Source organism: Glycine max, chromosome 18, assembly GCF_000004515.6.
Source record: "Glycine max cultivar Williams 82 chromosome 18, Glycine_max_v4.0, whole genome shotgun sequence".
Lineage (NCBI taxonomy): Eukaryota > Viridiplantae > Streptophyta > Magnoliopsida > Fabales > Fabaceae > Glycine > Glycine max.
This window is the reverse complement of record NC_038254.2, coordinates 6,847,421-7,135,778: the sequence shown is the minus strand read 5'-3', so window position 1 is coordinate 7,135,778 and position 288,358 is coordinate 6,847,421. Positions and strand designations below refer to the sequence as shown.

At 31.7% G+C, this 288,358-nt stretch overlaps 21 protein-coding genes and 1 long non-coding RNA gene across 34 annotated transcripts in view; 14 read left to right on the top strand and 8 right to left on the bottom strand.

The window, feature by feature from the left end:
* The first annotated feature begins 12,357 nt into the window (after window positions 1–12,357).
* Window positions 12,358–17,309, top strand: LOC100794569 (WEB family protein At5g55860). The gene is made up of 3 exons (XM_003551378.5): window positions 12,358–12,575; window positions 13,658–13,868; window positions 15,317–17,309. Exons 2-3 carry the CDS (start codon window positions 13,692–13,694, stop codon window positions 17,099–17,101), a joined length of 1,962 nt encoding a protein of 653 aa, XP_003551426.1. The 5' UTR covers window positions 12,358–12,575; window positions 13,658–13,691; the 3' UTR covers window positions 17,102–17,309.
* Window positions 17,310–19,811: 2,502 nt separating this feature from the next.
* On the top strand, window positions 19,812–23,941 carry LOC100791417 (altered inheritance of mitochondria protein 32). The gene is made up of 5 exons (XM_003551375.5): window positions 19,812–20,123; window positions 20,985–21,070; window positions 21,179–21,484; window positions 21,634–21,717; window positions 23,245–23,941. Exons 1-5 carry the CDS (start codon window positions 19,953–19,955, stop codon window positions 23,627–23,629), a joined length of 1,032 nt encoding a protein of 343 aa, XP_003551423.1. The 5' UTR covers window positions 19,812–19,952; the 3' UTR covers window positions 23,630–23,941.
* Window positions 23,942–26,648: 2,707 nt separating this feature from the next.
* On the bottom strand, window positions 26,649–29,973 carry LOC100788772 (ER membrane protein complex subunit 3-like). Its single transcript, NM_001289217.2, has 9 exons — window positions 29,720–29,973; window positions 29,434–29,604; window positions 29,244–29,337; window positions 28,851–28,970; window positions 28,680–28,728; window positions 28,326–28,425; window positions 28,190–28,251; window positions 27,981–28,039; window positions 26,649–27,229 (listed from the first exon to the last, which is right to left on the bottom strand). The coding sequence occupies exons 2-9, from the start codon at window positions 29,583–29,585 to the stop codon at window positions 27,125–27,127; spliced, it is 741 nt and encodes a 246-aa protein (NP_001276146.2). The 5' UTR covers window positions 29,586–29,604; window positions 29,720–29,973; the 3' UTR covers window positions 26,649–27,124.
* Window positions 29,974–32,807: 2,834 nt separating this feature from the next.
* LOC100786622 (DNA-directed RNA polymerases I and III subunit RPAC1-like) lies at window positions 32,808–38,833 on the top strand. Its single transcript, NM_001255723.3, has 9 exons — window positions 32,808–33,085; window positions 33,332–33,517; window positions 36,456–36,582; window positions 36,754–36,840; window positions 36,968–37,161; window positions 37,622–37,717; window positions 37,815–37,908; window positions 38,134–38,253; window positions 38,451–38,833. The coding sequence occupies exons 1-9, from the start codon at window positions 32,927–32,929 to the stop codon at window positions 38,552–38,554; spliced, it is 1,167 nt and encodes a 388-aa protein (NP_001242652.2). The 5' UTR covers window positions 32,808–32,926; the 3' UTR covers window positions 38,555–38,833.
* Window positions 38,834–49,364: 10,531 nt separating this feature from the next.
* LOC100785046 (SEC14 cytosolic factor) lies at window positions 49,365–54,305 on the top strand. Its single transcript, XM_003551368.4, has 12 exons — window positions 49,365–49,560; window positions 49,699–49,774; window positions 49,877–49,908; window positions 50,433–50,516; window positions 50,655–50,708; window positions 51,767–51,841; window positions 52,055–52,108; window positions 52,412–52,471; window positions 52,557–52,652; window positions 52,746–52,847; window positions 52,975–53,055; window positions 53,645–54,305. The coding sequence occupies exons 2-12, from the start codon at window positions 49,720–49,722 to the stop codon at window positions 54,182–54,184; spliced, it is 1,233 nt and encodes a 410-aa protein (XP_003551416.1). The 5' UTR covers window positions 49,365–49,560; window positions 49,699–49,719; the 3' UTR covers window positions 54,185–54,305.
* A 16,364-nt stretch (window positions 54,306–70,669) lies between these two features.
* LOC100807160 (26S rRNA (cytosine-C(5))-methyltransferase NOP2B) lies at window positions 70,670–77,125 on the bottom strand. Of its 2 annotated transcripts, XM_006602058.4 has the most exons (17): window positions 76,765–77,109; window positions 76,475–76,671; window positions 76,043–76,106; window positions 75,818–75,951; window positions 75,560–75,643; window positions 75,389–75,463; window positions 75,175–75,246; window positions 75,024–75,097; window positions 74,668–74,720; window positions 74,111–74,220; window positions 72,623–72,691; window positions 72,443–72,517; window positions 72,126–72,218; window positions 71,950–72,029; window positions 71,757–71,856; window positions 71,134–71,417; window positions 70,670–70,986 (listed from the first exon to the last, which is right to left on the bottom strand). In XM_006602058.4, the coding sequence occupies exons 1-17, from the start codon at window positions 76,994–76,996 to the stop codon at window positions 70,920–70,922; spliced, it is 1,863 nt and encodes a 620-aa protein (XP_006602121.1). In that variant the 5' UTR covers window positions 76,997–77,109; the 3' UTR covers window positions 70,670–70,919. The 2 variants fall into 2 exon arrangements, with proteins under 2 accessions (XP_006602121.1, XP_025982522.1); XM_026126737.2 differs by having other exon boundaries at window positions 71,950–72,218; window positions 76,765–77,125.
* A 4,477-nt stretch (window positions 77,126–81,602) lies between these two features.
* On the bottom strand, window positions 81,603–85,609 carry LOC100806622 (coiled-coil domain-containing protein 22 homolog). Of its 2 annotated transcripts, none has more exons than XM_003552943.4 (6): window positions 85,454–85,609; window positions 84,190–84,619; window positions 83,717–83,907; window positions 83,299–83,445; window positions 82,375–82,599; window positions 81,603–82,113 (listed from the first exon to the last, which is right to left on the bottom strand). In XM_003552943.4, the coding sequence occupies exons 2-6, from the start codon at window positions 84,421–84,423 to the stop codon at window positions 81,897–81,899; spliced, it is 1,014 nt and encodes a 337-aa protein (XP_003552991.1). In that variant the 5' UTR covers window positions 84,424–84,619; window positions 85,454–85,609; the 3' UTR covers window positions 81,603–81,896. The 2 variants fall into 2 exon arrangements, with proteins under 2 accessions (XP_003552991.1, XP_006602120.1); XM_006602057.4 differs by lacking the exon at window positions 85,454–85,609 and adding an exon at window positions 85,276–85,440.
* Window positions 85,610–90,814: 5,205 nt separating this feature from the next.
* On the top strand, window positions 90,815–95,032 carry LOC100806094 (ABC transporter G family member 26). Its single transcript, XM_003552942.5, has 9 exons — window positions 90,815–91,009; window positions 91,572–91,861; window positions 92,175–92,330; window positions 92,438–92,621; window positions 92,743–93,021; window positions 93,103–93,387; window positions 93,455–93,739; window positions 93,822–93,929; window positions 94,766–95,032. The coding sequence occupies exons 1-9, from the start codon at window positions 90,815–90,817 to the stop codon at window positions 95,030–95,032; spliced, it is 2,049 nt and encodes a 682-aa protein (XP_003552990.1).
* Window positions 95,033–100,629: 5,597 nt separating this feature from the next.
* Window positions 100,630–103,802, top strand: LOC100775952 (uncharacterized). The gene is made up of 2 exons (XM_003551363.5): window positions 100,630–102,716; window positions 103,319–103,802. Exons 1-2 carry the CDS (start codon window positions 100,842–100,844, stop codon window positions 103,427–103,429), a joined length of 1,986 nt encoding a protein of 661 aa, XP_003551411.1. The 5' UTR covers window positions 100,630–100,841; the 3' UTR covers window positions 103,430–103,802.
* An 8,455-nt stretch (window positions 103,803–112,257) lies between these two features.
* LOC100818715 (E3 ubiquitin-protein ligase At4g11680) lies at window positions 112,258–116,258 on the top strand. The gene is made up of 3 exons (XM_006602056.4): window positions 112,258–113,604; window positions 114,771–115,161; window positions 115,776–116,258. Exons 1-3 carry the CDS (start codon window positions 113,156–113,158, stop codon window positions 115,920–115,922), a joined length of 987 nt encoding a protein of 328 aa, XP_006602119.1. The 5' UTR covers window positions 112,258–113,155; the 3' UTR covers window positions 115,923–116,258.
* Window positions 116,259–122,851: 6,593 nt separating this feature from the next.
* On the top strand, window positions 122,852–126,805 carry LOC100817121 (protein YELLOW LEAF 1, choloroplastic). 2 transcript variants are annotated; one of them, XM_003551359.5, is made up of 5 exons: window positions 122,852–123,039; window positions 124,338–124,405; window positions 125,082–125,248; window positions 125,843–125,912; window positions 126,254–126,805. In XM_003551359.5, exons 2-5 carry the CDS (start codon window positions 124,360–124,362, stop codon window positions 126,448–126,450), a joined length of 480 nt encoding a protein of 159 aa, XP_003551407.1. In that variant the 5' UTR covers window positions 122,852–123,039; window positions 124,338–124,359; the 3' UTR covers window positions 126,451–126,805. The 2 variants fall into 2 exon arrangements, with proteins under 2 accessions (XP_003551407.1, XP_040868032.1); XM_041012098.1 differs by having other exon boundaries at window positions 124,338–125,248.
* A 5,430-nt stretch (window positions 126,806–132,235) lies between these two features.
* LOC100805568 (uncharacterized) lies at window positions 132,236–139,107 on the bottom strand. Of its 4 annotated transcripts, none has more exons than XM_006602051.4 (11): window positions 138,870–139,107; window positions 137,870–137,962; window positions 137,212–137,330; window positions 135,757–136,505; window positions 134,564–135,633; window positions 134,218–134,430; window positions 133,671–133,750; window positions 133,462–133,554; window positions 133,312–133,385; window positions 133,096–133,228; window positions 132,236–132,616 (listed from the first exon to the last, which is right to left on the bottom strand). In XM_006602051.4, the coding sequence occupies exons 1-11, from the start codon at window positions 138,955–138,957 to the stop codon at window positions 132,533–132,535; spliced, it is 2,796 nt and encodes a 931-aa protein (XP_006602114.1). In that variant the 5' UTR covers window positions 138,958–139,107; the 3' UTR covers window positions 132,236–132,532. The 4 variants fall into 4 exon arrangements, with proteins under 4 accessions (XP_006602114.1, XP_006602116.1, XP_006602115.1 ...); XM_006602053.4 differs by having other exon boundaries at window positions 137,534–137,962; window positions 138,870–138,925; XM_006602052.4 differs by having other exon boundaries at window positions 137,594–137,962; window positions 138,870–138,925.
* A 6,487-nt stretch (window positions 139,108–145,594) lies between these two features.
* On the top strand, window positions 145,595–150,192 carry LOC100809649 (calcineurin B-like protein 3). 3 transcript variants are annotated; one of them, XM_003551351.4, is made up of 10 exons: window positions 145,595–145,817; window positions 146,733–146,779; window positions 146,863–147,017; window positions 147,343–147,425; window positions 147,614–147,673; window positions 148,494–148,602; window positions 148,769–148,821; window positions 148,904–148,984; window positions 149,113–149,225; window positions 149,907–150,192. In XM_003551351.4, exons 3-10 carry the CDS (start codon window positions 146,894–146,896, stop codon window positions 149,962–149,964), a joined length of 681 nt encoding a protein of 226 aa, XP_003551399.1. In that variant the 5' UTR covers window positions 145,595–145,817; window positions 146,733–146,779; window positions 146,863–146,893; the 3' UTR covers window positions 149,965–150,192. The 3 variants fall into 3 exon arrangements, with proteins under 3 accessions (XP_003551399.1, XP_014626656.1, XP_040868031.1); XM_014771170.3 differs by lacking the exon at window positions 146,733–146,779 and having other exon boundaries at window positions 145,617–145,817; XM_041012097.1 differs by having other exon boundaries at window positions 145,617–145,817; window positions 146,733–147,017.
* A 1,322-nt stretch (window positions 150,193–151,514) lies between these two features.
* Window positions 151,515–154,472, bottom strand: HSP90-1 (heat shock protein 90-1). Its single transcript, NM_001249683.2, has 3 exons — window positions 154,281–154,472; window positions 153,625–153,766; window positions 151,515–153,529 (listed from the first exon to the last, which is right to left on the bottom strand). The coding sequence occupies exons 1-3, from the start codon at window positions 154,401–154,403 to the stop codon at window positions 151,686–151,688; spliced, it is 2,109 nt and encodes a 702-aa protein (NP_001236612.2). The 5' UTR covers window positions 154,404–154,472; the 3' UTR covers window positions 151,515–151,685.
* A 2,641-nt stretch (window positions 154,473–157,113) lies between these two features.
* LOC100500635 (FKBP-like peptidyl-prolyl cis-trans isomerase family protein) lies at window positions 157,114–161,478 on the top strand. The gene is made up of 8 exons (NM_001250213.2): window positions 157,114–157,268; window positions 157,956–158,135; window positions 158,239–158,273; window positions 158,644–158,737; window positions 158,936–158,996; window positions 159,956–160,001; window positions 160,930–161,000; window positions 161,104–161,478. Exons 1-8 carry the CDS (start codon window positions 157,138–157,140, stop codon window positions 161,209–161,211), a joined length of 726 nt encoding a protein of 241 aa, NP_001237142.2. The 5' UTR covers window positions 157,114–157,137; the 3' UTR covers window positions 161,212–161,478.
* Window positions 161,479–164,763: 3,285 nt separating this feature from the next.
* Window positions 164,764–171,420, top strand: LOC100805914 (protein transport protein SFT2). The gene is made up of 4 exons (XM_003551347.4): window positions 164,764–165,168; window positions 169,272–169,539; window positions 169,719–169,823; window positions 171,089–171,420. The coding sequence occupies exons 1-4, from the start codon at window positions 164,990–164,992 to the stop codon at window positions 171,197–171,199; spliced, it is 663 nt and encodes a 220-aa protein (XP_003551395.1). The 5' UTR covers window positions 164,764–164,989; the 3' UTR covers window positions 171,200–171,420.
* A 14,393-nt stretch (window positions 171,421–185,813) lies between these two features.
* LOC121174029 (uncharacterized) lies at window positions 185,814–187,362 on the bottom strand. The gene is made up of 2 exons (XR_005889716.1): window positions 187,251–187,362; window positions 185,814–186,285 (listed from the first exon to the last, which is right to left on the bottom strand). It is a non-coding gene; the product is annotated as an uncharacterized lncRNA (long non-coding RNA).
* LOC100802880 (leucine-rich repeat receptor-like serine/threonine-protein kinase RGI4) lies at window positions 187,226–191,230 on the top strand. 2 transcript variants are annotated; one of them, XM_003551346.5, is made up of 2 exons: window positions 187,226–190,271; window positions 190,675–191,230. In XM_003551346.5, the coding sequence occupies exons 1-2, from the start codon at window positions 187,457–187,459 to the stop codon at window positions 190,719–190,721; spliced, it is 2,862 nt and encodes a 953-aa protein (XP_003551394.1). In that variant the 5' UTR covers window positions 187,226–187,456; the 3' UTR covers window positions 190,722–191,230. The 2 variants fall into 2 exon arrangements, with proteins under 2 accessions (XP_003551394.1, XP_003551393.1); XM_003551345.5 differs by having other exon boundaries at window positions 190,629–191,230.
* Window positions 191,231–201,324: 10,094 nt separating this feature from the next.
* LOC100786466 (kinesin-like protein KIN-14F) lies at window positions 201,325–212,170 on the bottom strand. The gene is made up of 18 exons (XM_003537022.4): window positions 211,937–212,170; window positions 211,482–211,653; window positions 208,835–208,998; window positions 208,288–208,431; window positions 207,088–207,450; window positions 206,717–206,785; window positions 206,360–206,584; window positions 206,169–206,250; window positions 205,978–206,073; window positions 205,716–205,895; window positions 204,707–204,813; window positions 204,343–204,521; window positions 204,052–204,216; window positions 203,714–203,967; window positions 203,242–203,405; window positions 202,977–203,168; window positions 202,135–202,853; window positions 201,325–201,682 (listed from the first exon to the last, which is right to left on the bottom strand). The coding sequence occupies exons 2-18, from the start codon at window positions 211,636–211,638 to the stop codon at window positions 201,523–201,525; spliced, it is 3,420 nt and encodes a 1,139-aa protein (XP_003537070.1). The 5' UTR covers window positions 211,639–211,653; window positions 211,937–212,170; the 3' UTR covers window positions 201,325–201,522.
* A 55,371-nt stretch (window positions 212,171–267,541) lies between these two features.
* On the top strand, window positions 267,542–275,351 carry LOC100527893 (uridine kinase-like protein). Of its 4 annotated transcripts, none has more exons than NM_001248352.2 (15): window positions 267,544–267,697; window positions 268,921–269,081; window positions 269,555–269,646; window positions 270,186–270,255; window positions 270,559–270,674; window positions 270,935–271,031; window positions 272,125–272,204; window positions 272,744–272,938; window positions 273,041–273,124; window positions 273,219–273,279; window positions 273,984–274,044; window positions 274,330–274,423; window positions 274,508–274,580; window positions 274,740–274,822; window positions 274,953–275,351. In NM_001248352.2, the coding sequence occupies exons 2-15, from the start codon at window positions 268,931–268,933 to the stop codon at window positions 275,127–275,129; spliced, it is 1,434 nt and encodes a 477-aa protein (NP_001235281.2). In that variant the 5' UTR covers window positions 267,544–267,697; window positions 268,921–268,930; the 3' UTR covers window positions 275,130–275,351. The 4 variants fall into 4 exon arrangements, with proteins under 4 accessions (XP_025982368.1, NP_001235281.2, XP_040867530.1 ...); XM_041011596.1 differs by having other exon boundaries at window positions 267,591–267,697; window positions 268,921–269,231; XM_026126583.2 differs by having other exon boundaries at window positions 267,542–267,697; window positions 274,330–274,580.
* Window positions 275,352–283,928: 8,577 nt separating this feature from the next.
* On the bottom strand, window positions 283,929–285,077 carry LOC100803431 (NDR1/HIN1-like protein 2). Its single transcript, XM_003552938.5, has one exon. It carries the CDS (start codon window positions 284,880–284,882, stop codon window positions 284,106–284,108), a length of 777 nt encoding a protein of 258 aa, XP_003552986.1. The 5' UTR covers window positions 284,883–285,077; the 3' UTR covers window positions 283,929–284,105.
* A 3,144-nt stretch (window positions 285,078–288,221) lies between these two features.
* Window positions 288,222–288,358, top strand: part of LOC100802899 (uncharacterized) — a 3,252-nt gene continuing 3,115 nt past the window's right edge. The window contains exon 1 of the mRNA XM_003552937.5: window positions 288,222–288,358. This exon is cut by the window's right edge and continues 128 nt beyond it. Within this exon, the coding sequence (XP_003552985.1) occupies window positions 288,288–288,358 (71 nt within the window). The 5' untranslated portion in view covers window positions 288,222–288,287.

Below are 288,358 nucleotides of genomic sequence, written 5' to 3'. Positions count from 1 at the left end.
CACTTTTGAAATTGTAACATTACACTAAACCTTCTAGGTGGTCTGGGTGTTTGAAGTGGGAATTAAGTCTCTGTTATCATAAAAGTGTGATTGTGTATGTTGAATTTATTTACAATATGTGTGTTAAATTCTTGTTGACCGTTATTCATTGCATCAGAGACAACTAATACGGTGAGTCGAAGTTGATCATTGCTTGTTGATCTCTAATAGCAAAGAGTTGTGCGATTTTAAAATACATCTCCTCAACCAACGATGACACCAACAAATGTCGTTTTTTAACATGGAATTAACTTACTCTGACAAGTTGGTAGTCATATGTCCCCAATGCTTTCTCTCATCGAAGCATTGTATCCAATTTTTTAACATGGTATTTTCACATAACTAAAGATATATTTTCAATATATTTTTATTTAATGATATTTTCAATATATGAGTTACTACTCTTTGAAAATTTATGTCTATGGTAAAAGATAGATGTATCAATTATTCTTGTTACTGTGTTTTTTAGATTATTTTAGTACTACTAACTAATTTTCTTATTTTTTAATTAACAAACATAACAAAAAAAAATATCAACAACGCATAAATTTAACTACAAAAGTACATACAAAGTAACTAAAAAATTGTACACTAATTTTATCCAAATTTTTTTATTTTTCTTTACCTGTATATTTAAAAAAAAACAAAATTATAAAATTTAATTTAAAAAATAAGTAATTTTAAAACCAATTAAAAAAATTATATAATATAATATTTATATTTTATAATATTTTAAATTAAAAAAACAAAAAGGAGAGAGAAAGTCCCAAGTAGTGTATATTGGGAATTACATATAAAATAGTGTAGATTGAAAAAAAGTAAGAAAGAGAATGTGTATTTACCACAAAAAAAAAAACTCATTACCGTATCAATGCTTGCCTTAAAAAAATATAGATTACAGTGCTAATGTCCAATAAAGACATTTTTTATGGAACAAGGAGATATTTTAATTGATCATGGTTTGCACCATTTGTGGATGAGTGTTGGGAAAACTCAGTGATCGGAGGATTGGTGATTGTTTTAGTTTTTACTTTTTATATATTTTGGGAATTTGTCAGTTCTTGAGTATTTTAGATTATTAAAGTTGATTGGTTAATTGTGAGCTAAGTTTTTAAGAGAGAGACACTAAAAAATAATTACTCATATTGTTGTAAGTATATTTCCTATATACACAAAAAGGAGCATCAATGCCATCAAATGAAAATGCTACCCGGCTCATTATAAATCCTTTTTGGCTCTCGAAGTTTTATTGTTGCTTGGCTTTTAAGATTCACTCTGCCTTTGCTAGCTCACTCATACTATTTTGGATTTTCAAATTCTTGTTAATATCTCTCTCTCTATGATTGTTTTCATGACATTGAAGGCAAGCTCTAATCACCATCTTTTGGTTTTCTTAATTAAGTTAGTTATATAAATACCATTTAAATCATTTTTGTTTTCTTTGGTTTACAGTACTTTTGCATGGTGATGAGGATCAATATTGATTACAATGGTTGCTACAGAAAAGTGAAGAGAGCCCTTCTTGATATGCCAGGTTAGGCATCATGCATGGATCATCCTTAAATAATTTCTATATGCAAGCTTCTTATAGTTCTGAAATACAAAATTAAATTTTAAACTATTTTATATTTCTTTGATTATGCTATATATTGTGCTAGAGTTGGATACTCATCTCCTAGAAAAGAACTAGACCAGGGCAGTTGTGTGTGGAAGGTTCATTCCACAAGATGTTGCAATCAAGATAAGAAAAAAACTAACGGTAGAGTTGAGATATTAGACTTACAATTTATTTTCTTCCCTAATCCTTTTTATTTTTTTTCCTGATTAGAAACCAAACTAAGAAACTATAGAAGAACATAGCCTACATAATAATAATAATAATAATAATAATAATAATAATAATAATAATAATAAAACAAAACCAAAATAATTCCCAAGTTTTCTTCCCTAATCCTTTTTATTTTTTTCCTGATTAGAAAACAAACTAAATATTATTATTATTATTATTATTATTATTATTATTATTATTATTATTATTATTATTATTATTATTATTATTATGTAGGCTTTGTTCTTCTATAGTTTCTTAGTTTGTTTTCTAATTAGAAAATAAATTGGTACTTCGTTGAGTAGATGTGCAACAGGAGGTGCAATATCAGCAAAAGGTAACTCTTTTTTGTTTCATTTTCTATCATTTTTATCATGTTTTTCTTTCTCTTATATGTTATAAACAACAGACATACATGACATTTCAACGCATGTATAGAATAGACTTAGAAACCTTGTACCCAGGTGATACTTCAAAATTCCACTTTGCTATTGTGCTAGAGTTGGATACCCATCTCCTAGAAAAGAACCGGACTAGCGTAGTTGTGTGTGAAAGGTTTATTCCACATGATGTTGCAATCAATATAAGGATAAAAACTAACCGTAGAATTGAGATATTAGACCTACAATTTATTTTCTTCCCTAATTTTTTTTTATTTTCTGATTAGAAAACAAACTAAGAAATTATAGTAGAATAGAGACTACATAATAATAATAATAATAATAATGAAACAAAACCAAACATTATTTCCTATCTTTTATCATTATTATTATTATTTTATTATTATTATTATGTATGTTTTGTTCTTTTATGGTTTCTTAGTTTATTTTCTAATCAGAACATAAATTGTTGCTTTATTGAGTGGATGTGCAACTTGAGGTGTAACATTAGCAAAAGGTAACTCTTTTTTCTTTCATTTTCTGTCATTTTTATCATGATTTTTTTCTCTTATATGTTACAAATGACAGACATACATGATATCTCAATGCATGTATAGAATAGACTTAGAAACCTTATATCTAGAACTGTGATACTTCAACATTCCACTTTGTTATTGTATGTTTGGTTTCTTTGGGTTCCTTAAAAAAAGGATGCACTTTGGGAAGTGGTTCATCTTTTGTAGATATTAAGAAATCAAAATTTTAGTTGCTTATATTTTTTGTACTCATAGGAATGTCCTTATGCTTATATTTTGATTTTGTTTCATTATTATTATTATTATTATTATTATTATTATTATTATTATTATTATTATTATGTAGGTTCTGTTCTTCTATAGTTTTTTAGTTTGTTTTCTAATCAAAAAAATAAATTGTTGCTTTGTTGAGTGGAGGTGCAATATCAGCAAAAGGTAATTTTTTTTCTTTCTTTTTTTGTGATTTTTATCATGTTTTTCTTTCTCTTATATGTTTGGTTTCTTTGGGCCAAATCATTATTTTCTTTTGTTTCTAATGAATGTCTAACCTCTTCTATATTTAGTTTCCTTGCTCATACCTATAATGACTGTCATATTTAGTACTCAAATGTTTTCTTTGCAGCTTTGTGCTAGCTGAACTACATATTATCCACGACCATGGTTCATGATATATTCTTGACATTTTGTTTATTGATTCCTGAAGGATCCCGGGGGTATTGGTTTGTTTCTTTTTTTCAACCGGTAGCTTCTTTGGGAAATAACATTGTCATCCAAATTGCAGTTGAAAGCAGCCTTAAGATCAGTATTTTCATCCTGTTAGTTTAACTGCATGTTTAACTTTTATGTCTAAACCTTTCACTATACATATCTTTGGAGCAAATTGCACTGCTATAATACCTACTTCTTTAGCAGTTATTGTTCCTAATTGGGCAGTTTTTTATGTCTAAGATCAGTATTTGTTTTTGTTTTTAATTTTCCTCAATTTTCTTTAATGCATTTCTTGATATTTTCCATATGAGAAATCAAATGGCTTTCATCCAACAACTAGAAGCTATGGGTATGTGGTGGTTCTTATCCATTTTTTTCCCTTTTTCATTTTAACTTTTGTGGTTGTAATACCAAAGTTTCCTTGATCTTATTTTAGGAACTTTCTTACTTTCTTTCTTTTCTCATCCCGCAGGTTCTAAAGGACTACATGTTTGGTAAGTCTTTTTTTGGGCATTTTTTTGTTGATGCTTTCCTGCGATTTTTGGTTTTTTGTCAATTCATGGTTAGATTTTTTGTATCTTTGTCTTTGAATCATTTTCTGGTGGAGTTTGTTTAGAAGAAAGTGTGACTAAGTAATTTTTTTCCCATATTAATATACATCTCTATATCGTTTTCTTGCAAAACTTTTTTTATGAGCAGTAAGGTAAAAAAAATAGCGACATTTATGAAAAAATTGTGCTTGAGATTGAATTCATGTTTCTCTATTTTATTGTCAACCTTGAATGATATTTGAAGATCAAATTTCTTTTGAATTTGTTTCATTTATTTGCGATTGTTTACATATAGTTGATGTCATTTATGGGAATTTTCTACTAACAGGCTAGCTAGAAACAACCAAAAACAATGAGAGCAAGAATATCAACTTGCCTAGCGCAGGTTAGTTTTATTTCACTCACTAGTGGTGAAAACATACTTGACTTTTGTTTTAACATTTTCAATTCAATTTCTATATAATCACGGACAAATTTTTAAATAGAGATAATTTTACTTTTTATAGAGATTTAATTGGATTTTAATGATTCGATATAATCATGGGAGAATTCCCAATTGATATTATACAAATTTATTTATAGAAACTTCCAACTTCTACCGCCCCACATGTTAATGTGTGTGGTTAACATATGACAATTCTAAGAAGAACTGACCTTTCTATGCAATGGAATGACATAGTCCTCGACATTAGCATTGGTGACAAATACATTGTTCAACCTTGGTACCGGTTTCTTGCAGACAACGATTTTATCTTGGGAGATGAAGTTTCATTTTACTACCACCGTTATGATAATATTTGGAAGATTGTCATAATCTTTTGTTTGGCAAGCTGCTGTGAGTTTTCGATGAGATGTGTAATTTGAGTAATGTCTTAAAAAAGATTAAGAATTTATCAAAAAATCTGGAATGGTAGTTATAATGACTAAATTTTATTTGTATTTTATTAATTTTATAAATAATATTTTGTATTTTGAATACCAATTTTATCATCAATATTAAGTTTTTTTTTTGCTTCAACACTGTAATTCCTTTTATATATGTCTTGCAAAAAAAAAAATTTGCTAAATCACTAATTAAACGATTAGATGACCCATGGGAATGAACGGGTTACAGACTAGTTTTAATTTAAACTTCCTGCGCGTGTAGTTTATGCTTCACACTAAACTAGGAGTAGTTTTCGTTTTAATGCACGGGTTTGGAGGTATCTAAATGTATTGGTATTTCATTTCATGCATGGATGCTTGAATAGAATGATCTCCTGCTCTTTCCTTTCTTCTTGCTGCCATGTGATGTAAGTTCTAGCTTTGTTTTGTGGACATCAGTTCTGTCATAAATGGCCTATTTCCATTATCTTGGCAAAGCATTGCAACATAGTTGCTTCTGGCAACAATTTTCTTCGAGTGGTCGCCAAGAACTTCGATGTTATTGCTCTGTATTGTTGGTGTCATGTATTTAGACCTTCTAATGTTGGTACAGTGGCATGAGTTTAACTCTTGTTTAGAAATAAAATTCATTGGATTCCACCTTATCGCTTCTTTTTCAATGAATTTTACTTTTGCTTTTAAAAAATAATTTTTTTATGATTATTTTGTTTGTATTGTCAATCCGTATTAGATTAATGAAATGGTAAAATTGAAATTTTGTATGTTCTGCAGCAAAACTGCTGGATGCTTCTACTACTTCCCTCAAGTTGTCTCTTAGGTTAGGGTCCATTTTGATGGCTCCATTTGTTGATAGTTAGTTACTTGGTCATATTGGAACCCGAGTTACTTATTTTCTTTTCCACCACTTGAATCAATTAACCAATTTTCTTACTAAAGTTACAATGGAGACACTACTATATATACGTTACTATTTGAAATAATTCATTTTTTGAACTATTTATTTAATTTTAAATCTGGTTTACAAATAAAAATTTTATCCAATAAAATATTATATATATAAATATATTTTTTATACAATCACTTTTGTCTTTCATATATTTTCCGCATCACTAATATATATATATATATAAATTTTTTTTTTAATATTCTAACATTTATTTAATAAATTTTAAAAATTATTATAGTATAATATTTACATATATAAAGGTATATCATTAATATACTTATAATTTATATTGTAAGTATTATAACATTATAATTTTTTAAACTAATAACACATATATCATAATATTAAAATTAATTATATAAACTAATGATGTAGTAAAAATTGAGAAAGTATATGATAAAACAATATGAAATTTAAAAAGGAATGTATGAAAAAATATTAAACAATAAATAATATATTTTATTATCATATTTATTAGATAAATTTAGTCCATAAACTAGATTTATCTTTAAAAAGCTAGATTTAACATTTCAATACATATTTCAAAAAATAATTTAACTCGTATAATTATGTATGTATTATATAGTGTTTAATATATAATTCAAGTGGATTATTTTAGCATTTTAAGTGACCAACTAAAAATAAAGGTCTTGAATTTTTTTCTCTCTTAATGCATGTAATTCCATTATCAATACAAGCCCAACAAAAAAACCACAGTAGAAAGTAGGCAAAGAGGCTACTAGGCTACTTCATCTGCAGAAACAGCTAAAGACTTTTGCTATGTGCACCAAGCATATTGTTTGTGCATCCCGTATTAAAACAAAATTTCAAAAATGCCTTTAAGTGTTTTTCATTTTTAAGGATTACATAATTTGTATAACTTATACAGATTATGTGATTCGTAAGTTTTTTTTTAATTCAAAAATATGTTTTTTTAATTTATTAATAAATTAATTTTTTTAATAGAAAATATTTTTTATTTATAAAATAATATACGGATTAAATAATTTATATAAGTTATATCAAAATTAATTATCACAAAATTTATTATTTAAATTTACATGGACATTAAATATATATTAAAAATTTTAGTGTTATATATAACAACATTATTTATTTTATAATATAATTGGTCTATTAGCTTAGTTGCTTAGAGAGTCATGTTAATAACTTGAAAGTCACAGGTTCGATCTCTAGTGGCTTATGGATCTGTATGAGGCTTACAAATCAGCTGATCCGTATTCCTTTTACGAAAGGGTAAAATGGAAAAATCACAAAATTACTGAATGTACCAACAATTTTGCTTGGTGTGCGTAGCAATGCCCAAGATGAAGTAACACAAATTAGCTTCTTCCACTACTAACTTTCAAATAGCCCAATCAAGGGTATTACTATTGGTACTACCACTTTTACTGATAGCACTACCCATGTGGGTGTGTTTTACTCATATTCCAAAAGTCCCCCTTGAAAAATTACACAACGAAATCATATTTTCGTTGTACAATTGGGGGGTGAAAAAAAATACCAATGGAGGTATGTTTCATTGTACACTTGTACAAAAAAATTATGTTTTCAATGTTATTTTTTCACCTCCCAAATAACGCAACAGAATCATGATTATGTTGTTTTATTTGATTTTTTCCACATATATGCAACATAAATATGCTTTTGTTTTTCAACTTTATTCTCACCCCCATATTGTATAACAAAATCATAATTTCATTGTGCTAATTAACATAATGGAATCATGATTTCGTAGTTTTTTTTCTAAAAAAAATGTTTTAAGTTTTTTAAAAAGTAAAATTTAATGTTTTATATTGCAATTTAGCAACCATATTTATGCCGATTTGATAAGCCAACAATGTCCTTATAGAGCTCAATGCAATATGAACCATGTATTTTGACTCGTGAGAGAACAATACAAGATATTAATAAATACAATTGGTCTAAGACAACTCATTGCATTGTCTTGATATTTCAGCATATAAGTGGATTAAAGATGAGGGAGTTATTGTTGTTGTATATTATGATGGTGATATGATATCAAGTTTTGAGCAAGTATTGTTTGAATGTCCTAATGATCTAAAATCCATTAAAATGAGTTGACATTCATTGTCACTTAATTATATTTTTTTTATCTATAAAGTTTAAATTTAAAATCCTATTTAAGGAATTTAAATTTAATTTCACTCAAACTAATGAGATATTAGTATTCTATCTGAGACTTAAATAGACTTAACTTATTTAATAAATTGTTAATTTCAAATATCTCTCTATGCATAAGAGAAAAAATGTTATTTTTCCATTAAAAAACACGAGAAAAAATGGTTTTAATGCAAAGAATTAATTGATTTTTGTGTTGTTATCCTTTCTTGCATGCAGACTATTTCTATTTACAGACATGCTTATCTATTTTTGTTAAGAGATATAATCCTGTGAAGAGACACGCCATAACTTTTAGTGAAATATGACAATTCTTCTAAGAAACATATCCATTCATAAAAGAAGACACATTTCCATAAAATGATACAATCTCTAATAGACATATTTTTATAAAAGTAAAATTTTAGAAAAATCTCACAAATTGTTTGTGATTTAGGTCATCTCTAAATAAGATTCTGTCCACAATCCTATCATATCATTATTGCCCAATTAATAATATTACGAGTAGTTCTCAATTCTATCAATTTTTTTTCAATAAAAAGTTTAACCTTATTTATAATATAAACTTTTTTGTACACACTTAAATGAGAAGAACTTATATATGACAAGTACTTCAATAACACTTAATTAAGCTGTATTTTTTTCTTTCAATGTAGTCATGCTTACGACTTGAATCCACCACAACAACATGAACTAACACCACCACGACCATGATGCATGAGGTTACCACTTGCCACATACATCATTGCTGACTATACTAAACCAAACCAATTTGACAACTCAATGAGTGGTCATGTGCTGTGTCAAATGTCAATGCTGCACTGTTTCCCCCGTTTATGTGCCTCAACGTGCGCTACTGAATTTTATACGTCTTGCTCTTACAGACCTCATCAAATATAGTATATATTGTGGGGTTGATTTGGTAGGGTAATGGTTAAACCTCTCATCTACGTAATTTACTTCTTACAATGATATATATATAAGTACAATTTCACAATACACATTCAGAAAACCATAGGAGTGTATTTTGTTTTTTGTTTTTAGTTCATATTATAAATTGGGCTTACTGCGCTCACCCACATGATGGGTTTTCCTGGTTTAAGATGCTTTGGCCCAGAGTTTAATGTCTTGAGTGAAGTTAACATTCAAATATACGTGCTTAAGATATGTAATGAATAATAAAAAAATAAAGTTACTCTATGAAAAAAGTCACTCTATCGTTTTACCAAAATAGGCAATTTATTAATCTCAAGAGCGACGAAGAATTCAACCCTTATAAGTATTATCAACCTCATTATATAAGATAAATATTTAAGGGTCATGTAAAACAAGTTGTAGATGTTGTACAACAATTTATGTCATATTGTATTTTGTGTTTATCTTTTTCCTCTATCTTATCATTTATTTTATTTGAAATTCATTTTTTTTCTTTTTTCTCTTAGTTGTATATTTTATTTTTATAATTTATTATACAAGTATCATTTCTCAAATGAAATATAGTGTAATATTTAAAAAAAAATTACAAATTTTAGTGTTAAAATGTTTTTTTTAAACAAGTATTCACTCATTTTCACGTCTAACTGAAACATCAACACAGGTCATAAGATCTCAATCAACTCCCACTAAAGCTCAGTCTAAGTCAACAATTTATCTCAAACATTTAGCATATCTCATAGAGATCAATTTAAAAATGTTTTCTTACAAAAGGTGGTCTTATTCAAGTAAAAAATATCTCGTACGTGTAATTAAATTTTTAACATATTTCTTATATAATGTTTAAACTTAAAACTTTATTTAAGAAAACAAATATATACTATTTAAATCAACTTCTTGTACACAGTATAAGTGATTATTTAATTAATCTATTTTGAGAAAGAATTATTTTAAAGCAACATTTTTGAGATATTTCTTTTTCTTTTTAATAGTTTCTTTAAAATCAATCATCTCAAATGTACATTTCATTTTCTTTTATTTTTTAATTTCATCTTTACATATAATTTCCAAGTTATCAAATATTAATTTTTGCATGAAAAAAAAATATTTGATAACATTTTTAATGCGGAAACAAAGGGACGCTCTTGATCTTTTTACATATTTTTCGAGCTGTACATAATTTAAGCGAAAACAGAAAGCAAAGGAAAAATCATAATAACAAAATCATGGGACATAGTATTTAGTGTAATTAATTTTTGAGGACATGCTCATGATAACGAGTTGTAGAAAGATACAATAAATAACAATGGAACTGCAAATATACAATAGGGTTCAACGTCCTATAAAATCCAATTGTAGGTCAATGTGGCACTATCCAAACCCCACAATAGCTCCATCAATAACCAGAAAGCGATGTATGAATTGTATTTATCATGCTATCATGTAAGCTTTCGCCTTTCGGCACCCAAGGAGCCCCCAATTCAAAAAGAATACAAAAAACTATAAACTATAAAAGAAACCCTAGCAAGCAGTTCATCAACCAGCTAATGTTCATTTTGTCTACTTTCGCAATACAATCAAAAATATTACGGGTCCTACTCAATCTCTTTCCATGTAATTAGATTGTGTGAGATTACAGACAACTTTGCTCTCGTGAATAACTTATTGTATTAAAATATCACATATAACAGAAATTAAATTTATAGTGCACTATAAAAATACCTATCCAATATTTGATTTTAAAAATAGTTAAAAGACAATACCAAATGAAGAATGATGGACTAGACAAATATCAAAAAACTTTAATTCACTAAACTCTCATACAATCTTTTGTCTAGTGTCTAGTAAAATTAAAAATACATTATTTCTATTTTTCGACTTTTTATTATTCCACACATTTTTTCCTTTTTTTTTATACTTTTTGTCATTATTTGTTACTTTTTGCTATTGGCTGGTATCTGTGTCACTCTCTTCGCTCTTCCTTCCCCTCTTCTTTTCTTTCATTTTTCATTCTTTCTTTCTTTTTTATATTGGTTTGTTTCACTTTAGCTTGCTAGTGGATACTTTGGCCGTAAGCGAGAGCTATATGTACTGTTATTGTTTCTTTTTTGCTCATTATTTCTTTATTTTTATTGTTAATTTATTCAAATGTTCTCATCGTCATCTTCCTTCTTCTCACTATATTTTTTTCTTCCTTCTGGACAACTTTGACAAGGTCGCGTCGCGCTGTCGTGTTGCCGCCACCATCGTCCTGACCTTGTGGTGGCCTAGCACCACTAGGGCCTAGGATTTTCCAACCTACACACCAGAGCGAAGAACACTGCAAACTAATGCACTTAGGATTTTTCAACCCATTCCTTTACTTGTAAGTTGGACCAGGTCGCTCTGAGCCAGTTCCAACCCAAGCTAAAAATAAATAAAAAATAATAAAAATGAAAAAAAAGAATTGAAATGAGCAAGAAAGGTGAGACTAGTCTGAATTAAAATATCAACATAATTAATAAATTGTAATTTTTTTTATCAACAATAAGTCTAAAATAATGTTTTAAAATATATCACAATATTAATAAATTATAAATATTAGTAAAATATGATAATAAATTTTATGTTAAATAACAAAATAGTTTCAAAAGTTTCAAAATCTTATTTTGTATCTTTTTTTAGTGCAAATCAAACATTGCATAATACATAAAGATATTATAATAAAATTTATATTATTTTATCCAATACATAAACACATCAAACAAAATATAAAATAAAATTATTTATATTATACATCAATTATCAAACAACATACAATAAAAAAAAATTCGGGTATTGAATTAAAGACTTAATTCACCCTAATTTATCAAGTGGAACCAATTTTAATAACTTTAAACATGCTAAAATTATGAGTGGACCTAAATTTAAGTTTTGTGGAACATATACTTAAAAAAAAGAATTAATTGATTAAGGGTGACTGAGTCAAAAATTAATTTTATAGTAGACTTAATTTATAAAAAGAATTAATTTTTTTATAGAATTAACATCTGTAAGAATTGTAGCTTTATTTGTTTAATTTTCTCGTACTTTTTTTTACCATCAATAAATTTCTATCAATTATTGGAGACAAACTCAGAGAAACAAGGAACGGAAAAAAATTTAAAAGAATTTGCCTTTTTGCTGTCCAATCCAACATTTCTTTCTTTCACCATCTCTTTCGTTTTCTTACATGGGGTCATCGACTCATCGTCACCCGAGGGTGTTTTCTTGGACGGTGTCACCGATGACGTGGCTAACCCTCGCACTACGCCAACACGTAATTTTCATTGTATTGAAAGGATAAAAGAGTCATTTGGTAAAAAAGGCACAAGAGTACAACACTCTGAAACAGAAAGGGAGAGCTTCAAATACGAACGGGCGCACGGGATTACGCACTCTCATCTCTTTGAACTTGACTACAGCTGAAACAAAAAATTTGTCTCGAACAGCTTTCGGATTTTTCAAACCCACCCATCACTTTCTCTCTCTAACACCTTTTTCTCTCTCTAAAGAGTTGCAATATCGGAGATTTTATTTACGTGTTGAAAAGTTTTCACAGTCAGCTTTGTGAAGAAGCCTTAGAAGGTGAGTTTTATTTTATTTTTTTGTGAATTTTGTGAAGGTGGAGACTTTGATGATTTCGGGATTCTGGGCTTTGGAGTATTTGGGGTTTTGTTGTTGTTGTTGTTGTTTTTTTTTGCGAATTTGTCTGGAGAAGCTACTTTCAGTTTCGTTTGTTTTTGTCGTTCTTTTTGCTTTTTTGCTTCGTTGGTTGTCGTTTCAATTCGTGTCCTGTTTGCGGCGTTTGATGATGTTTTTATGTCGTTTTCGGGTCGTTTTGACCGACTTGAGGGGCTTTTAGTTTGCAGTGTTCTTCACTCTGGCGTGTAGGTTGGACAAACTTCTGTTCATATTTTGGAAAATAGAAATTCAATTTTTTTTAAAAGAATTTGTTGATCTTTTTATTCTGAAGGGGGTAGTTTGGACTGAAAAACCCTTTGTAAAAAAAAATAGAGTAGAATTTGAAGTGTTTTGGTACTATTTTTTTGCATGCCAAGTTTGAATTGCCTGCAGTTTTTGCATTTTGTGTTTGGAGACTAATTTGCACTGCAGAAGGGTCCTTAACATGCATTGTTAATTTTACAATATACTTAATTCTTTGGTGGGTTTATGCTTATGCATTGAGGGTGTTGTTGTGTGGATAGAATTTGGTTGTTGTGTGAGGATTATGTTGTTTTTGAAGGTTCTTAGTTGATGTAATTGAAAGGTATTCTGGAATCTTGGAGGCTGTTCGACATTAATCCAAAATAAGCTATTGATATTTGATAGGTCAAAAGTAGTTTTGAGGAAGAATCTTACTGTTTCAATGTACCTAAGGCCAGTAGTATTACTGGTTTTAGGGTTCTATCATGTCTCTTGATTCTTGATACTGCACAACAATATGTTTTTGGTGGGAGAATGATCCCGTGTCTGCCACAAAGTCATTGTAATAGATTTTTGGTATCTGGAGTGTTGTTTCTTTAACTTGATAGTGGTCTTCCTGTATGTTTTGACTAGAGATTTTTGAAACATGGAGTTGTTTTTAAGTTTGATATTTATAATTTACTAGTTTATGATGATAATACTTTTTTTTTAATTTCTTTCTTGTAACTTATTGTTTATGACAGGTTGGTTTCAAACTTCTTAATATTACAAGACACGATGGTAGCAAAAATCCGGCAAAGTGCTACTGAGTCTCCTAATCCAAAACCTGAGGTTGGAGAGATTGACACCAGCCCACCTTTTCAGTCTGTTAAAGATGCTGTCTCTCTATTTGGTGAAGGTGCTTTCTCTGGTGAAAAACCTATCTTTAAGAAGGCAAAACCTTATTCTGCTGAGGTAATTGTCATTTTTATATTTGCACTTGTTCTTAATCACAAATCCCATGGTGCAAGACAACATTGAAAGTTGCATGGTATAGCATAATAATTTTCAAGGTAGTCTATTTAATCCTTTAACATAAAAGTAAAATAAAAACCTTAATGAAGGATTAATAATATGCATTGGATGGAGCAGATAGTTACGCAGTTTACTTAATAAAGTTTTACATTATTATATTGTCCCGAGTTTCTTTCATCATGCAAGGAGACACTTGACTCTGTTAACAGTGCATACTTGTTGTCCTTGTCATAGGACTTGAAAATGCAGATTGAATTTTATTAAATAACTCTGGAAATTTTCTCTGTACTGATAAAAATATGGTATCAGTTCCAGAAGAAGGCTCTGTATACAAGTGCATCCTACTATCCTCCCTCTTTCTATAGAAAAACTTCAATATAATAAGTCAGAAGTCAGAAACCTATAGAAAACCTCTATGACCAAATGACCCAAAACCTGTATGTCCAAAGAAGGTTCTTCCCCTTACACACTCACACACACACATCCTGGAACACTTCATTTCCTCTTCTTCTCACTGCCACGTCAAAATTCTGTTATGCTGCAGCCTGATAGCATAAACATTCTCAACATTTTCCATGGTGTCATCCTTGCACTCATGGGTCTAACATTTTACTTTTAAAATCAAGAATATAATGTCATATTGAATTTTGCCTTTTCTCATCATTTTCCCCCTGAAACGTGAAGATCTTGTGCATTTTTTTTTTTAACAAATTGAACGTTTGTTCTATTTAAGAGTATATCTCATACATCTTATGGTAAATCTTACCATGTTAGCAATAACCTTTCAGTTTTAATTACTTTAACTCTTCTGACAGCATTTTCAACAATTTTAGCTTTTATTTAAGTGATAATCATTCTCAGTTTGACCATGTAAATGGTTTGTAGGATAAATCAGGTTCCTAAAATGGTCTTTTTTTTACACAAAATAGTATGCACATATATATCATATGGGAATCAGAAACAAGATTTTCAGGGTGTCTCAACTCTCAACAATGTTCATGGTTGAAGGATATTAAAACTACATTGTTATACTTTGTTTTGTTTAGATATTTTTAAAATACAAGATGATGTGATGTTCATAATTTAAGAGGGAATATCTTGTGCATGTATGAATAGGTACAGGTTTCAATGTACTTAAGAGTTAAGGTAACATTACAATTTCCATGTAACATTATGTAAATCTCCATCCACCATTTTAGATAATGAATTGCCATAGATAGGAATATCTGTTTTAATTGAACACCACTTAAGTTGTTCTAGTAACACAAGCTGTTCTAACTTCTGACCACTAAATTGAGTTATCTGATAGTTATTTTCTATTTCCTTCTTTCAAGGTTAGCTTTGATTGTACTGTCTTTTTTCAATTTACAAGTTTGTTCTTTTACTAGAGAGTTTTGGCCAAGGAGACACAACTTCATGTTGCCCAAAAAGAGCTGAACAAGTTAAGGGAACAAGTAAAGAATGCTGAAACTACTAAGGCTCAAGCTCTTGTGGAGCTTGAAAGGGCTAAAAGGACAGTTGAGGATCTGACACAAAAGATAAAAGTTATCAGTGATTCTAGGGAGTTGGCAATTGAGGCAACAGAAGCTGCCAAGAGTCAGGCAAAACAGCTTACGGAAGAAAAGTATGGTGTCCCTGATGGAACAAATGTTGCTTGGAAGGAAGAGTTAGAAGCTGCTGTTAAAAGGTATGCATCTGTCATGACAGAACTTGATGCTGCAAAGCAAGCACTGAGCAAGACTCGGCAAGAGTATGATTCATCCTTGGACGCAAAAAAGTCTGCTTTCAAGCTAGCAGCAGAAGCTGGAGATGCATCAAAGGAAAACACAGAAAGAGCATCTGAGCTTTCTAAAGAAATTTCAGCTGTAAAGGAGTCAATTGAGCAAGCAAAGCTTGCTTCTATTGTAGCACAGCAACAGCAAACAATGATTTTAGCTGAGAAAGATGTTCTAAGACAATCATATAAAGCTACCTTGGAACAATCTGAAAAGAAATTGCTTGCTTTAAAGAAGGAATTCAGTCCCGAGCTTGCCAAAAATCTTGAAATGCAGCTGGCAGAGACAATGTCTGAAATTGGGACGCTGCAAAAGGAAATGGAAAATAAAAGAACATCGGACTTGGACTCCGTGAAAAGTGTCACTTTGGAGCTAGATGATGCTAAGGAGTCTTTGCAGAAAGTAGCAGATGAGGAAAGCTCTCTTAGAAGCTTGGTGGAATCTCTTAAGGTAGAACTGGAGAATGTAAAAAGAGAACATTCTGAATTGCAGGACAAAGAATCTGAGACTGAATCCATTGTGGGGAATCTGCATGTCAAGCTCCGCAAATGCAAGTCTGAGCTTGAAGCCTGCATGGCAGAAGAATCTAAAGTTAGAGGTGCATCTGAGGAAATGATCTTGACACTTAGCCAGCTGACATCTGAAACTGAAAATGCAAGGCGGGAAGCAGAAGATATGAAGAACAGGACAGCAGAATTAAAGAAGGAAGTTGAAGTTACCATGCTTGCATTAGAAGAAGCAGAAAAAAATCTTAAAGTGGCGCTGGAAGAAGCAGAAGCAGCAAAAGCAGCTGAGAAAAGTGCTCTTGACCAGATTACGATTTTAACTGAAAGGACTACTGCTGCACGTGCATCAACATCTGAATCTGGTGCTGTGATTACGATCTCAAAGGAGGAGTTTGACTCGCTAAGCCATAAAGTTGAGGAGTCTGATAAATTAGCAGATATGAAAGTGGCTGCTGCCAAGGCACAGGTTGAAGCTGTGAAGGCTAGTGAAAATGAGGCTCTCAAAAGGTTGGAGACAACTCAAAAGGAGATTGAGGATATAAAGACTGCAACCCAGGAGGCTTTGAAAAAAGCTGAAATGGCTGAAGCAGCGAAAAGGGCAGTGGAGAGTGAGCTTCGAAGATGGCGCGAGAGGGAGCAGAAGAGGGCCGCAGAAGCTGCATCTCGAATTCTGGCTGAAACACAGGTGTCAACAGAATCGTCTCCTCAGCACTATAGGATTCAAAAGCAGAATCCTCCTCGAACAATGGTGGAGGTGAAAAAGTTTGAAAAGGAGAAGGTTTCAGTTTCAAAGAAAACCCTCTTGCCAAATATTAGTGGCATCTTCCAAAGGAAAAAGAACCAGGTTGAGGGTGGTTCTCCTTCTTATCTGCCTGGTGAGAACCCTGTATGAGATTTGAAATTTGTAGCAGTTTGTGCAGCTCTTGAATGTGAGAGGAACATTTATTTGTGTGTAGTTGAGGAATTTATTTCATCAGATTTTGTCATTGTAGTCTGTTTGAAGGATTGTGTAGTGTTTGTAGTTTGGTGACAAATTTGGGCATGTATCATGTAAATGGAACCAGAAGTAAGATTAAAATCTACTGGTATTTTTCTGTTGATACTAAGCTTTCATGTCCGGTGACTGGTAGTTTGAACTATATCGAAGGAAAGGATTGTGTAATGTGAATAGTTTGGATACACTTCTAGGAAATGCATCATGCAAATTGAACCGGTAGAAAGATTAAAATCTCTTATCTTTTTTTCTTTTTTGTTGGTACTAATTAAGTTTTCTGTTCCTATACAAATTTTGTTTTTTTTTATTTGGTCCAAATATGGAAAAATGAATGTAAATAAGTTCCTTGACCAAAAACTATTTTTTGTGATCTTTGTTGTTACTCCCAAGTTTTAACGTTGAGAGCAATTTTAACGTGATTAGAGGATTTCTGTCTGTTACTTCATTTTGCACATTGTTCATTTTTAATTCTTATCCATAACACTTCTTTTCAGTTTGTTTCTATAAGAAATTTTTTTAAATACGTCTCTATACGAATTAAAATGAGAGCAATGTTAAGGTAGGGAAAAAAAAATACAACACAACTAAAAAAAGTTAAGAAGTTCACGATAATGTTGAGTAAATTTGACCATAAATGAAATGATAGAAGTAAAGAATGTGCTTTTACTGCACTCTTCAACAGAAAAAAAGAAATCGACGGCTTTGACACTTAAAAGTTACTCCTAATTTACATTCTCTCCTTCCAATTTTCCATATGGAGTAAAACTCTTAACACTTTTCACCCACACCCCTTAAACAGTTAAACACCATCTCCTAAAACAATCAAAATCAGTAGAATGCCACCTTCTCTGGTTTGTCATAAATCACTATAACTAGTAAGCAAAGCTACTTCTAACCTAAACTTTCTCCATTTAAAGGGATCTTGCACCACTCTACATTAACTACTCATTTTTGTAGAACACATCAATTTTTCTTAATATTTCCTACAACGGACTCTACTAAGATTGCACCCTCTATAAATGGAGTAATTAGACTGCACACCACTAGAGAGTCTTGTGGAGTCCACTAAGATTGCAATTGCACCCTCAATGAATGGAGTAATTAGACTACCCAGCTCTAGAGAGTCTTGAGAAGAGTTGTTACATCCTAATCAAAATTTAAGAGAAGAGTGTGTGTTTTGTGATCACTTATTCTGAGAGTCTCTTGTGAGAAAAATAGAAAATGTTCATTATTCTTTATGACTTTTGAGTGAAATATTTGGGTTTATAAGATGATATAGAACTTAAGGTAAATTATTAAACTTGCAATCTTGTTTTAGTAAGTAAACACTTTTATTAGAGCATTTCTTTAATTGTAGGTAACAAATTCTGAACCTAAAAAAAAATGTATTTTTTTATGGTTTGTTTTTGTGTGTGTTTCATCTTGGATCCTTGTTGTGTGCGGTTTTTCTCAAAAACACTTCTATAGATATAATATGACAAAATATAAAATTTAAAAATCAAATTATTTGTTAAAATTGTAGACAATAATCTTAAAACCATTTCATTTAAAATAGAAAGATATCTAGAATTTAATATAGAATTTAATATAGTCATCAAGATTCAATATTTAAAATTTAAAGCAAAAAATATTGAAGTGGTACCTGCAAAAAAAATATTAAAGTGGTACTATGGTATGAAAAATCATGAGATTTTGGTCAGCGATAATACTGTGTGTTCAAGTCTATTAGGCAAAAGACACGAAGTTACTGCATAATTATTATTCACATGCAATGTAACAGCTACTATTATGTACTGTGGTTTCATTTACAATAATGCCATGTAATTCAGTATGTTCGTCAAAATGCATTTCAGCTTGTTTGCTTAGCTTGAAAGATGAATTGACAGCACGAAAGTGTGGAATGGTAAGTAGAGAATCATGATTCATGAGTATTAATGTGGCAGGGGGTTTATTTTTTTTTATTATTTGTAAAACTTCAATTTAATATAAAAAATTTTAATTTTTATATTTGTGTATATAAAAGAATATTGTAAGAGAAGTAAATTTTTAAAATAAATGACTAGCTGAAGTGAAGTGTTGAACCAATATTATTATTTAAAACATTAATTGATAGTTAAAAGTTAAAAATTAATTAAAAATTATTAATCTAATTTATTAAATTATAAGTGTTTCATAAAATTATAATTAAAGTAATTAAAAAATATAAAATAATAAAAATACACATATTTATACGATGTTTTGATATAAATTTTAATTTTATTTTATGGATAAAAATATATTGAGAAGGTATAATTTTAGTTTTTCAATTAATTTTAAACTCTTATAATTTTTATTTATAGATAAGTTATATTTTTATTATGTTAATTACACTAATAGTTCAAATAATTCATTTGATATAAAATTATTTAAAAATAATGAAAAATAAAATAAATCTAACATTTATCATTGTAAAATTTTAAGTATAACAGGCATTTAATGATATAGATTTATATTTAATGATTTAGATTTAACTCCATGATAGCAATGTACAAAACCGATTCCACAGGAAACACGGTACGCTTGACCACACAGGAACACATCCTCTCCTCTAAAAAAACAAAACATGACCAAAGAGAAAGCAAAACACTGCACACTGCACACTTCACAGTGTACACTCTCGCAAGTTGCAAGTTTCAATCACTTCCACACTTGCCGTCATTCTCGTTCTTCTTGTTCTTCAAAAGCTTCAAACTTTAGCCTTTAGACGATTATGGGTAGCAGCGACACGTCTTCTTCGGATTTCTTCTGCCGCCGCCACGTGTTCCTCTGCTACAAGAACCCCGCCGTGTGGCCGCCGCGCATTGAGGCTGCCGAGTTTGATCGCCTGCCAAGGTTGCTCCACGCCGCCATCAATGCCAGAAAGCCTCATATCAAGAAAGAGGTTTGCTTTTGTTTTGCTCTCATAATTTTCTTTCTTGGTTTGGTTTTTTTGTTTTGCAGTTTTAATCTGTTTTTGTTTAAAAATGCTTTTTTTTTTTAAACGATAGAGTGAGAAAGGTTGTTCTTGTTTGTTCTCCCAATGGGCAATGTACTAGTTTTTGGATCTTTTGTTGTTGAGATGGGTTTGTTGTTTTCTTGATTCGTTCTTTTTTTTTTTTTTTGTCAAGCACTATGAATGAATGGATGTCCAAGTGTGAGTGGAATGAATGGAGTGTGATTGAAAGTAATGGAACAGGATGGAACTAGTAAACATTCTGTTGTTTAATTAGTTTTATGATATATATCCCCTAGTCCGAGTTTATGGAAGAACGTCTGTTGGTTAAATAGATCTCAGTATCTCCGGGAATTAGTCTCTGGCTCTTGACTAATGGTTACCCTGGCTTAAAAAAAAATTGATCATTTTTATGATGAAATGGAATGGAATTGTAAGGGCTTCCACCCCATACTTGGGGAAGTAAAAGAAAAGTATTGGATGGAATGGAATGGAATGACTTTTATTATACTTTAAACTATCTAAAGATTCTAAACAATGGAATCCAGTATCATTTGGTTGCATTCCTTCTCATCAATCCAAATGTAGCCTATGGTATGAGGTGGGATGGTTTGATTTAATTTTTTTTTTGTTTATATTTTTCTTTATGAAGTTATTTACTATATTCTATATCAATTGCATGATATTTGGATTTTGTTATTAAAGATGACCTACTAATGCAGTGAAAATGCTGTCTGGATTCAGTGATATTTATTCACTATATAGATTAAGCTAACTGTAGCTAATTGTTTTGGACTTGTCATTTGCTAGACCTGCTTAACAATATGTGAGGGGCATGATGGGACTGAAACATCAAATGGAGATGTATTAATTTTTCCAGACATGATCAGATATAGGTTAGTACTTATAGTTTCAATTCCGTTTCACAGCTTCTAATTCCCCTATAAAAATTCTCCATTGTTTTCCTTAATTCCTTATCAACATTAGTTTTAGTGAAATTGCAGGAGATTAACCCATTTTGATGTTGAGACATTTGTTGAAGAAGTTCTAGTCAAAGAAGGAAACTGGCTTCCTGGAAACCCTGAATCATTAAAAGCGTCATATGTTTTCGTATGCTCACATGGATCCCGTGATCGTAGGTGTGGGGTTTTTGGACCTATCTTGGTCAGTAGATTCAGGGAAGAGATAGAGTTACATGATCTTCTAGGCAAAGTGTTGATTAGCTCGTGCTCACACATTGGGGGAAATAATTATGCAGGAAATGTCATTATATTTGGATCAAGTATCAACAGAGAAGTCACTGGGCACTTGTAAGGAGGAGATTTTCCCTGGTTATTAACATTTCGTTCAACAGATTTTTCCATTTCTTTAAAATCAAGAAATACCTTTTTAAGATTGTATCTTTAATTTTGATTTTGATATTAAGCTGACCACTATTCTTTTTAACTAAACTATGTAGGTATGGATATGTTACTCCAGATGATGTACCTTTATTGTTTCGCCAGCATATCATTCAAGGGGAGATTTTTGACTCACTATGGAGGTAATTTTTATCTATGATATTTTCATTAGTATTGAATTTTAAAGGTTTTTTTCCCCCTTTAGTTCCATCCTTCAAAAGACACTAGCCAGGATTGCTCTCTTGCTGGCCTTTTGGCGCAGAGACTGGGTCTGTGGGGGTTAAAAGTTAATTTTATATAATGTTTTGTCAGAGGTGGAAATTTTAGCTATGTTCATAAAGTTTGTTGTCGTTTCCAAGTTCAAATGTTTCAAAATTCAGAATGAAATGGAATGTTAATAGAAGTGAACTGGAAAATTTAAGAGGTGTTTGAGGCTCTTTCACGGGGTCTGTGGCAAATTTAAGAGGGTGAGCCCTAGTACAGCAGTAAAGTTGTGCCTTGTTGACTGTTTGGTCATTGGTTCAAATCCGGAAACAACTTCCTTGTATATGCAAGGGTAAGGCTGCATACAATGACCTTCTCCCATACCTTTGCATAGCGGGGAGCCATCGGGCCGGGGTACATTAGTTTTTCTAATGTTGATTGAATGAATACCTTGAGAGATTAGTCTCTGGCTCCCGGTTGAGGGATATCCTAGATTCACCCAAACAGCCTCTGGCTTCATAGAAAGTTGTTTTAGGTCCTCGACAATCAATGTAAAACTCGCTAATATACCAAGCATTGATCACTCTTGACAAAGAGTTGAATGACGTCATGTGTTCCTTATAGCCAACCTCACTTAGTGGGATAAGGCTGTTGTAGTTGTTTAGTTTTGATTGGGGGTTCTATTGCTTTATTTAAGATTTGTAATTTCATATGTAGGAATCTTTATGAGATTAATTTTTCGTTTTGGTTCAACTTATTTTAATTTTAGATAAATAATAGCCTTGTTTTTTGGGGGGTGGGGGAGCAATTGTTTTCAGAAGTTAATTGGTTCCTAAACAAATGCATCTTGATTTGAATTATCTTATTTTAACTTAAAATAGAGATAGCTTTGTTTGCTTATCATTTGCATTGGGTTAGTTGCTTATTTGCCTGTAAATAGGCATTTAACTTAAACATTCGAGAAGCTTTGATTATTTTATGATATTGAATTTCTTATTCAAAGAGTATCTAATATTTGATTTAGAGGAGCACTTTAGGTTTACCAAGGGAGTGCCCTACTACATGGAGTACACTTGGTTAATTGGTTTGTTTAGCAGGGAGTAGCACTTTAGGTTTATCAAGGGAGTGCCCTACTACATGGAGCACACTTGATTATTTTTCAAAAGATAATTTTTCAACCAATGAGTGTGCCTTGTTTTGTTGATAGTTCAATAAATGCACCCACTTTCATGGGAAAAAGAGAGTAAATTGAGCAATAGAGTAGTCCTATGTTTCTTATAATTAGGAACAAGAAAAAGTTGCATTTTGTTTCTTATATATAGGACTGGAGGTAGTATATTACAGGAATCTGAAACATATTTAAGCTTTTGATATTTCATGTGATGCTATGAAGTTTTTTTAGAACAGTCCCTGGAAAAGTAGCTCCTATTCATTTTGTTCCAACATGGATTAATATTTTCCATCAGGGGTCAAATTGGTTTATCAGAAGATGAACAGAAGAAAAAGCAAGAACAAAGGCTTCAGCTGAATGGTGGAAGAAATTTAGGAGGCATGGGTGCTGGCTGCTGTCAAACAGACGGAGAGAGCTGTTGCCAAGACAACGAAGACTCTTGTTGTTGTCAGAATGATGTATTAGAGGAAATGACAGAGCTCTCAGCTGATAATAAGAGGAGGGAGAATGTGAATGTGATTTCTCGGATCAACAAGGGTAAAGGAGCGTCACTTAAGTTTAGTTCCATGCCAACATGGCTTGACAGCTGGGAGCAGGAGGATACTTATGCTGCTTTTGCTGTTGTTTGTGCCGCTGTGTCAGTTGCCATTGCCTATAGCTGCTACAAACAGATGAGATGAGGAGAATGAATTCACCAATTGGTTGGCAGTGCCATTTAGCAGTGAATTGGATAACTCCAGCTTTGTTGTGTCTTCATATTTCATTTTGCAAGTTCAGTTATGCCTTATTTCTAACCGTACTGGACATGCAGGGGAATGAGTATCTGAAATCTTGACAGCTTCTGAAACATGAATTGGAATTCACCTCTTAGCTTTGTACATACATGAAATCTTAGCCTGGGAATGTTCAAATTAAATACTAGTAGTTTATTTAGGTGGAATTGGTCTGTAACATTTATTAATTTTATGTAAAGCTAATTAACTTTGGTGTTTGATGGGTTGCAAATTACAGATATTTTTTGCTTTTGTTTAGACCCTATTTGGATAAATTTCTTAAGCATTTTTAGTAAAAGAATAAAAGGTAAAATGAATTAAATTTCTGTTACAAGTTAAAATTAAGTTATCAGCTCAGTTTTTGAAAAAGTTAAGTGGTAGAATTTCTATAAAGGTCAAAGTGTACAGGTTAATTTCAACTCATTGGAAAATTTTAATTTATTTTACTTTCTTATTTTTCTCTCTAAATGTTTATAGGAAAGTTTTTATTATTATTTATATTAAGACCATTTTTTTTTCATTTTATACGTATTTTAGTTTCATGATGGAGGTATACTGTTGTGATATTCTTTTCTTTTTATACTTATTTTATTTACATCAGCAGTTAGATTTATAGTGCGAAGGACAAGTGAAAATAGAAAAACGTTCTAGGAGTAAATAATAGATTAGAAATTCTGTAACTCAATATAGCTAGATAATTTCAGTGATATACCCTAGAAGCCATCTAGTTTTCATTTAAGTTGGATTTTGAATAAATTAATCTTCATCTTTGATATGTTTACAATTTTAAAGGGTATTTCCAAATTACAAGTTTCATTCAAATTCCAAAATTTATTCATTATTGAATTGAAAGTTTCTTTCCCAAAAATTACATACAAAATTTTTTATTAATTATCTTATTCATATAGATTAAAATTAATGTAATATAAATATTTTAAAATATACTGAAATATAAATAATTTGATTATTTTCTTATTGTTGTTCAATTTTGATAAAATTTGACGCAAACGATCTTAGTAATATATAGATATAATTCAACGGTTAGATGAATAAAAATCACATTCTATATCAAATTATAAAAATAGTGTAATAATTATTAAAATTACACCGATATAATTTGATTCTTCCTCTCTCTATATATACACGTAAAAGGAGTTCGAGAATTTGATTCAGCAACAAAGGAATTCACTCACGACTTGTTACTTTCAGCAATGAACATGATTTTTGAAAGATTTTAGATTTAAGTAACAATCCATGCCTTGCAAAATATGTCATAAAAGAGTAAACAAAGGTCATAGCCAATAAATCATCTTTTGTTATACCTTTACGTGATAACGTCTTTTGATTCATGTAGCCAATTTTATTTAATGGAATAAAGTTTTGTTGTTGTTATTGTTGTTTTATTGTTCCTATACAAGCTGCAAAAAAGAGGTAGTGCATTATATTAGACAAATGAGTTATATAGTGTGTATTTGATTGAACCTTCTGGATCTACAAAAAGGAATAAACATGTTAAAACATACGTAAAAACAACAATTTGTTGCTTTGGTGATGTGCTTTGCCTCTTTGGAACTCCATCCATCATTCTACAAATGCACGTCCTAGGTAACACTTGCAGTTGTTTGTGCTTGAAATGTTAATAGTTGTCATTTGAAAACTATGGAGTGACACCAATCACAAGTTCTTCATATATCTCTAGTTAAATACTGAAATAAAAACCTGAAGGTAATGTTAGATACCATGGTTTTAAATAGTCGTCCGCAATTGTAATTGTGACCGTAATGTCAAGGTATTTTGACTTTCTGCAACCGTAATTGTGGCTGCATAAATCACATTTTCTCACATTTATCTGTAATATAAAAGTTTTTTGGTTCATCGCAACGCAAACATAATCACAATTGCTAAAACCATGCTAGATACTAGGGTGACATTTTTTTTTAATATACTAAGGTGACATAGTTCAACATAATATCGATGATGTCTATAATGGATAACGGACACTACTTTCATAGCCATTATGATACTACTAAGTACTAACAACCAATTAGAGAATGATGAGATCATTGCAGAGGATCTTCAACAAGAGTTTCACAGCTCCATATTGCCGAGTGTTCAAGATATATAGACTGGAAGAATCAATGAGGAACGTTGGATGAATTTAAAGGTAAAAAATTGTTTGACTGTGTGTGACTATGTGATTCCTCAACTGCATGCAATCCGAATCTGAGCTATTGTTACCATACAAATGTAAATCCTTGCTACTGATTTTGCAAATTAATATTCTCTTCGGATGATTGAATTTAAATGTATGGTTTGTTAAGAGTTTTCTCTTTTCCATGGTAATAAAATGTTTCAACAAACCATAATTGATTAATACAAGTGAGGTGCCTAATGATTCCTGACAAGAATTAATTATTGTTTATGATGATAAATACTTCATACGAATACCATGATTAATAAAAATAATGTTTCAACATTCTTTCAAAGACAAAAAAGTGGTACGAGAGAAGAAAAAATTTATGCTTAGGAAAAGAAAATAAAAACATCTTTCATATATAAACAATTCTTAACCATAATTTGCCAAGTGGCATTTTTTTTAATTTCCCATTGCAAAGTTATTAAACTTCTCCAGAAAAAATAATAGTTAACATATAATATATTCATAAAAATATTGAATAATCAAATATAGTACTTTTTTAATTATGTTTTTCAAAAATCTTACTTTTGAAAATCTCATTCGAATGAAAGATTGCTTGCACCAAACATCATCTTACATTAAACCGTCTGGTTAAGCCGATTCCAATACAAATATATGGCTCAACTATAATTCACTCGAAACAAATTAAACTAATAAACTAAACAAATCACAAACCAAAAATCTTACCATTTTAATCACTCAATTCAAATTTTAAAACATTCTTTCGGCTTTTGGTAATTTGAGCATGCATTACATCACATCACAATTTTTTAGCATCTGATTATAATCAAGTGCACCTCACCTGCATTCTAATTCTGCAACAAAAGCAGAATAAGAGATGCGAATGTAATATTTCTTAATTTAACATATTAGGGGGCAATTCTAGGAGTGGGATGTGGGATACAGATAGAATAGTTGAATAGGCCTTGAAACACATTACAGGACTCAACGTTTCCTGGGAAGCCTTCATGCTTTTTATGGCAATGGTCATTCAGAAAAATAAGCAAGAATGAATAGTTTCAGTTCTAGCTTCAACAAAACCGAACAATGTTTTCTGATAGTTGCAAAATGTTCAGTCTCAAGACTACAGTCTCTACAAGATCTTTGATATCTTTTCTGCAAAAAGGTACACCTCCTACCGCAACAATAGAAAGTAAGTGTATCCTGCTAATGCTAGCAATGAAGCTTCCTACTCCATAACATGGTTAACTGGCAACTTTCCTCAACACAGCTTCAGCACGCTGCTCAAAATTTGGTAAGGCCCAGTCATGCTGGGTTATGTCAAGATTGTCTTTCTCAGCACTCAGACCCTGAAAAGAAGACGACAGAAAGTAAGATCAGGATTTACTTTGTTCAAGACCCGACTATGATTCATTTGAGTCAGTTACACCTTTACCTACTCAATTTCTGGAAATATTATCTGCCAATTAAAAAAAAATGTCTGAAAATATTTGGTATCTCTCATTTACTGTATTTTCCCATTTTTATGGTTCAACATTAATGACAATACTCTCCCAAAAAAAATATATTAATGGCAATGCAAAGCCAGTAAAAAGTGTATCCAACCCTCTCTTTGTATATCTAATAATCTCAAGAAAATTAGCTATGGGTGTCTTCGAAGTAAATTAAGCACTTATTCGATATGTTCTTATCAAATGAGAGTTTATTCATAAGCTAGACTGAGAAACTAACTAAAATAAGCTAAAAGAACCTTAAAAGAAGGTTATATATGCTCATATAAGTTTTTTCAAATGCCACCTAAATTCTCAGCAAAGACTACTCTTTTTTTTTTTTTTCCTTTTCTTGTACACTGGATAGAATGCCTCTACATTTTGTTTATTTCTACTAGAAGTGTCCAATTTCACCTGACTGTCATCCTTGGTGAAAGATCATTTACATCATAGCACCTCATTGAAATAAAAGATCATTTGTACCTCCTTCTGGTATTGCCCGGGGGTTGGGGGGAGGGGAGTCAACAAGTGAATCATACAATAATTTTCAATGATTGATATTCAAAATTATGAAAAATCTAGAGTAAACCACTCATATTTGTAATTGTACCTTTGAAGGATCAAATCCAAATCCACCCATTTGCATCATACGTTGTGTATCATCTACAGCTGCATAAAAAACAGCACACATCACAACAAATTCCAGCTTACATGGAAAAATGACAACATAATGAAAAGTAGTAAAAATCATATTCATGAAATTGATGAATTAATTCAAATATACATATAAAAGAAATCAGCTTTCATGTTATAACTAACCATTTTCTTCACCCAATATGAGACTAAACAATCCTCTTAATCCAAACAGATTGAGGAAGTACCTGTAATACAATCTTTCAACAATTAAACCAGAGAAAGAGTGAAGCAGGTAAATATCCATAAAAATGAAGATTACCAAGAGCGACTGCTGACATAGCTAACATCTACGGTGCTAAGGTCTATTCCATTCTGTAGCATTGACCTAAACCTCTGTGTCAATGGAAAGGGTATCTTGGCTGTGCATGAAAGTTTTAAACATTTTCAAGAGGTAAATAGTAAAAGTAATGAATCCAAGGTTGTGCCAAGCAGATGACTATCATAAGTCAACACATGTATGTACTAATACAAAATACAAGTTGTGTCATTATTCAAAGAAACTTTAAACTTTAAAATGATATATAAACAGAGAAGTTTTGAAGAATGTGAATTCACACAAATATTCCAATCAACCAGTAAGAAACAAATAGGGGAAGTAGTTATAAAAAATTACCTGCTACAAATCCAGAAAAGAAAAAGTTCACCCAAGCAAAAGTAAGAGTCTGTCAAAAAATACGAAACAACGTAAGTAGATGCTAGTGAGACATCTGATAATTGGAAACAAGTACAAGGAGCGTGATCCAGTTTCTAAAGCCAGAGGACTGTCAAACTCCAATTTTAATACCTGAGGAATGATCATTGAAAGGTTTTTCTTCATCATATCCATGGCCATGTTCGGATCAGAGAACATCTGTGCTTGCGGATTCTGGCCCTGGCCCTTTGGAACAAACAACAGACCATTTTCCTTCGACCGAAAGACAAACAATCAGTTCAATGTTGAATTGGTCAGGCGCATGATCATTTAAAGTACTGCACAAAGCTCATGACAAAGTTACTAACTTCTAACTAATGAGTTCTAGAGCTGATTGAAAAACATCAAAATTGAAATCCGGTAAGCAACTATCTTGTAAATTAGCCAATGAAACTTCAATATTCTCCGTTCTCCAAATCAAGAACCACCCACTTAAACCATAAAACCTTCTGGAAAACAAGAATATACACTAATAAGAAAACAAACCTCGTTACAGAAATAAATTTTGCGAGCGCGAAATGCCTTGGATGGAATGAAATTCGCCCCAGCACGTAAATTCCGAGCTCTAACAATCACTTGCCTGAATCGATTAACATCACCATTACATCACTTAGATATCAAATTAAAAAAAAAAAAATAGCCACATAATCAACTAAGGAACAAAGGGTAAGCATACCCTTCTTTAACAATTTTGGCATCAGGGGTTTGTGAAGAGTGCATAAGCTTAGAAACAAAGTAACGGAGCACACCAATGAGAACCATAACCACAGAGAGAGGGATCAACACCCAGTCTCTGATTGCAGTATCCAGCACAAGATCTTCTGCCATTGCTTTAATTCCTAGTTTCCTACAACCCCGTATGAAACAAAAGCTGCTTATGACTTCAAATTTTTTTTTTTTTTGCTTTCAAGGTAAAAATACTTGTACTATTTGGCTTTGCCAATTGAAATTGAAGAACTTACCGTGCCGCACTATCTGATTCGGTTTCGCGGGTTCCCTAAACGAAACCGCTGAAGAATTGCGATGCGTCACGTAGAAAAATCGGTCCGAAAGACACGTTAATAGGGGGACTTATGGATGGTGCTAGGTGAATCTGGGAAATTGAAGACAAGTGAGCGAACCCTAATTTCGCGATGGAGGAACCAGGGAACGGAGTATTACTCAATACACTTCGTTTTCATCGTTAAAAAAACAAAGTCGCATGTTGTGTTTCTTTGAAAAAAAATATAGATCGAAAAGGTGTTTTACTTAACTGAGATTCGGGGCTGTTTGTTTTAAGTTTTTTTTTAAAACACTTTTTTCAATTAAATAAATATTTTTTTATTTGTGTTTCTCTAAATTAATTTTTATTTTGTAAAAAAAAATAGTTTTCTCTTTTTTTTAAGAAGTAATTTCTATATAATTAAAAAAACACATTTTTTTAATTTTTTTAAAATTTAAATAAAAACAGCCCTTGTTCCGAAGTTTATTTTAGGAATTAATATACACATGATTAAACCTGATACAGTTTTGCTCTATAATTTTGTATTAATAATATTTATATCAATAATTTATCTCTTAATAAAATAAATTACTCTTATAAAATTAAAATAATAATAAGAGGGTTTTATTATCGCTTATTGCACTTGCGATAGCTCTTTTTTTTTTTTTAAGGAGAGTCGTTTGTTAAAGAAGACATGACTCATGAGATATATTTTAGGAAAAGACCATTGATAATGGAATCACACATAAGAGGGAATAATAATAAACAATCATAAAGGTAGATAGGTAGATATGAGTCTGGAATCCAAGTCCCTTTATTTTTAGTTCATGAGTAGATTTAGGATTATTCAGAATCAATTTATTGAGAACCTTAGTCGTCTATGATTTTTTTTATTTGTTCATGAGTAGATTTGAATCTAATATCCTGAATTTTTTTTATTCTATGAGAAAAACTTACCTGGATATCACTTGCAAGAAGAACTCTTGATCATACCATGGGGAAAATTAGAAGAGAACCAAAGAGATCCATTAACTATGAATTTTCCAGTACATGATAACATTGTTCTGCTTTTTACAATAAGAAAAACCTTAGTAGCATTGTCTTCTTCTTTCTCTATATTGTAACTTTTTACATCTAAAATAGATATACAAAGCTATTAATATGAACAATTTGATTTCCAATATGATACTTGATCATGCGGTCACTGTCTGACTGATTCGCTAGTTGAAGAAACTTTAACCTTCGCCACAAGAATTTTTTAAATTAGCTGCAATGAAATAAGTAGCTATTATGTATCTAATCTCTAATAAAAAGAATTAACAACAAATTAGTAACAAAATTACTACAATATTGATCAGGCATGAAATAAGTGGCTAATTAACTAGGAAAAATAATCTTAGTTAATTCCTAGCTAGTTAATAATTGAATTAAAGATATATATATATATATATATATATATATATATATATATATATATATATATATATAATATAGATTAATTTTACTCATTTATTCAAATATTTGTCACATTTTGACAATACAAGCAAAATAGTCATAGAAAAAATATTTTTTTAAAGAAAAAGAAAAATTCATTAAAAAAGAGGCGGGAAGGTGGAATACAATGAATTTTATTTCTAAATAAGAGTTAAATTCATGCCACTGTAGAACATTAGAAGGACTATATACATGACCCCAACAACACAGAGCAAGAACATCGAAGTTCTTGGCGATTGTTGCCAGAAGCAACTATATGTTGCAATGCTTTGCCAAAATCATGGAAATAGGCCAATATGACAGAACTATTGTCCACAAAACAAAGCTAGAACTTACATCACAGTAAAAAGAAAGAAAAGAGCAGGAGATCATTCTATTCACGCATCCATGAAATGAAATACCAATGCATTTAGATACCTCCAAACCCGTGCATTAAAATGAAAACTAATCCTAGTTTAGTGTGAAGCATAAACTACATGCACAAGAAGTTTAAATTAAAGTTCCAAATATAAACTTGTGACAAAAAAATTCGAGGCATGAGATATATTTTAGGAAAAGGCGATTGATAATAGAATCACACATTAGAGGGAACACAAACAGAATAATAATAAATAATCCAAGTTCCTTTACTTTTAGTTCATCACCTAAAACACTAAATATTTTGCTTACTTGTAAACATTATATAGTATATACATTACCATATGTGTTACTTTCTTTTTAAAATATTTATTTAAGTGTTAAATCAAGTTCTTTTAAGATAAGCCTAGTTTATAAACATTAAATTTCTCTATGAAAATAATAATAATAATAATAATAATTTTTTTATTATTTATTGTTTATTATATTTTTCATACAATCAATTTTCACTTTCATGTTTTTTTTTTCATTTGTTTACTACATCACTAATTTACACAATTCATTTTAATATTATAATATTCATATTCATATTATAATGTTATGTTTTTTTAATAAAATAAACAACTTTATGTTTTTTTAGTGTATTTGTTTAAATTATTTATGCTTAAAAAATAATTTCTTATTTATTTTGAGAAACAAATCTTATCTACTTATTTAATAAGTGCTTTTAAAAAAACACTATTTTAAAATAAGGAAGTTTAAATAAACTGACAATCTTAGAGTTAGGAGCATTTAGGAGGAGTCCTTGCAGACCAAGAGGATCTTGAGACGGATATACCTAGACACACTCCCTTAATTGATAAGCTTAACCCCTTTGGCATTTTAGTGCTCTTCCCCAAAATTTACCCCTTTTCTGAAACACATATTTTACTCTTACGCTCCCTGTTCTATTCTAAGGTTCCTCTCACTCATCTTCTCACATCCAATTTATGTTGCGCACCGAGTATGACTCGCCAATCGCTTCTCTGAACAATTCTGGATAATTTCAGGAAAGGAGTATTTTTGGAGAGAAAATACAGTGAGCAGGTACATTTAGAAGGAAAGGAGGTGATTTTAGCATTTGGAGCCCAGTGTTACGAACCCAACAACAACAACAAAATGAGAAAAAAAATAAATTTGCCCTATGTGTAGCTTTACGACATCGTTTTGCTCTTCTTCATGAAACCATTCACCATAAACCCTAAACGGCTAAACCCCTCCATGTTGCTTTCTGTGCTCATTGCAACGAATTGCTAACGACACACAGACCACAGAGAAGCTACGACAGAGACCAAGGATGTCGTCGTCTTCGTCGGAAGATGAATCTATGTCGGAACAGAGCAATGAATTAGGACTTGATTTCATCTTGAGCTTGGACAATGTTCCATCAAAGCTCCCTCCACACCTCGAACTCTTCAAAACACGCGTTCTTTGCAACAATGATGCTCCTGTGCATGTAAACCCTCTTACCCATTAACCTTCTCTTCTATTTTCATCATTTTACTTTTACCCCTTTTATGCTACGTTATTATTATTTTTTTACCTCTTTCTATTTTGCTAGTACCCTGTTTCATAAGGTTTCTAGCTTTTCAATTGGGTGCTGGAATTATAGAAGTTAGGATTCCAAGTATTGCACTTGTTTGTACATGTCTTGGATGATGATTGTTTTGTTATTAACAGTCTCCTGTGTTGGTGTTTTTAGACGGATACTGTACAATATTCTGGTGCTTATGCTATTTTAGGAGTTGATAATAGTGTGCGTTTGGATAGCTTCTGTGAAAACTTCAAGGTTGAAGTGAAGCGACTTACGGATAGCGATATAGAATTTGATATGATTGGAATCGATCCGGCAATTGCCAATGCATTTCGAAGAATCCTTATAGCAGAGGTGATGTATCTTTGCTTCCCCTCACTGTAAATATAGTAGTGATGTCATACTGTTTGGTTTTTTTTATATTTTGATGCATTTGTTACTTGTTAGTGCATTTTCTCTAGGTTAACTAAGTGCCTTGCCATAATCTTCAACATTTATTTGATTTTGTAAGTTTTCGTTTTGTAATGAAATAGTAAGTACGTGATAATAGAAAATGATGCCTTCAACTGATTATTTGGTGTGCTAGCATTATGATGACCTATGAATTTTGCCATTTTTGGTGGAGGAAGTGGTTTGACATTTAGGATGTGTTTGGATAAGGCATTTTAAGAGGGGAAAGTAACTTTATAGGGGATTTAAACTTTATAGTTTGTGCATTTTATTAAAAAGAATTTAAAATTTAGAGGATTTTAATGAGAAATTTCAATTTAATATAAACAGAATTTTAAATTCCTCCTAAAAAGAGAATTTGGAAATTCTTCTCCCCAAAGCTCATTCAGGCATCTCCCTCTTGTTCATGTATCTTCCTCTCTAATTATCACTCTTCTCTCATCTCCTTGTCTATTGCTAATTTTTTTTATTTAGAGTTCTTTTCTTGATCTCAATTGTACATCTGATCAGAAAAAGTTATAAGGAGTTGTCTATAATAATAAATATTAAACAGTCATGAGCAGGGATCACAGATGTGCTTAATGATGTGCTAGAGGAAAGAGGCTTCTTTCAAAATTCTAATATTTCCCTTAACTGATGTGCTTGAGGAAAGGTGGTCCAAATGGCTTGACACTTTCCCTTCCAAATCTGTTAACTTTTAAGCTATTAGAAAAATTGGTTTTATATCTAACATTCTAGTATAATTTTAATCCCTCAACAGAATACTAATGCAGTAGCAATAAAGGAACAGTCTGGAAGGGAATCTTATTCTTTTAACTTAAAAATAGTTCCAGACGTGAGAATTGAATCAATTTAGGGGTGTACAATTTTTTTTTCTTAAAAAAAACTGAACCAACCCGAACCGAACCGAACTGTTTTAAACCAAATATGTGAACTGCTTTAGAGAATCTGGTTTACTGGTTTCAATGAACCAGTTCTGAATTGAACTGTTTTAAGAACCAAACCAGTTTTGAACCTATTTCAGCAAAATCAAGTATATTATATATTAATGAGCGGATATAAGAAATACCCTATAACAGAATTACAAAGCAAGTGGTAAAAAAGGAAATATCCAGAAGACTACATGTATGCTAACATGCTACCCACCACCCTTGATAAGCTTAAACCATTCCAAAAGGAATCCGTACATGCAAAATCACCTCCTGAGATACAAGAAAACAATGATACAAGCCATTCCCCGTACAAATGCAGAACCAAAATCTGAAACATGAGGACTTAAATCTGCAGAAAGCAAGCTGCAATTAAAAACCATTCCCTGTACAAATTCAAAATCACATCTCCCATCAGAATCTGTATAGCTTGAACTTGCTCCAAGAGTTCATTATATATTCAACAAGCAAGAGTCACATTTTGGCCAGTCTTTTTGGTTCTGTGCTCTGAGGATCATAACATTGAAAAGGAAACTTTATGCTGGGTTTTTTTTCCCCTAAACTCTTTGAGGATCTTAATATTGAAATGGCAACTTTTTGGTTCTGGTCTCTGAGGATCTTAACCCTCTGGCAACCTGAAACTTTACAAACAGCTAATCAATGCTAATTGCTAAGCAACACTGGACTTAAAAGTTATAATCCTATGAGCATTAACTGAGACAGAATCATTTCATAGCAATGCTTTATCAATCCAAAATCACATTTAATATAGGCTATGACCACAAAAATCTTATATGACAAAAAAATTACACCATTAAATAAAATTCCAACCTAGCTTCTAAAGAGCTCAACTGCACTTGTGTGCCATTCACTAGACAGTTGTATGTTACCAACATTTGAACCCAGTCCCTTATGAAATTGTCTTATGACAATTACCATACAGACCAAGAATCACTAGACAATTGTCATATGCAGTGAAAGATAAAATTTCTCAATGTTGCAAGTCTTGTCTTTTTTCCTTAAGTCAGGTACTCACACTACTCAGAATAAGTTTTGCAACCAATGGCTTAAAATGTTAATCAGAGTCAAACAACTTAAAAAAAAACTAGCAAAATTTTGTACAAGTAGACGTACTCTGGAGCAAGATATCCATATGCACTTACAACTTTGGTTGCTGTGGTTTCTCCCTCGTTTGTTTTACTTACAAGTTTTGCTAATCCAAAATCTGTTGTCTGGAGAAATAGTGAGAGAGATCTGGCAATCAACAAATCTGTACCACATCTAGTTTTAATAATGTCATATAATATTTTTTCCATCTTCTCTTCCACCCCGGATAAAAATGCAATCTGACAATCCGTTTTAGCATTTTCCTCAAATCTCTATTCCTTATCTTATCATGAACTTTGCTGTTCAATTGGTAAAATTATATGATGTATTTTTTGAAATTTCTATATTGTCTTTGTCCGTTAGATACTTGTAAATTTGATTATCTGCACAAAAATGCTTGTTTCATATTAATAAATTCAGGCAGCTTACATCAAGATTGTTATGGAAATACTTAATATAAAATGATAAATTATATATGGCATAACTCTCTAGAAAAATGTGACACCCTTTACAAGAAGACAGTTTTCTTTTAAATTTGTAAAAGGGCAGAGGAGACAATGAATGAAAGAGGGGGAATAATTCACTTGCTTTGATGTTTTTGCTGAATGGAAATTTCTTTTATTAGCTGTTTCAGCAAGCCTGCCACCTAAGAGTACTCCAGTTATGTATAACATCGTACGTTAGCTTTATTTTTCAGTTTTTATGTATTGCCCTTTGTATGATAACTTTAAGTAGGTATTAGTAATGGTGTAGTTGTGTAGTACTGGTGGAGATTATCAAATTTTTATGTTTTTGTTATAATTTAGGTTCCAACAATGGCTATTGAAAGAGTATATATCGCAAACAATACATCAGTTGTACAAGATGAAGTTCTTTCCCATAGATTGGGTCTCATTCCAATTCGTGCTGATCCCAGGCTATTTGAATATCCAGGTCTATATCTACACTAACCCATACATCTATTTCTCATTACGTTTATGACTTTCTCATGGGATAACTTGAATATTAGAAATGCTATGCACATTTTTCAGTTTAAACCCCTTATCTGGCATGGGCACAGCCTCACAGGTTAAATGTTTGTTATTTTGTCTTTCTTTTGAATAGAAAATGCAGGAGATGACAAGAATGAAAAGAACACCATTGTCTTCAAGCTACATGTTCGTTGTCAAGTGGGTCAACCTCGTATTACTGGTAAATGACTTGAAGCTTTTGCTTGAAAATATTTGTGATGCTTTTAATTTCTTATTTAACTATTTAACTTCGTCCTCTACCCTTTCCGCAATCTTTTTTGTCTGATGATATTATGATACTAGTGCAGTAAAATCAGATAAACTGAAGTGGTTACCTAATGGGAGTGAGCTTCCCTGTGAAGATGTCAAACCAAATGCAGGTTCAAAACCAAAAACATTTACATCTTTCACTTGCAGCCAAGATTCACTTCCTGAATTTTCCAACAATTCAATTGGTCTTACATATTCGGATATTATATTGGCTAAACTTGGACCTGGTCAGGTAACCTTCTTCTCTAAAAGGAGTGTAATTACTCTTAGATTTTATGGTTTAAGGTTTAGAGAGAGATCAGTTAATTTTTTCATCGTGGGTACCTTTCGTAGTTAACCTATTTCACGCCAGATGAATGATTTACTGTAAATTTATAAATTGGAGCACTTTTTGGCATTTTTATTAGTGTCCTTGTAATGTTCTCTTTCCACCCTGAATCTACTTTAACATTTATTTTCAATGCTTATAGTTTCTGCAAACCTCCTTTTTTCCCTCTGCTACATTGTTGGTCATTAATGGCATAATTGTTCTCACATAAGATTCATTTACCTCTGTTTCTATCTGTCCTTTTCTTTTATCATGCAAGGCTCTTTGAGTTATCTGATTTTGCTAACTTGTTACTGTTTGCATGTCTTCATATAGAATACTGGAAGTCATACTTACTGAATATTGTAAACACATACTACTGTAGGAAATTGAACTTGAAGCACATGCGGTTAAAGGCATTGGTAAGACACATGCAAAATGGTCCCCAGTTGCCACTGCTTGGTATCGGATGCTTCCGGAGGTAAGGGAATATCAAATATCTCATCTGCTAGTTACATCCACACACTGCCAAAAATTTGCAAATCCTGGCATCTGTAAGCTTGGTTTTTCTTCTCTAGGTTGTACTCTTGGAAGCTGTTGAGGATGAGCTGGCTGAAGAATTAAAAAATAAGTGTCCAGTTAATGTGTTTGATATTGAAGACATTGGAAAAGGTAATTCAGTTTTTGTGTCAGTGCTTGGCACATCAATTTTATGTTTATATCTTAATGTTGTGGACCATGATGATGAAGGATGTTTGTGTCAGTGCCATTGGTTTTGCATCAATGCCTGCCTGTCTTGTGTTGCACATAACATGCTATTGTTATTGATAACATATGATCTCAAGTTCCTCTTTTTTTGGTACTTTCTTAATTTGCTGATTTGGTTGTTGAGAGTAGGTAAAAGAAGGGCAAAAGTAGCCAGACCACGGGATTGCACTTTGTGTAGGGAATGCATCAGAGGGGGCAAAGAATGGGAAGATCGTGTATCATTACGCCGTGTTAAAAATCATTTCATTTGTAAGTTTTATGTAAACTCTGATATACTTTGGCAGGTGTAAGATGAGTGATGCATGCAAAGAGTTCCTACATAATTTTAAATTTCTATCTGGAAAATTCCCTGATTATGATACAAGTATACAACTAAATTTTGTGCAAATGTTGGATTGACAAGAGTTCTTACAAGGGCTATTGTTTCTTTTTGCTTGTTTGTGTAGTTACTATTGAATCAACTGGAGCATTACCTCCTGAAGTGCTATTTACTGAAGCTGTGAAGATTTTGGAAGATAAATGTGAACGTGTGATTACTGAGCTTTCTTGATTCTTATTTTTTGCCATGTCTTAAAATCAATGAAATGGATAAATGTGATCCATGATCAGTTCTGTTATGATTCCATTTTTTAGGACCCTTTTTTTATAATATGAAAGTTCTTTCCTTACTCATAGTTAAGCGGTGCATGTCTAATGTATTTACCCCAAAAAAAAGCGGTGCATGTTTGCATATACATGGTCTGTATTATCCAAATCCAGTAGCTTAATATAATTGATTTTATCATAAGAGGATGCTTTGCTGATCACAATGCGATTTGACTTTGTAGAGTAAACACGTTTCTCTTAAAAGCACTTTAATACTATTACTCTTAGACTTAAATATGTTTAGTTCTTGCAAAAAAAAGTTAAATTTAGTTTTAGTCATCCAGTTATTTTTAATTCTCATTTTAATTTTTTTAAAGTTCTTTATGATATTGTTTGATAGCAATGCGATATGAATATATAAATCTGGTCATGTGTTAGTGATAGTTTTGTCCCGTCATTAGTTAGTGGAGATAATGATGATTATTTTTATAAAAAAAGAATTTATAAGGATTAAAATTAAGAAAAAGATTGTTAGAAAATTAAAATAGTTTTTAGTAATATTTATAGGAATATATTTTATCCTCTTGTAGCACTACGTGTTGTCTACATGCTAGTTAGAATTTCTATCGTGCCCCGTTAATTTGGGGTATTAATAGGGTTGTGTTTTTAACCAATAGGAATAAGCTGAATTATTATATTGTTATTTTAAAATTTAATGATAATTTTAAAAAAAGACTTTAATTTTTGTTAAGAAAACTGTTAACAAAAGATAAATTTATAGCAAAAAAAACAAGGATATGTCAATTAGTATAATAACAAGCAATATTAACATTTTTTGAAATTATAATTAATTTTGAAATAATAATAATATAATAATACAACTGATTTATATTGGTTGAAAAATCAAGCGTCTCAATACTCCCAAATTAAATTAACGAAGCACGGTAGAAATTCTCTTCCTATAATGCTTTCATGATTATTATTTTTCTCCAGCATTTTCTATTATTTTAATCATCTTATTTTATTTTATTTTTGTTTTTTTTATTAATTCACATTCCCATTTCCCCCCTCTTTCAGTCTCTTTTTTTTTGTTATAAAATAATTTGTAGAAATTGTTGCATAATTAAAATCTCTTTCCCTTTATTGGAAATGCAAGTACTTAGTATTTTTACAATTAAGTCTGTGGCTCCTTTAATTCATTTGAAGCTGACATTCAATGAATGGTAGCCAATCCAATTGATTCAAACAGATGTGCTTTTGTGCAGAACATATGGCTGAACATTGACCACACTCATCACTCACTAATCACTATCAAATCCATGGGGAGTGGATTCTCTGCAGTCACTTTTGTGACAGCATAAAATCCTAGCCTTTCAAAATAAATCATATTATTTAAATAATTAAGTAAAATGTAACTCAATTTTTATTTTTATTTTTATTTTTAAGGATGATGACTGGAGGACCCTATAGTTGCTTTATGACTAGAGGAAATCCTGGTCAAATCTATGTCGGTTTGTGCTTTTCATGTAGGTGCAGTGCAACATAGATTTTTACTCCATAAATTAGCAATAAGCTTTTGGATTTGCTCAAGAAAAGTTCCCCATAAGTTGAGTAGTTGTTCAGCTTGCGGCTTGCCTAAGTAATGGTTTAAGTATTTGGATTAATTTATTTTGAAATAATATTATTTTTGATTTTGTGAAAATTTAAAAGTAGTGATTATTTTTTAAATAAACTAACCCATTGTGAGAATTTATTTATTTTTATTTCTCCACGTATCAAACTTTATCTAAATATCCACTAAAGTCAATCTAGTGATTGAAAATTTAGATAATTTATACAAAGTGATAGGTTTAGATTAAATATTATTGTCGTACATAAGAAAAAAATCTATCTAATTATTCAAATCTCATGCTTGTGTAAAAAATTAGAAAAAAAAACATTATTTTAAACATTTTTTATATGTAAATTAACAATTTTGAATATGCAAAAAAGTTTCCTTTATTATATCGTTATATAGGGGAGTGGAATGTTCTTCTTTAAAGGGTAGTCTTAAGTGAGATGTTATGAAGAGCAGCTTAGCAGCTTAAGATGTTCATTTTTAGATATCTAACATTTTCTTTACCAAAAAGATATGTAATTTTGTTAATCATTTAAACAAAATAATAGTAACATCTAGTGTGATTTATGCAGTATTAACATATTAATTACTTTGTTAGATAAATAATGAAATAAATTGTACTTCTGAAAATTATTATATAACAACCTAATATTTATTATTCTGAGTTGCTCAGAATAAAAAAAAACTAATATTTATTATGAATTCCATAAGTCGACATACCTAACGTAAAGCCAAATTGAAATATAGTTTTTTATCCATGAAAATTAAAGAAAAAATTTAGATAATTTATACACTATTCTCAACCAACTAAAATAAATCCTTTGACAAAGTCAAATCCAAACATACTCATCCACAAATGGTCCAAACCATGATCAATTAAAATATCTCCTTGTTCCATAAAAAAATGTCGTTATTGGACATTAGTACTGTAATCTATATTTTTTTTAAGGCAGGCATTGATACTGTAATAGACTAACAGTAGTATAAAGCACTGCGTTTATATGGATGCATTCATAATCATAGAATAAATGTTTATTTTGTCACGATTGGTTAAGTTAATGTTATTTTCTCTTAAAAAAACGTTAATATTATTTTAGCCTGATAAATATGAAATATATTAATTTAGCTCCTTAATCATAAAAAATAGTATTAAAAATAATCTTTTTTAACGCACAAACCAGAGGATTGAATTACTAAAGCAATGCTATTTTGTATTATTGAAAGACTAAATTAATGTTCACTTTTTACTATAATTAGATAATTAATGTCATATTTATTATTGAAAATAATGTTAATTATTCTTTAAAAAAACTAAATTGAAGTGGCTCTCAAAATTTTAAAGACTAAATTAATTTCATATATTTATCTCAATCTAATGTGTCATGAACAAATGTCAGACAGAAAAAACATGCAATGAAATAATGTAGCACCATTGCTTCTTATATTTTCCAACCAGCCAAACCACAGAGCCACCCCTTCAATATTAAATGAGGTGATTCACCACTTTTGACAAATAAGTAACTTATGCAATTCTGCGTTATTGGAGCATCTTACACGTGGAAAAGCTTACAATTATGGTGACTAGTAGTGTGTCACTTTGGCATTATCTGTCCCCTTCGTTCCCTTTTCCATTTTTCTCTCTTGTTTCCAAATTCCCTCTTCTTGTTTTTTAATAATTAACATCTCCATGCCATTGGCCATTGAGAAACTTTAAGCAAAAGACAAAGATTATGCAAATTGAATGTTATGTTTTCTGACAATTGGAAAAAAGGTACTACTATTATAGTGTCTTTAACTTTAATTTGTTTATCTAATTCTTCTTATATAATTTTCAAAGATTCTAAAAACGAGTCCCAAACTTCTGGTTTTTATAGAATTAGCAAAGAGAAAGGTACTCAAAAGAAACACAAAGGAAACCAAGAACATAAAATTATATAAGAGATAAGATTTCTTTGTGGCTTATGGATATCAACTTTCAAACGCGTGCTCTTCTTTTTGTACAATATTTATCAGAAAAATGTGACCTAAAATTTGGCCTAGCTTAAATAGCTACCACATTGATTAAAAGTTCACGGCTTTAATATTCCTAACAAAAAAAAAAAATACTCTTTTCCTAAACATTTGGCAATCAGTGTGACATTGTATTAATTAGCCCTTTATGTTTTGCAAAAGATTCAAAAATTTTGTAAGTAACTTACCATCGATGCTTTGATACCTTTTGCCAATAATTTCAAAATGGGGACAGATTGTGACAAAAATATCAAATGGGATTTCTTTTATAAATTATTTATCTAAATGAGTTTGTTTTAAAATTATTTATTATGTGGGTCTGTTTTTTTACTACAATACGCCTCTTCGAGAAACGCATTTCCTGTAAAGGTGACATGTGGCATGACTTAAGACGCGGCCTCCATACAGGCATGATTGGTCAGGCTGCTGCAGCAGGCGCGTTGGGTCGCGCTGGGATCCAGGCACGCCCAGCTGGCCCGTGGTCCCCCCTCCAAGCCACTCCTTCCCCCCAAGCCACACCCAATGCTTTTTGTTTTGTTTGAAGTTCATTAGCTTTCATAGACTGGACAAGTTCAACAATCTGTATTTAGAAGAAAAAAAATTAAAATCTAAATCAAGTCATTATCTCCTGAATCAAGTCAATGTCTCTTAATTGTCTTATAAGCTATTTAACACGTTTAATTTAAATTAATAAGAAAATTGTATTATATATGTAACAATTTGTTGATGATCACTACTAAACTTTACCTAATTAGAAATGCAAATTGTATTATATATGCAAATTACACGGACGATAAAATGAAAAATAGTGAAAAATATTTTTTGGGGGAAGGAGTGGCTTGGAGGGGGGAACCACAGGCCAGCTGAACGCGCCTGGGTCCCTAGCACGACCCAACGCGCCTGCTGCAGTAGCGCTACCAATTGCGCCTACACATGACACATTCTAAGTCATGTCACATGTCACCTTTATGGGGAACACATTTCTTGGGGAGACGCATTGTAGTAAAAAAATAGATCGACCGGATAAATAATTTCAAAACTAATCCATTTAGGTAAATAATTTGTAAAAGAAAATCCATTTGGTATTTTTGCCGACAGATTGCAGAAAATTCTTAACTTTGGAGATGCTCGAATATTGCTATCCAATGACTAACATGTGAAACCACATTTCAAAGCATGCGATGGCCATAAGAGTTAAAACTAACAAGCAGAAGCAAATGCGAATGGGAAAAGTCAGAAAGATGAAACACATGGGAGAGTGGCGAGCCTAAGAAAACAAGTTTTAAGTTACTATATATATACACGGACGATGTCTGGTTCGATTATTTGAACAACGTTCATGTAAATCTTCATGTACTTGTTCTTATTCGTACGGATAAAAAATTATTATATTAATGATTTTTTTGGTAATTATTGCTGTATCAATCCCTATATGTTGAAAAATAGTGTTATTTTTCACCACACTCTTTTTAATGCATTTTTTTATCATTAGTTAAAAATTATTAAGAAATTTAATTTTTACGTACTATTAGTAAAACAATTATATTATCAATAAATAAGAAATAATATTAGATACAACTTTAAAGTAGTTACTGTAATTTTTTTTATTGTATGTGACAATTTTTTTGTTAGATGATACATAATATAAAAATGTTTTTATATTGTTAGTACATATATTATTTATTTTCATTAAAATTATAAGTGAGACTGATTTATAAGAAAATGAACTCATAAAATTTTATTATCTCTAATAAATGTTATTATATGTAGCAGTAAAAAAATTAGAAAAAAAAAATAATCATGTACTGATAGTATATAAAATTTTATACAATCATCATATATAATACTTATACATCACTATGTAAGCATTAAACTAAAAAAAATGCTAAAAATATATTAAAAAGTGTTAATTTGATAGCATTTCTCATGCCAAAAAAGTTGTGGAACATGCAATGTTAATTGGAAATGGTCCATGTAAGTAAAGTCAAGTTCTGCTTTTTACAAGTCTCGGCCATAAAAGTGGAGAGCTTATGGATTGTTATCTATAGCCATAGCTTGCTAGCTGCCAATATCTGATTGTTTCAACTTTCAAAGTTTTTTTTTTATAATATTTCTCACTCCGACATGTTAAACTTTTTTAACATGGCAACGCCAATTATCCCTTTCATGCAAAAACAAAATAATGTGTAACAACCTTTTTATTGATGTCATACACTAGGTATCTATTGAAATATAATGAGTCTTGTTTATCAAGTGTTTTTTTTTAATGAGTTAAGAAATTAAAATAAAAAATATTTATTATAAAATTCATAAAAAATTATGAATATAATTTTATGTGTCTCAATAAAAAAATTATTTTAAATTTTTTAATTAATATCTTAAAGACACTCTTAACATTTACCAAATATAATACTTCATGTCTCAAGGGAGGTACTTACCAAACATAATACTTCATGTCTCAAGGGGGGGTGCTTTAAGAGTAAGTATTTACACCCTTGCTTAACAATTTTTCATGATTGAATTTGAATCCAACAGTTGAATCATGTGACATTATTTTAATAATTGTGTATATTAAATTTTAGAACATTGATAGATGTGTTATTTTATAATCAACATTTACTTATATTTGGAAAAACATATTAATCAAAGATTAAAATAAAGTAAATTAATGAAATATTCAGTATTTTTTTAAAATTACAAAAAACTACAGAATTAATTTATTTCATATAAACTCTCAAATCAACAGTTAAATTACTAAAATTTAACATTTATAAAAAAAATTAAGCGACAGTAAAATAAGTTTATCTTTAACTTATTTTTAGAATTTTTATTTTTTTTACTTTTCTTAGGCTCGAAGAGAGACTGTCGGTTTAAACTTTATATTCAAACTTTTTTAATTTAACCACAACGTACGCCAAGCAAATAAAGAAAACTCGTTATATATCTCGTGAGGTCACTTCCAATAAATTATTCTTGCGTTAGAATCTATATAGAACCTAAAACACTATTATTCTAAAAAAAAAAGAAAAACTAGAAGACTATTATTAGTTGTTGACTTCAAAGAAAGAAGTAAACCGTTAGTATTATTCGTAGAGATTTTTATCCCAAAATCTTGCACATATTCTATCAAGCACTATCTAATTTATTTTTCTTAATTACTTGTTTTTACTTTTGCAGTTAATTAGCTTGTTTTCGCAGGTATATTCTTCTTCAGTTCTTCTCATCCGGCACTGTTTTCCTTTCAAAATTTTAAGGAAAAAATAAATAGAAGAAAAATGAAAACAATTTTGATTTTTGAGATAGAGAGCTTTTAAAACTTTTAAAACTTCAGGTTGAGATAGAGAGTTTCATATTGGAAATGCTTATGTGTTTTTGCCTATGTTTGAATCATATATCATAACTAAAAAGCAATATTTATGTTCATTTCGTAAAAGAAGGACCCCAAAGTAAGGGAAGATCTAATATATAAAAAAAATTCGTTTCCTTCTATTTTTTTTATTTATTTAAACCAGTTTATCACTGTCCATTGATCTTTGTTAGCTTACACCCAACATTATTTTATTTTTTAAATTTTTATTATTATTCTCGAACTGTCTGAATAATGTCATAAACCAAAAAAAAAAAAAACTGTTTGAACAAAGAAATTACTTACATTAACAAATAATATAAAATATGTGTTCAAAATTATTAATAACCCATCATGTCATTAACCAAATGAAATTTAGTTTAGATTTCTCGTGTTTTTGAGTCTTGTGAAGACTCTATTAATAATGATCAACTAAATTAATGATCAAGATTAATTATCTATGAATACTTTGTACTGATAATAATGTGAATTCGTCATGTCTGGAGTGCTACATAGGGATTATGTTTAGTTGTTTACTCCTTTAACATTTTCAACGTTTCAGCCTTGGTTATCGATGGGGTCTACGATTCACTTTAGTATCTTTCATTTCATTTTTTATTTTTATGAAAGTGAAACACGTGGTTATGAATTGAAGGTAAAAATAAATGAATTGGGATGATTTAAGCTTTGTTTTATTTTTTATTGTTTTTATATATCAATATTTGTTAAACCTACTAAACGTACATGTTATTCACTTAACACATTAGTACATTACTAATAAAGATATAGCCGACTTTTAAATTTTTGTACCATCTAGGAAAAATACATAGATACACTAGCATGTATTCTTATTTCTTGATTTGGTTGAGCTATTAATGAAATTTGACATTTTAGATTGTGACATCTTCTTGCCATATAGGTGGAAGACTCTTGGCCACAAAAAGAAAAAGAAAATAGCCATAGTCGTGGTGATATCATAATAGAAATGTGTTCATGTTTAATAGCAACAACTACCTTAGATGAAAAAGAAAGCTGGTTAAGGTTGGCACTTAATTAATTTGGTGGCATGGACACATGTTACACCTTACTTGCCATTACAGTGGAGTACTAGTAACAAATAACAATACCTTTAAAACACCTTTTTAAAAATATTTTTATATAACTCATTGTCTTTTTTAAAACTTTATACAAACTTATTATAGTTTTAGTCTTTATATTTAACTTATGTGTTATTTTGTTTTCTTAAATTTAATTACGGCATTTAGTTTTTTTTTTAATTGTTCAAGTTCCAAATTCTAAAATTTCATCCAATAAATAACCAAAATGTAATAGAGGTGCAATCTATTATTGATTTATATATTACAAAAAAATAGATAATTAAATAAAAAAACAACAGTTGGTAGTATATTTTGTCTTTAATAATTTTTATAAATCAGTAATATGTTACATTTTTATTATATTCCTGCTAATTATTTTGGTTTCAAATTTAGATGAAAAACTTAACTTAAAAAATTTAAAAATTAAGAAAACTAAATACAAATAATTAAAATTATGGGAATTAAAATTGCACATTAAGTATATGCGTGTTTGGATTTTCTGCAAGGGTTTTTCCTCCTGCAGTAGAGATTAGGGTGGAAACAAGTTTGGAGTCAATTCCATTACTCGATCAGTCCAAATAAAATTGAAAGAAAAAACTTTGGGTTCATTCCTATATATTATCAGTTCGATTTGATCAATTTTCAAATAAAAAACATGATAATATTGGTTTGAGTATAAGATCAGATTACACATACAAGTTTATTACCAGAAAAAAGATTACGCACAAAAGTTAAATTAACTTAAACCTATATCATTTTAATTTTTTTTTAAAGAATTTTAATTTTGTGTTATGTAGTTTTAACTTTTTATGTTATGTAGTTCTATAATTTTATGTTATTTAATTTTATAATTCTAACATTTTGAAATTGTTCATGATCATGTTATTATACTTTTTCATTTGTCCTGGCATGTTTTTAATTTTTTTTTCTCTTTCATTATTTTAACTATATACATGTTTTCAACGTGATTATATTGAAGACATGCATTAAGAAATTTACAGGAACTCATTTATCTTACTTAATCAATTAAATTAAACTTTCTTAATAAATATAATCACGTTGGTTCATTAGGTTGTCGATTTTTTTATATTTTTGGAAAAAAAATTATTGAACTCTTGGCTATTAACATGAGTTATTTAAACTGTGTCCATCCTTAATAGATCGATACAACTACAATTGGATTTACATTTAATTGTTATAAAATATTAAAACACTTTTATAATTGGTAAATCTCACATTTAATAATAAGCAATATAATTCTGACATTAGTCTGTCAATGTGTAACCGTAGAAAGGTTGGACAAAGAGGCTTGTGGTGGGAATTCATATTCAAAGAAATTCAGGTGAACAAACATTTACATGTTTAATATAATTTTTTTAAAAATAATTAATTTTTTAAAAAAATAGATGAAATTGATAAAAGTAAGTGAATAACCTCAACTAAACACATTAAATAATATTCAAAAGTATCATATGTAAAATTAAAAATAAGAAATGAGGTGCATACTTTATTTAATTCAGAAAAAAACAACTACCCTTCACAAAAAAAAAATCATATAAAATTATAAAACACCTTAAAAATGAATCAATATTCAATTTCGAGACATCTAATCACGTTGAAACAATTTAGTATTAAAATATTATATGTATTTAGGATTAATTTTTTCTCTACAATTATTTTTCTTCAAAGGTAATTTTGTTAGAAACACTAACATAGACATGTTTCAAATAGGATTCAAATCTTAATCCACTGTATTGTAAGAGACCAACCTGTATATCACCCAACATTGAGGAGCTCTTTTCACTTTAATATCAAACTATATCTCAAAAACATTATTATATTCATACACTCAATTTCTTTTCTATCCCACTGTCACTCAAACTTTTTTATTTCTTTCTTTATTTTTCATCCAATCATTTATTACACACAAAAAATTTTCTCTTTTTCTTTTCCCTTTTAAAGGCTCTTCATTTTTTCTATTTAACTCTCTCTTTCTTGAAAAAAGCATTAAATGTTTTATAATTGTGATAGTCTCCATTAATTTTTACATGTCAAGTAATTAAGTGCTGTTATTTTTTTTCTCTAAAAAAAGTGCTATTATTTTTTTATAAGATATTAATTTTTTATTTGCATGTGAGGTAATTAAGTGTTGTTATTTTTTTTTATCGAAATGTAAAAAGTTGAAAAATAGAATACTTGATATGTGTTCTCAATCTTCCATTTTTACCCTAAATTTGAAGTGTATCTTAAAATATATTTTTAACCTTGAAATTTTTTTAATTTTATTTTTGACCCCAAAAATATTATTTACTTTTTTGTCTCGGATAATTTCTTATTTTGCTTTTTTTCCCATAAAGTGCTATCTAAATCATTTTCTTTATTTTTCAAAGTATTATCTAAATAAATTTGTGCGATTTAAATATTTTTTATTTTCATTTTAGTCTCTAGATAAATTTAAAGACTAAAATGAAAATAAAAAATTTAAGGGACCAAAAAGCTATTTTTTTTTATTAAGAACTACAAATAAAATTAAAATATTTAACATATTTAAGTTTTCAAATTATTATTTTAACTTTTTCCATTCCAAGAAGTTGTTGTTAGTAAAAAAATATATAATTTCTTTTTTGGTAACAATTTCTAAATTTCCCTATCTTTCGGTTATTGGTCATTAGTTTTTAACAGCTTTGTCACTTTTTTCCTTGTTATGTTGACCACTCAGTTCCTTTCCTACATACATAGGAAGCTACAACATAGTACAAACTCACCTCCAAGTCCACGCTTTTGTTCTTGCAGAGTAAGAGAGAGGAGGTGGACAAATAAAGCTATAATTTTTAGAGGGGTTACCACCCTCACCTTCTGCCAAACCAAACCCACCCTTTTCTGTCTTCAAGCTACTATCGGTAAATCAGTTTAAATTTTTGTGGGGTAGTAATAATTGTACCATATTGAGGTACCTTAAAAAGGATCTGGGGTTTGCATATTTTCCTTGCAAATCTCTCAGCTACTTTGGCTTGGCTTTCTGAATTTTGGTTTTTCAGTGCTGAGAGCTGAACAAGAAGATGGGGGGTGGAAATCAAGAGGCAGTCAAGCAGCTGCAGACCCTGATGGAAAATGGTGTGCTTCAATTGTTTGAAATTCAGATGGCATTCTTCTGTTTTTCTGTGATCTTTTTTCATCACTCACAAAAGGTTCGTTTTTTTATGTCTCTTGTTGCAGTGGATGATGAGCAGCTGAAGAATACATTCCAGGTTTGGCTTTTGATTTGATTTGCTTTGCTTGATCTTGGGTGTTGGGAATGATGCCTTGAAAAATAATGCATTGAAGTTGTGATTTTTGATCTGCAACCTGATTTGATAAAAAAAAAAAAAACACTTTCTTTTTAATTCATCCTAGATTATGAGGAGGGGAAAAGATAAATAGTCTAAAGAACAAAAATTAAATTTTGCTGCCAAATTGATCTGGATCACTGGTATGTTCTGGTTGCCAAGAAATTTTCTGTGGATAGCTTATGCCTTATTGTAAAGGGTGTATGGAGGATTGAAGTGAAAACTCAGTACAATTGATCTTTCCATGTTTGAGGAACAAGCCTTCAAGAGAGTTATAGTGATTTTGCAACCACTATGGGTCTTTTAATGTTTTCTCGCCTTTTCGTTTGTTAAATTTCTGCATTTTTTTATTGCTATTTGCCTGTCATGGTTATGTGGTTTTTTGCTAACTAGTGAGAGTTAATGATTTCTGCTGAAATCCTGAAAACTTGTTCTTTGTATTTCAGATTATGCACCAGGGTTATCAAACGGAAACGTTAATACGGTTTCTCAAAGCTAGGGACTGGAGTGTTGCCAAAGCCCATAAAATGGTTAGCTATATCTATAATTTTTTTGAAAAAAAAAATTGTTGGAATTTTAGCCATGTTGATTGCTCTTAGCATTGCTCTTCAGTCTTGATCTTTGTTCTTTGGATTTATATACTTTGCTGACAGTTTAAAGTGTTACAGTTAATTGATTGTTTGAACTGGAGGGTGGAAAATGAGATTGACAATGTTTTAAGGGTGAGTTCCTTGATTCTGCAATTATTTCCTGAATTTCTGTTTTCTGGTTATCTTTTCACTAGCCTTCTTTGCTACATCTTATTTTTCTGAAATTCCTGCATCTAAGATTTATGGAAGTCCAAATGTCTGACAAAAACCTCATTTACCATTTATGTTGAGTTTGGCCATTTAAGCTAAATGTAAGGCAAATAATGGGAGAGTTACAATATTTAGATGACCGATATACATGTAGAACTCAATTTGAAGATATCTGATGATTTTGGAACATTCCTAAGTGTGTGTGTGTGTTTTATTTATTTAAAGGATCTTGCTAACTAGTGCCAAAAATGAACAATATATAATGAAGAGTATGGCACCCAATACATTGGAGGCTTAAAAAAATTGCATTTCATTTAGTACTTTCTACTTTTGAATCCTTAGCAAGTGCCTTGAGAGCAGTCATTAGTATTAGCTAATTTATTTACTTTGAAGATAGGTGTAAACCACATGCATCAATTTATGTGAGCAGAAAAAGAAAAAGACTAAATCTTCAGAGTTGTCACACTTTCCCTTTCTCTAAACTTCAGTCTCTTATATACGTGTGAATAATCTGATATGGACAATAAAAGAGCCATAAGTTGGTTCTTAGAGCGAATTTTTCTGATCAAGTGCATATATAGTCTTTAATATTGGTACTGAGCATGGTAAATTTCTAAATCTATTTTAATTCCTTTCTATCATGGATGAATACATGAAACTGAGGACTGTCACTTATGGATTGACTTTCGATCCCATCTATATAGAACTTTTATTAGTACAAAATACTTACACTTTTGACAAACTGGCTCATGTTGGTGTCAATAGACTCAATACTATAAAAAACCATATCATTGTGGGTACAGGAATTTGGATAAAATCACTCAACATATGAGATTCTCATGGTCAGCTGAATTATTTAGCATTCTTTCTTATTCTTATTCATATCTATTCATCACACTTTATCATAACATAAATTTTTATTATATTTCTCAATCAGATCATAATGGTGCTGCATTGTTCAATTTTATTTTGTATAACAGAAGCCTATCCCTACGGATTTGTACAAAGCCATACGGGATTCTCAACTTATAGGAATGTCTGGTTACTCAAAGGAGGTACACATGTTTTAAGTTAGATCTTTTGATCTCTAATATGAATTTAAGTTTTATATTCATCCTCCCTCTTGGTTCTTCCCTTCCCTACCTTCAACCTATGCGGATGATGTTATTATTATAAGAAATAAAAAATTGCATCTTTCTAAACAATCTGAAACACTTCTATCAATAAGTAATTCCTAATTTTTTTCTTTTTTGGCTGGATTTTTCCAGGATCTACCTGTCATTGCTGTTGGTGTTGGGCTCAGTACATATGATAAAGCATCTGTAAGGATATTTATCATCTTTTTTCATCTTAACTTTACACAACAATACATAGACTGCACCGATTCATTAGTGATTGCTTACTGGAGTAGAGGTCCTTTTTTTCTTCCTAGGAAACTTCAGTTCCTGAGAATCTCTTAACACCTTACAAGGTTTCTTCGATAGACATTAACAATTACACTGCACTACGTAAATGCTTTAGTGTTCAATGTCTGCTTGGTGTCTGCTGTCTATATTCCTCAATGTGGCTTCTAAACTCCTTTGAATTATCTATTTGATATTAAATTGCCAGTTCTTTTTGTTTAGGACAAATACTATATACAATCACACATCCAACTGAATGAATATAGGGATCGAGTGATCTTGGTGAGTACCTTAGACTGCTTAGTCAATCTTAGAAATTCTCTTATGCCCTACTAGCTTATTCATTTATTTGTAATTTTTATTTTAGCCAACAGCTACAAGGAAACATGGACGATACATTGGCACCTGTGTTAAAGTGTTGGATATGTCTGGTTTAAAATTTTCTGCATTGAATCAATTGAGGGTATGCCAGTAATTTAGGGAATTTTTTTTTTTCCTTATCCCAGTCTCCCCTTTTCTTCATAGTTGACAGTCTCTGTTTGATCACCTTCTGCAGTTGTTGACTGCTATATCTACAATAGATGACTTGAACTATCCGGAAAAGACAGACACATACTATATTGTTAATGCACCATATGTATTCTCAGCGTGTTGGAAGGTTTGTGCATACCTTCTTGATGTTTGAAGAGTTTGGACTGCTTCACTTTCATCCTTAATTTCATAAACATCATTCAAAATCCAAAGATTAACAGCTCAAATATTTTTTCTTCAATAATATTTGGAAGGTTGTGAAGCCTCTTTTGCAAGAAAGAACCAGGAGAAAAATCCAGGTGCTGCAAGGTTGTGGGAAGGAGGAATTACTAAGGGTAAATGTCAACATTATTTTCAACAATCTACTTTTAGCTATCACAATATCACCAATGCCATATGTATGAGTTCGCCTGTTGGTTCTCTTGACTAATTGCAGCAGTTATATTTTACTTCAGATCTAGGTCTAACCCAATCTTCTTTCACTTGTCATATTAGTGGTGTTGTTACACTGGCCCTGATAACAGCATCATCATGCTTGTGGATTTTGTTTGCTAGTTTCTTGTTCAATACTGTTAAATTATTATTGTAAAGATGCTAATATTTCATTTTAACTCGTCTCTTAAGAAACAAGATTTGATCAATTTTTTTTATAACTGGTTATACAAGGTAAAATTTGACAAGATCTGCATAGTGTCCTACCTTTGCATCATGGAGGATGTGATGTATCAAATATTTCATACTGTTTCATCCTACGCATAATTATTCTTGTCATTAAGAATTTCTCTCTCTCTCTCATCTCATATTACCTTTGAATTTCATCTTTAGACTTTAGAAGGAAGCTAATCAAAGTTGTCCTTTCTTCCTACATTTGTTACAACTAAAAAGACTTCTAATATACTCAAGTTCTTTTCAAACTTGTTGTAGGTCATGGACTATGCATCCCTTCCACACTTCTGCAGAAAAGAAGATTCCAAGTCATCCAAACATCATGCTTCAGGAAACTCTGAAAATTGTTTCTCCTTCAATCATGCCTTCCATCAACAACTCTACAATCACATCAAGCAACAAGCCATCATTATGGAGTCAATTTCACCAATCAGACAAGGGTCCTTCTGTGTAGACATACCAGAGCCAGACCCTGATGATGCCAAAATAGCCAAGACCATAGAAAATGAGTTCCACAAATTGGAGAATCAGAAGAATGGTTTTACCAACTCACTAACTGGTCTTTTACAGTTAATGGCCATTGAAAGCTATGCTACTAAAGCTAGTAACTGTTTTTGGCCTCTCCTGAGCCACTTTTATTTGTTGATTACTTTATGGTCCCTTTTGGAAAAGGAGGGTTATACTTGTAGGTCATACTTATACCCGGTTATTAGATCTAATATTGTAATGTTTGCATCAACTAGATGCAAAATTCTTCAGGCAGACCTTAATCTAATTTCTACAACCACCTTGAGATGATAAGCATATGATATATGTTCAATGTAGAAAAGATGGCACCATGCTACAATTCATATGGTTGTCTAGGTACATTAATTGTTGTTTGTCATCATTATTTGATCTCGATTGTTTTCTAGTCTAAGATTTGGATCCATTTTCTAAACCATTATGAAGGTTGCAAGAGTTCAAGGAAATAATCATTGTTCATTGAGTGTCACAGGATGAAAGAACTAAGTTTATTACGTATTTTTCTCTGTTATGAAATATTATACCGTTAGTTAATCATAAATTATTTTTTGTATGATTTTTAATATATTTATTATAAAATTTGATAAACTTATTATATATAGTGAGTTGTGTGTCTAAAAACTAGCAGTTTGAAGAAAAAAAGGAATTCATGTGCTTTATCCTTTTATTTTGGTATACATATGATGTGTGCAAGGAATATTTCTGTTGTTCAAATAAACTAATATTTTTCGAGAGATCTAAACATGCTTAAAGGTAGATTGCCTCCTTTCAACCAGGTTTTTTCATACACAAGAGTTAGAATTCAAATTCCTAACCAATTGCTTAAGAGACCTAAATCCATGACTACTCCAAGCAATAATAAGAGCATTACTTGTTTTGTTTTTCAACAAATGCTACTAATATTTGCAACCAAAGTAGCTTGTTCTTTGTTTTGAAACAATGAAGTTAATTGAAATAACGGGAATAATTGTCAACAGAATACCTAGTTACATGTTTAGATAACTGAATTATGGATTTAGTATAAGACGGGTAAGATTCTCAATGAATTAATTATGAATAATAGTAGTTACTGTCACATGATCCTATTCGTTTGAGTAGTATTTTGAGTACTACTTGCAGTTTCCAATTGCTACATTCATTTATGAATTAACATGAGATTAAAATGGTTTTAGTATGACTGGTGTAACACATCATTTGTGCATAGTTAGGGACTACTTTTAATGGTTTTGCATTCTTTCTTACCATAACCTTGAACTGAAAACAAAACACGAGTATGGTGATCAATGGATAGCATAAGTGATGTAACAAGAAAGCTGAAATTTACAAATGATGTAATGACAATAAATATTGTTATCATTGTTGTGTATGGAAATAGCTTGTAGGTATCATTATTTTACAACTAGACCTAAAAAGCAAGGCATTCATTTGTCCTCAAAGAGAGATGTATGTCTTTTGATTGGAACTTATGAGGATAGGGTGCATATGGTTGTTGATACTAATGCGAATGAGAAGCACCACTAACACCTTCCCCAAATATACTTTTAATTCAAAATTGATGACTAAGGTCTACTATAGCCTCTGGATTACATGCATCAATGCTACTATCAATAGGTTGCTGCTCCTTTCATTCAGTTCCCAAAAAGTCATTATTGTTTTAGAAAAAGGATGAGTTAGGAATCAAAATAAAGCTAAGCATCCCAACTATGTTGGCACCTAAAGCCAATTTATCCCCTTCCACACCAATCCCAATTTATTGCCAAAAGACCAATAACAAGACATTACGCGGGGACTAGACCACAACCCATGTCAATTAAAAGTGAACCTATACTGAGGAAGCCCCAAAACATTACGGGCATGATGATCAAAGCAAAAAGAGGGAACACCTAAATATATTGTACTACTAGGTCTAGACAAAAAAATCATTTCTTGTGCTCATTGTGATGAGGCCAATCATTAGAATATCCATATACGCCCATATGATGAGACATATTGTGTAGGAATAATTGCACAGCAAGATCAAGCTCATTCGGGTGATAGCCCCATTAAAATTTCTGAATCCACCCATTTGATGAGATGGGTTAAACGAGTTGAACTGATGCATATGTATTGCTTGTTGGATTTCATGTGACTACACTGCCAAATTTAGAAGAAGAGGAAGAACCCAATTAGGTTTATCAATGTGGGGAGTAACAATCATGTCAATGTCTTCTAAGGTTGTGTCATGGATGCTTCTTCTTTTCCTTACTTTCTGTGGGACATTCTTGCGTTTGAAGAATTTTTTAGCATGACTTGTAATTTGACTCAGAGTTTTGATGGAACAAAATTCTTTGAAATGTCTTTTTCCAATTTCCCTCACCACATATCTCAAGCCCATGGAGAAACGACCTGTGTTCTTCTTCCATCCAACGCGTGTATTTCTTGTGCTCATTATGGTGAGACCAATCATTAGAAAATCCATATCCGCCCATTTGATGAGGCATATTGTGTATGAACAATTTCACAACAAGATTAAGCTCATTCCGATGATGGCCCCCGTTAAAAACTTTTAATCCACCCATTTGATGAGATGGATTATAAGAGTTGAATTGTTTCATATGTTTTGCTTGTTGCATTTCATGCGGATACACTACAAAAAATGGAGGAGGAGGAGGAGGAGTAGGAACCCAATTATGTTGATTAATGTGGGAAGTAACAATCATGTCAATGTCTTCTAAGGTTGTGTCATGGATGCTTCTTCTTTTCCTGTCTTTCTTTGGGGCATTCTTGTGTTGGAAATATTTTTAAGCATGGCTTGTAACTTGAGTTGAAGATTTTGATAGAACAAATTGTTTTGAAATATCTTTCCAATTTCCCTCACCACATATCTCAAGCCCACGAAGAAATGACATGTGTTCTTCTTCCGTCCAATGCTTGTATTTCTTGTGCTCATTGTGGTGAAGCCAATCATTAGAATATCCATATCCGCCCATTTGATGAGGCATATTGTGTAGGAAAGGTTACACAACAAGATTAAGCTCATTCTGGTGATGGCCCCCGTTAAAATTTTTGAATCCACCCATTTGATGAGATGGGTTATAAGAGTCGAATTGCTGCATATGTTGTGTTTGTTGCTCTTCATGTGGATGCACTGCAAAATTTGGAGGAGGAGAAGGAACCCAATTATGTTGATTATTGTGGGAAGTATCAATCATGTCAGTGTTTTCTAAGGGTCATGGATGCTTCTCCTTTTCCTCACTTTCTGTGGGACATTCTTGCGTTTGAACTGTTTTTTAGCATGACTTGCAATTTGACTTAGAGTTTTTGATGGAACAAAATTCTTTGAAATGGCTTTTTAATTTCCCTCACCACATATCTCAAGCTCACTAAGAAAAGACCCGTGTTCTTCTTCCGTCCAAAGCGTGTATTTCTTGTGCTCATTATGGTAAGGCCAATCATTAGAAAATCCATATCCGCCCATTTAATGAGGCATATTGTGTATGAATGGTTTCACAACAAGATCAAGCTCATTCAGGTGATGGCCCTCGTTAAAATTTTTGAATCCACCCATTTGATGAGATGGGTTATAAGAGTCGAATTGTTGTATATGTTTTGTTTGTTGCATTTCATGTGGCTGCACTGCAAAAGTTGGAGGAGGAACCCAATTATATTGATTAATGTGAGAAGTAACAATCATGTCAATGTCTTCTTCTGAGGTTGTGTCATGGATGCTTCTTCTTTTTCTCACTTTCTTTGGGGTATTCTTGTGTTGGAAGTATTTTTGAGCATGGCTTGCAACTTGAGTTGGATTTTTTGATAGAACAAATAGTTGTGAAATGTCTTTCCAATTTTCCTCACCACATATCTCAAGCCCATAGAGAAATGACATGTGTTCTTCTTCCGTCCAGCGCATTTATTTCTTGTACTCATTATGGTGAGGCCAATCATTAGAATATCCTTATCCACCCATTTGATGAGGCATATTGTGTAGGAATGGATTCACAACAAGATCAAGCTCATTCAGGTGATGGTCCCCGTTAAAATTTTTGAATCCACCCATTTGATGAGATGGGTTATAAGAGTCAAATTGTTGCATATATGTTGTGCTTGTTGCTTTTCATGTGGCTGCACTACTGCAAAATTTGGAGGAGAAGGAACCCAATTATGTTGATTATTGTAGGAAGTAGCAATCATGTCAATGTCTTCTAAGGTTGGATCATGGATGCTTTTTTCTTTTTCTCACTTTCATTGGGACATTCTTGTTTTGGAAGTATTTTTGAGCATAGCTTGCAACTTGAGATGGAGTTTTTGATAGAACAAATTGTTGTGAAATGTCTTTCCAATTTCTCTCACCACATATCTCAAGCCCAATGAGAAATAACCTGTCACAAAAGAGCACATGTAATATATATAAATATGTTAAGCTTGATATACCAAATTAAGTTTATGGAAATCAGAAAATCAAATTTTAAAAGTGTCATTATTAAGCACCTTTATTCTTCTTTTGTCCGACGCATGTATTTATTGAGACGAACTGACCGGGATAAGTCATTGGAGTCATGGGATAAATTGAGGTGATTGGACTCCAAATTATATGGCAGCAAGTGGTGTGGGTAGATTCTCGGCACCTTCACCTCATCAAATGAAATCCCATTGAATATCTCATCCAGTGACTTTGCAACTCCTTGAGGGGAAGGAACCCAAGCAGTGCGAGCAGGAATGACAATTCTCCGAAGGGAAGGAACTTGAAACCACCCACATGTAGGAACCTTAATAGTAGGGGCAGGAGCAGCGGCAACAACAAGAACAATAGGAACTGCAGGAGCAAGAACCTCAGGCTGAGGGGAAGAGGCAATAATAACCTCCCAAGAGCTTATCTAACTCTTTGTTCTCCGTGTTGAAGTCATTCGAAGCCAAGTCTACTTTATATATATATATATATATATATATATATATATATATATATCAAATTATAATTATAATTTATAAGAGCAATAATAATTATATTATAATGACCGGAGTGAAAATTTTCCTACCACTGTTTAAAATGTTGCAAATTTTACTACCTTTTTAAATAGATATTCTCAATTTGTTAATAGCGTACCACAATCTAAATTTTAATTAAATTTAATAAGTTTAATAGATATTTTATGTCAGATTTTAGATACTATATCTTAATATTTATTGGGTTTAACTATAAATTTTACCTCCGATTTATTATTTTTCTAACAAATGTTGTTCTCAAATTTTTCTTACGTGTACTTTGAATTTTGAAATCCTATCAAAATGTGTGTTTAAATTTTGAAAAAGAAATAAATGTCGTAGTTTAAATTTGTGATAAAAAAGATTAAGATAATAAATCCTTACTGAATTCTAATCTTTAAAATAAATAACAACCTCAATTTTATCGTTATTTTTTCTAAGGTGCAATATATTATGTCAGTGTTTTAGATATTTTATCTTAATATTTATTAGGTTTAATTATAAATTTTTCCTCCAATTTATTATTTTTCTAACAAATTTTGTTCTCAACTTTTTTTTCGCGTTTTGTTCCCACTTTTCTTGTGAATTTTGCCTATTTTACTACCACTGTTTAAAATGTTACAAATTTTAATTCTCTTTCATATTTTTGTTAAATTATAAACAATATTAATGCTTTCTATCAATTTTAAATTCCCACTAAAACAACGTATTTACAATAATTATTAATAACTTTTATTTTCTTTCTCTCTTGAAGATCACTATAACCTTTAACCGTGGAAATGGCCATGTAAATTTAATTTTATCTAAATTTATTGAGTTTAAGTAATAGTTTTTGGGAGCCATTAGAATAGAGAAAAAAAATAGAAACCTAAGGGGAATGATTTGAAAATGGTATTGCTCAAGAGTAAAGAGACAAATTTACACCATCAAATAAACCCAAATAATTAACATTATTAGTTTGGTGAATTTTTAAATTTATAATTTTATTTTCAAAAACTCTTAAAATTTAGAGAGAGAGAGAGAGAATGTCATTGTTTGAATTTTTATGATAAAAAAGGATTTATATAATAAATCTTTAGCAAATACCCTTTATTAAAATAAATGATTTTTTAAGGTGACTTTGGTAAAAAAAAAAAAAAAACAAAAACAAAGGATGGATATTACAGTATTATGCGGGAGCAGAGTTTGAATGAACATGTCAATATGCTAGATTTGTGTGTGATTATTGCTTGAACCTATTTACACGCTGGGTAACACTCCCTTATGATTCCAACAAATGTTGGAGGCAACAATTAGCATCCCCATTCAAACAAATGTATTTTTTTTTCTTTCTAAATTGTTATTTTAGTCTCCTCTAATTTTTAGTTTGTAATATATTAGTTTTCCTATTTTTAAATTTTGGTCTTTCAATTTTTTAAAATTACACAATTTTAGTCCCTCCACATGTTAACCATTAGTTGATCATCGAATGAGATTAGACCCCAAGTTCCTTTCTTTCTTTTTCACCACCCAAATCACTAAACCATTTTTCTTACATGAGTTACAATGTAGGCACCACTATATATATATATATATATATATATATATATATATATATATATATATATATATATATATATATATATATATATATATATATATATATAAGTTTTTTATTTAATAAGATTCAAAAATTATAATATTATAATATTTACATATATAGAACTATATTATTACTAATATTATAATTTTATATGCTTAAATGTGTATATGAATATTATAAATTTATAATTTAAATTTTATGATTTATATTTGAAATATTATAACATTATAATTTTAGAAATTTATAACATAAATATTATAATATTAAAATGAATTGTGTAAATTAGTGGTGTAGTAAAAAAACATGAAAGTGAAAATTGATTGTATGAAAAATATAATAAAAAATAAATAATATAATTTATTATTATTATTATTTTTCATAGAGAAATTTATTGTTTATAAACTAGGCTTATCTTAAAAGAACTTGATTTAAAATTTAAATAAATATTTTAAAAATAAAGTAACACATATAGTAATGTATATATTATATAATGTTTATTATATAATTCTAGTAAGCAAAATATTTAGTATTGTAGGTGATGAACTAAAAATAAAGGGACTTTGATTCCAGTCCCATATCTACCTTTATGATTATTTATTGTTCTCTTTGTGTTCCCTCTTATGTGTGATTCCATTATCAATCGCATTTTCGTAAAATATATCTCATGCCTCGAATTTTTTTTATCACAAGTTTATATTTGGAACTTTAATTTAAACTTCCTGTGCATGTAGTTTATGCTTCACACTAGACTAGGATTAGTTTTCTTTTTATGGATGCTTGAATAGAATGATCTCCTGCTCTTTTCTTTCTTCTTAATTACTGTGATGTGATGTAAGTTCTAGCTTTGTTTTGTGGACATTAATTCTGTCATATTGGCCTATTTCCACGAGTTTGGCTAAGCATTGCAACATATAAGTGCTTCTGGTAACAATTTTCTCCAAATGGTCGCCAAGAACTTCGATGTTCTTGCTCTGTATGCTTCTTTTCTGTTATATCTCTTAGCATAGATACCATTATATGAAGTAGATTCATTTTATTTTCTTGTGTATGTTACGTTGAATCATTATGATCTGAGTTGTGTTTGGTCACCCTTGATTTACCCTTTGTAAGTGTATGCCTTTTTTTTCTATATGTATGTGACTTTTGAACTACAGTACGTAGAGTAATGTGTATATGAGGTTTTGCTTTGTGAGTAAGTGTATCTTCTGATGTGTGACAGATATGCTTCAATCAAGGCCATAGAGACTAGGTCTAGTAGTCATGATCAGCAATGGCTGACGTATTGGGTTCTCTATTCTTTGATATCACACTCTTTGAGCTCACATTTGCCAAAGTTCAAGAAGTGTAAGTTAACAAGTGATTCTGGACATTTTAATTTGGATGCTATATATTGGTGGTCAAGTAATGCAAGTTATGCAAGACTTTAGTATGCATCAATATGTACTAAGGCAGCTGACATAGGCATAGACTAATTAAGTGTGCCTTTTCCCCTTTTTGTATATTGGCATCAGATATCCACTAAATATTTTTCATTATAATTTACTCTCTTTTCTTTTATATATGTTTTGGTTGATATTCTTCTAATATCTAACTATTTTTTTTTGTCAGATCTCTTGATAGTTTGCTCCAATGAGTGAGTCAAACATTTCAATTCCAGTAGTGATGATTTGGTAATGTCACTTCTCAATTTGATGGAGAGATTATGATTTTTGGATTGCATTGCAAACTCGATTATACACTCCTGTTGAAATTTGATCAGGATCTTTAGTTTCGAATGTTATTAGAAGAAAGAATCATTCTTCATCTTGATATTGATCTTGGTATTAATTGTAAGAATTAATGTCTCATGTGAGAGGCATGTGACTTATGTAGAGACTAATAAGTAAATAATTAACGATTAAGAGCTAAATTGTAATTGGGCTTAATAGGAGAAGTTTCTAGAGCTATCTGCTACTTGATGGGAGTAGTGTTTATAAAAGGGGGTTAATACCCACTAACGTGAAATAAGGTCCCCTTCCTGACCAGAAAGTATTTTCTCTCACCCATAGTCATCACGAACGGAGAGAGGCAGAAAAGAAAGGCCTAAGGAAGTGAAATCTTATTTCTTTCCTCTTTCAAGGAAATCAAAGTGCACCGGTGAGAAGTCTTCCTATGGAGAAAGGTACACATCATTATCTATTGTTATTTGTTGATTATTTGTGAGAACCATAGGTTTCAAGATCCTGTTGTTTCCCATCATTGATAGTCTAGAAAACCCCTTAAGAATTTTTTTACATGTGGTATCAGAGCATGTGTTATGAAATTTATGATTCTCCAAGAATGATTTAATTTCTCCTAATTATGCATAAACCCTAATTATGAAATTTAGAGATTTTTAATTTATGTTACATGTATTTTCAATTACATGTTTTGATAACGTATCTTTTGTGTTAATTATATTTTCCGCTGCAAAGTATGAAATTCTGTATATATAAAAATTCATGAGAAGGAAAGCCATGAAAGCTGTAGAATTTTTGGAAATTACGTTTTGGAGAAAGGGAATGAAAAGCAAAATTTTTTCCGCCATCATGAATTGTTTTATTTTGAAAAGCTATGTGGCCGTAACAATAAGTTATCTTTAATTCCAATTTTTTTTTTAGAAAGCTGCACAGCGTACGTAGGTGTAGGTACGTAGGATTACTTTTAATTATAAAGCTTTGAAGAGGCGTACCAAATACCTTGCAGGATGAATGAATATTATGAAAATTTCTATTTGCAATCTTTGTTTGTTATTTCCAATCCCACCTGCCTCCCTTTTCTTCCGAATGTTATTGTTGAACATTATTGAAGGATTGAAAGTTTATATCTTGTAATTAAATTAACGTGAATGCTTTGAAATTATTGGTAGTTATAACTATATGTATATACTACATATTTGCTTGAACGTGTTTGAATGCAAAAACACAAATAGATGCAAATATTATTTTATGGCCTGGAATGAAATTAATAGAATGACTATGAATTGTTAATAATAATAAGTATGTGCAGGCCATATATATTTGGTTGGAATTAAATGTATGTTGAATTTGTTAGTCACCAAAGTGACCAAATTTGTAAGGTTATTTAATTCCAAATTAATGATTATTTCAATTATACTTGGTTGGAATTAAATGTATGTTGAATTTGTTAGTCACCAAAGTGGCCAAATTTGTAAGGTAATTTAATTCCAAATTAATGATTATTCTAATTACTCATAGAATTATGGATGTTAAATTATATGATTATTGGTTTATGGGTAATTGAAATTCATTGTTATAAGGCATTTATGGATCGCCCAAAGATTGATTAGTTGTTCTTATAATTAATGAATATAATTGTAGGCGATTCATGTGTATCATTAGTTTTATTTATATGCCCAAAGGAAATAGATACTACTAATTGGTGCATATTTAATTGCCAAATAATGTTAAAATTTTATTAGCATTATTATGTTTGTATGTTGTGTGTTGATGTATCACCCAAAGGAGAACATCAATATACATTGACTGTTATCTGAATGAATCATATGTATGACATGTATTTTATGTCTCAAAACACTTATGTGAATTTTATTATGTAATACATGTTTTGAATTCATTGGATTCTTATGTATCATCTGAGCCAATTTTAATGGGCTTAACTTCTCTGACTGAAATGAGCAAGTCCAATTTCACCTCGGTGTTTTGGATCATGATCTTGTTATGTTGGAAGAGAAGTTTGTTACTATTATTGATGTTAGTAGCAATGAAGAGAAAGTTCATTATAAAACTTGGGAAAAATCTAACAGACTCAGCCTAATGTTGATGAGAATGACTGTTGCAGACAATATTAAGACAACTCTCCCTAAAATCGAAAGTGCTAAAAAGTTTATGTGATTAGTGGGAGAGTGCTCTCAAACAACTGATAAGTCTGTTGCTGGGACATTAATGAGTACATTGACCACCATGAAGTTTGATGGTTCACGTACTATGTATGAACATGTCATTGAGATGACAAACATTACAGCAAGACTTAAGACCTTGGGAATATAATGGCTGTGAATGAGAACTTTCTTGTTCAGTTTATTCTAAACTCATTATCGTCTGAGTTTGGCCTGTTCTAAATGAACTATAATACCATGAAAGATAAATGGAATGTGCATGAATTGCACAGTATGTTAGTTCAGGAAGAAACGAGACTTAAGAATCAAGGAAGTCACTTAGTCCATTATGTTAGCCACCAAGGGAATCAAGGAGCTTGAAAAGAAATTTATGAAGAAGCATGATAAAGTCAAAGGGTCATTAAAGAACAATGACGACTCTTTGCAAATCCAGAAGAAAGGTATCAAAGGGAAATAATTGTTAATTTTGTAGGAAATCCGAACATTTCCAGAAGGATTACCTAAAGTGCAAGTCTTGGTTCGAAAAGAAAAGTGAGCTTAATGCTCATGTATGTTTTGAATCAAACTTAACTGAAGTTTTCCATGATACATGATGGATTAATTCTGGATGTATGACTCATGTTTCTAACATTATGCAGAGATTCCTTACCATGCAAACCATAAGCCCAAATGAGAAGTTTGTTTTTCATGGGAAATGGAGTGAAAGCTCCAGTGGAAACAGTTGAGACTTATTGTTTAAAACTCGAAACTAGACTTCGTTTAGATTTATTGGAAACTCCTTATGTACCTAGTTTATCTAGGAAGTTAGTTTCGTTATCTAAACTTGATGTTACTGCATACTCTTTTAATTTTGGTAATGGATGTTTCAATTTATTTAAGCATAATCATCTCATTGGTACTGGTATTCTTGTGATGGTTTATATAAATTGGAAATAGACAATATGCTGAAACTGTTTTAACTCTGCATCATAATGTTGGCACTAAATATAGTTTAGTGAATGAACGATCTGCTTTCTTGTGACATAAACGTTTAGGTCACATTTCTAGAGAAAGGATGGAAAGATTAATAAAGAATGAAATTCTTCCTTATCTAGATTTTACGGATTTAAATATTTGTGTGGGTTGTATTAAGGGAAAAACAAGCAAAGCATACAAAGAAAAGAGCTACAATGATATTTGTGGACCTTTTGATGTTAGTTCTTTCGAAAAGGAATGATACTTTATCACCATTATTGATGATTATTCACGTTACGGTTATGTCTACTTACTGCTCGAGATTTCTTAGGCAATGGATTCCTTAGAAATTTACTACAATGAAGTAAAATGGCAATTAGACATAAATGTGAAAATTATTAGATATGATAGAGGTGATAAGTATTACGGAAGATATGATGAAACTGGGCAACAACCAGGTACATTTGCTAAGCTTGTTCAGAAACGTGCATTTGTGTGCAATACACAATTCCCAGTACACCACAACAAAATGGTGTATCAGAAAGGCGTAATAGAACTTTAATGGATATGGTTAGGAGTATGTTAATCAATTAGACTTTACTCGTATCTTTGTGGATGCATGCCTTGAAAACTGCCATGTATTTGTTGAATAGGGTTCCTAGTAAGGCAGTTCCAAAGACATTTTTTGAATTGTGGACAAATAAGACACCTAGTATAAGGCACCTGCATGTTTGGGGTTGCCAGACAGAAATAAGAATTTACAATCTGCAAGAAAGAAAATTGGATGCAAGAACAATCAGTGGATATTTCATTGGTTATCCAGAAAAGTCAAAGGGGTATATGTTTTATTGTCCTAATCATAGTATGAGAATTGTCGAAACTGGAAATGCAAGGTTCATTGAAAATGGTGAAATCAGTGGGAGTACAGTTCCACGAGAAGTGGAAATTAAAGAAGTTAGAGTGCAAGTCATTTTAGCTTGGGCCTCTAGCAGTAAGGTGATTGCTCTTTTTAATTGTTGTTACAAAATTAATGAAGAGGAGCAACACAATAATGAACTCATGATGCATAATGAACTTATTATGGAAGAACCACAAGAAGTAGCATTAAAGAGGTATCAAAGAGAAAGAAGACCAGCTATTTCGAATGACTATGTGGTATATTTACATGAAACAGAAACAAACTTAAGCATTAATGATAATGATCCAGTTTCGTTTTCACAAGCTATAAGTTGTAATAATTCTGAGAAGTGGTTAAATGCCATGAAAGAAGAGATAAATTCCATGGAACATAATTGTGTTTAGGACCTTGTAGAATTACCAAAGGGTTGTAAGAGAGTTGGTTGTAAGTGGGTCTTCAAGACTAAACGTGACTCTCATGGCAACCTTGAACGTTACAAGGCTAGACTTGTTGCTAAGGAATTTACTCAGAAAGATGACATTGATTATAAAGAGACATTTTACTGGTCTCAAAAGGATTCTTTCTGGATTATCATGGCATTAGTAGTCCATTATGACTTGGAGTTACATCAAATAGATGTGAAAACCGCCTTTCTGAATGGAGATTTAGAGGAGAATGTTTGTATGGACCAACCAATGGGGTTCTCAGTTGAAGGAAATGAACATATGGTGTGCATACTAAAGAAATCAATATACAGTCTTAAAGCAAGCTTGCCGCCAATGGTATTTAAGGTTTAATGATACCATTATTTCCTTTAGATTTAAGGAAAATATTGTTTATCAATGTATGTATCTGAAGGTCAGTGGGAGTAAGGTTATTTTCTAATTCTGTATATCGATGATATCTTGCTTGCAACAAACGATTTTGGTCTTCTTCATGAGACTAAGAAATTTCTCTCTAGAAACTTTGAAGTGAAAGATATGGGTGAGGTAAGTTATGTGATAGGGATAGAAATATTCCATAATAGATCACAAGGATTGTTAGGCTTATCTCAGAAAGTATATATATCGATAAAGTGCTAGAGAGATTCAAGATGGAAAGGTGTTTAACATCGCCTATTCTAATTTAGAAATGAGACAGAGTTAGTCTCGCACAATGTCCTAGAAATGATATGGAACGAAAACAAATGAAAGTAATTTTGTATGTATCAGTTGTTGTTGCATCTGAGAGCTGAATTTGTAGTATGTTTTGAGGCTACAATTCAGGTTAATTGGTTGCGGAACTTTATTTCAGGGCTTGGAATTGTCGACAGTATTGCTAAGCCGCTGAAAATATATTGTGATAACTCTACAACAGTATTTTGTTAGAACGACAAGTACTCTAAGGGTGCTAAGCATATGGAATTGAAGTACTTTATCGTGAAGGAAGAAGTTCAGAAACAAAGAGTGTCAATAAAATAAATTAGCACAAACCTTATGATAGTTGACCCTCTGAATAAGGGATTATCGCCTAAGACATTATAGAACATGTTGAAAGTATGGGCATTATTGTTATTGATGATCATTAAGTGTAATTTATCTTATGTATTTTTAGTGACACTCTGAGCTCAATTATGATATGTTTCTGATTACCTGTTCTCTATGTTTGCATGCATGTTTGTGTTAGAGTAATGTTAACAGGTTTTGTCTTGAATGAAGATATTATGTTGAACCAATTATGTACTCCTAACTAATGGTCATATTAAGGAGAAGACTAATTTGTAGTACATGGAAGGGACTATGTCGATTAGATGATGTACAACCGCCATGACTCGAATTGGTTCCTATTCTTAATCATGAAATTATGATGTACCCAATGTACAGAATAATTTAGTCATTTTTAATGCGCATTATGTTAGTTAATCTATTTATTTATTTAGTTCATAATGTTTATTAATGTCACATGAGCCAAGTGGGAGAATGTAAGAATTAATTTCTCATGTGAGAGGCATGTGACTTATGTACGGACTAATAAGTAAATAATTAACGATTAAGGGCTAAATTGTAACTGGGCTTAATAGGAGAAGTTTATAGAGCTAACTGCTACTTGATGGGAGTAGTGGTTATAAAAGGGGGTTATCACGAACGGAGAGAGGCAGAAAAGAAAGGTCTAAGGAAGTGAAATCTTATTTCTTTCCTCTTTCAAGGAAATCAAAGTGCACCGGTGAGAAGTCTTCTTATGGAGAAAGATACACATCATTATCTATTGTTATTTATTGATTATTTGTGAGTACAATAGGTTTCAAGATCCTGTTGTTTCCTATCATTGATAGTCTAGGAAACCCCTTAAGAATTTTTTACATTAATTTTTCTCTCTCTTGTCAGGAAATTGAGTGTGATACATTTAAGAATGAAATCTTGGTTCTCAATTATTTTTTATTTTTTGTGTCAATATTATTTTTATTTTACATTATTTCATAATGGAGCATGATAAGATACAAACATTTAACTTATTTTATATATTTTAATTTACAACAACTCTCCTAAAAAAAGAGCTATCGCAATTACAAAACTCTCGTATGCTTTGTCGCAAAATGACGCGGTTTGGCGGAAGGGGATTGAGGCCATGAGAAAATGAAGGAAAAACGGAAATTAAAGGAAGAGTGGGAAAAGGTCCAACAAGGTTTATTATATTTTTTAATTTAAAAATAAAAAATATAGTGTCAGTGAAAAAATCGTCATTTTTCATCTTGACACTGATCTTGGTATTAATTTCTCTCTCTCTCTTGTGAGTAAATTGAGTGTGATATGTGTAAGAATGAAATTTGTATTTGATTTGAATTGAATTGAACTTGGATGCGGGATTAGTAATTTCTGACGCCTTTTGGCCACTAGAATATGTTTAGAACCTTTCAAACAAGTTATTCAAAATAATTTATAATGATTTTTAGTTGTCAGAAAACATAATAAAATAAAATAATAATAAAATTAAGCATTGACACGTTATTGCTTGAACCTATTTACATGCTGAACAATGTTATCATGTACTGGAAAATTCATAGTCTGTGGATCTCTTTGGTTCTCTTCTAATTTTCCCCATGGTATGATCAAGAGTTCTTTTTGCAAGTGATATACAGGTGAGTTTTTCTCATAGACTAAAAAAATTCAGGATATTAGATTCAGATATACTCATGAACAAATAAAATAAAAAAATCCTAGACGACTAAGGATGTGTTTGGTTTGTATTTTTATTTTATGTTTCTATTTCCTGTTTTCATTTTTAAAAAATTAAAATTCTGAAAATATGTTTGGTTTGCCTTCTTGTTTTTTACTTTCAAGAAATAAAAATACTGAAAATATGTTTTCAAAAGAAAATACATTTTCATATTTTATTAGAATTACCTTGCCATCGCGTTTTCATTTTACTCAAAATAAGATTCCTGGTTTCAACTGAAAATATTGAAAACGAGATTTTATTGTTTCCAATTTTTGGTTCATTTGAAGAAATATTTTCACTAAAAATGTTTTCAAAAATCTAACTAAATATATTTCTATTAGCATTTGAAAATAAAAACAGAAAACATACAATATTTGAGTACTACTTGCAGTTTCCAGTTGCTGCATACAATTGTGCATTAAGAAGTGGTTAATATGCTTTTAATATGACAGGTGTAGCCCTTCATTTTTGCATTAACATGTGGTTAGGGACTACTTTTAATGGCTTTGCATTCTTTCTTACCATACATAAACCCTGAACTGAAAATAATGTAACATTAAATACTGTGTTATCATTCTTATGTATGGAAATAGCTTGTGGGGGTCACTATTTAACAGCAAGAGCTAAAAAGCAACGCATCCGTTTGTCCTGAGAGAGAGAGACAGAGAGGTATGTGTTTTGATTGGAATATGGTTGCTGATACGAATTAGATGCACAGCTAATACCTTTCCCAAATCTACTTTTACTTCAAAATTATGTACGCATTTAATTGGTGCATGAATAAAATGTGTTGCCATCCTGAAATATAAATATTCAGATCATTTATTCAGTGTTTTTATAAATGTTTTTGGGATTAAGTGGTTGTCATGATCATGAAATTAAATGTTTAATTAAATTGTTTTTCACGTGATTGATGTTTGTGATTTCTATCATAAAATTAAAACTAATTTAATTTATAATTTAAATGTTTAATAAATTAATTCTAAACATAATAATAATAGTAGTAGAATTATTTTGCTAATAGAATGATAAAGATATTTTGTCATATAAATATAAACATGAAAGAGAAAAAAAAAAAGAGAAAGAGAAAAAAAAAATTGAAAGGAAAATTTTTCACTTAGTATTGACATGTGCCAAACCAAAATCTTATTTTATAAAGAGTTTTAATATAGACTTGATCATGAAAACATAACAGTAGCATCTGAAGCACGTGTAATGGAAAGAAGGATATCTAACATGCAGGACAATAGAGATAAAGATTGAAGATAATGATAAGAAAATAAACTCCAATTAATTGATGCCACGAAAAAGGAATATTTTTTCTTTCTGATATACACCTTTGCAGATGGAAGTTAAAATATACCTCTTAAAAACAAAACAAAAATGTGCCCTAGATTAGGGCATGCAACTGATTCCAGGGTACACTCCCATAACAGGCAAACACCCCAGTACTTCCATCTTCGAGTCGAGTCGAGTCTGTTCTGTGCTAAAACTGCCTCTCATGTATTGCCACTGGCTTTGATCATTTTTTCTTCTGTCGTTTGCTACCTTTTCTGTTTTTTTCTCTTAAAGCATTTCTTTTCTCCTCCCTGCAGGAATCACAAATTCCTTAGATTTTCATTGGAAGGTTTATTATTCCCATAAGCTGCTATAAATTTATAGACAAGATTATATTCTCTAAAAGTGTTATTAGTAGGGGCCCAAGGTTTATATCAAACACGGAGAAGACATCTAACCTGGCTTTTGAAATCTCTTCCTTAGATGGAAATAGCCTTTTATTCCTCTTTTTGGGTTCAGATTCAGAAGATTCTTTGCCCTTTTCTTTTAGACCATTACTTGGTTTCGAGGGGAATTTTCTTTTCTTCCCGTTTTTGGATTCGGATTCAGAAGATACATTGCCATTTTCTTTTATTCCATAACTTGATTTCTCCTTTTCCTCCACGAACGTGGTAGTGTCTTCTTCCTTCTCGGCTGTCTCTGATGATTTTGCCCCAGGTTTTGAGCTGCTCATTTTTTTCAACTGCAATATTAGAGTATAAAAACCATGAATTTGTTTTGAGCCCATATGAATAACAGTACTTTCAGCTTCAGTCACTTCTATGATTAACTACGGCAGTAAAAAATGTTGAACTTTTCCAGCTAAGAGGTTGGATACTAAAAATAATTGAGACGATTTATATTTTATATATATTGCACTCCCGTGAGTAAAATTAAACTCAAACCACAAGTTAACAAAGAAAATTTGATAAGGTTCAAATCAATAAGATAAAAATGTAAATTGGTTATACTTAAGACTTTGTATTCCAACAATCTTGCTTTAATTAATCAAAATTCCATTCATCAAACTAAGAATACATACCTTTGCCACAAAAAAACCATCCATATTCTGTACGTGAGGATAGAAACGCCTTGTCTTTTCTAAAGATGGGTGAAAACGTTGTTCCCTAAACCTTGTAAATCTGATGGAAAGAAAATGTCATAATATAATGATATACATAACTTCTAATCAAAACCAGCCTTATCAGGGGAGAAAACAGGAATAAAATCATTACCCTGGACGCCCAAAATCAAGTCCACAAGGAACCAGTTTAACATCCCGCTTTTTGAGTGCATAGTCAATAACTGCTTCATTCTGAAGAATATTTAATGAAAGAAAATTTAGAAACATATGACAAATAAAAAAGCAAAAAGAGCATATCAACTTAATAGATTCAACTGAAAAACGAACCTCGGCAACCATAATTGAGCATGTAGAATAAACAATATATCCCCCAGATTTTGAATTAGCATCCACCATGTCAATTGCTGCAAGAATGAGCTCCTATAGAAAAAAAAAAAAAAAGGAAAAAACCTATTAGTAAGGTTTAAGATATGATTTTACCAATAAAAAGGAAATTTCATAGTGAAAGAACAGTTTTTTTGCCATCATTTTATCTCAGAGAACAAACTACAGAAGATCAAAATAAGATGCATATTTCATTGCTCACACACCCAACCTAATTTTGCTAATCTTCTCAAACAAAAACTTCAACAAAGTTTAATTACCTTTTGTAGATGCGCACATTTCTGTATATCTTCCAGACTTTTAGAGGTTTTAACTGACTCATCTTTGGATATAACCTGCGTGCAGAAAGTCCTTCAGTCCCTCTCTAGGTTCTTCAAGGAAAACAGAGACAAGAAATCTCCCTAAAATTAAACTCCCTAATACTATTCACTATTTCTTACCCCAGTTCCACTGCAAGGAGCATCCAATAATACTCTATCAACAACATTGACACCTAAAACCTTCGGAAGCTGAAATAGAACAATATAGTCATTAAGCAAATGTTAGCATTTACCACACACAATATCATTATACGACCTACAAAATATAGGACTGACAAATGGAGTGACATGTGAAAATCTGAAGTTGAACTAAAATGCTCATGTACATTTACAAAGGAAAACATACAAAATTAATAAATGAAATGGACAAAATCAGCAACAACTCTTGTAGCAAAAAGGACAGAAGATGATTTTCTAGGGGTTCAGTCTATACGTTCACAGTATCCTATTATAACTAGTTTAAACATTATTTAAATATTAAAGGATATATTGGAATACAAAGCTGCAATTGAAGAACAAATTTCACTGTTGTTGGTTAGTTCAGAAACTTGCAAGACTTAGTTGGTGATGCCTTGTCAGAATCTGAAATAGAAAATCCGGTTTCTGCTAGTGCAAATATTGATTCCTTGGAAGAATTGATGAGAAAGCATAGAAAATCATGAAAATCTTTCATCAACACAACCTGTATATGGGGTTGTAGGTGGTGGCCTCCATTCACAAAAGGATGAAGCTACACTTCATGAGGAAACTATAGATGTGCATGATAAGGAGGACAAAGATATTGAGAGATATAAAAGGGATCTGGAGGAATCTCTGAATAAATTGGAGCATGTGAAGGAGGAAAGAAAGAGGTTTTTTGGAAAAGCAAATACCATTATCCAAATATGTGGTGATGTTGAAAATCAGACTAAAAGAATTGAGGACTTGCAACTTGCAAGGGCATCATAATCAGGAGGAGCAGAAATCAGCTTGTGTTAAAGAGAAGTTAAATTATGCACTCAGGAAAGGGGTGTCATTGGTGCAACAAGACAGTCTACAACAAATCATTGAAGAGATGATTGTTGAGATGGAGCACTTGAAATCTGAGATCAACAATGAGGAAACCACTCTTGCAGAGCATGAACAGAAGTTGAGACAGTTTTCAACCCACCCAGATAGGTTAGAAGCTCTTCAATCTGAGATTTTGAATAAGTTAAGTGAAATTGAGGTTGGAGGTGAAGGTCATCTAAGTGATGCAGTGAAGTTGGATTGTTGGAATGGGTTGGGAGATTATGCTCTGATCTACAAATGACTAACAATTTGCCAATAATATAATTGTTCATATAATGGCCTACAGTCTTAGATACAGTCCCAGATTCTTTCAGTTACGTTTTTTCTTGTCACAAAGCATTTCATAATATCGAGGGAAGCAGTCTTTCTTTACCTTCAACACAAATAGGGCAACCAAATAACCAAACAATTTGTCAAACCTAACAAATTATGCAGAACAACTGAGAAGCCAGATGGATAGTCAAATCAAAAACAAAATCAAATCACAATAAAATCTAATAGCAGTAAAGGCATTAAAGATTTTTTTCTGTAGATTTAATACAGGCAAAAGATGCTAACCTCCTTTCCATCATAGTTACACACTACAGTATTAGATACACCCATGCGATGCAAATTTCCAGTCAATGACTTGAGCCTTGGTACCTTCATTTCATTTGCAAATATTATTCCTGCCATAAAAAAAAATTGCATGACTGGATTACCGGAACATGAATTTACAAACCAAAAACGTGAAGCAAAATTGAGATCCAACATATGAAGAACAATTCTTTCAATGACTTAAATTCCTAGATCCAACTGACTGTAAGAATACCAAAATAAAAAAAGAGCAGGGAAAAATACAGACATAACAAATCAAGGAAGTAACACCTGATAATGCTTTTTTCTAGTGTCACGGTTTGATTAAAAAGTTCCATGTAGATGCTGAACGTTCACTTTTGCACTTTATGTGCACAACTATAGCATGATTTTTCATGCAGAAAAAATACCTAAACTCATGTAAAGTTTATCTAAGAATGAAAAACAAAGTTTACAATCCAAAATAAAGTAAACTGTTTGGCTCCTCTTTCTAAAAACATAGTTTGAAATGCATGGGAAACTAAAAACATAAAACACACCAGTATTCTTCATTAGAGCAGCAATGTAAGTTGTTTTACCACCAGGTGCAGCTCTGCAAATAGCATAAACTTCTTCAGGGAAAACAGAAGCTTTGCAAAAAAGACACGTGTTCTATATTGCTACTCAAACCAATAAGTCTTAGAATATGTAGCAAACTATTGCATAAGATATGATAAGTAAAATTTTAAGGAACTGTAAATTGCCATATGCACACTGCAAACATTAGCTGAGAATTTGATGTGAAACCCATGTGATAGGCTCAATCACACTGGGAACAGATAGAAGTTCTCTCTAACATTTGCATACAAAAGTCATTTTAATAAGCCATAGTCCATAGACAACGATTTATACTTACGCCATATCAATGACACGTTCCTTCTCTTGAGGAGCCAAAGCCATAACAGGCAGAAAAGAGCTTGCACTTTGCAGCTACAAACAGTTAAAGAACTAGTTGTAAGTGCATCATACAATATTAAATGAAATGCAATAGTAAAAAGCCCGCCTACCATGTAGAAACCAGCCATATACTCCGGAGTGGCACCAATAGGCACTTGAGAATCATACACAACAAGTCCAACCTAAGAATAAAAAAAAAAATCATCCAGGTTTCTTATTAGATTGTTGCTAGTATTCATGATAACAACTACACAACAACAAAAAGTCTATATAACAACAAAGAAATAAAAGGACAAAAGAAAAATTAAGACATGAATCCTTTACCTTTGACCACTTGCTTAAAGGATCCAAATTTACTCCCCTATTTATCAAAACATCCGCCAAATCCCGTCTGCGTGTCTGAGTGAATGCAGAAGAAAAATTTATACTCAGTGCGGAACATGAATAAATTCATACTAACTTATTAACCCAAAATGACAGAAAAGGACATGCAACCTTCAATGTATTAGTCCTTAGACACATAGGGCGTGGCTTTTCAAAGGCTTCAATCAGTTCCATGAGTTCAACAACTGGAAACATCTGAGACAACAAGATACAAAGTATTCATGCAAACCCTCATTACACAATAATGAAACACAAATCCCTTTCCATGTCCTGCCATAGCAAGGTAAAAAAAATGGACACATAGGGCAATAGCAATTGGGAAGAAATTGAAGTTCAAAATGTTAGCAGTAATAATATAATCATACCAACCTCCACTAGAGCACCAATTAGAAACTCATTGTAGCCATAGTACGTACATAAATCTTTCTTAAGCTGTTCAACATACTCCTTTCTTGTTGACCCATCTTGCCTCAAAGCCTTAAAATTTGAAAGAACACGAACAACTAGAGAAACACATTTAGAACAATTACAACAACTTCTACAGAATAGCTCAAAGAACGTTTATGACAACAGTCAATAGTAGAGCGAACATACTCTCTTTGATTCTCCTCTGGAGATTGGAAAGATCAGGTGGGCGGAGAGCCTCATCCTCAAGCTCCTAAAAGTAAAAAAAAAAAAAAAACATTTTAACATACATTCCAACAACCAATAAAATGTGTTTTTAGCTTATTGGTTCTCCTATGTTGCTCTTTCAAAATTCAAACACTCCCATACTTACAACAACCAATTAAAAAAAACACATTTTAACAACATTTAAAAAAAAACACATTTTTAGCTTATTGATTCTCCTCTGTTACTCTTCCAAAATTCAAGCACTCCTACACTTGCAATTAGCTTATTTTGCATTCAAAATAGATTGAGGGAAAAAAAATCGTTCTAAAAACACTCTCCAAAAATTTAAGAAAATTCAAACATGTCATAAAGGTCACAAAGAAAAATGCAAAAAATAGTTTTAAAAAGTGAAACCTCTTTGGTAGGCAATCTGAACTCATCAGACTCTTGGTTGATGTTGAGCTGCATTTCGGCATCCGCATCCTCTTCCTCTCTCGCCTTCTCTTCATCAATAGCTCTCGACTTCTTTTCAATGTCATCGTCATCCGAATCGGAATCCGAACCTGACTCCAAACCTGACTCCAAACCTGACTCCGAACCTGAGGCTTTCTCTGCAAAATAACAGCACAAGCATCAGAGTACAATCGCAACACAAAACTCGAACGAGAGCATACACTAAACGCGTGCATGCGAACGACAAGCACCTTCGTCGTCATCGCTTCCTTGGAGGAAATCGTCGGCTAAAGGATCGTCACCGACAGAAGAGAGCTCCGACGCGGAATCGGAGTTGTCGCCTAGTTCGAGTTGCTCCGGTTGCAGTTGCTGCGGCGGCGTGTCTTCTTCGGATTCGGAGCTGGAATCGTGCTTGGGTTGGATCTTCTTAGGGTTCTTAGGAGATTTGCTTGGCTTAGAAGGTTTCTTCCTTGCGGGAGCCATTGGAGGAAAGTGAAGAAGTGGTGTAGTGTGGTTTGCGAGCAGTGTTTTATTCTTTCTTTTCGGACAAAAATATTCGGCTAGGGTTTAGGGTTTACAGGGAAGAAACGCCGCGACGTCGTTTTATGCTTTGCAAAGGATAGTAGGTTACAACATTAAATGAGACCGAAGGTTGGGCCGTTGGGTCGTTGGGCCGTACTTCCTTACATGTTGTTCAACAATAAATTAGAAAAAGCAAGTTAACATGATTTTAGATTAAAACAAATTATGTTTAGTTTCATTTTGAGAATAAATTTTGTGTCCAAAATTATGAGTTGAAAAAAATTGATTTTGGAGTTTTTGATTTTTTAATTATAAAAGCAAGTTAAGAATAAAACTCAATTTAAAATATTTTATTTAATGCAAAAGCTATATAAAGTTGTTGATTTAACCCAAAATTATTGTTCCATGTATAATCAAACACATAAAAATTATCTAAAATCAAGTTAAGGGGTGTTTCAACATGGTTTTAGAATATTTAATGTGAAATCAAACATGCATTAAATATTTTTTGGGCTAAATAACATTTGTATACTAAATTTTACTGCTAACTTGCTTTATAATAAAAATATATGACCATAAATTATATCACTTTCAAATTAATTTTAAATATCCTTTTCTAAACACATACAAATCTTTCTTCGTGTAAAAGTATTTACTCTCTTATCCATTTATCTTCTTCAACCTCTCTTTATCTCTTTTCAAATTTGGGTATAATTTATATTTCTTTATGATATAAGTATTTGTTCTTACATTTTATATATTGATCGTTATTTATTTTAATTATATGATTTGAATTATTTTTTACATTTTTATGATAATTAAATTATAATTATGATATTTAGATATTAAAATTGGATTGTGCACTAAATTATTCCTTTCGAGTTGAAATATAAAAAAAAATATATAACTACAATAAACTAAAATATAAGATAATTTTAACTAAATTTTTCCTATTTTTTTGGTATAAAAGAAAAGAAGTTTTCCCTATTTAACAATGTTATTTCCAGAGTACATTCACTTAATTAAAGTTTTACTTCAAGCAACCTTCTCTTTTTTTGGAAAATAAATTCATTTTTTATTCCATCAAAATTAAATAATGTTAACGTATTTTTTTTTAATTAGCATGAATCAATTTTTCACTAGTACTACTTCAACAAAGTTTATATTGATTCCTTACTCAAATATTTAATATAATTACATACTTAAAACTCAAATTTAAATTCCCTAGTTAAGCTGAAATAATTCAAACTCACCCACTACTCTTTTAAATGTTTCTTTCAATAATTCAAAGTTGTAACTTTAACAAATATATAAGGTAAAAGAATACCAAAAAAAAAATCAATTAATAGTATCTCGACATGTACCATCAATTTAGTCCCCAAAAAGAAAAACAAATGTATATATATTAGCCACTTAAGCATCCTAAATGTGACACATGAACATGTTGGTTAACGTTAAGTAATTGGTGTTAGCATAAGAATTAGAACAACTAGTATGTACCATCAATTTAGTCCCCAAAAAGAAAAACAAATGTCTATATATTAGCCACTTAAGCATCCTAAATGTGACACGTGAACATGTTGGTTAACGTTAAATAATTGGTATTGGCATAAGAATTAGAACAACTAGTAGTGTATTTTCATGAACATTTTCATCAATTTTCTTATTTCAAGGACTAGAAAAACTGACCCTGACAGATCAAAATGATAATTTACTCGAAAAATTTGTTTTATTATTTGAATGAAGAAAATGCTTCTATGTTAAATAATTTTTGTCCTTTTAATGATCAAGATCCTCTCATTTTTATTTTCCCTTTCCAACTACAAACTTACATGCATAGGAACAAAATAACGAACAAGGACTCGATAGAGAAGTTTATTTTAGATTGCAGCATCACATTCACACTTTAACACAAACAAATGCTTACAAAAATGACTGATCTCAAACACAAACTCTTAGAACATGAAAAACATGTCATATTCTATGGCACGCTGTATCTCACACATATATGCATTAATAATAAAAGGAATAAGAATTCATAATTAATTAAAAATTTTGAAACACATTTAAATAAAAATATTTCAAAAGGGTAAAAGGCTCACATTCACTTTTCTATCATCATAATAGAAATTGTCTAAATAAATAATAAAATTATATTGACTCAAAATAAGATCGTCCAAAACTCCAAAAAATGAACTACAAACTTAGCACGTGAAACAAAATGATAATAACTACATGTCTACAACTTCATATAATTGATACAAAAACCCATGCCCCAAAGTCACATTCTATCATAACATTGAGTTCCAACATCCTTTAACACAAGGTTGTTCATAGTCATCTACTTAACTATGTACTCCCACGAACACAAGGTTTGATATCATCACAGGATCCAAACACAAACAACACATAAAGAGTAAGTTATCACATTCCTAACTAATAGAGGGAAACAGGACAACACGTAGATATATACATATGATATAAATGAAATACAATTTACTTTAACATATCTCACATCATTCTATGACTTATTGTGTAACATTACATTTCAACACTATACATCTCACACATTTTCACATCACTCACGTACTCAAGGATTAAAACACAATATCACTCAACCAATCAATATTTGATCAATACACAAGCGTTATGCAACAAATATACTAAGACTGAATCTTATATGCAATGTGGTACTATGTTAGTGAAAAACTTCATCGGGCACCTAAGAGTACATAACAAGACACACCACACACTGGTAAGTTAGGTCACTCTCACTAGGCAAAATCATAGGAACACCAATCAGAGTCACTCTGTTTTGTGAGAATGCTCCAACCATATGAGATCAGCATAAACTTCAAGGAACATTCAAACCGAGTGTATTTACGCTCAAGGCCTACACTCTGAAAAATCTGTCAGGACTTCTCCCTCCTAATTAAGGTCCAACCCAAAAAAAATTTTAGGACATAGACTTTATCTATGAACTGTACAAAACATGCAACTCCTCAATTATTCTCAAAACAAATTTAACTCGTCGTGCCTCAAAGTGATTAAACTCGTCGGGTTCTCACATTAGATCACATCACAATATTCGTCGCCCTTAAAAGGTCTTACAGTCGTGTGATTGTATGGTTCATAACTCACAACATCTCAATACACATGTATCTTACAATTCAACACATACTCAATTTATAATTTACACACAATCTCAATAATAATTTCATGATTCCAATATAATAATTTATTACGCTAATCTAGTATATTTTGTTCAAAATACAAACGAATTATACAAAAGTATTTCTCAGAGCATAGGGAGTAAAACCCCTCAAACAATTTCATATAATTATATCAAAATCAAAGGAATAAAAAACGTAGGTTCAAAAACACAAAAAATATCAAGAGCACTCAATTTTATTAACCAATTCGCATCATGACATCAATTGGTCTGTTAAACACAACAATATTGTAATTATAACTGTAAAGGAAGAGTTATAATTCAATAAACAACCCATAATAAACCCTAATTTAATCCTCTAAGGAATTCTACACATGTTCATTCTAATCCCAATTGCGATAAACTCATTTCTTACCTCCAAGTGGGCTCATGTATATAGTCCGACAGTGATAGCAGCATCTCTAAAGGTTTCCTACAATTCCTCAAACTTTTCCTTTGATTACTCTACTAAGATTTCAAAGCGTTAGAGAGAAGAAGGGATTTGAGCTTTCATTTAATTGTCTTTGTGCAAGGAACGTTTCTCTCTCCATGGACATTATTTTGCGAATCCCAACAGTGGAGATGTGTGAAAATGAGTTTCGAACCTAGTGTTCAAATTTTACGACGATCCAACAGTTAATGAATCCAAGATCGTAATTTTACTAGGACAAATTTAAGTATATGCGAAAAAAGAGAGAATTTTGAGAAAGAAGAAAGGAAAAACAAATTTGATTTGAGAGGAAGAAAGAGCATACTGACGTATAGTAAATGTAAAAACTGACATAATGTTAGGATACTCTCAGCCTATTATTTACTCTATTATTATTTTATAAAAAAAAATTATTTTAGTTCCTATCAAATAAATAAATAAAACATCATTTTTATTTTCTAAGAACATATATTTATTTTATTTACCTTAAACCATTATTTTAATTAACAAAACTATTTCTTCTTATTTATTTAATTACAACAACATCATTATTTTTCTTAAACTTTATTTATTTTAAGTAATTCTTTTAATTTATTTTACGAAAAATAAAGCGTTACATCCTCAATCACCACATAGAAAAACACTTCATTACTGGTCAGATCGCTTGCAATATCATTACCATCATCATTGCCTTTGCCGTCTCATACACGCTCACCATTCTCTTCACTCTTATTGGTGACCACTCTGACATCAATCCCAACTTGTCCATTGAAAGATGCTAACAGCTTCCAAAAGTGAAGGAGGTCTGGATATCAAAGAGGCCATAAATACCAAAGTTGCTTTGTCGGGGAATTTAGGTCAGAACCTCATGCAAGTTAGAATAAAAGTGGAGCACAAGTACTATCAAACGATGGACAAAACAAGTATGAATACTCCCCTCAATCATTTAAACAATAAGAAACAAATAAATAATGTGTTCCTATATGGAACTTTGCAACACAAAAACATGAAGAATGGTAATTGACTGTTAGAAATGGTTGTACCCAATGACTTGTTGAAATAATGTCACACATGTCCTGTAACTGTTTGTCGAGGTATTCATTTTCCCCAATACCAATCTCAAGATCAGCTTAGATTGATAACATCTAAGCTTCTGGAAATTGGGGTTGCCAGTTTCAAATGAGTTCCTGAAATTCACTTAACTGCAAATGTTATTCAGGCTATTCTTTTTCTCTAATAATGGCATCAAGATTAGCTTTTAGTTCGCTCACATCTAAGCTTCTGGAAGCCGTGGCTGCCAGTTTTGTTTCATATTCAGCTACTTCTCTTCTAATTCTATCAGTTGCCAGAATTTTCTCAGATATTTGTTCAAAACCTTTGTGGATGCTAACCAGGAGCCTATAAACATGCAGCCCTGTTGGGTCTTTCTTTGCTTCCCTGTAAGGATAAGAAATGGAAAACAAATTGCACATTACTTACCTTTGGTGAAAAACAAAATCAATCATGACATAAAATAAAAGAATCCATAGCTAGATTAGATTCCTAATGATATTCAGCTCAGGGTGCTTCATTGTCTCCATCTCTATGTTTAGTTTCCCAAGTATCTTTCAATTTTCATTCTTCTTTCTTGTGTGTGCATAATCATTAGTAGTATTTTTGTGGGCATGTGGATGTGCTGGAAATAATAACACTTCATACCTAAAGACAATTTCATCTGCGACAGCATATGTTCGATGCAAGCTTTCCTGGATAGAATTACTCTCCAGTTGAACCACCCTTGTATCTTTTAAGATCCGCTCAATGTCAGCGTCTTGTTTGCGACTATTTTTTGTAATCTCCTTTATCCGGTCAGTATAGGATTTCCTGGATGCTACTTTCTGCTTCTTTTCAATATCTGCAGAAAGTTTCAAATGTTCCTCCTCCCTAGAGAGAGAGAGAGAGGAGAGAACTTCCAAATCAAGAAGGCATGCACATTTTGCTAGTAAATGTGATTATGTAATATGTGGGGACATCTACTAAAAGTCATCCACAGTTAAGATGAAATTGGTTGAAAATTTGATGCACTCAGTATATTACGTAAATCTAGAGTAGTTGTGCTTCAATTACAAATTAAAAATGCAACACACAAATTGACAAATTCTTTAAACAAAAGAAATGAAGCTTGCTGCACTAGTGCTATTGACCTGTTTGTATGTGTTTCTTGACTCTTTCTAGGAAGCAGAGACACACATGTACAGTTTATGAGAGGTCAGCTTATTTATTACAAAATTTAGCCCGTTGACCTTAATACATAAAAAACTAGAAGAGAACTTCTAATAAGTTTTCATGGGAAAAAAGGATATAGAAATCAGCTATCTTCATTTAAGCACACTTGAAGGGAATCAAGAAGGATGGTATATGCAAAAGCAGTGTACCATGAACCACCAATTCCAAACAAAACTAGAAAACATGTTATTCAATGATAGTCTACACTCTCCAGAAAGGATTCACAAAGATGTAGTAAACAGAGGCTCATCTCAACCTATTGTTTAACTTTGCATTTTCAACCTGTCTTTGCTTATGTTTCTTAAAAAATTTGTTTCAAATGGCAAAACTAATGTAAAATGAACTTTGGATATGTACCTCTTCATAATTTCAGATAAAATGAACTGCTCTTCCTGCTGCGCTTCTCTCAACTTTTGAAGCATTTCTAGTGCATCTGGATTGTTTGAATAAAGAGACTCCTCGAGACTTCTCTTTCTCTCCTCCAAGGGTTTTCTTACAGTGTCCCTGGGACACATTGAAATACAGTGAAGTTAACAATCATTCCACTGCCCACTCTCTCTTACAAGAAAGAAAAGAACATTATGTTTTGCTCAAGAAATACTAGTTTGATCTTACAAAAGTGTTACACACACCTCCTTATTGGAGAGGTCAAATTTGAAAATTGAACTATTCTACGTTGTGCATATACTGACCCAGAATTGTAGATAACAGTATAACAGATGTCATGATCAAATAAATAATCTATGCTAAATATCATTTGAACAATTCCACCTACCACTCTGATTCCAAAGTCAATAGGTAATTCCTTTTAGCTTGTACTTGTTCATTCAACTGGTCAATGTAGAAGTCAATCGAATGTTGGTTATTAAATGCCATTTCAGCTGTTTCATTCATCAACTCCAACTCTTGTTCAAGATGCGCTAGTTCTGAAGTCCTTACAGATACTTCATCAACAAGTTTTTTCTCCTGAATTTGAAATTTATCAGTTTCAAATTTTATCTAGTCCAGCATCAAGGCTAAAGAAAAAAAAACACATAAACCATATACTTCAATTTTGCATATGTAATAGTCATAAGACAAAATACAACCTTTTATACACATTTAATTCAACAATACTTCTTTGTTATACACATTTTACAGTTGGACATATTAGATAAAGAAATAAGAAAGAACTGAATAAAATCATATTTTCTTGACTAGATATCAGCTTAGGATAAGAATATTATGAGATATTTGTAGGAAACATACTTTTTGTTTCAAGACTGTCAAAGGTCCATCCCCAATATGAAAAGGGTTCTCTTCATTTCCAAATGAACCTCCTCCAGCATCAACCTGCCCTTCAGGTGGTTCCTTCTCATTTAATACACAATCAAATTCATCCTTGATAAAACCTTCCATCCTAGAGCTGGACTCATCTTTGTTGGCCCGATTGATGGAGACATCATCCTTGGTAACCTCTATTTCAAGTGTCTGGGGCTCCATTATGAGATCATTTAATGTGCTTTCAAGTTTCAACTATATAATAATCACCAAGCACACCTTCATCATCTTCCTTTTCAGTTGAGTCCTAGAAAGAGCTTCATAAGTTACCTTCTCTTAGTTTGTTTCTAGCAAACTTTCACACGACTCTGAAATCCTTCAGATGGATGCAAGAAAAGCCACAAGCAGAAGATATAGTCTGTTTTTTAAGTATAAATACAGAACCAACAAACACAAGAACCATGATCAGAAGAAAAGCAAGCAAAGACACCAATGAGTAGACTAACAAGTAACAACAACCATCACAGCAAACAAAAGCATATTGCCATGAAAAAGATCATAAATCTCCTGTACCAAAAAGAAAGAAGGCAAAGACAGAAGTGCTGCTACAAATATGCAAGTGATATATTAAATCATAACAACCGACAAAAAAAAAAAAAAGGGAAGCCTCAGTTTTGCAAATATACATAAGATAGTTAAAGTTGGATGGCATCATTAAAAATCATGCTTCTGCAACCTATTGTGCGTACTTTAGTTCACGCCCAGAAATAACAAAACAAGCTAACTTTTTATTGTAAGTTTGCAACCCCACATTCCTTAATTTTATCAGAAATGCAAATTCACCAAAAGGTGCATACATGTCAATTGTCAAGAATAACAATTAACTAACTTCAACTTGCAATAAAGTCATAAAAAAAGATAACAATATCATCATGCCCAAAGTTTGATTTCAATCTACAGCTAAAATACTGGACTAGATTGTTCAGAAAACCAAAATTAAAAAAAAAATAGGGAAAAAAAGAAGAAAAACTGATATGAAGATTTGGTCACTGTTGAATGATCTGAGATACTCACTCACTATTCCATTATGTTGCAACGATTATACACAGACTGAACACCACATATCAGAATACCATTTACAAATAGAAAATTTAATTAAGAAAAAACAAAAAACAAAAAAAACTCGTTTGCCATGCATCCAAACACCGACCCATAAGGGGTAAAACGCAAAATTTGAGCATTGTGACTGTACCTGGTGGAATCTGATATCTTGGGGACCCAAGTTCGCAACCACGAAGGTGATTTCGGAAGTAAGGAAAGTCCGGAACGACGCCGTATGGTGGATGAAAAAGTTTGATGGATGATGTACTCGAGAGTGTAGAATCTTGAGTCTTGACTCTATTGGTCTGGCCTAAACGATGTCGTATCGTTAAGCAATATTTGATGCATGGAATGTTTTGAAATTTTTTAAGAAAATAATTAGAATTAGTAAAATGTCAATCCAATATAATATAGTATTGTTTATAACAATTTTATTGGGCCAAATGGAATAGGATTGTTTAGCCCCCATTTTTAGTTGGAATTAATTAGACAAAGTCTTATAATAATTATTTTTAAAAATACGTCTTAAAGAAATATTTTAAAAATATCATAAATAATTTTTAATTACTTGAAAGAATAGAAAAATTATACAGTCAAAATGGAAAAGTTCTGTCTTTTAAAAAAGTGATATAAAATTATTTTATACTTCAAAAAATTATTATTTATTTATTTTAAGAAAATATTTTTTTATTTTAAAACTTTTATGGCATGTAACATGATAAGAATAGAATAGGATAAAAAAAATTATAAGCTTTAATCATATTTATTGTTTGGTGTGCATTAGGATAACCAACCATATAATGATATCATATTAAATAAATCATGTTTAGATGAAAAAATTATTGGTGGTTATATCTTTACTAAGCAATGGATGTCCTTACTCTTAACCTTGTTTTAGTATGATTCAAGATATTAAGAGTGTGTTGGTTTCCCATTTTGGCTAAACTTTTGTTGAGATTGCATATAATGGTGTACCCTGCAAATTGTTAGGATTATGAAATATGGGTGATAACTAATAAATATGCTAAGTATTTCAATGATATATGTTCATGAAAATTATAAATGAACAAGCATTCTAATAAGTTCAGGACAAGCTCAAAAAGGATGTCTTAGACAAGTTGTCCAGAGTAAAACCTCAAAAGAACTGTGTGAAGTTTATCTGTAAGATGAAAATTAGTTCTTTCCTTTGAGTACTCAACTTTGGCACAACGTAAGACATCAATAAAGGCCTTACTGAGAAGAGTCATCAAAAGTTACAAGAGCTTCCAACATCTAGAATAAAATTGCTTAAAGTCACTATTAGGATGATGAAGAAAATGGCTTTGAGAATGTGAACTTCATAATAAAGATTTGAAAAGAAAATCAGGATCAAGACTAGAGAGATTTTGAGATACTTCATTAGAAGGATCCATCAATCAATATCACAACAATACCTATATATTTACTCTACAAACCAACATCATGTCTCTCATATGCAGTCACAAGAAAAATAATTGACCCATTAGAGGAATGAGTTTGATAACTTTCATCTTCCATATGCAATCACACACATTGAGGGTTCATCGGAAGATGGTTGCTAATAGCACTTCAAGATGCATCAAGTTGAAAGCCGAGACTTGTCCTCAAGAAGATCAAATGTAGTACGTCATTATGTAGATTGAAGAGACTTTGTAAAGTTTGGTCTAAGGACAAAACACTGACACACCAACAATTGTAACCTTCACTTGATAACTATTGAAACATACTACTTCAAAATGCTTTGTGTTGTGAATACGTGTTACGTATAATGAAGATATTTCACCTCCATATCTATATCATGTTATCTTCATCAAAAGGAACCTAGATTAGAACAGGCTCTTTCTAAGCAGCATCAAAATTATTTTGATGTTGCTTCATAATGTTCATCAGAAGTGTTGCTCATAATAGAAACTTTAGAACAATTTTGCATAACTATCAAGTCTGGACAAGTGTCATTATTTCAAACTTGCTCAACAAATGTCAATGTTGTGGGCCTCCACTTCAACGACTATCTTGTGATGTTTAAGAAGACTGAAGGGACCTTTGTGAAGATTGTTGAAGCTATCTAGAGAGAGAAAACTTGAGTTGCATCATTGTGTGAGAAATTTGTCATTCCTACTTCAATACCTCTTAATGAGAGAGAGACCCACTTATGCATTTGTGTTTTGATCTATAAAATTTCATAGATAAAGGTGAGATTTGATTATTTCCTTAGAGGAAATCTCTTGTATTAAGGACAATATGTATCTATGTAGTGATACACACAACTTTGGTGTCAAAGTCCAATAAGTGACTAGCAAGCTGAAAAATCCAGTGTGTTATTAGTCTAGCTGTTGGTTAGGATTGAAGTCTAATGGATTGTTGGCAAATTGGGAAAAATCCAGTGATTGACTTGTCTAGCAAGTAGGTGGTTGTGTTAGTAAAAAATTTCATCTTAAAGGATAAGGATTGAACGTAACTCAAGGTTGGGGTGTATTAGTATAAAAATCTTTTGCATCTTATTCTCCCTTTTTTTCTCTTTATTGTGTTGATTTTATATTTACATCACACAAATGTTTTTAAACTACAAAGTTTGACCACTCTGGTTTAAAAGGAATCAACACCAAAGCCCATATATTCACTTAAACCTTTGAAATTAAACAATCATTTTGAAACCTAGTTTGAGCGGTAAAATCATCTTTTCCATTAACTGCTGAACTTTCATTCCAAGCTCAAAACAATTATTCATTTCTAAATAAATATTTTCTGAACTAACCTCAGAATCTACATATCTTCATAAAAATGATTCTAATTTTGGGAAAACACAATTTAATTTTCCATTCTGGTGTTACTTTTGTCATTTCAATTATAACCTTTTTAAGTCCTTTGCTACTTACTGATAAACCCTGCCAAAGAGCCCAAATCTATGCCCGATTGAGCAATGCCTTAGGGAGATCGAGAAGCAGTACAAAAAATTCCACATATCATCTCTGACTATTCCCCCATAAACAGCATAACCATAATTAAAGACCAATAATAGAAGCATCACAATTACAATCCATCCTTACGGGGGTGGATTCCAAATTTCCAATGGATAAATTGATAAGAATAAGATACAGATTGATATTGGCTGTAAAATTAGCCTTTTATATTAAGTATGACAATAATTGGTCTTTTTTGTTATACGATGATGCGATGATGGTCAATACAGTAGTCGACGCATATTAAGATTTAGAAGTATCTTGCGGTGGTATACTTTCTTTGTTTGAGTGTACTATAGAAATTACCCATTCAAAATGGTAATGGGTTTTATACGTAGAGGTCATTGGAAATGGGTTTTTTGGTAGAAAGAAACTGTGTTTGTTAGGCAATTATTATTAAGTGAAATTATCAAGTCTGTGGCTCAAATTTTAGGGTGCATGTTGGATTGAAATTTTTTAAGATTATTTTGGTATAAAAAAATCATGCGAATTTTAAAAGGTAATCTAAAAATATTATAATTTATCATATTTTTTCTAATATTTTATGATTAAGATTTTATACTTAAACTTTAACTGATTTTTATATTATCAAAATTTAAAAAGATTTGAAAAGACTTTACTAATTTATAAAAATTCTGAAAGGATTTTATGAATTTTTTTTTTAAAAATTAATATTACAAGAATTAATGCAAAAGATAATAACAAAATGATAAGATTTATAAAGCTAGGAGACCAAATGTGCGAATTAAATTATGAGGGAACTAAAATTGAAATTAAAGTAAAACTGGGAGACCAAAAGTATAATTTTACTTAAAAAAAATAAAGTCTTTACAAGGAACCACTCTGATGTTGACACGTGACATTGACACGTGACAATCACACGTGACAGTCAACGTTTGAGGTTAACGGTTAACGTCTAAATGGGGCTTCAAGGACCAATTTTACAAGGATTTATAAAACTGAGGGACCAAATTTGTGAATTAAATTATAGGGGGACCAAATCCAAAATTGGAAATAAGCTGGGGGACCAAAAATGCAATTTTTCTTAGTTTTTATGTCCGTACTCAATGGATATTCATACTTACATTCATGACTTTATTAATGGATAAAGTTATAAATCAATAAAAAATTTAATTAAAGCAATTATCACAGATAAATTAAAATTTATTTTTAAATTAAAAAAATATAACATTAAAACTATCCACACATAATATTAAAAACAAACAAACATATAATATTGATTCATTCAAACTCAAGTCATAAATAAACAATACTACAAAAATAATCATCACATAGTAATTCTTAAAGTTAATATTCTAATTGCTTAATAAAAAGTATAATTAAAATTAGACATCATGTGGTGATGATACTCTCTAAGACATGTAAAAAAAGAATACGTTAAAACTAATTAGCTTATAATTATGCATTATATATTAAAAAAACACAAATGGATATCATATTTGACATTATTATTATAATCAAGTTCTCCATATTTTTACAAGTGTTTATTTTTCAAGTCTATATATTGCTTTGGTCCACTAATACCAATAAAAATTAGAACATGATAAAAAGATTAAGGATTAGACTATGAAAATAATAATTACAACTACCAGCAGAATAAATAAAATAATGTAATTTTCATTAAATTAAAAAAATACATAATTATTTTTTCACAAAAAATTATATACATAATATGTATTATTTACTTAATTATATATCTTTCTCTCTCTCATATATATATATATATATATATATATATATATATATATATATATATATATATATATATATATATATATATATATATATATATATATATATATATATATATATATATATGAGATAAGAGGAGGTGGATACTTTAATACTTATACTCATACTTATACCTATGTATAATTGCAGATAAATACTTATCCTCATATCCATATAGTTTTTCTACTTCCAAGAATTTTTTTGCCCATACAATCTAGAAATATTTTCCCATCCCTATCTAAATGCATGTGAAATTATTAGCAAGTCGTTGAAAGTTTTAGGAGAATTTTTTTTTTTGTTTGGTGTATATTCCTTTAAATGTTGTCTGAGAGAAAGATTCAAGATAGAATTTCCGTTAAAGGCTCAATGATTGCAATCACATTCTTTTCTCTTCATTTTTTTGTGGAAGAATTGTTTTATGAAAAGCAAACCAATGAGTGACATATATCTAATGGAATGCGGGAATATCGATGGAAGTGAATGTTTTACATGTTCAGATTCTTCTCAAACCAAATTTTATTCATTTTCTTGACATGTTTTTATGCACATCATAATCGTTGAAAATATACCGAAAACAATTGATAATGGTTAAAGGGTATGTATGTGAGGACAGAGCACAGCAACAACTTGTCATGAAAAGTGTGTGTCACACCAACCAAACTTTTGCCTCTATATATAAGCTTGATATTGGTTTGATACAGTTGACTACTTGAGTCAACACATCAAAGTTTCGTTGCTAGACTTTGCCTGAAACTAGCTCTTATTGACTTACTTCCTTCACCATGGAAATTGGGAAAGAGGATGAGATTATGGACATGTCAATGTCACCCCCATTAGTTGGTTCCACTAACAATGACACTTGTCACAACAAAGACATCATGTCTCAGGCATATCTTCAAAATAAGTACTCAGAGATTGACATAAAAATTGAAGGTTCCAATATGGAACAAAATCGCCCCCTCCCCATATTTCTCAAGGTACTAGGGAGTAATGGCTTTAAGCTGTAGGAGAAAAATGTTACATTATATTTTTAAATTGATTCTTTAATGCATAAATAGTATATGTACTTACAGTCAATAAATATTTTATATATTGTTATTCAATCATATATATTATATATGTTAAGATTTTTTTTGTTAATTTTTATAATAATTACCTAAAAAATCATGCATATCATTATTTTTTATTAGTTGACATGGTAAAAACATTTACACTAAGTGCATAAAAATTAAATTGCTCTTAAATACAATATCATTGGTTTATTATCTAAACAGGTAACTTTTAAAGTAATGTGTTAAAAGTTAAAAAGTGTTAAAAAGTAAGTGATGTGTTAAAAAGTGTGGTAAAGAGAGTGTGATGATACTTGCATTCCTTTCCTATAGTTGTGTGTGTGCATTTCTTTGTTGCATATGGACCAAAATCAGAGTCAAATAACAACTAACAAGTATCATTACATTTTTTTTGGTAAGCCAACAAGAATCATAACTATACTATTTTGATTTTGTTAAATAATTCACTTCATTTCTCATTGATGTGCAGTTTGAAAATGTGGAGTATAAGGTGAGAAATAGAAAAGCAGGCTCTAGTAACCTTGTGAAAACAATGGTGTCAAAGGTATCCACACAACTCACTGTGGAAGAAGATAGATATAAGAAAATTTTGAAGGGCATCACAGGAAGCATAGGCCCCGGTGAAATTCTTGCTCTGATGGGTCCTTCTGGCAGTGGGAAGACAACCTTGTTGAGAGTCATAGGAGGAAGAATAGTTGACAATGTAAAGGGAAAAGTAACATACAATGATGTTCGTTTTACTACAGCTGTCAAGAGGAGGTTAAGTGGTTAACATAATCATTTGTGTTAAATGGATTCCCTGCATTCACACATTCATGTATTCTTGAATTGAAACCATTAGACAAAGATACAACGGTTCTCATTTCACATTCATATTTTATGTAGAATTTTTTTAGATAAAGTATGAGTAATTTGATCTTCATTTAATGGTTCTGATTATCTAAATGCATGAATTCAGGAGCTCCCTAACTGTAGGGAATCTCAATCCATGTTACTTCAAGTACTTGATCCTTTTATAGAACATGAATGTGTGCTAATACTTTTCATTTTCTTTTTTTACCCTACCTGCTAGGATTGGATTTGTGACACAAGAGGATGTGCTTTACCCACAATTAACTGTTGAAGAAACTTTAGTCTTCTCTGCACTCTTGAGGCTGCCAACCAATATGAGCAAGCAGCAAAAATATGCAAAAGTGAATACAACTATCAAGGAGCTAGGCCTTGAAAGGTGTGTTTTGAACCACATTTCATATGTGCATGTGAGAATTAAACATAAGTTACTTCAAATGAAAGGCATAAAAATGTTTCTCCAAATAATGTCTTGCATAACCATAGATGCCGCCACACAAAAATAGTTGGAGGATATCTCAAAGGCATATCAGGAGGAGAAAGGAAGAGAACCTGCATAGGCTATGAAATTCTTGTTGATCCTTCACTGTTGCTACTTGATGAACCAACTTCTGGCCTTGATTCCACCGCAGCAAACAAACTCCTTCTCACACTTCAAGGACTTGCTAAGGTATTTATTTATAACTAAATTTAATCATGTTCTATTTTGATAAATTGCTCAACTGTAGAACACTAGAACCTAAATGCATAAACATGTATGTTGAGGGTTGTAACATTGGATTTACTTGTAGGCTGGAAGGACTATAATTACAACAATACATCAGCCATCCAGCAGAATCTTTCACATGTTCGACAAACTTCTTCTAATATCAGAAGGCTATCCTGTTTACTATGGAAAGGCTAAGGACACAATGGAGTACTTTTCATCCTTGAGATTCACCCCACAAATTCCAATGAATCCTGCAGAGTTCTTGCTTGACTTGGCAACTGGACAAGTGAATGACATAAGTGTTCCAACTGATATCTTGCAAGATCAAGAATCTTCTGACCCTTCAAAAGTTGTTATTGAAGTAGGATTTTCCTTAGACCTTTATATTTATGTACATGCTCAATCTCTTAGCTTATTATTAACTGTTTCATTATTATGTTAGTATCTACAACTCAAATACAAAACTCTACTGGAACCAAAAGAAAAAGAAGAGAACCATAGAGGAGCAAACACACCAAAACATCTTCAACAAGCCATTCAGGTTAAGAAGGAGTGGACATTGAGTTGGTTGGACCAATTTGATATTCTTTCCAGGAGAACATTCAAAATACGATGCAAGGACTATTTTGATAAGCTAAGACTAGTTCAAGCACTTGGTATTGCACTTTTGTTAGGGCTCCTTTGGTGGAAATCTTCAACCAACACTGAAGCTCAACTCAGAGATCAGGTTATTTCCATGCTATTAGTTTTCTAATGTTACAAGATTGAGCTTCTAATCACTATCTTTGTTGCAGGTTGGTTTGGCTTTCTACATCTGTATATTCTGGACATCTTCAAGTATTTTTGGAGCAGTCTATGTCTTTCCATTTGAGAAGTACTACTTGATAAAAGAAAGGAAAGCTGACATGTATAGACTAAGTGTATACTATGCATGTAGCACTATATGTGACATGGTGGCACATGTTTTGTATCCTACATTTTTCATGGTCATCTTGTACTTCATGGCTGGCTTTAAGAGGACTGTTGCTTGCTTCTTCCTGACACTATTCAGTATTCTGTTAATTGCCATAACAAGTCAAGTAAGTCATGTCAATACTCAAAATGAATGAGTTAGTGGCTTATTAATTATTCATTTGTTAACATTTATAATTTTGTTACCAGGGGGCAGGAGAACTATTTGGAGCTGCAATTATGAGTGTTCAAAGAGCAGGGACAGCTGCTTCTTTAATACTAATGTTATTCCTTCTCACAGGTGGCTACTATGTCCAGGTATATACAATTGTTTTAGTGTAAAAGCTTTTCTCACAATATTTAGCACAAATAACTTCTTTTTATTTTAACTAATTAATTATGTTTCCCTATTTCTTATTTTATTAATTATTTTTTTATGGCTAAATTACTCTTTTAATTTCTCTATTTTTTTAATTTGTTTAACTTGACATCACTATTACTAAAATTTTAAATTTGATCCTCTAATTACCAAAATATATTTCATTTGATCCTTTCGGTCTATTTTTTCTTTAACCACATTAACCTAATTAACAATGATATGTCCATTTTTCATTGGATTAGGCTAATGTCATTTAGCAACAAAATAAGCGGAAAAGACTACATTATATATATATTTTGATAATTAGAGGATCACATTTAACATTTTAATAATAAAAGGATTAAATTGAATAAAAAAAAGCATTAAAAGAGTAATTTATACCTTTTCTATTCAGTAAACAATATTTAGACTATAAGTATTGTAAAGTTGATTGTATTTTAAGAAAAGTTAGTCACACATTTTTCAAAACATGAAATTCACGAGAGACTCACTAAATGACATGAGTCTTATTTTTTTATTAATGGATTCCACACATTATTTATTAACTTCGAGTGAATTTCAATTAATAATAAAAAGTATATTAAAAAAGATGTGTTAGCATTATTAGCTTTTTTTCGTATGGATTGCAGATAATTTATTATTCATTCCTTATCTAAATCTTTATAATTTAAACACAAGTTACTAGCTAGTTTGTAGAATGATGGATGATGGGTTGTATATATATCAATGTTGTAGTCTCATTTGGGTAAGACATTCACTCATTTCCATTGTGCAGCACATACCAAAGTTCATGAAGTGGTTGAAGTATTTGTCCTTCATGTACTATGGCTTCAGGCTTCTTCTAAAAGTGCAGTATTCAGGTGACCAATTATATGATTGTGAAAGCAAGGGAGGGTGCAGGACCCTGCAGAGTTCACCTACATTTGGCATTGTAAACTTGAAAGGTGGATTAAAAGAAGTGTGGATTCTGCTAGCTATGGCCTTAGTCTTTCGATTGTTAGCTTACTTGTGCCTTCGTAGAAGAATTGATCATTCCAACTAATCTATAATGGAATTCATTGCTTTAGATCTAAGTAATTTACTACAGTAGGATTTGAGAGAAGAAATAATAACCATATATATATATATATGCAGGGTAGTTACTCAATAATTGTTGTTGATGAAAACTAGGCAGTTAGAAACAAATACTAAATTCACTCTTTTCTTAGCCAAATCACTGAAATAAATTTCATTTTTCATTCTATTCCTATTGTGATTTGATTTCTTGATTTTAGCCATTAGTAGTTTTCATCCTACCTGGATGTTAACTTCTCCATTAATAAATGTAATTTTCAAATATCTAAGCTCTATTACTCATTTTTTTTATAAATATTTTTGAGTTCGAAAGTTTGACTAGTAATTTATAGTAAACTATACCGTACATGAACCATCTTTTAGGTGATTTACCGGTGGATCATTTATTTGAACCATTAGATATATTAATAAAAAAAAACTTATGGTTGAGATCGTTAACCTAATACTTGTAATTAATTAGTAATACAATTTGCACTTTAGTCCCCGTATCAACCTATAATTTGTGGATCAATTTGTAAAAGTTTTTTGGACAAATTTGAGAATCGGGAATCCTAAGCTTTTATCATTGCCCTTTTGATGATCCTCTCTGCATCAAAGATATAGATATGTGAGTAAACATAACCACGATGCATTAAAGCAACTCCACCATAAACTACCAACGATGCTAATCCATGAACACTAATGTCACATTTTTGCTTTATCACATGCGTTACTCAATCATCTCACGCTGGTTAGAGGAATGTTCAAGAAAAAATTTTCAACCCTCCACCACTGATAGTTTCTTTTATTTGATTTTTGTTTCCTTCCTTCTTTGATTCGATTTGGTTCCCTTCACAGTTTTTTTTTTGGATATTTAGGGATTTTTTGAGGCTTCAACATGATTAATTAACTTTTATATTTACATGATAAATTTAATTATATTTCAAAATAACAATTAAAGAAAAGCAAAAGCAAAAGAGAGATAAAACATTGATATTTGAGTACCTAGGTAAATGTGCAGCAGCATCTCGTGTCTCTCAACAAAAATTCAAAGGACTATTCTGCAATTTTGTAAAAAATTCTTTAACACTGTTGAATACCAGTTCAATGTCATGTTTACCTCTGATACCCGGTCATTTAGCAAATGCACCCGTGGACCATATGTTTAAATTAATGGTCCACCACAAAATTCACCAATAGTTTATTTAACCATACATTATCGATTAATTATGATTTGTATAATATAAGATACACGTTATATCAACATCACTTTTATTAAATTCATTAAATGTATAATATTTGATGGAGCTCTGATAGTGTAAATGACGTCTTAATTATAATTAACGGAAATTCAATGGAAAATTAAAAATTGATAAATTATATATTTGAATCTAACCGGATGGAAAGTATATATCTATTTTTTAACACAAGAAGGTAAGACAATGTAATATTTATATTATCTCCGAGGGGAAGGAAATATTATTTACTCTAAATATTATTAATAATATTTTCAAATAAAACTTTCTTACTTTTATTCTCTCTTTTTTCATCTTCACAATCAAACCAAATGAAGCTTAAATTATTTGTTACTTAAATGTAATTGATATTTTTTTTTATTTTCAATTACTTACCCGATGTATAGAGGTGAAAATGAGTCAAGTCAAGTCAAATTTTACTAGGCTTGAGCTCGACTTGAGTTGAATAAATAAAATTTGAGCTTGGTTCATTATCTGTCATTGACTTTTTTAAAGGCTCGACTTCACTTACATAAAAGTCTGGTTTGACTTATGAACCTATTTAAAAGTTTGCTTAAAGATGTCTTTGATCAATTAATTGTTTTAAAACCTAGTGAAATACTAATTAAAAAAAGAAACTTATAAAATTTCGTCTAAGTAATGTATAAATTCAAAAATAATTGATAAACAAAATTATATTGAATTCAAATTGTTAAAACACAAAATATATCAAAAGAAAATAAAAAAAGAGAGCATAATATTAAAAAATATATGAATTAGAGATGATTTATACTAATATAGCTAAATAAAAATATTTAAATGATGTGTTGGTTGTATTATCCTTTTAACTTGAGTCTTTTTTTTTTTAATTTTTTTTTACCTTGCAAGTAAACTCTTTAAGCACTTTATGTCACTATCATTTATAATGTCATCAAGATGATATAGATACTAGTTGTTATTATTATTAAATTATTATTATTATTAGTTAAATAAGCCGACTTGTTAAACTTAACAAACTTCTTTTATAGTTTGACTCTCTCATCTTTTTATCTACAAAAATTTTTTAAAAAATTTGAACTTAAGAACTTTATAATAAATAAATCAAGTCAAATATAAAGAGCCTTGACAAACAACTTGACTCATATCCATTCGTATCGATGTAACATATGTTGTATTACATTGACCGTCCAAATAGCTATAATTCTTCACCTTCATTCGTGAAAATCCGTAACAAAAATCATGTCTAAGTTAACTAGTAATCATTTAGGAGATGATTTTTTTTAAGTCTCGAGAATATTAATAAAACATGAAAATATTATTTTTTGGTATATTAAAAATATATGTTTAGTTAACCATTAAAAATGGTTGAGAATATTTTTTATATGTTGATAAATAATTAAAACATGTGATTGTATGATTTTTTTTCTTAAGAATATATATAATAATTACTAAAATATTTTTATTATTAAAGTTTATTAAAAAAATACAAATGTGCCCAAAATAGTAGGTACAAATGTAATAACCCACATGAAAGTCCTAAAAAATAGTGTCCAAAAAATGTCATTACAACCACACAATCCCATAATTATATTTTATTAAAAAAAAATACATGAAGGAAACATTAAGAAGATATTGGAAATTGGATAACAAGAAGATGTATATATATTTTTACTCATCAAGAATGATTCTCCTTCCATGGAAATAAATATGTTTCATCCTTTCTATTTAGATTAAATATTATTTAAAAATGAGATTTTAACTTATCCAAAAATAAAATATAATCAAAATTAATTATTTTATTACTTTATAATAAGTGCGGAATAAATTTTTCTCCTCCTCCTGTATTCCTAGAAATAAAAAAATTATCACTGAAATAAACCTGGCTTTATATGATTAATAAATCACGGTTTGTAGAATGAATTTATATCGTTGTTTATCTCCTTCATTTGGTTAAGTTTCTTGTTCATTTCCAGTGTGCAAGATCACCAACAATGACTGAAGGCTTGTTTTTGTTGTAGCACATACTAAAACTCATGCTGTGATTGAAGTATTGGTCATTCATGTACTATGATTTAAGACTTTTTTCTGTGTAAGTGCCGCATGAGACCAGTTATGTGATTGTGCAGACAAGGGTCCCTACTGATGTCACTTATTTGACATTGTAAACTTAAAAGGTGGCTTTTAAATAAAAGTATATGTTCTGCTAGTCATGGTCCCATGCATGCTTCCAGTTGTTGGCTTACATTATTTATGTCTCTGTAGAAGAATAATTGATGCCTGCAACAAATAATTTATATGTAAATTGCCACACCAGGATCATTTAAGGGTAATATGTGTGAACCTATAATTGCACTTAAAAATAATACATTTTTGTATTCCATTTTATTGTATCCAGAGACTGTTTGGATCAGTGTTTGAAAAATGCTTTTGCAGAAGTTGTTTCCAGAGTAAAAGAACACTTTTAATTTTAGACTTTCCTAATTTTAATCTAAGCATGGTGTGGTTTTCAAAAGTGAATTAAGCTACTTTCCTTGCATTCTTTTTTTTTTTTTTTAAGAAAAACAATGTTTGGAAAGCTTGTTGATTTAATTTAATTATATAATGTTCACTAATTATGAGACACGACAGTACGTAGTACAATGGTTTTCTTTGCGAGACAAATTAATAGTACTTTTAACAACCTTTTTGGTTGGAAATAAAAGACAGCTTCATAATTGTTAGTGGACAGTGAGGGTGAGCAAATAAACAAGCATAAAAGATTAAAGCCATAAATAAATAAACAGAAGGTGCGAGTTTATCAAACGTAATTACTATACTATACATTAAATTAAATGAACCTTTCATGGTTTTTACGTAAGACAACTCATGGACAACTACCGAACATTGCACAAGTCATTCACAAAGCTTTACCCACAAAAAAAAAGTCATTCATATATAAGTACAAGATTTTTATTTTATTTTACATACACAATATTTATGTTATTTAATAACGAGTGAATAAATTGTTAAAATAATTTGACCTTCCATATATTTACGATTACAGTCAAACTTTATTAATCATATAGTAGTATATGATCAAGTTGTAGTAAAAGAAAATTTAAACTAAAAATAATATTTATATTAAAAATACGCCTCGTATTTAGGATAAACACAAACAAATGAAAAGTAGTGATTTTAAGCTTTAGTGTAGTTACTTAATCATAACTAAAAAAATATATAACAGAATTTGTAGTGAGATACATACCTCCATTTTTATAATAATAATAATAAAAAAACGTTTCTTGCATTATATGTGAAAGAGAAAAAAACATAACTAAATATATAAGAGACACCCAATAAATAAATGTGACCCAAATAGAACTCAATTAATCAATTAAATTTGCTAATAAAAATTAATTATAACTCAATTAATCAATTAGATTTGCTAATAAAAATTAATTATCGATAAAACCAAGGATATTTCATATTATCTAAAATATATAAGAGGCATTTGTACACAACTTAATTCAGTGTCTATTTAATTTTTTTTATCAATTATGATTATATTTTTAAGTTTTATAATGAAACTTAAAAAATTAAAAGTAAATTATTTAAATAAAAATATTAATATGAAATATTAAAATGAATTTTGAAACATAAAAAAATAGAAATCCCTTTTATAAACACAAATTAAATAAGCTTTATATGATTTTTTCAAATCACTCTCATAACTAAATTAGAATAAAAATAAAAAATAAAGAAAAACTACCTTAAGCGGAATAAGATTATAATAACAACAAAAGTGTCTCTATTAATATTTAACACAGCTTAAACATCTAAGACTTCAACTCAACCATTGATTAAATTAAGTGATTAATTGATGCAATGAAGAGTGCCACCTATTAAAGTTTTTTTTCACATAGCTATGAAACTATTCTAATAATTAAGTGATGTTAAAAATAATATATCACTACTTTTCTTTATAAAAATATATAATACTTTTAACTTTATAACATGTTTATACTAATATGATTAGATATCTTCTGTTAATCGCATCAAAAATTAATCACACTCATAGGATATCTTATTTATAGGAAATTCAACACGAATCTCCCATTAAATAAATGGTTATTTGACTAATGAATATACCAATATCATATATCATTATCCAACATATCTTATGACTATAGGCTAATATGTTATTTTTATAAGCTAATATAATAATTTATAAAGCGTACCCTTTTCTATACTATCCTATTTTTATAAGCAAATATTTTCTTAATTTTTTTTGTTCCGTCAAAAACAAAATTCTGGTTTTTTATTAATTTCCTGGCATGTTCCTGAGGTTCCCACGAGCACAAAACCAAAAAAGAAAAAGAAAAAACACCAAAAAGATGAAGCCACTCATTCATCATACGGCATTACTCTTTGTTACTCAAAACCATTGAGTTGCTCTGCTGTCCTCTCTCTCTCTCTCTCTCTCTTCCGTCAGTTCATAATTGGAACCCTCACAACAAAACTCAATCTTCTTCTTCTCTATCTCTCTGCTACGTTCATGTTCTGCTGAATCATCACCCCACCATCATGGAACTTGTTCCATACTCTGACCCATCCTCCACCACCCCAGCATGGCAGGACATGTTCCGATCCGCCTCTGCCCGCCACCCCTCCTCCACCCCTCCACCCCACGCGCCTCCCTCCCAATCCCACGCGCCCTCCCCCTCACCCCACGCGCCGCCGAATCCGCCATCCGACGCCGACCCAGATGGAAAAAACACATTTTCCGGCGATCCCCAGGTGCGCTTGGCCCTCTACATCGCCATGGCCCATGCGGGTCTCGCCTTCGCCATTTTCATCCTCTACACTTTCTCGAAGCTTCTAGAACAGTATTTGAGACCCCTTCAATGGGCAGTGTTGTGTTCTATTCCTCTTAGGGGCATTCAGCAAACCCTCGTTAAGTTTTGGTCCGAACCCCTTCGTCTGGGTCTCACAGAAACCGTTCTCGCTGTTCCCGTTGCTGTTTTCAGGGCTTTTGTTGGCACACTCGTTGAGATTCGTGAAGCTTCTTTTAGAGTTATTTTGAGGAAACCAAAGCCTCAGCAGAATCGCCCTTCGAGGAAGCGAAGTGGGTTTTCCAAGTTGCTTCGTTTGCTTGTAAGTTTTGGAATTTTCACCATTGCTTATGAGAGGCTTGGTGGGTTTGGGGCATTGTCACTTTTGGGGTTGGGGTTTTTGTTCAGTTCAAATAATGTGGATTCCACTATGCACACTTTGTCTTCTTATAGGAGCCTTAGTTTCAGGCGTAGTGCAATTAGTGCCTTTTTCACCAGAGGGATATTGAGGAAGTTGAAGATTATTGTGGCAATTGGGCTAATTGTTTGCATGATTGTGGGTTTTTTGAGTGGGGTGATTTTCTTCTCTTATAAGATTGGTGTTGAAGGGAAAGATGCGGTGATATCATTGAAATTGCATGTGGAGGAGAACAATTATGCTGAGAGGATTGGTGTGAAGAAGTGGATGGACGAGAATGATGTTGCTGGGATGGTGGATAGTTACACTACGAAGATATATGAGACTGTGTCTGATCAGATAGATGGGTTGGCTCTGCAGTATAACATGACTGAATTTGTGACTGGCATTAAGCATTTTGTGATATCCAATCCGGTTAACTATTCGGCACCTTCGAAGGTTTTGATGACTCCCTCGCCGTATGCAGAGAAGTTCTTGAGCTTGAAAACCCGGGTTAGGAACCGTGAATGGAGCCAGATTTATGCAGAGGTTGACTCGATTTTGCGCGAGCTTGTGATCACTCGTGAGGATTTGGTTGAGAAGGCAAAAGGGTTTGCCTTCAAAGGAATGGATGTGTCTCAGCGGATTTTCACTAGTAGTAGAACTGTGCTTGGAAGCAGTACAAAGTTTATGTTCTCCATTGCGAATTCCATAATCTCTGGAGCCGCAGAGGTTTTCAATTTTGTGTCTCAGTCGATGGTGTTTATTTGGGTTTTGTATTACCTCATCACATCAGAGAGTGGTGGAGTGACAGAACAAGTGATGTGCATGCTTCCAATTTCGAACTCCACTAGGGACAGATGTGTTGAGGTTTTGGATAAAGCTATTTCAGGAGTCCTTTTGGCCACTGCTGAGATTGCATTTTTTCAAGGGTGTCTTACTTGGCTTTTGTTTAGGTTGAACAAAATACATTTCTTGTACATGTCAACTGTGCTTGCATTCATAAGTCCTCTCCTGCCAATATTTCCATCTTGGCTTGCAACAATCCCAGCAGCCTTGCAACTAGTGCTGGAAGGCAGATACATAATGGCCATTGTGTTGTCTATTATTCACCTTTTTCTCATGGACTATGGTGCATCGGAGATTCTAGAAGACGTGCCGGGGAATAGTGCATATCTTACTGGGTTGAGCATCATTGGGGGAATGACATTGTTTCCATCTGCTCTGGAGGTAAACTTTCACCCTCCTTGATTTAGTCTTCTCATGATTATAGAAGCATCAGTCTCTCACTCTTGGTGCTTCATGTTTTGCTGAATCTTAAGGTTTCCACCCTTCTTATTTCTGCATATAGAAATTAACTTGTCTTTAATTTTAGCTTTTTATGTCAACTTGCTTCTTTATAAGATTCTTGTTTTAAAATGGAAAACTGGTTTACCTGCATAACTTGTTTAAAACTTAGTTCTAAGCTTAGAAATGTGACTACTAGGTTGATGTGGTTTTCTCTAAACTGAACTTAATGCTAGCTACTACTGTAAATAATGTGCCAATGCACTTGGGAATCCAATGAACTGCTAAAATAACTTTAATTTATATAAAGTAGTTCTGATTCTTTTGGGCTAATTTTGATTTACCAAGATAAAATTTGAGCCGTTTGATCTTAATTCAACAATTTTGATTGGTCAAATTTCCTGTTGAGACATTAATTTCAACGTTTTAACGGTTTCATTTTTCTGATGTTTTGTTCAGTCTATCCAGTACCTTGTTTTAGATGCATTTCTCTTGTATCCCATAACATTATTATTGCATTGACTGAAGGGTGTGTTGTTCTGCAGGGAGCAATTATGGGGCCATTAATAACTACAGTTATGATTGCACTGAAGGATTTGTATGCTGAATTTGTTTTGCAAGAACCTAAGGACAAGTCCAAGCAGAAAGCCAGCTAGCTAAGCTTCTACTACCTGTGTCTATAAAAACTATTTATTTGCAGTTGAGGTTTGGTGTAACCGCATGCTCTTTGCCATTGTTGGAGTTTGCCTTTAGATTTTTGAGTTGCGCATATAGTTACACAATTTCATTTTTATCTGTATCATTAGATTATTATAATTGAAAAAAATAGGACCCACTTTTTACGTCATTTTATTCATTTTATTAGGTGTCATCAAATATTTTCTCTCGGTGGCAGTCAAAATTGTACACAGTTTGTATTTGTATTTTATTCCTGTAACAATTTTTCTTATTCTTTGTACCAAAAGAGAAGAGACTCATGCAAGCTTTTCAGAAATATGATGTCACCTTCATTATTGGTGGATTTAGTCATGAAGATGAGTTTTACTAGCATCACTATTAGCATTAATTATATGTATTTATTAGCAACTATGCCGTGTTCAGAAGTATATACTAGTACTTAGTGAGCACAACTATGCCGTGTTCATTATTGGTGGATTTAGTCATGAAGATGAGTTTTTTTTTGGGAAAAAATGTAAATTATATTAAACTCAAAATGATACAATAATAAGCGGGGTACCCCGCAGTTAAAGAAAATCAAAAGTTTTCCTAATATAAAAAGATATATATCAAGATGCTAAAACAAATGCAACAGGTGCGCTGATGAGTTTTACTAGCATCACTAGTAGCATTAATTATATGTATTTATTAGCAACTATGCCGTGTTCAGAAGTATATACTAGTACTTAGTGAGCACATCTATATTTTGTACACTAAACACTATCTTTATATTTTGTCTAACTTTCGTGCATTTATATAACAAGACTTTTGCATATACTTTGACTTTTGTAGGCAAAAGTTTCATACCAAAACAAGAATAGAACAAAATAAAATACTGGAAGTGATGCATTTTGATTTCACTAAAAAGGGAAATAAGAAAACATTCTAATCCGTCTTGTTTACATGTTAAATATCATTACCTTTATATTTCCATTAACTTTCTTACTTTGATAGAACAATGGTATATACTAAGTATGTTTTATAGTAAGTTTCTTGATACTAACTATATTTTATAATAAGTTTGTTAATACTAAATATATTTTAACATGTATAATTTTGTTGATTAATAAGTTATAAGATTGTAACTTTGAGTGATATAAGTAGTGATTAGTGAAGGTGTTAAAACAAAAAAGCATGAGTACTATTTTATTTGCGGTGCCTTTAAAAAATAGAATATAATAAAACATAGGATCAAAACGTGATACACATTGATTCTACTAAAAAAGGGTAGAAGAAAAAAGAAATAGAAGAAGACAGAACGTTCTGTTCTGTTTCATCCACTCACCAAACTTTAATGTAATGCCTCCTTTGTCGTGTTCAGAGTTGTTTCTACTTTATGCAGCCTACTTTTGTATACTTCAGGGATAAATATTAAGAGGAATCATCCCTAATTATTAAGAGGCATAAATATTAAAGTTTTTACATAAGTATATAAGAATAATAGGCTAATAAGAAAAAATTCTATGTTAAACAAAGGCTAAAATAGAATTTATGTTCATTATTTATATTTTAAGTTTTAGCATGCTCTCCTACGGTTAACAAGTTTTACTTTGACCATTTATAATATTTTTGTTAGACCAAATTGATCCTTCTATTAATTTTTAATACTAATGGTGTTAATTTTTCCTAGTGTGTTATCTTTCACAATTTATCACATGTTATTAAGTTGATTAAATTAGGGTAATAAACTAACATAAGGATTAATTTGGTCTAATAGAAATTTTTTAAGAAATTAAAGTGAATCTTTTTAAACTTAAAGAACTAAATATTTATTTTAGCCTAAAACAAATTATGAAATGTGAAAATTAAAATCAATGTTACTCAACACATGAAAAACTGGAAGGAAATATGTAGCTTAAATTTTATAAAACTTAGGTCTAACTTTTTTTATATGGCATAAACTTATTTTTAAGGTGTAATACAACTTTTATGATAAGAGTTTATTTTGTAATAAAAGTTTCAAATACAGCATAATCCTTTAATAAACTTGTAGACTTCACTTTTTATCTATATCAACATTTTTAATATTTTAAAAGATAAATAAATATATGATTTTAATATATTATTGGGTAAATAGTTATTTTTGTCCTTGAATGTGTAATCTGTTGACAAATGTGTCCCTGAAAGATGAAAATACAAAATTTAGTCCCCGAAAGTGTAAAAAGTGCAACAAATATATCCGACCGTTAACTTTCGTCTGTCATCCTTAATAAAATAGCCTACGTAACACATAGGGACAAATATGTCACTAAAATGATTGTCAACGTGGTCATCTCTAATTATCAACATAGGGACATATTTGTTATATAATATTTTCTTAACTTTTCGTCTTTGGAAATATGAATGGGTGAATAACTACTTTTGTCCATGAATGTATAATTCGCTGACAAATGTGTCCCTGAAAGATGAAAATACAAAATTTAATCCCCAAAAGTGTAAAAAGTGCGACAAATATATTCAGTTGTTAACTTTCGTCCATCACTGTTAATAAAATAGTCAAGATTCGAAGAAGTGAAATATGAAATATATTAATCTTTTATTTTATAGTAGATTGTGATTAATTATTATAATTTGGAAAATTTTGTAATGATTGGTACACTCTTACAATGTTTATTTTGGATAATTTCTATTGTGAGAGACAAATTATGATTGATAATCAATATTATCATTATTATTATATTTGTTTTAAATTATGTTTACCAATATATTTTTTAAGTGATTATTGTAATGTTATGCTTGTAACGATAAAAAATGGCAAAAATTTATCCTAAAATTATATTTTACCCTTAATGAAACGGAATTCTAGGTTTAACAAATTAGTCCAATAGAAACATACTGATATTTAGGTGCAATAAAAAATTACTGACATTTCTGTCTAATAATGATAACTTTTTGACATTTTTGTCAAATGGAACGTATTAACATTTAGGTCAAAAAAAATTATTGACATTTTCCTCCAATAAAAAAATGTTGACATTTTCATTCAACAAAAAAATTATTGACATTTACATCAAAAAAATGGTATCTCATTGACATTTTCGTCCAATCTAGTCAGCATGATCACGTTGACAATAATTTCAGTGACAAATTCATCACTCTATGCCACGTAAGCTATTTTATTAATGGTGACTGATGGAAGTTAACGACCAGATATATTTGTTGCACTTTTTACACTTTCGGGGACTAAATTTTGTATTTTTTATCTTTCAGAGATGCATTTATCAGCGAATTACACATTCAGGGACAAAAATGACTATTTATCCAACTTTCAAATAGAGCATAAGTTTATCCTTTAATAAACTTATAGACTTCACTTTTTATCTATATCAACATTTTTAATATTTTAAAAGATAAATAAATATATGGTTTTAATATATCATAAAAGTAACATAATAAAATAAAGGTTTAATGTCACTTTTGGTATACATAAAAGATAAATAAATATTTTGGTACTTATTTCAATATTCTGTTAGAAACGTAGTAGTACTTTGTTAACTTTTAAATTTTAAAAAGGACCAAAATATTACATTTCAAAAACATAAAGAGCAGAATAAATCTTTTAAAATATAATGTAGTAGGAGAGATTAGAGCAAGAGTTGTCTTCGACGAATGACAAAATCATGACTCTAACTCGCCAATTAACCCAAATCTGAATGAGGAAGTCACAATGATGCTCTTTGTGAGGTCTATGAGCAAGACCTCAACTATTGCGCACAATTGGGTTGAACAAGTAAAGGATTTTTCATCCGACATCTACAATCGGGCCGGGGAAGACAAGCAACTCAAAGAGGGGTTGAATAGTGCATTTTCACTAAGATGATTTTGATCAACCTGGCCGATCAAACCTCATCCACAATCGAGTGTTGTTGGTCTTCTTCTTCACCTTCATTGAGGTGACAATTTCGATTGGGTAGGGAGGTTGCGGCGGAGACAGGAGAGGGGACAGTGTAACAATCTTTTTGGATTGACGACGAGAGGCAAAATAGCGGAAGGAGAAAGGGCCTTTACCAATTGTGATTGAGAATAATCGATGAATGAAATTATTATCGTCATTAAATGATTAAATTGAATAAAAAGAATAATACTAATAATAATATGAGACTGAAGGTTGTTGTTGTTTGTGGTTCCAGATCCATCTTTTCTTCATTCACTTAGTGATTTTTTAAAATAAAAAAAGATAATGACGAATTTTAGTCGTCATTATGTTAACTTATCTATTCTAAATTTTAAAATAGTGACAGACACTAAGTTTCTAATGAAAAATTGAAAAAAAAATTATATATTTCAGAAATATAAAAGAGCATAATGAACTTTTAAAATATAATGTACCAAAGGGAATCAACCACGAAACATAATTGACCAAAAATGACATTAAACCGTCTTAAAAGTTAATAGAATACCAATGTTTCTAGTTGATCCGTGGGCCTCATACGGATCAACTATCCGTATGGTTGATCCGTATAATCCCAATCCAAAAGTTTTTTTTTTAATTTTTTTTCAAAAATATGTGTTACGAATTAATTTAAAATTAATGGCCCAAACAAGAATCAAGTTATTAGCATCATGCTCTAACAAATTAAGCTAATAGATCAATTATGTTATAAAATAAATAATGTTGATAATTAAATAATAAATTTTGTGACAATTAATTTTGATATAACTCATATGAATTATTTAATTCGTATACCTTTTTTTATAAATAAAAAATATTTACTATTAAAAAATTTAACATATTAATAAATTAAAAAACCATATTTTTGAAAAAAAAATTAAAAAAAACACTTATGGATTACGTGATCCGTAAGTGTTTTTTTAACTCATACGAATCACGTGATACGTAACACATATTTTTGAAAAAAAAATTTTAAAAAAACTTTCGGATTAGGCTTGTATGGATCAACTGATCTGTGGGTTTTATACGGATCAACTTGATCCATACAAGGCCCATGGATCAGTTGATCCGTATCCTTTTACAAAAAGGTAAAATGGGAAATTTGTGAAATTGGTGGGTGCTTGTAGCAGTGCCCAGTGGATCATTGCCATTTGATATTGGGCTTCAAAATAAGTTCATTAACAGGCTTTTGTTTTCTGGAGTCGCTGATAATTATTGATTAACAAATCATGGAAATTTGTGATAAACTAAAATTATATATAATAATCTCAACCTTTAATGTTTTAGTTAATGGCTATTATTTTGATTTCTCCTCTAAGATTAGAGGAGTCAAATCCTTTACACTTATATATATATATATATATATATATATATATATATATATATATATATATATATATATATATATTTCGAAGTTTAAGTAAAATTAAAAAACTTGGGTAAAAATGTAAGTTTATATATATAATAGTATTATTATTACTAAATATGAAAATTAAGTGTTTTTTATGCGATATGTTGAAATTCAAGTTTTAAAAATTAATTTAAATTAAGATTCATTAAGACTAAAATGATTTTAAAATCTAATTTGTCTTAAAAAAATAGGTCTCTTCAATTTGATGTAGAGTACCTATATTCAAATTAAAAAATTTAATTTAAACTAAATTAATTAAATTTAAGTAATAGTATTTAAGAGAAAATTTTGCCTCAAATAGCTGATTGAGTGGATGATAATTTTTGGAAGCAATGCTGTGTCCAAGTTTTACGGTGACCGTGTGAGGACAGAGGATGGATAAAAATGGATTAATTGCTTTTGGTTGTTGTTGAAATTTGAGATTAGCTACAGCCTACTGGGGCATGGATTGTGTTGGGTGGCCTTTGTTCATTTGTTCATAAAAATATTTTTTGTTATATTGGGAATGGAAAGCTTGAAAAATGAAGATATGATAATTGGGGGAGGAACCAGGATCTGTACACAATGGCATGAGAAATTGGACAATTGGGTTAGACAAGATCGTGATTTTGATGAGGAATTGCATTGCAGCCAATTTATGGAGTCATGAGGAGAATGGAATCCCTCCTCCAAAATTCAGGCAACTCTGCACATATTAAACCATGTAAGCATTTTTTTTTTATATTATTAGTATAGTGTATTCATCAATTTTGTCTCCTAATCATATTTTTTCTATTCACAAGATTTCAATCAGAAACTTTATTTAAGGAACCCAACAACTTGTTGGAATCATGTAAGTATTTGATTATTAAATATTTTAATTTGTAAAAAGTTAAATAATAAATAATAAGTGCTTATGTGTTACAAAATTGTTACATTATGATGTGGGTTAAAAATTGGATGGTGAGTTAATGAAGGGATTAAAATTGTCCAACATATGTAGAATAAAACCAAGTCATTAAAACTATTGGAACTAAAATTACACCCTCACTAAACTAAGGAGACACAATGTTTAATAAAGCCAAAAAACATAGACTGATATCTCTTGAGCTTTTTTTCTTCTTTTCAGATTGTACTATATATTTTTCTCCTTGATAGTATAAAAATGTTTTATACTTTCAACACAAAACTATTTAAGTAACCGAATTTGGTTTTCGAATGTAATGTTGATATATTAATAGTACTTAAACATATTTTTTTTTTTTTCATGTAACAACTAAAAAAGCTTTTCCTTCAAAGAAAACAAGTTCTCTCAAACACACTAACTGTTAATTGCTGCCATAAAATCCATTATTTCCCTGAAAGTGACTGCTTTCCTTTGCCAGAAATGACAATTATTAACGTTGCATGTCCCACCCGCCAAACAGGGTCAAATTATAGTCAAATACGTTAGAAACAAGCTTAAACTATATCTTTTATTTGTTAATTATATAGGCTGTTGCTTTCAACACATCCACCTAATAAGCAACATGTTGGCAGTTTTTATTGGTCAGCGGAAGGTTGAATTCTAGTTGTTCAAGTAACATACGTACTACCCGGCCCAACCTCTTTGAATTCCCTTTGATACCCTTTATTGTGAAGTCATGTACCTAATTCTTATTTTTTTTTTAAAAAGATTATATTGTATGTAAAATAATTTTACAATTTCATCCAATTATAAATTATAATTTATAATAAATTTGTTAACTTTTATAAAATTAACTTAAAAATTATATCAACATCAATGTACCTAATTTTTATTGTCAGTGTCACGGTTAAACTCTTTAAAATATTTGTTTTTAATAGTCAAAATTGATGAATTTATGTTAAGTTTAAGAAATTGGCAATTAATTAATTTTTTTTATCTGTGTTGTTATTCATGTAAATAAACCACTTATTAATTAACAATATTTGAGTTGAGTATATGTAACTCCTACCCATCAATATGTTGCCTTCGATTTAGACTCAGCTCTCATCTGATTTGAAGTTCTTGTAGCCAAGAATAGGAATATGTATAATTTTAGTACAGAAGAAAATATGCATAAAAATATGTATAATTTCAGTACAGAAGAAAATGATGTATGAACGAAAGCTTAGCTGAACATTGATATTTATTTTCCCTTTTATTTCGATGTCCATTTCTAATAATTGCTCAAAAATATGATCAAACTTTGCTATCATTTCGGATAGGCCTTCTTTCTATCACATTAATAAGAGGATGTTGACTTTTTTTAAGCTTGCTTGATCCCAGAAGTTTACTTTTGCTGCTGGTAGTAGATTCCCTAGTTCTTGACAAATAAGATTCAATCTTGTCTATGTTAAACTCATTATAATGGAAAAATGGTACCACAGTCTGTTTACTTTTATTTTTATTTCCTATTTTCATTTTTTTTTAAATACAAAATTGCTATTTTGTTTTTAATCTATTTTCTATTTTCAAATATTTATATAGAAAATACTAAAAACAAATTTTTTCTTTTCATTTTATTTCCTGCACAAATCTTTTAAAAAAAAACAAATTAAAAATAATATGACAGTTTTATAATTAAAATTAAAAACAAGAAATGAAGATAGAAAATGAAAAACAAGTAAACAGACCCTAATATTCAGTTTTCCAAACATTTATTTTAAGAAAAAATGTTATTATTGTTTTATTGTTTGCAATTTTTAGTAAAGAAGGTAGATATTCTTACAACCTTTACATTTAATAGTACCCCACATTACATAATTTATCAAACTTCAATATGAAAATTGGATGGTTCCGTTTAACCTTAAACAACACCACTTGCATGCATATTCATGCCAAGTTGAGAACAGAAGAATGATATGTCTCCACTCATGATTAACACAATTAGGTGAAAATCTTACACATGACCTACTGTGCAAAGTTAAGCCACATGAAACAATCTCCATCATTAAGCACAAGCATTAATCAAAACAATCATGTAAGCAAAACAAACAGTGTCTAGATATTGTCTTCTCCTCTCTAAAAATATCAGAACAGGTTAAAAAAAAAAGGGTTCCCCAAGTGTAAATGGTGTGGCTAATATGCAAAATTGTAGCAATCATTCTTACACCCAAGTAGGGCCACAATCCTCCTCTCTAACATTGGCATAAATTGCTATAGTTGGATTAGGTGGGCAACCCTTTACCACACCACACAATCACAAAATCACCTGTCCCCGCCAGAATTCAAATCAATTTTTTTTTGGTTTATTTTTATTTATAGCATATAAACTATAAAGAATGCATTTATGGAGGACACGAAATTAACAAACTTTACACCTTATATACTAGTCCTACGTATGTATGGATCACTTATCAGATATAACCACTTTAAGTCTTATCCACTTGAATTCAAAGAGGGAAAAACTAATAAACTTTACTTTAATTCCAAAAAATAAAAATAAAATAATACGAGGAGGAAAAAAAAATAAAAATCTTTGTGTTGGTCCTAATTTTCTCAAAGGAAGAGAGAGAAAAAAAGAGGAAAGTTCTGAAAAAATTGAACTCCGACAATTGCTTTTCTCAGCAACTCTTACTTCATAGAAAATATAGCTATAGAGGAAGTTGGCCAACGGTTAACTTCCCTCCGAACCTAGAGAGAGTAGTAGTCTCTTGTAATCAAAGCAAAGTTCAGTAGTCGATTCTTGGTCACCTTCTGAGACTCTAACTTCACCTTCCTGACATACCCTTCATACCAATCTTCCCTTTCTGTTTCCTTTTCCTACCTTCCTTCTATATACACTTCATCTCCACCTCTTCTTCACACTCACTAGATTTTTTCACCTCCAAGTCTTTCTGTTCACTATGTTATTACTAAAGGGTTCATGACATTCGCTTGAAACCTTGGTTTGTATCAATTGTAGCACTAGTTTGATTTTGGTGCCAAGTTTTTGAGCTGCGGTGGTGCTGACCCTGAAAAGTTCTCCAAGTCCGACATGAGATAAGGCTGCTGCTGCTGCTTTTCAAAGATATTGGAGCTGGTTTCAATTAGTAGACAAATTTGGTTGCTGAATTTCGTGTTCATGTGTCTTCAATAGATGGTATTTTTAAATTGAAAGCATAGTGACAATTTCTTGAATGTTGTTTCTTGACTTTTGAATTTATCTCCAAGACTTCAAATAAGTTGGCTCTCTCCTACAATTTCTTAAATGCTTATGTTCAATATTGAGAATCAAACAAGACTTGGTCTCAGGCACAACACGTTTTTCAATTTTGGACTTGTTCTGATCTGAATACTTATATAGAGGCAAAAGGGGTATCCTCTTTTCATTATCCTCTATTCATACATATCCAAAGAGAACAACATTTCCTTTCAATAACCCAATTAGTTGAAGCAGCATGGCTTCATTTCCTTCAAATTTTGCATTGGAACATAGCATGGCTAGTGCACAAAATAGTCACTCTCCTGCTTCCTCACCTTCTTTCATGACTAGAGTGGCCATGAGAATATCTAGATCAAGATGGTTCACCTTCTTGAGAAGAGTATTCCATTACCAAAATGGACCGAGATCCGATCTCGGCTCCAACCCTTTCAATTCCAGCACTTGGATGATGCTGGAGTTGATTGCTTTGTTGGTCCAGATAACAAGCACAACATTCACTTTGGCCATTTCAAAGAGTGAGAAGCCAATTTGGCCTATGAGGGTGTGGATAGCAGGTTATGATATTGGTTGTGTCCTTAATCTTCTTCTACTTTGTGGCCGCTACCATCAACTTCATGTCACTCAAGGGAATAACGCTCTTACCCTCTCTGAATTGGAGCAGCAGAGAAACAATGAAGAATCAAGGTACCCCTATGCTATTCATTTCAACAACTTCCATTTCCGTCTTTTGTCATTAGCAATTGGTAGTTACAATTTATAGGGTACTCATTATGTGAATGTGCTGAAAAGTTAGAACATTGGTTAGAGCCTAGTAGAAATTAGAAAATGTTGACACCATTGTTTTTTTGGCCGAATACAAACAACTTCAAGACAGAAGAATCTTCTGCCATAAAAAAAATCTAATAATTGTAGTGTTGAACTTTAATTTGTTATTTTAGTATTTCAACAAGAAACTATGGAATTGCTAAAGATGGGTTTTTTATTTTTTGATTTGATTTTATTTTTTCCTGAGGGAGAGCCCTATAATTGTAGTGGGCCTATGGGAGTGCACATGGTGCACATGGGGAAACAAGAGAGGAATGAGAGCTGGAAAAGGGGTCAGAGCATTGATGAAGATTTAACTCCTGTAGTTTTAATAATGTCCCACAAGTTTCATCACATAAAGTTAGGACATGAAGACAAAAATATCATTTTAACTTTTTAATTATAAAATAATCATAATTTCATAGTAAAAGAAAGGGAATGAAAAAGTAACTTAATTTTTTCGCTGAAAAAATTGGTTGAAGCAGGAAACAAACAAAAGATAATTAGGCCAGGCCACCACAAATCATAAGTTTATTGATTAGCCCAATTATTATATGAATTCGGCTGACCTAACTTAACTTCTATGGGGTCAATAATAAGGCACCACTCCTAACGTCTGATACCTTTCATTCAAAGAAAAATGTTAACACATTTTTAACACACTATTTTAATATACATTTTGTTGTTAGAGTTTAATAGGAAACGTCTCAATATAAAAGTTTTTATACTATTGACTACTCAGAAATGCATAACTTTTAAAATAATAATTATTAAAATTAATAAATTTATTATATATGATAAATTGATATTGAATGGTAATGTACAAATATTTTCATATCGTTTGATCATATATGATTTTATTTTGTGATTAAGTAAAATTCATGTAGGATTTATTATCAAATATTAAAGAATATTGAAAATAATATATTTAATAACAAAAATCCTCTTTGGTACGAGTTTTTTTTTTTTGCACAAATTACGCTTGAAAAATTTTCTTGTTGCAAATTTGAAGAAAAAGAAAAGTAAGTTAACTTAGTCCCATGCAGTGTGTACAGGAGCTCACATTTGATAGACAAATGCCGTAGTTCACTAGAGCTTTTCTTTGCCATATGGTTCGTGATGGGCAATGTATGGGCCTTTGACTCACGTTTTGGGTCCTTCCCACAAGCTCCAAAACTCCAAGTGCTCTGCATCATCTTGCTTTCTTGGAATGCAATATGCTACTCTTTCCCTTTCCTACTGTTTTTGCTTTTGTGTTGTTGTGTGCCACTAATGAGCACCCTCCTTGGATACAACATGAGCATGGGGTCCTCTGCTAGAGGGGCATCTGAAGATCAAATCTCACAACTCCCAAGTTGGAGATATAAAGGGGTTCACACCAACTTGGACCTTGGCAATGACTCTCAAAGCAGTGAAAGATTGATCAATGAAGATCCAGTAAGTGAAATAACTATCATACACAAAATTAGTAACATTTAGATTTTGCTATTAATATGCATATTCTCTAACACACTTTAACATTGGTTAAAATTTGTTGAAAATTATAAAATTATGAATGTGACACATTAAATAAGTATGACATACAAACTTTTACGATATTTAATAAATTTTAACTAACAATAAAAAGAGTATGTTAAAAGAAGAAATTATTTGTAGTCGGAAACCATTATGTCTATGATCTACAAGCAATCCTCGTGTGATACATAGTCAAATGTTTTAATTTAGGGGAAAAAGTTAATAAAATTATACATATTACATAAAAATTGATTGGAAATATGAACACATAATAATCTCAAGTCATGTAATAATTTTTCACTAAAAGAAATGTGTTACTAATATTTCTCCTATGTGTATATATGGAGCATGTGTAGGTGAGAACATGTTGTCAATAAAGGAACTAATATGGGGTATAAATGATCAAGATTTGATTTATGTTTTTTTCTCTCTCACTTTTCACCATATATACCTCATATATATGTGTGCATGTTTGTTTTCATATATAATTATTTTTTATTGAATTGATCCGTTTGTGTTGTTGGGTGAATTAACAGGAATGTTGCATTTGCTTGGCCAAATACAAAGACAAAGAAGAAGTTAGGCAATTACCCTGTTCCCATTTGTTCCACCTAAAATGTGTGGATCAATGGTTAAGAATTATATCATGCTGCCCTCTTTGCAAACAAGGATTACAAAGGTAGCAATAGGACGAGGCAGAAAATACACAAGAACATTCACAATCTTATATATATTCCCAATTATTTTGTTTTTTCCCCTTTTGGTTACACGAGTGAGTTTGTACATGTACAGAAGAGGTCACCAGTAACCAAAACTACATTGAATACTTGTTCTTAGGAGTGAACCAATCCCCTTACTTTTCAAATTAGTCCACTGTTTTTACAAGTTTTTCCTCCCCTATCCTGTCATCTAAATATTGCAAGGTGAGCATATAGTTGTACTGAATAATGAAGTAAATATTTATATTTGCTCCTTAATTTTTATACAATAAAATTATTTGGACTGCGTTTCCTGTTTAATTTAAAAGCAGTTATTTGGGCTTAACTCGAGTAATTGGAATACGTGTGAAATTATATAAAGCATCATAAATTTAAGTTGTGATAAATGTACCTTAATATGTAGAAGAAGAAAAATCTAGAAAAAACAAAATTTCCATTTTCAATAGTTGGGTTGAGATAAATTCTGTAATATAATGGACTCAATGGTTTCGATGCACGTGTTTAGAAGAGGTAAAATCTTGATCCATTTAACAACATATATAGGTAGGTTGGTACTTGAAATTTATGGATAACATGATTTTGCATTGGTTTACATTGGGGTAACATTTTGTTGTTGTTGAATGAGTTTGATCCACATCCAGACTATTTAGTCAGAGGAAAAGAAATAAGATGGATATAAATGTGGAAGAGAGAAATAAGTGAAAAATATGATGGGTTTGAGATAAGAGAACTAGAAAAGAAATTGATTATTGTTTCATAAATTGATTTTTTTTTATTATATAAAACCACCGGAAAACACCACATGTCATATGTCAGTAATTTTTGTTAGTTTTTAATAGTCATAAATAAAATCATCACAAATATAAAATAAATGTATTCTTTGTTGTATTTATGTGTGCAATTTAGTAAGGAAATAAAAAGACACAAGATATTAAAAAATTATCTTGTTTTAAAAAAAAAAATTCTTGAGAGTTTTTTTTTCTTCCTAAAGTAGAACCTTGATGTTGGAGAACTTGGAAGCGTGTCTGGTAGTAGATATAGTGAAAATGAATTATATTGAGGTGAAGAGCCTCCATTAAAGATACTTTAACTCACTAGCATGGGGGAGAGATTTGGCAGAATAGGAACCATCATTAGAAGCATTCCAAACAATAGCGTCTTAAGTATTATCATTGAGGAAGATACTACTGAATTTCTGTCTTATATCCATAGGAACCACCTTAGAAATCTGATTCCAATAAACATCCCTCATGGTCAAACTCACGTCCAGAATGTTGACATAGTTCACAAGACTACAAATGCACCCATCAATCATACCAGATGGATAAATCTCCTCGACCAACACGAAACTTAAAGCTAGGCTCAATGGATATGTTGTGGCCTTGACAATTAAAGATGATCATGTATGCTCATGTGTTACATGGAGGAATTTATGATAGTATGGCTAACATGAAAGCCAAGTTGACAATTATGTTATTTCTGTTATTCGGTTGTTTGAAGATGGTTAAGAATCGATTTCATTAATTAACAATTTGTATATGATTTCTCTAAAAATATGTCGGAAACTTTCAACAGATTGTCTGTTCTTCATTTCAAGGCGACCTGTCGAAGATTTCCGACATCATTTTTAAATAAATAATATACAAATTAATCATTAATAAAATTGATTCTCAACGAACTTAATTATCAACTTGACTTTAAGATCAGCACCATGCCATCATAAATTCCTTCATATAACATCAGGTTGGTGCAGTATAGAATGCCCATCCAAGATTTCTCAAACAACAATTGAACCCAAAGCTTATTAGCTAGGCTCATGCAACAAAGACCAAGTATTTTTACCAAGTAACGCAATATTAGTCTATCGAGTTTTATGAATGCCCAATCCTCCTCTAGACTTTGGTTGGGTAATAGTTTCCCAATTAACCCAATGAGATTATGGTTTTCCCCATACAAACCTTCTAACCACATTATCAATATCCTCACAATTAAACTCCCTCTCGATCTGGAATCCACATATTCTGCATGGTGTAAATAGGAATAGCATTCAAAATTGATTTAGCCAATGTAACACATCCTGACCCTGTTCAATAATTTAGCCTTCCATCCCACTAGCTAGCTTGTTACTCATGCGAACTGCAATAGAGGAAAAATCAGAATTCTTGACCCTCCCAGTGAGAATAGGAAAGCCCAAGTAGTTATCAACTTTTGCGTATGCTGAAAACCCTAGATGAATATTTTGATATTTTTCTCCTTAGAACATTATTCAATGCCATGAATCTAGACTTCTGAAAATATATTTTTAATCCAGAAGCTTTGCAAAAGGAATCAAGAACCTGATACCACATACATGTTTCTACACATAAAATTAATAAAAAGAATTTTATTAGAATAAAAATTGTCGTAATTATTTTAAAAGTTATATTTAGAGTGATTTATAATTAATTAATATTTAAAAAATTAAACTATAAATAAAGTACTTCATTATTTTAAACTAGTCATAAATTGAGGAGAGTTTATAACACATCAAGATCATATATATATATATATATATATATATATATATATATATATATATATATATATCAGCAACTATATTCTTATTTACATTTTTTTTAAAACTTTGGATATTAAAGCAACTAAAAAAAAGTAAATTTATTATTTCACCTCATAAATTAGATGCAATCAAATAAATTTTATTTAAAATAAAAAATGATATTGTAAACTCTCAATCTTATTCATAATCATGATGCCCCCTTCTAAACTATTTTTAATATAATAAAAATTAAGGGCTATCTTCGCAACTTATTGTAAGTCCTTGGTTTTACCAGTTACACGGTCTTAATAATCAGATTATTGAGTGCGGAATTATAATTCACCAAATTCGCAATCTGCTAAGGATGAACCCAAATTTTCATGTCAATTTTGATAGTAGGAAGGCCAATATGGTGGCTCATTCTTTAGCGAGATTATCGATAGAGAATCCTGAAACTCATTTTTTCCATTGTATTTCTCCTTGTATTCATCATTATATTGAAGTGGAAAAGCACTGAAAAATAACTCAATTTTTTTAAAAAAATTATCTACAAGATTTCCAAAATAAACTCATGTCTCGCACGGGTTGATAACTAGTTACAACTAAGAGTTGAGCTTTTTGCATACAACATTAGGTTGGATCTCATTATCTTTTAACTATTTTTTTTTCATTATTAAAACAAACCTATTTTTAATATTTTATTTTTTAAAGTAGTTCTATTTATTTATCTAAACTAGTGTAAAATAAACTACGCTATTTTCAACATTAAGCTAGCAAGATGATTAAATGGTACCCCAATAAAAGAACTTTCTTTTTAATTGTCTTTCTTTCTCCCTCATTTTGCGGTTGATGGAGGTGGAAACTTGTGGTCACAAACTGTTGATTTGGTAAATACCACATATTTGAAATAACAAAATCAAGTTAGTTAACGTACGTCCCCAAAGATTAAGGTTGACTCAACGCTATGTTAGTTTTTTAAAGGAATTTTCATTATGTCCACTTTTGTGGGAAGCATATATCCCTTCCTGCTCAAAATTCAAGGCACCTTTTGTGAAGCTAGTGGTTCATTCAGGGAAGGAATTACGCTAGTTTTTGCATGCCTTCACACATAAACAGGTAAATGTCACTTTTGGCTTTCATCAACATTTTCTTTGTGAATTTTCTTGCCTTCATTTTTATTCAGAACACGTACACATGTACATGGCTTCCATCAATATTCTTTTTTATATAGAATTCTCTTACCTTCACTTCCATGCATAACACACAACTACACAATCTTGTTTGTTGTTGTATAATAAGTTAGATTCTTTTTCTTAAAAATAAGATGATATATATATATATATATATATATATATATATATATATATATATTCGTATATTTACATGTTCATTTTGCTTTGCGTGACACATGAACTTCTATATCAAATCACTTTAATATTTTTGTATCTTTGATTATTTTCTCGAATTTCTTTAAATCAACACTCACCTTAATTTTATTCAATTAACATTAAACATTATGGAATATTAGTAAATCTTTTATCAATTAGACAGTTTTTTCTTAAACATTTTATAATTTGCATTGCTGTAAGTAATATTTAAAATACTTATGCAGTATACAATGCATTTGTTTGTTATTAGCGCCTCTTTATAATAATGAAGCATGCATGTATAAGTCATCTCTTAATACTTATGCAGTATAAGTCATTTCTTAATTACTAATGAAGCATCTTTTCATGAAAAATGATTGAAGGTTAAGCTATTAGCATTATTTGGTTCTGCTCATGCATGCATAGGTGCTTTATTGTTTGACATGTAAATGACATTTAAAATAGATTACAACCTAAAAAAATTATAACACAATAAAAAAGGTTTAAAAAAGGTGTTAATTAACATTTCTTGGGTATATTGATTTATGTTACACAGTAAGAAGTAACTCCAGCCTTTCAAAAAAAAAAAAAAGTAAGAAGTAACTCTATCTTCTCTAACATGTCCTAGATCTTTATTTTGAAGGCATTAAATTGTAATAGCTTAATCAATTGACAAAGTGAAGAGGGATTTAACAAACACATGTATATTTCAATTAACTTGGTCTCTAGGAGACAAATTTAGGCAAGGTGTAATTTGTTGTTACTTTGTTAATAGGAGATCGAAGCTTTGGTAAGACAAAATATGGAGCCAAAGGTGGAGCAAAAGCCCCCAAGGATGAAGTTAAGTAAACTCCCTGAGTTGGACGTGGAAACCTTCCAGAATTCACATGTGCTTGTGTCACCAACAACATCTCAGAATTCACATATGTTCATGTCACCAACATCTCAACCCATAACCCGAAAAAATTCAAATGGAAGGTTGAACTGTCTATGCTCACCCACCACACATGCTGGTTCCTTTAGATGTCGACACCATCGATCTTCTGGAATTCGTCGGGGCAAATCCGTTGGTTCTAACCTTGCTGAATTGGGGTCTAAAGCAGGCTCAATCAGTGACTCACTCCATGCTCAATAGTTTGCATTACAAGCATGGTTTTAAAGATCGGTTCGCAATGATAATTATGGCCGCAATGTCAAGGTATTTTCACTCATCGCAATCGCATTGCGACCATAATTGCAGCAAAATCAACTGTATTTTTTTTTTTTATAATTACTTGTAATGTAAAGGTTTTTTGATTCACTGTAAATGCAACCGCAATTTAAAACCATGATTGTAATGAGGTTGCACATATACACATATACATATGCATGCTAATGACCCCTATTTCTTCATCAAGGTGTTCTTCCCGAGTCCTTTAGTTTGCTAATAACATGAAAATTTACTTTTCTTGAACAGACTCAACGAGATGTTCAATTTATTTTTGTGGTGATTCAAAAACTCATAGTTGATTTCTTGCAAAATGAAAGATCTTCTATGTGAATTAACCCTAGTCTATCTAGCTTTATTTATGACATGGCGGCAAGAATAGACTTTGACAGAAATAATTATAAAAGAGTTGGGACTAATTTTTTATAACAAATAAAATAATTGCGATTATGATCTTTTTTAGAATTGAAGATGACTTAATATTTTTTTATTTTATTATTCTACACAGTATTGAATATAAATTACAAATGTAAGAATCTTGGCTATTAAAATTTCTACTACACATTCACAATAATCATGCATGGAGAGCATCGATCTGCTACTCACAAATGACAATGATCAGTTAGACAAAATAGTAGAAACATATGTATCTATAAAAACTTATGTGGGTCAAATGGTGAGAACCAATCATGCTAAATGGAGGGAATTCTTGTCCAGAAAGGAACTGGAAAATTCTTATGTGGATCATTTAAATCATAGTCTGCTCAAATGCTGATTTAGAAAGAATACCAATTATAAAAAAAGACTCATTAGAGTGCGACGCTTATACTAACAATCTCATTAGCTTATTACGTGTGTTGACACTTGACAGTCTAGTTAGTAATTATGTATTATATATTGATTGATTAGAAGTTTTGGAGGTAGTTAGATACATAAAAAGCATTAAGTATTACCAGAGAATAAATATTAACGATATATTTTTTTGGCATATCAGCCGAATTTACGATATATTAACGATATATTACCTGTGCTATATAAATGACAAATTTTATATTTCCTCCAATCTCAATGATGGGATATTAGTGTTTCCAAGTAAAACCAGTAGGTGTTAAGTGTTGTAAAATAATTATGTTCTTGAACTTCTTAAAACATATGAACAAAAAAAAATAATGCAGATAACAGAGAGCCAATCACAAATAAAAATGTATGAACAAATTAATAAGGGCATACTGCTAATGGTTGCACCTATCTACGACAAGATTTATGTTAATGGACCAAACAATCACGCAACGTGATTATTCAATTCAAATTAGATTTTAAATCGGCAGGAGTTAGGTTCGATTAAATTATAGTATATTTGTATTTAGTATTTATATAAAAATATATGTGTATTAATAAAATTAATTTTTAAAATATTTAGTATCATATTTGTTAATTTTTAGATTCAATTATTAATTTTTTTTAAAATTGTGATAAAGATTTTATAATAAGAATGTGCTTAGATGGTATAAAGATTTTGTCAAAACAAATATTTCTTTAAAATATTATCATAAAATATTTTAAATATGTGCATAACATAAATTATATAATAAAGAATATTAATTTTAGTCATTTATTACTCCATTGATGTTAAGTCAGATTAATTCAAATCAACGTGGTTAAGAAGGTAAATTAAATCAAATTACCATTCGACTCATATATTTAGCAAACTTTTAAATTATTCATGTATAATAATAATAATAATAATAATAATAATAAATAAATAAATAAAGATGTGGTTGAAATTTGTAAGGTTTCTTGTGCATTGGGACCAATTTGATTCTTCTCTCTATCGTCTTCTTCCTCTGTTTCGTCAGGGTTTCCTTTTCTCACTTGGAGCTCCCAATTGAAACCCAATTTCGCAATCCCTCCACACTTTCTCGTTCGGAAAACTCGCGAATTGGAAAGACATCGACGGCTCCGCGTGATACGGTACCATGTTTTGTTCCTTTCTGTGATATCACCGTAAAGGTTCAATTTTAATGGTCTTTTTTTACCACCCTTTGTTGCTCAGTGGTTGGTTTGTTGCGTTGTAAAGAATTCCCGGCTCAGTTTCAGTAGAAGCTGTTGATTTTTTATTTTTCGTGAACAAATTGAAAACAGTGCAGTTTTTGGTTTTGTATGTCTTTAGGTGCATGATTTTTTTCTTTACTTATGTTGGAAGATGTTGTGTGTGCAGAAAATTTAAATTTTAGAGAGATTGTAGAAATAGGTGTAAGGAGTTTGGCACTTGTGCCATAGGATAAGAATTTCAAATATGCTGAAGCCAATTCTGTGTGGATACATTTTCGAGCTTGTAATGTGATACAGTGTTTTTATTTTGATGCACTATCAAGGTAAAAGAATTTGACATTATTATCCAATGATGTGTTGCTTTTTCTTTTAATGAGTTTGATGAATGACAAGTTGATAACACTCGGAGATGTCAAATTCATTCAATTATTTGGCAAATGTTCATATTATTGAATGGCGGTGCAAGGTGTTAGTATGTAGATGAAGCATTAACATTAGAATCGTATGATGTATGGCAGAGTGAATTAGAAGTTGAGACTAATTTAAAGCAATTTTGATTCCAATTATTAGACAAGGAATGTATTCTTTTAAGAAATTTCTGATTTCAGATTGTTAGGGGTCTTTTTCTTTTGTGTCTGCCCTCCTATTAAAATTTGCACATTAAACAAGGTGGGTAGGGAGTGCTGGAGAATGTTTTTTATATTAACAAAGCTTAACTGTGAAGAGTAGAAGTAGGTGACAAATTGATTTCTTATTTGCATTGCACAATAGAATCTGCTGGCAATCTAATCATCACTTAACTACAAAATCGATGGGGCTAACCTTCAACCTTCTGCTCATGATAACTTCATGACTGGAATCCCCCATTGATAACCAATCAGTAGTCTAACCATGGAATGTGGAGAGCCTCCTCCCAATCTAAAGATTCTAAACTTTATTTTCATTGAAAATATAAAACTATAAATAATCTATGCTGAGTGTCTAGTCTACTCTTGGCTCTTTTTTGTATGGCTGGTTTTTGGTCTTCTACAATCATCTTTGGAAGTATGTTGGAGACTTAGGTATAACATTCCTCGATTGGGAGTTGTTTTTTCTCGATATCCTCTGTTGTACAGTTTTAGCCGCCTTTTGATATTGGCTAATGATATTATCTTTTATTTTCTTCAGTTATACTTCCAGCTTTTTTTTTCTGAAGTAAAATTTCGTTTTCATGTCAGTTCTCTTCCTGTCTGGTTATCAATGTTGGCTATTAGTGCAATTGCATCTTTGCCCGTATTACCACCAGGTAATGATAATTTCTGACTTTTGTATGTTGCATTTCAATTTAAACTTAAATATCAGAAAAACAGTTGGGGAAATTACAGTTGCTCATATTTTATTTTGCATCTGCATCACAATGCCTGCACCGAGAAATCCTTGGCGCAATATTCATTGATGAATATGTTGTATCTCATTTTACACTTAGCAAGCCCTTAAGCCCTTTTATACTTTATAGGCTTGTCAGATCTTGGCAACGAAAGTTCTTCGGTTGTGATAATGTGTCCCATCCAGAATCCAGATTGAGCAATCTTGATTGTTAAGATTTCTCCCTGGAAACAAAATTGATGCATCATTGAATGCTTTATGATCCAAGCATCAACATATCCACTTTTGAAAACTCATGTTTTTAACACATCCACTTGTGTGTAAAAATTGCATATAATTTGTTGATTGCACAATTGTGTAAAATCAACTGCTTTCATACACAGTTTTAGATGAAAAATGCTTTCATATACATTTCTCTCTATGGGTATGGGTTACAGTAAGTAATGTAACCCTCTCCATTCCCTAATTCCATTCCATTTCTTCTTGCTAAAGGTGGGATTGATCCAAAGTCCTTGCACTCTTCTAAATGGTTGAAAAGATAATTCAATTTTCTAAATTCCATGATGTTAGTGAAGTGATTGTATTTTTGTACACAGTCAGAAGAGGTGGCCACTGCATTGAACAGAATGTTGTTTCCACATTGAGCTTTCCAAGACGACTACAGACAACTAATAATTCAATATCTCTGAGTAGTACACAGTTTCCATTCGGTAGAAGAGCTCGTTCTACGCAGCCAGCAACTATAATATGTGCTGCAGCTTTGGTAATGTTCTTTACTCTCTTTAGTTAATCTTTGATGCTTTCGTCACCTTCCGGTAGTCTATCAGTTCCCTAACTTTGAGTTTGAATATATTTTTCATATAGATCTTGTTTATTTTGTTCTCACCTATAAGGCATATATAGCCTATCAGTTTCCTAACTTTGAATATATTTTTCACTTAGGGAAAACTTCATTAGAGGCAATTTTCAATGGCCATTTAGGACATTTTGGGGACATGAAATAAAAGACTGGAAAAATTAAAATAGCATATTGATTTTGACTTATGGTATGCTACTTTAAGGCATTAAATATCATACGTTAATGTGCATCCAAGATTTACATGTTTTGATGTGTTATGTGTTTTTTGTCCAAAACTTTCTAAGCATAACTTAACAATTTCTCTTGTGGTCACTTACCTTGCAGACATTTTTTCGTGCTATTATTTTCCCCATATTTATACTAGTATTAGAAAAATGTTATGTATTGTGTTGAGATTTCGTATTTGAACACATGCTGTTCTAACTTCTAAACAATAATAATAGAAAAGACAATACTTTTTATTATTTTTCCTTTACTAATCTCCTCTGAAATATGCAGAATGCAAGATGTGGTGCAGAGCAAACCCAAACTGTTACTCGCCAGGCTCCTACAATTACTCATGTTCCTGGTAATTGCTGATGACCAACGTTATTGCTTTGTCAACTCTTTTCAGTCAGGGCATTTCCCTCCTTGTTGCAATTTTCCTGTGTTCCATTTGTCAGAATGATTTGTCTATTTTTAACAAATAATTTAGGACCTGTTGTCTCTTCTAAAAGAATTATCCTGCTCTCAAACATGGAAAACGGAACAGAAGTCCTTCAAAATAAAGTTAACTCTATTTTGCTTTGTGTTTACTCATAGGAAAACATTATGAAACACGCAATTGTTATTTGTTAGTTGTCACTAATAGACTCTAACTCTTTCAAAGTATGTTCTAGATTGTCCATCATGGTTTAATTCAATTTTCAGGCAAGGAGAAGTCACCACAACTCGACGATGGTGGAACTGGATTTCCGCCTCGTGATGATGATGATGGTGGTGGTGGAGGAGGTGGAGGCGGAGGCAACTGGTCTGGTGGATTCTTCTTTTTTGGCTTTCTTGCTTTTCTTGGCTTCTTAAAGGATAAGGAAACTGAAGACACATACAGGGATGACCGAAGAAGGTGAAGAATTGACCACCACAAATGCATGCTTTGCTTGGAGTATTTTGCTGCATTATCCTTGATATCCTCTCTCATATATGCATACCGTAGATTACATTGGTCCACTGAGGTTCTGTGCTTGCTTAAGATAATGTAATGCGCAGAATTTTGTATGTTACAAATTCAATCCCACTTGAAAGTTTAGTATGGAAGGAAATACTGTGATATTTAGTATCAAATTACATCAGCATAGTAGTTATGTTTTTTGGCTTAGATAGTACAAATTAGCTTTTCATGGTCCTTGAGAGGAGCACTTTGTGGCGGCATACACTAGCAAATGCTCTTTACCTGGTTAATCTTGGTTGAATATTATTATGTTACAATCTAGTTTGATGCTAATTTAGGATACATCAAAAAAATGTTTCTAGAACGAACAAAATTATTGTCATGATTGACGTGGGCTTAAAGCTTGCTCTTTAACTGCCTTGCTTAACCTTGATTATAATTCTAAGAAACAAATGTTAATAATATGATCTTCAATATAGTTTTATCAAATACGCCTTTTATTATTGACTTAATTTATCGAGGCTCATGAAATGTAGGCAACAGTTATTTCGTATCATTTATATTTCATGGTTTTTAACAAGTTCTAGTTATCGGATAGTCTGTTTTGGAATAGCTTGGAATATTTGTTATTTTTAAAAACAAATTAATGTAGATAGAAAATAAGTAACTATTTGTCAAAATAAATTGAAATAAATATGCATTATATTGAAAAGAGTGTATTATTGTTTCCACTTTTCATTCTAAATTTTTCCAGAACTCAAGTGTATTATTCATGACTGAATATAGAAGATTGATCAAGTTCCCTTTTACTTTGACCCTTATGGGTTAGGCAAAAAATAATAGATGATGCTTTTTGTATTAAGTATTAGAAAAAGTAAACATATATATTATTATATGAAAAATAGACATAATTAAAAGTTATGTTAAACGAATAACAATTTTAATAAATTTAAAAAAGATATATAACATTTTTAATTCTGTTTACTTCTATATCCATTATTCAATTTTAAAGATGTAGACACAAATATATATATATATATATATATATATATATATATATATATATATATATATATATATATATATATATATATATTTAATAAAGATTTTCTACAATTTCATTTTACAATTCTTTCATTTCATTTTTCTTTTTATTTTTTATTTTCTTTTACAACACATTTCTATTACATTATATTTTTTTCTCTCCCCTCTTTCTATATCACCACATTTTTTCTCTCCTCTTTCTCTAATTTTTACCACTGAGAATGAATGCACATCTCAAAAGGTATTTGTACCGTATAATTCATGAACTTGATAATTACTCGACTAGTGGTGCTTAGCACAATACAACCCATGAACTCGATAGTTACTCGGCTAGTGGTGTCCAGTAACTCCCACGATCACGCACAACGCTTAGAGGATTAGTTTGTCATTGTAACTTTCTCAAGGTTGAACGTGTATATATAGACCCAAAGAAAACACAACAAGGTACATTTTAATCACTCCATGCATAGATATATAAACACCTCAAACCTAATTGACTTGATCGTCGGAGCCCTTTTTGTAGGTACTTTCCCCGACATTGAGTTACGAGATCGAAGATTCCGCTGAGACGAGGAACGAAAGGAAAAAGGTAGACAACTCGTCGGAACTTGGCCATAACTCATCAGAACTCAATCGAAACATTTGGCTTTCACTGTGGGGTCGAGGAAATTTTTTCCTTCGGTTATAAGATGGTAGCAACAAGGAGAGGCGATCCCAAGTCGTCTGCACACTCCACCCGGGCGGAGACATCAGCAATGTAGGAAATGAGAGCACAAATGGAACATTTACGCAAGAAAATTGCGGCCGACTTAGAGTCCTTGAGGCAAAAGCACAAAGTGAACATGCGGCGGTTAAAGGAGGAGAATGGGAACCTTAAAGCAAGGCTTGTCGTCCATCATCCACCACCACCCCCACCAATCTCTCCATCCTTTCAAGCACCCACCCATGCCGAAATGAGAAATCAGGAAAATCATACTCATCTCTCCTTCTATAGTAATCGGGAGGAAATCCCAATCCACTCCAAACTTAGGTCTCTCAATATCCACAATGATGTAATTCACTTGCACTCGTTTGTCGATGGCATCATGGGCATACCTTTGCCCATAACCTAGAAGTCATTGAATATTGAAAGATATGATGGTACATCAGATCCGGAGGAACATCTGGACATATTTAGCACTTAGGTAAACTTATATTCAAACGACAACATCGTGTTGTGCAAGGTCTTCTCCACCTTCCTCAAGGGACCAGCACTAACGTGGTACAAATTCTTACCCTTGCGATCTGTTGATTCATTCACAACCTTAGCCCAATGTTTCGAAGTTCAATATGCAATCAGTCGTCCTCATTCACAACCTTACACCATATTTGTAGCTTTGGTCAATCTGCGTCAAACTAATGACGAATCGTCGTGGTCATTCATGGAGAGATAAGTGGTCGTCTTCATCAAAATTAGAGATCTTAACCCTGGTGTTGCATTCTATTCCATGATCATAGCACTGAAACCTGGGTTGTTCATTGACAACCTCTGTTAGAAGCAACCCAAAGATTTGGAAAAACTCAGAGCGAGAGCGGCAGGATATACCCAGATGAAGGAACTGTTTGCTTTCCACAACCAAATATGTTTTGGAGGGTCATCTCTTGGACCTGGAATGCTACTCACTTAAGGTCATGCTATAGTTAAAATCGAGTAGTGTACTATTTTTCTTACTTCAATATTTTTTACACTTGTAAAAAAAGATTTTACTAAAGAGATTTTAACGAGGCACACCTAAGTATCCATGTAAAAGGAAGATGCTTATGAACTAAATTATCAATGAAATCCTTTTACACTATACATTGCCCAAGTTATATGTTTGTTCGTGTATTTTGTTATATGCTAGTATATTTAAAAGTATATGTCGAGATTAGTTAATAATGACCAGAGGTCAGATCCAAACCTCAGCTTTTCAAGCACTTTTCAAAATGTCGGATTCGAACCTCATTTTTATAAGCACTTCTCAAGAGGTTGGATTCAAACCTCAGCTTTTTCAAGCACTTCTCAAGAGGTCGAATCTAAACTTTAGTTTTTCAAAGAAAACATTCTCCCAATATAAACAATGATATATAAGGAAACTTAAAATCCATCTTAAACTCACTTAACATATCTACCCAATTTATTCAACTCGATAGTACCCATCATGTGAGTTTGGCGGGCTTATGTCGACACGTGATCAAAAGACCAAGGTCTCCATCATGGTCGAATGACACATAAAACTCTATCATTCATAATGAACTTAGAGCTTGGGGCCGTACAACACATGAACTTGACAGTTACTTAGCTAGTGGTGCTTATGTACCGTACAATCCATGAACTCGACAGTTACTCAGCTAATGGTGACCACTAGCTCCCCACGATCACACACAACTTTTAAAGGATTAGTTAGTCAGTGTAACCTCCTCAAGGTCGAACGTGTATATATTGACCAAAGAAAACATAACAAGGTACGTTTTAATCACTCCATACACAAATACATAAACACCTCGAACTCAATTGACTTGATCGTTGGAGTCCTTTTTGTAGGTACTTCCCCCGACACTGGGTTAGGAGATCAGAGATTTTGCTAAGATAAGGAACGAAAGGAGAAAGGTTGACAACTTGGCAAAACTCAGTCACAGCTCACCACAACTCAACCGGAACTCAACCAGAGCTCACCGGAACAACATCCTATCATCATTCCTTTTAATTTTACAGGTCTCTTTATTTTTTTCCTAAATATTTATTTATAAAAATATAATTAAAGAAATATTATTTCATTCTGGTATTTACTTTTTAACCAAAGATTGCTTATTCTAATTATTCTTTAGTTTACAATTAAATTTTGTTTTGAGGACCAATCACTCTTTTAAAAATTTAGACATATGTTATCTAAATATGACAAGATTTTATATCATTAAAATTGCTACCATAATCTCTTTTCTCCTGTAATATTGTATTTTTTTGTTTATTTTATATAATTGTATTTTTTGAAATATGTGATCAATTATTATGAATTTTTTAATTTTTAGGTAAATTTAATATATTAATTTAAACTATGGTTTTAATTTAACTTTTATACTTAGCCTCCTAAAAAAATTCTCTTGTTTCAATCCCATCGTCTATGACAAAGTATCATAATTCTATATTAAAGCTTACATACTTTTATTATTTATCAATATACTATATTATAATTTTAATTTGCTTAACCATTTAAATTTAAGTTTGTGTTTATTATTTTGTCACACCATATTTTAAGTCAGATAATATGAGAAACGAGGTGACATAGTAAATTCTATCAATTTATGAAAATAATGTAAACTAATTCAAAAAATATATTACACAATTTATAAACTTCCTTAATTTTTCGGGGCTTATTTTGACCTTGGACTCTGGGCCATCAGCCCTCTGAACTAGCACAAGATTGGCCTTGCTTTGACCTTGTGGCTAGGTTTGAAACACACACACAACGAAAATGGTAATAATAACGGTGCGCGCACACACACACACACTTCCTCACATTTAGTTAAATCTCAAAACGAATAGATGTTACTCTTTCCATCCTATTTTGTTTGACTTTTTTAGTAAAAAAATATTGTCTCGTTTTGATTGTCATATTACATTTCAATAAAGTATTAAATATTTTTTTCCCTATTATATCATTCATCATTTATTAAGGAATGAGAAAATAAAAAAGAATTATAAATGAGATAGTCTAATTAATATGAAAGATAAAGAACATATTAAAAAAAATGCATAACAATTTTTATCAAGTCTATAATATTCACACGTCAAAATTTGATTGAGGCAATATTAGATTTTACAGTGCAAGTATTTGTTGCAGTATTCAATTCAAATACAGGAGAGATAGGAAGTAGTGTGAAAGTGGGAGTAATGTAGGCGCTTAAAATGAAGATAAGAAAAAAAAATACATCTATAATGGACACGAGTCACACCACAACTAGGAAATAGCATTTGCAATTTTGCACTTAGAGAGCATCTCCAATGCAAAGACTCTATTGGAGTTGCTTATTCAAAACGTGTACTTCTAAGAAGCTCGAGACATTTTTACCTCCAATGGTGTACATTAATTAAAATGGGTCTCGTTTGTCACTTGTGCACAAAACTGTCATTTTCTTTTTTACCCACTTGTTCCAGACTCTTCCATTTTCCTTTTATGATGGAAAGACAGGTCAATCTACACCAACTCATACATTTTCAACAAAGCCTCACAAGCTCACATAAATTATTTCGATTTTCACTCTTTGTCCTCGCACTTGGAACATCTCCAATGCAAAGACTCTATTGGAGTTTGCTTATTTGAAACTTGGGTCCCACCATTTTCTTTTTAACCCCCTTGTTCCATACTTTTTCCTTTTTTATACAGTGGGAAGACAGATCGAACTGCACCACGACTAGTTGTTTGAAGTTGAGTTATCTTAACAAATTGTTCCTGGATGATAGAAGGGCACAATTATGAGGACATAGTTTTGGGAATTTGCAAAGAAAGTCTTTTCTAGGAACTGCTACAAACGGTGAAGCACCAGTTCTGAGCAGTTCACTAATTTTGTATGATGTCCGGTTCCAAGCGCCATCCGGACCAGTTCCTGTTCAACAGGCTGATTCAGTTCAGTTCTTACATGAGATTCCAATACTTCTCGTTAGTGACTAGGTCTTATATGCATTTTTCTGTTATTAAAATCCTTTCCTTTGGATTATTATACACAAATCTTTGTCCAAAATAACTATTTACCATGGTGCTATTCTGACCCCGCCTCCCCCCTCCAAAACAAAAAAATGTGCGGTCGCAATAAACCAAAAAGGCAGGAAGAAATCAAACAAAAGCATCATGGTTTTCTAGTAAGCCCTCCAGGAACTAGTTAAAACCCCGTGTAACATAATACGAGGAAAAAAGAAAATATTTTAAGCATCAAAACCCTTCTTATGTTAGACTGTGTAGCTGTCCATGCATGATCACTGCTCATCTTGTTGGCCTAGTCCATGTTGTCTCGGACGTTATAGTGTTACCATAATAAACCTGCTTTGTGCTATCATCCCAGTAAGCCTGAAAGCCAAGTAAAAATTGAAATGAATATGAGATCAAAATGTCATCATATAACATCTTTATGAACCAATTTCACAGTTTCAAAACACGTACAACCATATATCGAACATGAATATTGTTGAACTGCTGTTAAGCTAAACATTCAACACCTACCACCTTGTTGCATACAACACAGCACTGATTAATTTGTGATTAGTATTGAGAAAATAAAAGAAACTCTGAAGGGTACAAAGGCAAAAATGGATACAAGTTTACAAAAGGAACATTAAAAAAGAAAGTGATAACAAGTTAGCTCTGTTAAAGAAGAAGAAATATAAGTGCATTCAAAAATGCTTTCAACCCATCCTCCTCGAATCAAATTTTACCCTAATAAATTTTGATTAAAATTGACAACAGCAGACATAGCAGCATTTCACAAACTAAATACACTACATTAGATTTCCTTGTTTTTAAAAAAGGGAAGAACCCTGAAAACACACCTGCCAATTAGTTGGGAGACCCTTAGAGTGTTCACTCAGATCGTGTTGCTGCTGGTTATGCTCAATTGCATCTTGCGGTGTACTAACAGATTCTTTTGCTGCTTGTGCTCTCCTGCGTTTGACCTTCTCTCGCCTGAATAAAACAAAAAATCTCATTATTGTGTGTAAGCTGGACAATGGGTGGATGTGAAATTAAAGGTTTCTGGAGTCCCATACCAATCACCAACTAGAGGCTGAAAATTAGCATTATCTTTGGCCTCTCCACTTGCAATTTGCTTGGCATGCCACTCCTAAAATCAAAGGAATTTGAGAAACAAAAATTTGGAAGACTGCAATGTTTTATGAAAGTAAGTTACACATGCAAACCTCTATTTCCCTTTGACGCTTTCTTTCTAAGACCTCAAACACACTATCAGGTTCTTCCTCTTCTTCGAGCAACTCCTCTTTAGCTGCCTTCCACTAATAATCAATAAACATCTACAGATCAATTTCACGTTGAAGAGGAAGTAATCCAGGGTATAAAATCTAAAAAATATCAAGAAAACATAAATACTTTTTGTTGTAAAAAAACTTGCCTTATCTACTAAACTTGAAACCTTCTTATTAGATTTTAATGAGGATCCAACTGCAACTGCTCGTTTCCTATTGCGTGCAACTGAGAACAAGGAGGGGAAAGGTAAGTAATCATAAATGACAGGATAGCTATTTATCATGCAGCTAAGTAGCTCACAAGGGGCATGAACAGCATTCAACAAATACATTTCAAATTTTCATGGATGAACAAATAAAAGCAAGTAGGAAGAAAGTGTATGCAAATATTTGTAAAAAAAAATACCTAATTATAATCAATTTAAAAAGAAAGTGTATGGAAACTTGGAAAGGCATGCTGACAAATAAACCACTAATATGACTGGATAAGCCCATCACAAGAACGGCAAAAGAAGTTTGTTTTTTTGTGGTTTTGGGGGGGGGGGGGGGGGATCAATTCTGGAAACATAATGGCTAACAACCTAGGAATGAGTTTAAGAACCCCTAGGTTGCAACAATCCTCAACTTTACAAGCAGCTAAGTTTAAAACAGGATCACCCAATCAGTAACAGTAGACTTGTTCAGTATCTGTACCTTTTGTTTGGGCTTTAGGAACTAATGATGATGTGTTGTTTTCTGCAGCAGATTTGGCAGTAGCAGGAGGCAATGAGACACCTTCGTCAACTGAAACAGTTGCAGGTGCATGGATGCTAGATGAGGTGGACGGAGAATCACAAGATGCCCAGTCAGCCTCACCAACACCAGAATCATTAATATTGATAGCAGGTATGGACTTTGAACCAGCTCCTGGTAAATTTAAAAACTCAGATTAATTTATAAAAAAAAATGCTGAAAGAACCAAGTCAGATAAGAATATTTACTGCAATAAAAAATAGAAAATAATTCACTAACTACCAATATGGTACCAATATAAACATACCATCTTGAACCTCATAATAAGCAACAGTGCCAGTTGGATTGATCATAAATTGAGGATTTTCACTATAAATGTTAGGAACTGCAGTATTATAGTAGATCTGTGCAGGTGGCATAGCAATTTGTCCATATATATTACTGCTTGGGACTTCAGCAGCTGTCTGCCCATAATATTCAGCAGCAACACCAGGATATAGACTATATTGAGCATAAGAAAGGGGCTGCCCTGTCTCTGCGTAACATGGGAGAACACTATAAGAAGGTGCTAGTGGGTCACCAGGTGGAGGGGGCACCTGATCATTGTCTGGCGGTGGTGGTGGAGGCACATGCTCATTATCAGGGGGTGGAGGAGGAATCCATTCATCATCTGGAGGAGGAGGAACAAATTCACCCTCCTCAGGCAACACAGAATGGTAGTCAACAGGTGGATTCAACTGAACCAGTTGATCTGTGTGCACGGAATCGTTTGCAACAGGTACATCGATGACAGTAGTATTGCCTGAGGAATTCATATCTTCGACTTCCATGTCCACATCCATATCAACATCTTCCCCAACATTATACCCATGTTTATGAATTGGTTCCTGAGGATTTATAATTGCTTCAACCTTTGAATTAATTTCTACATCTGTTTCCATATGACTACCAGGAGAACTAGACAATGGAACATGCTGACCATTGGCAGAAATATTATTGTTGATATCTTCTAGAACTGCAGCCGAAGCATCAACCTGAGATTCATTAGAAACATCACAAGTAAGAAGGCTCCCTTTGTTCTTATTATTATCTACCTCGGACTCATGTCCCATGCCATTCAGTTGGTCAGCCAATTCTTCAGAGACAGGGACAAGTTTATCCTCAACATCCTCAACTTCATCATGTGAAGAATTACCAGTTTGCATCAAATCATCAGTGATCAAACTTTCAAGCAATTTTATCTTTCTGTCAGAATGCTCCCAGAATGGAAGCAAAGATGATCCATATGATGCAAGAGACCTAATATCAGAGAGCCTAATCTCAATCTCTAGCATGTACTTTGACAAGAAGTCTTGGCCTTGCAGATTGTCCTTTGACCTGTGTAGTATTCTGTTAGTTAAATCTGGAACTGGAAGATATAAGCTTTTCACACTATGAAATAAATAATCAAACAAAATACTGCAAATAAATGATGCAGAGAAGCTAAAATTAGATACTTACTTTTTCAATGATTTCAGCCTCTCTAACAAACTCTCACTTTGTTCGACAAGACGAGAAGGAAAAACAATGTCCAATTGCTGTTCTTCAACACCAAACTTGGAAACAGATGAATGGTGTCCCTTATCAGATAAACTCATATGACCATCATTTCTTGTCAATTCATTTCCATTAACATCAGAACCTTGATTCTGATTTGTACATTCAACACTACCACCATTAATTTGGGACCCGTGACCATACAATTCTTTATGAGAAGCCACTGTGGCTTCCAGCGAACAGTCAATTATGAAAGCAGAAGAAGTGTCCTGCATCACCGCGGAGAGCACATTGGAATTATCACCAACAGCAGCACTCTTTGTTTTATCATTGACAAAAGCATGAGGTATTGAGTCATTAGCCAACTGATCCGCATGAGCCAAGACCTGGGGCACTTCCCATGAAGTTTCCCCAGTTTCAATGTTCCAGTAATAACACCGTTGACTTTCCTCGTGCATCACCATCTTCCACCCCAAACCAACATCAGTGACAACTTGTTCATCATAACTTTCAGAAACATATATTTGATCTTTGGAAATCATTTCATTTTGCAAACTACCAGCAGCACCATCGCTTTCATTTCTTTCACTGTACGCAACATCAAGTGAAGCAGAATTTTGTATTGTATTTTGCAGTCCATTACTCTGAGCAACAAGATCTACTGGGACACTGATGTCCAAATCTTTGGATTCTTCATCATGTACACCCTTAGTCTGACAAAAATAAAACAGTAAAAAGTATAAATAGCACATAAAAACATAGCTTATTCTTTGTAGAAAGAAGTACCATACACCTATTCCACAGACAATATTTCCTAAAATTGTCGTGAGTGGCACAGGAATATACCCTTACCCTATATATCAAATAATGCAATGAAATGCAAAATGAGTACACATAGCTAATACTTCTAGAGAGTGCTAGATAAATATGAATATCGTATGATATTAGGAACCAGTTATGGTAAACAGAATTCCAATCTAAAGAAGTACTCATAAATTGTTGCAAATCATAAGCCCCTAATAATAAAAATAAAAATTGTTATATTACAGCATCAGAAAAGGGGACCTCAAGCAAAGGAAACTATTTGCTAACAAATGATAGAGACACATAAAAATCATAATTTATACCCATCAGGAAGACAGGAAATCGCTCTCTCAAATAACCTGAGTATATTGTGCTTGATCCATCAAATATACGCCTAGGGGAATTCAAACAATATACTAACATTGAACCAGGCCCAATATTGGCATACCCTCCTCACCATAAGAGAATCAATTAGGAAAATTATTAAGATCAACAGATGAAGAATATCAATTTAAGCACCATACAAGGCCAACCACAGATATGAAGCTCAGATACATATTTGGTATGACAAAACCAAAGTTTTGACTTAGAATGCAAATGAAGGTAGTAGAATACCTCTTCATTAAGCATGGGACTTTGCACATTTGCATCATTAAGCCCTTTGCTTGATCCGGCATCCCCTTCATCATCACTATATTGCCCAAGTAACAGCAGGGGATTCTGTGGTTGTTGACCTGAAGACAAGATGCCAGCATGTTAGAAACTACATAAATGTTGGCTTATTGACCATGCAATAGCAAGAATATTAAAAAAAGAATGCCAAAAGGATTTAAAAACTACTTAAAAAAAGAGAGCTACAATTGACAAGAAAGACAAAAAGCAACTTAAGGATGAAAAAATAGATTCACAAGCATTTTAGCTTGTATCATCTTGTCACCTGTTACAGATGGGAAATGTCAGTAAGCCATTAAGCAAATCAAGCCAGAAACATACGAACCGATAAAACTTTCTACCGTCTGAACCTCAGTAATCCCTTGATGCAGCCAAAAGGGGAGGAAAACGATTAGGAGTCATTCATATTTCAATTTGGCAAGGCCGACCTCATCTGAAATGAATGTTCCCAAGACCACGGAAGCCCAACAGTCTGAGAACATTTTCTTGGGGCAAACAACAAAACATGTCTTGTATATATAGTTCCATATTTCCACCAATTTAATGTTGAGCACTCAAGTCCTCTAAATATAGTCCTTTTGAGAAAACTGACAGAACCCACCTGAAGAAGAGGGTGAATTGGGTGACCCATCACGATGTTGAGAATCAGTATCTCCTCCAGCATCACCATGTAGAGTGGAGCCACCCAACTCTCCTGGAAAGGTGTAAAATTAAAAACATGGCAAGTAACCAAAATGGATCAAAAACCACTTCCATAATTTGTGCCGCTAAGAATTCCCAGGCATCCTTTATGACAGGTGCAATACACTGAACACTCAAAAGCATAGAGTTTCAAAACACCAATCTAAAAACATGTCTTACGCACAGGCTCCACAAGTCATTACTCATTAGCACATTCTTTAGCATTGCACACACCAATTATTTTAAAGACAAATACATAATACTTAGATATAAACTATAAGTATAAACAACCCCGATGGTAAGTAACTCTGCCCAAATGAGAAAACTCAAAACTTTTATTTGCCCAAGACAAAAGCATCAAAAGATAAATAACATGTAACAACACACACATTCAATTGTGAAAAACACATGGGCAAAAAGACCCAGAAAGCAAAAATAATACAATATGAGATAAGAGTCAGTGCAATACGCATATATTATTTGATTCGATAAGTACCAAAATATTAAATTAATAAATTCACATACAAATCATATTACTATCACTTCCAATAAACTTTTAACAAAATATGAAGAAGAAAAAAGTAGAAAGCAAAATAATAGAATATGGGATATAACATCATAAGAGTCATTGAAACCGTAAGTTATTTATTATTCGATAAGTCTCGTAGTACCAAATTAACAAATTCACATACAAATCATATTACTGTCATTCTCCACAAAACTTCAACATAATATGACAAACCCTATAAAGCAAAAATAATACAAATATAACAAAAAAAAAAAATCCATAAGCAGCAAAGATATGTGCCAGAATCAAGGTTTCTGAATTCGAAGCAATAGGAAAAATTAATCACAAAAAAAAAAAACAAATTAAAAACAAAAGCAAAAAAGAGGTTAAAGGAACCAAAGGTAGTGGATACCAGAGGGTTCCGCGAAAAGATCGAGTTTGACTCTGCGACCGGCGTTGCCGAGAGCGGCGAGGCGGCGACGCTCTTTTCTCTTCCCCATTTGATTCGCTATTCGAATTTCGATTCAACAAACGGTTTGTGGCGCGCTGTGAGCAAAAAACGGAGCTTCAATTTTTAGGGTTTGCAGTGTTTTTTGCATTTGAGCCTTTGAAAAAAGAAAAAAACAAAACCAACAAAGAAGATGGTGACGGGTCGGGTTTCCTATTACGGGTCGGGTTATCAGTTGCGGTCGGGTTTCGGGTAACGGGTCGCGTAATTCTGATACAGGTTTCTCTGCGGTTACGGGTCTGGCTCGTTAGTACGGTGTCTTGCTAAGTGAAGGCCACGTGGAAAGACTAAAGAGTATAAATTTCATTGCAGTGGAACCAATTGGTTAGGGTTGGCTAGGATTTCACCTGTAAACTAACATTTTCTTTTTTGTCAATTTCCATATCCGAGAGTGAATCACTAATTACTAATATAGTAATATTAAGATTTATTTTAGGAGCTTGACCTTTTTTAACGAATTTTTTTTTATAAGTGAGGAGGAATCCAATTTATAATCACATTTTAATTTAATTAGTGCATCTTTTTATATAAAATATTTATGTACATTTTTTAAAATTAAACTAAAACATTAATAAATTGTTGGTTTGAATGATAATAGATTCGATTTTCTTAAGTAACTCATGTTCAAATTTTATAAATAAATAAAAAAAGTAACTTACTAAACAGGTTCTTTAATGAAAATTATAATAATTAATAAAACCAAACCATATTTCTTACCAATAATATAGTTTAAAAACATACTAAAATAATATTTATTTTGATTTAAATACCAAAATAATAGTATGATATTATTTTTAATAATAAGATTTTCTAAAATAATAGAATGTATTAGAATTTCAAAAAACTGCGATAATAAACTATATTAATAATGACTAGTACATTTTAATTTTAATTTAAAAATAATATTATTGTGATAAATTAAAATAAAGTATGATTTAATTTAGTCTAAATTTTAAAATAATAACATTCTTGGTACACAATTGCACGGGTGTTATTAGATAAATTTGTAGTGGTACTAATTTATGATAAATATATTAGTTTTTTCTAATTTATATTTTCAGATAATCCACACAGTCCCCAAGTTTAAAAATTTATTATTGGAGATGCTCTAACTTAGTCAAATTGGTATGATGCATGTTGTACGGGTATAAAATAAAGATATCATCAACAAACATACCCACCCTTTTATTTATATTCTAATGCGAGTAATATTAAACTGTTAAAGGATAATTTAACTTCTTTAAAGTGAGTAATTCATTTTAGAAGGTAAAGTAATTAGGATTTAACGTATTTAAATTGAACAATTCATTCTAGAAGATAAAGTAAGTAATTTTGTTAATGAAAAATTAACAAATGATATTACTTGCATTAGAATATAATAACTTGTTTTATAGGAGTTTCATAGGTATGACAACCCATTTTCGAGGGCTACCTCCTCTAGCTTTACATTCAGCTATTTTTAGGTGACAGACTTTAAGTTGGATAATATTACATTTGAGTCGAAGAATTTCATAAATAATAAATTTGGCAACAATCTCAGGGGTTGTAATGTCCATCTTTGTGTCTTAGAAAACTTTATTGTAAAGTCTTTGGCATTATCCATTGTTGGATTTAATTTTTTTTATGTTTTTATATAGTTTTTATAATTTTTAAAATTAAATATCATTATTAAATATTAACACAATTATTATACACGGCAGACGACATGAAAAAGATCAAAAGGTCAGTAGAAAAATCAAATTCATCTATTGCCTAACAAGGTGTCTAAATCTTATGCTTGTAAACATGTTTTTAACTTCATCCCAAAAAATTATATCTATCCAATCATTTATGATGAAATAGTATGAGGTGTTTGTTATAAAAAAAAACCTGTTTTAGAGAAGCTAAATCCAAGGAAGTAATTAATTATTGATGAGAAAATAAATTGTTAATGTTACGTGGCATTCATAATAAATCATGAATATATTGGAATATCAATGGTGAATGTTCTAATAAGGAATCACAATTACATGTTTTATCCTTCATTTGTAGTTTTAGAAAAGCCTAATTCGTGGAAATAACAATATAATGAGTTGTTTGGTAATTTTCAATATTTTTAGTATGTCACTAACTTATAAGTTAACCAAAAATTTATAAGAAGTTATAAGCTAAAAAATTAACAATTTAAAATCTATCTAATTGAATTGAAAGTTTAAGAAGAGGTTAACTAATAATTAGCTAATAAATATAAAATAAAATAAAAGAACGTATTTAGTTCTTTGATTATAACTATATGTATGTACTATTTTAAAAATTAGTGTATTAATCTTTTCCAAGTGTGATCATATAAAATAAAATAAAATGTTTCTAAAATATAAAAAAGGGTAAAATAGGATTTTCAAGTGAACTGGTGAGGATAAAAATTGAAAAAGAAAAATCCTAAGAACTTATAAACTATGTTAGTTGAAATAGTTTTTGAAAATAAGTTCGAAACTGTTAAAGCTTGCATTTGGTTAAACTAATTTATAAGTTACTAAAATAGTTTGTCAAGTAGATTTAAGAGTAAATTATATTGTATTTTCTTAAAAATAATATTGCAGCATGTTATATTCCTCTTTCAAACCCTCATTCACTCCAACAGTTTCTCAATTGTCTTTCCTTTTCTCTAAATCCTAATTTTTTTTCTTATAGATTTGAATGTGACTAACTTATATTAAATCCTCATTTTTTTATACATTTGAATGTTACTTAATTGTTATGACTCTATCTCTCTTTTGGCAGGTATTAACTTATGACTATCTTATATTAAGAAGATAAAGATAATGTAGTTACTTTACTTTTTTTAATAAACTTTTTACATTATGACACAACATTTTTCAAATGGGAGAAAAGTGCATGCTCTAGTTAGCGTAAGACTTTTTATGTTGAAAGGAGCTTTGGGATTTATGCACTAATAGAGAAGCTCCTTGGATGCATGTTAGTTAGTTCAAAAATATAGATGTGGCAGTGAGTTTAATTTGTAAAAAAAGTGCAAACCATCTTCAAATTATTCGAGAGGAAAATGTGACATTGGAACCACTTTCAAGGAAAATGTCACATGGAAAGTGGAAAATGGAAGAAGATTGGGTTCCAATTTCCAAACATTGGTAGACTCAAGAGTGATGGATATCACATACTATCCTTCAACTTCATGGTGTTAATGATGACGCAAAAGTTATAATGTTTATTGATATATTTGGCCATTGGAACTTTACCCACATTGATTATATCCTTCCAACTCATTGTTAACAAGATCAGGGCCATGTCCCCCCTCCAAACACTAACATACATTATTGCATAGCATGGGCTTCAACTAATGATGGATCTGCTTATAACATCATGTTTATATATATATATAAATTTCGATCAAGAGCAATATATAACATGATTCTGGCAATTTAATTGTCCTTCTCAGCAAAGTCACGATGAATTAGTTGTGGCAACGTATATTATGCATGATTAAACCAATACTTCGGAAAACTTTTTTTAAATCTCATCAACTATGTTCAACAAATCATTTGAATTAGTTTTATTTTTTTTTAAATTGAAAAACTTGTTTGATTATTTGATAAATAAGTTTTTTAAAGTAATTTTTAACATTTTTTAAAACATTAATTGAAATATTATTTTTTAAAATTCTAGCATTTAAATTTTTATATTTTATTGTTTTTTAATCCTTCAAAATGTTTATTCAATTTTATTATTATCTTTTTTAAATATGTCAATTTTATCATTCCACGTTAATGGTTCATGATAAGAGTAAGAGGGAAGTTAGAGTATGTACTATGTAACTTATTTTTAAAGCAACTTCAGTCTTCAGCTACTTTTTAAGTTACATTTCCCCTTGTTTTCTTTTATAAAAATAATTATCCTTTAATTTTTTAGAACTTCAATTCAAATATGTTTGATCCCTTTTAAAGAAAAAGAAAAGATGAAAAAAATGAGCTAAACACTACATGAAGATATCTTTCAATTTATTTTTGAAAACTTGTGACTTAGCAAGTAGCAATATGTTTTTTTGGTTTTACCTTTGAAGTTTATTTTACGATAAAAGTAATGTGAATTTTTTTTTATTCCTATGGTTTTTTTTTTAACTATATACGAGAGACAAGAAAAATATGAGATAAATAGATGATATATTGAAAGAAGTAAAGAAAAATAAATTATGAAATGTTACAAAAAAATGCATAAATTTTTTGCTAATAATAAAAATAATTTTAAATTATAATATTATAAATATTACCAAACAAAAAGAAAAATGATTATAAATTTTTTTTTACATAAGCAAATTATTTAATTCAAACACACATCACAATATCACACTTTCAACATGACATGTATGGATATTTTTTCTTTCTTAAATGTTTAAAGATAGGGATATTCATAGGTACTAGTCACATGTGATTCTGAATCGACTCGAATCGATCCAAATAGTTTGTGTTATGTCATTTATGTGTTTGGATCAAAATCAAATAGAACATATCAAAATCGTTTATGTATAAATTGGATCACGGTTTAAATTTATAAATCTGATCAAAATCGAATCAGACTAATAAATTTTTTTAGAATTGTTTGGTTTGATTTTTAATATTGTTAATATTGGGAGTGTTGGAAGACTTCTTAACGTATTACTTTCATGTACATTTGTTTTACTTTTTTTATATTTATTTTTCTATTATATTTATAATAATAATTGATCATATTTTATTCATTTGCTTCAACAAATCTGGTTACAACAAATTTAATTATAACAAATTTGGTTGTAGTAAAATTTATTACAAGAAATTAGTTTATAAAAAATAATTGTAATTCAGATTATTATAATAAATCTTATTGAAAAATATTTTATTTTAATTTGTATTAATTTATTTTAAAATATTATGTTAATGGTGTTAAATGAATCAATTTTATTATTTTCAGACATTTGATAATGTTGTGTTAATTAGATTGAATATTTGAATGAATCATGATATAAAATAATAATTATAATAAAAAAATGAAATTTAAATTGATAGTCCATTAGTCCAAACTAAACGAAATTATTCATAAATGAGTTGAGTTAAAAAAAAGTATAAAAACTAAACCGAATATCAAAATTAATCTGATGGGCCTGGAAACACCCCTGATTAAAGAACGAAAAGCACGCAAAGGAGTCTTTTTTTTTTCTTTTTCAAGGGTGGCACGCAAAGGAGTTAAAGTTCTTGGTTTGAATGAGAGTATATGAAATGAAAATATAAAAACATAAAAGAAATCATAAAAAGTTTATCTCTGATCATTTGAGGTTTAAACTAAAAAAATTAATTCACGAAAAAAAACTAAGAAAAAAATATTTTGTTAGTAGCATTAATATTTGAATATTGTACCATCGAAAGCCTAGATTAATTAATAATTTAATTAGGGATATTGAGTTTGTACCCTGTTTGTATAATTACATTAAATATTTTAAAGAAGTTTTATGATATGATTTACCGCATATAACTATGATATACGATTAAACATAATTATTCTCATAAAACATATTATTTAAGTATCATAATTAAGCATTTAACCAATTTAAAATCAAGTTGGATTTAATAATTTTTTTTCCAGTTTTTTTATAAGAAAAATATTTTCAAATTTTAACAGACATGTATTATAAATGTAGAAAAAAAAGTTATTTATACTGTGAACTTAAAAAAGAGTATTATTAATATATATTTATAATTATATAATTATTATAAAAAGATCCTTATTAATATATATTAGTTGGAAACAAGCACTCTATAGTGCCTCGACTATCAATTTCTTTTATTTTTTAGTTTTAAATTAAAAATAAAAAATAATTGTAACATTGGAGGAGTTTTTTCTTAATAACTGGTTGATTTTTAGAATTAGTTAGAGAATAAAATGATCTAAGGTGCACATCAAATAGGGATAATTTTTTATTAATAATTCTAGATGATAAATATATATTTTATAATTATATAATCATTACAAAAAAACAAGTTATAATTATATAACACTGTAAAAATAATTTATAATTTTTCCAATTAGATTCTCTCACACGAAAACTATGAAATCAAAAAACAAAAAGATCATATACATGATGAAATCACTTGAAAAATTAATTTACCAAAAAACTAGAAAATAATATAATATTTGAGTAGCTAATGATAAAATTAGAATATATATTGTTGTTTCCTGTTCACACGAGTTGATATCCTTATTTTTTTATTAATCTCTAATTCTTAAAAGCACTTCTGCACCCAGTATAGACCGAAATTCTAGGGATTTTTTGAATTCAGTTGTCACACAATTTTTGTCTATGTTTATTTTTTTTTTCAAATATCAATTGAGCTTTATAATTTGCATATCGAATTAGAAACGATTATTATATAATTCAAAATCTTGTTTCAAAATTAAAAATGATCATTATTTAAAAAAAAGTCGTTTTGACTTATTTGAAATGTATAAAAGACTAAATTATTTTTTATTGCCCAAATTATGTGTTTTTAATTAACAAATCAATATAATTGAAAACCTTAAAGTTGATATTTTTATATAATTTTTTGTAGAAAAACTTTATTAAAACATTTTTAGATAACCATATGACCTGGAAATTTGGGTTATACCATTTGATATAAAAATATGTTGTCAGAGGTTCTTGTGGGTTGTACTCTATCTGTCATCGACCATATCACTTTCGTCACCTTCACAGATACATTCGTTGCAATCATCCATCTCACTTCCACAAATTCCTCCAAATTCTAACCAAACCCTTCACTACTCCAAATTCCAAAACTTCTTCACACTCCTTCTTTTCCCTCTTCTGTTGCCCGATCTTCTGCCTCCAAGGTTTGATTTTCCTCCCTACCCTCTTCGGCATATTGCTTTTTAATCTTAGATGAGGCTGCAGAACATAATTATATGGTGTATTTTGATGTGGGGTTCTTGAGTTTTCTGTAAATTTTGTTCCTTTGTGTGTGTTGATTTGTTGCTGGTTCGCATAGATCGATGGGTTTTTTTTTTTTTTGTGCATGTGAGGTGATGGGCATGTGAATAGTGAATTTCCCTGAATGAATCTGATCACTTACCAGATTTGTAGAGTTGTGTTCTTTTGATGCGGGGATTTTGAAACTTGAATCTGGTGTTGCTCCGAGGTTATTTCGATAGGTTTTGTGTGTGACGATGGACGTGGGATCATGGATCCGAGTTTATCAATCATCAGTAATTGTCGTATATGTGTGTATTTTTATTTTTTTTAAGATTATGGATTTATTTAAAATTTGGCTTTTAATATTGGCAATGTAGCATCACCCCATCTCGTGGAACTAGGCTTGTTTGTTGTTGTTGTTTTAAATATGGTTCTATCTTGAGTTCCTTAATCCTTGTTAATTTCTCAAATTTATGTGGCAAAATTTTCAACATCCAAACATTTGGGAATGAGTTTAAGGAGTGTTCGATAGGTGTACATACATACATACATACATCATTGAAATGTGAATTTACATGCACAATTTCATGTCATTCAAAGTGAAAGGAACAAAGCAATGCACAATCTATAGCCTTTGAATGCATATGCTTATAGTATTTAATTTTGTGATAAGCACTTCAAATTCAAATTAATCCTGATTGTGGTTGAAATATGGAACTAGTAATGCTGCTTTGTTTTCAATTTGAGTACCTTCTAATATCAGAATGTCATGGATATTATGTTTCAATTCTGAAGCCAGGTTTCTTTCTCCCATTGTTGCCTTTCAAATTTTGCAGATTTTGGTATTTGGGATTGATCACCTGGAGTTGGAAATGGTTAAAAGGTTCACTTGTTTTGTGCCCGCTTATGATGACTTTATGAGGGATGAACTAAATGGAATGTCTAACTGATTTGTTCTTGGAACAGTTATGGAGTGTTCTGATTTGCAAAAGATATCATGTTGCGGTGCTTAGAGGGACTTAAGCCTTTATTTGCTTCCATATTACGATGTTGTGACCTGGATATATATAACCAGCCAAGAGGCCTTGAAGATCCTGAACTTCTTGCTAGAGAGACTGTGTGTATGCACTTAACCTTACTTTATGCTTATGATTCATTAATTGTCACTTTTGTTCTTACATAATTTGATTACAAATTAATTTTGATTTTTTAACCTATGTGCTTTGGTTGAGAATATGCGCTTCTGAAGTCCTATATCTTGTGTTATTCCATTGTATTTGAGGTAACTTTATTAGTGGCGATGAACCAGAAAAGAAAAGCAACAGCATAGAAAATGCAATTATCTTCTTTGTTTTGCTGGACTCTGTTACCTCTAATACGGTTGTTAGGAAATAAATATGTAATATTTGTTCTAAAGATAGCTATTTATTTTGCTTGTATATGCAGTCAGTGTAAGCGAAATAGAAGCACTTTACGAGCTCTTCAAAAAGATTAGCAGTGCTGTAATCGACGATGGGTTGATTAACAAGGTTTGTCATTGGAAAACTGTGTTTTGGGCATATTGTATTTCACTAGTTGAGCCTTTTTCAACAATGAAAGAAAATAAATATTTCATTTAAGTTTTATTTATTTATAGTGTAGCTTCTATTTTTCTATTTTGTCATTTACTTTTCAAAATCTATCAGATGTTACATTCAATTTTAGATTTCATTTGCAGGAAGAGTTTCAGTTGGCATTGTTCAAGACAAATAAAAAAGAAAGTCTGTTTGCTGATCGGGTATTGCTTTCATTTCTTTTTATTGTTTTTTATGCAAATATTTTTACCTTGAAGCATGAAAATCTCTTTCCATGGTCCTATCAGGTTAATATCCACACAGATACACACAAAAAAAATTGGCTTGCCTGTCTAGTGCTTAATGACTGGAATTTTGGTTGTCCTCCTTTTTTTTGTTATTATTGGTCATTGTGATCTTCCAAGGCAATTATTGTAGCAGTTTGACATCTATATCAATCACCTTGTCTAGTCATTCTCATTTCTAAATGTTCAAGTGTCCCCTATTTTATCATTTCTTCTCTTTGGGCCAAGAAAAAGGTTTCAGACTATTACGATAGTTCAAGTTGTGCCATGTTGCCATTTTGTGCCTATGTGGGCATTAACCACATTGGTGCATCTATAATTGCACTAGAGTATCATATTTGTTTATATATACTAGCTTGAATAGTTCATTGAACATGAAAATTGTGAAAAACATGTTAAACTTTGTATCTTGAATGAATTATAATTTTAAAAAGTAGTGTGAGTCTGTGCGTGCATGTTTGTACATATAACTAAAAAGATGACATTTTAATACAATATGAAATAGTTAGTTTATCTGCAAAAAGTAATGTACACCAATGCATGATGTGGAACTACAGCCTTTAGCTTAATATGCAAGTATTATTTGTTTATACATTATTTTTTCACATGTTCCCTTCCATTTTGATTCAAGTTCTATATCTGTTTACGTATTATTTCAACATTATATTTTGTTCAAAAATTGATTCACAATTCAACTTGTGATTGGAATCTAATATGAACTTCTCTCTAACTCTATTAGGTATTTGATTTATTTGACACAAAGCACAATGGGATACTAGGTTTTGAAGAGTTTGCTCGTGCTCTCTCCGTTTTTCATCCAAATGCCCCTATTGATGATAAGATCGAATGTATGTTGCACAAATTTTTTTCCCTACAATTATTATTTTTGCATGAATTTTTCTATATTCTATTTTTAAATTTAAGAACAATGCACAACTGGAATCAAGTCTTTAATTTTCTTTAATAACATTTTTAAATAAACCAAAATTGACTCCATATGATATCATGTTTCAGTTTCCTTTCAACTATATGATCTCAAGCAGCAGGGTTTTATTGAAAGACAAGAGGTACTTATTCGTTTTTGGATTTAATTCTAAATTTTGTTTCTCGTTTGAGACAAGCCTGTTTTTTGTATGGCTTTCAATATAGGTGAAGCAAATGGTAGTTGCTACTCTTGCTGAATCTGGCATGAACCTATCAGATGACGTTATAGAAAGTATAATTGACAAGGTTTTACCCCTATTCTTCTATCACTTACATTTCTAAGTTCTAATTGTGCACAAGAATCTTAAGAGTCTCTTTTTCTCTTTTTGAAAACTCACATGAATAGTTTCGACATTAAATTTTGGATTTCTTAGACCTTCGAGGAAGCAGATACAAAGCATGATGGCAAAATTGACAAGGAAGAGTGGAGAAACCTTGTTTTGCGCCATCCGTCACTTTTGAAGAACATGACCCTTCAATACCTCAAGTAATTCTTTAATTTTATTTTTCTAGTCAATTTGCGTGGTACTCTCCCAAGTGGAGATAACCAAATAACTGCCCTTTATTAAAAAAATGAATGAGATGTGATATGCTCTTACTTCATTGGAAAGTCTAAAATTAACTGCAGCTCATTTGGTATTAGTATACTATAAAATTAAGCTACAAAGAAAGATAAAAAGGTCTAAATTAGAAAAATATCTTCATATTGAAGGACAGTTAACTTTGCTTTTTAGTGATTTAATTTTGAAAAGAGGGGCATGAAAATGAATACTAACTTTGAATTCAGAAAGAAATCAACTTAAATATCTAGAGTCATATATGTTACTCACGGTGTGGTATGGTTGACAAATAATCATGCCCCTTATGCATGTAGTTAGGGGTCCAATCCCCAGACCCATGTAAATGGAATAACATCTATTGAGAGAGGTCGATTCTTTAAATGGATCTTAATACTTTGAAGGATTACCCTAGGTTCACCCAAAAAAGATGCATATATATATGCTAACCGAGTTCAGGTTTGACGCAGTGAGATGTGTATAGATCATAGAACATTATATGAACAAGTATGGTCCTTTGATACACTTGCCGTGAACTACTAACATCTGTTTTTCCTTTTTCCTGTATTTCACTGGTGTTTTCTGATATCCTTTTTAATGTGTTTGGGCAGGGACATCACCACAACATTCCCGAGCTTTGTATTTCATTCACAAGTAGACGATACTTGAAGATAATTTCTCCCATGGCTTCTTCCTTTGGGCTGCATGGCCACTTTTGTACAAAAAAGGGCATGGCAGACAGCCTTGCTTTTACCTTACATTTGTTATATCTTTGAATAATGTATTTTGTTTTGTGGATTCTTTTGCTGGGATTTTACTTTCATTTTTTCTTCAAACTTCTAGACACATTTGGTTCCCATTTTTCAAATTTCAAAAGCAAGATTCCAAGGTTGTGTAGAGTTTGTTTTAAATTATGAGTATGTCATGACCTCAGAATATTTTGAAATTCTTTATGGTCAAAACTTGTCTACCGCATGTAAATAACTTCTTTGCCTTTGTTTCAATATGATTGTAGTCCTTAAAATAGGGGAGAGTTTACTTTTTTAATTTTTAAAAGTAAATCATTTCCTTAAACAATAAATGTGTAGTGTGTTTTGTATTCCAAAAAACTGAAGGTTAAACAATAAATGATTCTTTGTTATTACATCTAATATTAAATTTAAAATGCAATAAACTATTTTTTAGGTAACTTTTATATTTTATAGTTTAAAAGTGATTCCTTATTTTTAGGTAACTTTTATATTATATAATGAGCACTAATAATCTTCAATGGGTCAATTTAAAGGATTAAATTATTGCTACTGTAAAAAAAAATTGTTTGTTTCTAAAATTAATTAAATAGGTCTCTAAACAAATTTAAAAATAAGTCTCGAAATTTAGTTTACTTTTTTAGTGATTTGAAATTGTCAGAAAATTGACAATGACTTTTAAAAACTTTTACAACTGAATTAAAAAAATAAAATCAAGACTATCTTTGATAAAATAAAATAATAAGAAACTTTCGAAAGTAATTGAAAACCCAACTTACATAATTTTTTTTTGGATAAAAATGTTTGAAATGCAAGTAAAATATAAAAAATACTAATTTTAATTCTCATAAAAAATTTAATTATAAAAACAAAATATTTTTTATGATCTTAAGTAATAATTTTATTAGATAATAATCTGATATAATTAATAAATTTATAAATAAATTAAATAATTTATGATAGTTAAAATTCCTGTAAATGAATTAAATAACTTTTTTAACTTAAATCCTCCAAAATATTTATTTCTTTTTCATTCAGTCTGATTTTTTTTTGATAAAATTAAACAAAATGAAAAAACACTAATCCAGTATCGTCAAAAATATTTTTTAACCATTTATTGCTTTGCAGTAAAAAAAAAAAAAGAATAACTGAACTGAATTATTTAATAAAAAGCGATTATGGAAATTCCTCCGAAATTTTATGAAAACGTTTATAAAAAACTTACGAAACTACATAAATGGAAAAGAAGGGCAACATTTGGATATTGCTTTCTTATTAAAATATCGTCATCTGACGGGTTTGTTATTATATAGTGCTCCTCAATTCTCATAAAAAATCTCTTCCAAAGAGCAATTATAACAACAAAATCAATGTTTTTTAAGTTAGAAAAGAATTAATTGTTTATTAACACGATTAAAGATGTGATCATGTTCAAGTTAGCAAAGCCATCCAGAAAATTATCATGAATTTCAGAAAACGCCAGAAATCCAACTAAAAAAAAAAAGCTACAACCAAGAACTCGCAAATAGAACCACGAAATTATAGCTAATTAGCTAATTATCCATTAAACACTGTCAGAGCAATCCGAAAGGAAAAAAAGAGAAAAAACATAGCCAACTCCGTTCCGCATGATATAAAAGTTTAATCAACCTCCTCCATTTTGCTGCCCTCAGCATCAGCTTCAGCCTCCTCCTCCAGTGGGGGCATATCAGCATCAGCATCAGCTTCAGCTGCATCCTCGTCGATGCTCAGTCCAAGCTTCAACATTCTGTGGATCCTGTTTCCAAAAGTGTTGGGTTCGTCAAGGCTGAAACCAGAAGTGAGAAGAGCAGTCTCGAACAGCAACAGAACAAGGTCCTTCACGGATTTGTCGTTCTTGTCAGCATCCGCACGCTTCCTGAGCTCCTCCATGATTGGGTTCTCAGGGTTGATCTCCATTGTCTTCTTGCTTGACATGTATCCTGCCATGCTGTTGTCCCTTAGGGCTTGAGCTTTCATGATCCTTTCCATGTTTGCAGTCCAACCGTATTCTCCAGTCACCAGACAGCATGGTGAATCAACAACACGGTCAGAGACTACAACCTTCTCAACCTTGTCACCCAAAACATCCTTGATCACCTTGCATAGGTTGTCAAACTTCTCCTTCAACTCCTCTTGCTTCTTCTTCTCATCTTCACTCTCGTCAAGTTTGAGACCCTCCTTGGTGGCAGAGACAAGCTTCTTGCCCTCAAATTCCTTGAGCTGGCCAACAGCATATTCATCAATGGCATCAACCATGAAAAGAACCTCATACCCTTTCTTCTTCAACTTCTCCAAGAATGGGGAGTTCTCAACAGCCTTCTTGCTTTCACCGGTGATGTAGTAGATGTCACTCTGACCTTCCTTCATCCTGGTCACATAATCCTTGAGGCTTGTCAGCTCATCACCACTCTTGGTGGAGTGGTACCTGAGCAATTCAGCAATCTTTCCCTTGTTCTGGGAATCCTCATGGATACCAAGCTTTAAGTTCTTAGAGAAAGCCTCATAGAACTTGTTGTAATCCTCCTTGTTCTCTGCAATTTCAAAGAAGAGCTCAAGGCACTTCTTGACCAAGTTCTTACGGATGACCTTCAAGATCTTGTTCTGTTGCAACATTTCTCTTGAAATGTTGAGTGGGAGATCTTCAGAATCAACAATACCCTTGACAAAGCCCAAATACTCAGGAATCAACTCCTCACAGTTGTCCATAATAAAGACACGGCGGACATAGAGCTTAATGTTGTTAGGCTTCTTCCTTGTGTCAAAGAGGTCAAAAGGTGCCCTCTTGGGAACAAAGAGTATAGCCTTAAACTCCAACTGACCCTCAACAGAGAAGTGCTTGACAGCCAAATGCTCTTCCCAGTCATTGGTAAGACTCTTGTAGAAAGCAGAATACTCCTCTTTTGTGATCTCCTCAGGCTTCCTCATCCAAATGGGCTTCTGCTTGTTCACCAAGGACCATTCATGTGACACTTCCTTGATCTTCTTTTTCTTTTTTTCTTCCTTCTCCTTCTCCTCATCAACATCCTCCACCTTACCCTCCTCATCCTTCTTCTCTTCCTCATCCTCATCGTCAGAAATCTCCTTCTCGGTAGTCTTCTCAACCCAAAGAGAAATTGGGTAGCTAATGAACTCAGAATGCTTCTTAATCAAATCCTTCAACCGGCGCTCCTCAAGGTACTCTAGCTGATCCTCCTTGAGGAAGAGAGTGATCTTAGTACCCCTGCCAAGAACCTCACCAGAGGTATCCCTGGTGACAGTGAATGAACCTCCAGCTTGGGACTCCCAAACGTACTGCTCATCATCATTGTGCTTGGAGGTAACAATGACCTTTTCGGCAACAAGATATGCAGAGTAGAACCCCACACCAAACTGTCCAATCATACTAACATCAGCACCAGCAGCCAAGGCTTCCATGAATTCCTTGGTACCAGACCTAGCAATTGTACCCAAGTTGTTTACCAAATCTGAAAAAAAACATCACAAAAATCAATTAGAGACTAACCAAGTAAACAAAAAAATTGGTCCACAAATATCTCAACAAAAGAACATCTCGACTTACCAGCTTTGGTCATGCCAATGCCACTGTCAACAATGGTCAGCGAATTGTTAGTCTTGTCGGGAATAATATGAATGAACAACTCTGGCTGAGCATCGAGCTTGCTCTTGTCCGTCAAACTCTCAAATCTAATCTTGTCCAAAGCCTACAATTTTACATACAGCCACATAATTAATTAATATGTCAGGACAAATCAACACAAGAAGAAAACCAATATTACCACAACCACACATCACAGTAAAAAAATTCAGCGGCAGAGTACAACATTCCAATCATAATCCGTCTCCAACGTAACCAATTTTAACTCATACAAAATAAATTAGATATCACTAATTCACTACTCACCGTTAGAGCTCGAGCAAAACACCGTTAAAGAGCAACAATAATCGAATCCATTACATATCAAAACCTAAACAACAACCTAACCACAGCGAACTTAGATCTAATCCACCATCTCAGAGCAAAAACTAAACAAAAAAAAAACAGTAAATCTATTCAACCCTTAACTTAAGGCTATAGCTAACAAAATTTAGAAAGGTAAATAAAGCATGGTAGTAGAATAAATTGGATGAAAAACACAAATACGTCACGAATCAAGCAGAAGCAACAAGTCAACGAGAGAAAAAGGAAGGAAAAGAGAGAAGAACGAAGAAACTTACATCAGAGGCGTTGCTGATGAGTTCACGAAGGAAGATTTCCTTGTTGGAGTAGAAGGTGTTGATGATGAGACTGAGGAGCTGGTTGATCTCAGCCTGGAAAGCAAACGTCTCGGTCTCCGCCATTGCCGATCTACGCGAGGGAGAACGAACGAACGAGGAGGAGCGCAAGGAAGAACAAAACGAAGAGAGATAGAGTCGTTTAGGGTTTAGAGAATGGAATAGGTTCCAAATGAGAAGGAAGCGCTTTTATAGAGAGGGTTCACTACTAGGGTTTCTAGATCCTTCCTTGACGGATCCTATATTTATATAATAGCGACGACTTGCTTTTCTAGATCCTTCTATCTGAGCGACTCGTTATTGTTACATTAAGTAGCTTGGCCCAAAAATTAACGTTCGAATTAGAAGATATAATCTTTATCTTTATTTTTTTTATCAGTAATAAATTTTTATCCCTATCTTTATAAAAATAAATAAATTAGTAGATATAATCGTATTCTAAATTTCAAATCCTCAGCTTTATTTTTTTATGAGTAAATCTATATGTTTATCTTTATAAGAATAAACAATATCATATTTATACTTATTGATATTTTTTCAGTACTATATGAGGCCAATTTAGTATATTTTAATAAATTTATTTATAAAAATTTAAGATATATTTAAATAAAATATAGAGTAATTTTTAACATAATAAATTATGAAGGAATTTAAAGAATAATGTATCCTAAAAAACAGAGGAAAATATCTTAAAACAAAGGAATCAAGTAAAAGATGAAGGTTTTTTTGGACATAAAGTATGGAGGAATTTAAATCAGAAGATAAAGCCTAAAGGGAAAATATTTTTTTTAGCAAATTACAATTATCTCCATGTATTTAGGACTTACTATACTCACAGGCAATTTCTCCGTTAAAAATGCATTACTTATGTCTCCTTGACAAAAACCTGTTTAAATCTGAAAATAGAAAATAACAAATCAAATAAAACATATTTTCCTAAACAAACTAAAAAAATAAAACAATAAAATTCCATTTTCAGTGTCTGAAAATAAAAATCTCATTCTAAGTAAAATTAAAACGCGATGACAAAAAATGTAATTTTAAATTAATCTAAAAATGATATAAAAAAAAATAAAAATAGAAAATAAAAATGTAAATCAAACATACCACCTATTTAACTTATATTTAATTTATTTTCTGCAATTTAGCTTATATTTAATTTATTTTTTGCATTCGAACAGGTCCCGCCTATTATCTGCTTGTTACAAATTCTGAGAACCTTAGTTGCTTTTATCAAAGTGCACTCTTTTAGGGATCACAAGGTTTAAAAAATTTATAAAATAAAATGCGAAGTAATATGCACATGTAGATAATTATTCTTGGATTCTCATATCTAATGAACAATTATAAGTTACAACCTTCAGAGAAGTACTTATTACATTTCAGGCCTTGAAGGTTGTAATTTGCACCGATCAACGATAATTGCTGAAGTTTTTGTTTGATGCATCTTAAAAATTTGCGGTTAAGTTGCAATTTTTTATGGTGTTAGTGTATTGCTTACATCTTTATTCTTCCTAATTTCTTAACTATATCTTTTTAAGTATATTGGTTGATTATTTAAGCCAAGACTAGTTAATAAAATTAAGTTATTCTGCAGTCCTCAACAAAAAAAGATATCGTGGCAGAAAAACAAGAAAATCATTGAAGATAAATCGATTGTCATATAATTCTTGCATAATAAGATTGCTTCTCTACATCCTAGGTATGCAACTAGAGCTCACTTACAATTTTCTTCATTATGTTATTATTATTTTTAAATACTGATTTTGGAACTAGAGCTGACTTACATCCCCATGATTCAAGCAAAGTATAAGATTTATTTTACTTGAATTTATTAATGCCTTTATATGTTCTCACTTGGACATAGATATACTGCAGAAAAATGCCATGACTGGTGTAGTTACTGGACTCAATATTGAGAACAAAATAAATAATAATTAAACATATAATGATTGATTAATGAGATTGCAGTTTCAATCTTAAAAACTAACAATTTGTTATTTTTTTAGAAGGAACAATTTGTTAGTTAAAAATGCTTTTTATTTAAATTCTAAAAATTAAAAATTATGTTTTTTTTCAATTTTAAAATTAATTAAGTAATTTCTTAAATAGATAATCTAAAGACATATATAAGAATTTAATTTAAATGCATATAAATAGACATGTATGCAGAAAAAAATATTAAATTAATATACAAGTCAACAACATAAATTTATAATATATCAAATTTAATATAATAGAAACTTAATAGCACAAAAAAAAATGAAGATACATATTTTTGCTAATAATAAATATAATGACAGTTAAAAACCATCATTATTCATAGACAAAAATTGTCCGTATTTAAAATCTTGACTACATTCAATTGGACAAAAAATACTTTGATTAAGGTAGTTTTTGAAATTTAGAGAACTTGATTGAAGGGTTTTAAAATATCATAACCTAATTGAAAACTTTAAAATAATTGAAGCAACAAATTGATAATTAAGTCTAAAATAAAAAGTAAAAATGACCCAAACAAAAATTTAAAGAATCAAAATCTTACACAATGTAAATTTAACACATAAAAAGTATAATTAAGTAAGAAAAAACCCTCTACTTGTTTAATTGGAAAAAGAAATTAAATTTGACCAAGAAAAAAGAGGTAAGAACAAAATAATTGTCAACTTTTATTTTTCAAAATCAAAATTTCTCTCTTATATCATTTAAGTATTAAGAAAACAACAACTAATGGTGGGCCACGTGGGTCCATACTCATCAACAAGTATCTTACTTCTGGATAGAGTCATAGATAGAGATAATGCTTTGTTCGGTTTTGAGCTTGGCTAGTAATTCAGTGCTTGAATTCTCACATTCCAATTTGAGTATGGGAGCTCTACCATTTCTCTTGCTTCCACCTCCATGTGCTGTTTCTGTATCTGCATCTCCAGGGTATAAATTTTCCCTCTAATAATTTCATTTTTCTTAACAACTATGTCCAATTGTGTTATCTTTCTCTGCACCCTTGAAATGCTCATTATATTCATGTATTGTTCTCTTGTTCATATTTATTTTCCACAAATGCGATCAGTGAAATTATCATAATCCCTTGGTAATGCGATCAGTTAATTGTTCGTTGTATGAATACCAACCTGTATTCTCGATCCATTATGCTTTTCCCTGATTTTTTTTAGTACATTAATTAATTTTACCTTGCTTTATACTGCTGGGAAGATTTAGCTATATTCTCTTTGAAAAATTTAGCCAATATCGGTAGCATTAACTAATGTAAAAGAATTCTATGGTTTTGGTATGTAAAAAAGTGGTAGAATGGGGGAGGCAACCCAATACTACCAGGCAGGGCGGCAATGACATGTTGGGGCGGGCAACTGATGCCCAGCCCCGAATTGTAAGTAGTTTCACTCAGTTATAGTTACTCAACTAGCCTCTACGCATTAGGGGATTTCCATGTGGGTTCAGGGAATTCAGAATTTCTGTTGATTTATTATATGCTACATTTTTCTGAACACTAAGAAGTTATATTTCAATTCAAAATGGATTCTTTTAATGCATAAAGTTATCATGTTTCTTGAGAAACACTTCTCTTGACCATGTGCTTTAAACCTTGGATAAATCCAGGTGCATGGAGGATGCAAATCTCAACTATGCTGAGTCTAACAGAGTCTCCATATTAACAGTGGACAAATTTTCAAGAAGGATGGTTCTTCAGTTTATGGGAATTAATCACATGTTATGTTATGCTTCTCCTGCTTTGGCTGCACCAATTATGCCAGACATGAAGGAACCTGAAGTCATACGGTTTGTCTGTCTTTTCTCCATATTTTTATTACGTAGTCTTATTTTTCTGAAATGGAAAGTGTTAGTGTATTGTGATTTACTATTTTTTATGTGAAGCATGTAGGACTTTGAAGCTACCTAGTGGAGTGAGAGTTCAAGGTAAACAATTCTATAACATTCATGTTATACTCCTTGAGTAAAATCAAGTATGCATGTATCGGAGAAATTGTTGATGCAAGAACACTTTGAGGTTTCTCACTGATGAATCTCATTTCTGTTTGATGCAAAGGCTGATATCCTTATTTTCTCTTTATTTATGTGTGTATGTTACATCCCATTCATTGTATGACAGTATGATTAAGCAGCACCTGATTCTTCCAGGCTTCTTCAAAATAGGAGTGAAAATACTTGTTTCTTGTCAAAAACAATGAAACTTCATGCATTTTACTATCCCTTGTGATTGAAAGAAATCAAGCTATCACAAGTCTTTGGCCATAAATAAGGTATTCATATCAAGTTTTCAAATTAGATATTGTAGAAGGGGAAGGACCAGAAGCACACGATGGAGATTTGGTTACATTCAATTGTGTATGCAGACGTGCAAATGGATACTTTGTTTTCAGGTAATTGCATGCTGTGAATTTTTCATTTACATGATATTTCACTGATTGTCACGACCCAACCAAATCATCATGGGATTGTAAGACATACACTCATTTGACTTCCTTGTGTCATTTTTCCCCCTTAATTGTCCTTAAGCCGGTTTATCTGACCTAAACCTGTCCTACTGTTGCATGGTTTCAAACTCTAATTGATGATAGCACAGTGGACCAATTCAACGGAGAAAGTAATCCTGTTATACTTCCTTTGGATGAGAATCAGGTCAGTTTCTTTCATTCGACTTGTAGGGTCCTGTGAACTCTTAAATATGTTTACTTTTGAATATTAGATAAGGTTGCATTGTCATTTTTTTTTATTGAACATAGATGTAGTAGTCAGAGTTCCTTAACTCAATGGAAAAGTAACAAATGAAAAAAAAAATGATAAAAGAGGGTTAGAAGAAAGATTTCATGAAATCCCTTTTTTTTTCTTCTTTAAATTATATTCAGTGGTAATGTAGCATTTAGCAAGTATCTGCATCTGTAATTGTAGACCACTGGCCTTACGTTAACTATGTATGTCAATGTGGTTCTTAATGTGTGTAATCATAGATAAAGATCTTTCTGAGACCTTGCCATATTCTTTCTACTTTGCTCAATAACTTCAAAGTTGTAATTTTAATTGTTGGATTTCAAAGTATGGTGATACTGGTGAAACAAAAGAAAAGAAATATGTAAAGAGGCACAAGACAATTTAGTTAAGTGGGGCAGCGTTTTGTTGCAGTCTAAGTCTAATCATTACTGATTTTTTCCTAACATTCTTCAAAGTTGAAAAACAAAAAGAAATATGTCAATGGATGCTTGTGAAACAAGCATGCTGATGCTACTGGTAAAGAAAAAGAAAAAGAAGTATGTTAATGCTTGTGAAACAAAAGAAAAAGAAATATGTTAAGTGCTATCTAACTCGAATCATTGTTGATTTTTTCTGATTTTTTTCCCCCTAACATTCTTCAAAGTTGAGGATTCCATTAACCACAAAATTCGGCTCTAACTTCTGATATTCTATAGTTATCCCTTTTTATTCTGCCTCGTTAATTTTCTGCATTTAGACTTTAACAAGTTCAACCTATTATAATATATTGATCCATTCATCCATCTGACTTTCAACTACTTGTTTGTTGTTTTTCTCGTGAACAATTAAAAATTACGAGGTCTCATTATGCTAATTGCATATTTATACAGATGATAGTGGGCTTAAAGGAGGTCTTGACTGGCATGAAAGTTGGTGGTATGTTCCTATATAATCATTATTTTCCTGACTAGTATTGCATCACAAATTTGTTACATACATTTTAGTCCAAACTTTGGCATAGAATCTATCTATTTATAATATATAATCTTTGAAACACAGATTACTACGCTGCCATTTCAGTGATTTAGTTGGCATTGTTGTGTCATGACATTTTTGCTTATGTGACATCTTCCTCCTTCAATCTTACAACTATTACTTCACATTCATTGAATACTCTTAATGTCATTTCTCATTCTAACTTTAACCTTATACTCTCAACTATCAAGTTCATCACTTAGCTTAGTCTTCATCTTTTATGTTTTAGCAATTACTCTTATTTTTTAATAATATTCTAATGCATATGAGATTTAATTTTTGCAATTCCTTAGAGGGTGTTAGTTCCTGAATCAATAAATTCGTGGAACCCAATAGCTCAATTTATAGAAAGGTTGTATATTAAATTTACATAACCTAATTATCTAGGTAAGTTGGCAATGAGAACATTAATAGTCAGTATTTTTTTTTCATTTAACTCTAGAAAAATTCTATATATTCTTTTTTTTTATAAAAATTATATATATTCTTAAGAGTGATATATTTGATAATAATAATAATAATAATAATAATAATAATAATAATTTATAATTATTTAATATGTAAATCTATTTCCATCATTCTATTTTTGTATTTTTTTTCTTCTCTAAATTCAATACTTTTAACATGCTTATTTTTATATGCTTTAAATGTCAAGCGATATTTAAACATAATAATGGACATTACATAAAAAAAAATTAATGACGCTCTTGATCAGTTAAGAGAGCACAGCACTATTTTGTGTAAGAACAACAATAACATGTTAGTAACATCAATAATCTTATCATTGTGATTATTCTTTTTTGGCATTTACTTTTTCTTCTACTTTTAGGAAAGAGAAGAGCACTGATACCACCTTCAGTGGGATATGTAAATGAGAACTTGCAACCAATACCTGAAGAGGTTAGATATATATATATATATATGCCCTTAACTGCTAATGTAAATTGCCAATAATGATATTTGATTATAGTAGATTGTAAACTGTATTTTTGTTTTATTGCAGTTTGGCCCTCGTCGCAGCCTTTTTTCTCATGCACAAGAGCCTTTGGTTTTCGAAGTTCAACTCTTGAAAATTTTGAGGCCTCCACCACCACCTGCAGCATTTAACTAATTATTGTTATTTTTTATCTATTGTGTTACCCTCCATTTCATTGTTTTCTGCTAAGCTTCCTTAGCGGCAGAAAAATGAATGTTTCATTAAGAACTAGAAAGGAAGGATGCAAGACGCGAGTGTATTTGACAGGGGTCTGAGGGGTGTAAAAAGTGAGTAAAAACAAAAAAGGAGAATTTGAAAGTTTTGTAAAAGAAAATTTATAAATGTAGAGAATACTTATCTTTTATTTTTCATTTAGTTGTATTTTCATCCCTTTAGTTTAAATTGCAAATGATTTTGTCCCTCGAGTTTTTTTAATTAATTAAGTCTAGTTTTAAAATTAGGCAAATTTAGTTAATCGATTTTCCTTTATATCTAAATATTTAAAAGTTTAGGGTGAATTTGAGAAATGAAGTAATTTTAAAATTTTAAACGTGAGAAGTTTAGAGGAAATTTGAAAGTTTTGAAGAATTTATAAGATGCAAAATAGAGTTTGAAGAGGGAAAACCTCGAGAATATATTTTGGATGAAATTGGATGTTTTGATTGGTGAGTTTTGAGTAGAAGACAATTTAATAGACCCAATTTGTTAAAATTGAGTTTAAAAAAAAAGAGAGAATTTGAAAGTTTTGTAAAACAAAATTTATGGTATGGCCAAATTTGAACTTCTAAAAATGAAATCTATTAATTCAAGTTTGGTAAAAATCCAGATTAAACTATGCTTAAATTTGGTTAAAAAATTAAAATATTATATCTTAACAATTTAGTTTGATGCACCTATTTTTGTAACTTTAGTCCAAAGGTCATTAATTATATTGATTAAGTCTACCTCGATTTAGAAATAATACACCAAACTATAGTCAATGTTTTAAACCTAACTATAGTCACTATATAAGCTAAACGCAATTTATTTTTCTCTTTTATCCATAGTTGTTGAGGTACCAACATATTCTAAACTTACTTTTAATAAACTAAAATAGACTAATTGATTAGCTAATTAATGCAACTTGTTAAAAAAAATAATAGTTACAATCTAGGAATAATACAATTTTTCTCTTTGGTTGGTATTTTGGGACGGGAGTCTACAGGTTTTTTTTTTTTTTTAAGGCAAAGGTGTAATATTATACTTAATGAGAGCAGAAAAGTACAAGAAGTACCACTGCCTAATTACAAAAAAAATGCCTCTCATAATAGATGAGGAGTGATATAAAATATACTAAAAGAGCCCTTTGCATTTGCTATGAATTGAGACACATACAACAGAGGATTTTTATACCAAGTGGAGAAGAAAATAAGAGACTTGTTCCTCCTTTTGTATAGAAACCATTGCCAAGAGATAGTTTTTATCTTTGCCAGAATCTGTGATCCATCAAACTGCTGGTCAAGAAAAATAATATTGTTCCTAGCATTCCACATGCACCAACATATATGTTACATGCCAAAGTAAATGTTTCCATCTACGATTTCTCCTTCCTCTAACAAAGAAGCTAACTGAACTGATCGAAAAGTTGCAGCTATGTTTGTGGGATGACCATATCAATTCCCATCCATTTAAACACACCATACCAGATAAACAAAGCTTCTGGACATGAAAAGACAAGGTGGATGGCTGTTTCCTGTTGTGCAATATAAAAATAGCAAGACACCTCTAGATTCTAAATATAGACGTTCCCTTTGTGCAACTGATCATAGGTTAGGAGTCTGTCCAAAAGCAATCTCCATGAAAAGACCAATACCTTAGAGGGAGCATCACTCTCCCACAAGTATGGGTAGTGGTTCGTTTTGGAATCTTTCCAATCCAAGTTTTATCCGCTGAGAAACGAATAAAAGTTAACAATACATTTCTGACTCAATTGATGTGCGAATTCCATCCTAGAATTGACCCAAATTAAAGCAAGGAAAGGGGGATTCACATCATGAGGCCACCGAAAAACCTTTCTCCACTTCCAGCTTCCAAATCCAGCAATCGTTTCTGTCATGGACAAGATTGACTCCATTGAGTTGAGTCAGTAGAATGGTTAATTGCTCCTCCTCCCAAGCAAATAGCTATCTACACCACCTCCATTACAACTTAATAGAATTATCAACCACTAGGGCCATGCCTGAAACTAATGCTTCCTTATTGGTAGCCACTTGGAACAATCTGGGAAACTCATCTCTGATCGTCAAGCCACCACTCCACTTATAGGACCAAAAAGAAATATGAAGACCCATTACTGACCTTCCTTTGGATGTAGGTTTCAAACCATCCTGGTCTGCTGGGAGAAAAATCGTGTAAGTTATGAAGATCGCGCCACCATTGAGAGGATTTTGACCAGATACAATATTGTTAATTTAGAAATCTGCACTTCCATTTTGAAAAAAGGCTTACATTGAATATTTCAAGGTTCTTGATACCAAGGCCCCATTGAGACTTTGGGGTGCATACCTTGTGCCAATTGAGCCAATTAATCTTCTGGCTTTCAGAAATCCCATTCCAAAGGTAGTTCCTTTGTATTCAACTGAGGATCCTGAGAACCTTTGAGGGGGATTTATAAAAAGAAAGGAAGAAAAGATGCAGACTAGATAAAACAGAGTTAATAAGTACCAGTCTTCCACCAATCGAGAGCTTAGCCTAGGATTAATACCAACCAGGAGTCCCATAAATTTGAAAGATGGAGATGCCACTTTGTAATGTAGAAAGTCACCAGTTGCCATAGAGAAATTCTGATCAGTGTTAATCACAAAAAAGGAGCATAATTCAAATCCACGAAAAAAAAGTATTGAGGGCCCAAAGGTTTTCAAAAGTGGCTTCCCCCAAAGCAATGGAGTCGTCTACATATTGTAAGAAGGAGTAGTCTACCCCTTCTGCAATGTGTAACCCATCTTGAGGATACTCCAATCAGAGCAATGGGGCGATACCATTTTGAGACTTATAATTCGAGAATCTGATTCCTCCTCTGCCTGGATTTTATGCAGATATGAAAATATTTAGAATTGTAGTCCCTTAGTTGATCCATTTAGGGTGCCATTTTTGGAACAAAGAACTTTCTTTCTGCCTAGTGAATGCCCAAAATTCTTGTTGGAAAACAGATCTCTGCTCTGCCATCAAGAAATCCCCTTCTGCTAGTAGATTGTCCAAGCTGGTCTAGCTCATGCACTCACTTTCTGGGCAATTCTATTGTCCAGCTAAGAGAATTCAAATTAACCCCACTCATTTAGCTTAGATTTAAGAGCTTGCATTTTTTAAGTTTTTTTTCTTATTTTATTTTACTCACTTTATTTATTTTTTATTCATTTTTAATTTGAACTTAGAAAATGAAGCCCAAGCCTTCTAAAAATCCATTTTTTTTCCTGGGTTTTTAACAAGATTTTGTGGACTTATTCTGCATTAGACTAGATTGGAAATTGGATTGGATTAAAAATTTATATTTAATATGAGCTAAAAAAATAAATTCAAATCTTATATTTCTTGAGACGGGTCAGACCGGTCTATTTAGGAGTAATTTTCATAATTTTAAGGAATAATTCAATGTAATAATTGGTAATTAAAATTTAAAAAAAAAGAGTTAAATAAATAAAGAATAGTGGAAAATTGTGGAAGCAATCCACTAGTGATTTCATCATATACATTGCACGAGCAGCACTCAACTATGGAATCCATTGCTTAACAGGTAACAGTAAGACTCAGCACGCAACAGTTAAATCTAATCCAGGGAGAGCGAATCACAAACCCTCGTTCCATTTCCCCTTCTCGAAGGTTTGTGACTTTCTTCAAGCAAAGATCGCAATTGCATTTGTGGGAATCGGCGAGAAAAATGCAGGGTTGGTTCTCGGGGCAGAGCAGCGAGGAGGAGGCGAAGCCGGCGTCGTCGTTGCTCGCCGATTGGAACTCCTACGCATCCGCCCAATCCTCTGAGGACTCCTCCGCTTTCCCCTTCGATATCGAATCCGCCGTTAGGTCTGCCAACGACACCGTTTCCGGCACTTTCAGCGTGTAAGCAATCTCCACCTGCCATTTGCTTCATAGGAGAAAGATGTCAAGAACTTATATCGTTCTATTTTTCATGATTTTTTAGTTGCTATTATTTGTTATTTAGAGAAAATGACATAATGTTCGTTTGGTTCTGTCGAGTGAAACCCCAGATCCGTGCCTGAGAAGCTTCGGGTGGGAAATATTGGTCATATATTGGGGCTGTTTAGATAAACTTCTCTGGAAATACTTTTAAGGGAAATAAATAATGACGCTAAATTGAGTTAACTCAATAGTTGATGTTATGTGTACATACATGACAAATCATGAATGTGTTGATGTATTGGTACAGTCATGGCTTGAGCAAGCTAGACCTTACCACCGACCATTGTTATTATTTTGCAAAAACAATTGGTGAGCTATAATGATCCATTTTTTATTTTTTCGTTGAGGCTGAACCCAAACTTCTACTCAATAGTTAGCTGTCATACACTGATAATGGATGTATTGCCATTTGTTTTTTGCTGTCAAGCTATGCTTTAAGAGAAAAACTTTGTTACTTACAGTTATATTAGTGAGACTGTGAGAGGCTTAGTATATAAGTTAGATGCTTAGAGCTATGATTGTAATTTATGATTATCTAGTATAGGCACTTTGGGACGGGGAAAACATGTAAATAGTGTCTAGATACATTGTGTAGGCTAAAAAGATCATGTAATTATGATAATTAAGGTAATTGTAATTTGTTTAGTTATTTTTTTAGTCTAATATAATTTAGCTTTGCTGTATTTGTATAGCTTTGACACACATTTTATCAAATGTTTCTCAAATTTCTTTTTCATTAACATGGAATTAAGAGCTTGCTAAGATGCAGCCCTAATCCATGTATACCTGCTGGATCAACTGGCTGCCCATTGGTGATTCTTTTTTTCAGAAAAACTGTCTCATTTCCAGTTTCTTCCCCCCTCCCCCAGTGCTGGCTTGTTCATACCCTGTTTTCAGCTGCTACCACTGCTCCACTATTGTCTTAATGTCATTTGATCCCCCCCTCCCCCCACCAATGCATAGCCAGCCACCCCCAACATATTTATTTCAACCACAGGTTGTTTTCCCACTGGACCCCACCTCCAGTGGAAATGTTATGCACCACCACAAGTTGGTGACATATCACAGTATCTCTCCTCTACATGTATTCACCTCTATTTGGACCTCTGGTCCTCTCTTCCATTTGACCTCTACTTGGATCAGTTGGATGTGCCCCTTTGAAAGGTGCTTTTTGGTTTTTTGTTGCATTGTCTTCCCCACCACCCATTGTGACCCTTGGCTGGATCTGCGACATCAGCTGCTTCCAAAGACATTCCGAGACTAAGCCCCCTATTCTCAAACTATGTCATTGTACTCTCCATTGACAAGTTGGATGGGAGCAACTACAACACATAGGCTTTGCATGTCAAACCTTGGCTTGTTAACCAACGCTGGCTCTATGGCTATTAGCAAGCACTCTACATGGACTAAAATTGATACCTGTATATGTAGCATTATCAATTCCACCATTAATGCATCCATTGAGCATATTTTTTGCGCTCATCTCACTTGTGAGTCATTGGAAGCTTGTCGAGGTTCTTTACAGCAATGACATCTAGTGTCTCCTTAGAATGCATTAGTTTGTACCTTGAAGTACATTAAATGAGTTCCAAGAAAGTTTACTATCTATGAGGATAATGGTCATACTCAGATCGTTGGATACTCAAATGCTGATTGGGTTTGCCCCCTTGGTGATTAGGAATTTAGGATTACATTGTTGGATATTGTGTATTCATTGGAGATAATTTGATATCTTTGAAAAGTCAAAAACATAATGCTATCACAATGCCAAGTGTTGGAGTAGATACCAAGTCATAACATCAGCTGCTTGTGAATTCATTTGGCTCAACCAATTACTTCTTGGAATTAGATTTGGTGAGGTCAGCTAGATGACACTCATTTGTGATAATCAAATTGCACTACGTATTGCCTCAAATCTAGTATTTTATGAGATGACCAAACACATTGAGATACATATCCATTTCACTAGAGATAACTTATTTGTAGACATCACCACTCATTTTGTTACATAATTATGAAACTCAGATCAGACTTTCTAGTCTGAACAGTGGACTGGCTAGGTAATTCACACATTATATCAGAGATGCTGGCAACTCAGTACGAATTGGTGGGACAGACAGTTTTGTCAAAAATTGGTAAACTGATTGGAGTGTACAAACCGGATGAGTCAAGTTTAAGTTCTTTTTTTGGTGAAAAGCAGAACATAGTCTTAGTGTAGTTGTAGTTCCACTGTACTTGCTCCTAGATCAGTTTAGTTAGCAGCTGCTTGCTCATTCTTGTAGAGCTGTCAAAGTTCATTTGCCATCACCATTATATTTCATCTTTGCTGCCTTTGTCCTTCATCATTGTTTGAGGGGGTTTTGGTGAAGTTGGTTTAACATGAGAAAGTGAGGAGTTTAGAGAGAGAGAGAGAGAGAGAGAGGCAGAAGATGAATGGAGGGAAGACAAATGAAGGAAGACCAACCAAGCTTGGTTTTGCAAAATTCAAAGTTAAACCATTTAATATCTATTGTATTAAAAACATTTTTTATTAGTTTTGGTAGTGTGTCATTGTTCATAAAAAAGTTTTTGATAATCACTCAAGCACTTGTTTCCTTAAAAGCTAGAACCAAGCCACTTAAGTACTTCCCCAAGCATCCCATACTACTCAATGTTGGACTTAGGCGCCCATAATATCCAAGTCTCTATAATAGCACTTCCCTTGAGAGGAGCTGGCGTATATCAATTGACAAGCACTCAAGCACTTAGGGTACCCTCCCATAAAAGTTAGCTGTTGAGGGGGGAGAACCAAGCCACTTAAGTACTCCACCGGGCATCTCATATTACTTGATGTGGGACTTACTCCACTGGGCATCTCATATTACTTGAGGTGGGGCTTTGTAGGGCCTAAGCCTTCTAGCCTTTTTAGAACTTGGAATTGGAAGCTTAACTTAGCCTAAAAACTTGCATAAAAACGTACTTTGTTGTAAGACTCTTTTATGGGTAAAAAACATACTTGTAAGTTTTAAATAGGTTAATGGACCTAAATTTATATGTAGGTCAGCTGACTTTAGCCCCATATATCAATAAGTATATAATCTCAATATTACAGTAAAAAGTTAATAACACATTATTTATTTAAGGATGCCAGCCCCAGTTTATCAAAGTGAGATTCAAATCTTGAATAGCTTAGCTAATTTTTGAATTGTGAATCATTTGTATTGAATCATAAGATTCAAAAACAAGAAAAATAACTTCAAATATATCACAAATGTTATATATTGTATTAGCCTTCAATGTAATAATTTTAAACTAGAAATGGATACAACAAATTAACCATAAATCTCATAAAACAAAATTATTAGTGTAGTAGTGGAATAATCAAATTGGATAAGGTCAGAAGTGCTCCTTCAATTCCTTTTCATTTCACAATTTAAGCTCATATGACTTTTCAATTTCTTTCATGAGAATTAATTGGTGAAAGAAAAGTAAAAAAATTAAAAAATAATGAAGTGTTGAATCATGTGATTCGTATCAATGATATGAAATTGTACCAATTCATTCATGAATCATAAGATTCAAAGTCATTTGAGATTCATTTTATGATACAAATCAATGGGTAGCCGAATCATAGGATTCAAATCATGAATAATAAGATTCAAATTATTATATGTCATCCTGTTGGGTCTGAAATGCTTTTAACTAAATAGACTTGTTTGGTAAGTAAGCCTAATTGGCTTAGGCTTGATGTGGTTTAGAGTATAGGTCTTAGATGAGTGACTTTATTTCCACTCCTATCTAGAGGACTTGTTATTATTTATATTTTTTATTTATCTTCAGTTTCTTTTCTTGATGGTATAAAATGCTGCAGGAAAAACAGACAGTGTGCGTTTCAATTTTCCTCTTTTTTTAAATGGATTTTCTACATCATGATGAAAGAACATGCTGTCCAGAAAGCCTTTTATAACAAAATAACAAATACTGATAATTTTGCCTGAACTTATGTCCTCAAGTGGTTACACAGTTTGTTTCTTATTGTTTAGGGTTTCTAAAGGTGTGAGAGATCTACCTGGCAATTTCCAGTCTGCCACTAGCAATGTGCCTTCTGGCAAAGCGCTTGTGTATTTTGGTTTGTTTCTTGCTAGTGGAGTCTTCTTTGTTTTCATAGCATTTACATTATTTCTGCCCATCATGGTGGTTATGCCCCAAAAGTTTGCTCTTTGCTTTACACTTGGGTGTGGATTTATTATTGGATCATTCTTTGCTCTCAAGGGTCCAAAGAATCAGCTTGCTCACATGTTGTCAATGGAGGTAACTTGCTAGAATTTCATTTCCTATTGCTTGCATGGTAATAAAAAGCTTGTCCAGTCACTATATGTTGCTTCAAATTGAGTTTGTTTGGGCTTTTTGGGGAGAAAATAGTCTTTTTGATTTAATTGCACATGTTTGCTGCTTCTTCCTAACTGTCTCTCTTTGTAATTATTTTTCAGAGGCTCCCTTTCACATTGGCTTTTTTAGGCAGTATGATTGGTACCATATATGTATCAATGGTGCTTCACAGCTACATTCTCTCTGTGGTATTCTCTGTAGTGCAGGTATCAGTTTCACATATCCTCAAAATGCTTCTTTGTAGCTTGCCGTTCTCCAACTCCCATGAGTTATTGTTTTCATTTGCTGTTGATTTAAGGCATGCTCAAGTTTTTTTTTTTTTTTTTTTTTTTTTACTTTTGAGCATTGTTTATACAGAATTTGTATAGAAACTGGGTGTGTCTGGGATGATCACACAAAGCCTTTATTTATTATGAGCAAATAGGATCAATATTGATTACATAGGATCAATCTAATAATGAGATTAATAAGAAGTAAATCCCTAATTGCTATCTAATAATAAATAAGAGAATATTATGTGATCTAACACTCTCCCTCAAGCTGGAGCATATATGTGATTTGGACCAAGCTTGTTACAAATGTGGTAAACCTACCAGAAAGGAAAGGTGGCTCTAGCTGTGTGGTTTTGCTGAATAAATGATGGCTCGGCAGCAGGCAGCAGTCAACGGAGGCCTGCAGTTATGATGGGTACTGTTCACCTGTGAAAAGAGCACGCATTGAAAGCGTGAGATGCACCTGCCTGGGGGCATGTGTGGTGGCTGACGGCAGCGCGGTTGTGGGGTTTTGGGTCATCAAAGACAGGCAATGATGGTCGCAGGTAGGCACAGGGTGTTGGGAAGGCTACCAAACAAGGGCAGAGGCTCAGCATAGTATTGTTCACCACAATATGGGCCTGCATGAGCAAAAAGACTTGTGTGAGAACGTGTCAGTGGTTCTTCAAGACGCCGTCAATGGTGCAGTGTAGATCGACGGAAGGAAGATCCATGGGTTAGTGGCCAGAAAAGCTTAAACTGGTTATTGAAAAGAAACGACGAGCGAAGGGCCCACCAGGGACAGTGGGTCCCCAGTGAGACACGATTATTGTGATACCTCACCCAAGAATAACAATAATCTGCTCTGATACCATATAGAATTTGTATAGAAAATGTGTGTCTTGGATGACCACCAAAGCCTTTATTTATAATGAGCAAATAGGATATGTATTGATTACAGAGAATTTATTATAGCAATTAGGAACAATTCCTTCAATGTAGCAAAACCAATATAAATTTAAGAACTGTTATTTCCGCACTCTTGGTAGTGCACTTTATTTGATGTGTGTGTATTGTATGTTTAACATGGTTCCAAGCTTCCAGCAGCTGGGGAGTGTGGAGATGTGTCTTGCATATTTTTTTTTATATTTTCTTCTGTAATGTTTCTTTATAAAACTATCCGTCTTGTATTGAAATTGAAATTTTGACTTTGGTTGCAGGTTCTCTCACTTGGCTACTATTCTATATCATACTTTCCTGGTGGATCTGCTGGAATGAAATTTCTGACTTCTGCTTTTACCTCTTCCATAATGAAATGTTTTGGGCAGTGACCTAATTTTTTGTTGATAGTTGAGTTGAGTTCAGACCTGTGTCCATATAGTAGTTGACTTGTAAATTTGTCTCCTAAGATCTATCAGCTGAAGCTTCAAAGTGACCTAAGAATATTACTGAGTTGAAGCATCATGTAACAGTTTCTTAGGGTTCAACATTTGTTGTCACTTGCCACATCTAAATGAAAAAAATTGTTTTGCCTCGGGTTTGTAAAAGCAAATTAACACTGTCTGATTGAAGTTAATTGTTGCTACCTTTGTGTTGCAATTTGAAATATATTTTTGTTCGAGAATTTATTTTTTTGGTTGAGAATTGAGCCCCCTCTTTCGATCAGCACCTTTTGGCATGGAAGAACATTGAACTTGTGATATCCATACCCCACTCAATTCTTGAAGACTTGGACTGCTGTCAATTGAACTACAAGCTCCATAGCATATATATATATATATATATATATATATATATATATATATATATATATATATATATATATATATATATATATATATATATATATATATATATATATATATATATATATATATATATTATTAACTTCAATGGTTATGCATGGTCTTGGAGAATTTTTTTCCAGAATATACAAAAAAATATATCAAAATTTACAACCTCTCCCATTATTTACCCCAATATACAAATTTACGCTGTGATTTCTAAAAAAATTTACAATTTTGTGTTGACAATTCGGGTCCCCAAAACCCGAATTCTCAACATGATTTTTTGTTTTTTTTTTAAATTTTTTTTAGAAATATATATAGATAAAGGAAAATGATAATAAAATTGGAGAAAATTTTGAAGTTAAATAAAATTAGTTAAAAATATTAGTGTGAAAATTGTATACTTGAAGAATGTTTTATTAATTTATGAATGATGTGAAATGAAATACATTGATAGTGAAAAAATATTAATTTGTTTTACTTGAACTTTTGGGACGGTGGGGACACTTATTTTTTGAATGATCAACTATGCTTAAGTGTTCATGTTTTGTATTTTTTTTTTTAAATTATGTCCAACCCATTAGTGATAGCTGTGACACATTTTTTTATAGTTTGAATGTCAAAGAATCCAATATATATATATATATATATATATATATATATATATATATATATATATATATATATATATATATATATCATGCACCAGTTTCATGGACAACTACCCCAAAATAGGAGGATAAAATAATAAAAAAAAAACTATGATTTGAATCCTTGCAATTATGTATAAGTGTCCATGTTCTGCATTTTTTTAAATTATGTCTAACACATTAATGATATCTGTAACACATTTTTTTCATAGTTTGAACGGCAAAGAATAAAAAAAAAGATATATCGTGCACCAGTTCCATGGATAACCACCTCAAAATAGGAGGACAAAATAAAAAAAAAGTATGATCTGGACCCTTGCAACAATGCTTAAGTGCTCATTTACCAGTTCATCTAAACACATAGTTAACTAGTGACTCACCCAACTATAAGCAAATTCTATAAATACCACTATAGCTAAAGACATTCGTAAAATTTTCAAATATTCATCTCAACCCCTACCACAATGTGTCACCCGACTGCATATGTTTGTGTTTACTACAACAACCAAATCTACAACACTAATGAGGGCATCACCTTCGTTAGTAACAACACAAAAAATTTCATGGTCAATGAGGTCATAACCTTTACACAATTGTCTGAGCTTGTTCACCAAAAACTAAACATTGAACCACAATAACATATCCAACATCTCCATTTTCAGTGTCCCATATTGAGTCAGGACAACGTTATATGTACACATCTTTTATTTTGCGAGATGATGTTGATGTTCGACAAATGTTCAATATTTTTTACAACAACCCACCACTACCATTTGTAGAGTTATTTGCCATAATCTGCGACAATAATAACCCACCAAGCAACCAACATGACTCAACCTCCAATCTTGAGGACCTATTAGATGAATACGAGAGTTGTTGGGTCAAAAACCATAATAGTGATATTCACTCCTCTTTCGGACCCGAAGGAAGTAACATGTCTCCATTCCACGAAACAATATTCAAACGAGATTGGTAATCTTGGGATGATTCATGTCTTAGTTATTTCTGTTATCAGGTTTTCATGTAATGTCTTATGTTCATGTTCAGTGATCACTTTACTTAATGAAATAAATTGTTCGTTTAAATTTAAGTTAACAATTTTCAGTTTACCCACTTCTACTACAGTAGGTGGCATGGTAACATGACTGTTGAAATTCACAATAATTCACAATAGACTGTTTAAAAAATTAAATGTGTCACCAACAAAACTAACATAAAATAGATAACTCAGAATCTCTTTTTTCACTCTAAAAATTATAATGGATGTCTGTTGCATCAGTCATCAGGAAAAAATCACAATTCAAATTGACAATACTCTGCAATTTGCACATGTCTCTAAAAAATTAAATGTCTCACCAGCAAAACTGACATGAAATGGACATCTCAGAATTTCTTTTTTTAACTCTGAAAATTATAATGGACGTCTGCTGCATCAGTTACCTGGAAAAAAATCACAATCCAGATTGACAACACTCTGCAATTTGCACACGTCTCTAAAAAATTAAATGTCTCACTAGCAAAACTGACATGAAATGGACAACTCAGAATATCTTTTTTCACTCTGAAAATTATAATGGATGTCTGCTGCATTAGTTACCAGGGAAAAATCAACATTGGATTCCAGGAAAGCCTTTAGCAGGAACACAATTCTAACCTTATGAGATTCCAATACACATCAATGGGGCAAAATGATCATACAACTATAAATAATACCAAACACCCTCAATACAACCGCACAATTTCACACAACATACCTTCACAAACTAAATTCAATCTTAATACTATGACATTCTTGGAATAAACAAGCAATTAGACCATTGCTAACTCGAGATTAACCTTCATTTTTCTAAATGGATCAATCACTCACAACTAAACTGGTGTTTATTTTCAAAGTTCCACTCCAACACCAATGCGAGTTCCTAATGACTATTCTTTTGAGACACTTAAGAGTAGAATGCACAAAACCTTTCAGCTAACCAACGATTAATTAGTGGATGAAATCTACTAGCGACAGTCATTCATAGATGCAGGTCAGCAATATTTTTTTCAATCTCTACAATTGAAAAATGATGATAATGTTTACACAATATTAATGTGTAATGAGCAATACTCATGTGTTGGCCCTATAGAATTATTATGTACCATCAATAGAACACCGGATGGTATACTCAACCTGTTTCAATCCACTATCACTCCTACTCATGATGCAATTCTATATTACAACGGAAAGTGAAACATACCACGCCAAGATGGATTTTTGGGTTACTCCTTGACTGGAACAAATCCAATAAGATTTGACATTCTTTCGGGATGTAGCATGGACAAACTCAGGGATTTAATTAAGCAAGTTGTACCTATGGGGTTTCCCCGTATGGAATTCATGAATTACGGGTGATCAGACGATTGTTCTTTCAACAACTAGGTCATGCTAAGTATTCAAAAAATTTAATCGAATATGAAATAACAGAATTGAAAAACGACGAAAACGTGCTAAAGGTGTTAGTACAATCCAACTATTGGAAACGACTCTGCCCAATAAAAATTTTAGCTATTTTTAACAAATCAGTAACCGAAATGAAAGAAGACATGTCTCATGCACAACATCTTTTAGATTATCATTAGTTTCGTTATGTTTGCGTTGCAATTGTATTTTTTATTATGTTTCGTTATTCTCGTCTATCATCTCAGTTACCGCACTTTTTAATTTTATGTTTATTATATAAAAAAGATGTATCAATTATTTATTCAATGTGTTTTTTAATTTGTTTTAATACTATTAACTAATTTTCTCATTTTTTAATTAACGTACATAATAAAACAAAACTATCAACGACACATAAATTTAGCTAAAAAATACATACATCATAACTAAAAAATTATACTATAATTTTCTCCAATTTTATAATTTTCCTTTATCTATATATATTTCTAAAAAAATTTAAAAAAAAACAAAAAATCATGTTGAGAATTTGGATTTGGGGTAAATAATGGATTGGATTGTATATTTTGGTAATTTTTTTTGTATATTCTAGAAAAAATTTCATATTAACATAGTAGGCAATGAGTGAAAACAAACAAAAGATTTCATATTCTGGAAAAAATTTGATATTAACATGGTCTTGGACCGTAATCTGCAATGCCTCATTTCATATTAATGCCAAACAAAACCTGATGAGTGAAAACAAACAAGGAATAGAGGTGTGTCACCCTATAAATTTCATGGCTAATTATCAAATTGCCAGAGCCAGATGGAGGTAAGCAAACATAGTAGGCGATGTTCTTCAATTCAATGTCTATGCAAAAATGATTTTTTTTTTTATCGGGCTAATGTTAGTTGTTATTTTTGTTAGAATGTTATTAGGAGAGATTTGAACCTACAACCTCTCCCTCCTCCTTCCTTCAATCGCAAATCCAACCTTATAACTTCTGTCTCTGCAAACTGATGTGGAGTGTTACATTGTTTCATAAATTTGTCTGCTATATTAACAAAGTAATGTTAATGAGGAATGAAAACGAATACTTTGCAGTTTGCAATGATTGACAGAACAGTTAGAGCTAGTTTTTAACCAGAGGCTGGAGATGAAAGTAAAAGATTATATAACTAGTGGAACTATCACATTCTCTTATCTGATGTTAATGCTAATCAACTTGTAATACCATGTAGACCATCTTGCTCCTATCAAAGACAAGATGATTTTGTCACTTGGTCCTTATTGGACTCTGATGGATGTTGGTTGGCTGGTACCATCAGTGGTTAAAGTGGAATCATCAAATGAAATCTCACAGATTTGCACCTAACATATGCAGATCCTGTCAAAACAACATGTGGAAATTTGCTTGAAACTGAGACCACCCGGCCCCCCCTCCTCCCATCCTTTTTGGTCCCCCCTCTTATAGACATGGTTGAATTGAATACTATAAAGAGACATAACCTTTCCCGGGTTTAAAGGACCAAAGTATGTTCTCATGAAACTTTTGACCTGGCTAATACATGTTATAAGGGATGGCTTTTGCATCAGGGGATTTTCTTATCACATCATCCATTATATTAATGTAGTAGATTACATAATGCAGTAATATTAAAGAATGGGCTTGAAGAACTATTTGCAGTCAATAGTTCAAGGAGTTAACTTTGTGAGTTTGACATAAATGATACTATAATAAGGTAATGATTTTTACTTTTTTCTTTTAGAATGGAGGAAATAAAAGGGAAAGAGAGCAACATCCTCCTCCTCAAGCCCCTAACCAATGTACTTTTTTAATTTCCAAAGTGCAAAGAAGCAAAAATACTTGGTATGCCAATGTTGACTCGTGGAGTTGATTGGACAAGTTCAACGAAGTGCGGTTCTGGTGAAAAGGAAGGATTTAGATAAACTCTATTTGTATCCATTACCTTTCTTTTTAATAATTTTATAGCCTTTGGAAAGTAACTAGGGAGCATAAACCCCGAATTTAAGGAGATATTTGGACACAATAATGGATGAGACTGCGATTTGACATTTTAATATGAAGATTATGTGTGACCAAGAGCTGTTTCTATTCGGCATAATCTTTTTAATAATGAAATTGTTGAAAGGCATTCATCGAGAGAAAACAAAGCTGAAGTCAGTGGAGCACTTTGAAATGTTTAATAAACGAAAATGAAGTTAAGGAGAAAACCAAACTTGAGAAAAATTTGTGAAATTAAACCATGGTATAAGCATTTGTTCATTATTAGATTTAGGGCGGCAACATTCTGAATCATTCTCAAACAATTTTCTAATCTCAACTCTCAAGGTCCCATGCAATTAGAGATAAATGGCAAAGCTTAAATGAGTCTAGCAATGTTTTTGTCCAGTACAATTTCCAATGATTTAGTCTTATCTCTATGATTTTTAGATACAATTGGGCAAATAATTAGAAAGGAACGAAGATTTTGATTAGTTCTATTTGACAAGGATGTGCCCCTCAATTGGGCAAATAAATTGGTGCAGTTCCTTCCTCCTCTCACATAAGGTTTTGGAAAGCTATGGACCGTATAATTGAATTTTGATATGATTTCATTGCGTCAATGACAAATGTTGTTTTGGATCCATCGATTTGGATAACTGTTTGGTACTAAAAAGTCCACTTGATGTACATCCAATTTCCCAACTGGTGATTCCACTGCACGTGTGCCATGCATCAAGGACAAAAGTTCTCATATGATGGTGCAATAGTAGACCATGTCAAAAGGGTCCACCCTCAATGCAAATCATAAAATCTCTCACTATCTTGGTTTCTGTTTGTAGCTTTTGATTATGTAATTTGGGTAAGGGGAAGCCATTCAATTAGTTTTGTCATCTTTTTTCACCTTAATTAATTTATAACTTTTGTTGTTATTGATTTCAAAAATTGCAAAAGTAATTAAGGATTACTTTTGAATGAATCAAGGGTGTTTTGTCAAAAACATAATTGAACTAACGCAGGAGATAATGTCAAGAATCTTGTGAATAGAGACAAAATAATTTCTCAAAAAAGTCTTATACTATTTAATTAACCTCAACTATTATAATTTCGTACTTTAATCTTGTAAGTGTGTCTCACTCTTTAAAGTACTCCAATTAATCTTTTGAAATCAAATCCAATTCGTGGAGTCAAGTACTCTCACAATTGAAATAAATAAGCAGCATTATTGTTTGTGCATATCATTAATTTGACGAAATTCAAGAAGTAATGAGTACAATTACTCAATTTCATATGGACAGCTTCTTTTACGTGAGGGGGTTTGTTCATATAATTTTTACCTATTTTTTAGAATGATAATGCGAATAAATTCAAATTCTCACTTATTTAAAGTACTTCGAAAATAGTTTAAGAACAAAAGGTACTCCGAAAACAACAATAAGGGATATCTTAGGTCCCATAATTATTAAGATATCCTTAACATTTTTTTAGAAGAAACATGTTAGTCATGCTACATTTTAAGAATAAGAATATTTAAACAAAATTAAAGTCATAATTTGTTAATATATTCTTTTTAGAAGAAACAAAGAACTAGCTAGTACTACATTGTCAAATTGCATAATAATGTTATTTGTGAATGAAAAGTTTTTGTATAGAGTGGTCCATCATCCACACGCCCAAAATTAGTACTGGTACCTAATCCATAAAGGCTTACCGACACAACACAAGGAACATAAATTTGAGACTCATTATTGTTATCCAATGGTAGTGAGTTCATGTGCAAGATTAATGTCGTGCCTTGGTGTTTGGCTACACCTACTTAGCATCAATCTATATACATCATGTCGGACAAATCTGAAATTTCCTTTCATCTTTATCTTCATTTTTTTTTGGTATATATCCTTTCAATTTTTCTATCACATATTGGTCATTTGTGAACATGAGTTCATCCTAGTGGATCTAAATATCCACCTTTCATCCAAGTTCCAACTCTCTTTCATATGCAGAACTGCTGCATAGGTACTGCTAGAGGCCTGACTATACAATTATATTTTGTGGAGTGAAAATAATTGGAAGAAGCACCAATGTATATAGTCAATGTTTAAAGTCAACAATGTTTCTGAGAACTCTTCTTAATTATCATGAAAAAAAGCTATAAATATAAATTATTAGATGATATTTAAATAATTAAGATTAAAAAATAGATATAACTATTTTAAGTAATCGTTTTGACTAATAATTAACCATCGGTCTTGACCATCTATGTATATGACAAAATTTATAGTTTTAATTTCTCACGATAAGAAAATTTCAAATTTGATATATTTTCTATAGAAGTATTTTAAAAATTTATAATTTTAATTTCCTTAAATACATTCAAGATGTAGCTTGTTAAAATAATCTTAAAAAATAAACATGGATGTACGTTAATAAATTTCATGTAACACAGATTGTATCATGTTAGAGATAATAGTGAGAAAAAAAGGAATCAAATGAGAAATATACAAAGTGAGAAGAGTAAATTTCAAACATATAATTCAAATAGTTGGTCAATACTAAAACTAATTAATCTTAACCATTAGCATATAATTATATAAGATAAATATTAACAATCTATTCTTTAACATTCTTTTAAAAAAATATTCTTTAACATACTCTTTATTATTGACTATTTTTTTTAAATCACAATTTTTAAGTTTTACTTATTTTAATTTTCAATACATTTTAACTAATTATAAAGTGTTTTATATATAAAGGATGTGTTAAAAAATATATTATTAACCCTCCTCCTTAGAATAAATTATGTTTTTGTTCCTTATATATTCGGTTAAACTTGGTTTTGGTCCTATAACCCAATAATTAAGAAACTAAAATTAAATTTGACCAAAAATACAAAGATTAAAAATATATTTTATCCTTATAATTAATTATAATTAAGATCAACTCTTCTCACTTATATATGTAGACCATACAATATATGAATGGTGTCATTAGAAGTTAGTTAATCACATGACCAGTTCAAAAAATCCTAATCAAATACCATTTGGACCGGGTCAGCACCATATTCGGGCAATACTTTTACCTGTGTTTTTTATTAGTATTTATTTGGTGCCATAAGAAAACCCAACAACGTTTTGTTTCATGTGCCCAGCACCGCTATGTTTTTACCTTTGACAGTGATCTGCTCATGCTTGTTTTTCATGTTTTAATATTCAAAGTTGCTGCGTTGGAGTGGCAATATATACTGTCCAACAGCATGAATGTGATTTCGATCCAATCATATAAATTAATCAGAATTAATTTCCAATCCATACATGTTTGTCCTAAACCTTAACAATGTGATTAATTCATAGTTTATTTCTAAATCATAAAAATTCAAATACTTGTGACTTGTGAGTAAGAAAAGCACAAGGGGAAACAAAATAAGGAATGTGACTTAGATCCAATCATACCAATCAGAATTAGTTTCTACATGTTGTCATAACCCTTAGTAATAATGTGATTATATTTCTAATTAATCATGGAAATGCAAATACTCGTGAGTAAGGAAAGCATAAGGGAAACAAAAGTTAAAGTAAAAGAAGAAAAGGAAATTAAATTGACATATTTCTTTTAAAAATATATTGCTCTTGAATTTAAGAGGTAAGTAGAAAAGAAAAAGGACTTGCAAAACGTGTGATCAAAAACCGAAAGGAGTTAACATGATTTTGTCTTTGAAGATACATGGGAGTGCTAAGTGCCCAAGTGTTTTGAATTTTTTGATTAATTCTAGTTTAAGTTAAGTGGAGCTAATAATTCTGTTTATTCAAGATGTTTGGTTAGAGATGAAGAAATTATAGTGGATGGGAATCACCTCCACACGTTCAATTTCTTCTTGTTCCTCTCAAAATTTCCTTACTTTATCTTTAGTAATATATGGTTTAATTTTGCCTCGGAATTACCAAGTTATGATGCAAAAGGGTCTTGCTGTTTTTCATTGCCACCAGGTGAAGAATGACATCATGCCCTTTGTGTGCAGGAATTGAATATATATACTTTGATGTGTTAATAACATGCCCCAAGGGGAGGCTTTAGTGAGTTACTTCTTTTACAAAGATTTTTAAACTTTACAATAAAATGGTGGGGATGGAGCAGGGACCATTTCAAACTATACAATATTTCCCATCCATAAATAACTTGTGCCTTTGTCTCTTTCTTTCTTTTTTATATTTTTTAATTGTCTTTTGTGTGTGTGTTTAATGTTACTGGTGTCTTTGTGTGGCCTATTTTTGGTCCATTCATCTTCTCCTTTATGTATAATGAAATATTTCCTAAAACTTTTTCTTGTTTCCATTCGCAAATATGGTCAGATCAGTCTATGTTGTTCTTATAGAAAAATTTAAACAAAACAGTAGTAAGTGGCATCAGAAATTTTTTAAGTGAGAAAGCTAAATACATATTTACTCGGGGCAAATTTTATCTATTTGGTAATAATAATAATAAAAACAACATTTTGAGGGCATAAAATAAGTTGGCCCATGCATGGCACTCATACCAGTTTAAATTATTTTACTTTGTTATCAGAATTTTATTAAAAATTAGCCAAATAATTAATATTTGTAAGTATTAACTACACTAATTTTTGAAATTTTGCTTTTCCACCCAAACTATTGCTAAAATTAATACTTTTAAAATGTTTAGTATCCAAATTGAGGCTTTAAATGGCTTCTCTACCCGTTACTGAAATGTTCTCTATCCAAGTTGAGGCTTTTAAAATGTTTTTTCCATTTAAAAAATGAGACCATTAAAGTTTATGTTGGTACATAATTTACATAATATTTGAATTTGTTAATAGTGGGTCTCTTATTTTTTTTTCCTTTTCTTATTTCCCCCCAAAAGTTTCCTTTTGATGAATTAACTCACTTAACTCACCAATCTCCAGTAAGTCGAATTGTATTTTTTTTTACTTGTTAGAAACCCTAATTTGATTGACTCTCTTTTTTCTTTCCTTAAACATATAAAGCACACTTTTCACACCTTTGAAAATCATTTACAAAAATAAAATTATAAAATTGAAATAGTTAAAAAAAATTAAAAACTAAAACCAAATTTAATCATATTTAAGAGTAAATAATATATACACTAACACTATAAAAGAATTTTTATACATACGGTCATTAAATAAAAAATGTGATGTATGATAAATTTATTATTAACTTTTATATAATAATTACCTTAACTTTTACCATATGACTCATATTGTAACTATCATACCAATAATGGTTTCTAATTACTGGATATTGTTATTTTTTACACTAATGATACATAAAAATTAAATTATTTAAAAAAATTAAAAATATATTTTCCAATATATATATATATATATGTATTTTGTACAGTACCGACGAAGGCATATATATGATGAATCAAAGCGTCTGGTGTAATTGTTGCTGTTTCGGAACCGTTTGAGTGAATTTCATTAAATTCAACGAATCATCATCAAAGTTATCCTAAGTTTACAAATTTGATGATTCAACATGGCATAGTGATATTACTGAACCTTTTGCCATCTGTATCCAAACTGAAGCCACCGGGCGAAGATTCTGAGATCGTGAAAGATTCATAACACAAATTAAATATACAGTGGGAAAGCTACCAAGTTTGATGTCAGAATCTTCAAATAAATCAAAGGGAAGCATCTTCAAGATTCATTTATGGCATTACCACCCTATATATGCTGTGTGCCATGGGAACGGTTGCTACATATATGTATGAGTATACATGTTTAGGCATAATATATTATGATCACTAAATAACATTTGTATTGTAAACAAAAACATTGGTCTAATCGATAAAGAATAATACATATTTAATAAAGATTTTTATTTTTATTTTTATACTGTTTATGTGAAAATTTTGTTGATAATTAATATGTAATTATTTTTATAAATATTTATTGTATGACCTATTTTAAACATGATAAGTCACTTAAATCTAACTTACCTAAAATTTATATATAAAAAGATAAATATGTATTCATTTTCTTTCCACATACATTAAGCCGATTGTAGTGGTTGTTTTTTCCTGATAATATAAAGGATTTTTACATTTTTATTTAATTAAAATTAATGTGTATAGTAAAAAAATTTTACTTTTATAATAAATTATTTTAAAAATTATATTAACAATGTAATTTTTTTTATACTAACCGTACATTAAACTCTGATATTATTCAATAAATATTTAGAACATTGAATTGCATGTCAATCCGTAAATTTGTATTGTCAAATTTTGTTTTTTTTTAATGTCGGAGACTACACATGTTTTTCAATTCACTGAATTATAAACTTGTTCATAATGTGATTACACCCCAAGAAAATTTTACATCGCCAATCCTATGCATTTATCAAAATTTGATTTGATACCATACGAACACGTACAAGTCCAAAAATAAATCTAAAAACGTATAAATATGGTTACTATAACAAGTTTTTTATTACAGACAGTCATGTATAATATATGTTGTGAATTTTTTATAATAATTACAATAAAAAATATATTAAAATTGATTTCCAATTAATTAATAATATTTTTTTATTAATATATCATACATGTCTATTAAACTGATTTTTATATGTGCGCAATATCGTGTACGTATATCATTATTTATTTTGTTTTCTTCTCAAAGAATGATATAAAATTCATCTAAATTTGGAAAATTAATATTTAAGACAACAACGCCATGAGAGAAGGGAATATGAAAATTATTTTATTTTCACGAAAACGGCGTTATCAAAACTCAAATCCGCGACACTAAATTCAGATCAAAAGTAATAATTATTTAGAGAAAGAATATTAAGACTGAAAGACACTCCATTTTCTAAAAAAAATTGTTCTCCAAATAATTACAATCGCCAGAGACAAAACTACATTATGGTTGGGGATAATCATGGCTACCCAATAGATTATTGAAACTTCTTGGAGTAACTAAATGATTGACTAAAAAAAGTATTAGCTACCCTAAACCTATTATAGGTGTGAAATATTATCACATTTTAAACCTTTCTTAATATTATTCCGTCTTCGTTGTATGACCTGAAAATGATACTACAATAAATAGATTCTTTTCGTACTAAACCATATCTGATTTTTACATTAATTTTCAGGCATACACTACCTCCTAAAGAAGAAATGATAATTGATGTTTGTATCATTTTTTGCAATTCTCTCTCTCTCTGTCTGCATTTAGGGCTGTGTCAGGCAAGTGAAGCAGTTTCTTTATGATAGTATTTAGTTTAGAGAATAAAGTGAAAGAAAATAAAGAGAAATGGAAGAAAATGAGTAGAAAATAAGATGATCGTGTGAGTGGTTTGATAAAAAAAGAAATTAAAAAAGATAAAATATAATTGTTTCTTCTTCTTTACCTTTGTTGAAAGTAAAGAGAAAAAATATAAAAAAAAAGTAAGAGAAAAAAAATTAAATAAAAGATAACTCCATATCCATTGATTTACAGACTTGGTGATAGTCATGCTTATTTACTCTACTTAGAAACTTTTTATATACATTGGATTTAATTAATTCAACTGTAGGTTTGAAAGTTCACATTAAATAGATAAAGCATATAATTTGAAACTTATTTAATATTTCATCAGTCAATTTTATTTTAAAGCATAATATTTTTTTTAAAGTATAAGTAAATTTAGACTATAAAATTACATAATATGTATATTTCATTTATCTAAAATTTTGCATACATTATTATCAAGATACCATGCGACCCAACATCTAGATTTCTAAATTATGCATTTTATAAAAAGTTATCAAAGAAGAGCAAATGTAATTATTTAGATTATGTTACACAAAACTGAAAATTTGAAAAGTTAACTGTAACTAAAAAATTAGCTTATTAAGATTATGTTTGGTAAAATTAGCTAAAAAAAAAAAGTTACCTAATAGCTGAAAGTTAGAAATTAGTAGCTGAAAAATGAAAAAGTATGATAAAATTAATTGTTTAAATAGTTGAAAAATGTAAAATGATATAAAAATAATAAAATTATGATTTATTTAAAAAAAGTAACTAGAAAATTGAATAAATATATTGAGAATAAAAATGGAAGAAATTATAAAAAGTTAAAAGCTAACATCTTAAAAAATATTTCAAGTAACGTTTCAAAAAATACTAAAAGCTACTAAAAAAAACTTATTTACCAAATAATCAAAGAAGTTTTTTTAGTAGTGAAAAAAAGTTAGAAACTAATTGAAATAACCTTATCGAACAACTTAAATTACAAGTGTTCAATAAAACTAATTAATAAAGTAATTAAAAAATAATAAAATCATAATTTATTTAAAAAAAGTAACTATGAAATTAGATAAATATATTGAAAATAGAGCTGAAAGAAAATATAAAAACTAAAAATTAATATTTTAAAAAACACTACTTAAGTAACATTTTAAAAAATTTCTAAAAACTATTAAAAAAAATTATTTACCGAACAGTCAAATAGGTTTTTTAACTAATGAAAAAATAAAAAATTAACTAAAGTATCTTATGAGTAAGCGGATCCTCCTCCACTCAATACATATAATTGAAAGGTTTGAAGTAAACCATATTAGCTATGCACATGTTATGTTGTATTGACTTCATTGAATTACTATCTTTTCATAACTTATTTTTTATCATGTTAGAGAGCACCTAAACCCGACTTTATCTTCCTTTTTTTTCTTTTGGTTCAGAAATTCTTCAATTTTTACAAATATTCAGAGGGGTAATCTACATGCTTCACTCTGAAAGGGGGAAATAGCTTTTGCACTCTTCCTAGTGTTTTTGAAATCTAACCATAGATGGCAAGCTCACCTTTTACTTTGGAAGGCATCTTTTGTTGATCTGAAAAGCGTGATCAATTGGCTATGAATCAAAAGGAAGCGTACACCACACATATTCCCTAGTGAAAAAATCGCCTTCACAAGCCATTTTAATAAGTGCTTGTAAGAGAAAGAAATAAGGTGGAAAAAAATTACTCATAAATTAAAATTAGCTTATGGACAAGTTAAAATAATTTCTTAGACAAATTCAACAAAAAAACTTCTTTAAAATTAACTTATTGACAAGCTCATCCAAACACAACATATATCATAAAAGAAAATCAACAACAATTACACCTTATCTTAGCTTTATGAATAAAACTATGCAAGCTCACTATAAAACAAGAACGTAAAACTTTTCTAATTTCATTATTTTCCTAGTTTTAGCCCGTGAATTCATTAAGCTCACTAAGCTACAAAGAGGCTGACAAACTACAGAGTATTTAAAGAGATAGTTGATCTTTGATTTGCTGCAAGTCATCTAGTATTGATTAGTGAATTTATCAATTGAATATTGAAGAGGCTGCATTGGTGTCCCTTCCATTCAAGGCCAGCATACCTTTCATTGTTTTCAATTCATTCTTTAAAGTAAAGACCACCAGACAATGTGACCAGATCTTGCACATTATTAAATCTCTTTTTAATTAAGCGTATTCCTCTCCTCCATGTGCACTTCACTTCTCCATCAGATTCCTCAGGCACTTCTTCCATCTATGTATAAACAAATCCCAGTTAGTCCCTTTATAATGAACTAAAAAAAATGTCTATTATCACAAAAGTACTAAAAAAATTGGGTAAATCTATTTGAGAGTAAACATGGATGCCATGTTACTGGTGCATGGATAAATTAATATGAGGTTGTTTTAGTAAAATTGGTTTCAAGTTCGAGTTCTGAGAGTTACATTAAATATTTAGAGTTTTACCACTCACATTTATTCTACTTGGCTCGAACATGATTATCTCCTTAGAAGGATACATTTCTTATCTGCTGAAAAACATGGATACTAAGTTTCACATTTTGATAGTGGAAAAAACTCATAGCATTCTTTAGTTACACTTGGGAAACACACAAGATTACAACTAATAACAACATGAATGCCTCGTCAACTTGAACCACACATAAAATAGGTGGACCACAAAAAGTGAACCTAGACAAGTAAAGGGAGAAGTTATATTCTTCACTAAACAAATCAAGAGCTATAAAACATTCAAAAATAACGAAATATCATATTGTCTGTTGTGTTGGATGATCAGCCTATCACTACCATTGAGGTAATAACCTTAATGTCCCATTAGTTCAAAAGCCATTTTCCTATCTACATATTTTCCTAGTCTAGTGCTACCTAGATTTACCTTGTTTCCTGCCAACCGTGGCAACTAAATATAAGAGGATGAAAAAATAATGACCAAATAATTTAGAAAAGAAAGCAGGATAATAATGCTAGTGTCCACGTGGGGAGCAAAAACTTAGAAAAATCTTTTTACATGATTTTCAGCTCCACCATTTAACATCTCTGACAGTTTACTAATACTATTTTTGAAGCACTATTCTAGCTAACAAAGAGTAACAAGTTGGGACCATTCAGATTGCAGAATTCATAAGATTTCAATTTCAATTTCAACCACTTACTTGAGAGGTTAAATATGAAGAACCAATATAAAGTAGTAAAATTTACCTGAATGAAAAAACTAAACAACATGGGTATGCGTATGAGTATGGCCATCTTTTTCATTATTAAACAACAACTTCCATTACAATAATAAAAGAATAAAGAAGCTAGCTCTTGGACCCAGATCTTCTTCTCTTCTCCCTCTATAAACAAAACATGGGTTTTCCCCCTCTACAATCCCAAAACAGATCAACCGTTCTCTTCTCTCAGCAATGCCTGGAAGCTTAAGGAATCTGTCACTTTCTCCCAAAATCTTCTCCTTCACCTTGCTTCTCTCATTAAACTCCCTTCTCTTTTTCCCATGTTGTTACTCCCTTGATGAGCAAGGCCAAGCTCTTATAGCATGGAAAAACAGTTTAAACATCACTTCAGATGTGTTAGCATCATGGAACCCTTCAGCCTCAAGCCCATGCAACTGGTTTGGGGTGTATTGCAACTCACAAGGAGAAGTGATAGAGATAAGCCTGAAGTCAGTGAACTTGCAAGGCTCATTGCCTTCAAATTTTCAACCTCTAAGGTCCTTGAAGATTCTTGTCCTCTCATCAACCAACCTCACAGGAAGTATACCAAAAGAGATTGGAGACTATGTAGAGCTCATCTTTGTTGATCTCAGTGGCAATTCTCTCTTTGGTGAAATCCCAGAAGAAATTTGCAGCCTAAGGAAACTGCAGAGTTTGTCTCTCCATACAAACTTCCTCCAAGGCAACATTCCTTCCAACATTGGCAATCTAACAAGCCTTGTGAACTTGACACTCTATGACAACCACCTCAGTGGTGAAATTCCAAAGAGCATTGGCTCCTTAAGAAAGCTCCAAGTCTTCAGAGCAGGTGGAAACAAGAATCTCAAGGGTGAGATCCCATGGGAGATTGGAAGCTGCACCAACTTGGTCATGCTAGGCCTTGCAGAAACCAGCATTTCAGGAAGCCTTCCTTATTCAATCAAAATGCTGAAAAATATCAAGACCATAGCCATATACACAACTCTATTGTCAGGCCCCATTCCAGAAGAAATTGGCAATTGCAGTGAGTTGCAGAACCTGTACTTGCATCAGAACTCTATCTCAGGCTCAATACCAAGCCAAATTGGAGAACTCAGCAAGCTTAAGAGCCTGCTTCTGTGGCAAAACAATATAGTTGGAACAATCCCAGAAGAGCTTGGAAGCTGCACAGAGATCAAAGTCATAGACTTATCAGAAAACCTTCTCACAGGTAGCATACCAAGGAGCTTTGGCAACCTTTCAAATCTCCAAGAGCTTCAACTAAGTGTCAATCAGCTCTCAGGTATAATCCCTCCTGAGATTTCAAATTGCACTTCTTTGAATCAACTGGAACTTGACAACAATGCTCTCTCTGGTGAGATTCCTGATCTTATTGGCAACATGAAAGACTTAACTCTTTTCTTTGCATGGAAGAATAAGTTAACAGGAAACATTCCAGATAGTCTTTCTGAGTGCCAAGAACTTGAGGCAATTGATCTCTCTTACAACAACTTGATTGGTCCAATACCCAAACAACTATTTGGGTTGAGGAACCTCACCAAACTGCTGCTTCTTTCCAATGATTTGTCAGGCTTTATACCACCTGATATAGGAAATTGCACAAGCCTCTACAGGCTGAGGTTGAATCACAATAGATTAGCAGGTCACATACCACCAGAGATTGGCAACTTGAAGAGTTTGAACTTTATGGACTTAAGCAGCAATCATCTTTATGGGGAGATTCCTCCAACACTATCAGGATGCCAGAATCTTGAGTTTCTAGACCTTCATTCCAACAGTCTCAGTGGTTCTGTTTCAGATTCTCTTCCCAAAAGCCTTCAGTTGATTGACTTGTCAGACAACAGACTAACTGGTGCATTGAGTCACACCATTGGTTCACTGGTTGAGTTAACCAAACTCAACCTTGGAAACAATCAGCTGAGTGGAAGAATCCCATCAGAGATCTTGTCTTGCTCTAAGCTACAACTTCTGGACCTGGGAAGTAATAGTTTCAATGGAGAAATTCCCAATGAAGTTGGTCTAATTCCTTCACTGGCAATCTCTCTCAACCTTAGCTGCAACCAGTTCTCTGGTAAAATTCCTCCCCAGCTCTCTAGTCTTACCAAACTAGGAGTTCTTGATCTCTCACATAACAAGCTCTCAGGGAATTTAGATGCTCTTTCTGACCTTGAGAATCTTGTTTCCTTAAATGTTTCCTTCAATGGCCTCTCTGGTGAGTTGCCCAACACCCTATTTTTTCACAATCTTCCTCTTAGTAATCTTGCTGAAAATCAAGGTCTCTACATTGCTGGAGGTGTTGTAACTCCTGGTGACAAAGGTCATGCTAGATCAGCTATGAAGTTCATTATGTCCATTCTCTTAAGCACCAGTGCAGTACTTGTTCTTCTCACAATCTATGTCTTAGTCAGAACTCACATGGCCAGCAAGGTGCTCATGGAAAATGAAACTTGGGAGATGACTTTGTATCAGAAGCTTGATTTCTCCATTGATGACATTGTTATGAATTTGACATCAGCCAATGTGATTGGCACTGGAAGCTCAGGAGTTGTGTACAAAGTCACAATTCCAAATGGTGAAACACTGGCTGTTAAGAAGATGTGGTCATCAGAAGAGTCTGGAGCATTCAATTCTGAGATTCAAACATTGGGGTCAATTAGGCACAAGAACATCATCAGGCTTCTTGGATGGGGATCAAACAAGAACCTGAAGCTGCTCTTTTATGACTATCTCCCTAATGGAAGTCTGAGCTCATTGCTCTATGGTTCAGGAAAGGGAAAAGCTGAATGGGAGACAAGATATGATGTTATATTAGGTGTGGCTCATGCACTCGCATATTTGCACCATGATTGTTTGCCTGCTATTATTCATGGAGATGTCAAAGCCATGAATGTGTTACTAGGTCCTGGATATCAACCTTACCTTGCTGACTTTGGCCTGGCAAGAACTGCAACTGAAAATGGTGACAATACTGATTCCAAGCCACTTCAAAGACACTACCTTGCTGGTTCATATGGATACATGGCTCCTGGTATTTTATTTTATTTTATTTTTTCTACTAAAATTAATTGAGTGATTTTCTGTAGGGTAAAATATGTTTTAGGTTACTCAAGAATCTACACTTGGTAAAAAATTGATTTTAGTCCCTATGTTTTTAGAAACAGTGATTGGTTCTCGTATTTTTGAAATGTGGTGGATTTTGTCTCAGACCATGTATTTTGTTTTAATGTGACGAGGGATCAAATCTATCACATTTCAAAAAATTAAGGACCTAAACCACTATTTTTAAATTCTAAGAACTAAAACCAATTTTCACTAAAACTTAAGACACATTTTATCCTTTTCTGTACTAATTTGAATAGTACTGTTTCTTTTGGTTTATGCACAGAGCATGCATCACTGCAGCCTATAACTGAAAAGAGTGATGTGTACAGTTTTGGCATGGTTCTACTTGAGGTTCTCACAGGAAGGCACCCATTAGACCCAACTCTACCAAGGGGTGCACACTTGGTTCAGTGGGTTAGGAACCACTTGTCTAGCAAAGGAGACCCTTCTGACATTCTTGACACAAAGCTTAGAGGGAGGGCTGATCCCACCATGCATGAAATGCTACAAACTCTAGCAGTGTCATTTCTATGTGTAAGCAATAAAGCTGATGAGAGGCCAACAATGAAGGATGTTGTTGCAATGCTAAAGGAAATTAGACCCCTTGAGACCTCAAGGGCAGACCCTAATGTATTGAAGGGAGGTTTAACAGCACATAGTTCACCACCACCTCCTAAGAATGTGGTCTCACATGGATCTTCTACATGTTCCTACAATTTCTCGGATAACTCAATCAATTAAGAATGTATGAAGTTTGCATCTAATGGAGAAGCTATGCTTCACTCCAATTGTACATAGTCTAATGCAATGCCAATCAGAGGTGGCCTGAAGATTATTAATTAATGATATTCTAGTAATCTAGTGTGATAATTGTTTTCCTTTTAATATAATGTCATATAGACGATGCAGGTTTCAAGAATCTATATATATATATATATATTGAATATATAAATAATTATAATTTCTTAAGCATTTACTTAAGAACTTTAGTTGCAAGTATTTATGCTAGAGAATACACTCGCTAGAGACTCCTAAAGCTCTTCAATGTGTGACCCAGAGTTCGTGCAGTCAGAAAATTTCCGCATTCACACATTCAGCTGATCGCAACCATTAAATATAAATCAAGCTACTCATAATTTATTTTGATAAGTTTAATTCAAAATATCAATATTTATTCAAAGGTTCAAATTCATGAATGCGTGAATGCAGAGAATTCATTTCCGCAAAAGTTTTGTTACCTGGCCAACCATATATATATGGTCTAATTCTTGAACATTGGGCAATTATTCAGTGCAGCTAGACTTTTAACATTCTGTTTTAATGGTAATTGAATGAATAACAAGAAATTAATGACATTTTTCGTAGCTTAATTAGGTGCTAGTGTTTAAACTTACTTGTTGGTGATATTGCCAACTGCTAACAGTGAAGGCTTAACTATATAGTAAGAGAGCGAGCTCAAAGCTTGTGGAAGCTAAAACAATGATTGGCTTTTTTAGATACATGTGTTTAGAATTTATTGATGGAGAACAATATTCCTTGACTCTCTCTCTCTCTCTGCAAACAGACACATCCAAGCCAGCCTTTCATAACAGTACTCACATGGCCCCACGTTCAATATCACATGTTCATGTGCTGTCTGAGAGAGACTTTCCAGTTTCCAAGTATTGGTAACTCTCATATATATAACCATTGGATGATAAGTTTATTTAGTGACATCACAAAACTTATATTAGCTATTTAATTTTTCATTGATGTTTACATTAGTTGAACATATATGCAATTTTCACCATTTAAACAAGATTAAATTGTATGTGCATATCTATAGAAGTATAGAAGAGTATTTTTATTTGAAAGCAAAAAAGAAAAAAAAAATAGTGAAAGTTAAAATAGAAAAGTCATGTAAATTCAAGTTAACTTCAAGTCATGTAACGTAATCAGACGCACATGCTTGTGCAATGTGCAGGACCATTATTATAAATGGAACAGTAAAAGATGACATTGAATAACAATAGCTACTAATAACTGCTCCCAAGCCAAAACTTCAATAACCCCTCTGCAAATAAACGAATGAAACAGCTTTGCAAAACTTCATGATGTCACTGTTTTGACTGTATATAGTAATCTTCCTGTACGTTGCAGACTGTACTGCCTCTATTGCTTGTTAGTATTTTTTTAAAGTAATGAACACTTAAAAAAATTACTAATTACATAAATTATAATAATAAGATAATTTATCTTTAACAAAATGTTCTTATTAACATAATTCAAACATGAATAATTGTGAATTCATTTAGTATTTAGGTAAGATACTAATAAATGAAACACATAAATTAATAAATATGAAGTTGTTTTAAGTTAATCAGTAACCTTGAATTTCAGTTATATGAGTATGCAGTTAGTTACTCATAGAAGAGTTTGTCACTCACATAATAGTTTCACATTAAAGATAATTATCTCTTGGTCTCTACCCAAAAGGTAAGGTGTACTGATACATGAGAGTATATTACCGAAAAGATTATTAATATTTTCTTAATTTCAAGTCATTTTATGTGTTTAAAGTATTTTTATGTTGACCTTTCTAATATTTTTTCATTTTAAATAATTAGGGTTCATACAGTAAATCATCCTCTAATGGTCCAGATGCCACGTCATAATGATTAGATGATGACGAACTTGCCATATTAAAACTTCTGTATAACAAGAAAAAAAATTAATAATCACACACACACACACACACACACACACACACACACACACACACACACACACACACACACACACACACACACACACACACCACACACACACCACACACACACACACACACACACACACACACACACACACACACACACACACCACACACACACACACACACACACACACACACACACACACACACACACACACACACACACACACACACACACAATCTATTGTTTATTGATTGTTTGTGAGAATCATAGGTTTCAAGATCCTGTTGTTTTCTATAATTGATCGTCTAGGAAATCCCTTACAATTTTACATGTGGTATCAGAGCATATGTTATGAAATTTATGATTCTCCAAGAATGATTTAATTTCTCCTAATTATGTATGAACCCTAATTATTTAGGAATGATTTAATTTCTATTAATTATATATAAACTTTAATTATAAAATTTAGGAATTTTAATTTCTATTACATGTATTTTCAATTACATGTTTCGATAGTATGTTTTTGGCATTAATTATGTTTTTCCGTATAATGATTAGATGATGACGAACTTGCCATATTAAAACTTCTGTATAACAAGAAAAAAAATTAATAATCACACACACACACACACACACACACACACACACACACACACACACACACACACACACACACACACACACACACACACACACACACACACACACACACACACACACACACACACACACACACACACACACACACACACACACACACACACACACACACACACAGACACAGAAAGGTATAAGTCTTCCTATGAAGAAAGGTACACATCATTATCTATTGTTTATTGATTGTTTGTGAGAATCATAGGTTTCAAGATCCTGTTGTTTTCTATAATTGATCGTCTAGGAAATCCCTTACAATTTTACATGTGGTATCAGAGCATATGTTATGAAATTTATGATTCTCCAAGAATGATTTAATTTCTCCTAATTATGTATGAACCCTAATTATTTAGGAATGATTTAATTTCTATTAATTATATATAAACTTTAATTATAAAATTTAGGAATTTTAATTTCTATTACATGTATTTTCAATTACATGTTTCGATAGTATGTTTTTGGCATTAATTATGTTTTTCCGTATGTTTTTGGCATTAATTATGTTTTTCCGTTGTAAAGTATGAAATTTTGTATGAAAGGAATATTATACAAAACTTAAAGAGAAAATTTCTGCTACCAATTTTATTTCTAATGGAGGAAGTTGCATTTCCATTAACGTTATTTATATATTAAATTTGGTGAAAAATTTCATATTTATCCTTTTGTATTATCTAATTTAGTTCCATGATAATGGTGACTATATTGATATTTTTATCATATAATATGAGAAAGTCATATAATGTGAGAAAGCCACATTACTGGGAGCGTAAGTTTCAACTTTTTGAAAAGTGCTAGCGCGTACGTTATGTTCATTGCAGGTTATAAATATTATGTAAATTTGGAGAAAGAAAGTGTGAGTTGCAATTCCAATTCATGGAAAAGTTGTGGGCTGCTACACGTAGGTTTCCTAAGGAATTTTGAAATTGCTATTTGCAACCCATTTTGCTATTTTCACTCCCACTTGCCTTTTTTTTCCGAAGATTATTATTAAACGTGATTAAAGAATTGAAAGTTTATACCCTATAATTAAATTAACATGAATGCTTTGAAATTATTGATAGCAGTAAATATATGTATATGCTACATATTTGCTTGAACGTGTTTGAATGTAAAAACACAAATAAATGCAAATATTATTTTATGACCTGAAATGAAATTAATAGAATGACTATGGATTGTTAATAGCAATAAGTATATGCAGACCATATATATTTGGTTGGAATTAAATGTATATTGAATTTGTTAGTCACCAAAGTGGCCAAATTTGTAAGGTTATTTAATTCCAAATTAATGATTATTTCAATTATAATTGAATGGAATTAAATGTATGTTGAATTTGTTAGTCATCAAAGTGACCAAATTTGTAAGGTTATTTAATTTCAAATTAATGATTATTTCAATTATATTTGGTTGGAATTAAATGTATGTTGAATTTGTTAGTCACCAAAGTGGCCAAATTTGTAAGGTTATTTAATTCCAAAATTAATGATTATTTTGATTATTCATAGAATAATGGATGCTAAATTATATGGTTATTGATTTATGGTAATTGAAATTCATTGTTATAAGGCATTTATGGATCGCCCAAAGGTTGATTAGTTGTTCTTATAATTAATGAATATAATTGTAGGCGATTTGTGTGTATCATTAGTTTTATTTATATGCCCAAAGGAAATAGATACTACTAATTGGTGTATATTTAATTGCCAAATAATGTTAAAATTTTATTAGCATCAGTATGTCTGTATGTTGTGTGTTGGTGTATCACCCAAAGGAGAACATCAATATACATTGACCGTTATTTGAATGAATCATGTGTATGACATGTATTTTATGTCTCAAAACACTTATGTGAATTTTATTATGTAATACATGTTTTGAATTCATTGGATTCTTATGTATCATTTGTGCCAATTTTAATGGGCTTAACTTCTCTGACTGAAATGAATAAGTCCAATTTCACCTCGGTGTTTTGGATCATGATCTTGTTATGTTGGAAGAGAAGTTTGTTACTATTATTGATACTAGTAACAATGAAGAGAAAGTTCATTATAAAGCTTGAGAAAGATCTAACAAACTCAACCTAATGTTGATGAGAATGACTGTTGCAGACATTATTAAGACAACTCTCCCTAAATCAAAGTGCTAAAGGTTTATGGGATTAGTGGGAGAGTGCTCTCAAACAGCTGATAAGTCTGTTGCTGAGACATTGATGAGTACATTGCCACATGAAGTTTGATGGTTCACGTACTATGTATGAACATGTTATTGAGATGACAAACATTGCAGCAAGACTTAAGACCTTGGGAATATAATGGCTGTGAATGAGAACTTTCTTGTTCAGTTTATTCTAAAATCATTATCGTCTGAGTTTGACCCGTTCTAAATGAGCTATAATACCATGAAAGATAAATGGAATGTGCATGAATTGCACAATATGTTAGTTCAGGAAAGAAATGGGGCTTAAGAATCAAGGAAGTCACTCTCCATTATGTAAGCCACCAAGGGAATCGAGGAGCTCGAAAGAAATTTATGAAGAAGCATGATAAAGGCAGAAGGTAATTAAAGATCAATACTCTTTGCAAATCTAGAGGAATGTATCAAAGGGAAATAATTGTCAATTTTGTAGGAAATCGGGACATTTCCAGAAGGATTACCTAAAGTGCATGTCTTGGTTCGAAAAGAAAAGTGAGCTTAATGCTCATGTATGTTTTGAATCAAATTTAACTGAAGTTTCTCATGATACATGATGAATTAATTCTGGATGTATGACTCATGTTTCTAACATTATGCAGAGATTCCTTACAATCCAAACCATAAGCCCAAATGAGAAGTTCATTTTCATGGGGAATGAAGTGAAAGCTCCAGTGGAAACAGTTGAAACTTATTGTTTAAAACTCGACACTGAACATCGTTTAGATTTACTGGAAACTCCTTATGTACCTAGTTTATCTAGGAATTTAGTTTCATTATCTAAACTTGATGTTACTCGATACTCTTTTAATTTTGGTAATGGATGTTTCAATTTATTTAAGCATAATCATCTCATTGGTACTGGTATTCTTGTGATGGTTTATATAAATTGAAAATAGACAGTTTATATGTTGAAACTGTTTTAACTCTGCATCATAATGTTGGCACTAAACGTAGTTTAGTGAATGAGCGATCTGCTTTCTTGTGGCATAAACGTTTAGGTCACATTTCTAGAGAAAGGATGGAAAGATTAATAAAGAATGAAATTCTTCCTGATCTAGATTTTATGGATCTAAATGTTTGTGTGGGTTGTATTAAGGGAAAACAAGCAAAACATACAAAGAAAAGAGCTACAAGAAGCACTCAACTTCTTGAAATTGTGCATACTGATATTTGTGGACCTTTTGATGTTAGTTCTTTCGGAAAGGAAGGATACTTTATCACTATTATTGATGATTATTCACATTATGATTATGTCTACTTACTGCCTGAGATTTCTCAGGCAATGGATGCCTTTGAAATCTACTAGAATGAAGTAAAAAGACAATTAGACATAAATGTGAAAATTATTAGATATGATAGAGGTGGTGAGTATTACGAAAGATATGATGAAACTGGGCAACACCCAGGTACATTTGCTAAGCTTCTTCAAAAACGTGACATTTGTGCGCAATACACAATGCCCGGTACACTACAACAAAATGGTGTATCAGAAAGGCGTAATTGAACTTTGTGGATGTATGCCTTGAAAACTGTCATGTATTTGTTGAATAGGGTTCCTAGTAAGGCAATTTCAAAGACACCTTTGAACTGTGGACAAATAGGACACTTAGTATAAGGCACCTGCATGTTCCGGGTTGCCAGACAGAAATAAGGATTTATAATCCGCAAGAAAGAAAATTGGATGCAAGAACAACCAGGGGATATTTCATTGGTTATTCAGAAAAATCAAAGGGGTATATGTTTTATTGTCCTAATCATAGTATGAGAATTGTCGAAACTGGAAATGTAAGGTTCATTGAAAATGGTGAAATCAGTGGGAGTACAGTTCCACGAGAAGTGGAAATTAAAGAAGTTAGAGTGCAAGTCCTTTTAGCTTGGGCCTCTAGTAGTAAGGTGATTGCTCCTTTTAGTTGTTGTTACAAAATTAATGAAGAGGAGCAACACAATAATGAACCCATGATTCATAATGAACCTATTATGGGAGAACCACAAGAAGTAGCATTAAGGAGATCTCAAAAAGAAAGGAGATCAACTATTTCGAATGATTATGTGGTATACCTACATGAAACAGAAACAAACTTAAGCATTAATGATAATGATCTAGTTTTGTTTTCACAAGTTGTAAGTTGTGATAATTCTGAGAAGTGGTTAAATGTCATGAAAGAAGAGAAATTCCATGGAACATAATGATGTTTTGTAGAATTACCAAAGGGTTGTAAGAGAGTTGGTTGTAAGTGGGTCTTCAAGACTAAACGTGACTCTCATTGCAACCTTGAACGTTACAAGGCTAGACTTGTTGCTAAGGAATTTACTCAGAAAGATGGCATTGATTATAAAGAGACGTTTTCACCGATCTCACGAAAGGATTCTTTCAAGATTATCATGACATTAGTAGCCCATTATGACTTGGAGTTACATCAAATGGATGTGAAAACCGTCTTTCTTAATGGAGATTTAGAGGAGAATGTTTATATGGACCAACCAATGGGATTCTCAGTTGAAGGAAAGGAACGCATAGTGTGCAAACTAAAGAAATCAATATACAGTCTTAAAGCAAGCTTCCCGCCAATGGTATTTAAGGTTTAATGATACCATTGTTTCCTTTAGATTTAAGGAAAGTACTGTTTATCAGTGTATGTATCTGAAGGTCAGTGGGTTACGGTTATTTTCTAATTTTGTATATTGATGATATCTTGCTTGTAGCCAACGATCTTGGTTTTCTTCATGAGACTAAGAAATTTCTCTCTAGAAACTTTGAAGTGAAAGATATGGGTGAGGTAAGCTATGTGATAGGGATAGAAATATTCCATAATAGATCACAAGGATTGTTAGGTTTATCTCAGAAAGCATATATCAATAAAGTACGAGAGAGATTCAAGATGAAAAGGTGTTTAACATCACCTATTCTAATTTAGAAGGGAGACAAATTTAGTCTCGCACAATGTCCTAGAAATGATATGGAACGAAAACAAATGAAAGTAATTTTGTATGCATCAGTTGTTGTTGCATCTGAAAGCTGAATTTGTAGTATGTTTTGAGACTACAATTCAAGCTATTGGCTGCGGAACTTTATTTCAGGGCTTGGAATTGTCGACAGTATTGCTAGGCCGCTGAAAATGTATTGTGATAACTCCGCAGTAGTATTTTGTTAGAACGACAAGTACTCTAAGGGTGCTAAGCATATGGAATTGAAGTACTTTGTCGTGAAGGAAGAAGTTCAGAAACAAAGAGTGTCAATAGAACATATTAGCACAAACCTTATGATAGTTGACCCTTTGAATAAGGGATTACCGCCCAAGACATTATAGAACATGTTGAAAGTATGGACATTATTGTTATTGATGATCATTAAGTGTAATTTATCTTATGCATTTTAGTGACACTCTGAGCTCAATTATGATATGTTTCTGATTACCTGTTCTATATCTTTGCATGCATGTTTGTGTTAGAGTAATGTTAACAGGTTTTGTCTTGAATGAAGACATTATGTTGAACCAATTATGTGCTCCTAACTAATGGTCATATTAAGGAGAAGACTAATTTGTTGTACATGGAAGGGACTATGTCGATTAGATGATGTACAACCGCCATGACTCGAATTGGTTCCTATTCTTAATCATGAAATTATGATGTTCCTAATGTATAGAACAATTTAGTCAATTTTTAATGCGCATTATGTTAGTTAATCTATTTATTTATCTAGTCCATAATGTTAATTAATGTCACATGAGCCAAGTGGGAGAATGTTAGAATTAATGTCTCATGTGAAAGGTATGTGACTTATGTAGGGACTAATAAGTAAATAATTAACGGTTAAGGGCTAAATTGTAATTGGGCTTAATATGAGAAGTTTCTAAAGCTAACTTTTACTTGATGAGAGTGGTGGTTATAAAATGGGTTTAATATCCACTAACGTCAAATAAGGTCCCCTTCCTGACCAGAAAAATGTTCTCTCACCCATAGCCATCACGAACGGAGAGGCAGAAAAAAAGGCCTAAAGAAGTAAAATCTTATTTTTCTCCTTTTTCAAGTAAATCAAAGTGCACCAGAGAGAAGTTCCTATGGAGAAAGGTACAAGTCTTCCTATGGAGAAAGATACACATGATTATCTATTGTTTATTGATTGTTTGTGAGAATCATAAATTTCAAAATCATGTTGTTTTCTATAATTGATAGTCTAGGAAACCCCTTAAAATTTTACAAATTGTACATTATGGAGCATTCTTCCTTTAATTGTCTCTATGGACACATCCTGCCTTCGGATCGGAGTATATAAAGATGATTCATGGAATGCTTCGACAAGCTAACAGTACTTGTGATTTCATATGTATCATTTAAGAAAACAATTCAATTGCTTTCTCAGCATTAATTTGACTACTCCATTCTTGACCCAACAATTGTACTCCATCATCCAAGAAATCTTCTCTAGGTGATGATCACATGAACAACATGGCTATTGATGGCATGCATGTTAGCACTTAGTACAACCTGTCCTTGGCCTAGTATTGGTCGTCCCTATAGCAGTGAGAAATTAAATTACAATATGTTTTCACAACACTTTTTACAACTTTTTTTTTCTTCAGTATTTTTTTATTACATCATTCATTTTATTTCAGACTCCTCTCTTCTCTTTCTATCCCTCTACTTTGTTGTAAAATATGTTATGGATTTTTATCGTATGAATGAAACACTTATGACTTAATTTATGTTGGTATATTAAATTTGATTTTTCATTGTTGCCATCAAAACTTTAGAAGCATTTAAAAATTCAAGGATGGAAATCACATGCATGCATGACATGGGCAGACATAGATATTATAAAGAAATTCTCTTATTCTTCCATTAAAGCTAAATAAGACTTGATGTAATGTGATCTTTTATCTTTTGGAAATAATTATATGCATATTCATGCGAAATAATGCATTTCCCATTATAAAATTCTTTTTGAACATAATAATTATTATTGTTACACCATAAAAGAAAAGATAAAATTGTTTGCCTTTTCATCTTCAAAATCAAGAGTTTTTCGTTTTGTTTTATTGACAAAAGGTTCCCTTATCAAACCAATTTGGAAAAAAAATAATTAAAATCACTTTTATGTATTGCCTCCACTTATTAGGCAAAACGACACCAACGATCAAGGATAAGTTAATTATCAACAACCATATTTTGAACCATATTGCCTCCCTTACTAGTATGCTTTCGCAGTTGTAGCATGCTTATATTTATTAAGGAAACAACCAAGTATCATCAATTGCAATAATTTGTAAACAAGCTTTTTAAATTCATTTTTTAACATACGATCAGACATATGTTACATACTTTTTACAAAAAAAAAGTAAAATAGTACTAAATATATCAACTGATAACATCTTTGGAAAATATTATAAATACATTAGTTATGAATAAAAACATGTTCACAAGAAAACCCAATGACTCAGAAATATGTATTGATATATGAAATTTCAAATTACAGAACATGCTCAAAATACAAGAGATGGGTCGCACATATTAACCTCAAAAACATAAAAGTTTGTATAAAATTGTGTGTTCTGGAACTCAAACATTGATTGTAGTTTCTGTACAATAAAAAAATACTATAAAAAACACTCACTGTTCAACCTGAAATCCTCATGATAAACCAAAAAACTTTCCACGAGGGGTAGATCGGCTCCTTCTAAATTCAGGCGTGGATGCATTGCTTCCTTCTTTAATATTGCTACCCGAACCATTCACAACTTTGTTTTCAACTTTGCTAACCAATAAAGGCTCTCCTGTTTGCACTATTCCTCTGCATGTGGACAAAAAGGTTCTATTATCATTAGCCATGATGCTATTAAGTGTATGTTTGGATATGCGTTTGTAGAACTTATTTTTAATCTAGAAAATTGATTTTGACACACAATGTTGCTTGCAAACTTGCAATAAAAAATTATTTTGAGTGTGTAATTACCAAAACAACTGGAGTTTAACTAAAATGTATACATGGAACAAATAACATGATTCAAGTTAGTGTTGGTGCAAAAGATACTTATAATATATAACTTCACTGTGACTTGAGTCTAAAACTTGGAATTATGTTTTAATACAACGGCAAACATCAATGTCAATGAGAAAATCATGTTTGACCCATCTTAGACAGAAGATGAGGTATGCCAAACGTGAATCCAAACACACCCTTAAAAAGAAATAACTATAGTGAGTTAAACAAGCAAAGTTTCTCAATGCTAGTCTTAGCCATACCTTGATTCAAGGTTCTGAAAATTCCTAGCAAAGTTCTGACGTATTTTTTTGAGACTTAAAGCACCATGGACAGCAGTCTCCATAAATCTAAGATCATTTTCAGCCTCAGAGTAATCATTCTTTGGAGGTTGCTCTAAATTGATTTCACCAGCAAAATCCATGTCAGGAATAAATGTTGGGATCAGATCAGGCTTTTGAATCTTAAAGGGTGATAGTTGAGGATGCTTGGCTTTAGCCATACTCTCAACCTTGCTTTTTCTAATACCACCTTGTCTTACTGCACTGAGTGCTTGCTTGAATTGTTCCTCTTCATGTTCTTGATTTACTTTCTTATAGTTGACCTTCTGGAGGTTGAAGAGTGTTTCAGAAATGTTTTTCTGCTTTACTGGCTCTTGTGAATTCACATACATTCTTGTGTTATTGTCAGTGGATGCAGCCACTGGCATTGTGGCAAGGGATTTGTTAGCTGGTACTCTAGCTGGAAATGGATGCTTTAATATTGGTTGGTTGTCTACTGTTTCAGTTTTGACCTTGCTTTTAATGGTTGTCCCTCTATCATTGGATAGTGATCTTCTTACTGGAGGGGATTGTGATCTTCCTTTCCCTGAGCTCACTAACTTTTCTTCCGTTAGTAGAGACATTTTTGGCATGGAGTCCTTGTCTATAAATGCTGAGGGAAACCTTGACCTTCTTTGCTTACCAGAAGAGCAACTTCTAGACTGGAAATAGAATTTCAAATCAAATTAGAGAAAATATATATGAATTATGCATCAGTATGGCACAATTTGCAAATCTATATTTACACATATTTCTTATAAGTAGGTATATCTTTTATTAAAAACCTCAAAGTTTCTATCATCCATGAGTCTTTGACCACTTTCATGCTTCATGTTGCCACTGGTACCATATTTTGGTAATTGAAAAGGTGAAACAGCTCTTGGTTTTTGAGAATCAATGGTGTTTCGAGCATTCCCAGCCTTACATTGCTCCAATTCAGCTTCCTTCTTCTCCAATGCTAATCTGAGACTTGATATCTAAGAAAGAAAGAACTGTTTATATATGTCATGCATGTTACAAAATTGCACTACTTATGACCAAAATCCAAACCTCTTCCTTTAGATCTCGGATTTCACCAGTTTCTTTGTTAGATTGAGCAGCTCCAAGTTCAATGGACGAAACCCTCTCAGCAAACTTGAGTGTGCTAATTGTCTCCCCAATAGCATTCAGTTCAGGATTTATATGAACAAACATCAAAGTTTTTGCATGCCCTCCTATTGATCAAACAACAAAAGAATGACAAATATCTTAAGTTAATTTTACAGAAATTCAAACAAGCAAACTGTGGAAATAACCAAATACATTAATATATGTATTCAAATTTCCAATCTTTTTTATCTACTTAATCTAACACCCTGGTCCCTGAAGAAATATGTATATATAGTGCTAAAATAGTAACATTTGTAGTAACAATAAGGTTGTCAAAAGAGAAATGGAAAACAATTCCAAATCTAAATGCTTCTATAACCTATTATAATAAGTAATTTGCACCAAGGGAAGAAATTAAATTGAAAACTGTTACCTAAAGAATCTTGTAACACTTGTGTGAGCTTGCTATTCCTATAAGGGATATGTGGACTCTTCTGTGCCAAGGCTGAGATAACATCCCCAAGTGCAGAAAGTGATCTGTTTATATGTTGAGCCTCCTTTAGTCTCTCACCAACAGCCTCAGATTTTTCAACCCTCTCACTTCCAGCCAAATCCACAAGATGAAGACAACCTCTAAGAATGGAGTTGGAAACTAACTCCCTTCCTCTAACATGAACAGTCAAAACACTGCAATAGAAAAGTGAGAAGTTAATCGTCTATCCATCTGTCGCAACTAGGGTGGCATCTATATTCGTGAAGTTGACACGTTACCTATGAGAACGACTGCTTCTCTCATTTAGAGCTGTAGCACCTACAGCACGGTTCTTCTGACCAATTCTCATCAAGTCTAGAACATCTTGAGTACAAGTAACCGGAACTAAAAATGCATCAGGCACATTGATGCCATTCAATTGAGAAGTGTTTCGTATGTCTAATGTATATCTTGTTAAGGAACTGAAAAGGCTACAAAATAAATATCATTGCTAATTTCCATATAAAATTAAGAAGTTGAGTTTTCTTGTTGAATAAAGGACCAAGATATAAGCATTGCTTAAAGGATATCTTCTGTTAGAGCCATCACTGACTAGTAAATCTCTCACTTGTTCATTGTAGATTTCAATCATCTGAACAAAAACTTCATATTTTATGGAACCAGCCCTTTCCTTTGATATATGAAATAAGTCACGCAAAGCCCTATAGTTTACACCCCATGTCTCTTCAGTTGTCAGATCAGGGCCACTCTGCACAAGCAAGTTAATAACATTAATATACATAAACAAGAAAAATAGTGAAATGACAAAATGCTTCATAATTGAACTTATTATAAACCTAGTTGTTTTCTTAATTCTGATGTATCTAAGGTTTCAAGGTCTATAAAATGGACATTTGTTGGCCGTATGTTGGTAAAGAACATATGCATGTATACCATTGTGTATGTTTTCCCTGAGCCAGTTTGTCCGTATGCAAAGATGCATACATTGTAACCATCTAAAACAGATCTAATCAACGATTGAGTGTCAGCATAAATTTGTTCTGCAAATGACAAAGAAAAAACATCATGAAAAGCTTCGTATGAGAATCAACAAGATATAAACTCTAAACAACATAACATTTATTTATTTGTAAGAAAACCATAAATTTGTTATCAGGATATGATACTAAGAGTCCATGAGCATTATTGGCAATTTGGCATATAAAGACTGTACACAAATAAGATGTACTCAATTTGTTATGAACAGGAAAGGTTTTATTGATTGAACAAGAAACAGGAGAAAGAATACTCCAAGTATTTTTTAATTTCCCCTTCACAAGAATAGATTGGATCCAACCAAACTGCACTTTTTAGTTATAACTAATAAAATGTGCATAATCCCACGAATTACTTCTGAATTAATTTAATTTTTCAATAATTTAAGAAAAAATATTTAAGGACCAAAAGGCTTTTTCCTTTCACAAAGAGACCATGCTTAATTTACAAATGATACAGATCATGATGAAATTCTTCCTTCAATTCTCTTATTTATGTCACTAACCCCCTCTAATTAATGTCCTAAGTTTTTGTTCTCTCTCTCCTGACCCTAACTATGAAGCACAAGCACTCCAACATTGATACTTCCCAACACTAATACAAAACATTTCCAATAGTCCTTACAAAGTTTCCGACTATTTTTTGTTGACTTGGACATTTGAGTCAACTCTACCATATGGCCCAGCCAGTTAACCCAGTGCTCCGTAGCTCCTAACACAATTTTAATCTTTACACTACCATACTTATATTAAAAACAAGAAGAAAAAGATGCCAGTGTCATATTTGATATCCATGTCAGAAAATGTGTTTCATAATTCCTAACAAAATTTTAACCTTTAGAGCAAATAAACAAAGTACATACTGACCCAACACAACTTTTCAGTAATATGTTGAAAAATTAAAATACCTTGTGTTACACTTGTTCCAAACACCTTATTGAATGAAAAAACCCTTCTAGCATCTTTTCCATGTTTAAGGGGATTTACTATCATCATATCTCCATTTTCTCCAATGTAGTCTACCGTTGACGGTCCATTTGATTGTCCTGGTAAGAATGGCCTCACTCTACAATAGACCCTAATGGCTCCTGTAAAACAGAAAATTTATTAATCAAAATATAATAAGTATATCTATTAAATTGATTGTAAGGAAACTGGATTCTTGTGCACCTTTGAGGTCTTGTACTTGATTGTAAAGAAGGCGGTTCTCCTCCAAAACTTTGTGGTAGGAAGAGGAGGCCACTTCCAGGCTTTTGATATGATGCTCTAAGACAGAACTCAAGTCAATCTAAAGAATAACATTAAAAACTTCTACAAACAAGGAAGATACTTTTAAGGAAAACCAATTCTTAGATGGTTACCTAGCCTACTCAATTCTTCTTCCCATTCTGATTGAATTTGTCTGACCTCCAATTTTGTCTCTTCAAAAAAGTACTTCATACCCTGAAGCCGGAGAAAAATCTTAGCACATGATGCTAAAAAGATAATCTAAGCTCACATGTAAAAGTTACAACTAACAAGAGAAGTAAGGCTTACTGTCTCCAATTTATACCTCAAGTTGTTTCTGTTGAGTATTGATTACTTCAACATATTTTTCAGAATAATTGGCATTCTGTCGAATACTATCACGCTTTCCGCCACAATTGCAGAATTTGGAGAAATCATTTGATGCCAAACTACTTCTTTGGTTAAGATATAGTGAGATGGCTTCTATGAACTCTCTCTTTGAGAGACAACCAATATCACCTTTAAGTATTTTCTTAAGGAAAAGTCCAAGCTGCAAAAAATTGTTAAAAAAGGTGTGCTTTAGAAAACCTTTATAAGGGAAAGGAAAATGCTAAATGATTGCAAATTGTGAAGTTAGGAAACGCATGTAAGCCGCAATACACATCATTAATCTATGAAGTACCTGATTGCCTTGAGAAACAAGCAAAGATGAGAAATCCTTGACTACCTTGCTGAGTAAGGTATCAATTACCTACAAATTGTCACCCATATCACTAATAAGACTGCATGAAGCAAAGGAATCTTTATGCAGATTATTATTAAAATATTCTAAAACAATAATCTTATTTGTCAATCTTACATATTCAATAGCGATGCAATTTCAACTGACATTATATTTGTCGATCTATCTTTTTTATGAAGAGCTTTTCATGCATAGCTTAGTGAGTAACATACTCTTTTTATAACATCCACCTACTAATCATTCAAGTTAAGAAACAAGTTTTATACAAACTAGAATATAAGCTACAACAAACTGGAAAGGATCTTACCGACCATTGCATTCAGAGGCAGATCTTCAATCCCATTATTGGCCTCTCTAAGGTAAGCCTGAAGAAGTCTGAGTCCAAAGTGATCATAAAGGAAAGCAAGAGCATTGGCAGTTCTGGTTTCTTCAATCAAGAAGTCTTCAGATAGTTGAAGAAATTCAAGCAATTGTTCATACTGTGATGATTCTGACTCATCCAGTGATTCATCAGCACTTTCACTGCCAACTGTGGAGGAAGGAGACTTCTTTGGAAAGGAAGTGATCCTCACAGTTCCACCATATCTCCACACACCAACCCCACCAGATAACTTCCATTCGTAAAATCCTTTCAAACATAGAATGCAGTCCACAACTTTATTTGATGAACCTCCCTGCATTTTCAAGTTACACAAACCCCCTTCAACAGTAAACTAAAAAATATTGCCAAAAGAAATAAAGAAACAAATAAAATCTATAACTGAGACTGAGAGTGAGACAAGGTGTTATCTTTAATAGCAAGATGGCAAAATGTGTTTGGAACAAATTTTTTTGAATTGATTTTGTTTACAAAAATTACTTGTTTCTATTTTAGTTTTAATTATTTTGATTAATAATTTAGCATACGCTAGTTTAGTTATCTTCATATTTCTAATAAGAGTGACTACCAAAGTATTCTGTACATTTCACTGATATTTTTAAATTTAAGAAAAATATATAAAAAATAAAGAATATCTATAAAAAATATTTTAAATTATTAAAGCAATGTACATAATCAATTCAAGTATAAATTCAAAAGTATACACTAGAATGTAGATATAGATATATATTAAAAATAAAATAGAATATATGTGTGATTCATTCAAAAGAATTTGCATTAATATAGAATAAGTTTGATCCTTCTTATAATCTTTTTTACTATTCTTTTTACTTGCTAAAGAATTAAGGAATTAATTTACAATTCAAATGTTAATTTATAAATTAATTAGATGCAGTTGTCAGATCAGGGCCACTCTGCACAAGCAAGTTAATAACATAAATAACACAAATCAACAAGATGCATATCAAATCTATATCTAAATGCATACAACTAAGGAATTAATTTATAATTCCAATATAAAATTTCTACCAAGATTAAGGAATTAACTCTCAAATCAAATATCCAAGTAATACCAAGAATTCCATAATTAGAAAGACAGTGAAAGAAGACAAAAGAGCAACTGGGTCCAAACCTTCTCCAAATCAGATGCTTCAAATGTGAGAAGCTGCATATCCTTAACAGCCTCCAAAAAGTTCCTCATGTTCTCAAAATACTGAATTGCAGAATGGGCCGCCCCCTCTGCAGACTGGACAGCAAGCCCAGGATTGTCCACCACCTATTCAGCCCAATACAAAAAGCAACCAAATAAAAAAAAAAAAAAGAACCATTCTATTAGGAAAAGAAAAGAAAAACAGAAAATTCAAATACAAGTGATGAGAAATTATTGTAGTCTCAAACAATTTCTACACAATACCTAATTGATTATATTTTTCATAAATTTCAAAAATTAACTATATTACATAAAAACCATTTTTTATAATTTTTTTAGTCACCACAGTTTTTTCTACATTCACACAGAACTCAAATCTAAGATGTTATTTAAGAAAACTAAATTTAGTAACATTCAAACCAACCAATTATTAATAACAACATAATAATCTAAACCTATCTAATAACTGATAATGAGGAAAAATGGAAAAGGGAAAAGACACAAAATTGGAAAGTGGTAAAGGTGGGACCTTAAGGACAGCACCGGGGTTGACTTTGTTGAGGACATTGCATAGAATGAGGCCATTGCGGAGTGAAAGGCAAAACTCTTCTTCGGAGGGAGTTGGAGAGAGTGATGAAGACGCAAAGTGGTCCATTTGGCGTAGCCATTCAGTTGCTTTGTATCTTCTCGAAGCTTCCACCATTCAACAACAAACACCAAACCATTTTCATTACAACAAACAACTAATTACTAATATAATCGTCCTCATTGCAGATAATAAAGAACAATGGTGTAATAAATCAATTTAGTTGCGTGGTTACTATACATAGTTCTAAGGGCTATTCAAGAATAATTCGATTAATTGATTACTATTCCCACCATTCCACACCGTTTCAACAGTAAACAATTGTTTTCTCTTCTATTTGGGCTCTTAAAACTTTAAATTTGAGCAAACAATTTTTTTATTTTCATTTTATAAATAATATGTTTTTTAAAAGTTCAAAAAAATCTATTTTATCTCTCCTCAAAAAAAGTATTTTATTAATTGTGAAATTTTGCGCAATTAGTGCCTGGTTCACAAATCTTAACTTTATTTAGGTTTTTGGTTACAATCTTAAATTTATTTGTAAAAATGATAAATTTTATTGGAAATAAACTAAATTCACAGGCTTACATTTCAGGGACGAAAGATAAAGCAATATAAAAGTTTTTTTTTTCTTTTTTGCAAAATAAAAGCACATTTCATGTCTCTATTTTCTAATTTTGCTCCACCCTTGAGGTAAGTGAAAGATGTGGTAGCTAGGAAGGCAGGAGAAAGGAAGACAATGGTCGTGTTATGTCAAAATCATTCCCAAAAAATGTTAAGGGACAGTTATTTAGAAATTAGGTGGAATTAAATTTGATAAAATTAATTTTATATTGTTAAATATAATTAAAATGTATGTCTAAATTAATTTAATTAAATTATAAATTTTACATTGAAACATATGACACAAAAAGAAAACAAAAATTGTAAAGGATATGATAACCAAAGTGACGATGAATTAAAAAGAAAAAATGTCAAAGTTAAAGGAAACTAGCAATGATTAATAGCAGCAAAGTGGCACTTGAGATGTTACAAGATTATGCTGCTTGTTCGGTTTTAATCGATAATGTCAAACATTATGCTCTAAAATTATAGTTAGAGAACTCTTTCCGTCATGATATTTTTTTATTTGCACCAAGCATATCTCTCTATTGATAATAGAAGACTAATTCCTTTCGAAAAAAATAAAAATTACTAATGAGTTTTATTTTTTTCCAACAAAGTCTTTTTTTTATAAGGTTATAAATCAAGTTTCTGATAAGATATTTAAGAAACTTAATTATCTTTAATTATGATAGATCTTATTGATTTTTTTTTACTATGGTACTTAATTAAGTCAAATTTGGACACAACCCTTAGAGACAAGGTCACAGTCCTTCACCGTTATTGAGAGGTGGGGTGCTAACTCATTTCAGTACACACACTTTCCCCCACTGACTACTCTTCATCATCAATCTCTTGCTACATCTCATTCTTTTTCTTTTCTAGCTAGCCATTATTTGTTTAATATATAAAACCTAACCATTGCCTTTTGTATTTTTAACCTTGGTTTTTCTGCTTTTGTTAAGTAAAGGGGTCCAAGTAATAATTTGGTTGACCCAAAAAGAAAAAAACACAAGTAGGAAACAAATAAATTACGTTAAAAGAACCAAATGATATGTTGTTTCTTTTCTTTTCCTCGGGTCATAAGAAACAAACATCGCACCTAGAAACGTGCCTCAACTCAAGCATCTTTTGTCAATTATTTACTTTTTGACAAAGAACTATTATATTCTTCTTCTTTTTCTTTTTCTTTTTCTTTTTTTTTTCCTGGAAGAGGAAATATACACCACAGATGTGCACCATTTTTGTTTAAGAAAGTTATTTCTACTTTCATAAATTTGCAATCTGTACCCTTTTGCTACTTCCAATAAGCTTTTCCAAGAGAAGAAAATACGGGTTCCCAATTTAGGATATGAATTCTCTATTGAGAGAAAAAAAAGGAAGTGAAGTTATTCCCTCCATTTCGAATGAATTAATGTGTAAAGTTTTTATACACGGGTTAAGAAAAAGAATTTCTATAAGACAATAGTATGAAGAGATGAAATTGGAATAAACATTTTAATGTTTTATTAAAAATTGAAAACATCAAATATATAATTTTTTAATATTAAAATATCAATCAATTAGGAATGAGAAATATATAGGATCAATATACTAATCATTGGACTTGATTCACTTGATGTTATGCAGTTATAAACTCATAGCCATGTCTTGAATTTTCTAATAATTTTATAGATCAGTAGTATTTTTAGAGATGAAAACAAGAACAATAGTCAGAATTTAATTAGGATACATTGTGAGTGTACAAGTTTATATATTACCAATCATCATATCATGAAAATTAATATTTATTTCAAAAGTTAAAAGTTATTTTATTGGTTTTTGTTCTAAAAAAAATTATACTAATAATGTAGCAGATTAAACTATAATATTTATATATCTGGTATTTAACTGCACTCATTATACACCTGTATTTATATTTAAGTAGATATTAATGGCATAGTGTAATTAATAGGAGACAATTGTTACCCACATTAAAAAAACATACCTGCTTCCTCTGCCTTCCTCTGAGCCAATTCATTATCATTGAAACTCTCATCTGTGGCAGCAGTGCATGAAGGCTCCTTGTTGATGGAGACCAAACCCTTCAATCCTCTCTTTGAAGGAGATGTGAAAAATGAGTTTTGGGAGCTCTCTTGTGGCATCTTATCTTAATTTCTCTGATAATTAACCAAGGAAATGAGCTAGATAACAATATAGTAGTATATATGTATGCTTATTAATATTTTCTCACCATAAACAATTGCATAAAAAAAGTTGCACACACAACATAATTCTTTTATGTATGATATCCAATGACAAAGTCAAGAGGGAAAAAACAAATAAATCGGGGTAGCTTGATATATAGCAAGCATAGAACTAAACTTGCCATGATCAACATTTAAAATAAAAGAAGAAGAAGAAAAACAAGACATATTTGAAGAAGATAAAAAGTTAAATTACCTGGGGAAAAAGTGGAAGGTTGAGAGCAAGAAAGTGAAGTTTTGTGAATGAGGGTATGGAAGTGGAAGGAGGGTTATAATGGCTAATGTGAATGAATGAGTTAGCATTCAAGAGCACGAAGAGGGTTATGTTTAATGCTTAATTGGCTTCAATGTTAGTGTATGAGTGGAAACTGTGGAGAAAAAAGAGAGAGATGCAAGCAAGAAAGAGACACATGAAAACTTTGAATGGCTTAATTTCAAACATTGTCAATTGCATTCTCGGATTCTAATATAGGACTAGAAGACGGCGTCATTTGACGGAGATGCGACCTGTCATGCCATCATATATTCATATCCTTTTAACATTCTTAAATATGATTTATTAATAAATTAATTTAAATATGATTTTTAAAATAATTATTGTAAAAACAAATAATATTTCTATGTTACTATCAATATATTTTGATTAAATTTGTATAATATATATATAGAGAGAGAGTATATTGTAATTTTTAATTAATTGAAAGTGTAAAAATATTTATACTGAAAATTAAAAAAAAATCAAATGGAAGTATACAAAATAAAGTACTATAAGATTGAAGTTGCTATACTTTTAATATATTTATGATTAACTATACCGACAAGATTACTTATTATTAATAAATAACCATTTAAAGACAATAATGGCATATATAAATGGCATGGCAAGCACTTCCTACCAGTACCATGGTGTACTTAATTGTTACTCAAGATTATTGAAAATATAAACTAAATTTCTCCTTTGGAGAGTTAATCTGGGAAGGTAGCTATTTTTGCTTCTTAGCATTAGTGTATATATATATATATATATATATATATATAGCCTGTAAAAAAACATTAGTATATTAAATATTATTATTAATTATTAATTTATAACTTGATCGTTTATAATTGAAGTGACTAGTAATAAAAAAATGTGATCATTAATAAAATATTGAGAAAAATATATATCATAATGTAAATTAAATGTTTTACATGCCTTTTTTTTATTTTTCGACTGCGACATGCTTTTTTTTAATCTAATCATTATTCAGGTTAAGTTTTCGAAATCGATTTTTTTTCAGTAAAGGCTTTTTTTTTCTTTCGAATATGATGTCATGGACTACTCATTTTTAATATCAATAATATTAACTTGGTAACTATCATATATGAGAATGACTATTTTTTATTAATTATTCACATCACATTAGCTATTAATAGTCATTGGGTAGCTATCTAAATGGTCAAACAATTTGATATTAGTAGCCAACAGCTATGACTTATAGTTAAATAAAGACTCAAGTTTGATTTTACATTTAGAGAGAAAATAATAATAATGATAATAATGTAAAATAAATTACAATATAGTGTAAGAAAAATTTATTAACTCTTCAATAATAATCACTCTACAAGTCACACAAAATTTTATTTTTAATTAATTTTTTTGGAATCATATTTAATTAGTGGATAGTGTAAAATATTTTATATAAAAATGTATCTTTTTTTACATTTATCGCTCATTCATGCTAGAGCTATGAAGGTAAGTTTTAACATATGTGAAATAAAGTATATAAATGTTGAATTTTTTTTAATTATTAATGTGACTCAATTCATTTAACTTGCAATTCAAATGGCCGACTGGAAGGGATTGGACTAATTCATATCAATCCATTTTTATTTTTTAAACTGTAAATTTTTTCCTTTTTTGTTATAAATTTACTTGATATTTTTATTTTACATTATTTTTCTTTAAATTTATTATTAGTATAAAATAGTGCTAGCTACATTCTAAAATAATAGTTATTTTAGGGTACCTTTAGGTGATGACAAGTTTTTTTTGTTTTTTTAAAATATAATTGTGAAATAAAATGTTTCATTAAAAATGTAGTTAAAATGATTTTAAACTCGATTTTTTAAAACACTTCTACCTTTAATTTTAAAATCAAGCAAAAAGAATTTGTGAGTTTAATTTTTAATTTTAAAAAAGCACACTTCTCATTATCATCACTAATAGTGTTATTATCACTACCAATATTGTCATCACATCATCACTATCATCGATCATTATCATTTTTATTGACACCAACATTACAACTATTGATATTACTAGTATCATTATCATTATTATCACCATCACTATTATATCATTTGTACCAATATCATTATCATTATCACTATCGACGTCTACACCACCTCCATCAATACTAATACAACCATCAATATTATTATTGTTGTCTTTGTCACTACAAAACACACCCTTAATTTCAAAACTTTTAAAATGAGTTTATCGTGGAACTAAAAATTAGAGAAAACTAAAACTAATCAATTTTTAAAAACTGGTTTTTAAAACTTTTTTAAACTAAAACTAAATAATGATTGTAGTTTTTAAAATTTTTAAAACCTACAACTAAAAATCACCTCAAATAGACCCTTAATTAGTTTTTACTTTTTGTTTCAAAATAACAGTCTAGCTTTGTTATGCTATTTTTTCTAACAATATCACTAGATATAATTAAGAGGATAAAATAATATTTGTATTGAAAAGAGACCTCAACCATAAAAATAAGTTTTTTTTAAGAACAATAAATAAGAAAAAATAAGCTTTTTTTAAGAACAATAAACATAAGTTGGTGTATAGTAGAATGTATTTGTTATTGGTTGATAGTAAGATAATTTATGGCAAAAATAATTTCAAAATTTAAGATATTTTTATTTAAATTTATATCAATTGAATGTTTCTTAATCAATATGTCCCAATTTTAAAAAACTATTACTTTTGGAATGCGGGTAATATTTTGTTAGACTTTTTGTATTTGTGTTTTTTATTTTTCTATATTTTTCTTATACTTTTTATCAAAAAAAAATTGGTGAGTTAGCAACTCACTTATCAACCGAGTAGTGTATTTTTTGGTTTAAAAAAAACGTGAACTAGATTTACTGACTCACTTTTTGAGTAACTTGTTATTAGACAACTTAGGTGAATCGAGTTTACTCACTTTCAGAACTCTAATTCATGGATAATCCACACTTTGATATTTACTACTATATCAATTGTTGTCACTTACTTTTTTGGAAGTTAATTAAAATGATCTAAAAGTGTAAAGTTTTTTTACATTGATATTGTTAAATATGATAAAGATCGATGAACTATTATAATGGTTACGTTAAAAGTTATATCTAAAGTAGTTTTTAATTTGAGTGATAAATAATAGTCATTAAAATTTCATCAAGAATTTATTTTTATCTTGTTTTTTTATCGCCATCAAATGTTAAGGCATCAATTTACAAGATAAACGTTAGCAATTAATTTTGCCAAAATTTATTCTGACAAAAAAAAAAAGGAAACAGTATATAAACCACTGCGTTAATTAATCAGTGCACCAATTATTACATTATAATCTATAAACTTTAAAAAAATACTGAAAATTTCAGTGTTATCTTCTGAGGGACGACATATTAATAAAAAGTTGGATAATTAAACAGCAAAAAAGGAACTAACAAAGGAAGAAATTTTACGATCTTTTGACTGAAGATTAATCAAAATGCTTGGTAGCACTGAATTCGATCAATCGATTGATTACTTTAGAACAAAATATATCAGTGAAGAAACTGCCCCATTCTTTTCTCATATTTAACTGTTTCTTTTTCTTTTGTTGAGAGTTGAGACTGATGCGATGTACTTTGTTTTCATGTTTGGGAGAGAAAATCAAAGGAAAGATAAAAAGAAGGGAGACCAGAAATCCACGGAATATAATAAATCACACATGAATTACAATTATAATAAGATTACATTAGTTATTGTCTGAATAAGACATAAATAACCCTACATTTGATGAGTGGCAAGTGGAGAAGATAAATGCTATTACGCTGAAAACATATTATGATGTCCACAACTCCACATATTGCTTCACCGCAAGAATAAAGGCAAATCAATATATTGTATGTGACACCAGTTTTAGAATTTAGCTCCTTTTTTTTAAGCAAGAAATTTAGTTAAAAGATAGCTTATTTGATGAGAATTCTCCTGTTTTATGCTACATATTTTTATATGACTAATACGTGAGATTTCTAATATACATTTTTCATGTTGAGAAGGATTACGTACTCATATAAAGTTTATTTGTGAATGATTTGACAATGTCTCGATAACTGGTGATTTAATAAATCCAATACCAATCATTAGAATATAGACTTTGATATCTTAATATTTAAATTTATAGTCTAACTTCATTCCAAAAATTAATTCATGAGAATTATCTTCTATTTATATATGCATTATCTTTTAATTATATCGCTATCCAATTGAAGATCTTCAACCATATACCATAAATTTTGTTGAAACAGAATAAGAGGTAAAAGGTGGAATATTTGATCCTGCTGTTTCTGAAGGTTGTATCCCTATACTTTCAATCATTGCGGAGGCTAGCTGTGTGCTTTTCCGCGTTCTACATTTTGCACCCCATTTAATGGACCACAAAGAGGACCCTCTCATTTCTCTTTTTTCTCTCATTATTTTGTTGATTCACTTTGATAGGCTTTCTTTTAGGTTGGTTAGGTTAAAGATGGAAGAAACTTCACTTACAAGCATGCATGAAGTAGCAATTAATTGTCTTTTAATATTATTAGTATTAGACTTAGTTCTTTGTCAAAAGAGGGGAATTACGAAATGGATAATTGCTAATCATAAAATGATTTTTCACTAAACAAGCTCCATCCCCATGCGAACCCTAGTAGGCAAATTTACTGTATAGGGTTTTTTTAAAAAACAATTTACGAAACAGGGTCTGTTTCGAAACTAATTGCAACGGGGGTCTAATATTTACGTTGATTCCGCCATTCCTACTGGCGGCAAGCATGTATCGCCACTGCCATCAGCGATATACATGTGTACCGCCATTGCCAAAAGCGAAACCAAAGCTGACTGGGTTGGTATCGCCAGTAGCACCAGCGATATAGGTGCTGACTGGGACTGGGCATTCCGCCAGTAGCACCAGTGAGACCCAGGCACCTCACGTTCTTCACGTTCACGTCCTTCACGTCCTTCTTTTGCATAGCTTCTGGCTTACACAGCTTAGGCCACTGTTGTTTGCAGTAAGGTCACATCCAGGTTAGGGTTCTATTCATTTGCAGGTTAGGGTTCTGCATTGCAGGCTAGGGCATGACATGGTAAGGTTCACATGGGTACAGTTTGATTCACATGCGCCTGTAATTATTGTGGAGAAGATTATGGGTGTAAATTGGCTTTAAATAGGAGTATTTCTAACAAAAAAAATTTCACACAATCAAAGATAGTCCGAAGAGAGAAACAAAGAGAAACAAAGCATCTGAAGAAGAGAGAAAGAAAGCAGTCCAAAGAGGAGAGGGCAGTTTCCAGAATTTTGCTATTTTATTCAAAGTTAGTGATTTATTTAAAATAAGAATATTTTGTATTTATTTAAAAGAATGTTTTTTATTGAGTGAGGGCGAGCCCTGGTGCAGCGGTAAAGTTGTGCCTTGGTGACTTGTTGGTCATGGGTTCGAATCTGGAAACAGCCTCTTTGCATATGCAAGGGTAAGGCTGCGTACATTATCCCTCCCTCATACCTTCGCATAGCGAAGAGCCTCTGGGCAATGGGGTACGAAGTTTTTTATTGAGTCAATTTTTTAAAACCTTCTTTCATTTTGTTTGAAGTGTAGTAATTTTGTGAATTATATTTTTTATTTAAAAATAATTTGCAGTAATTAATTGTAAGCCTATATTTTTAATGGTTTTTGTGTTTGAATTTTTTTTAAGTGTAATTCTTCCATTTATAAGCCTTCCATGTTGTGTTTGAAAATTTGTTGAAGTTGAGGAATTTTTCATAGAGCAACCAAATAGATTTTTGTAATTTTATGATTGACAAAATATTTATTTGAAGTAATAATTGTTTTTTTAGAAAAAAAATTGAACGTGAAATTTAAGCGTATTAATTATTGTAATTAGGTGTTACAAATATTTAACTGATTGTCTTATAGTTTAAGCGTATAATTTTATGAATTAGATCTTTTATTTAAAAATCATTAGCAATAATTAGTTGTAAGCCTTTTTTTATGATTTTTGTGTTTGAAATTTTTTTAAGTGTAAGCCTTCCATTTATAAGCCTTCCATTTTTTTTGTGAAATATTTTTGAAGTTGAGCAATTTTTCATAGAGCAAGTAAATACATTTTTTTATTTTTATGATTGACAAAATATTTAATTAAAGTAATAATTGACCCTGTTAGAAAAAAATGTGAACGTGAAGTTTAAGCGTATTAATTATTGTAATTAGACCTTAGAAATATTTACCTGATTCCCTTATAGTTTAAGCGTACTAATTTTGTAAATTATAATTTTTATTTAAAAATTATTAGAAGTAATTATTTGTAAGCCATTTTTTTATGGTTTTTGTGTCTAAATTTTTTTTAAGTGTAACCCTTCCATTTTGTGATGGAAATTTTGTAGAAGTTGAGAAATTTTTCATAAATTATTTAATTAGAGTAATTTTTTTTCATAAATGTTTGTGGCATGTAATACATTCCATGGCCACGCTCCGCCATTTGTTGGGAATATTCTTCCGCTTCAACAGTGTCCCTTCTTCTGTCTATCCCCTGAGTTTCAATACTTGACCGAAGCATGTGAAACTGTTGTGCAGGAAATTGACGCTCTGATGCGGGACCATGTGACACTGGCTCAGTGACTCTCTCTTGCTCTTCGAATAAAATTGTAATTTTTTCCACATAAGGCACGAGATCATCAAATGTGCATGTATTCCTCCCTTCAGGAAACACCATGTATTGTAATGCCTCCGCAACTTCACCCTGCATTTATAAGGGTAAGAAAATTAATGCCCATCATTAAATAAAAGTTCAAGTTAAAATTTGCAAAAAATTAAAAAATACCAATGTAGCCGTCTTTGCATTTTCTGGGTCAACAAACATCTTTGTCTTTCGCCTATACCAGACCATGTAGTCCGAGTTAAAACTCAATAGGCCTTCTTGTCGGGGATAAGCGTCGACCCTAAATGCATGGCGATTATTCCACTGCTGAATCATTGGGGCGAACAATTGCCCCCAATTTTCGTCATGTTTCCCCTTTAATGTTATGCCATGAATGTTTAGGGGTTGTGAAGGAGACTCTGGAACTGGTTGCTGCATCCCAAATTGTCTCAAGACTCTGTCCGGTTGGTGCCACTCAATAACTTGGAAACAAATTAGTGGCACCACCGCGTACCACGCGAGACTTCCGATTAAACAAACGGGAGGCAACAATGATAAAACGGTTGATGGGTAAAGCTCCCACACAAACTGCATATAACAACATAGTTGTGAACATTGTAGTAAAATAACACATAATTTTTTATTTTACAAATATAATACCATGTTCTTACCTCATGACGTTTCATAATATCCAGCTTGCGACGAAAAACTCTCACATCATCATTGTCGATATGTTAGTTTCCACGTCGCAGCCACCTACAAAGATTAAAATTTAACACATGTCTAAAACCATTTATTCTATTGAAATGAAAGACGCTGTTAAAAATGACTAACATGTGTCCCAATGGTGTATTTTCTACTTGGGAAGGAGTCCTCTTTGGAGCCAAGGTTGGACATCGCTCCCATGCCCACAGTTGTAGTAAGATGCACATACCTCCGATTGATTTAGTATTATAATCGGTGGCACTGCACATCTCTCTATATAGAAAACCAAGTACGGCAGCTCCCCATGCATATGTGCCACATTCTTCAAAGTCACGTAAAAATTGAAGGTACCTTAGCGAAACTTTGTTACTGCTTTTGTCAACGAACAAGACACCTCCAATGAATCTCAGTATCCATGCACGGGCAAACCTTCGTACTTGTTCTTCGTCGTCGTCGTTATTTATTTGTGCAAAATGATGAGTCAGCCAACTTAATTTAACCATGCTACCTTTAATTTCACCTTCATGTGGTCTGACTCCCAATAATTCCTCACATAAATCAGCCCAATCAAGATTTGTTGGACCGATTAATGGTAAACCATCCACACTTATACCTAACAATACAGAGACGTCTTGGAGAGTAATAGTACACTCTCCGCATCTCATGTGAAACGTATGTGTTTCCGGCCTCCATCTTTCTATCAGAGCACTAATTAATGAGGCATTTATTTTTAAGTATCCCATCTTTATAATCTAGCCGAAATCAGATTGTTGAAGAAAAGGAAAAATTTGCTCTGGAATTTGTTCTTCCCCTTGATACGTGGGGACAACTCGTCTTATATGTAATTTTCGATCTTGTTCCCCATTCCAAACATGTTCTGAAACATGCTTAGGTTGCATCCATAATACATCAGCATCGATGGGGCCAGACTTAATGTTAATATGTGATGAAGATGATGATGAAGATGTCATTGTTACTGCAAAATCAAATATAATACAAAAAATGAATAAATCAATTTATACATTATTTGTAAATAATATAAATTAAACTACGCACATTTATAAAAACATTATTAAATATATAACAATAAATTTGTAAAAAATCAATTCATTTATCTATACTATCTATATATAACATACAAAATTAAGACACTAAAAAGGCAAATTTACTTCTATTTAATATTATAATTATTTATTTACCTATAAAATGCTTAAATTTCTAAAGCTAACTAATATTACAAAAACTAAAAATTTAGGTGTGTCTAAAATTTACAAATATATACCTAAAGCTAATATTAACAACTGCCTAATACTACAAAACCTAATATTACGTATGCCTTCCTAAAGTGTATCATGCATGTATATATATTTATTAGGCTAAAGTATCAAAATGCATGTAAATATATACTTAATACTACAAAACCTAATATCACATATATAAAATTTAAGAATATATACAACAACTAAATATATATACACCTAATATTTTTATACTAACTAAACAAATATATAATATTTTCATAAGTAACCAAATAATATTTTAAGCCAAATATTATTTTCAACCAAATATCATCACACATATAATATCTAACAATATATATAATAACTAAATAAAATTTTGATTCTAACTAACCAAATATTATTTTCAACCAAATATTATTTTCATATATATATATATATATATATATATATATATATATATATATATATATATATATAACAATACATACAATAACTAAATAAAATATTTAAACTAATTTAAACTTAGAATTTTTATTACGTAAAAAATATATCTAAATGGTAAGAGCACACACTAATTAACTTAGAATTTAAACAAACTCATACTAACTAATATAATATTTAAACAAACTTAGAATTTAAACTAAATAAAATATATCTATTAATACATAAAAAAAAACCAATACAATACCTACTGATCCTAACTAATTTAAACTAAAAATTTTTATTAACACTAACTAACCTACTATTTACATACTTATTAACAGAATATATAAATTTTATTTACTTTCAAAAACACTTACCAAGTAAGGGTGGGCACACACTTGAAGGAAAGGAAGCCACGCACCAAATTTGAACCAAGGAGCACAAAGCAAGAAGCACACAGCAAAGCAAGAAGAAGCACACACGAAAGCACAAGCTCACACTCAATGCAAGCGTAAATAAGGTTGAAGCATTTTTTTTATAGCTGAAAACTTACCCACCAACGTTCAAATTTTTAACGTTCACATGCAACGTTTTCTACAAACCCTAAGCCTATCTTTTTTAGACTATACACTGCAACCCCCTGCAAGCATCTTTTTTTTCACACTGAAACACTGCAAGCCTATACCCATTTTTTTTTCAGACTGAAACGCTGCAAAAAGCATCTCCTACGCGTTCCGCAGGTGCCAATGGCGGGACTGCCCACGTTGGCATGTCCCGCCAATACGAATGGCGACACGAGGTGAGTCAGCTTTGGTTCCGCCAATACGAATGGCGACACCAACCCAGTCAGCTTTGGTTCCGCTTTTGGCAATGGCGGTACACATGTGTATCGCTGATGGCAATGGCGATACATGCTTGCCGCCAGTAGGAATGGCGGAATCAACATAAATATTAGACCCCCGTTGCAATTAGTTTCGAAACAGACCCTGTTTCGTAAATTGTTTTTAAAAAAAACCCTATACAGTAAATTTGCCAACCCTCGTATATTATATTTCTGCATATGGTTTATCATTCTCTCGTGTCTTCGACTTGGCCAATTAGTCAGTTACATACATATTTTTGTTTTGTTCATTACTATAGGGTAGAAGGGAAACATATTATTATTATTATTATTTTGGAAAAAATGTAAATTATATTAAACCAAAATGATAAAACAATAAACGGGGTATATCCCGCAGTTACATATTATTATTATTATTATTATTATTATTATTATTATTATTATTATTATTATTATTATTATTATTATTATTATTTAGGCGCCGTCTCTCTCCCTCTTAAATCACTTTCTTTTGAAAAATGAGTTTCTTGCCATTAGGATTTTTAGAAAGTTTTATATAAAATATGTTTGTTAATAGTTATTACTCGATTTTCCTAAGAATTATATAAACAAATACTGCAAAATAATTTAGTAGTTTTACTCTTATAACGAGAAAGTGAGAAAGTGAGAAAGTTTGGTTTTCCTATATTCGTTAACATTCTTGCGAACCTCTTATAATATAAGAAATATTTCTATTCTGTTTTATCCAATATAAACAAAAATTCTCACGTCATTTTTAAAATATTAAAATATTTCACATATACCAAACATCATATATTGCATATTTGTAATTTTTTTACTGCATGCATTTGTAAAATATTGGTAAGAAATATTTAATTGTTGCAATTTAATGAATCGCCAAAATACTATTCATTAATTTAGCTTAACACAAATGTTTATCAAAATAATATCAGAATAGGTGATAGGTAGAAATGAGTTCTAAATTTTGATACTATCATTAAGGTTTAAATATTTTTTAGTTCTTGTAATTTAGTATTTTTTTTACTTTTTATTCTTGTAAAATATTTTATTTTTCTTAGTCCTTATAAATTATATTTTTTTTGGCTTTATAATACTTTAAATAATTTTTTACTTGTTTAAAACGTTATCTAATGTGATCTAAAATTAAAATAAAATAAATATAATTTGTAAGGACTAAAAATAAAAAATTATTTTTACAATAACAAAAAATAAAAAATACTAAATTGTAAAGAAAAAAAATATTTAAACCTAAATTTAATCTTAAAATCAATTGACATGCTAGAGAGTTGCATACTAAGCGTCAATGAGAGGGTAAATTAGGTATGCTGTTTATAGACTAGTTGTGTCAAGTAAAAAAAAAATGGATCAATTATATTAGTTGAAGAGCGTTTATGTATATATTGAACTTGACCCTTACCTTGATGAGTGGAGAAAAGGTGGACTAAAAAATAGAGCACAATCTCATCTCTCATGTAATGCCAAACTGCCAAAGAGTTCTGTAGTTGCAAATAAACAACCTCAAACCTTTGTTGATAGAAAAAAGAAAAAGTGTGGCATTCTTTATTTCCTTTGATATGCATGAGTGAAATAGAAATTGTTGTTGCTCATAATTGATAGGGGGTCCATTGCCATTGCAATTGCACACTGGGATGCATTCACATATTATGATCATTCATTCACGCATGCTAATGAATCTGCTATTCTATTGCTAAACATTTCATATTTGCGTGCCTCTTTTCATATTTCTCAACCTATGCATGCATTGCACTTCTTTCACTCATCACTTTGTTACCCACTTTTCCATTCCATCTCATGAACGCCGTGTCTTTTTCTGCTCACAGAATTTTGCTTCTTACAATCTCATGGAGGTAAGGAAGAAAATAATAATTCTCATCTTGTTAGAACAAATGAGACAATGGGTGAAAGTTTGAAAAAGAAAAGAAAAAAAAAACTTCAAGTCCCACATCGCTCAGAATAAACACTTGAATAGTGTTTCACTATCTATATATAAAGAGTCTCTTTCTTCATTTTTTCTTGTTCCAATTGAGAAGCATTTTCTCAACTTTTCTTTCTCCCTCCCATATTTCAGTCGATGCATTTTCGGCAAACTTCTCCCTCTTTCTTTCTGTCGCACTAAATTTTTGGTTGGCTATTAGAGTGACTTTTCAAGTCATATTTTTCGGTTGGCTATTAGAGTGACTTTTCAGAGGGCGAGCCCTGGTGCAGCGGTAAAGTTGTGCCTTGGTGACTTGTTGGTCATGGGTTCGAATCCGGAAACAGCCTCTTTGCATATGCAAGGGTAAGGCTGCGTACAACATCCCTCCCCCATACCTTCGCATAGCGAAGAGCCTCCGGGCAATGGGGTACGAAGTTTTTTATTAGAGTGACTTTTCAAGTCATATTTCCAGGTGGCTTTAAAGTGACTTTTTAAGTCATACAAGATGGTGTAATTCTAGAAAGGTTCCCTCAATGCAATGGGAATCTTATACAGTGATCTGGGTTGTTTTATCTTGGGGATTTCGTGGTTGATAGTCTACTTGCACAATTTTTGGCAGTGCCATGAAACGTCTTAAAGAAAGCGACATTGTCTGCGACTCAACCAGTAATTTTTTCGGTTTGCCATAAATTATTTTTACAACAATTTTAAGACGTGTTTCGGTTCTGCCATGGCTACCGTAGATATTACTGGCTTGAACAACAATGACCTCAACAAACCTTTTAGGTTTGAAGGGTATCATTTCAAATGTTGGCAACAAAAGATGATGTTTTCTTTAACTATAAGGAAAGTTGCCTATGTTTTGAACATTGATATTCCAGTGATACCTGAAGATGCTGAGAAGGAAGTGAAGGATAAAATGACTATGGAATTAGCTCTCTGGAATGAAAATGATTACCTATGCAAGAATTTCATTCTGAATGGGTTAGCTGATGATCTCTATGATTATTATAGCCCATATAAGTCTACCAAATTAGTTTGGCTGGCTCTGGAAAAGAAGTATGATACTGAGGAAGCTGGGACTAAAAAGTATATTGTTAGCCGCTACCTCAAGTATCAAATGACTGATGATAAATCAGTAAAGTCTTAATCCCATGAGATACAGAAAATTATTCATGATATCATATCAGAGGGTATGGCTTTGGATGAGCAATTTCAGGTTGCTGTCATCATAGACAAGCAGCCTCCTGGTTGGAAGGATTTCAAAAACCTTCTCAGACACAAGACCAAAGAATTCTCTTTGGAGTCTCTAATCACACGTCTGCGCATTGAGGAAGAGGCACGCAGACAAGATCAGAAAGATGAAGTGTTGGTTGTGTCTCACAACAACACTAAAAGGAAGAACACAGGTACAGTTCTGAAGCCTACTGGCAAAAACTTTAAGAATCAGAACCACAATGTGAACAATACCTCCAACCGCAACAAGAACCCCCCAAGGGGTCCAACATGCTAAACAACATCCACCTGCCAAGAATAATCCTGGTGAACCATTCTTCTGCTACAATTATGGCAAACCAGGACATATGGCACGTAAATGCAGAAATCCTTCGATGGGAGGTGCTCTCCAGGCTAACATGACTCAAGAGCCATACATAGTTGTGATAACTGAGATCAATATGATTGGAGGATCAGATGGATGGTGGGTAGACACTGGCACCTCCCGCCATGTCTGCTATGATCGTGCTATGTTTAAAACATACACGAATGTTGAAAATAAGAAAGTGTTGTTGGGTCATTCCCACACCACTACTGTTGCTGGAACTGGAGATGTTGACCTGAAATTTACCTCTGGAAAGACTTTGATCCTCAAAGATGTGATGCATACTCCAGAGATGAGAAAGAATCTGATTTATGGTTTTCTTTTAAACAAGGCTGGGTTTACTCAGACCATAGGTGCATATTTATTTACTTTGACCAAGAATGGGGTATTTGTAGGGAAAGGGTACGCCACTGATGGCATGTTCAAATTGAATCTTGATATTAATAAAGTTTTTTCTTCTGCTTACTTGCTGTGTGATTTTAATATCTGGCATTCTAGACTTTGTCATATAAATAGTCGTTGCATATCTAACATGAGTAACTTAGGTTTTATTCCAAAGCTATCTTCAAATCACTTTGAAAAATGTGTTTTTTGCAGTCAATCTAAAATAACTAAGAAATCACATAAATCAGTAGTTAAAGAATCTGAGCCATTGGATTTACTACATTCTGGTATATGTGAATTTGATGGAACGTTGACCAGAAATGGAAAACGATATTTTATCACTTTTATTGATGACTGCTCTGATTATACATATGTATATCTTATGAAAAATAAAAGTGAAGCGCTTGACATGTTTAAGTTATATGTAACAGAAATTGAAAATCAATTCAATAAGAAAATTAAGAAACTTCGAAGTGATAAAGGCACAAAGTATGATTCTAGTTTGTTTAATGAGTATTATAATTTGCATGGAATCATACATGAGACGACTACTCCATATTCACTTGAAATGAACGATAAAACTGAAAGAAAGAACAGAATTTTTACAGAATTAGTTGTAGCTACTATGTTGAGTTCAAGTGCAACATCTTTTTGGTGGGGCGAAATTTTATTAACTATTTGTTATGTGCTAAATAGAATCCCCAAATCAAAAAGCAAGAAATCTCCCTATGAGATATTAAAGAAAAGACAACCAAATTTGTCCTATTTGAGAACTTAGGGATGTCTGGCCTATGTAAGGATCCCAGACCCCAAGAGGGTTAAACTCGCAAGTAGAGCCTATGAATGTGTGTTCATTGGTTATGCTATTAATAGCAAAGCGTATAGGTTTTATGACCTAAATGCAAAAGTGATCATAGAGTCAAATGATGCTGATTTTTATGAAAATAAATTTCCTTTTAAATTAAGGAATAGTGGGGGTACTTCATCCAGTCATCTTCCTGCTATTAGTAGTAAAAATCTTGCACAACCAGAACCAGAAATAGAGCCTCGAAGAGGTAAGAGAGCAAGAATTGCTAAAGACTATGGGCCCGATTATATGGCCTATACATTAGAGGAGGATCCATCAAACCTCCAAGAAGTTGTGTCTTCTTTGGATGCTGACTTGTGGCAAGAAGCCATTAATGATGAGATGGATTCTTTAGAATCTAACAAGACCTGGCATTTAGTAGACTTGCCTCTTGGTTTCAAACCAATTGGTTGTAAATGGATCTTGAAAAAGAAACTAAAACCTGATGGTACTGTGGATAAATACATGGCTCGCCTTGTAGCCAAGGGTTTTAGGCAAAGAGAGAATGTGGATTTCTTCGACACCTTTTCACCAATCACTAGAATAACATCTATTTGGATGCTAATATCTCTTGTTGCTATTCACAGTCTAGTGATACACCAAATGGATGTTAAAACTGCTTTTTTAAATGGTGAATTGGAAGAGGAAATCTATATGGAGCAACCTAAAGGGTTTGTGATTCATGGACAAGAAGATAAAGTCTGCAAGTTAGATAAATCTTTGTATGGTCTAAAACAAGCACCTAAGCAGTGGCATGAAAAGTTTGATAACTTAATGTTGGACCTTGTGGCCTCAATAATCTTAAGAGGGATAGGCTTAGAATATAGAAGAAGCAACAACAATCAATTTAACAATGTTCTTTAAACATGCAAGACACAATTGATTGCAACAAAATAAATAAGATAAGGGAAGAGAGAATGCAAACACAGTTTTATACTGGTTCGGCCACAACCCGTGCCTACGTCCAGTACTCAAGCAACCCACTTGAGATTTCCACTATCTTTGTAAAATCCTTTACAAAGTCTGAACCACACAGGGACAACCCATCCCTTGTGTTCAGATGCTTTACAACAAGAGACTCACAGTCTCTTAACCAATCTCATTGAATAAGAAGAATAGAAGAAGAATTCTCTCTTCAAGAGAAGAATATTACAATGAAGATCATGTAAGAATCCTTATAGATTTTGCAAGTGTTTGGTCAAGGATTTCTTTTGAGAGAGCATTTGACAATGAAGTTCTTTTGGAATCTCTCTCATTGTCTTTTGAGAGGATAAGACATTTTGGACCAAAAATACTCTCTGTCTAAAATTCGTGCCCAAGTCACCTATTTATAGGCCTTTGATGACCATTCACAAATCTAATGAAAAGATGTGACTGTTGGCAGATTTTTTGAAAACTTTCCACTGGTAATCGATTACAATGTTTGTGTAATCGATTACACAGTTATAATTTGAAGGGTTATGACTTTTGAATTTGAATTTCCAAAGTTTCGTTGCTGGTAATCGATTACAGACATATGGTAATCGATTACATGTTGAAAATTCAAATTCAAAACCTTTTTCAACAGCTATTTCTCAACCCTGTCTTCTGGTAATCGATTACACTTCCTGGTAATCGATTACCAGAGCCTTGCATGTCTTGAAAGCACTTTGTTTTAAGGCAAGGCTTGGTCTTTAGTGAATCTTGAAACAAGGCTTTGTTTGTTGAAGCAATCTTGAATTATTCTTGAAGCAAATGCTTATCATTTGAAGCAGCCTTGTTAGATTCTTCTTTGACATCATCAAAATCATGTATACATACATTCACATTCTCCCCCTTTTTGATGATGACAAACATGTGATTTCTTCTCGACACCATCAAAGCTTGCATGATTTACATCTCCCTCTTTCTCAAGCAAATTCTTCTTGATATCATCAAAATCTTCATGATTTACATTCTCCCCCTTTTTGATGATGACAACCACCTGTAGGTTAGGAGCAACAACAAAGAAAATATCTATTTGCATATAGTTTACTCCCCCTTGGTTTTACAATGATTGCTTATATGAGACAATTGAAGATTTCATATTTTTCATATATAAAAAGTTGTCTCATAAAACAATAGATAATTTTTCTTACTATTTTATCTTTTATCTTTCTCTCCCCCTTTGTCAACATCAAAAACAAATCATGAATAGAAAGGAGAAAGATGTTACCACTTGTTGCAATGTATGAGAATAAGTGATACCAAAAGGCATTAAAACAATCATTCAATATTAATCAAGCAAAAACAAGTACAATAACACATCAATCAAACACAATCAAACACAATCAATCATCAAATATTTCAAATCAAATTAATTAAATTAACAATCAACTAACTATACACAATAATTTCTATTATTAAAAAAAAAATTCAAAATTCAAAATTCAAAATTCAAATTTCAAATTTCAAATTTCAAATTTCAAATTTCAAATTTTTAAAATTTAAATTTTAAATTTTAAATTTTAAATTCCAACTTCCAATTTCAACTTTTAGTAACTTCCCCTTCCAACTTCCAACCTCCATTTTCAACTTTCAACTTCCAATAACTTTCATTTCCAACTTCCAACTTCCAGTAACTTCCACTTCCAACTTCCAACTTCCATTTTTAACTTTCAACTTCCAATAACTACTTCCAACTTCCAACTTCCAACTTTCAAATTTTAATTTCAAATTTCAAATTTTTATTTTCAATTTTCAAATTTAACTTTTCAAATTTCAATTTTCAATTTCAAAATTTCCTTTTCTAAATTAAATAGTTTTCTTAAAACATGAAACTAATTTGAAAAGTTTAATAGATTCTTTAAAAACAATAAAAACTCAATCAGGAACAAACATCAAAGACAATCAAACACACAATAAAAAATATAATCAATCAATCATCAAACACAGTCAATCAAATTCAATCACAATCATCAAGGACAGTCTAAACTCAAGTAGAAAACAAACATAAAAAGTAATCAATCAAAGACAAGTGACCTGTTGGTATCATTTGATATTACTTGTTGGGGTTGTTGATCAAGTGGCCTTTGTTTGTTGTCTCCATAAATCGCATATTCACTTTTCTTGGGGAGAAATGTGGCCTTCGTTTGTTGTCTCCATAAATCACATATTCATTTATCTTGGGGAGAAATATGAATAAACTTTGATGCATGCCATGTGTTTGGAGAAATTGCTATCAATGTATCGACTTTGTTCTTCTCCATTTTCATAGTCTTTCATCATGATACCCAAACTTATGATTTTCTTCTCTGAATCACTTGAATAATTTATGACATTATCTTCCCAAGTGATATATCCTTTCTTTTCTTTCTTCTCTTTGAAATTCATCTTGTCGGATTTTTCCATTCTTCTTTTAAACACAGGACAATTGAATCTCATGTGCCCAAGTTGATCGCACTTAGCATTTTGGGGCTAAAGAGGAATCTTCTTCTTTCTTCTTTCATCATCATCTTCTTTGTTCTCTAGTTTTTTTTTATATAGTTGCATTTCTCTCTACCATTGTAGGAATAAAGGAATCAAATTCAATGGCTTCCCATATCTTTAGATCTATGGCTTCTATAAAGATCTGCATTCGGGTTTTCCAATAATGATAACCCTCACCATTGAACATAAGAGCCTATTGATAGAATTTCCCTCAGAAAATGGAAATTTGGATGATGCCATATCTATTCTTGAAGTTTTTAAACTTTATACAAGAATCCTGCTCTGATACCACTTGTTGGACCTTGTGGCCTCAATAATCTTAAGAGGGATAGGCTTAGAATATAGAAGAAGCAACAACAATCAATTTAACAATGTTCTTTAAACATGCAAGACACAATTGATTGCAACAAAATAAATAAGATAAGGGAAGAGAGAATGCAAACACAGTTTTATACTGGTTCGGCCACAACCCGTGCCTACGTCCAGTACTCAAGCAACCCACTTGAGATTTCCACTATCTTTGTAAAATCCTTTACAAAGTCTGAACCACACAGGGACAACCCATCCCTTGTGTTCAGATGCTTTACAACAAGAGACTCACAGTCTCTTAACCAATCTCATTGAATAAGAAGAATAGAAGAAGAATTCTCTCTTCAAGAGAAGAATATTACAATGAAGATCATGTAAGAATCCTTATAGATTTTGCAAGTGTTTGGTCAAGGATTTCTTTTGAGAGAGCATTTGACAATGAAGTTCTTTTGGAATCTCTCTCATTGTCTTTTGAGAGGATAAGACATTTTGGACCAAAAATACTCTCTGTCTAAAATTCGTGCCCAAGTCACCTATTTATAGGCCTTTGATGACCATTCACAAATCTAATGAAAAGATGTGACTGTTGGCAGATTTTTTGAAAACTTTCCACTGGTAATCGATTACAATGTTTGTGTAATCGATTACACAGTTATAATTTGAAGGGTTATGACTTTTGAATTTGAATTTCCAAAGTTTCGTTGCTGGTAATCGATTACAGACATATGGTAATCGATTACATGTTGAAAATTCAAATTCAAAACCTTTTTCAACAGCTATTTCTCAACCCTGTCTTCTGGTAATCGATTACACTTCCTGGTAATCGATTACCAGAGCCTTGCATGTCTTGAAAGCACTTTGTTTTAAGGCAAGGCTTGGTCTTTAGTGAATCTTGAAACAAGGCTTTGTTTGTTGAAGCAATCTTGAATTATTCTTGAAGCAAATGCTTATCATTTGAAGCAGCCTTGTTAGATTCTTCTTTGACATCATCAAAATCATGTATACATACATTCACACTTAATAGTCTCGAATGGGTTTAAGGTGAATGAAAGTGACAAATGCATTTACTACAAATTTGTAAATAATATTTGCACTATCATATGTGTATATGTCGATGGCCTTCTCATATTTGGTTCAAATATTCATGTAGTGAACGATGTGAAATCATTGTTGTGTAACAACTTTGATATGAAAGACCTCGGAAAAGCAAGTGTAATCCTTGGTATTAAGATTACCAGGTCAAAAGAGGGTCATGCTATTGATATGGTTAGAAGGAAATATTAGTTTTTATTTACTTTTAGAAAATATTTGTTATTTTTACTTTATTTTATTATTCTGAAATTATATTTATATAGAATATTGTAAAGCTAACTTTTTATTATTTTATAAACACATTTTAACTATAGAATATAAATTAAAAAAATAAGATGATATTTTTTAGAAATAAAAATAAACTATTTTTCAAAACAAATGGTCCTTGATTTCTAATATATACACAGAGAAATTTACAAATGTACATATTTGTCATTTTTAGTATGAGTGTGTTAATAAATTATAACTAAAAATTTTCTTAAAATACATCATTTGTGTATTTATTAATACATTCATACTAAAATATATATATATATATATATATATATATATATATATATAGGGAGAGAGAGGGGAGATTCACTAAGATTCTCTTAAACGTTTGTTTTATTTTAAACTAATGACTGAGATTCAACTATTAATTACGTGTTTGGGACTGTATCGAAACCCCCTGAACGCGCGTATTCTGTGGTCAAACGTGAAAAACTCATTTGATCGTAATGTTTGGCTTCTCTGTTAGATATGATTCACTCCATCATAATTAATTTTAAAGCAAAGTAGGGTCAAGGTAGCTTCCATATACGGTTAAAATTGATTTTTACTTTTGGGTCTTTGATTTTTCTTATTTGTCCTTCACTCAAATCTGATCTCTATCACCCAACGAGTTTTACAATTGGGTCTTTAATTTCCTTCAAATTAAACTTTCTTCACTCATCGATTAATGTTGATAGGCATTTGATGTTGTGTGTCTGTGTTTTGTCGCCATTGCAGATCTGCTCATTTGATGGGCATTCAATTTTTTAATTTAGTTTCTTTCGTTTTGGACAATGTTGGACAAACTTGTTGCAATTAATGTTGATAATTCCTTTTGTAGTATGGATTGCAACCACATCTCAACTAGTGCAACCTTTTTTTCGTTACATTTGGGAGAGAAAAAGGAGTTGGCTATTTTGTTCCAAATGATTTGAATCTAACTAGAATATTTTTGTTGCAATTAATAGGTTATCAACTACCATTTGCTTAGACTATATTTAAATTTGCCTATGTTCATTTATCTCACAGAAGAATGTCATCATCTTTTGTCTCTCTGGCAGGTCTTTGCTACTTTCAAGTTTTTTTTGCATTTTTACAATCTATGAGTCTCATTTTAATGAATTGCTTTCAACTTGTTGAAACTTGGTGTAGAGGCTGTTGAATGCATTTATTGAAGGAGAGTGTTGAAGTTAAGAAAAAAAAAGATAATATAAAGACTATTACAATGCGAGTTTCTTTATATATATATATATATATATATATATATATATATATATATATACTTTATGTTTTGTGTTTTGACAAGTGTCCAACCCTTTATCTGATAGTATACACTAATTTGCAAAAAAAATTATAATCATTACTTAAACCTTTGAACCATTACCAAGCATCGATTTTAGCTTTATATAAAATCTGATATTGTTCTAGTTTGACCTAGCATCTTTATCTATTTTTTCTTTCTTTCACAAAATCTCTAGACAAGTTTTGTATTACCACTAACTAAATATGACATTATTAAGCGCTACTAATATATGGAGCCATTTATCTGCCTATTACATGATTCGGCGTATGGATGAAAGAGTGTAAAGATCTTGCTTTTTAAGTTAAATAGGACAAACTAAATATAGCACTAACAATAAGAATTATAGATACTCTTCCACTTTAGGGAGATAGCAATAGCAATAAAGGATATGACACATTTGATGAGAGATACAATAACTTCTAGGAAGCCAAAAAAATGTAAGGTTTAAATTTTGATCTTATGTTTCTTATTCTGGTACTACTTCAAGGTTCTTAAACTCTACACAAAATCAATTTTGAGTGCTTGCTAGATTTTAGTATTGTTTTTGTTGTCTTTACTCAATCCGTGTAAACAGACATGGTAGAAGGAGACCTAGACATTTTACAGTTGTCTAATTTTAGATGATATCTTTACAACCTAATTGGTCCTATAATTTTTAAAATCTCGTCGAACATGGTATGAATATTTTCGTAAAGCATGTCAAAATTGTCAAGGTGTAGGACAAATTTGTGTATAGATAGTGCTTACATTAATTTGAGTTAGGTAATGTTTGAACTGTGACTTGAGAGTGTTTCCCTTGTTATTATACACCTTTTAGGTACATAAAATCAACCTTCCCCAAGTCTCTAACCTCTCCTAACACCTTCTAAGCTTAGGAAAAACCGAGAAGTCTTGTTGGCTTACACATTGTCCAGGCTTATAGGTACATAAAATCAACCTTATAGGTACATAAAATCAATCCTGCCTAGGCCTTTTACTTAGCCCTTTTATTTCCCCACAGCACTTTTCTTTTGACACCTCTCTTGCTCTTTTTTTTCTGTCCTTTATTTAAAAATTCTCTTTTTTTTCTTTTTTTTTTTAAAAAAAAATTGGGCCTACAATTTGTAAAAGGTGTCTTACTGTGTGTTGTACTATTGTCTTGGCCACTTATTCCCAAAATCCCCCAAATTAAGACCTTTATAACCCAGTTTGCTCTCTTAAAATCCTAAAGGGTCAGGATTCTCGTTTTATTGGCTCAAGGGTTAATTCAAAATAATCTGTTGGCTCGATCATGGGTGCAAGGCATAAAATTATGTTGGGTTGGCTTTTTGGCTAAGTAGGTAAATAAAATAAACATGGCCTTGATCATATCCACCTTAAGTAACTAATCTAACAGTTTAAGAATGATGCAAAACTAGGAACTTAAAAATAGGCGTTTTTCTCTCACAATTAAGTTCACACTCTCACCGGGACTAAGTAAGTATTCGGCGTACCAGTTATGACCTTGTTCCATCAAGCTAACCTTTTCCACTTTGTGTTATTCATGTTTCATTCCTTGACCTGACTTGTGCTTCCAGAACCAGTGTTTCTCCAAGGATCAGTAGCATCTCAAGTGTTAAGCCTTTCAGAACAAGCTAAAGAATTATGATTGCTCAAGTTATCATGCAATTATTACTCAGAAAACACATACTGAAATACTAATATTATTACTACTACTTCTTTTTAATTACCGACAGACTACATTAAAACATAAAAACATTAAAAAAAAAAAAAAACATAAAGACATAAAACATCAAAACATAAAATAAGATCATGTGCTGCCTCCGCCCTAGTCTGCCCATGGGCCCCAATCAACTCTAGCCAAGTCAGCAATGAGGTCTTCATCAACTGTAGGATCCTCAGTAGCGGCTCCAGAAGGCTTCTCCCCCCTGTCAGTGGAGGGCTGGTCTCCTAGCCAGGCGACCTGCTGACGATAAGCCTCTGGAGTCGTGAGAAGCGGATCCATCTGCAGATGTAGGGACAATCGATACAGGTCCTGAATGATGATCTGCTGACCCTGGTACAGGGACCTGAGCATCTGTCCATGCATGTCCAGGGGTGCTGAGGTGGATGCAAGTGAAGGGCACAGTCTCTGGGAAGAAGGCTGAGAAAGAGGCTGGGAAGGAAGAGAAGCCTCTAATGTCGACACTGAAGCTCTGGTGTGTGTGGGACGAGTCCCTAGAAATGTGATAGATGGATCAACGGGATTCCAGCAGTTCTTCTTAATGTAAGCAAGGTTGATCACAGGACTGAGTGACTCAAAAATCAGGGTATCAGAGACAACCCCCTGAATCTCACATAGCGCTGTGATCAACGCTGGGAACCCGAGTTTGGAAGTACTGGACTAGGCGATCTGACTGATCTGAAGAGAAATGAGGTTGCCCACGTCCAGGTCCATCTTCATCACCAAGCCATATATGAGTCAGCCCCTGTCAACATGAATATCAGAAGTGTGAGAAGTAGGAACAAGGTTAAAATAAGAAAGGACACTCCATGTCTGAGCGAGTGTCGTCAGATCCTTCCGCAACAGCTTCCAGGGGGCACCATCAACATTCAGAACAAATCGTCCCCCTGGAGTACACAAAGCGGAGAGGATGGTGTCATGATCTGGAGAAGTGTGGAGGTACTAAGAGTAGCCTGGATACTCCTCTCCATCTGCCAGGATGACCGGGGTGTCGAGGAAGTCGTTAATCGTCTCTGCATCAAACCGCACGACCTGTCCTCGAACCCTGCAGAACTTCGGACTGTGGTCCTCTGGATCATATAAGTTGGAGTAAAACTCCTTCACCAGAGCGACATCAATCCTCTTCTCTGGAAGTCGGGTCAACACCAGGTCCCATCTGCGCCTCTGGAGCTCCTGGAGGAACTCATCAAACATCCCTGGTGCAAGCTCTACATTCCTCTCTGGAAGGATGTTCCGGAGTTGAATGTTGTCCTGATATCTGTGCCATACGATCTCCGAAGTGAAGCGGGAAGAGTCCTAGCCTGATGCTTCCCCAGGTGTGGGCACGACTCGGCGTTTGCGGGAAGCCATCTGAAACGAAAACAAGAAACAACAGAAACAGACTACAATTAGTAAACAGAGGGGGTGCAAAAAGAAATCAAAATAGAGGTGCAGTCAGTAAAGATGGGGGTGCAAAAAGAAATCCAAAAGGGAGTGTGGTTAGTAATAACGGGGGTGCAAAAAGTAAGACCCATATAATTTACTTCTTGAGAGGAGTCTTGTTGGCTTACACATTGTCCAAGCTCATGGGTTCCTCCGCATGTGGGGCATCCTTCTACCTGCAAAACAGAAGAGTGAGAAGAACTTACCGCTTATAATTGTTGAGGCAGCTTGCTGAGGGTTTCAGTGAGAGCTTCTATCTGCCTCGTCAACAGCTTGTTTTGTGCCAAATTTGTGTCGTGCGTGCTGAGCTCCAAGAGGCTTCTTTTTGTGGGAATATAGGTGCGATCGCGAAGGATTGCTTGATCGCTAGCCGCCATGTTCTCGATGACCTCCATCGCTTCTTCGGGAGTCTTCAGCTTGATCTTCCCTCCTGCGGCTGCATCTAGTAGCTGTTTCGATTGAGGTCGCAAGCCATCGATGAATATGTTTAGCTGTACTGGCTCGCTGTATCCGTGTGTTGGTGTGTTTCTTAGCAATTCGTGGAAACGGTCTAGTGCTTCGCTAAGGGATTCATCCGAAAATTGATGGAAAGAAGAAATCTCCATCTTTCCTTCGGCGGTCTTTGACTCTGGAAAGTACTTTTTTAAGAATTTTCCCACTACTTCTTCCCATGTCCTTAAGATGTTGCCTTTAAAGGAGTGCAACCATCTTTTTGCCTCTCCTGCTAGGGAAAAGGAGAAGAGGTTAAGGCGCATCGCATCTTCTAGAACTTCGCCGATTTTAACGGTGTTGCATATCTCTATGTATGAGGCTAAATGCGTATATGGATCTTCGCTTGGAAGACCATGGAAGAGGTTCCCTTGAATTAACTGAATAAGAGAGTGCGGGTAAGAGATGTTGACTGCTTGAACCTCCGGCCTTGCAATACATGTGAAGAACTGAGGAGTGGCAGTATTAGAGAAGTCCTCTAGTATGACTCTTTGTGCCGGTTCCCCGTCCATCTCAGTGTGATTTGGAGAAAGAGGAGGTGAGGTGTAACTGCTTCCTTTTGTGTCTTGCTCCCTTCTTCTTCTTGCAGCGTTGTTACGCTGACAAGTAGCTTCAATTTCTAAGTTAATAGGGACAATGTCTCCAGATGCAGTTCTACCTCGCATAAAAACAAAAAGGCACTACCCGTGTAATTTATGGGAGAAGAAAGAAAGAAGATAAGAGAAAGTGAAGAATACTAAAAGAATGAGCCAAGAAAAGAAGAGTTGGGCTTACAAACTGATATAGTATGACAATTAAGTGCAAAAATAAAGTCCCCGACAACGACGCCAAAAACTTGTTGAGGTGTTTGGCAAGTGTACCAAATTGCTCTAAGTAGTAATTCTCGGAAGTCTGAGTATCATTTCCACATGGATTTTATTGCACTTTATTGGATACTCCTCAATTTGCAAGTAAGAAATGAATAGTAAAAACAAGAATAAGTGTAAGAGTAGATTTCTACTACTAGATCAAATAGTTTTGAAAGAATTAATGGAAATGTCAAGACCGGACAAACCCAATTGGCCTACGATGCATGATGTTCATTACTAATGCAATTGTATTAGTTCTACCCACATCTTTTAATTGTACTTGCCCCTGATGCCTCACGATGACAAGCCTATTTTAACTACCTATCTCCCAAATTCCTTTGTGAAGATTCAATAATTAAAATGCATTAAGGTTAAATTCTAGATGTTGCTAAATGCATGAGCATTGGGCCATCATTCTATGCCTAGCAATGCTAACCCGACGATCCTTTTCTTAATGCGTTCTATTAGGTGTTACCCTTTCCCAAGCATATAACCCCTAAAACTGGTGCATGCATTAATTCTTAAACCCTTATTAGGAAATATCCTCTCCCGAGCGAATAAATCCCAAAAGAAATTCAAGACATAAATGCAAGATAAAAAGAAAAGAATTAGAACGTAAAACCTGTAATGAATCCTCTTTGCATTGATAACTCTTGAAGTACACCATACATCGTTAACTTTTTAGGCCTGCCAGGCCCTAGCTAGGGGATTAGCCACTCATGGCCATTGAGGGCTTTACAACTGGGGGTGAAAGAAAGAATGGGTAATAAAAACAAAGAATGTGAAGAGAAAAGGGAGAGCTTAGGCTTGGAATGCTGAGAGAAGTGCTTTGAGGCGAGGTGTACGTTCTCCCTTGGCTTGGATCTCTATTTATAGGCGCAGAAATGGGCTTTGGGCCTTCAAAGGCGCGCTTAGCTCGACACCGCACACTTAGCGCGTTCAGATCATGCGCTTAGCGCCTGTCACAGGCTTAGCGTGTGCTTCTGTTGGATCGCGCACTTAGCATGTGGCTCGCGCTTAGCGCGCGTAACGAATCCTGCATCTTCAAGCTTAATGCCTCGCTTAGCGCCTGTGCTACTTTGCATGCTTAGCTCGTGATGCGCTCTTAGCGCGCGTGTTGGGCTGGGCCTGCTTCAGATTTTCTTCAATTTCTGCTGCCTTTTGCTTGTTGTACCTTCAGTTTTCATGTCTGCAGCCAAAAATTCAACTTTAATTAATTTTCTAACTTTTAATAACAAATAATTGCTAAATAATAAATTTTAAGCCAAAATTTGACTAATTCTCTACTATTAATTCACAATTATTTAGCAGTTATCAGTGACCTTTTAACTAAATAAATACGAGCCTTTGAATTTAAGAAGAAATAAAGGACCTAGATCAAGAATAACATTTAAAACTCATTCTTAAAATAAGTGAGTTTCCTTTATATATATAGCACCACAAGTCTATTGTTTTCTGCCAGTGGTCCACAATTGATAGGTAATTGCTAATTGTTATACGTGGGTTAATAATTATTATTTATATATCAACTTTTCCCTATTTAGATTGAGGCTTTACTTGGTTTCTACTTTCTAGTTAGGGGTGGGAATAGACCAGGCCAGGTCAGGCTTTAAAAGGCCTGAGTCTAGCCTACGATGAATTTTTGAGGTCTGAGCCTAGCCTAAGGCCTATCAAAGACTTTTATTTTGGCTCGGCCTAGCCTGGCCTGATAGCCTTTTTAAAAGCCTTCTTCACATTAAATCTTTAATATTCCTTTGCTCTAGAGTAGGAATCTAATAGGAAAGTTAAAGTAAAAGGAAACGTTAACAGAAATAAGAAAGCCAATAAAAATAATGAGGAATATAAAGGGGCACATGACTCACACCTAAATTGTAATTAAAGTCTTACTTGATTATAGAAATTGAAGTTATAGAGCAGTAATGTGTAATCAAAGTCTGCTAGTTTTAAAAAAAATTAATTGTACCAAAAAAATAATTATAAGTATATATTGGTACCCAAAAAATAATATAAGTATATATACATATATATAGGTCGGCCTATCAGGCTTAGCTTTTTAATAAGCCTAAGTCTGGTCTATTTAATTTAATATGCTTTTAAAAAAGTCTATGTCTAACCTTTTAATTAAATAGGTCAGTTCAGGTCAGACTTTATGTAGGCCAGGTCGTAGGCCCCTGTAGACCGGTCTGACCTATTCCCACCCCTATTTCTAGTTGAGAATGGAGTCTTCCAAACATGGGTAATAAATTGCTTGATTCGAGTACATCCCCTTTTCATTTGCAACACACACATACCATTGGATACACACATTTTCATTGATCTATCATCCAACTTTAGACTCGGTTTTCGTTTTTGCATCATTGTAATTTGGAGAATTTGATAAATAAAAAAATGTAATTAGGAAAATCAATTTTTGTTATTGGATTCACTGTACCAACTTGGATAATCTTTGGCTTTTTCTTCGTGCATCCAACCTTTTTCTTGTATATCCAACAGATTTTGAATAATTTTAATATTGTCCTTCTGTAAAGCTCATAACAGGATGTATAGTCCATATGGATTTTTTTTTCAGGACTTGAACCTATAACTTTCGCGTTATTGACATGACACTTTAACCAACTGAACTAATAAGTCAATTATATTATAAAATAATTAATATCGCTATATATAACACTAAAATTTCTAATGTATATTTAATACATATATAAGTTTACATAATAAATTTTGTAACAATTAATTTTGATCTAATAATTTACTTTTTACATATATAAATTTTAAATAAAAATCATAGGTTTAATAATGTATTTTTTAAATATACAAATTTTTATTAAATCCATGATTTTTATTTACCATTTATATATATGTAAAAAATACATTATTAGATCAAAATTAATTGTTACAAAATTTATTATGTAAACTTATATGTGTATTAAATATGCATTAAAAAAATTTGTATTATATATAACAACATTAATTATTTAATAATATAATTAGTCTATTAGTTCAGTTGGTTAGAATATCATGTGAACTGCATAGGCCATTAATTTTAAATTAATACTTAAAACATATTTTTTTTTTTAAAATCCATATGGGCCCATACAAATTATCCCTATGAGCTTTAGGGAAGAACAATATTAAAATTATCCAAAATCTCCTAGGTGTAAAAGAAAAAGGCTAAGTGCACGAAAAAAAACCCTAATCTCTTTCTTTTGCTTTGGGTCAACCCATAAAAGGAACACAACCCTATGTTTTGTCGTGGGCATGCACGGGTTCAGGCCCAACGATCAGTTGTACACTCACAAATGAAACAGCTCTATTTTTTCCTTTTCCCGATATTTACACCTAACACTATTTTTAGGAGACATATATAACAATTTATACCATAATTTATACAAGAGAAATCCTAAAAACATGTTTTCTGAAAATAATTTTTTTAATACATTTTATTTTATTAGTTAAAATTTATTAAAAATAACATAATTTTGTAATAGACACAAAAAATGTCGTCGTAGAAAATATTATATAAATTATTATGATAATAACAGTTTTTCTTTTGTGTGTGGGTATTCAAAATATTAAACAAGTGGGTATTCAAAATATTAAACAAACCTAATAAATTCAACAATTCAAAGTGAAATTGTAATTTGAAACTGTGAACATAAAAAAGAATAATATTTTTAAAACTTAGAAAGTGCAATTGTAATTTCTTTTGTCGTATTTGGGTAAATGAGAGTAAATCAATATAATTTTAGTAATTTGAGCTTGCATTTCTTAAAAATATTTTTAAAACTTAGAAACAAAAACAATTCAATTAAATATGATAGTATTCATATTTAATTTTATTCTAAATTTCAACAACACATCTACTCATATATATGAAAATTGGATCGGTCGAACTGAGAATTGATATCTTATTCAGTTGTATTAAGTTATCATTCAAAAACACAATCAATCTGAATCAACACAGTTTGATCCGGTCTTTTAATATTTTTTTTGTTATTCCTTTTATGTTTTTACAAATTTTTTTACAATTCCTAAAACATGTTAAATTATCAATAATTAATTATTGAATACTAACATATAATATTTTTTTATAATATTATTTTGATGTTGATAACAATATATAATAATTAATAATTATTATCTTAATTTTGATATGATTGTATTTTATGCATCTTTATCAAATTTGTTTATGATCATTTGATAATTTTTGTACTTAATCAAAAAATAATAATTTTTTTTAATAATTTAATCATATCATGTAATAAAATAATTTATAATAATAAATAATTATGTAATATTAGAATATAGATTATTAATTAATCGTATTTAATTATATTATATATATTTTTAATTTTTTAATATATATAAAAACAAAGCAGTAGTAATTTAACTGACACTCTTTAAATATATTAAAAATTGCAAGAATTAGCTTTTTAACTGATACTCTTGGGGCTTTATAAAAAATTGGATAAATACTTATTTTCGTTCTAATTTACTGAAAAATTCATTTTTAAAAGATTAAAATTCAAAATTTAGTTCTCAGAAAGTGTAAAGTGCGATAAATTTATCCGTCCGTTATCGTTAATAAATTAGTCTGCGTGACATATATGAACGAATTTGTCACAAAATTGATTGTTAATATTGTCATATCAAATAAATTGGACAGCAATGTCAATAAATTATTATTATTGGACCTAAATGTTAATAATTTTTTGTTGAACGAAAATGTCAATAATCTTTTTTAGAGGAAAATGTCATTAATTTTTTTTAATCATATTTGTATTGGACCAAAATGTTAGTAAGTTATCATTATTGGATCAAATCAGTAATTTTTCATTATACCAAAATGTCAGTCATTTTTATTGGACCTAAATATTAATATGTTTCTATTGAATTAATTTGTTAGACTCCAAATTTCGATCCATTTAAACGTAAAATATAATTTTAAGGTAAATTTTTTTCTCGTTACAAGCATTACATTACAATAATTACTTAAAAAATATTTTGACAAACATAATAATAACTATAATATTGATTAACAACTATAATTTGTTTATCACAATATAAATTATTCAAAATAAATATTCTATTAGTTTATCAAAATAAACATGATAACAATGTATTAATTGTTACAAATTTATCTAAATTATAATAATTAGTCATAATCTATTATAAATAAAAAATAAATATATCTCATATATTAAAATTATACAACGCATGTCTTACATGAGAACTTTAGTATAAATAAGTGGTAATCAATTAGTAAGTATGGATGATGAATACTCACTACCTCACTATCACTCACCTAGGCACATGAGATATTGTCCCTCTTAAAAGGAGGTAAACTTTAGTATACCTAGGTAAGTTATATTTTATTCATTATACTCATTTAAAATATATACCAATTTTAATATTGAAGTCTCTTTTCAGATATTTCATCTAGTATTGGAAAATAAACTTACTCGAGCAGAATCTCGTGAGAAGAATATGCATGAACTAATTTTTCCTAGTCTTTATAATTTTTAATATTTTGTAAGAAAAAAATGATGTAAATCTTTCTTCATTTATGAAAAGTGATCGATGGTCAAATCAAAGAAATTCAATTCTGAACTGAATTTGGTTAATCGAAAGAAACAGCTTTATCATCGGCTTCACGACTTCACCCGTACGGCAAAATCACCATTTTAGGTCATTTTTACAAATTAATTACTAAAATGGGTCTGTTTCATTTTTATTTATCAAGAGGGTCTGTTTTTTTACTACAAAGCGCCTACCTGAGGAGAGCGTTCCACCAGAACGCGACACGTGGCGTGACTGGACAGGACGATGTGACAGGGGTGATCGTGCCTGCCTGTCAGGCGCTACCAGTAGTGGTAGGGCCCCAGGCACGACCAGTAGTGGTGGGGCCCAGGCGCGACCACTAGTGGTAGCCTGGCAGGCACTTCCACTAGTGGTGGGGCCCCTGGCGCGTCCCTGTTCCCTATAAAATCATCTGCCCTCCGTTTCATTTTCTCACAAAAATCTTGAAGCTGATTTGGAAACGTTGAAGCTGGGTTGAAACGTGTTGAAGCGCTTTATACCGGTTAGAAATTTTGTTCAAAACTAGTAAATATTTTTTATCTTCAATACAGTATAGCATTAATTAATATTTATTTTGTTGATGATAATAATGATTATATTTTGTAGGTGCATAAACAAATTGACACGAACTATAAAATGAAATAGTAATTTTGTTTATATTTTTTGTGTGATAATTAGTAATTTTTGGTAACTTAATAATTTATTTTTTGGTTATAATTATGTTATATTTGTTTGTTGATGACAATAATTATTTATTGTAGTAGTTTTTATGTCTAGCACATTATTATTATTATTAGTTAAGCTCATAATTATTGATGTTGTTGGTATATTTTTTCAATAGCCAAAATTTATACATAGACATTAAAAATAAATGCCGATTGTTTTGCGTCATGAGTGTGCGAAGTAGGAAATTGTTGTGACAGTAATTTAATTTATTTAGAGTAATTTGTTGTTGTTAATTTATTTTAGGTTAATAATTTATGTTATGTTAATATATTTTTTATATTATTGTTTGTTGACGACATTAATTATTTATTGTAGGTATATTTTTGAAAAATGAATTCAATTATTACACTCGTCTATTTAAATGGTAAGATGTACAAAACTGATGATGGTATCACATTTGAAGGCCCTAAAAAAGCTATTCAAATAAAGCGTGTTATTAGTTTTGAGAGTTTAAAAAAAAGGATACACGACAAGGTAAAATTACAAAAACATGAAAGTATATCTATTATCACTTGTAGATTTTTAGTTGCAGGTAAATATATTGCACTGCAAATTTGTGACGATGAAGATGTTGAAACAATGATTCAAAGTTTTGAACAACAACAAGAAATGTCTGTCATAGAATTATGTGTTGAAGTTGATGTTGCGGGTGCTTCTGCAATTAATTTGACAAATTCATTGTTATCATGCGGAAATAATATATCTCACAATGAATCGGGTAGTGCAATAGTTGGAACAAATTCAGAAGAAGATTTTGATGATGATGATTATTTAATATCTAATTCATACGCTGAGGACTCATTAGATGAGGATGAGGATATTAATGAAATGTCTGACACAGATGATGAAGCTGCCCGTTTGATCGAGCCACTTACAGTTGTGCAATCGGGAGAAGGTATATTTATTGTTATATATAAATAAATATTATAATATTTAAATAATTCTCTACCCTTGAATTTTAAATTTTTGGTATATTGTTTTTGTAGGTGGAAGTCAGACTCCATTTTGGGATTCTTGCTTCTCACTATAGTAATATTAATTGGAGTTATCCTGACCAAGAAGAAATTTGCGGTTTAGATATGAAATCAAATTTTAATATGGGTCAAGAATTATATGTTGGTATGGAATTTGATACCAAAAGCGCAGTAAAAAATGCATTACAACAATATGTAATGAAAGTGCATCGAAGTTTCAAAGTTGTTGAATCTAAATCGCAGAAATATGTCGTCTGTTGTGGAAATAGAAGCGATGACATCCCATGCCCTTTTTATATGAGGGCAATTTTATCCAAAAAAACTGATACATGGAAAGTTACGCAATGGGGAGGACCACACAGTTGCTTGAATATGAGTATAACTCAAGACCATGATAAATTGGATTCTGATTTGATTGCCACTTGTGTACTAGGTATGATTATAAATTTTCATTCTTATTTATCCTTTTTTTGTGTTTGTTGGTGTGGTGTACAATAATTTTTCGTACTTATTTTTATAGGGATGATCAAAGAAGATCTGTCACTCAAGATTTCTTTGATTCAAGAGAGGATCAATGGAATGTTTAATTACAACATTTCGTACAGGAAAGAGTGGAAGGCAAAGCAAAAGGCAATAACAATTGAATATGGCGACTGGGATGAGTCTTATGTCGTTCTTCCGTCATGGCTGAAACACATGCAAAATCATTCGTCAGGATCGTATTATCAAATTTGTGATGATGATTTTGTTGTTGGCAATACTGTCAGCCGTGAACACCGACAGTTCCATCGAGTCTTTTGGACCTTCGGTCAATGCAAAGAGGCTTTTAAATATTGCAAACCAGTCATACAAGTTGATGGTACATTCATGTATGGGAAGTATCGCGGTACGCTATTAATTGCAACAACACAAGATGGAAATAGTCATGTTCTTCCGCTTGCATTCGCTGTGGTTGAGGGGGAAACATTAACAGCGTGGTCATGGTTTTTGGCACACTTGCGTGAACATGTCACAGATAAAGATGGTATCTGTCTCATTTCTGATCGTCATGCAAGTATAAAGTCAGCTGTTGCGAATGAAGCACTTGGGTGGCAACCTCCTCATGCGTATCATGTGTATTGCGTGCGCCACATTGCAAGCAATTTTAATCACAAATTTAAGAATGGGAAACAAAAAGAAATGTTAAAAAAATTAGGTAACATTTCATATCTAACATATATTATTTCATATATAACATATGTTATTTGTTATGCAAATTTGACTAATGTGGATAATTTATTATGTGCAGGATACACCCCGTGTAAGCATATTTTTGATAGAAATTTTGATAAATTTTGTGAGCTGAGTCCCCAGTAAAAGCATGGATTGGGAAGATCTCAAAAGAAAAATGGACAATGGCATATGACAAAGAAGGCCGTAGATACGGTCATATGACAACCAATCTATCGGAATGTGTAAATAAAGTTTTTAAGGGATGTCGCAATGTACCAATAACTGCCCTTGTGAAGTCAACATACAGCAAGTGTCGAAAGTATTTTGTTGATCATGGTCGTCAAGCACAAAGGGAAATATGCGATGGTCAAATATATTGCTCACACGTCATGAAAAAACTTCGGGAAAATCAAGAAAAGGCTTGTTCTCACATTGTTCGGACATATGATATTCAGAGAACAATATTTGAGGTTGAGGAGGCTTTCGACCCTATGACTCAACGAGGTGGACATAAATGGACAGTTAACTTGAATGAGCGCTACTGTCAATGTGGACAATTTACTACTTACCACTATCCGTGCTCTCATATCATTGCTGCGTGTGGTACTGTTAGCATCAACTTCTATCAATATATAGATGTTGTGTACATAAATGACTACATATTACGTGCTTACTCCGCACAATGGTGGCCTCTTGGGAATGACGATGCGATTGTCCCATCTGATGACCCGTGGACACTTGTGCCTGATCCAAGTTTTATTCGTGACAAAAAGGAAGGCCAAGATCAACACGATTAAGAAATGAAATGGATTGGAGGGAGCCATCGCAAAGTCGATACAAGTGTGGCAGATGTGGGACAGTAGGACACAATCGGCGTAATTGTCCATTGCAATCTCAACAAGGCAGTTGTTGATGTCATGTATTAGATCATATGATAATGAAATGTTTACTTCTTTTTTTGTTATTCTTAAACACATTTATGTGTCAGTGACATTATCGTAATTTATTTTAAAAGCATTGCACGATAAGATTGAACGTTAAAGTAACAATAATATAAAATTAACATGGAAACAACCATACAAAGTACATGACATTGTTAAAACATGAAAAAAAAACAATACAAAGTACATGGAAAAAAACAATACAATGTAAACCCATTATTAATCAATCATGACTATGTCTGTGATGCCGCGACGATGTCCCACATGGCCGATCCCAATTCCTAGCTGCCCTATCAGGGTTTCTTCTTCTAAGATTCCCCTTTCATCCACTTCGTCAGCCTCGCAGAGAAATCATGACGTAAATCGACCCCAATAAGTCATTCATGTCAGGTATATTTCCAGGTACATTCCACGGACCACCAAGTGGGGCATTTGGGGTCGGTAGTTCATTATTTCGGGTGAATGAAGGAGTCCCCCTGAAGGAGGAGAGGATCCAAATATGCCTGTCATACTGTACCCTGGTTGGAAATCATGTGGGTATGAATACATCGGCGCCATCTGCGATGGTTCTTGGGTGAATATCGGCGGTGTGTAATACATTCTATGTTCTCGTTCTGGCATCGGAGGCAAACTGTACGGTGCTGCATCCACAGTTTGCCGACGTCGCCTAAGCCTCGAGTCTCCACACTTCGCTGTAGTATATTAAACTCCTGATGTTCAAATTGTGGCTGAGAAGGGGGAGCATCTTGATGTGCCTCAAGTATCCTATCCTCTTCTTCAGATAAAGAGTGATCTTCTCGATACATGGCAGTAAATCGTCAAAAGTACACCCTTCTCCCAACAGGCGACACCATAAAATGTAGTGTTTCCGCGATTTCACCCTGCATAAAAAATAAAGGAATAGTTATTAAAATAATCTTCAACGCAACATTGTTTTCTAAATTATAATGAACAATTTATACCAATAGTCCTCTTCTTGCATATTTTGGGTCGACATAAACTTTTGTCTTACGCCTGTACCACCTCATATATTCAGAGTTCAGACTAAGGTCCCTGTTTGTGGCGGCGTTTGTTCTACTCTCCTTTCATAGCGACTATTCCATTCATTAAGCGCGGGTTGCATTAGTCGCATCCAATTTCTTCCTTCTTTCCCTTTAAGGTCAAGTCATGTATGTTTTCGGGTTGCATTACTGGGCCCGGAATAGGTTGTTGCATTCCAAACTGTCGCATGACTCTATCCGGCTGGTGCCATTCCACTTTTTGAAAACAAATAAGTGGTACGATACATGTCCATAATACAGACCCAATAAAACAAACTTGACTCAAATTCATTTCCACATGTCCAGCATAAGGGACCTAAACAAAGGTCTTCCATCCACAGAAATACCAAGTAGCACAGAAACATCTTGAAGTGTAATAGTTGCCTCGCCACACTTCAAATGAAATGTATGTGTTTCTGGCCTCCACCTTTCAATAAAAGCATTAACTAATGCTCCATTTATCTTCAATTGCGCCAATTTCATTATCGGGTACAAACCCGAAACTTGTAATAAAGGAATAATTTCCTCGGGCGGTGCTTCTCTATGATTGTACAGTGGTGTAGCTCGTCAAATTTTTAACGTCCTTTGATTAGCACCATTCCAAATATGTTGTGATATATGGCTTTTTTGCATCCACAGTAAATCATCCTCTAATGGTCCAGATGCCACGTCATAATGATTAGATGATGACGAACTTGCCATATTAAAACTTCTGTATAACAAGAAAAAAAATTAATAATCACACATATCATAAATAATACACACACACACACACACACACACACACACACACACACACACACACACACACACACACACACACACACACCACACACACACACACACACACACACACACACACACACAAATTTACTATTAAAATTATATTCTAGAAATTAAAATTATCAACCCAACAACAACAAAGTCTTACAATTGCAAATAACATCAATTATAACTAATATAATTAAATATTAACAAAAATAATAATATAATATTTAAATAACAAATCATAAATAACAATATTATTATCTATAATTATCTTCAACAATAATTAACAATTTTATATTATTATAAAATCAAAAAACAAAGCACTAAAAATATATATCAATTTAAACTGCCTATCTATCATAAAAAAATATATAACAAAGCATTACAAATATAACACACTATCAAACTAATAATAATTATCTCTACAAATAAATCCACTAAAAAATATAAATTGCCTATATGCAAAAAAAAAAAATATATATATATATATATATATATATATATATAAATATTAAAATATAACAATTTATATAGTATTTAAATAACAATATTATTATCTATAATTATCTTCAACAATAATTAACAATTATATATTATTATAAAATAAAAAACAAAGCACTAAAAATATATATCAATTTAAACTGCTTATCTACCTATAAAAAAATATATAACAAACCACTAAAAATGTAACACACTATCAAACTAATAATAATTACCTCTACAAATAAATCTACTAAAAAATATAAACTGCCTATTTGCAAAAAAAAATAAATTAAAATATAACAATTTATATACATTAAATAAATTAAAAACACAAAATAAAAACTAACCAACCAAACAGGGGAAGGGGAACCTGCAAACAGGGGGAGAAGCCTTGCTGCAAAATATATATATATATATATATATATATATATATATATATATATATATATATATAAATATTAAAATATAAAAATTTATATAATTTAAATAAACAAAAAAAAAACAAAACCTGTTAGGGAGGGGGGAACTTCAGGGGAAGAAGGGGACTGCTTAGGGGGGGGGGGGGGGAAGCACACGAAGGATGCTTGGGGGGGGGGGGGGAAGCCTGGGTGGTGGTGGGGTTTGGGGGAGGGGGGGCCATTTAAGGCGCCTGGATGCGCCTGGGGCCAGGGCGCGAACCGAGGCGCCTCGGGCAGGGCACGAGTCAACGCGCCTGCGTGCAGGGCGCGACCCTTAGCGCCTACATGCAGGGCGCGACCAGCCCCTGCCACCACCTGCAACGAACGCCACGTGTTGCGTTCCTCAGGTAAGCGCCTTCAACCACCAGAACAGTACCCCAAGGTAAATAAGAATGGAACAGACCCATTCTGATAAATTTTTTGTAAAAGTGACCTAAAATGGTGATTTTGCCTCACCCGTACATTGAATTGTGAAAGGACCAAATCAACAAACCACACAAAGATGTTAACGAGCACACTGTACACCATTCTTTTTCTGCACAAACACACAATAACAATCCCAACATATCTCTCTATAGTCTAAGCTTTCTTATATTCAAGTATTTGATACAAAAATATGCTAATTCCGTGATCAAACAAACCTTCTTCGAATTTTGCTACTTTGCAGATAAGAGAAAGTTGAATATCGATTTGAATAATGTTATTTGTATATATAAAACAAATTTTATAATAATAAAATGGAAAGAGAAAAAAGAAATAAATATGAAATATACTACAAAATAGTACGACTCTTTCACCACGGTATTTGGTAGAATGCTTAAGAAACCACCCATGATGAAAATTACATGCTCGTTATCACTTAAGCCTAATAAAAAGACAAAAATAGGTAGATCATAGATCAGATTAAGAGAAGACAAAAACAGAGAAAAGAAGAATTGTGACCCTTTTTCAGTTTTAAAAAAGTTGCAAAGAATCATTGCCTTTAAATATTTTATGATGAGTTGTTTAATTAAAATAAACATTGTACAAACATTTTAAATTAAATTATTATTATAACAATAATTACTGCAAGCATAATTCTTTCTAGATTCGAAAACGAAAAAACAAAGATATAATTTATTTTCGAAGAAACCGACAAAAAGTCATATACAAGTGTACAACTTGGTAATGAAAGTATAATATTGAAAGAAGTTTTATTCAAGTGTGCAAATTATTCAAATTCTTTTGGACGATTCCAATGAGTTAGAAGTTTTATACATTATTATGAGAGTATAATATTGGAAAAAAAAAACAAAAATGTTATGAATGATACTTGTTTTTATATGCAATAGTAAATCTTTTTCATTGAGCACTCGTCTATTACTCATGTTTTTGGCTAAGTTTGCAAGTGCTCAAGATGATAAAAGTGAAAAGAGCTTAAAAGGTGACCAATTGAAGACTAAAAAAGCATTCCTGAAGGGCATGACCGTGTTGGGCATTTAGCATGGTCATGCTGCGTTTTTCACAAAATTTGAATCAATGTCAGAGTTTTCACTTCAAGCACAATTATGCTAACTCATAGCATGGTCGTGCTAGTTGTTGAAGGCATCAAGACTTCTGAATTTCAAATTGGTCCGCTCTCACAGCACGACCATGTTGGTTTCCATGACTTAGCCATGTAGTTTCATTATAAATAGAAAATTGGAACCGAGTGTGAGGTTATCTTTTACTCTTTTATGAAAATTGGCCATTGAGAGTGAGTAAGTGACTGTTAGACAGAGTTAGGCTTGGGAAGAACATGAGGATAATTTTGTGAGATTTTGTTTTGGTCTCTTCATGGTATTTTTTAATTTAGGCAAATTTTCTACATGGAGTTACTTATAGAAACATATTCTCGAAATGGGTCTGTTTCTAAAATAATTCCTGCATGGTGTTCTTTTTTACGTGGAACACATGCAAGTCGTAGGAGTCGGCAAATTTTCTGCATGGGGTTACTTTTAGAAACATATTCCCGAAATGGGTCTGTTTCTAAAGTAATTCCTGCATGGTGTTCTTTTTTACTTGGAACACATGCAAGTCGCAGGAGTCATTGGTGCATTTGGCGACGAGGTGACACCTGGGACTGGTCTCGTCAGTGGTGTTAGCGCTTTTAGGCAGGTTGGACTCGCCAGTCAAACTGGCGAGTTGAGCTAGGGTTCCTATTTGCTCAGAGTAGGTTGCAGGAAGCGTTGCAGGAAGGGTGGCAACTTTAAGCAGTTGAAAACGCCAGTGCTACTGGCGATTTGCGCTGCAGTTGGAGTAGCCAGTAGCACTGGTGAGTTGAGCTTGAAGTAGCCATTCCCAATGCCGAGTTGATCTCCTTTATAAATCGCAACTCTGTCGATATTTGATGTGCGTTTTTTAAAAAATACTGAGTTTGTGAGTTGATCTCTTTATAAAGTGCAGCTCCGTTGATATTTTATGTGCGTTAAAATACTGAGTTTCAAATTGCTTACTATCCTATTTTGTGTTCATTCCTAAAAATGTTGTTGAAGCCAGGTTTAAGGTACAACTTTAAGGTATAAAAGTTCAAATGTGTATTGCATGAAAGTTATTTTTATGAAGTAATTTTTTTGATGTCGGAAAAAAGTATGAATGTGAAATGTTTATTATAATTTTTGTAATTAAGTTGTATTTTTTTGAATTAAATTTGTGAGGGTTAAAATAAAAGTTTGTTTTAAAAAAACAATTATATCATCATATTTATTTGAAGAAAATATGTAGAGTAAAAAAATTGTTTTGAATATGAAGTTTATAGTTATTTTATAATTATATTAAGTTGGTGTTGGTGTTTATGTTGTATTACTGTCTTAAAATTTTTACGAGTCTTCTTTGAAGTGTGTTTATGTTGATGTTTTTTTTAATATGAAGTTATAGTATTTTTTTAATTAGATTAGGTTCATTTGTTGGTGTGTTAAAAATTTATAAGCGTTCAAGTTGAAAGTGTTATTTATTTTAATATATTTGTAGTAATATATTTGTAGTAATTTTGTAATTACCTATTTTCATTTTGACGTTATTATTGTGAAGATTAATTATTTATATGCCCGCCTAATTGAGATATTGTACAAATGATTGATGTTATTGATATTTAGACACTTACAAATTACAGACACCATAACAATACGTCTAATTTTTTGTTATATTTTTTTCCGTCAAATCATATAACGAAATACACCATAATAACTTATTTGATGATGCTTTGTTGTTTCTCGTATCATATTTATTTTAATATATTTGTAGTTCTACATGGAGTTACTTATAGAAACATATTCTCGAAATGGGTCTGTTTCTAAAATAATTCCTGCATGGTGTTCTTTTTTACGTGGAACACATGCAAGTCGTAGGAGTCGGCAAATTTTCTGCATGGGGTTACTTTTAGAAACATATTCCCGAAATGGGTCTGTTTCTAAAGTAATTCCTGCATGGTGTTCTTTTTTACTTGGAACACATGCAAGTCGCAGGAGTCATTGGTGCATTTGGCGACGAGGTGACACCTGGGACTGGTCTCGTCAGTGGTGTTAGCGCTTTTAGGCAGGTTGGACTCGCCAGTCAAACTGGCGAGTTGAGCTAGGGTTCCTATTTGCTCAGAGTAGGTTGCAGGAAGCGTTGCAGGAAGGGTGGCAACTTTAAGCAGTTGAAAACGCCAGTGCTACTGGCGATTTGCGCTGCAGTTGGAGTAGCCAGTAGCACTGGTGAGTTGAGCTTGAAGTAGCCATTCCCAATGCCGAGTTGATCTCCTTTATAAATCGCAACTCTGTCGATATTTGATGTGCGTTTTTTAAAAAATACTGAGTTTGTGAGTTGATCTCTTTATAAAGTGCAGCTCCGTTGATATTTTATGTGCGTTAAAAATACTGAGTTTCAAATTGCTTACTATCCTATTTTGTGTTCATTCCTAAAAATGTTGTTGAAGCCAGGTTTAAGGTACAACTTTAAGGTATAAAAGTTCAAATGTGTATTGCATGAAAGTTATTTTTATGAAGTAATTTTTTTGATGTCGGAAAAAAGTATGAATGTGAAATGTTTATTATAATTTTTTGTAATTAAGTTGTATTTTTTGAATTAAATTTGTGAGGGTTAAAATAAAAGTTTGTTTTAAAAAAACAATTATATCATCATATTTATTTGAAGAAAATATGTAGAGTAAAAAAATTGTTTTGAATATGAAGTTTATAGTTATTTTATAATTATATTAAGTTGGTGTTGGTGTTTATGTTGTATTACTGTCTTAAAATTTTACGAGTCTTCTTTGAAGTGTGTTTATGTTGATGTTTTTTTAATATGAAGTTATAGTATTTTTTTAATTAGATTAGGTTCATTTGTTGGTGTGTTAAAAATTTATAAGCGTTCAAGTTGAAAGTGTTATTTATTTTAATATATTTGTAGTAATATGTAGTAATTTTGTAATTACCTATTTTCATTTTGACGTTATTATTGTGAAGATTAATTATTTATATGCCGCCTAATTGAGATATTGTACAAATGATTGATGTTATTGATATTTAGACACTTACAAATTACAGACACCATAACAATACGTCTAATTTTTGTTATATTTTTTTCCGTCAAATCATATAACGAAATACACCATAATAACTTATTTGATGATGCTTTGTTGTTTCTCGTATCATATTTATTTTAATATATTTGTAGTAATTTTGTAATTACCTATTTTCATTTTGAAGTTATTATTGTTAAGATTAGTTATTTATATTATTAACTTCGTTCATGAATTTTTTTATTTTGTCTTTAAAATTACTATCTTGAAATTATTCATTTTTTTAAGTGTGTCCCATGAAATTAATTTGAAGTTAATTAAATTATTTTAAAAGAAAAATTGAATGTGAAGTTCCAATAAAGGGACCTTTTGTGATTAGATTTTATTAATTTGGATTTAAAGTTTTATAAAATTGTTTGTGTTATTTAAGTGTATTGATGTGAAATTTATTTAAAGTTAATAATTTGATTACATCTTGATTAGTTTAAAATTATTACATTGAAATCGTTAATTTTTTTAAAGTGTCTTAATGTGAAATTGATTTGAAGTTATTTTTTTTAAAAATAAAGTTTTATTTTGAAGCTTCAGTAATGACTTTTTGTGATACCCATTTTATAATTTATTTGACGTGTAAAATATTGTTTTTGTAGGTACACGATGAATTCGGTTATAACAGTGTTGTATTTCAATAGAAGGGTATATGAAGATAATGATGGTGTAATATTTGAAGGCATAAAAAAGCGATTCAGATTAAACGTGGAATTAGTTTCAATGCTTTGAAGAAAAAAATTGGAGATAAGGTAAAGTTACAAAATAATGAAATTATTTCTGCTATCAGCTATAGATTTTTAGTGTCAGGAAAATATATTGTCTTGCAAATTTGTGATGACGAAGACGTTGAAACGATGCTGGAAAGTTTTAAACAACAAGATCAAATGTCAGTTCTGGAATTGTACATAGAAAAGGATGTGGCTGGTGGTTCAATGTTTCATTCTGCAAATTCGCTTACATCATGTGGAAATTATTTATCTAATGATGAGACACAACCGCCAACACATATGAGCAATTTAAATATTGATGAAGACAATGATGATGATGATGATGATTATCTTGTGTCTAACTCATACGTTGAAGAGTCTTTAGACGAAGATGACAGTGTTGACGGTATATCTGATACAACGATGAAGTCACCGACATTCCTCAACCAGTAAGAATTGTTCACCCAGCAGAAGGTATAATTTGCTGAATAAAAAATTAGACAATACATTTATTATTTGATGACAATTGTATTTAATGCTAAATAAGTATTATTTGAATTTTATTTTGAACTGTTAGGTGCACAACGAATTGAAAATCCATTTTGGAATGATGCTTTACATTATAACAATATCAACTGGAGTTATCCTGATGAGGAAGACATTTGCTGGTTTGAGATGCCGTCGACCTTTAATGTTGGCCAAGAATTATATGTTGGCATGGAATTTGATAGTAAAGATGCGGTAAAAATGCAGTTAAACAATATGTTATGAAGGTGCATCAAAGTTCAAAGTTGTTGAAAGCAAATCGAACAAGTATGTGGTTTGTTGCTTGAATAAAAATGCAGAGTGTCCTTGCCCTTTCTATATGAGGGCAATTTATCCAAAAAAACAATACGTGGAAAGTCACACAATGGGGTGACCACACACATGTCTGAATATGACCATACACAAGATCACGAGAAATTTGATTCAGATTTAATTGCCACTTGTGTAGTAGGTACGCATTTTATGTTCATATTATGTTCATTTTTTGTTAATTGTCATTTAAATTTTGTTATGTTATTGACAGGCATGATCAGAGAAGATCCATCAATAAAAATTTCTTTGATTCAAGAGAGGATTAACAGTGAATTTGCGTACAAGGTGTCGTACAAAAAAGCGTGGTTGGCGAAATAGAAAGCCATTGCAATTGAATATGGCGATTGGGATAAGTCATATGCGAAACTTTCGTCGTGGCTAACACACATGCAAAATCATTCTCCTGGATCATATTTTCAAGTACTACATGACGATTTTATCGTTGGGAATATGATTAGTCGCGAACACTGTCAGTTTCATAGAGTTTTTTGGACTTTTGGCAATGTAAAGAGGCTTTCAAGTACTGTAAGCCAATCATACAAGTTGACGGCACACATTTGTACGGCAAGTACCGTGGGACCCTCTTAATGGCCACATCACAAGATGGAAATGGTGGTGTCCTTCCTCTAGCATTCCGTGGTTGAAGGTGAGACGTTGACAGCGTGGTCATGGTTTTTGGCACACTTGCATTAACACGTCACAGATAAAAATGGTATTTGTCTGATATCTGATCGACACGTGAGTATAAAGTCCGTTGTCGCTAACGAAGCACTTGGTTGACAACCTTCCCATGGTTATCATGTCTACTGCATGCGGCACATAACAAGCAACTTCAATCGGAAATTCAATAATGCAAAACAAAAAGAAATGTTGAAGAAATTGGGTAAGATTTCATATTTGATGGTCACGTTTATTTAACTTTCATATATACTTAAAATTGTTATTCATAACTAATTTTATGCAGCCTACACTCCTTGCAAGCACATTTTTTATCAAAATTTAGAAAAATTTCGTGAACTGAGTCCAGCCATAGCAACATGGATTGATCGCATTTCAAAGGAAAAATGGATGATGGCTTATGATAGAGAAGGACGTCGATATGACCACATGATAACCAACCTCTCAGAATGTATCAATAAGGTTTTGAAGGATTGTCGCAACATTCCCATAACAACATTGGTCAAATCAACGTACAGTAGGTGTCGAAAGTACTTTGTTGAGCGTGGCCGCCAAGCCCAGAGACAGTTAAATGAAGGGCAAGTATATTGCTCTTGTTAAAGAACTTAGAAAAAAATAAAGAACAAGCTTGTTCGCACATCGTTCGCGTGTATGACATCCACTCCACAAGGTTTGAAGTAGAGGAGACCTTCAATCCTATTACGCAACGTGGCAAACAAAAGTGAGCAGTTAACTTGAATGGTCATTATTGTCAATGCGGAAGGTATTCTGCGCTTCACTATCCATGTTCACATATTATTGCAGCTTGTGGTTACGTGAGCCTGAACTACTACCAATATATAGATGTTGTTTATACAAATGAGCACATCTTAAAAGCTTACTCCCACAATGGTGGCCTCTTGGGAATGAAGCGGCTATTCCTCCTTCTAATGACGCATGGACACTTATCCCTGACCCAACTACAATTCGTGCAAAAGGTTGGCCAAAATCAACAAGGATAAGGAATGAGATGGATTGGGTCGAACCATCTGAGTACCGACAAAAATGCAGTAGATGTGGAGCCGAAGGGCATAACTGGCATCGCTGTCCAATGCAATCTGAGCGTGAGAGTTGTTCAAATCATTGATTTATGTATGTTAGTCGAGTGACTTGTATTTGTTTAAGTTCTCTTGAATGTATTAAATTTCTGGGGTTGAATCAATTTGTTGGTTAAAAACATTACTTATTTTGGTTTGTGTACATTAGCTATTTGTGGGGTTCCATAAATTCATTAGTTAAAAACATAACCATAAACCCTACTCATAACCCCTAATCCAAAACCCCAGGCCTTAAACCCCTAAGCCCTAAGCCCTAACCCTAACCCTAATCCTAACCCAAACCCCTAACCGTTAACCCCAAGCCCTAAGCCACATCCCTAATCCTAATCCTAACACTAACCCCTAATCTTAATCCCTAAACCCCTAAGCTCTAACCCTAATCCTAACCCCTAAACCCTTTAGCCCTAACCCTAACCCTCACACTACCCCAAACACATCCACCCTAACCCCAAGCCTTAAACCCTAAGCCCTAACCCTAACCCTCCCCCAAACACATAAACCCTAACCCCAAGCCCTAGGCCACATCCCTAATCCATAAAACCTAACCCTAAAACCTACCCCTAACCCTCCCCCAAACACATAACCCTAACCCCAAGCCCTAGGCCACACTAACCCTAAAACCTAACCCTAATCCATACAACCAAACCCTAATCCATAAAACCTAACCATAAACCCTAACCCAAATCCATAAAACCTAACCCTAATCCATAAAACATAACCCTACAACTAAATCCTAATCCATAAAACCTAACCCTAACCCTCCCCAAACACCTAACCCCAAGCCCTAGGCCACACTAACACTAAAACATAACCCTAATCCATAAAACCTAACCCTACAACCAAACCCTAATCCATAAAACCTAACCCCAACCCCTAATCCAAACCTAAGCACCAACCATAACCCTAAAACCTTACCGTTACCCCTAATCCAAAACTCTAAGCCTTAAACCCTAAGCCTACCCCAAACCCCTAAACCCTAACCCCAAGCCCTAAGCCACATCCCTAATCCCTAAATCGTAACCCATAAGCCTAATCCCTAAACCCCTAATCGTAAAGGAGAACATATGGCGTTGGTGTTCGGCTTTAGTTACTAAAACTACTTATTTTTCGTTTGTCTACTTTAGTTTTATTTGTAAACTTAATTTATTATTATAGTTTGATGTGCCACATAAACTCTATACATTAGTAAGGCATAATAAATGAGATGCGATAGATTAATTGTCAAAATCAAATGTCTTACAAACAACAACAAAATTACACAGAGACATCAAAATCAGTCAATATGGTGTCTGTGATGTCGTGAGGATGTGCCACATGGTCGATCCCTTCTTCGCGCTTGACGATCAAGATTTCTTCTGCCGTCGCGTTGTCTCCCCGTTTCTGCTTGCTCAGCCTCTGCAGAAAACTCCTGACGCAAATCAACACCTAATAAGTCGCCCATATCAGGTATTGCTCCGGGTACATTCCATTGCGGAGCAAATGGGGCGTTAGGTGTTGCCATGGGGGCATCGTGCTGTTGTGAAGAGTCATAGTGGGCCATGAAAAATGAGTCTGTGTTTCCGCAACACCACCGAACGAATGTGAGGTCTCAGAAGTATCAGTATGATGACCTGCAAAAGGATACTGATACATATGTGAAGGATATTCGGAAAATATTGTTGGCGTGTAATGCATTCCATGACCACGCTCCATCATTTGTTGGGAATATTGTTCCGCTTCAACAGGCTCCCTTCGTCTGCCTATGCCCCGAGTTTCAACATTTGACTGAAGAATGTGAAACTCTTGTGCTGGGAATTCACGCTCAGATGCTGGACCATGTGACACTGGCTCAGTGATTCTCTCTTGCTCTTCTGATATAATCGCTAACTTATCCACGTAAGGCACGAGATCATCAACTGTCTATGTGTTCCTCCCTTGTGGTGACACCATATACTGTAAAGTCTCCACAACTTTACCCTACAATTATCAGCGTCAAGAAATTAATGCTCATGCTTAAGAAATTAATTAGAAGTTAAACATTGAAAAACAGATAAATACCAATGCATTTGTGTTTGCATTGTTTAGGTCGACAAACATCTTTGTTTTACGCCTATACCACACCATGTAGTCCGAGTTAAAACCCAGTAGGCCCTCCTGTCGAGGATAAACGTCGACCGTAAACTCAGCTGCATTGTTCCACTGACTAATGATTGGGGCCAACAGGTGGAACCAATTCTCATCTTGTTTGCCTTTGAGCGTTATGCCATGGAGATTCTGCGATTGCGAAGGAAACCCGGGAATAGGTTGTTGCAATCCAAATTGTCGTAAAACTCTATCGGGTTGGTGCCACTCAACAACATGGAAACAAATCAGTGGCACCACCGCGAACCAGGCTACACTTCCAACCACACAAATTGGAGGCAACGCTGCCATCACAATTGCTGTGTATGGCTCCCAGACAAACTGCATATAACAACACACTTGTCAATTTTCAGTCAAACATAACATATTAAAATTTTATTTAACCATTACATTACGATGTTCTTACCTCATGTCGTTTCATCAGATCCAATTTGCGATGAAAAACTCTAAGATCATCATTGTCAATATGCTGATTTTCACGTCACAGCCACCTACAATAAAAATGAAATCATCATTGTCAACACGTTCCATCATTAAATATTTTTAATTCAAATCTAATTTTTTAAACGACAAACCTGTGTCCGAGTGGTTTATTTTCTATGACGGGAGGCGTCCTCTTTGGAGCTAAAGTCGTGCATCGTTCCCATGCCCACATTTGGATTAAGATGCACATACCTCCGATTGATTTAACTTTGTAATCGGTGACGCTGCACATCTCTCTATATAAATACGCAAGCACGGCAGGTCCCCACACATACGTACTGCACTGTTCAAAGTCACGTAAAAATTGTAGGTACCTTAAGGAAACTCTGCTACTACTTTTGTTAACAAAGAGGACACCTCCTATGAATCGAAGGATCCACGCACGGGTAAACCTTTGTAATTGTTCAACGTTACCCTCATCAATATTTATGTGAGAAAAATGGTGAGCCAGCCAACTTAATTTGATCACACTGCCTTCAAGTTCGCCTTCCTGTGGTCTGACTCCTAATAATTCTTCACATAAGTCGGCCCAATCAAGATTTGTTGAACCAATTAGTGGTGCCCTGTTAGTACGAAGACCTAATAAAACTGACACATCTTGGAGAGTAATGGTAGCCTCTCCGCATCTCAGGTGAAACGTGTGGGTTTCGGACCTCCATCTTTCAATGAACGCACTAATTAAGGCTGCATTTATCTTTAGGTATCCCATCTTAATTATCCAATAAAACACACATTGCTGAAGCAGAGGAACAATTTCCTCTGGTATTTGTTCTTCACCTTGATATGTCGGGACTGCTCGTCTGATGTGTTGCTTTCTGTCTGGTTCCCCATTCCAAACATGTTCTGAAACATGCTTGGGTTGCATCCACAAAACGTCACCCTCAATTGGACCAGACCTCGTTTGTATACTTGATGAGCATGACGACGAAGATGCCATTGATCCTGCACAATAAAATGAATAATAAAATTTACACATACTCTCCAAATTTCAAATAAATAACAAATAATATTTTTCATATTTCAAATTTCAAATATTTCAATAACAAAATATATTACACAATCAACGAAATTTAAATATATTCTACAAATAAATTAAATCACACATCCAAACACAACTTTACATAAATAACAAATTATTTTTTTAATTTTAATAACAAAATATATTATACAAATAACCTAATTCATATATATTCTACAAATAAATTAAATTACATACAAATATAAATTTTAATATATAACATAATTTTTATATTTGTGGCTAAAAATTAAAACAATATATATATACAAAATTAATAACTTAAAATACTTACAAGTAAAATAATTTAGCATACAAAATTAATTATTTCAAATACGTTAAATTATTCTAATTTTAACATATTATATGAAACTCATAATAACTACAACTTACGTAATATAAAAAATTTAATTGTTATCTAATTTAAAATTTATAATTTACAGTATCTAAAACTATTCCTAATTTTTTATATAAAATATTTAAACTAAGTGTAACGTAGCATATAAAAAATTTAAACTAAACCTAATCTAAAATTAATAAGTTATGGAACCTAAAACTATTTTTAATCTACTATATAAATTTTTTTAATTAAACCTAATCTATCATATAAAAATTAAAATTATTTCTAATTTATCATATTAAATATTTAAACTAAATATAATGTACCATATAAAAAATTTAAACTAATCCTAATCTAAAATTAATAACTTATGGAACCTAAAACTATTTTTAATGTATTATATAAAAAAAATTAACTAAACCTAATCTACCATATAAAAATTTAAACTATTCCAAATTTATCATATCAAATATTTAAACTAAATGTAATGTAGCATAACAAAATTTAAACTAAACCTAATCTAAAATTAATAAGTTACGAAACGTCAAACTATTCTTAATCTACTATATAAATTTTTTTTTAACTAAACCTAACTTACCATTTAAAAATTTAAAGTATTCCTAATCTATCATATAAAATTAATAACTTACATTTCCTAAAACTAAAACTATTCTTAATCTACCATATAAAAAATTTAAACTAATTCTAATCTACTATATAAAATTAAGAACTCAAACTAATAATATTAACAAATCAACTAAATCTAATGTTTCTTATAACACAAATAATAACATACTAAAACTAAACCTAATATTATTTAAAACTAAATCTAAAAATAAATGTACTGTATAAAACTATAATTATCAAATTAAATTAAATTTATCATTTCTAACTAAAACTAACTTAAGATAAAAAACTAATAACATATATTACTAATTATCATCAGAATACAAATAAAATAAAAAAATAATTAAACAAACTTACTGAAAAAATTACAAATGAAGCAAAGCTTGCTCAAACACAAATACTAGCAACAGCCCTTCTTCTTTCTCCTGTGTGGAACACGAAGGCAGCAACAAAAGCTTCTTCTTTTCTGCGTTTTTTTTTCCGCGTGAATGGTCTACGGGGGAGGGGGGATTTAAGCACCTCAAGCAACTGAAATCGCTGCAGGGGATGGCGCTTTTGCCCAACCAACTCGCCATTGAGCCTGGCGACACCCTGCAACCTCTGCGCGTTGCGGACTACACCCTCGGAAATGGCCTCTGCTGCCTGCAACCCTCGGAACTCCCCTACTCTCAACTCGCCAGTTTGACTGACGAGTCCAACCTGCCTGAAAGAGCTAACACCACTGGCGAGACCAGTGCCAGGTGTCACCTCGTCGCCAAACGCGCCAATGACTCCTGCGACTTGCATGTGTTCCACGTAAAAAAGGACACCATGCAGAAATTACTTTAGAAACAGACCCATTTCGAGAATATGTTTCTAAAAGTAACCCCAAGCAGAAAATTTGCCTTATTAAATTAGAGATCAATTTTGCATTCCCATAATATTTGAGTGCATGGTGCCTAACCATTATGCCAACCTATTGGGTTGGGTTATCATGTGGGATTTTACTTGTAAAGTTTCTCCTCCATTTTAATTCTCCTCCATTTCAAAATTATTTGCTTAAATGATAGCTTTTATGCGGCAGAGGTGCTTGGGATTGAATATTTTTGTGAACCTTGGCAACAGGGGTTCGGTCAGTGGTTATTAGCATGTATTTGTCTTCTATGTGATAATCATACTTTTACTTATGTAACTTGAGTGCTTGATGTAACAGGCGTGCTTTGATTTTTCATTTAAATAAATAAAAATAAAAGAATTAGATCAGTTCCCTCACTATATAATCTTTTTTAATTCACAGCAGTTTTTACGAAATATTTTTTATTTTTTTTATCTTATATACAACAATCTTAATAAAACAATCGAAGGAAGAGCTTTAGAGAACACAAAAAACATTATCATTACTAAGGAGAACTCTTGAGCGATCATATCTACATAAGAGATGAGTTATTTAAGGTGGTAGATTAATATAAACATGTGTAGGGATTCCTAGAAGACTAATTTTAAATTATTTTGAATTATTTTATGAAATTTAATTTAATTTTTATGTTTTTAATCACAGATTAATTGATCAATTGATGTTTCGATGTAAAATTATTATCAAATAAATTTTAATAAATTGTTTCAACTACACATATATATATATGAATTTCTGTGACAATCCATCCATGCTTTTGAGAATTTTCCAAATTGCAACGATGTTGAGTCATGACAATTTCGAGTCTATATATGCAGCGAATTGAAATTGGTGTTCTACCTTTATATAATTGTTTTCTTTTCTCCTTTGAATTATGAACTGCGCGTGCCTTGCTTTCCTTGCTTTTTTTATTCTATTGGCTTTTGCTTATTTAGTGAATGGTTATGGAACGCTGTACCGTGGCCCTTCACGTCAATCATATAGATAAACAGAGGAATATAACCCTTGCCTTAATTATATGATAGGAAATCTAAATTTCCACAAGCTTAGTTTTTTTATTAGTATTTGACTCATTGAGTTTAATGAATGTGCATGCCATAGAGAATGGTTTCAAAACTTCAAGGGCTTCACTCTAATTTTGGTCCAAATTATTGAAACTATTATGCAGTAATTTTTGGTTGAATTTTGGTGTATTGTGATATAAATATTGAATTAAATTGTGCTTTGAATGCCTTGTAGTTTGCATTTTCAATATAATTAGTGTATATTCATTCATGTTTTGAATATATAGATAAGATCCTGATTTGTAGTATAAATTTATAAATTTATTTAATGATGCAACTACGACAACTCATTTTAGATTATAATTTTGTATATGATATATATTTACTTAAGTATACTTTAGGAATCTGTTTGCGATTCATGAACCTAGAATCTTTATATTTAAAAATATACTCATTATTATAGTATATATGTGTAAAATGTAATCACTATATAATTTTCATATGTTTAGAAGCTTTGAAGTTAGTATATTTTATTATTAGTATTATTATACATATAATTAAATACTTATATGAGTATGGTTTTCTATTATGATCGATGTTTATAATTTTGTAGTGTTATTATGACATGACCTCGATTATTGTTATGTTGGAATTAGAAAATATTATTATTTAATGAGATTGTGTCCTCAAATGTTGTACATATTAAGTTATGAGTTACGAACTCTGCAATCACATAATTTTAAGATCCTTTAAGGGTGACGGGTTAATGCGCGACGAGTTTGTGATGGACTCTACGGTGAGAACCCGACGAGTTTAATCACTTGAGACACAATGAGTTGAAATAATTTTGAAAAATAATTGAGATTTTGAAAACAATTGAGTAGTTGTGTGTATTACATAGTTCATAGATAGAGCCTGTGTGTTAAAATATTTTATAGGTTAGACTTGAATCTGGATGGAGAAACCCTGATAGACTTCTCGGAGTCTAGGTCTTAGAGGTAAATACACCCGGTTTGAAGTGCTCCTTTAAGCTTGTGCTGATCCCACATAGTTGGAGGATTCTTGCAAAACAAAGTGGCCCTGACTGGTCTCTCTATAATTTTACTTAGTAAGAGTGACCTGACTTACCCATTATAAGACATGTCTTGTCATGTACTCCTAGGCGCCCGACGAGATTTTTCACTGAAAAATGGTACCACATTGCATGTAAGCTTGAATCTAGTGTATCTGTTGCATAATACTTTTGTTTGACTTTCATTGAGTTAACAATTACGGTTTGATGTTATTTTCTGGAGTGTGTGAACTTGAATGAGTGTTAATAATGTGTGTGATTTTGTGAAATGATGTTGTTTGTGTAAATTCAGTTCTAAGTATTATATGTTTCACATGCTTTTTTATTATATATGAATGCGATAATTCATTCCTAGTGTGTGTTTGTGTTTGGGCTGAATGTCATTTTGTTCAGATGAGCCAGCATATGACGAGTTTCATGCTAGAGATGGAGAGACTTAGTCTGTGCCAGGGAAATGCTCTAATAAATATGATATCGGGGTATAGGGTTTTATTTCATATGTTATAATTCCAATAATAATATAGTTGTTTCATATTTTTCGCTTTAGTGTGACTTCTTTTCATTCAAAATGGACGACCTTGTTTTGAGTTAAAATGATTTTATCATTATTTAAACAAGTTCTATTATGATTTTATGAAACTAATGTGAATTTTTTACTCTTTTTAAATTTTTTTATTTAGATGTTTTAAAATTTTTAATTGATTCTACATTTTTATTTTTTTTATTATTAATATATATGGGTGTGGTAGAAAGTGTCACACTTGAGGTACTTAATTACTCTTTATTCAAAAAAAATTTAGTTTATAAAAGTATTTGTAGCATATGCACTTGTTAAAGAGAAAAAACATAAACATGAAATAGAAAATTGTTATATGCACTCTCCTTATTAATTGCTTGTGCACTTTCCTTTTCATATTTTTTCTCCCATAATGCCTTTTTCTTATAGAAAACTAAAACAGCTAGAGAATGTTTCCACTCCCCCCTAATTATCAATTTATCATCAAAAGCCCCCACCCTCCAATTTATCATTAATTATACAATCAAGAGCAATATATCAGTTGACTAGATTTGTTGTTTGTCCCACTCCCACCAGACCTAAATCTGTTGGGTCCTTAATCTGAACCAACAAGGGCAAGAACAGGTTAAAATAAAAGGTAGACAAACTCAAACAAAATATAAAAACAACAATAAGAATAGGAATGTACGTTAGCAAAAAACAAAACAAATGCTAAAGTGAAAGTGCCTAAAATAGCATACGAAAAAATAAACTTATATACCAAACAAATTTATTTTAATAAAAATAACTTATAAACTAATGTTATAATCTTCTCCAAAGTCGTACGAACATAGCCTATATGCATACACAGTAACTATGAACTATGAATATAATTTTTCTTTAAAAAAATTGATAATAAAGGCAAGTGGGACCCACATCTGATTCAATGCAAACGTGGATTCTAAAAGATCTGATCAGCTTTGGGGCACACACCGTCAGTAATCAGTACAGTGACATTTCAGCATACAGTTACAAGTCAATAATAATAATAATAAAAGAAATGTTGCAGCAACTATCAAGTTCTAAATACTTACTAAAAATGTTTTGTTATACCGGACATGAAAAAATATTTATCATTTAGTAATACTTATTAATTACTCCATATTTATTAAAAAGCTAGATAGTTAGTTTTGATTGATTTTATATCCGCTATCCAAAAAATTATATATCTAAAAAATATTAACATTACATAAACTTTATAATTATTGGAAAAAACTGTATTTTCTTTATCTGTATCGAAAAAAAACTAAATGGTTATAACTTGTTTTGGATAGATGGTTATAATGTTTCTTAATGATAAATTATTTTGCCTCATGTCAAAAAATCATTCAAGATAAATTTAGTATTAAATAAAAATTTATATTTAGTTTTAATACTTATTTAATTTTAAAATAAATATCTTTTTTAACCAAATAAAATAAAATATATAAACATTGGTTATTTTGTTTCAAATTTAATTTTATAGAATTAATTTATTTAAAATTATTTTTTCAAACACAAAATAAATAAAGAAAAAATAGACGAAGATAAAACAAGAAAGGATGATTAGATAAATTTCAGCACATATCCGGAGGAAAAAAAAACTTTACACCAATGTGTGTATATACTCTGTACCGAATCTTTTGAAAACGTGAACATTCAACAACTACAAAATAATTTTGGTAAGACCAAGATAAATTAAAAAGTGAATATTTAATTAGTACTATTATTTGTCAATTCCAAAAGTTTTGAATTTCATGGAGAATTCGAATCAGAATGAGAATATAAAATAAAAAATTTCACGGTAGGTGAAGGTGGTAATTTTGTAGAAAAAATGGGGTCCATTTACCAACAACGACTGTATATAAACCAAACCAAAACAAAGGGATTTCACAAAAACATTTGATGCTTACTCAGCTGTGTCTGTTTGCAATATATAACTCTCACCTTTCTACCATTGCTGTGCACCTCTTTCTCCTTTTGTCAAATTCTTCTGTTCAACAGGTGTGTTTTGGAATCAGCATTTGGCTATTTGTTACAACTATTCTTCCTTCTATGCATTGCTTGGTTTCTGTTTGGGGTTCAATTTTGATGAAATCTGCAACTGCAATCTTTGCCTTTTATTTCTTTTTCTTGGATCTGGATTTGGTTGTGGAAAACCCAGTTGAGAAATTGGGCTGTGGTTACTGGTGTGTGTGTTTTTTGCACAGTGGTGAAGTGGGTGAGCTTAAAGTCAGCTTTTTTAATTATATTTATTAGAATTTAATTTTACTGGGTGGCTAGTTGCATTGGAGAGAGCTTCTTCTTGTTTGATTTCTGTGTATTGATGTTTTGTTAACTTGGTAAGTGAAACTTGAATCACTGTTGGCTACTATGTTGAAAGGGTTGTCATGAGTGGATGAGCATAATGTGTGTTTGATGCATATGCTGGAAAATTTACATGATATGATGTGTTTTGTTGTTTACTGTTTACTCTTATCTGTCCATAATAGACAAGGGCAAAACAAAAGTGGGATGTATAGTTTTGTGTTATGCTTGAGGAATTGGGGATGCTTAGTCTATTTGTAGGGTTTTGGGTGGATTTAAGAAAATGGTCCCAGGGAAGTTTGAGAAAGAATCCTTTGTATTCCCTCAGTATGGTTTGAATAGTCTTGGTTGGATACGTGGTGCGTTGGTGAGAAATTGATTATTTTTCCAAGTTCTTAGTGAAGTAATTCTTTGTTGCTTCCAAACTTTAAATTCTCCACCATGTATTTTGGAGTTGGAATCAATTCAACAAGTTATCCAAGCACGTACTAAGTCTAATTTAGTCAATGCAAGGTCATGATATGCAAAAGAATAAAAAGCTTTTCTAGTTTTTTATTAGAAATGGATAGTGACCAAAAGTATCAAAGGCTAAAATGGTTGACTTGATCCAATCAAACACTTTTACAAGCTGTTAAAACTAATGCCTTTCTAGATGATGGGAAACTATATAAACTCTCCCTATCTTTAATACATTTATATTAGTGTATATCCGAATACCTACACTCTAAAGTAGGTTAAAAGGTGGTTAATCTGCTACATAACTAACTGCCACTGGCATAAGTTAGTTAGGTAGTTAGTTAGTATTCTAAGTTCTGATGACTATATGTACTAGAATCATAGTAGATTCAGATTAGTCTTGGTGACTTTTATTTTTATTTTTCATTTCTCTATCTGTAATTGCTAACTATTATTTTTTCCAGGTCTTTGCCAATGGATACTAAGTCGGCTGTAGAATTAATGGAGTCTTCCGCAGAGGTTCATTTTTCTGGATTTCACATGGATGGTTTTGAGCAAAGAAAGGCTAGCATAGAACAACCAACAACCTCAGAAACTGACATGTATAAACAACCTTTTGTCATAGGTGTGTTTTCTTATGACAAACTGCCAAATAAGTTCACATGAGGCCTTCAAGTTGCGTTACAGAGTACATGAATAAAATCACTACTGTTAAAGCAAAATTTTGTGTTAGTTGAAGTAATAGAATTTCGCATGGGTGCTACATATGTGTCAGGTCAGAATTCATGTCTGCTGTGAAAAGAAATCACAAATTCATCTTGCTTGAGTTATTAAAAATTAACATGAAATTAAATTGCATAAAGTCTTATGTATGGATCTGTGTTCTAGCATCAAAATATCATTTCACCTAATATGAAATTTACACGATCATTTTATGCTTTGCAAATTCTGTCAATTAAAATAGCATGTTATATTAATAGAGTAGAGCTTACTTCATACTTCATGAGGTCCTAAGTTTGGTTACCTTGTTTTCAATTCTTACAACTTTTCTTTTATCTTAATGATTCTTACTCACTCATTTTTTGTCATATGATGCAGGTGTTGCTGGGGGTGCAGCATCTGGCAAGACAACAGTTTGTGATATGATTATTCAGCAGCTTCATGATCAACGAGTTGTACTTGTTAATCAGGCACTGAATTCTTTCTTTGTATACTTCTCAATGATCAAGTTGAAATTACATTAAGATTTACTATTTGTGATTTGGGCCCCATATGTATCCTATTCTCTCCATTACCTAAATCCCCTTGGGTTCTATTTTCCTCAGGCTATTCAGAGACTTTTAATGAAAGCTTTTGTTATCATTATTGTAAATTTGACCTCATTTATAACAACATAATACATTACCCTCTGTTTATTTTATTAGTTTTAGTATTCTTCTAAGCTTCTTCCCGACCATCTCTCGTATTAAGATCGCATGCCTCTTTTTTCTTAAACTTCCCTGCAACATGTCATAATATGAAGATATTATATTCAATTATTTGGGTAGTATAGTCAAAATATACTCTGGATATGCCATTGATTATCTCTATTTATTTATTCTATTAATTGTTCCTTTTTTTCCTTTTGTCTTGTTTTTCTTTTTCAGTGACATGTTTCAAAATTTGCTTCAAGTTTCTTATTGTACTTATATTGATACATCGAGATTAATATATAAACTATTTGTGACAGGATTCTTTTTACAATAACTTGACGGAGGAGGAACTTACAAGAGTACAAGATTACAACTTTGACCATCCTGGTCAGTACTATTATACTTCTTTGTCTCTCAATATTACTGACTTTATAAGATGAAATATTCTATTGTCTTGTCTGTTTTTATTAAAATGCACTTTGAGAATGAGGTTCCAAAACCTTAATCCATTCTTATTTTTTAGTCATTCTATTAAACTAGTTATGAATTCATTACCTAAAGCTACATTTAAGTAAATTAAAAAAATTCTGAAAATTGATAGGCTAGCAAGATAAGGGAAAATATGACATTTTAATTTTCTTAATGAAAATATGTGGCAGTTCTTGTACTTATGTTGTGATGTTTAATCAGATGCTTTTGATACTGAGCAATTGCTACGCGTTATGGACAAGTTGAAGCATGGCGAAGCTGTAGATATTCCAAAGTATGATTTTAAGAGTTACAAGAGTGATGACATGTTAAGAAGGGTACGTCTCAGGAACTTTCATATTTTATTAGCAGTTTTACCCCTCTTTCCTAAAATGCTAAATGGCTTAAGATTGACATACTGTTTCTGAAGTTGCGAATATCTTGCAAAAGAAAATCGTTCTTCTTTCAGTGCAAATAACAAGTATACCATAGTGTAATCAAGCATAGAATCATGATATTCCAAATGCATATTTTAGCTTAGTTTTATGAAGTTGCTGTCATTCTCATTTCATTTTGTGTTGCTTTATCATGTTTTCAGGTGAACCCTTCAGATGTTATAATTTTAGAAGGCATCCTTGTTTTCCATGATCCACGTGTTCGGGAGTTGATGAATATGAAGATATTTGTTGACACAGGTCCTTTATTATTGTTATTCCATCTTTAACTCAGAATTTATTTATTGTAAGTTTGTTGTTGTATTTGTTAATTTATAAGGGAAATGGTCCATCTTTTATCTCATGGAATTGGTACTCAATAATCCACCTCATGATATAGGAAAATTCATGTTCTCCATATTGTTCCATATCGTTTAAGAATTTTGAGGGTTAGGGGTACTATGAGCAAGGTTGTTAAACTGGAGAGTTTATGTAAATTTCATAAACTTGACGATTTGTAAACTCGTAAAACTTTACCTAATATAAAAAATGTGATTTTAGGGATTGCTAGGGAAAAATTATAGGAGACTAGAAGAGGAAGATATACTTTCACTCTTTATTTCAGAAATAATAAGGATACATATATAGGCAGGGCTGCCTGATTAGATAATAAATGTAAAATGGAAAGTAAATAAAAAAGGATTTTCAAATCAGAGAGATTTGATTGTGACTAAAATCAGATCAAATCAGAATAATCTGATCCTGATCCTAATTATCCAATCTTCTAGATTACTAATTCCAATAATAAACATACAGCTGTCAACAAAAAATAATATTAAAAATCTATTAATTATAGAAATTATATCACACAAAGGTCCTATCATAATTATATGGTTTCATACACACATAACACATCATATTTTATAATTTATATCACAATTAATATCAGACAGAGATTACATCATAATTCTTTTCCTAAAAAAGAAAAGAGATTAATCATAATTTACAACTCAGTGCACACATAACACAATGCAGATTATATCTTATGCGCATTTCTGGATTTTAAACTCAGACGATTTTACGAGTTAACACTTGAGTTTAACAACCTTGAATACGAGTGTATCACACTTTGATCCATCCTCATAATTGTTGGTTCTTTATTATTTTATTAAGTTGTTACCTATGGGTATCTTCTAATTATTTCATAAACCTGTATATAAACTTTACATTTTAAATTGTTATTAAATTGTTCAATTGATTTTAGATTATTATTTGTACTTCTATTGGTCAAATTGTTACCTATATGTCTTTGTTAAGTTAAGCTGTCACTTTATATTTAAAATGTTCAGTGCAGATGCTGATGTTCGTTTGGCAAGAAGGATTAGGCGTGACACTACTGAGAAGGGTCGGGATATTGGAGCAGTTCTTGATCAGGTAGTAAAATTCTGCTACACCATTTGTCCTACTGTCAGCATATTTTAACTATTTCTAGCATCTTTTTCCCCTTGGTTATATTTACTTCATTGCAAGACTTGGGAAATCTTATTTTAGATTCATGTTACTGGTTGGCTACTATACAAATACCTTAATCACTGGCGGACCTACATTGTGGCTAGGGGTGCACTTGCACCCCCTCATTTTTTAAAATTCACCAATAAATTTTCTTTTAAACTGAAAATTATAAATAAAATCTTATATTTTTGTATTTTATTTCATCTATATTTATATAGTTGAACCCACTGATTGTATTTTTTATAATTTGTCCCCACTGACTTAGGGTCTTGGTTCCGCCACTGTCCTTAATATTTAAACTTACGATCGTTCATTTTTTTTATGGAATTAAGTTATTAAGGATTTTTTTTTGCGTTTATAGTAATATTAATCAAGCTATCATATTCTTTATCAGAGTTTGATGTTAATAGCTACCATTCAATGGATTTTTGTGGCTGATTCTTATGTAATACTTGTTGCAGTATTCAAAATTTGTGAAGCCAGCTTTTGATGACTTTATTCTTCCAACAAAGAAGTATGCTGATATAATTATACCCCGTGGAGGAGATAATCATGTGGCCATTGATTTGATTGTACAGCATATTCGCACAAAGCTTGGTCAGCATGACCTGTGTAAAATATATCCTAATTTGTATGTCATTCAGTCAACTTTTCAGGTACCCTGCAATTTATGGACCTTTTCAATTATCTCACTGAGAACTCCAAACTTTTGATTTTGTCATAAAAGTTAAGCCATCTTGATAATTGCTACTATGCAGATACGGGGTATGCATACCCTGATACGTGATGCCAAGACAACAAAGCATGATTTTGTATTTTACTCTGATCGATTGATTCGATTGGTGAGTAAACAGGTTTCTTTTTTGTTTCTAAACTTGGTTCTGACATGGAAGTTTCTTTTAATTATAACTGATCATAATATCTGCACTTGACCAGGTTGTGGAACATGGTTTGGGGCATCTGCCATTTACAGAAAAGCAAGTAATCACTCCTACTGGTAACATTTTTCAACACTTTTCTTGTAAGATGACTTTGATGTACTAGTTTTATGTGCTATTTTTTGATTTTTTTATCCTTGCGGCTAAAGGATTTAGCTGAATATGTTTACTACCTTAGCTTGCATTGTATCTTCCATTGCAGATGCTCCATTCTTCTTCTCCTTTCATTGAAGAGTATTGTGGTTAATATATTGGATGCCTAGTTTCTTATGTGCTGGCATATTGTCACAAATGAGGAGTACATAAACTACAAAACTGTATTTTACAAATGTCTATGGCTATAGTTTTGGTTTATTTTCTTTTTTTGGCGTTAAACGCTCTAGTCTTGGTAGAGGTTCTACCAATAGCTATTGAAGTTGATACAATAATGTCAGCATTCTTATATGCCCTCCACGAATTTCAATTTTTAATGCCTTCACATGATATGAAATCATGTCATGATATTATAGTATACGAATCCATATCGAAAGGAGGCTTCCATGTGAGGGAATTTTTCTGTGAAACAAATGTTTGTCATGTTGTAGTACTTGAGAGATGTATTCTGTTTTCCATGATGTTAATTGCAACCATTGTCATGCTGAATTAAAAGCTTTGGTATATATTTTCCTTGTGGTTGTCATTCTTGTTCTTCTATTTACTAAAAAAAGTCTGTTTATTTTTTAACCTTCTTCTGGTAACGGTTGATTCTTGTCCTCAAATGCAGGTTCTGTATACACTGGTGTTGATTTTTGTAAAAGGTTGTGTGGTGTCTCTGTTATCAGAAGGTATTAGTCTAATTCAAAGCTGGAGTTGGTTGGGCATTTCATGGAATATTTTCATCCTTGCCTCGAAGAATTGACTAAAATGTCTTCTTAATCAATCACAAATAGTTCAATAAATATAAAAACAAATCGTTTGTTGATTTGAGTTTTAGAAGTATCAAATACACTAGATTGCATTTGGTGGCATGCCTTAAGAAACCTTGTGTGTATCTTTGCAGTCTATAATTTATTGTTTAGAAATTCATTTACTATTATCATAATTAAAAAATTAATATATGCTAATTTCAGTGGGGAGAGTATGGAGAATGCTTTGAGAGCATGCTGTAAAGGTATCAAGATTGGGAAAATTTTAATTCACAGAGAAGGTGACAATGGTCAGCAGGTTAGTTCATCTGCATCTATGGTTTGGTACAAATCTCTGTTTCATTTGGTGATACTGACATCTTATGCTTTGATTAATGATCAGCTAATATATGAAAAGTTGCCAAATGATATCTCTGATAGGCATGTGTTACTGTTGGACCCTATACTTGGCACAGGTTTGTCATTTTTTTTTGTTTTGAAGTTGCAAGTCTGTGTAGCCTAATTGCCGTTACAGAGTACCTCACATAATAATAATAAGAGTGGATTTGAAAGAAATTGATATTTGGTTTTGCTGGTTTTCATTTGAATTAACCTTGGAACATTTTCATCCTTAGGGAATTCGGCTGTTCAAGCAATTTCTTTACTCATAAAAAAGGGTGTACCTGAGTCCAACATTATATTTCTTAATCTCATATCTGTAAGTGACTATTGTCTTGGTTCCTCTATATTTCTTGCTCTTTTTCCTTTGCAATGTGATTAATTCTCTCTTGCTTCTTTCTTTTTATTATGTTGTTTATGATTTTCATTTGATTTTTGCACCTTTTCAGGCACCTAAAGGTGTGCATGTGGTATGCAAAAGTTTTCCAAGAATAAAGATAGTAACATCTGAGATTGAGATTGGTTTGAATGAAGATTTCCGTGTCATACCTGGCATGGGCGAGTTTGGAGATCGGTACTTTGGAACAGATGATGATGATGAGCAAGTGGTAGTTTCTTCCCAGTAGTTATACTACGGCAGAATCCAAAATAATTTTCAGTTGTTCATCGTTACTAGTGAGACTTCCTCTGGAAAATAGGTTGAAATTTGTTCTATCACTACGTGTTGGGGTCTGAATTTAGTTTTAAATCAATTTTGACTATATTGGACCTTAAATCACCATTACATTATCCTTATGTTTATGAAAATTTATATTACCTTATACTAAATTACATAATTTTTCTTTAAACTTGTGTTGATTTCTTTTCTGGATACATTGCCTATGAAGGTACATAGTGCAAACCTACCATGCATAAAATTAAGTATAGGTTTATTTGGTAGATTGCATCTTTGGATGCCCAAATCTGGTTTGGCTAAGTTTCTAAAATTATACTGCACTCTCAGTTAGGAATATATTAAATAAGGACCCGCTTGATATGTGGAAAAATAAATGAATACATAACATTGTTAAGAGTTATGTATCTGTTTTGATAATAAGTGAAAGAAGGCATTATGTCCATATTAATAATAAAAGTTTGAAAACACTAGGAACTAGTTCTGATCTTGTAAGCAACGACTAAGGCTATTCATTTATAATATTAAGGATCATAACCTTATTAGTAAAATTCTAAAAACATTAAGAGTCTAGCTTTGATCTTGTAAGCATCATTTAAGGATTTTGGTAAACTTTGCTGGTTAGTTTTAACAAAATGGTTTTGAAATTTGGTTTGAAAAGGATGTTAACTTTTTAAGGGCACTCTGTGGCTTAGTTTTTCATTTTTATTGGATAGTAAGGTTCTTTGGCCTCTCAATGATTTTGGTTGATAGCTGGTTGCTGATATTCTGTTTTAAAAGAGTAGAAAATCATTGAAATTCGGTTGTAGTTTTATTTTTAATAATTTTATATCGGTTGACATGGATAATTTATTCTTCTGGTTGTATTTTGCTGTTTGTTATAAGGAAAAAAAAAAGATAAATATGATTAATTTAATTTTATAAATGGTTAAAAGTGAATTAATTTATTTATATATTGTTATTGTTATATGGTAGGAGAGCTAAAAGATTATTAAAGCATTTAATGGTAATTGTTGTTGTGAGAAATTTTAGCGAATAATTAAAATGTATTTGGCTATGATTGTTCCAACAGGATTCTAAAATTTTAAAAGTAACTCAACTGATTTGGTTCTTGAGAGGGAAATCTCTCCTTTGACTTGGGTGTGGGCTCCCAAGTTACATCAGAAAACACTTGATTTGGGATGATTTTTAACAGAATATTAAAGAAGCAAAGCAAAAGCTAGATTCAGAAGAAAAATAATAAATTCGTAAGGGAACTGAAAGATAATTGAAAATATAATTACATATATTGGTTGTTTTTTATATTAAAGGTACATACACTTGAAAAACATGCTTCCGACGTTTAGATTTTTCTTAAACCATCTTCTAGATTATGGGGTCTTCACTTTAAATAGATTTACTTCACTGTTTGCTAAGTCATCCCATTTATCCTAATCCTTGTTTTCTTTACCTTTGATAATCTTTTCTCTGATTTCACCATGTCTACCACTAACACTTTCCAATGGAGGCCCCCAAATACGATAATGGCTCCAATGATGAGTCATCCTCTTCTACCCCTAGCTTTTCTAATAACCAAGAAGACCAAGAAGAACCCTTAGTCCCTGGTGGCTTCTCCAATCCTCTTAAGACACATGACAGCTATGTAATTCCAATTAAGTCTTGATGTTGAATTAGCTCTATGCCTAGACATGGCAACGGGCCCGAACCTGTGGGTTCCGTCCCGGACTTGCCCCAATTTTGTCTAGGAAAACCCGAATTGACCCGTCCCGTTAATAATTCATTTACAAAAATATCATTACATATATATAACACATTAAAACATGAAACTATTAGATTGAATTTTAGGCTAGTGTTGGATTGAATTTTATGTTATCATGTACAATCTAAAAATATGTTAGGGTTGTTATTTAAAATTATATTTTTCATTGTATGAAAAATTATATTTTCTAATAAAATTTTATAAATATGTCGGGGCCAGGGCGGAACGAAAAAAATCCGATCCCATCAAGGACGAGAATGGAGTAAATATACACCCCCATTGAATTTCGGGGGCGGGGAGGGAATTGGGGAGTCGAGGGCGGGGGTAGAGTAAGCAAAACCCGACCCCGACCCGCCCCGTTGCCATGCCTATCTATGCCTTCCAATTTGGGAACCTAGCCTAGGAGTTTTGACCCCTACTATAGATGGCTCAAACGTGTGACTATTCAACAACATTGCATTTGATCAGGTCCAGGTGTCGAACAGCTACCCACACCACTTGCCGTCGCAGAATATAGAAGAGGCCAATTGCATCATGTTATCTGGTGGCTCTGATGACTCATCAGTGTCCCTTTGTTGCCAGAAATACACCCATTGGACTAAAGAACACCACATGTTCTTTTCAATGAAACTTTTTATATTTGATTTTTCTGTTTACATGTTCTTAATTTTGTATATCAAGCTTAACATGTTCATATTACATGTGCTCTTTTGTGACAACAGGTCTTTTCTCCTTGGGCTTGAGAAATGTGGCCAAGGAGAGGAAAAATGGAAAAAAATTTCAACATATTTTCTTACATCAAAAACTCTGACCCAAATTGTAAGTCATGTTCAAAAATACTTCCTACGCAAGAATGTTCCAGAGAAAGGAAGGAGGAGAAGAAGCATCCATGACATGATTCCTCTCTAGGTTGATCAACATAATTGGGTTTCTGATGCTCAAAATTTTGCAATGCAGTCACATGAAATGCAACATGCACATAATATGTTGCAATTCGACCTCCTCAACAATATGTCTCATCAATATTAAATGGGCAGACTTAGATATTCTAATGGCCCTCATCATATTGAGCACAAGAACTGGTTTATTTTCTAGACAATATATGTTGGAGTTTAACCACCAAACAATGTGATCACATGATTCATGAATTGGATTAGGATACTTTATAATAACATGTTCATATTTTATAATTCATATCAGCGACCATGTCCTCCTAAGTTCTAATCAGAAGACATACGTCTCTTTGGCTATCTGAGCTCAAACGGATGCATTACTTTTTAGCTCTTGCTGTAAAATAGTGATGCCTACAAGCTACTTCCATGCATAACAATGATAACACATTATTTCTTGTTGTTACATCATTTATAATTTTCACATTTTTAAATTTAAAAAAATTATAAAAGAACTTAATTAACAAGTTTTATCAAAATGGTTGATTGCAATATTTTTTTCACCAAAATATTTACTTAGGATTTGTTTTCTTCTTTTCACAAAAGTTTACACCATGACATGATTTTTCCAAAATTTTAATGTTTTTATATTAAAATTATAAATTTAAAATTTTACCAAATTAATCATGTTAATTCTTTTAGTCTATTTTATAATGTAAGTTTTTCTTTTTTACCTGAACTTTTTTACTAAGGATATGTTTTCTTCTTTTCACAAAAGTTTACACCATGACATGATTTTTCCAAACCTTTAATGTTTTTATATTAAAATTGTAAATTTAAAAATTCATCAAATTAATTATGTTAATTCTTTTAGTCTATTTTATAATGTAAGTTTTTCTTTTTTACCTGAACTTTTTTATTTATTTATTGTAAGTTTGAGTCTTTACTCTTAGTCAATGACATTTTTAAAATATTCCCATTAATTAAGGGTCGCTTAATGTTATTTAAAGTTTTTTATTTTTGGTTTTCAAATGTATTATTTAAAAAAACATATATCATAAAAATTGAGCAAAAATGATTTTTAACTCAATTTTAAAATATTTTTATATTCATTTTCAAAAAAATTTAAAAATTGGAATTTGATTTTTTTAGTTTTATAAAACATTCTCCTTACATTTGACAATAACTCGTATGCTATCATCATTAGCACCACAATCGATCACCAATACCAATCAACCATCATCAACTGCATTGATATTGACACCACCGCTAACATTGCACTCCTGACACGGTTATCACTATCACTACATCATCACTGTGACCATTAGCACACACCATCACTAACATTATTATTGCCACCAACACTATCACCACTATTATTGACAACACCATTACCATTGAGATCAACATCACACTATAAGCATTGCACCTGCACCACCACCATCAACATACTTGACCATCCGGTAACTATCTAATTGATTCACTAGTTGAAGATTTTTTAACCTTTGCTAAAAGATTTTTTAAATTAGTTGACACAAAATAAGTATCTAATTTGTAGCTAATCTCTAGTAAAAAGAATTAATAATAAATTAGTTACAAAATTGTTATACAAACAAAATAATCATAGAAAAAATATTTTTTTAAAAGCAAAAGTAAAATTCATTACAAAAGAGGCAAGAAGGTGGAATCCAATGAATTTTATTTCTAAACAAGAGTTAAATTCATGCCATTGTACAAGGTCTAAATACATGGCCCCAACAATACAGAGCAAGAACATCAAAGTTCTTGTCGACCACTTGGAGAAAATTGTTGCCAGAAGCACCTATATGTTGCAATGCTTTGCCAGAATCATGGAAATAGGCCATTATGATAGAATTAATGTCCACAAAACAAGGTTAGAACTTACATCACATCACAGTAAAAGGCGAATACATTTAGATACCTCCATGAAATGAAATGCCAATACATTTAGATACCTCCAAACCCGTGCATTGCATTAAAAGGAAAACTAATCCTAGTTTAGTGTGAAGCATAAACTACACGCACGGGAAGTTTAAATTAAAGTTTCAAATATAAACTTGTGACAAAAAAAAATTCAAGGCATGAGATATATTTTAGGAAAAAGGCCATTGATAATGGAATCACACATATGAGGGAACACAAAGAGAACAATAATAAACAATCATAAAGGTAGATATGGGACCGGAATCCAAGTTCCTTTATTTTAAGTTGATCACCTAAAACACTAAATATTTCGCTTACTTGAATTATATTGTAAACACTATATAATATATACATTACCATATGTGTTAATTTTTTAAAAAATATTTATTTAAATGTTAAATCAATTTCTTTTAAGATAAACCTAGTTTATAAACAATAAATTTCTCTATGGAAAAAAACTATATTATTTATTATATTTTTCATACAATCAATTTTGACTTTCATGTTTTTTTTTCATTTTTTAACTACATCAGTAATTTATACAATTCATTTCAATATTATAATATTTATGTTATTAATTTCTAAAATTTAATGTTATAATATTTCAAATATAAATTATAAAATCTGAAAATTTAAATTATAATTTTATAATATTCTTATACATTTAAGCATATAAAATTATAATATTATTAATAATATAGTTCTATATCTGTAAATGTTATAATTTTTGAAATTTATTAAATGAATATCATAATATTAAGGTAAGTTATATAAATTAGTGATGTGATAAAAAAAATGATAACAAATACGAAAGACAAAACTTATTATATATATATATATATATATATATATATATATGGTTTCTACATTGTAACTCATGTAAGAAAATTGGTTTAGTAATTTGGGTGGTGAAAAAGAAAGCAAGGAACTTGGGTTCTAATCTCATTTGATGATCAACTAATGGTTAACATGTGGAGGGATTAAAATTGTGTAATTTTAAAAAAATTGAAAGACCAAAATTTAAAAATAGGAAAACTAATATATTATAAACTAAAAATTAGAAGAGACTAAAATTACAATTTAAAAATAATAAAAAATTATTTGTTTGAATGGAGATGCTAATTGTTGCCTCCAACATTTGTTGGAATCATAAGGGAGTATTACACGGGTGTGTAAATAGGTTCAAGCAATAATCACAGACAAATCTATCTAGCGTATTGACATGTTCATTCAAACTCAGCTCTCACATAATACTGTAATAGCCATCCTTCTTTTTTTTTTTTTTACCAAAGTGCACCTTAAAAAATCATTTATTTTAATAAAGGGTATTTGATGAAGATTTATTACCTAAATCCTTTTTATCATAAAAATTCAAACAATGACATTCTCTCTCTCAAAATTTTAAGAATTTTCAAAAATAAAATTATAAATTTAAAAATTCACCATGCTAATAATGTTAATTAGTTGGGTCTATTTGATGGTGTAAATTTGTCTCTTTACTCTTGAGCTATACCATTTTCAAACCATTTCCTTTAGGTTTCTATTTTTTTTTTCTTTATTCAAATGACTCCCAAAAACTATTACTTAAAGTCAATAAATTTAGATAGAATTAAATTTACATGGCCATTTCCACTGCTAAGGATTATAGTGATCTTGAAGAGAGAAAGAAAATAATGAGAAAAAGGAAACAGAGCTACAACAATGTGAAGGAGTATTGGGAGTGATCACTAATAGAATTCCAGAAAGCCACAAAACGAAAAGAAAGAATGTCAGAGTTCCATGATGATCACTCTTTCTACTGCGATGAGGAGATACAAGAGTGGTTGAAGGACAAAGATGAAAGATTGCATCCTTCTACGATGAGCTCTTGGACATTATTACTGCCTCTCAAGATTCTTTCCCTTAATCTCAAGATTCATCCTGGTCAGTTCGTCACAACGAATACACGCGTTGGACAAAAGAAGAACACAAGTGCTTAACAATGGCACTTTTAAAATTTGATTTTCTCATTTCCATATGCATAACTTAGTATATCAAGCTTAACATATTCATATTACATATGCTCTTTTGTGATAAGTCATTTCTCCTTGGGCTTGAGAAATGTGACAACAAATGGATAAACATTTCAAAGAATTTTGTTCCATTAAAAACTCCAAGTCAAATTGCAAGTCATACTCAAAAATACTTCAAAGGCAAGAATGTCCCACAGAAAGGAAAAGAAGAAGCATCATGACAGAACCTTAGAAGGCATTGACATGATTGTTACTCCCCACATTGATCAGCATAATTGTATTCTCCCTCCTCTTCCAAACTTGGCAGTGTAGTTACATGAAATGCAACAAGCACAACATATGCAGCAATTCAACTCGTATAACCCATCTCATCAAATGGGTGGATTCAAAAATTTTAACGGGACCATCACCTGAATGAGCTTGATCTTGTTGTGCAACCGTTTCTATACAATATGCCTCATCAAATGGGCGGATATGAATATTCTAATGATTGACCTCACTACAATGAGCACAAGAAATGATTTTTTTTGTTTAGACCTAGCAGTACAATATATGTAGATGTTCCCTCTTTTTGCTCTCATCATTATGCCCATAATTTTTTGGGGCTTCCTCAGTATAGGTTCATTTTTAATTGACATGGGTTTTGGCCTAATCTCCCATGACGTTTTGTTATTGGTCTTTTGGCAATAAATTGGGATTGGTGTGGAAGGGGATAAATTGGCTTTGGGTGCCAACATACTTGGGATGCTTAGCTTTATTTCGATTCCTCACCCATCCTTTTTCTAAAACAATAATGACTTTTTGAGAACTGAACAAAAGGAGCAGCAACCTGTTGATAGTAGCACTGATGCAGGTAATCCAGAGGCTGTAGTAGACCTTAGTCCTCAATCAGCAGCTTCTGATATTTAGAGCCTGATTCAATTCTTTTTTGAAAAGGCATTCTGACTTTTGTCTTCTGAGTGGACTTGTGGTTATGTTAGCCTTTCCACTTCTGTTTAAGATTAGCTTTACATGGTGATTAACCTATTGGCAAGAGGTTCATTCGGGGGTAGTGGTGTTAGAAATATGAGTGAACATTCTAATATGATATACTGCAGCATTATTGAGTGAGAGTTATTCAATGGGTTACACAAGTGGTTAATTTTGATTAATTTGTGATGGCTCATCAAGCTTACTTATTTGCCAAGGGAACATGCAAACTTACCATGCTTTTTTAAGAAGTGTTGTCCTCAAACACAGTTTCTGCGTGTACTGCTGTTAATTATTTTAAGAAGTGTTGTAGTGTATTAGTCAAGTCCAAAGCTGGAGTCAGGTGGATGATGATCACTAATAGAAGTCCAGAAAACCACAAAGGAAAAAGAAAGAATGCCAGAGTTCCATGATGATCACTCTTTCTACTACGATGAGGAGGAGTGAGCAGCCGCAGAGATTGCATGCTACAGCAATGACGACGACTTCAGCACGGAGAACAAAAGAGTTAGATGAGTTCTTGAAGGTTCTTAGTGCCTCTCAAGATTCTTCCCCTCAGCCTGAGGTTCTTGCTTCTGCTCCTTCCACCCAGGCTCCTGCATATTAATCTTTCCTCTCCGTTGATGATATTATTGAATTGCTTGTTTGAATCAAATACCTGCATCTTTGTGAGTTCTTTTCACTTGTCTAAGCCGTAAGTGGAGGTAACCTAAGGCTAAAGTCAATTTGTTGGGTCACTAGTAGGACCAGGATATTCAGCTAATACTATATCTGCGGTTAAAATAATATGAGTGTCTGCTTTGAAGATTGTATATCATGACTTCGAGATACAATAAATTATGCATGTATAATTTTGAAATCCTAGTTGATACCGCACTAATCTTTCCCCAGTTTTTTATACATTTTGACTTTTACTATTTTGTAGACAGTCAAAAAGTCTACCAAATCTAATTGCCGTTCAAGAAACACTATGCAATTAACAAAAAAAAAAAACAAAAACAGTAAAGTGAATTCAAATTCAATTCTTGCTTTACTGAGACTAGACAGGAACCCACCAAAACATTTTCTCTATCTTTATCTACAATCTCACCGAATCAAATTTATTTTCATTGTAATCCAATAATAAATTACATGTACAATTAGATTGTTGAATTTTGTAATAATTACTTTAAAAATCATAAAGGAAAGTGATTTCTATTTTTATTTTTTTGCTCTTTGACCATCATCATATTGACTGTGTGGTGCATCAAGTAGTTTCCAGAATTCTTTTACACACTGCTGCTACAAACAAGCTGTATATTAATCCAAACATAGAAAGCAACAAACAGGTATGAAAAATTCTACCCCCTTCACCTTCATCTCTTTGTGATACACTTCCTAGCTACCAAGACACCAGTTGGTGGACCAGTCATCTCTATCTGGCATCTGCTATGCAACCAGTAAGACAAATGGAAAAACCCCATGCTTACTCTCACTTTAAAGGTTCCTCTTACATTGTACTTAACCCTGTTCCCTTGCACCTGTCCTTTAAGGTTCACACCAAGATCCTTAGGCAAAAACACCAAGCTGGATATGAAGTGCAAGGACTCCAACCTGCTCTCCCTTCTCCTCTGTGTAAAGGGCTCAATGGACTGTGTTGATATGATCCTGTCTGAGAAGAAAAGCTCGACATCAAAAGATTCAAACCTCACATCAATCTTCTTGTTGGGGTTGGTGATGTTTGCAACGAGGGTGAAGTCACCATTGAAGTATTCTGGTGAGTCAAAGTACACTGCATTGAGGTTTGCATTGGGGATGTCAAAGTAGGGGTTTCTTGGCTTGATTCCTAGGAAGATGATCAAAGTTACAACTCCAAAGAAGATGAGTAGAAGGCTGAATATGAGGCACAACACTGCAGCAAACCATATGATTGGATTAGTCCTTTGAAATGGAGGTTGCCTGAGTATTGGTGGTGGTGGTGGTGGCGGTGGCGGCGGCCTAATTGACTTTGTTGTAACATAATTTGGTGCATCTGATTCTTGAGAATGTTGTTTGATTGGTAGTTTTGATATGACAATTTGGTCAGGAGAGACTTGTTTGGTTTGCCTTGTGGTTAGGAGTCGGGGAGGAGGTGGGGGTGGAAGGGTAAGCATGTTTGAGAATTGAGGATGAGTAGATGATGCTAGAAGAAAGGTTACACTTAATTCACTCAAACAAAAAACAATGAGGGAGATATGTATGTAGAGATTAAGATTATGAATGATATTTATTTATTTATTCTAAGTGGAGTGATGGGATAAGGAAAGTGAAGAAGGGATAAAGAAGCTTTTAATTTAGTAGTGGGGACAATATGTTTTTTCTGGGTATTGACGAAAGGGAGGAATATGAGGAGCTAAAGTTGAGCTACATTGAGATTTGGATTTTGAATGTTGGTGGTATTCGTACGTGGTAATGTTTGAGAAAGTTCTAAAGAATGAGTTGAACAGAGCCCACACATTCTTTGTTTAACCCTTAAGGCTGTAAGAACTGTAGTATGATATGATGATTGTCAGACTGCATAGTATGTTTGGATGGATGACCTCATTTTTCAAGAGAAAAAAATTACCTATTTTTCTTTAAGATTTTATTAAAAAAATAGATATAAACCAGGTGTTGTAAAACTTTTCTTCCATTTTTTTTTTATATTTTCAATTATTGAATAAGTTTGATAGATTTCATTATCATTGTTTTAAAATAGATTTCAATGACAGAATATGACATATATGATCCAGTAGCTGAAATATAGTGCTTAAGGGCTGGTTTGCATTCACATTAATAACCTTTCTAATTAGTTTTCAATGCACTTTTAGCTAATGGCAAGATGTACAGCATTATGACTAATAATATCATATACAATTGACATATAATCAGAATTATTTTTGCACTCAGGTATTTTCTAATTTGCAATGCCTTTTATGATATTGCTAACTTACTATATAAAAGCTAGTATAGTACTTTTTTAATATTGTAGCCGTGGCCAAAACGTGGGATAAAACGTTAAGTGAATGTATACATTGTTCTCCTTACCAATATTACTTTCGAATTGTTAGTAGAATGCACTTGCAGCACCCCAAATTCCTAACACTACATTTTTTTTTTTTTACGGAAAGAAACTTATATTATTTCATTCATAAGAAAAACAGATACAAACGGTGGAACATGATAAAATTAGAGGCCAGAAAAAAGATGGAGTGGTCCTAACAAGAGCATGAGTAACATCATTGATTTGTTTCTTAGTAAAACTAATAACAAAAGAGTGTTTGTTTTATGAATTATTTAGTTATTATGAAGAATAGAGGATCCGAACAAATTATCCCACATTTTATTATAAGATAATAAAAAAATTAATTATATGATATATTTTATTTTCAAGAAGGACATAACTTCAAGTTTTAATAATATTTAGTCCACGGAGGAGGCGGAAAAAATTGTTCACATGGAATACTTTGTCATGAGTAAAAATTTATATTAATCATTATCTTATTACTTTCTCATTGTTACTCCATGATACTTCAATTTTTTCCAATCTCATAAAAATTTCATTTTTTTCTAATTAATGTCCTCAAAATTTAATTTACCGTCAATTTCATTCCTACAATTTATATGTTAGTTTTTCCTTTTCCTCTAACGTTCCTTTTTTAATAGGTAATTTTTGTTGTTCCTCTTTCAATTATCATATTCATGGAACACATGGGAAGAAATTAAACAATGATTGGTATAAGGAAAGCTTTTGTAACAAGAATATTTTAATAATTATAATATATATTTTAAAGAAAAAATAACTCAACTAAACCCATTTAATTATTCCGTGGGAATATAAAAAATAATTTCAACCAATTTTATTAGTTAATCAAACACAATTCAAGATTAAAAAAATTATCAGCTAAATAAGCATCCCCTAAAGGATTAATTGATTAATAGACATCAACTTTTTTTTTACAATTCCAAATTAAAACGCCTACTTCAGATTCATCAGCGCTAGCTCTCTTCATTTTATCAACCACTGCTTTGTTATGAATCTCAAAATGAAACATCATTCAAGCCAAAGAGATGAGACCAATGTTTCTCCTTCTGTGGTGTCGAGGCAAGGACGCTTCCAGTCAGTGCTTGCAGCAGCAATAAAATTTCCACGATAATCTCTGATGCACATACCAAAACTTGTGCAAAAATAAAATAAATAAAAAAACCTGTGTTTACATTGCACTTTAATTTTCCTTGTATGAGATATAAGATTAATTAAATGATTAAAAACAATCACAGGTTCAATTCTCTCATTAACAAAAACTAACAATCTAACAATTAATTTCACTTTCCTGATTCGGGAGGCCTCTGTGTAGTAAATTCTGGAAGCATATGAGAATGATTTGAATCCGAATCATGCTCCTAATCCTGGTAGATGAATCCCCACGGTGGATAACAGTCAAGTCTGAAACTGATTTTCCTTTCCAGAGTTTGTCGTTATTACATTTAAGACTTATATTATGCTATTGATCAATAAAATTATTTTAAATTAATTACAAAATATAATGTACATCTGATATTCATAACAAATAAAATAATTTAAATTTAAGTTACAAACTTATAAAGTAACTTTTCTAAACATAAAAGTCCATTGCTTACATGAAAATAATATCAATATTGAATACTGATCAGTTATATATGAGCTAATAACACACAATAATGCAAATCATTTTTTAGTATATAATAATTTAAATAGTACTTGTCATATATAATACATTAAAAAAATCGTTATATTTTCATGAGTAAAAAAATTTGTTTTACGGAAAACTTATGTTCAATTTTTATTATGTATAAGAAATTTCTTGAACTAACAATAGTCCCCAAATCTCGTGTGAGATTAGTATATAACCTTGGAAACACTCATTATCTATAAACAAAAACAAAAAAATATATACCGAACAATACTTTAAAGAATATTCTTTAAAATAACGTGATTAGTTATACATAATAATAATAATATGTGTAACATTAAAATTAATATATTAAATTATATAATCTACAATTATAAATACGGGTGGAGTAGTAAAATATAACCACACTTATCCTCATAACTTTTGCATGAATACATACTCACAATTTTCTCAACTTGTGTATATTTTTTTAGAACACTTATATCCCCAACCTACTATAGTCTATAGCCCGCTTAGTAGTGAAAGCTTCGAATAATTTACACAAAATCTTAAATTTTAATCTTATCGTCACTGTAAAAATAATATACTATATATATATATATATATATATATATATATATATATATATATATATATATATATATATATATATATATCCCTAAGCTACATTTATTTTTTTTATTAAAAAAATTATTGTGCATTTGTGAAAAAAGAATAAAAATGACTCTTAAAATGACATTTATGGTACGCGAGACCCTTGCAATTCCATTCTAATCCTTCCAGTATTACCCAACGGTATCAAGTTCAAATCATTTGCAATAAAAAGGGTGCATTGTGGTCGTTGCTCTCTCACACACTCATTTCAACATGGAAGAAGAAACCAAGAAGAACCAATATCACACTATTCAGCAACAAGAACGAGAAGACAATGCAAAATG

Bases quoted from the DNA above. Each gene is read 5' to 3' on its own strand.
- LOC100794569 (XM_003551378.5), top strand. From the start codon at position 13,692: ATGGTAGCAAAAATCCGGCAAAGTGCTACTGAGTCTCCTAATCCAAAA. The intron at 13,869-15,316 runs GTAATTGTCATT...TTCTTTTACTAG, and splicing joins CAAAACCTTATTCTGCTGAG to AGAGTTTTGGCCAAGGAGAC.
- LOC100791417 (XM_003551375.5), top strand. From the start codon at position 19,953: ATGGGTAGCAGCGACACGTCTTCTTCGGATTTCTTCTGCCGCCGCCAC. The intron at 20,124-20,984 runs GTTTGCTTTTGT...GTCATTTGCTAG, and splicing joins AGCCTCATATCAAGAAAGAG to ACCTGCTTAACAATATGTGA. The intron at 21,485-21,633 runs GTAAGGAGGAGA...TAAACTATGTAG, and splicing joins AGAGAAGTCACTGGGCACTT to GTATGGATATGTTACTCCAG.
- LOC100788772 (NM_001289217.2), bottom strand. From the start codon at position 29,585: ATGGCAGAAGATCTTGTGCTGGATACTGCAATCAGAGACTGGGTGTTG. The intron at 28,729-28,850 runs GTATTAAAATTG...ATTTTTTGACAG, and splicing joins TTTCAATGATCATTCCTCAG to ACTCTTACTTTTGCTTGGGT. The intron at 27,230-27,980 runs GTACAATTACAA...TCTTCTTTTCAG, and splicing joins TTGGATTTGATCCTTCAAAG to GGTCTGAGTGCTGAGAAAGA.
- LOC100786622 (NM_001255723.3), top strand. From the start codon at position 32,927: ATGTCGTCGTCTTCGTCGGAAGATGAATCTATGTCGGAACAGAGCAAT. The intron at 33,518-36,455 runs GTGATGTATCTT...GTTATAATTTAG, and splicing joins GAAGAATCCTTATAGCAGAG to GTTCCAACAATGGCTATTGA. The intron at 37,718-37,814 runs GTAAGGGAATAT...TTTCTTCTCTAG, and splicing joins GGTATCGGATGCTTCCGGAG to GTTGTACTCTTGGAAGCTGT.
- LOC100785046 (XM_003551368.4), top strand. From the start codon at position 49,720: ATGGGGGGTGGAAATCAAGAGGCAGTCAAGCAGCTGCAGACCCTGATG. The intron at 49,775-49,876 runs GTGTGCTTCAAT...CTCTTGTTGCAG, and splicing joins GCAGACCCTGATGGAAAATG to TGGATGATGAGCAGCTGAAG. The intron at 51,842-52,054 runs GTACACATGTTT...GGATTTTTCCAG, and splicing joins TGTCTGGTTACTCAAAGGAG to GATCTACCTGTCATTGCTGT.
- LOC100807160 (XM_026126737.2), bottom strand. From the start codon at position 76,996: ATGGCTCCCGCAAGGAAGAAACCTTCTAAGCCAAGCAAATCTCCTAAG. The intron at 75,952-76,042 runs GTATGTTCGCTC...GTGTTTCTCTAG, and splicing joins CCAGAGGAGAATCAAAGAGA to TTGTTCGTGTTCTTTCAAAT. The intron at 74,721-75,023 runs GTAAGTATAAAT...TGCTATTTGCAG, and splicing joins GAACGTGTCATTGATATGGC to AGCTGCACCTGGTGGTAAAA.
- LOC100806622 (XM_003552943.4), bottom strand. From the start codon at position 84,423: ATGGAGCCCCAGACACTTGAAATAGAGGTTACCAAGGATGATGTCTCC. The intron at 82,600-83,298 runs GTACATATCCAA...CTCTCTCTCTAG, and splicing joins TTATCTGAAATTATGAAGAG to GGAGGAGGAACATTTGAAAC. The intron at 82,114-82,374 runs GTATGAAGTGTT...TTATCCTTACAG, and splicing joins GCAGATGAAATTGTCTTTAG to GGAAGCAAAGAAAGACCCAA.
- LOC100806094 (XM_003552942.5), top strand. From the start codon at position 90,815: ATGGAAATTGGGAAAGAGGATGAGATTATGGACATGTCAATGTCACCC. The intron at 91,862-92,174 runs GTTAAGTGGTTA...CCTACCTGCTAG, and splicing joins ACTACAGCTGTCAAGAGGAG to GATTGGATTTGTGACACAAG. The intron at 92,331-92,437 runs GTGTGTTTTGAA...GCATAACCATAG, and splicing joins AAGGAGCTAGGCCTTGAAAG to ATGCCGCCACACAAAAATAG.
- LOC100775952 (XM_003551363.5), top strand. From the start codon at position 100,842: ATGGAACTTGTTCCATACTCTGACCCATCCTCCACCACCCCAGCATGG. The intron at 102,717-103,318 runs GTAAACTTTCAC...GTTGTTCTGCAG, and splicing joins TGTTTCCATCTGCTCTGGAG to GGAGCAATTATGGGGCCATT.
- LOC100818715 (XM_006602056.4), top strand. From the start codon at position 113,156: ATGGCTTCATTTCCTTCAAATTTTGCATTGGAACATAGCATGGCTAGT. The intron at 113,605-114,770 runs GTACCCCTATGC...AGTCCCATGCAG, and splicing joins AGAAACAATGAAGAATCAAG to TGTGTACAGGAGCTCACATT. The intron at 115,162-115,775 runs GTAAGTGAAATA...GTGAATTAACAG, and splicing joins GATTGATCAATGAAGATCCA to GAATGTTGCATTTGCTTGGC.
- LOC100817121 (XM_041012098.1), top strand. From the start codon at position 125,012: ATGGTTGAAAAGATAATTCAATTTTCTAAATTCCATGATGTTAGTGAA. The intron at 125,249-125,842 runs GTAATGTTCTTT...TGAAATATGCAG, and splicing joins TAATATGTGCTGCAGCTTTG to AATGCAAGATGTGGTGCAGA. The intron at 125,913-126,253 runs GTAATTGCTGAT...TTCAATTTTCAG, and splicing joins TACAATTACTCATGTTCCTG to GCAAGGAGAAGTCACCACAA.
- LOC100805568 (XM_006602051.4), bottom strand. From the start codon at position 138,957: ATGGGGAAGAGAAAAGAGCGTCGCCGCCTCGCCGCTCTCGGCAACGCC. The intron at 136,506-137,211 runs GTATTCTACTAC...TATTTTTGTCAG, and splicing joins GTCCCATGCTTAATGAAGAG to ACTAAGGGTGTACATGATGA. The intron at 134,431-134,563 runs GTATGTTTATAT...TAAATTTACCAG, and splicing joins TTATTATGAGGTTCAAGATG to GAGCTGGTTCAAAGTCCATA.
- LOC100809649 (XM_003551351.4), top strand. From the start codon at position 146,894: ATGTTGCGGTGCTTAGAGGGACTTAAGCCTTTATTTGCTTCCATATTA. The intron at 147,018-147,342 runs GTATGCACTTAA...TTGTATATGCAG, and splicing joins TCTTGCTAGAGAGACTGTGT to TCAGTGTAAGCGAAATAGAA. The intron at 147,426-147,613 runs GTTTGTCATTGG...TTTCATTTGCAG, and splicing joins ACGATGGGTTGATTAACAAG to GAAGAGTTTCAGTTGGCATT.
- HSP90-1 (NM_001249683.2), bottom strand. From the start codon at position 154,403: ATGGCGGAGACCGAGACGTTTGCTTTCCAGGCTGAGATCAACCAGCTC. The intron at 153,767-154,280 runs GTAAGTTTCTTC...GTAAAATTGTAG, and splicing joins TCATCAGCAACGCCTCTGAT to GCTTTGGACAAGATTAGATT. The intron at 153,530-153,624 runs GTAAGTCGAGAT...GTTTTTTTTCAG, and splicing joins CATTGGCATGACCAAAGCTG to ATTTGGTAAACAACTTGGGT.
- LOC100500635 (NM_001250213.2), top strand. From the start codon at position 157,138: ATGCTTTGTTCGGTTTTGAGCTTGGCTAGTAATTCAGTGCTTGAATTC. The intron at 160,002-160,929 runs GTATGTTCCTAT...TTCTACTTTTAG, and splicing joins GACTGGCATGAAAGTTGGTG to GAAAGAGAAGAGCACTGATA. The intron at 161,001-161,103 runs GTTAGATATATA...GTTTTATTGCAG, and splicing joins TGCAACCAATACCTGAAGAG to TTTGGCCCTCGTCGCAGCCT.
- LOC100805914 (XM_003551347.4), top strand. From the start codon at position 164,990: ATGCAGGGTTGGTTCTCGGGGCAGAGCAGCGAGGAGGAGGCGAAGCCG. The intron at 165,169-169,271 runs GTAAGCAATCTC...CTTATTGTTTAG, and splicing joins GTTTCCGGCACTTTCAGCGT to GGTTTCTAAAGGTGTGAGAG. The intron at 169,540-169,718 runs GTAACTTGCTAG...ATTATTTTTCAG, and splicing joins CTCACATGTTGTCAATGGAG to AGGCTCCCTTTCACATTGGC.
- LOC100802880 (XM_003551345.5), top strand. From the start codon at position 187,457: ATGCCTGGAAGCTTAAGGAATCTGTCACTTTCTCCCAAAATCTTCTCC. The intron at 190,272-190,628 runs GTATTTTATTTT...GTTTATGCACAG, and splicing joins ATATGGATACATGGCTCCTG to AGCATGCATCACTGCAGCCT.
- LOC100786466 (XM_003537022.4), bottom strand. From the start codon at position 211,638: ATGCCACAAGAGAGCTCCCAAAACTCATTTTTCACATCTCCTTCAAAG. The intron at 208,432-208,834 runs GTCCCACCTTTA...TGGGCTGAATAG, and splicing joins ACCCCGGTGCTGTCCTTAAG to GTGGTGGACAATCCTGGGCT. The intron at 206,074-206,168 runs GTAACCATCTAA...GTTCTGTCTTAG, and splicing joins AGAAGAATTGAGTAGGCTAG to AGCATCATATCAAAAGCCTG.
- LOC100527893 (XM_026126583.2), top strand. From the start codon at position 268,931: ATGGATACTAAGTCGGCTGTAGAATTAATGGAGTCTTCCGCAGAGGTT. The intron at 273,280-273,983 runs GTAACATTTTTC...CCTCAAATGCAG, and splicing joins GCAAGTAATCACTCCTACTG to GTTCTGTATACACTGGTGTT. The intron at 274,823-274,952 runs GTAAGTGACTAT...GCACCTTTTCAG, and splicing joins TATTTCTTAATCTCATATCT to GCACCTAAAGGTGTGCATGT.
- LOC100803431 (XM_003552938.5), bottom strand. From the start codon at position 284,882: ATGCTTACCCTTCCACCCCCACCTCCTCCCCGACTCCTAACCACAAGG.